Source organism: Bacillus rossius, chromosome 5, assembly GCF_032445375.1.
Source record: "Bacillus rossius redtenbacheri isolate Brsri chromosome 5, Brsri_v3, whole genome shotgun sequence".
In the NCBI taxonomy this organism is placed as follows: Eukaryota; Metazoa; Arthropoda; class Insecta; order Phasmatodea; family Bacillidae; genus Bacillus; species Bacillus rossius.
In genome coordinates this window covers 12,575,068-12,863,425 of record NC_086333.1, presented here as the reverse complement: position 1 = coordinate 12,863,425, position 288,358 = coordinate 12,575,068, and the positions used below count along the sequence as shown (strand labels likewise).

Genomic DNA, 288,358 nt, shown 5'->3' with positions numbered 1-288,358 from the left:
AGTTGTTGGGGTATCTTTCCGGGAAGGGGGTGGTAATGGTTTGAGTTTAATCCCAAATTTATTTTCTAAAAAAGTTAACAGGTTTCTTTAAATGAAAAAGTATAGTTTTCCAGCGACTATTTTGTTTGAGGCGTACGTGCGTTGCCGCACTCCTGCTTTTTTGTAAGGAATTAAATTGTCGCGCTACACTAGCACCACCTGTTAGCAACATCCTGAACCAACATGGCCGCCAGCAGACAGCCCGCGTCGACAATAGATAGGAGGACAATGCTGCGTCGCCCGCGGGCCAAGTCGAGTAATCGATTGCGGGATGAGATGCTATACTTTCGTGGCGTGGTAGGGTATTCTGGTTATTTTGACGCAATCGGTGATCGTATCCGTACTTGTGGGGTATCGTTTTAAAGAGAATTCACACATCTGCTCACAGAAATTAAGATTTCGATAATATAACCTGTTATTTTCCAATTATACAGGTTTAAACACAATTTTTATGCTATTTTCGGTTAATTTTTACTTTTTGGGGGCCAAAATTTGTCCAATTCTGTTATAGCGAGGACACGGTTATGGCTAGGATCAAACCCGGAACCGTGACACCTCGCTATAACGGAACTCTAGTGTATTAAAATATTAAATTTGTTACTTCAAAACTAATATTATGAGATGAGACCTACTACTGCTGTGTTGTAGTTTGCTTTGAAAATAAAAATTATATATTATTTAAAGCTTCATTCCATTAAGTTTAGTCATATTTTACAAAGTATTATTTTTTTTTATGTTCACACTATTTTTTATTACCAAGAAAGCTAACTATACATGCAATTGCTACTTCACTTTTCAAGACTCAGCACATACATTTGAACATGATGTCATGGCTAAAATTAATTGTTTTCAGATACAGTGGAGTCCCACTAATCCCAATCCCACTAATACAGAAAATCAGAAAGTCCTGCTAATATATCGGGAGCACATCACACCAACCAACAGCACAACCAAGCGGACACGAAATCGTGACGATACCACCCACCGCACGAACAGCCGCGACAGGCCACAAACCACGTGGCCAGACTACCGTTATTCAGCGGAGTGCCGCACGAGGATCCACGAGCATATATCCACCAATGCGAAACGTGGTTCATGCTGAGCGGAACACCAATAGACGAATGGCCCGAGAGGACCAGCGAACAATTGCGAGGGAATGCTCTAGCATGGTGGCGCCTATGGGGGCACTTTGACATGGAGTGGTCAGAATTCACTGACGCCTTTAACCAACGTTTCAACACTGGGTCAACCATGGTGCAATGCACTTCACAGTTTTACAGCAACACCCAGCGCAAAGGAGAGCCCATCGAAAACTTTTTAGTGCACAAACTGCAATTTTTCAACGTATATCGCCATTTGTGGAACCCACTCGGACACTACCAACCATCACACTGCTGTTGAGAGATGAACTTCAACCCTTCATGCGCATAGGCAATGTGACCACGGTTGAGGAGTACGTACAGATGGCTGTAGCGACAGAGAGGAATTTCCAACGAGCGTGGTGGAGAAACCCGCACAATGCCAAACGAGAGCGGAACAGTCTACCTAACCATCGACGCCTACTAGTGATCCAAGCAGCACCGCCCCAACAACAACACTGAGGTCAGGCCCTCGAAGGCCGAGGACCGCCACAAGTCGCAGAGCCGATACGAGTGGATACCAGCCTAGCCTACCGGCCGCCACAGTGCCGACGAGGCTGCCCGATATGCACCCTCCACTGGCACAGTGATTGCCCACGGGAGATGAACAACCGAAGAACCACACCACCCATCTATCGACCAACAACAACGCCACACGACACTCAGCCGACGGGAAACGGGCAAGGGGGGAACTGAGACAGAGTCCCCCATCAATAACACCGACGAACAGACAAACCACCAACATGACAACGGTCACCACACACACGATCAGCAGGTGCGCAAGCCACGATGCAGCTAATCATGATCAACACCAATGGCCACCACGACAACCCACTCACCGCCCCCAGGCGCAGCACCAACCACACAACTCACCACAACAAACACCGACAGCCGCGCGGCAACTCACTGTGATAGACACTGATGGTCACGATGCCTACAGGTGCAGTCAACCGGCACGACACAGCGAAATAACTCACCACGACGAACACCGACAGTCATCACACCAACTCATGCACAGTCAACGGGCATGGCAATGGCACAGAAGCTCACCACGACAAGCACCAATTGTTGCAACACCAACCCACAAGCAGCCAACAGGCACGACAACAGCGGGACAACTCACCACAACAAACATCGACGGCCACAGCGCATATCTATGCATAGACACGACAATAGCGAGGCCACTTACCGCAACGGCCCAAACAATGGCGAACGACCAACAGAGCGCCACACGACAACAGCCTCGCCAACGCATGACAATGCAACACAGGGACATCAACAACCACCAAGGCTAGGGCAACTGTCGCAACCGCCCGACCACCTGTTCCGCATACCTGTCGAAGTCAATGGCCGTCCAGCCATCGCTCTCGTCTACACCGGAGCGAGCCAGGTGTTCATACATCCATCGCTAGTGCCGCCTGGCACCCTCCACCCACACCATGGCGAACTACGGCTTGTGACCACCACCCACGCCAGCCAGATGTTGGGATACGCAGATATCAAGGTGAGCTTAACGGAATTGACTACTAAAGTGACCGCTGTAGTGGTCATAGATTTAGGAGAGGAACTTGTGCTGGGGCAACCCTGGCTGGCTGAGCACGATGCTGTGCTGGAGATGGGCCCTGCCAAAATCAATTTAGGATGAACCGAGAGGTTCGCGGTGTACGCGGTGGGCCGAGCAGCGAGCACCCATGCCGACAGGCACGACCGTGACCCTCAATGACCTACGTCACAACTTACCCCCAAAATTCAATGCCACAATAAACAATATCCTCCATGAACAACGGGAGGTTTTCACCACCACCGAGCCCTTACGGCGCACAACAGTAGCGGAACACTCCATACCAACCACCACAGACCAACCTATTTACGAGGCACCACGAGGTTATGGTTTCAAAGAGCAGCGAATCATGCGCTAACAGGTCACAGAGATGTTTCACAGTGGAGTAATTGAACCTTCAAATAGTCCGTACAATGCGTGCACTGTACTGGCCTCCAAAAAAGATGGCACATTGTGTTTCTGTACGGATTTTCGCCCGCTCAATGCCGTAACAGTTAGCTCACCACCCCGGCAGATTAGCGTAGAGACAGCCGTGGCCAGCCTCGAGAGAGCCCGTGTATTCATCACACTCGACCTAAAGTCGGGATACTGGCAAGTACCAATAAAACACTAGGATAGGGAGAAAACAACTTTCACTGTCTCAGACAACAGGCGATTTCAGTATCATGCCATGCCCTTCGGCCTAAAATGTGCACCGGCAACATTCCAGGCCATGTTGATGAGAGTTTTAGAGGGGTACTTAGGCCAGTTCACCCTCGCCTACCTAGATGACGTAATCGTCTTCTCCGAGACGTGGGCATTGACCCCGAATGCCCTCTAATCCTACAGATGGATGTCAGCACCCTAGGGGTAGGAGCCATACTTTTCCAAGTAGACGACCTCGGAGAGGGGCGTGTCGTAGAGTATTCCAGCGCGACGTTTGGGCCAGCAGAACGCAAGTACCATAGCAATGAACAAGAATGTCTGGCAGTGATCTGGGCGATCAAAAAGTATCGACCGCACCTCAAAGGTTGTGTATTCACCCTTCGCACAGACAATCGCTGCCTGACTTGGCTCCAAACGATGCAGGGGCGTAAGGGGAAGCTTATAAGGTGGGCCTTAATACACCAATCATTCAACTTCGTGGTCGAGCACATGCCAAGGCAGGAAAATCAACTGCCTGACGCCCTGTCACGACAAACCAGCGACTAGCACAAAGTCGTAGACGCGGAGGAATGGGAAGACATGCTACCGCCTGGACCCACCGCCGACCACCACCATTTGATGGCCACCGGGTCACGAATAACGACCGACGACAGACAGGCTGACACCCCACCCTACATGGCGACAGATGTGGATTAACAAGTCATGACAGCGCAACAGCGGCCTCTGGAGGCGGCACGACGACGACTCCAAGCTGAAGATGAGCTACAGATGACGTGGCAAATCCGGGATGGTCGGATCATGAACCGAGCACCTAGCGAGGCAGGAGAGTGGAAGGCCTACGTGCCTCCTGAAGCCCATGAGGCCCTCTTGCTGTTCTTTCACGACCACGACCTGGCAGGATACCCCGGCACGGACCAGACCCGAAACGCAGTCTCCCAACACTACCACTGGCCCGACATGGCGCGAGACATCAGGGAATACATCCGGGAGTGCGAGGTGTGCCAGGACTGCAAGGCGCGCCGACGCGATGGCTAACAGCAGCAGTACCCCACCAACCCACACATGCCTTCCAGACCATCGCTCTCGACCTAATGGGGCCCTACACCCGGTCACCCAGGGGTAAGAGATTCCTCCGGGTAGTGACTGATCTGTTCACACAATGGACGGAGGCCTACCCATGTAGCTATGCGAGGGCCGCCACAATCATTCACCTCATGTCCCGAGAATTCCCGCCATTGTGGGGCTACCTACAATCGGCCTTGACAGACAATGGCAGCCAGTTTATCGGTAAGCAATGGAGGGACTGGTGTGCTCGGACGATGATACACCACCACACCACCCCAGCTTACCACCCTAGAGCCAACTCCACCGAGCACAGGAATCAGGACCTGAAGGTACAGCTCCGCCTCAGACTGGGCGACGACCACGCACAATGGGACCAACATATTGCAGATGCCCTGTTTTGCACCTGCTGTTGCATGAATGCAGCGACCGACCGCACCCCTGCCGAGATGGTGCAGGGGAGCAACTTGCCCCTCCCAGGCGAATGGGCCACACATGGAGCTGCACACGACGGGGAAGGGATGAGAGAACGCGACCAATACAGGACCACAATGCACGAGGACGCACAATGACGACAGACTGTCTACACCCAGGGAATCATCCCCATGACCACGCGGGAACTACCACCGGTCCGAGCAGGAGACCAGGTGTAAGCTCGTGTCCATCCCCTGTCCGTGGAGCCCCGGAACAACTGCGCAGGGCTAGAACCACACTGGTGAGGCCCTTATAGAGTTCAATGGAGCCTGGGTCGAACCTTGTACCTGGTCCGACTTGGAGGTCGGCTGGTCAAGAAAATACACTGCGACAATCTGTGCCTCGCCACAATACCCGGGAATCAACTACCAGAGGACCCTGACCACGACGAGACACCCGACCACGACCACGACCACGACAAGACACCCGACCATAACCACCTGGTCTTGGAGGAGCCTGAGCCGACCATGATAACCGACGACAACCGACCGCAGGTAGCTACAGAAAGAGGACACCAGCGACCAAGAGTCACCGGGATGCCCACGACAGGACGAACTTAACAAAGCCACAACATCCCACCAACCAAGACGAGTGACCCTACACAGCCAACTAATCATCACCGACATCTCACAAGGCGAGACGGAAAACCAATCAGACAACACAACAGCCATCATAGTGGAGCCTGGGGACAAGGCCGACGTGACATCGGGTACCATCGAACAGAGGATGCAACTCTACCAACCCAGACCGTGCATCACCGATGTGTCTCACGAGGAAACGGGACCCCAGCCTTATGGAATAATGCCCATCATGGAGGAACCCGACGACGAGAAGGATGAGACCCCAGGTATCCCCGAACGCAGTAGATAACCCTACTCGCATGGATCACCTGTCAGCCACGACATGAACACCCAATACACACCACCAACAGGGAACAGACAATCGACCATGACAACAACACCAATGACACACGAACGACAAGAGATGCCACCCGGACCACCACAACTAGGGACATCGAGACCCACGAGGGAGTGATGACTCCCAGGATATCTGGCTGGATACGACCTTGGGAGGACCTCGAGAGCCCACCGCGACAACCAAGTCTCTGGAACAAAGACGGAGGAAGACCAACCAACGAGAAGCGGGATCTATCACCTAAGACCACCGAGAGCGCCCCAGTGTGGGCGTGCTGTCCCAACTGAGGCACCGCCACCACAACACCGCCCCCGGCCCAGCTGTCACCACAGCAACCGCGGCGGTGCCCCAGCACACGTCACCACAGCACCGGGTCCAGAGCGCTGGCCCTATCAGCCGCAGCCACTACTCGTGCCTTGATGCAGAATCGACAGCATGCTAGGGGTGCAATCACACCACGGAGCCTAATCACAGGCAAGGCCGGGCTTCTACGAGGGAGGGGGGGGGCATTTAAAGAGTTGTACCAACTAGAGGCCATTAAGCCCGGCCTCGACCCGCCAGTATTGGCTCCCGCTGGTGGAACGCCCCCCTCGCAAACTCAAACTCAAGTGGAGTAGATACGTAAGTACTCCCAGTGTATAAATTTTGTCAGAGAACTGCACCTGATGCAAACAACCGATAATAATTCACGGAGTAAGCTCATCAAGCCATCCCCTTAAATTAACACGTGATAATAAATTGTGTCGTAGAGCCCTTGTGTTAGTCCCCTCCGGGCACAGTGTTTAATGAATGCCCGCCCTTAATTCTCATCGCGGCCTAGAGCCTTAATTTAAGTAAGAAACAAGGTGCTGAAGCAATATCCAGAACAAACCCACAAACATAAACATAACCAGTGGTTTTTACCAACTAGTCAGTAGTCTTTAAGTTGACTCATTTTTTAAAATAATATTTGTTCAGTTTCTTAAACTAAAGCATTATTCAATATTTCATAATACATCTAATGTCAGCATTCAAACAAGTGTCATGTACAATTAAAAAGTAAGTTTTCAATTAAAAACCGAATAATAGTAATTTATTTTCTTCACTCGTGGTTTGGCGCCCGGCGGAACTGTTTCCCCCCCGCGCGACAGCCCCCTCCGGCAGTCCAGATCAGCTCGCGGCCCAGGGTGGATGTGTTAGTGTGTTCGTTCCATGGGGAACCTTCAATTTAGTAACTCACCGAATATTCACTCTGGTAAATATAGTCATGAACCAAATCCTTTGTAATGTGAATTCCCCATGCGACCCCTGGTCGGTTTTTACAGTGCAGGGCTTAACCTGGCCGTCGTAATTCCTGCCTTAAGGCCACAGGCCACAGGGCCACCTTAAGGTCAGTCAGTTTACGGACCTGGTCGACTCCAGGATAATCAACAAACTACCCCCTTTAACGGACTGCCTTAGGGAGAGACAATCATAATTAATCAAGAGTAGTGTCATGTAATATCATGTATCAATTATGTCCAAATTACCAACCAAGAGTAGTGTTATGCAATATTGTGTACCCAAATAAGTCCGTTAATAAATACGTGTACCTACCACACGTTTTCAGTTCCAGTGCGTGTATTACATCTGTAGTTAGGCACCAAACCACCTTATGCTGAACAGGGTGTGTCACCATTGTCTACTAGCAGTTAATACCACCCATAAGATACAGCCACCGAGTCTAGGGAAACACGCTGGGGCCGATGGACTCGCCCCATTGATTAGACGTACGAGTTAACCTGGCGCCCTCCTGGAAAAACACACCATAAAGCACCACCAGCCCCTTAGTCTCGGCGCGGGACTCGAACCCGAGACCCCGGCCGACGGCACATAGTAACACCTATAAACTCATCTTCTATTGGTGAGCCAATATTATTTAATTTCTGAGAGACGGACATCATTTCATTGAGATAACTTTCCATATTGTCCATTTGGGAAAGGTTAATTTTTAAAAGCTTTCTAAGTAGGAAGAGTCTTATTCCCAAGCCTTTATCCTCATACGTGTTCTCTAACTTATCCCATTTCTCTTTAGACATGTTCAAACCCATTACCACAGGGTACAGGTGTTCTATCATTAGATTAATCCTCGATTTGGCGAATGCGTCCTTGTCTGGATCCATTTTTTCGCCGGTAACATACTGCCAAAGCTGCTCTCCAACAAGGTAATTTTCCATACCGAACTTCCATGTTGAGTAGTTGGCCCTTCTTTCCAACTTTCGAATAGCTGGGAGTCGCGATTCAGCCATTTCAAGTTCATAATTGTTGAAATATCTAAACTGAGTGATAAGACCGATAAACAATTCCAATCTAATGATTTTTTTTCCGAACTCACGTAATATAATTTAACACTCTATTAATGACCAGGGCCCATACATAACCTGATGGAAATTTAGGGCAACAGTGGAAAAAGAAAAAAAAAGCCATAATAAACTTAAGATAAATGCATGAAATTCTGAAATATGATAATACAAACATTACCGACAAACATAAGCACAAGAGAAAAAATTATATCACTATCCTTAAAGGCTTCGACACACAGAACGCGTTAAAACGCGGCGCTCAGGGAACGCGCGTTCTCCTCGGCGTTCGGCGATATGGCCACGTCACACACACAGCGTTATCTGAGCGGGTGATCCAGTATTGTGTGTGTGTTTCCACAGTAGGTAGCTGAATTGAAAGCAATGAGTAGTTCTGATGAAGAGGAAGTTGTGCTTCTTCTAGCCTTAATTGAGAGTAGTGAAAGGAGTAGATGGAGTTGGGTGCACCCAATTAATAAAAAGAGAGAAGAACTTGGTGAATACCACCATCTGTGTTCGGAGCTGTGTTCACATGAAGATCGGTTTTTTGTATATTTTCGCATGTCAAGACAATGTTTCGAGGATCTGCATGATTTACTGCAGCCGAATATTGAGATCACCACGAACTGGAGGAGACCTGTTGAAACTAGGGAAAGACTAGCCATTTGTTTGAGGTAAGTTTATCAAAGATTCATGCTTGCATTTTTACAAAAGTATTTATTTCAATAAGTCTGGGTCACTGTAAATATAAAGGTAATATACGTGACTCTCATTGTTAAAATCCTCGTACGAACAAAGTAATACAAAACATAACTGAAAAACATTGAGCTACATACGAATTGAACTTAAACACACATGCAAAACAAAACAAACTGACGCCGACCGCCAATGCTCCTCTATGTCGCATAGACCTCTATGCCTCATCAACGTCTCGCAAAGGCGTGTGCACCGAACGCGCTCGTGCGCGCAGCAAAGTATAGTTCGTGAGACGAGGCGAATGCCAGGCAACGATTGCTACGTCGGCGGAAGGATCCGGCCGGGTGTGGCATATCCCTCCGCCGCACTACAACAAATTAATTTATGTATATTTTTCCACAGGTTTTTATTAAACATTATTTTTCATCAATTAATATTTCAGTCCTTTCAAAATCATGTTTCACTGTGCGCTTTGTCCCTAACCTGGCCGGTTCAGTTTCCAGCGAAAATCACACGTTTCTACGTGAGAGCTATCGGGGTAGGGGGGTCGCGCGCGGCGACACCGGCAGTGTCCTTCAGGAGCTCCGAGAGGCCGGCAGCCTGCGCGCAACGCGGAACCATCAACCTTTGCTTTCACTGACATGTAGTTTCAATAGTATAATATCTTCTTAATCTTTTACATACAGTTCCGCGGTCGGCCTCAAACTACCATGAGGTATTTTACTTAATTAAATCAGTGCTCAAAGATGAGTGTTCTACGTAATACGTAAGTACTGTGGGGAGTCTACGAGACTTTACGTCGGCGCTTCACGCCCCAACTTAGCTTACCGGCTACTTAGTTTTTTCCCGCACGGGGCAGCCAGAAGGCGACACGTGCCACCGAACGTACTAACGAATCAGTCCCTGGGACACATCTAGGTATCACGTAGAGTTCCCGGAGACACGGCCTACGTGCCACTAGCCCAGTATAATAAGTGTTATGTAGTAGTGAAGTGTTTGCTCGTCAAAGTATAATTTGTCATGTTAGAGTTTAGTTACCACCGCTGCACGGTATCGTGCAACCAAATGTACTAACGAATCAGTCCCTGGGACACATATAGGTGTCACGTAGAGTCGCCGGAGACACGGGCCTACGTGCCACTAGCCCTGTATAATAAGTGTTATGTAGTAGTGAAGTGTTTGCTCGTCAAAGTATAATTTGTCATGTTAGAGTTTAGTTACCACCGCTGCATGGTATCGTGCCACCAAATGTACTAACGAATCAGTCCCTGGGACACATATAGGTATCACGTAGAGTCGCCGGAGACACGGCCTACGTGCCACTAGCCCAGTATAATAAGTGTTATGTAGTAGTGAAGTGTTTGCTCGTCAAAGTATAATTTGTCATGTTAGAGTTTAGTTACCACCGCTGCATGGTATCGTGCCACCAAATGTACTAACGAATCAGTCCCTGGGACACATATAGGTATCACGTAGAGTCGCCGGAGACACGGGCCTACGTGCCACTAGCCCTGTATAATAAGTGTTATGTAGTAGTGAAGTGTTTGCTCGTCAAAGTATAATTTGTCATGTTAGAGTTTAGTTACCACCGCTGCATGGTATCGTGCCACCAAATGTACTAACGAATCAGTCCCTGGGACACATATAGGTATCACGTAGAGTCGCCGGAGACACGGCCTACGTGCCACTAGCCCTGTATAATAAGTGTTATGTAGTAGTGAAGTGTTTGCTCGTCAAAGTATAATTTGTCATGTTAGAGTTTAGTTACCACCGCTGCATGGTATCGTGCCACCAAATGTACTAACGAATCAGTCCCTGGGACACATATAGGTATCACGTAGAGTCGCCGGAGACACGGGCCTACGTGCCACTAGCCCTGTATATTAAGTGTTAGGTAATAGTGAAGTGTTTTGGTCGTCAAGGTATAATTTGTCATGTTAGAGTGTATTTTGTAACCGCCGCATCGTGTGTACAAGTCCGCCCCTCATGCGCATTAAAATCGTGAGCCGCCACTGAGGAAGTGAGCTGCGCGTGTGACTAGTCGCGTCGGGAAAACCGTTACGTCCAGAACGGGCAGCACTATGTATAGGGCTGTGCCGTAATAAATTTATCAACTATTCTCCAGAAAATTTGTGTTCTTCTTCAGGCGTCCCGAGTGGCCATAACAGCTCGGGGGGCCCTACTGCGTTAACCCCTACCTCTAGCCACAAGGCCGAACCCTCCCTGAGATCTCTAACCCAAGCAAAAATCACGTCAAAATAGTAAGAGGTAGCGGGGACGGTGTCAAAATGGCGCCCGACTAGTGTGGCTTTCTTTTTTAAATAATTTTCAAATCTTCTAAATTCACAGTGCTTCAAAATTAGTGTACCAGTAAGGGCTCGTGTAGGAACAAAGGAATCGCGCGGAAATGGACGCGACACGCAGACGGCCAAAGGAGCGGGCACCTGGCGATAGGTGCGCGTCGAGATACGCGCCAGGCGCGATAAAGGCGTGCATCAAGTTACGCGCCAGGCGCGATAATGGCTGTGGGAGCGGAAGTCCGCGCGCCGCACACAGGGATCGGGTGGCACAGCTGCGTCGCTGCTGCGCGCATCGACATGAGTCGTGACGGAGCCGCGAGCAAGTATTGTGGAGCAACGTCACAGGTCACCATGGGTCACTAAAAAATGAACGACTTCCAGGAGGCCTACGAGGCATGGGCAAGCGAGGGCTACCCATGCCCAGGGGACAACTGGGAGTACGAAGAACAGGACGAATGGAAGGAGGACGACACTGCAGCCTACTCCGAGGGGCCGGACATAATCCGGACGCCGCTACGACAGCACATAATGCAACCCGCATTGTTGCTGCCACACGCGGCCAACCACCACGCCGCGGTAACAGCCATGATGCCGCCCGCGTCTCTGACAACCCAGACGTCTGTCCTCAACAGGACGCCGCCTCCGACGCCGCCCCTGCCATATGGGGTGGAGACGACATCACCGCAGATGAAAGAGGTCACACTTGTCCAGCCACTGTGGTACAATTAGCACGCGGAGACTGGGTGGACACGTAGGCCGACGCAGACACGCCGCCCCCTCCGGCTCCGACACCGCCCCCGCCATATGAGGTGGTGACGACATCACCGCAGATGGAGGAAGCCACACCCGTCCAGCCACTGTGGTACAATTGGTACGCGGAGACCGGGTGGACACGTCAGGCCGACTCAAACACACCACCTCCGGCACCACCGACGACGACACCGCCCCCAGCCACTGAGAAAGCGACTGGTCCTGCCGTGCACACCGAGACAGCCACAGGGAGATGCAGCCTGTCAGGCAGCCAGGTCGCCGATCAAACGCAGCGTCACTGCGAATCCACCACGCCACCGCCGGCACCACCGACGACGCCGCCCCCAGCCACTGGGAGAGTGACTGGCACGGCCGCACGTCTCAAAACTGCCACATCGCGACCCAGTCTGGGAGACAACCAGGTTGCCGACGACATGCCACAATGCACCGAGGGTGTGCCACTTCCGTCAGCCACACACCTCACAGAGGGCGTGTCACTTACGTCCGCCGCGCACGTCATGGAGGGTGTATCACTTCCACCCACCGCACACGTCACGGAGGGCGTGTACTTCCGCCCGCCGCACACGTCACAGAGGGCGTGTCACTTCCACCCGCTGCGCACGGTACGGAGGGCATGTCACTTCCGCCCGCCGCACACGTCACAGAGGGTGTGTCACTTCCGTCCGCCGTACACCTCACAGAGGGCGTGTCACTTACGTCCGCCGCGCACGTCATGGAGGGTGTATCACTTCCACCCACCGCACACGTCACGGAGGGCGTGTACTTCCGCCCGCCGCACACGTCACAGAGGGCGTGTCACTTCCACCCGCTGCGCACGGTACGGAGGGCATGTCACTTCCGCCCGCCGCACACGTCACAGAGGGTGTGTCACTTCCGTCCGCCGTACACATCACAGAGGGCGTGCCACTTCCGCCAACCACACACGTCACAGAGGGCGTGTCACTTCCACCCGTCGCGCACGTCACGGAGGGTGTGTAACTTCCGCCCGCCGCACACGTCACAGAGGGCGTGTCACTTCCGCCTGCCGTGCATATCACGGAGGGCGCGCCGCCGCCACATACACCACAGTGGGCATGCCACCTACGCACGTCATACGCGCCGCTGAAGGTACCAAGCCACCGCCTGCCACTGAGAGTGCGCCGCCGCCGCCCGCCGCACGCGCTGCAGATGGAGCCACGCCGCCCGCCACGTGCACCTCCTTGGGCGCGCTGCCGCCTCCTGCTGAGGGCGCCGCGACGCCGCCGCCGCCCACCTCGGCCGCCGTTGTCGCTGACCCACAGGTACCCGAGACCACCCCTTGGACAGCCGCCCCGGGTGTACCAGGTCAGTGTGCCGACGTTTCTTGAAGTGTGTTGTGTGTAGTGAGGCGTTGATGCACATAGCGGTCTCAGAGACCGCCAATGCTCCTCTATGTCGCATAGACCTCTATGCCTCATCAACGTCTCGCAAAGGCGTGTGCACCGAACACGCTCGTGTGCGCAGCAAAGTGTAGTTCGTGCGACGAGGCGAACGCCAGGCAACGATTGCTACGTCGGCGGAAGGATCCGGCCGGGTGTGGCATATCCCTCCGCCGCACTACAACAAATTAATTTATGTATATTTTTCCACAGGTTTTTATTAAACATTATTTTTCATCAATTAATATTTCAGTCCTTTCAAAATCATGTTTCACTGTGCGCTTTGTCCCGAACCTGGCCGGTTCAGTTTCCCACGTAAATCACATGTTTCTGCGAGAGAGCTAACGGGGGAGGGGGGTCGCGCGCGGTGACACCGGCAGTGTCCTTCAGGAGCTCCGAGAGGCCGGCAGCCTGCGCGCAACGCGGAACCATCAACCTTTGCTATCACCGACATGTAGTTTCAATAGTATAATATCTTCTTAATCTTTTACATACAGTTCTGCGGTCGGCCTCAATCTACCATAAGGTATTTTACTTAATTAAATCAGTGCTCAAAGATGAGTGTTCTACGTAATACGTAAGTACTGTGGGGAGTCTATGAGACTTTACGTCGTCGCTTCACGCCCCAACTTAGCTTACGGGCTCTTAGTTTTTTCCCGCACGGGGCAGCCAGAAGGCGACACGTGCCACCGAACGTACTAACGAATCAGTCCCTGGGACACATCTAGGTATCACGTAGAGTCGCCGGAGAACGGCCTACGTGCCACTAGCCCAGTATAATAAGTGTTATGTAGTAGTGAAGTGTTTGCTCGTCAAAGTATAATTTGTCATGTTAGAGTTTAGTTACCACCGCTGCACGGTATCGTGCAACCAAATGTACTAACGAATCAGTCCCTGGGACACATATAGGTGTCACGTAGAGTCGCCGGAGACACGGGCCTACGTGCCACTAGCCCTGTATATTAAGTGTTAGGTAATAGTGAAGTGTTTTGGTCGTCAAGGTATAATTTGTCATGTTAGAGTGTATTTTGTAACCGCTGCATCGTGTGTACAAGTCCGCCCCTCACGCGCATTAAAATCGTGAGCTGCCACTGAGGAAGTGAGCTGCGCGTGTGACTAGTCGCGTCGGGAAACCGTTACGGCCAGAACGGGCAGCACTATGTATAGGGCTGTGCCGTAATAAATTCATCAACTATTCTCCAGAAACTTTGTGTTCTTCTTCAGGCGTCCCGAGTGGCCATAACAGCTCGGGGGGCCCTACTGTGTCAACACCTACCTCTAGCCACAAGGCCGAACCCTCCCTGAGATCTCGAACCCAAGCAAAAATCACGTCAAAATAGTAAGAGGTAGAGGGGACGGCGTCAAAACATAATAGGTAATATAGGTATTGAAACTATAACGAAACTAATCTGATTGGCAATTAGACTCACAATTTTCATATAAATGACGTGCACTTTCATACTAATCATTGGTTGATGAGCCCATTGGACCCATGTTATGATAAACCGGGGTTGCGGACTTAATATGTCCTGAGGGAGATGGTGAATGATCGTAAAACATAGGTGAATATGTTGTGGATATCACAGGTGAGTGCATTGGTGTACCAAGTTTTTTCATTTCCATTTTTGCGAAGAGAGTAGCAAGTTCCATCTTCATCAGTGCTTGTGTCGCTGGCTGGAATTTTCTGAACATGTCAGCATAACTGAGAAACAAGTGATCTATGCCATCAAACTCGCGTCTTGCACGTTTACTTTGTCGTCGAGCGGGCTGATCCCCTTATTGGTTGTGTAGGTTCTTGGTTTAGCTCAGTTGGGGGTGGGTTTCGGGCCGCGTGGCAGTTAAGAGGATCTAGCCTGCTAATAATGAAACTACATAGGGTTTCGTGGCACTCACTCTTTTTATTGGCCACTATTTGCACTGGCACGGGGCTATCGCAGTTCCCGCCTACGACCGTTCTTAGGTGAGGCCTGACTACACGAGAATTTCCCCTTACACGGCCGCCTATGGGAAGTAGTAGGCGCCGGCGTCGCGGCGCTAACCGATGGCGTTTGTCCCAAACCGGCAGGGCTTTGATTTCCTGTCCTATAGCGAATTCAGGCAAGCACTACCTGCGGACACAGTTTCTGAAATGTCCCATTAAAATGGCGAGGTCTCGTCCATGACACAATGGTACTATTTTATCCTAGGCAATGCATGACTATACAAGCGAATAAAGATATATATATATACATACATACGAGAGGAAAGGAAAAAATTATGAAACACTAATAAAAAGAAAACTAAACTATTTACAATAAGGCGACCCCTTGGCAATAGTTTACATACTAATCTCCAAAGTTTCGAACTGCCTGACACGACTCGAAGACTGTTGCTGATCTATTCCCCGCGTCACTGACGTTAAGCCCGGAGGCCTCTATGCTCACCCGTTTCACTCGTCTTGGCGAGAGCTCGCGGCCGACACGTCACTCCTCCGCGGTTCTCCAGACGCGACTGCCCTCTGCTCGCGCCGACCCCCTCCCCGCGCGCGTCTCGTGCAGCATCTCACGTCCTCGTGGACGGGAACCCGCGACTTGTTCACCCCGTGCATATTAAAATACATGTTATTTACCCTTCTAATTTAAATTATACATGATGGATGATATTATAGTTTTTACAATAAAAATTATGTCCTGCTGAAAGAAAAGAAAATATACATAAAAAAAACTACGTCGGAGGGACACTGATTTAATGAAGGTGGCACCACTGGCTCCCGCACACGCCCGCGCACAGAAGAAGGCGGTGACGCGCCATAACGGCCTGTAGGAGCTAGGGTGGCCTCTGGGTCGACGTCAAATGCCCCCCCCTCCCACAAGGCCATTATGCGCGTCAACGTCTCTTAATCGCATCTGCCGTTGCACTCGTTGATCGTAGAAACGAGAGGGTAGGAAGTGTCTTGGCCTCTGGTGTGTATCGTGTGCGGGTGTCTCGCGAAGGGTGGCAGTAAACTCATGACACTGAGTCGGGATCCTGTGTTAGTGTGGTGGCTTGCCTTTGGTAGGTTATTGCACTGAAATTCCCGTAAGTAGGTGGGTACCCGCCGTATCCTCCTAGGTCGGGAGTTTTCCCCAGATTCGCTTCTGGAAATTGAGGGGCTGAGCGAACAGTTGGGGTCTAATGTCCTGCCCTTTCCCCCCATCCTCGTGGTTGGGATGGCAGACCACCCCGAAGATCCTGGTTCACCTGTCAGGACCCCCATCAGTTCTTCCTCCATCCCCTCTGTGTCCCCCCGTTCTGTATCTGAGTCTGGTTCGGTGACGGTCATAATGAACGACGAGTCCGCCAGACTCGTATTGAGGGGCCAGAGAGGGGTGTCTGGGTCTTTCCCCTCCTCGTCCTCCCCGTCCGTGTCCGGTTCCGTGATGAACTGGATCACGTTTGTGTCGGCGGTCGTTTCGTCTGGTTCCCCAAATGTCCTGGCTGGTTCCATTACGCTCTCTTCTGCCCCTCCTGTCTCCGTTCCTTTCATGGCTGCCCCTGTGTCGGCTGCCGGTCGCGTCTCTGTCACATCTCCTTGTTCTTTCTGTCCCGCCATGTCCTCGTCCCACCTTCCGTCCATGTCACGGCTGGCTTGGTTTGCGTCGGTGACTGGTGTAGAGGCAGACCCCTCTCCCCTGTCCGTGTCCCTTGGAGCTTGTCTCTCCCCCGCGGCTAGGCGCAGTTGGTCTCTGTGAATTTTTGCGGGCCTCCCGCTTGGTGTACGTATTAAGTACGATGTGGCCCCCGCCTGTCGCAGAACGGTCCTGGGGCCCGCCCATTTCGGGGCTAGACCTGCACAAAAGTTCTTTGCCCTTGACGACAGAGGATGCTGTCGGACGTACACTTGGTCCCCGGGGTTCAGAGTAGGGGGGGGTCTAGTGGACTGTGGTGTCGTCTGCTGTAGATAGGCCTCCTGTCTCCGCCTAGCCCTCTCCTGCATTCTGGTCAGCTCGGTATTGAGACATTCGCCCCATCCGGCTTCTGTGGCTGCCGCCTCTACCCGGCATTCTCCTGGCAGCGCCAGGTTCCGCCCCATGACCAGCTCTGCCGGCGAGTAACCCGTGGCGGCACTCGTACGACGCCTCAGACAGTATAAGAGGTTCGGCAAATGGGTATCCCATTTTGAATGGTCCTCTCCCAACCGGAGACGGAGCTGAGCCTTTATCTCTTGGTTCCGTCTCTCGGTTGGGTTGGCCCTCGGGTGATACGTCGGCGTCGTGTGGTGGCTCACCCCCCACCTTCTGCAGGCCTGTTTCCAGCGGGCTCCCGTGAACTGACATCCGTTGTCCGATAGGAGCACCGCTGGGTACCCGAAGCGAGGGGCTACCTCTCCGTCGATCAGCGCTATCAACGTTCCCGACCGGACGTTGGAGACCGGATAGGCCTCGACCCATCTGGTAAACAGGTCTGTTAGTACTACAAGGAAGCGCTTGCCTTTGCTGCTGCGGGGATAGGGCCCCATGATATCTAGAGCTAGTGTGTGGAATGGGTGTTGCGGGCGGCGAGGTCGCTGTTGCTCCTCGCCGTCTGTCCTCCGGGCCTTGCGCTGCTGGCAAGTGTGGCAGCGTCGGACGTATTCCCGGACATCGTGTCCCATGCCGGGCCAGTGGAAGGAGACCCTGATTGCCTCCGCGGTTTGTTCGGCCCCGGGGTGGCCTGCTAGCTGGTGGTCATGGAAATAACCCAGTATGGCCGCGCGGGCCCCCTTCGGGGCGTGAGTTCGCCAAGCATCCCCACCTCCCGGCACCCGCGTCTGCAGGACCCCGTCCACGCAGCGCTGATCCGGTACCACCTGGTTCCCGCACGCCTCCACGGCGGCCTTCGAGACGTCGTCCCCCCGCTGAACCCGCTGCACGGCGCTAATCAGCTGGGAGAGAGTGTCCACTGCCTCGGGTTCAGTGACTGGTTCCTCCTGTGTTACCGCGTACAATGCCGCGGGCCCCATCTGGTCTCCCGTGACGGGTGCGCGCCCTGACGGAGGAAGCAGATCGTCCCACGTGCCCTCGTCCTCAAAGATGTCCTCTGGGTTAGGATGTCGTGACAATTCATCGGCAAGTTGGTTAGTCCTCCCTGGCACGTGTTCCACTGTGAATGCAAAGTTTTGGAGGGTCACAGCCCACCGGGTAAATTTACTCTTCCTCCCTTGCATCGAGTTCAACCATTTTAAACACTGATTGTCCGTCCTAAGAGTAAACTCCCGCCCTTCCAGATGGTGTTGGTACCGCTTGACAGCCCACACCACTGCCAAGCACTCCTGTTCATTCACATCGTAGTTCCGGGCGGCCGGCCCGAATTTGGCACTGGAATACTCCATCACGCGTCGCTCGCCATTGGGTCCGACCTGGTACAACACGGCCCCCATACCTACTTGACTCGCGTCCGTTTGTAGGTACAGGGGTTCGCCCGGCACCAGCCGTGCGAGGGTGTGACTGTCCTTGAACAAGCGCTTGACAGTAGCCAGGGCGCGGTCGGCCTCCGCGGTCCACCTGTATTTTGTTTTGGGGGATAGCAAGTCCGTCATGGGGGCCGTCACCGCTGCGAAGTCCGGTATGAAGGACCGCAGCCAGTTCAGGAGCCCCATGAGTCTTTGCAGCTGTTTTCTCGTCTGTGGAGCCGCCTTGGACGCGATCAGGTCCAGGTGCTCCGGGAGAGGGCGGCACCCCTTCTCACTGACGACATGCCCCAGGAATCTGATCTCCGTTGCCCCGATATGGCACTTGTGCGGGGCGCAGGTCAGCCCGTGTCTGGCCAGCCGTTCGAGGACCAATGCCAGGTGATGCGCATGGTCCTCCCACGTCCGTGACCAGACGATCACGTCGTCCAGATAGGCCGTGACGAAGTCGCCCACGAACCCATCCAGGACGCGGACCATCATGGCCTGGAATGTCGAGGGGGCGTCCATCAGCCCGAACGGCATGGCTCGGAACTGAAACCTGCGTCCGTCCGGGGCCGTAAACGCGGTCTTAGGACGGTCTTCCTGCCTGACGGGGACTTGCCAATACCCGGACCTTAGATCAAGTGACGTAAATATACGGGCGTCCCCCAAGCCTGCCAACGCGTCTGCAATGTTTATCAGTGGTGGTGGGGCGGGTATGGTGACAGAGTTCACGGGTTTGAAGTTCACACAGAACCTCAAGGTCCCGTCCTTCTTCTTAGCCATGACGATTTGGCTATTGTACGGAGATTCACTAGCTTCTATTACTCCGTTCTGGAGCATTTCGGTTATCTGTTCCTGCACTACCTGACGGTCTTTGAGTCCAAACTCCCGCGGCTTTACGTATATGGGACTGTGTGGCTTTGTAGGGATGGCATGTTCCGTCACCGTTGTCCGCCGCAGCATGTCTGTGGCCGCGAACACTAACGGTTGCTGCGACAACACGCCCTCGAACAACCCTGTGTAATTTGGTGGCACGTCATGAGTGAGGTCTGCCAGCTGGATCTGTGGTGAGGGAGGAACAGGGCCCGCCCGGCCCACGCCGTACAGCGTTCGGCGCCCCTGACGGCCCACGTGCAACTTACTGTCCTTGATGTCAATGGCGGCGTCCTCCTGGACCAGCCAAGGCAGGCCCAGGATCAACTCCTCCCGCAGTCCACGCATCACCAGGGCGCTAGTCCGACTGAATAAGTCACGAACACCGATGGTTACCTGTGCGCGTCCAGACGTGGACGCGCTTGTCCCCTCCGTTGCCAGTTGCACCTCGTCCTCGTGTGGCTCCAAGTCCTCGTCCGGCACCAGGTGGGCGGAGACAAAAGAGTGGGTCGCCGCCGTGTCCACCAACGCGTGGACGGGACGGCCGTTCAGGAGCACTGGCACCCGGAGCAGCGCCGCCTGGTCCGTGCCCAGCTGTCCCAGCTGTGCTGGAGGAGCCCCCTGCTCCTCTGGTGGTGACCTGTCCCCTGCTGTTGGACTGCTACTGGCTCCCCCGTCTGCTGTGGCGTCCATGCTGCGGTTCCCGTGGTCCCTCGTGTCTCTTCCGAGCTGCCCAGTGGGGCTGTCACTTTTGGCGGGCGACGTCCCTGTGTTCCTCTCGTCCCTGTGGCTGGTGTCATGGCGGGCGTCGTTGGGCTGACTCGTTCTCGGGCTCGGTGAGGTCTTTTCTGTCATGTTGTCCGGGTTCGTATCTAGGAGGCAGTGGCCGACTCTGTCCCTGCCCCCTATTGTCCGTTTCCCGGATGGCGTCCTTCCCTTTCCATCTTCCTCCACAACTCCGCCTTGGTTGGACACTCCGCGTGCCAGTGATACTCCGGGCTGCGGCAATACTGACACCTGGGTGGACGGTTGTCACTCGTCCGCTGATTCGTACTCCGCTCCTCTGACCGTGTTCTGGTCTCCCGTGTGGGTCCCCCTGTCGTCCTCTGCCCTTGTGGTGTGGCCCCGCCCCTGTATCGGACCAATGTCATTGCGTCCTCGGGTGTCACAGTCTCTTGTGACATCACTGGTGTCATCCTAGGCTCCCGTCGTGACTCTCTTGCCCAGAGTTCCCTCCTACTTGCTGCCAAGTCCATTTCAGTCTCCCGGGCCAGCTCCACGAACTCGGATACCTCTAGGTCCACGGCCCGTCGCAGAAAAGGGCGTAGCGACGGCAACAACTGTTCGCATATTACGGGCATGACCTCGCTCACTGTTCTCTCCGGCCCCACTCGCCGGTGCAACCGCACCTTCCTATAGATAAATGATTCGGCGCTCTCCCCTGCGGCCTGTGGTACACTGTAAAGTTGTCGCTGACACTCGGCTCGTGCCAGTGGTCCGTTGAACCGCCTCTCTAGTGCTCGCTCGAATTCTCCCCACTCGGATAGATAGTCCCCCGTGTCCGTCCACCATTTCGCCGCCCGGCCCCGTAACTGGCCACACACTCTCGTCACCCAGTCCCTTCGTGGCACTCCCCTAAGCCTGTCCACACACGCGGCTACAAACGCACTCGGATCTTCGTGCGGTTCTCCCGCAAACTCCGGTAATGGGCTAGCCACCTCGACCACTCGCATCACTATACTCGGATGACCATGACCTATGGGCTCTCTAACGCCCTCGTCGCGGTGACCCGGTAAATGACTCCCCGATTGTCTGTCATTACTCTCCCCGCTACTCTTCACGTCCGCTAGTCCCCATGGGCATTCGCACGAAAGGTCCTGTCCGTGTCTCCCCCTGAACGGAAGTCCACACCCCACACACGTGTCCATCACCCTCGCCTTTGTCTCATCCGGTCCCTCCATTTTTCCGGTCGTCACCCGGCTTCACTTGGTTATCCGATCCTTCTCGGCTCGGTCGGCGAACTCGCCTCTCGGCGCGCGATAAGCCGCAGCGCGATACCGCGCGAATTCGAGCCCGGCGTGGGTCGCGCCGCCTTATCTCTCTCCCGCGTGAACCTGATCCCGGCGTGGATGCGTCTCCTTATCTCTTTCCCGCGCCGCTCCTTCCGCCTGCTTCCGCCGCTCCGCCGCGCCAGGCAGCTCCCGCGCCGTTCGCGTGACGCAACTCGCGCTACGTCGCACGCTACTCCAGTCCATATAATGTCCGTGATGTCCTTTCCGCCCACTTTGTCCGTGTTCTTGGCAACCCGCACTTTGCCAAATTACGCCCTTTGAGACAAAATTTCGAAAGTTTGAAAGTTTTTAAAAAAAATTGAAAGTTTTGAAAATTTGAAAGTTTGAGAATGCGTTGCCACCTAGTTGGGGGCCACTTGTCGTCGAGCGGGCTGATCCCCTTATTGGTTGTGTAGGTTCTTGGGCTAGCTCAGTTGGGGGTGGGTTTCGGGCCGCGTGGCAGTTAAGAGGATCTAGCCTGCTAATAATGAAACTACATAGGGTTTCGTGGCACTCACTCTTTTTATTGGCCACTATTTGCACTGGCACGGGGCTATCGCAGTTCCCGCCTACGACCGTTCTTAGGTGAGGCCTGACTACACGAGAATTTCCCCTTACACGGCCGCCTATGGGAAGTAGTAGGCGCCGGCGTCGCGGCGCTAACCGATGGCGTTTGTCCCAAACCGGCAGGGCTTTGATTTCCTGTCCTATAGCGAATTCAGGCAAGCACTACCTGCGGACACAGTTTCTGAAATGTCCCATTAAAATGGCGAGGTCTCGTCCATGACACAATGGTACTATTTTATCCTAGGCAATGCATGACTATACAAGCGAATAAAGATATATATATATATACATACATACGAGAGGAAAGGAAAAAATTATGAAACACTAATAAAAAGAAAACTAAACTATTTACAATAAGGCGACCCCTTGGCAATAGTTTACATACTAATCTCCAAAGTTTCGAACTGCCTGACACGACTCGAAGACTGTTGCTGATCTATTCCCCGCGTCACTGACGTTAAGCCCGGAGGCCTCTATGCTCACCCGTTTCACTCGTCTTGGCGAGAGCTCGCGGCCGACACGTCACTCCTCCGCGGTTCTCCAGACGCGACTGCCCTCTGCTCGCGCCGACCCCCTCCCCGCGCGCGTCTCGTGCAGCATCTCACGTCCTCGTGGACGGGAACCCGCGACTTGTTCACCCCGTGCATATTAAAATACATGTTATTTACCCTTCTAATTTAAATTATACATGATGGATGATATTATAGTTTTTACAATAAAAATTATGTCCTGCTGAAAGAAAAGAAAATATACATAAAAAAAACTACGTCGGAGGGACACTGATTTAATGAAGGTGGCACCACTGGCTCCCGCACACGCCCGCGCACAGAAGAAGGCGGTGACGCGCCATAACGGCCTGTAGGAGCTAGGGTGGCCTCTGGGTCGACGTCAACTTTGCAATTATTGAAGGACCTTGTCCACGGGCGTGTTTGGGGGTGTATCATTTCGGGCATCGTGTCCTACTTTCTTTATTTTCGCTAGAGGCGGGGGTGGCATTAGCATTTGTGCAGAGGGTGGAAGTATTTCTGCTTCATGTTACTCAGCTTTATTTTGAGGTTCAGTTGTTTCATTGTCGAGAAATATGGATTCTTCAATTCCGTCACTTGGTATATTGCTGCCAGTGGTACGGGTTCGAAGGGTATCAGCCAAAAATTGCATTTGTTTACTCCATTGCCACATTGGTACTTTCTGGCCTGCCCTGTTACACCTTTCACGCTTTTCTTGTACCTCTTATAATTGTCTCGTAAACTTTTCCATTTTGTCTTGGCTGCATCACCTAAAAATAAAAAATAAATGAAATAAAATATTGAGCTTAGAAATTATACTATTTGTAAGTTATTAATATTTATATATACATTTATATGAATTCAAAATTAAAACGTAATACACATTTAACCCCTTAAAGACCACTATTATAAAAAATCAAGTTAAAAATTTTTCACTAGTGTTTTTATTGTTAAATAGGGATATTATTTACATAAAATATGATTTCAAAGTTCATTCTTACTTTATTATATAAAATTCAATTATGTATCAAATTTGATACACTGGTCAACAAGTGGTAAATGTTGCACCAAATATTTAGTGGCAGATAATTTCCTAAAATTGTCCAGATAAGTATTGTAATAAATACACAAAATAATTTTTTTCATAAATCCGAATTACACTGAAAAGAATAACTTGGTTTGTGTGCCTTTTAAGATTTACTATGGTTGTAACAATGCTAACAGTACAATAAATAATACAGTACAATATGAACACACTGTTGTAGCATTTCTTAGTAATTCATCCAATGTTGCTAACAATGCAAATTATTTGTGTATAGTAGGAACATTTAGTTGTAGCATTTATTAGTATTACATCAATGATTTTCTTATGTCATAACAATGCTTATAGTAGAAAAAACAATGCTGAACAGAAAGAACATGATAACAAATCTATGGTCATTATAATGCTAACAGTATAAAATATTATACAATACAGTAGGATCGTGCCATTGTGGCATTTATTAGTAAGACATCCCAGATTTTTAAAAGTCATTACAATGCTAAGAGTAAAAACAAAATATTGCACAGTAGGAACATGTCATTGTGGCATCCCTTGGACATAATTTGAAACACAGCAATAATATAGTCCACAATGAAATGAAAAATGATACATTGGCTCATTGTAACAAAACAAATCTAAAAGTTTTGTATGAAATCCCATTTAGGAATGAAGTTCCACAAAACAATTTTTATGTTTTGTGATGCATAAGTGCACCTTACACTTGGTACAATAAAAACTTGTCAAGCCATTACATAACATAAATTTACATCTTTTCCTGCACTCTTGGACCTTGGGCCAGTGACCGAAACCATCTCTCTTCAACACAAATGATGGCAAGACAGCGGCTGATTTTTTCTTCTTCTTCATCATGTACTCGTGGTCTACTGCAGCTTGAGAATTTACATAAGTTATATTTACAGCTTTGCCTGTACTCTTGGACCTTGGGCCAGTGACAGATACCATACCTTTTCAACACAAATGATGGCAGGACAGCGGATGATTTTTTCTTCTTCTTCTTCTTCTTCTTCATGTACTCATGGTCTACAGCAGCTTGAGAAGATGATCTGCCAAGCTTCTTCATATCGATGCCTCGCTTGCAGAGAAGTTCAGCAACATAAGTTCTGAAGTACAGAAGATCCAGGCAGTCATTTTTGCAAAGATTTTGGGAGTCGCAGTCACTTCTGTACAAAAGCCATTAGTTGACAAGCACAAGGTCAATAAAGTGAAAAAAGAAACGCAAGTTGAATTTCTTTGAGCGGATTTGAATTCTGTAATATGCTATTAGAGCAGCCATTAGGTCCACACCTCCCATGAATTTATTGTATGTGGTAACTGCTCTAGGACATGAAACTTCAGTTGAAGCCTTCTGTTTGCTGTCATATCTTTTCACATTGCTAACAGGATAATATGCAGATTTGAAAGTTTAGCAAACTACTACACAACGATTATCGCACCATTTTACTGCTCTGATATCAATATCATCAATGTTTGTTTCTTTCTCTTCAATGCAACCTCTTCCTATCTTTTTCATTTCCTTGTCACTGGAAAAAAGATAGACCAGAGTATCTGTTTAGTCTCACAGTACTGAGAGATCCAATTCCAAGCTTTCCGAGTGTTACAAGTAAGCCCGGTGATGAAAACCAACTGTCAAAATACAACAAATAGTTTTGGTGGCCTGTAGAACATTCACTGTGGTTAGCAATCCAGTCTCTGTCATCATCACTATCGTCCAAATTATCGTCTTATGAACTGTCAGGCAGAACTGCCACGTTCTTTATCTTCCCTGGCACACGACTCATCTGTAAATAAACAAGTCAATAACATAAGCAAATGAAAATATATGCATCTGTTTCAAGATCTTATCAGTAGGTACTAAATAGTTTTCAGTTATTGAGCCAAAATAGAGTACACTTTACATTCAAATATCAACCAATACATTGAAATTACTTAATAGTTGATGCAAAATCAAACTAACGCCTCATATCTTGAACATTTCATTATTTTAGATCTTAAAAATTTACATAACCTAAAATTGGACATTTTCCATTGGTGCCCAATGTAACTAATTTGATACATAAACATTTTTGTTATTTCAGAACATAAAAATGCATCAAATTATAAACTTCTTGGTATACACAGTTAGCTAAAAGTATAAGCTATAAGATGATATTTTTTTATGTAGGAGAAATATTATAATTACCTTTGTTTGGCGAATATAAACTCAGTCAATTTGAGAGTATTCTTCACAAGATGGCTGCTATGGAAAACAACAGTACCATAGATTACACTAACAACAGTATGAAAAACTTTTGGCTAAAAAATATCACTGAAGTGTTTCTAGACACATTACCAAAGATATATAATGAATATTTGGACAAAAAATAATATTTATAAGGTTAAACAAATTATATATTAAATATGTTACAGTGGACTATAAGGGGTTAATATGTATTCTTTATGTTTCAGGTATTTGGCTACTGGCGACTGTTACCAGACCATCGCTTTTTCTTTTCGCCTGGGACGTTCAACTGTTTCCAACATAGTGAGAGACGTTTGTCAAGAAATATGGAACTTTTGCAGCCAATATATATGCCCCCTCCCACTTACGATCTTGGAAAGAAGCTGAGGAAGGTTTTTCAGCACTATGGGGTTTTCCGAACTATGTTGGAGGCATAGATGGGAAACACATCAAATTAAAATACCCCAATAACAGCGGATCTGAATATTACTGCTACAAAGATTTTTTTTTCTCTCGTCCTTCTGGCAGTGGTGGACCCATTCTACAAGTTCATAGTAGTGGACATCGGAAGTTATGGACGACATAGCGACAGTGCTATATTTGATAATTCCGCTTTCTACCGGCAGTACATTGATGGAAACACTATTCTCCCTCCAAAGCCAATACCTGGCACAAATACTCCTATGCCTCATGTCAACGTCGGTGACGAAGGCTTCGCACTTCAAACGTACCTAATGAGGCCGTATCCTAAAGCTGGAATGATCGATCCTAAAAAAAAAATGTTTCAATGCACAACTCAGTCGAGCCCGTCGTGTCGTGGAAAATGCGTTTGGTTTATTAGCCATGAAATGGCGTGTATTTTTGAGACCAATAGAAACAGGTGTCTCAATTATTGCAGATTGTGTAGTTAAAGCTGCTACCTGTTTGCATAACTACATTATAATGAAGAATAATGTTCAAGTAGAATATTCAGCCAATTATCTAAGGGAAGAGGATGCCACGGGACCTATGCAAGCGCTTGTACCAACAAATGCCACCAATCGAAGGTCAACAAACACATCGATTCAAGTCCGCGAACAGTTTGCTGATTACTTTGCTAATATACCATAGTTGTATAAAGTATTGTTTATAACACATAAGAAATAATACATTATAAGTAGTTATAATAATAACTATTAATAAGTAATAATCAGTGGCGTCTCGTCAGGGCAAGCAAGGCAAGCAAGGCAAGCAGTGCTTGCCCAGACAATTTCCAGACATTGTATTTTTTAAATAAATATTTTATTCAGAATAGTATTTTACTTTGGCTCGTGCAGTTAGGTGTATGTATTTCTTTACACTATCATCTTGGGACCCAATACTGTGCGCTGTGCGCTATAAGAAAAGAACTCGTTGACACACAAAACATGCTGTTTTAGAAGCGTTGCTAGGTTTAGAAGCGCTGGTAGGACCGCTTTCAGCAGAAAGGCTGCCGCAGTAGTTTCCTTTCGGAAGGGGGGTGGCATGGTACAAAGGTTCGAGAAGGGTATTGGCTGTAAAAATACGTGGTAGAAGCTACGAAGGTAACGCTTTCTTGCCGAACTGAAGCGAACATGGCCGAAGCAGACGGTGGAATTCTTCCACCGACTGCTTCGGCTATGTCCGTTACAGTTCGGCACGGCAGGTGGCGAGAAGGGGTTTCAGTACCAGTACCAGTTAACAGAGTTTCTGATCACGTATGAAGATAATTTATTTTGTGTTGGTACGAAATATACGAAGATTAAATTTTTACTATTCTAGTACATTTTTATGAGGTTCTTCTCTTTATTTTAAGTAAGTACCTACTTACTTTGCCATGTGTTGTCTGTTTATATATTTTGTACCAGTGATCGATGATACTACACTCACACTTAGTATACAGGATGTAAATGAAATGGCGGAAATCTGGCAAAAATCTCGCGGATGCAGGTAGCCAGACCTACACCAAGAAGAATGGGTATAGGAACTAACCCTCTGTTGCCAATAGTATGGGCGCAAAACCACTGTGAATGTAGTGTTGAGGAAACGGTAAAGCGAAGATAAATCAACAACCACAACTAATGAAATGCTGACCTACCGGATTCAATTAAGATGCATGACAACACTTATGCAGGAAATAAAAGGTGACCACAATTCCATCGCATACTTAGGAAACATGGCGTTGCCTCTGTTACTATGCACATATTACTGTACCTGTCCACCTGTTCTAAGCTATCATAGTGATTCAATAACAGGAATGACATAAGGAACATAAAAGGTCCTCGTACTTGAACACGCTCAGACAAACTGTTTCTGAGATACAGGCACTCAGTCAGAGCATTATGACAATGCCGACAGGTAGGAAAAACGTGCAGCCCGCACGTGGTAACATGCTGGCAAAACGCTACTAGGCGTGTTGCACACAATGGCACATAGTTGAAAGAAGGGTAAACAGGGAGGGGAGGGGAGCTGACGAAGGGAATGGGGAAGGCAAGGCGAGCTGGCGAACGCAGTTGATCAGTGCCTACGTTAATGAGTAGTCGACTGGCGCTGAATTTCAAGCAAACACATGGAGTACAGCATACAAGAATACTGCGACATGTTACGCACACTTGGCGAGTGTCGTGGTAATGCGCATGCAGCAGCGCGTATGTACAGGGAGAGGTACCACGGACGTCGTCACCCCACAGGGAATGTCATACGTAGGGTGGAGCAATGATTACGTGAAACGGGACAAATACGACCTGTGGGGAACGGAAATCGTGGAAATCAACGAGATCGACGCATGGCGCGGGTTGAAGAGAGGGTTCTGCAGATGTTTGTATGTGAACCCACCTTAAGCACGCGCACAGCTGGACGGCGCGTCGGTCTGAGTCAATCGTCCGTACATTCTATCTTGCGTGACGACAGGCTGTATCCATATCACTACAGTCCTGTACAGCACTTGATGGAGGGCGATCGACCACGCCGTCTACAGTATTGCCACTGGATGCGTACAGCACTGCAACAAGACCCGAACATCGTGGGTCACATCCTGTGGATAGATGAAGCTCATTTTAACTAAGAAGGTGTCTTCAATAGGCACAATATCCGCAATTGCATCATGGCAATCCGCATGTCACTCCTGTCAGAGGTCGTCAGGCCCGATGGAACATTAACGTCTGGTGCGGTATCCTGGGAAGCCGGTTGATAGGACCGTATCTCTTGCCAGACAGACTGACTGGAGTTGGGTATGCGGTGTTTCTCAGTGAGGTACTGCCGGAGCTATTAGAGGATGTTCCACTTGTGTGTCGACGCGTTATGTGGTACCAACATGATGGGGTACCGGTGCATTACAGTGCAGCGGCTCGCCAGGAATTGGGTCGCATCTGCCCAGGGCAGTGGATCGGAAGGCATGGACCTGTATCCTGGCCACCACGGTCACCGGATCTTAATCCCGTCGACTTCTTCATGTGGGGATTCCTTAAGGAACTAGTGTTCCGTGAACCTGTAGTAAGTGTGTAAGAGTGCATTGCCAGACTGCATGCTGCTGTTGTGCAAGTAACCAACTATCACTTGCGCGCGGTGCAGGTGGCGGTTGTGTGTCGGGTGCGTGCTTGTATTGAGATGGACGGCGGACAATTTGAACACATGTTGCTTTGAAATACAGTAAGCCAGTTGTACAGTAAGATTGTTGCGTCGAATGAAAACATGCTTATGTTATCACGTTGGAGCTACTGTGCTTTCCTGCGAGTTTAATAGATACAATAAATAATTACAGCATTACACGTACTACTAACTACATCCCGCCTGCACCCTGCCCCTCCTCCTTCCATGGTGACATGTTGTTGTGTACCTCTCGGTAATACGTCGTTGTACGTCGCTAGTTTTCCCCACACGCATGTCACCACATGCGGGCTGCACATGTTGCCTACCTGTCCGCATTGTCATAATGCTCCGACTTTGAGTGCCTGTATCTCAGAAACGGTTTGTCTGAGCGTGTTCAAGTACGAGGAACTTTTATGTTCCTTATCTCATTCCTGCTTAGAACATGCGTACAGGTACAGCAATACGTGCATAGTAACAGAGGCGACGCCATGTTTCCTAAGTATGCGATGGAATTGTGGTCACATTTTATTCCCTGCATACGTGTTGTCATGCATCTTAATTGAATCCGGAAGGTCAGCGTTTCATTAGTTGTGGTTGTTGATTTATCTTCGCTTTACCGTTTCCTCAACACTACATTCACAGTGGTTTTGGCAACAGAGGGATGGTTCCTATACTCATTCTTCTTGGTGTAGGTCTGGCTACCTGCATCCGCGAGATTTTCCGCAATTTAATTTACATCCTGTATAAATAATATAGATTAGTTATTTTAATATCAGAATAATGTAAGTCAAACATTATTATTTTTCAAAAATAATTTATAGTTTAAAAACATGCCAGTTCTTGTTCCTGTGAAATAGTCAATGTTCAGTTAATAAAACTACTTACATAGCACCCTTGTGTACCTTGAAATCCAACTTTTCCCGGAGAAGGGCCCCGGACCCCCCCCCCCCCCCCTTCGGCCATGTTTTGTGGTGAACGGAGTTGTTGCTTCCCCTCATGTAAATCTCACGCCTCGCCACTGGTAATAATAAATACTACATAAATAATAATACATTATGATATGTAGGTATTCGTTCTTACTTGTAATACCCAGCTCTTCAGCAATCACATTCCATGCCTCCGCCTTCTTCGCCACATTTTTATACAACTTATGTGAAGTGTCATACAAATAAACGAACTTTCTTACTGTTCAATAAGTTTCTCGGTTTCTTCTCCCATCTTGCAACTGTCTGTGAATGAAAAAAGTCACACGCAGAACGCCCGTAACGCGCGTTAATTTTGTAATTTTCCACAACCCGAATGGCTGACGTCGCGTTCCGGAAGGTAGCGCTGCGTCGTAACGCTGTGTGTGTGGCAGGGATGATGCAATGTAGCGTTATACAATCGTATTGCGGTAACGCGACGGTACAGGAACGCCGAACGTCGCGTTACAACGCGTTCTGTGTGGCGAAGCCTTTAACCTATACCGAGGTTTGTGACGATTTCCACAGCTTGAGCAAGTGACTACATGCTTAATTAAATGTGCTTTGTTTCCACCAACCTGGTCCTGATGCAGCCTGTAGAGGCATACGAATTAATTTATATGTTTTTACTACATAATATGTAGAAGCCCCTCTGATTTCTCTGGAATTCTGGTAGACAGCTTCAGTAGCTAGGGCCTTTATTTGCGCCTGCACTGCTTCGTCGCTTAACCCACACACAAAACGGTTCTGCAAGGTTAAGTCCAACCCTTCACCGAAATTGCAGTGTTCAGCCAATCTGCATAGCTCTGCCAAAAATTCAGCAATACTTTCACCGGTACGCTAACATCGCTGATGAAACTTAAACCTTTGAAAAATTTCGGAAGGTTCTGGCGCAAAATAGTGATTCAACTACATGATGATTTCTTAATATGTTTTCGTTGCTGGGTTCCCAGGTGATAAGAGCGACCATATTATTGCATATGTTTTTTGTCCACACACACTCAAAAACACTGCCCATTTCTTCCCGGCTGCTGTAATCTCGTTCGCCTCGAAATTTAATATTTAGTTTTCGATTTATTGTGGCTTGTACTTACACATCATACACAATACTACAAACCCTGTCCATCGGGAAGCCTTTTTTCACAGACGAGAGATCCAAATTCCCGATCGTGCATCTTCGGTTGTTTTTTTGGTTCATTGTAACTCATGATAACTAATGGTCAATTAGGTTAGCTACATTTTAAATACTTTAAAACATTGTGGACGGTTGATTTGGTTAGGATAGCTACATTAAAGATACTGTGAAATCATGTAAATGGTTTCCTAGCCCTGGATAGCTACATATTAAAAATTTATTTGCTAAGCAAGCATAAAATGATTTTACAGTATTTTTAATGCAGCTTGACGTCGACCCAAGTGTCTCCTCGGCTCCTTCAGGCCGTTATGCCTTGTCAGCGTCCTCTCTTGCATAAGTGAAGTGTTTACGATCAGGGACGCACCCCGCGTGTGCCCTAGCACGTCAGTAGCCTTCATTATGTTTGTAAATAGTTATACTTCTTATGTACATTCAATTCATCACGAGCCTCTACGATTGTATAATTTGTAACGTAACAGAACTCTCACGCCTTAAATAGTGTGCCTAAATATTGTACGAATACTTCACTTGTCATTTATTCGTAATTAATTAATTAATTTGTGTTTTCGTTTTATCAATTACCATTAATTTACTTGTCATGTCATTACTTAATAATTATGTGTTTTTTTTCAAGTGCTATGTTTAGTAATGTAACCGCAGCCTGGCTCGCCGCGAGACGGGCCACTCCAACGCCGGCCTATTTCCCCTCCCCTCCTCCACAGCCCGCGAGCCCCGGCGCGCGGACGGGCGGAGGAGGGCAGTGGCTAGTCAGACTCGAAGCAGATCAGACGTGGGCTCGCTCTGCTCCGCTCGGGACGAGTGTAGCATGGCAACGTTGTTCGCTCTCAGTACGGGACTGCCTCTGCAGTCGAGTTGCACTGTGTCAGAATTCGTTGCACCGCTGAACTTTCCTAGTGAGTACGTATCGTTACAGAACTATCTCCGCATACGTAACAGGCCGCGTATGTGCTACTTCGAACTGCCGAACTTTCTGAGTCAGTACATTTCGTCACAGAACTATCTCCGCATACGTGACAGGTCGCGTACGTGCTACGTAGCACTGCTGAACTTTCGTAACGGGTACGATTAGCTACGGGACTGCATTCACTGTCACACCGGGTCGCATTTTGTTGCCAAGAGTTTATTTCCAGGAGTCCGGGTTGCGGCAGAGGAGGACGCTCGCTCCGCGACGTGCCGGCCAGGCTGCGAGATGACTTTTCACGGAATAAAGGAGCTCGTGAAAACGGACAGCATCATATTCTCCTTGCTACCATCTACCATTCCTTCTACATACGTAAATTTCCCTCCTGGAACCATATTTCCCGGTCCCGGCCACGTGGGCCTGAACTCCACTCTCTCTCCGACTGGAGCTACGCGGGCAAACCAGAGCGAGTCTCAGGACAATTCACAACAGGGACTTAGGGACCATAGGCCGAGGGATATCAAGCTATACTTACCTAATATAACCAACAATCCACAATGTTTTAAAGTATTTATAATGTAGCTAACCTATCCTAATCGACCGCAAAATTTAATGCCACACCGGTTTATACAATGAGAAATAACAAAAAAAAAACAGAATGAACTTCGGGGAACTTCGGGTGTGGCTCTCTCGTCTGTGAGATGAAGGCTTCTCCTGTTCATCTTTACTTGACAGTGGTTCCAACAGAGGCTATGCACATTTATCATTCTAGGCAATTATCACTACTACCATACATAACAGTTGTGATGAAAGTGAAATACAACCATTTACACATTATGTGGCTATTTATTTTCCTTTCAATTGTTTTGAATGAAACCCGAACCATTATAGACCAACGACCCAAGGCACCTTTCTACTTATCCCACAAAGATTAATACAGAATGCATGAACATCTTTATAATTTGGACTAGTTTTTGCCCGCGGCTTCGCTCGCGTTAAGAAGTATTATTATTAATTAGGTATAGTTTTTGCGGCTTTACTTTTGTTTAGCGTGTGTAAAAAAAATTAGGGTCTACAAAACTTTTTGTACACAATATTCTTAACTAATCTGTCATTAGGCGCTAAAACTATCAAGCTATTGGGTGAACTTACTCGTGAGCAAGCAACATCAAACTGTCCACGAGAGAAGCAATGTTCTCTCAAGTCAATACCCGCAAATTTGAGAGTTTGCCCCTGAGACTTGTTTATTGTCATGGCAAAGCAGACTTTTAAGGGAAACTTTAATCGCTTAAATACGAACGAGATATCATTAGGTATTAATGGGATTCGTGGTATTAATACAGTTTCCCCTTTCGCACACCCAGTTAATATAGTGGCTTCCACTACATTGCAATGTAACGCTTTCACTTGCATTCTCGTACCGTTACAAAGTTTTGGTGGTTTTAAATTTTGCAACAACATAATTGAAACGCCCACACGCAGAATAAGCTTATGATATGGCAAACCTGGCGGTTTCAATGAATTAAAAATTCTACAGGGAAATTAGTAGCGTCATCTGTATTAACCACAGTATATATCGAAGTATAGACCTTTTCTTCGCCCTCAAACGACATGATCAGGATATCGTTGATAGCTGCTGCTTGATCGTTCTTTGGAGTAAGTATGGCACGCTCACATAACCATTCAATAGGCTTGTCATGTATATGAATAATGTCTGGATTAACTTTAGATGGCAATTCTTGAACCGTAGTAACAACTGTGCACAATTCTTCCGGGATGGTTATAATTCCATTAAACGATGGAAAATCACCATTACCGATTTTAAGAAGGAGATCTGAAAATCTACCAGCAGACTCATCCCCGCCGAAATTTGCTCTCATATTTTTAGAGAGCTTAAGAATATTAACCTGGGGCCACAAATTAGATTTCTTAATGCACGACTTTACTTCGTCAGCTCTGGTTCCTTTTGGCACCACTGGTAGAGTCTGCCGAAAGTCTCCGGCCAGCAAAACTGTTACACCATCCATTAATTTTGTATTACCCCTTATATCCCGTAGTGATCTGTTTAAGGCTTCAATACCACCTTTATGAGCCATCGTTATTTCGTCCCACACGTTAATTTTTGTACTCTTTAAAACTTCAGCAAAATTACTTTGTTTGGAGATGTTGCAAATGGGAGTTTCGGCAGTGATTAAATTGAGTGGTAACTTAAAAGTAGCATGAGCAGTTCGACCACCTTCGAGTAATGTAGCAGCTATGCCGGACGACGCCACAGCCAGGGCAATGCCGTGAGTACTTCTTACTTTCGCCAAAAGTAAATTAATAAGGAAGGTTTTACCAGTTCCACCTGGATCGTCTAAGAAGAATATTCGACCGTCATTTGCATCTACACTTGTGATAATTTTATTGTATACTTCCTGTTGCTCGTCATTCAAGGATGCTTCATTTTTTATAACTGCGTCTTCTAAGGCCACTGAATCGTAACTGATCTCCTTCACGTACTCTCTATTTTCAAAATGTATTGATGTTATTGACTGAGGTAATCCATACTCTTTAAGAGGACGGCCGCCTAATGATAATACGGCATCCTCTAATACCGACAGGCATTTGTTAAATAACAGGTCCGATGAGTGCTCTACATCCACGTCACCTTGCCTTTCCAGTTGTTTTTTAAAGTCTTCAGAAAGGTATTCTTTGTATTTTTCCCAAAGACATAAGAGATCGGAAACCTGGCAGAACAATAAAATGATAGCAAAAAGCTCTCGAATCATATGCGGTGTTTGACAAAGTGCTGCCTCTTCAAGAGCTGAATCCAAATGCCGATCATTTTCGAGTAGACCTAGAGCCTTGCAAGCGGATTGGAAGGTGGGATGTAAGTGACCATCTACTTTTTTCAACGCTTCAAATGAAATTGGGCCTCTGATCTCATGTAGAAGAATTCGAAGGTGGTAGCATTCTGTATTGTTTGGATGAACAGTATAAACCCTACCTAGAACATGTTCTTTTTTGAGCCCTGACAATCCGTTAACATTCACTCCTCTCTTCCTTCTCTGAAACGATCGCTTGTTCCAAACGTAATACGCAGGGACTTCCGAGTATAGCAATGTTTTTGCAAAGTCATCCACGTTACACAGATAGAAAAAGGAGAGGAGTGTAGTTGTATGAGGACTACTTTATTTGTCGTACAAGTTTTGCTCATTAAAATAAATTCTCTGTCCATTTTCTAAATGGACAGCAAGGTGCACTACATGAGGAAAACGCTCATGTATTGGGAATTCAAGGATTCGCCAAACTGCTTCAGCTGAACTTATATATCGACCACTTGCGTAGGTTGTAACTTCATCCTTCCCATCCTTCCCATTCTCTAAAGTAAACGTAGCCTGATCTGACCCTTTATTAACATATTTGCAAACGTATTTGATTGACTTCACAGAATGGCAGTATACGTTCACGTGAGCGTTACATGTTCTTAATAGCACTGGATTATAAGGAACCACCCAACGATTATCTATTGTAACACCCTTGATATTGACAGAGAATCCACCATCATCCAGAGAACGTCTCCTGTACTGCGGATAACCATCATCACCGGTTTGAGTTTCCTTAATAAGAGCCTTAGGATAATGTTTGCTGCATGAATTATCTTTCATGCATGGAGAATTTTGGTTTAAACTTCCACAGGGGCCATGTATCATATTACTTTTAACAATTTCGTAAAGCTCAGGATCACGATCGGGGTTAGGTATTTCAGCACAAATAATATTGTCAATTTGATCCGGAGTGATGCGATGTTGAAGCCATAAAAGTATATGAATATGCGGAAGACCTCGCTTTTGCCATTCCGTCGAATACATATAGCATCTCACTTCACCGAATATTTTCCCTTTTATCAAGAAATCCATGACCTTTTTTACCTTTAATCGAAAAACACGCGAAATAATATCGTATCGATCATGAGATTTTTGTCCTGAAAGTAAGTGCTCATTTATGTCACTCCAGCGTGGGTTACATGTAAAAGTAATAAAAAGGTCGGGACGACTGTAATGTCTAACATAGGTCATGGCGTCTTGCGTTTTTTCATGCATGTATCTTGGTGCACCAGTAAAAGATTATGGAAGTACTACCATTTTTCCCAGCTGATTTGCTTCAGTATCTTGCTGTCCAATTGCATCTTTTAAATGAATATAATTATCTGCGCGCAATTTGGCTTGATTGGTTTTTATGTAGTTTAGTCTTTCAATTTCTATTTTTGCGTATTCATCTACCAAATATTGACTAAAAAGAGCGCGATATTTAACCAAATAGTTATCTTCTCCTTCTCTGATCATTATTCTGTATGAATAAAAACTTACAGCAGAGACTGTTTTTTTCAAGGGCAACTTAGTTGTGGGATCGCATTGTGGTATGTTGATTGAATAGCCATCATCCCCCCAGCAAAACATCAACTGGTACTGCAGCGCGTCATAAGCTCGATGTATCTCACTGATACGCTGAAGTGAGTTACTTCGGCTTTCGAGGATAATGTCTCTTCGGTCAAAATGCTGATCTACCAATACAACAGCCACTTCATTTGCCGTTGGTGCATTAAATGTGCCTCTGTGTTCTCTTTGTGGTTTTTTATCTGCATCTATTACGACCTTTAATGACTCTGAAGGCGATATTTTATCAATGGCTGTTTTTAGATCTTTTATGTATGGGTTCACCTCATGTAACATAAGCTGCAATTGTTTGATTAAATTTGGTCTCAAATCAGGAAATTTAGAACATCGAATTTTAGCTTCTCTATCATCTTCACCGACGAAATAAATTTGCAGAAACTGTGCATCCTGCCCAGGTTCCGGTAATATACTTCCAATTAAATTATATACTTGTCCTTGAACTTTAAACGTTGGTGAAAAACCGCCTTCTTTTATTTGTTTTCCACCAAAGGAAGTCATTTGAAAACAGGCATTATATTTTCTGATATAATCCATGAAGTGTACATGATTTGGGTGTAAATCATTAACCAGACTGTAAAGTGGTTCAGGCAGTTGTTTAAACGGCTCAAGTTGTACTTTATCGGCGCTACAACACATGCCAGGTGTCTCATCTTTCCACTTCAAGGCGTTACACCACTGACACTTGTACGTCATAGAACTTAAGACTACGCTGCTGTCAGTTCCATAAGCAATATCTGGGTCATACGCCAAACCCGAAAGCAACTTGCTTCTCCATACACGCTGGATTGTATTTTCTCTATACCGTGACTGAATCACTCTATGCACATAGGTATTCCTGGCCTGATATAGTGCAGTAGATTGCCTATGTTTTTCAGGGTTTGCAGCCTGGTAGGTGGCGACAGATTGTCGGTGTTTTTCAGGGTGTGCAGCCTGGTAGGTGGCGACAGCTTGCCTCTGTACATCAGGTTTTTTTTTCTTATATTCAGACACAGCTTTACGGTGGGATTCAGGTAGAGTCTGTCCAAAAATTTTTGTGCCTTTTTTATTTGATTTTTTTCGTGTGTAATTAGTAAACCTTGCCCTACGTTTGTTTTTCTTTTTTTCTATTAATGTCACAGACTCAGATTGGGACAATAAACTTTTTATTAAATTTTCATCATAATTTATTTAAGATACCATAGGTGAATGTTCACATTCTAAAACAGGTACCTCCTGACAACCCTTATCAACTTTAAGTTGCGAAGGTGTATCAATTCCAAAATCATGTTCTTCTACAGCTACCTCCATACGAAGCCAAGTAATTTTCTGTGCTGCTATGGGAAGATAGGCATCAAAATGCCCATTGGACAAATCTTGACTGAATCGTAATCGCCTTACCGGATAGTCGTTAGATCCAGATTCCGTATATATGAGACCGTTTCTATAAACTTCAAACTTAAATGGGAATATTAATCCTGCTGCTATTAACTCACAAAATCCGCCATAAGTGGAATTTTTATCATATCAGCAAAATATTCGTCAGATGTTAGGTAGTTATCACCATTCCTGTCGTGGGTCATAATTGAAAACTTGCTCCAGTCATTAACCACATATCTGACAATTTCTGAATGTACCTCCATCGCTCTATCTTGTGTTCCGTACATTAAATAAGAGAGAGCACGAAACAAACATGCACCATCACCAACAATAGGGACGACAGTACATTCTTCAACTTCTCCATTAACGTTCAGATTTTCTTTAGCATACCTGCCAACCTATGAAATTCTAAATTATGAAGATTATTAACACAAATAAAATTACCTACCGATTTCGACAAAAAAAATTACCTATATGGCTACAATGCAGACTTGTACTGCTAAAATGCAACTAAATTACACAAATCACCCACTATCAAATAAGCTATAGCTACATTAAAAAATATTTGTGTGTTGTTACCTGTTCACTGTGATACTTGAAGATCAGCACAATATTTCACACAAGAATACAACTCACAGAATCTATCTTGGCTTCCGATAAGAATTTTGCCAGAAAATTAATATAACATAGTCAAAAAATGTGGATTATAAGAAGAAAAAATGAATAAATAAATAAATGATTAGCTAATTTGGAGCACTGGAGCACTGTGGCTTTAAAGAAGCAACTGTTGCCTTCTTTGCTCTCTTTAATAACTCAGAACTAAAATTTTGTTCATAACACAAATTTGATTTTCTTGTCTTCAATATTGAAAGGGATTCTAAAGTATCACTGGACATGGAGGATCTGAACTGTGTTCTGTTCTTTTTCACCAAACTGAAAATCCTTTCACATTCCGCATTGCTGTGTGGAATGGAAAGTATTGACAGCATTATTCTACAAATTTTATCATATTTCAAAATACCATCAACTCCACGAATTTTGGCTAACTTAGCCCACTTCACATCTTCACTCTCTTCCATGTCAACAATGCCCGAAATATCATCAATCTGAAGAGCTGAGAATTGTTTCGTCACTTTATCCATAGCTGCATCTCTAGATTCGCCTACTTGAACAGGAAGAATAAAAGGAAACAAATCCACAAAATAGTAAACAGATGAAAAGCTGTAGTCCTGAATATTTTTCATTCTTGCCACTTCTGCATTCTTCAACAATGCATTTCTGATGGGGAATTTATTAACAATGTAGTCACAAGCTGTAACAAAGTAGTTCCTAACAGCTGCAAAGAAAAGCTGTTTTTCCTTTTCATAAGTGTTTGTGCAATTCTAGATGCTTGACATCCAATAACTAAATCCACGTCATCTTTTTGATTCTGGACACTATGGTAGTCAAGTTCAAGTAATGAGCTGAGCGGGTAATGACCTCTCAGAATAAACAAAAATAATATACAAATAATTTTATATGTATAAAACTATGTAAACATGTGTTAAAGGCTGAAATAAGTTAATTCAATGACATTGTGATACCTAGTTATAAAGCTTTGGGACCATTTCATAGCAACAGTAATACAAACAGCCTGCAAAGACTATTATTTTAACTTTAATTCACATAGTTGTCTATGCAATTTCATATTCTTTTCTCAATTCACATGTTAACTGTTTTAATATTACCATTGTATTTAGTATATATTTAGTTATAAGTAGAGACCGGAAAAATTCGCGGATTCATTTCACGATATGCTAGAATCCAAACAACTGTATCTTTATATTGCTTCTCTGATTGGCTCACAGTTTATCTGAAGGACTTTGAGCCAATGAAAAACCTTCATCCAAAAAGTATCGAATCGCAAGCGTCCCAGTTGACAGGTTTCACGAGTCAAATAGCCAATGAGCAGGTGGCATTTGCCCGAGTGTGTAGGGGATTGTGGAGTCTATCCTAGAGGTCATCCAAAGCGCGAATTTTTCCGGTCCCTAGTTATAAGTGTTTCTCCCAACGACGTATATATACGTCGTTGGTTTCTCCTTATTTTAAGCTTGATGGTAACTATGACCTCAGGCCATAGAAAAATTTGCTTGACCAGTATGATTTGAGTTGTTGAAAAAAGGTTTTTTGGAATCATGTCAATCAGAATATGTAATACTGAATTAAGACATCAAGATGGAATTAAATGATTGCAATGATATTTGTGAAGAATATAATGCTTATTATGAGTAAATTGAGGTGCATAAAACTAGAACTGAGGTGAGCTGATTATCTTCACTATTTCCGAATATCGGTTTGACTGAATATATTGGATGGCCACAGAAATTGACACTATGGAAAGAATCATCAATATTCAATATTTTTTCCTTACCATAACTTGTGTTAAAACCAGGAGTCTTGTAGACTTTACGAGTATCTGAATCTACCGAACTGAAGTCGAGGCAACATTGATATACGAGAATATTTCTAGTTCAAATTGTTTCTTAATAATTATCATAAACAATAATATTCGATTATATCTGGACTTTTGATAAAAGCTGGATCCCACATAACTTCCTGCTAGTATACCTACAAAATATAATTTAAAACATGTGTTTGGTTCCTTATATTAGGTACATGATTTGTGTATTGGGCATTCCAAAACAGTAATATATACCAATCACCTTTACTATTTACATATTTGACAGACCCGTAATAAAACTCAATATATGTATATATCATATAAATAAATAATAATTATGTAATAGTAAATTTAAATAGATACTGTATAGTAATGGCACACCACCATAATACACCTTTACAGAGCAACTATTTACAGTTCTTGGTTTTACAAAGTTTGAAATCAATTCTCTTAAAAAATCAAACAACAGTTCTCTTAAAATGTGAATATGAGGTGATGATGATTGAAGAATGACATTCAGTTTTTCAAATGATGGCACAACACTTAGGAGAAATGCACACAGTGCTTTATTGAGATCAAAAGAAAGAAACATAAATAGTTTTTCTTCTCGATTCATAAAAGGACTTTCATTCTTCAGAACAGGAACATCATTTTTTGCCGAAGGTGAAGCAACTTTTTTATGGCTGGTAAAGGAAACAGAACTTGGTTTCCTTTCCTTCTCTGTCTCTTTATCTAGGCCTTGATGGGCTCCACTTGAGCTTGCACAGGATGACTGTTGAAGCTTAGGAATTTTGTAAGAGTTTAGACACACAGATTGTTTCTGATTTAATACCTCTGCCTTAAAAAAGCTAAGTAATGGTTGCCATTGCTCAAAAATCCACAACAAACTTCTTCTAAGAGAAAGCCATCTTGAACACACATGTTTAAGAATTTTCTTGGCTTCTGTATCGTGCAGATCTTGAAACTTGTGTAACCTTTCTTTTCTCTTGGAACTCTTCTCCAAATAATAAAAAATGTCTACAAGAATGTCATCGACTTTTACTGGCAGAGAAGATGCAGATTTTTCTGCAGCTAAGTTTATTAGATGACAAACACAGCCAATCTCAATAAGCCCAGGGTGTTTTTCCTTCAACACTGCTGCAACACCATTTTTATGCCCTATCATAACAGCTGCATTGTCTGAGCAAAATGCAATGCAGTGTTCAATGGGAATACCATTACATTCAAATTGGGAAAGCACTAAATTACCAATATTCCGTCCAGTGCAGTCACCTTCCAGAACAGTAATGGAAAGAACAACATTTACAATTTTATACTGTGCTTCATCATAAAACGTAACTACAATGGGATACAACTTAAAACTAGTATCGTTGCTACCATCAGTTGCGACTGAAAACGGCCAACTTTTTAAGTACTGCACTATTCCGGATTTTGCATCCGAAGCCATCTCTTTCATAATAGCAGAAGTTTTGGTACGCCCACATCCATATTTCTTGGCAATTTCCGAGTCTGGGAACATTTTTTTGACAAGCGCACCTGCATGATCTGCGGCCGCTAGAGGAATGGTATGCTCTATCAAAAACGAAGTAAATAAACGCTTAGCTCGCGTAATGTCAAGATCTGCACCCCCAGATTTAACAAAGAACCTTGAAAGTTTGTGATTATCTTCTTGGCATTTCACGTTGGCTAAATGCATCGCACTTTTGATGTGTACGCTGATGTCACTTTTACCGCCATGCGATATGTTGATGTCGCATCTGCATATCTTACAAAAGCCAAACCTTTCCCCTTTGTCAGAATTTAAAATGCATGGAAACTCTGCACTATATGTATCACGGAATGTCTGGTAATAATATTGTTTTTTCTTACTCATCTTTGAAAACATAATGCAGACAGTCTGTGCTTCTTAACCTGTCACAAACGTCTAAACGAGGGAACGGCAATAGCCTGTAACAAAGTAAACAAATTCGTAAACAGTTGTTTCAAGTTGCACTCGTTGACCACAGCGTATTTTGCCAGTTTAAATGTATTTAAAATTCAAATTTTAATACGTAATAGCAGCTCGTAAATTATAAATCAAAATCACCCGTCTTAACTAACCATCGAACGAACAAGCGACGACGTAACTTACTCTCTGTAGAACTGTGTAAACGAGAAAAAAAAACAATCGATAGTCATGAGCACAACACGCGATACATCGATCGACATGAATGTTGAATCGATTTGGAAGACACCGACTTTTTTTTACCGCGAAGCTATTTTAATTACAAAAATAGGAAGAATTCAGACAATTTCGGAAAATCGTAAAGAGCAATTATAATTCGGAAGACTTCCGGAAAAATTGGAAAGGTTGGCAGGTATGCTTTAGCCATTTTAAAAAAAGTCTAACCGACAAAACCTATACTTAAACCAAACGAAAACAAAACAAATGCCAAATACAAAGCAGAGTCTATAACGATATATTATCTATGCACTATGCACAAAAATAGTTAATTCAAAGTTCTCTCCAAAATAACTCAATGTAGATGGCGCTAGCATACAGAAATGTGTATATTTTAAACTGAAAAGTTACTAATCTTATATAGCCTGCATCTCAAAATCCTTTCTTAAGGGATGCCTACGTCATAGTAGCTTTATGCATGCAAAGTCTCAGCCCGATCGGTTTAAAATTGATAAAGTTTCATACAAACTTAATCCCTATTTTATCCCCTTGGGGGTAGAATTAGTCAAAATCCTTTCTTAGTGGATGCCTACGTCATTACATCTACCTGCATGCCAAATTTCATCCCGATCCGTCCAGAGGTTTGGGCTGTGCATTGATAGATCACTATGTCAGTCAGTCACCTTTGAGTTATATATATTAAGATATCTCGTTCATCTCTAACATATTAAATTATAACAAATAAAGAACTACATATTTATTAAAAATACGATTAAAACATAACATAAGACATTTTCATATTTTATTATAGCTAGGTAAATGATATGATTTAATATAAATAACCTAATATAATATTAAGACTTGATGTACTTTAAAAAAACATGTTATGGCGACAGTCGTGCCCTCCTAGGCTTAGAGGCAGTTTCTGCCCATCACCAGGTACCTGAGGGGCGCATGCCCTTTCTCCCACAGTGCAGTGCAGTGCTACGTATCAGGGACGCACCCGCGTGCGCCGTAACGTCTCTTATAGGACCGCTCAAAGACGCACATTTCCTGTATATATTGTAAATATTTCTTAAATAATAATTATATGTTCATTAGGGTTTATGTGTAGTTATGCAGGGGACACACCTGGCTCGCAGCGAACACGTGGTCTCTCCGCACCGACTTTCCCCTTCCTCCTCACTCCCCACGTGCGGCACAGGGCGTGCGCGAGGCGGGAGGGGTGTCAGTCGCTGCTTGGCTGTCGAGCAGTGTGGACCTGCGACTCCGCAATCCGCGAGTTCCGAGGTCCGCAGCCATGCACGGTCTTATGTGTCGTCTTGTAGTCTTCGTCAGTTTAAAGTTCTCGTCCATCTTCGTCGACGAACGAGAGTATCGGAGAAAGATTATTTTCGCGGTGCGGCAGGAAGCGTGTGTTTCCATTACTATGGGACAGGTGTGGTAAGGGCTAAGGCGGACTAGCCGCAAAATAAATCAGTGTGCGAACAATTAGCTGATGTTTCCTAATTTTCGATCCGGCATCCAACTCCCCCAGTCTTTCTGAACCCATTTCCTCAGCTCCCGGTCCCGGCCACAGTAGATCGAACCCTGACACTCTTGCTGGATTAGTAGGGCAAATTGTTAATAATCCAAATTTAAAACATAAATCGAGGACCAGGCAGGGGCTAAGAGCCCTGGGGACGTCATACGGTGCCCAACGTGGGGCCACTGGACATTACGAACAGGACGCGGGTCTTCCTCGGTCAACGGTCTTCCTCGTGGCAACAAGGTTGGTGCATGGCACGGCAGCACAAAAGGAATCAGCTGCATCTGCGCATCGTGAGAACAACGCGAACCAGAGACTGTGGTGCTTCGGGATCCGTCTGCGCACAATAGTGCCGCGAGTCGAGCATATGTTGTGTTACCGATCAGCTAGGAATAGGAGCGCTACCGTTAACCATGATGGGAAGAAGAGTAATGCGAGATACGACGATCTGATAACGTTTAACACAGTGCAATACGCCGCGAGGGACATAATAACAAGTGAAGTTGGCAACGAGAGGAGATACGCCATGCCAAACACAGTAAAGAGTGACGTTGGTGACACAGGGCAATATGCCGCGCAGGACACGATATAGAGTGACGTTGGCGATGCAGTGAGACACGCCACTTGGGACACGATGAAGAGTGACATTGGCGTCAAAGGGCAATTCGCCATGCGGGCCACGAAAAGGAGTGACATTGGCGACGCAGTGAAATATGCTGTGCGGAACACAATAACAAGTGACGTTGGCGACACGGTGTAACACGCTGTGCGAGACACGATAACGAGTGATATTGGCGACGCTATGAAACACGCCGTGCAGGGCACAATGAAGGGCAACGGTGGTGGCACGGAGAACAGTGATGTGGAAAATACGCGGAAGGGAGCGGGCGACTCCTCAGGACGCAATCACGTGTGGTCGCGGTGACAGGCACATCGACGGCGAGGTGACAGTGATTCAGTACATGAGTGCACATTTCACATTGCCGACATTTTTGGGTCACGATAATGACGATACAAGAGAGTTTTTGCGGGAATGCGAACATCTCCTAGAACTATACATGGTGCAGCTAGCCGAATGGGCCTCGCGGGCAAGCGGGCAGCTCCAAGAGGATGCGAGGGACTGGTGGTCTATGGCAGGTAGTTTTAGCACATGATGGGGTATTTTTGTATGTCAGATTGAGGCCCGTTATGACAACAACCAGTTGCGCGCGAGATGACAGAGGGCTTTCTACTGCCGGCCATAAAGGACAGAGGGGGTGGAATGCTTCGTTTACGAGAAACTGCGCCTTCACAGGTGGATGGCGGATGGAAGGGTCCCGCGCGCGGCGTTACCTACAGTCGTTGAATTAATGCTACTGGAGTTTCGGCCCTTCATGAGGGCGGCAGTCGGGCGGAGTATGGAAGAGTTTGTGGCCCTCGCCCGCGAAATCGAACGGGACTTGCTACAGTGGAGAGCGGAGCCAAGGACCGCGCACGGGTTCCAGACCCAGCTGAAGACAAGTGGACCAACCCTAACCAAAGTACCAGATGGCGGACAAGCGGTGGTGTGGTACAACAACTCAGGCTACCGGCAGGTGCCCGGTCAGGGAGGACCCGGCAGCCGGCCACGGCAGTCCCGGGCAGGGGAAAGCAGGACGAATGAGGGCAGGGACGAACGTCCGCCACATTGCCATTTCTGTCCAGAGGCTTACCACTGGCACTGCGTGTGCCTCACGAGGCTGGCAGAAGCGCATGACTCAAGCACACAGTGGGCGGGAAATGCGGAGCCAGGGGCGGTCAGACAGCTGGGTTCCGTGCCCCGGCCCATCAACCATCAGCAGAACCAGCGTCTGAACTGATTCACCTACCACGACATTCTCTGGGGACTCAGGCACGGCCGGCGGAGCAGAACCGGTCACTGTCAGAATGGAGGAGCACTGTTGCCTCTCCCGTGGCCTCACCAATGGTCCATTAGGGGCTGAATCCACTACTCCATCGGCCTGATGCCAGCGAAGACACTCACCAAGATAACGATGCACTGGTGCCGGCACTGCCAGTGGAGGACCTCCGGCACAACGTCCTGACGGAACATGTCGATGCCATCAGCCGGGCCCTGGAGTCCCAACCTCAGGTATTTGCAAGGGCAGACCGGTTAAGACGCACGATGATGACAGAGCACAAAATACCAATGGTGCCGCACCGCCCGCCGTTCGACAGGGTGCAAAGGTTCGTGCCCCAGGAGCACGAGGCAATCCAGTCCCAGGTGGACGAGATTCTAGGCAATGGGATAATCGAGTAAAGCACTTCCCCATACAATTCGAGGGTGGTGATGGCTACCATAAAGGATGGAAGTTTACATTTTTGCGTTAACTTGAAGGCCGTCAACCGACTGATGATTACCACTCCCCCCTGCAGACCCTGGACCTGAAATCGGGCTACTGGCAGATGCTAGTATGCCCCTCCGACCATCCTGAAACGGCGTTCACTGCGCCACACGGACTGCAGTACCAGTTCTGCGCCATGCCTTTCGGCCTCATGGATGCCCCGTCCACTTTCCAGTCTATGATGGTGCACGTCCTGGACAGGTACATCGGGTTCTTCGCCAGTGCCTATCTGGATGACATCATAAGATATTCTGGAACATGGGAGGACCATGCACACCACCTGGTGCTAGACCTAGAAAGGCTGGCCAGACATGTACTGATGTGCGCCTCGAATAAGTGTCACATCGGGGCTGAGGAGATCATGTTCCTGGGTCACCTGGTGACGGTGGAGGGATGCCGTCCGCGTCCCGACCAGCTGGAACTCATCGTGGGGAAGCTGGCGCCAAATACCAGAAAGCAGCTCCAAAAGCCTATGGGACTGCTGAACTGGCTGCGGTCTTTCGTGCCTGACTTCGCGACGATCACAGCCCCGATGACTGACCTGTTGTCCCAGAAGGCTAAGTACCGGTGGACTCCCGCCGCAGACGAGGCCCTGCGTCAGGTCAAAGACAGTTTCTGGAACTGTCACATGCTGTCGCGACTGACACCCGACTGACCCATCTTCGTCCAGACGGATGCGAGTCAGGAGGGGATGGGCGCGGTCCTGTACCAGGTGGACGGCGATAGTGTTAGGCGTGTGATTGAGTATGCCAGCGCGAATTATGGCCCGACTGAGAGGAGGTATCACGTGAATGAACAGGAGTTCCTTGCGGTGGTCTGGGCTCTACAGTGTTACCGGCACCATCTCGAGGGCCGTTCGTTCACGTTGAAGACCAACAGTCAGTGCCTTCGCTGGTTGGACTCTGCTCAGGGCCGGAAGTCCAAGTTCACTCGCTGGGTCATGCTGATTCAGGGGTTCTCGTTCTCGGTAGAACATGTCCTAAGACGGGAAAATCTGCTGACCGACGAGCTGTCCCGGAATCCGGATCCTATGAGTGTGTTCCGCGTCGACCAGGGCTGCGAGGAGGTGCATTCCCCTATGCATGAGCCCATCATCGAGAAACCGTGGCCACGGCCGTGCGAGTGGTATGTGCTGCCCTTGAACCAGACACACTGCCGGAGATGCTAGCAGGCCTGCTTTCGCGGGTATGCGTGTGCAGCAGCTCCGGGACCCAGACACCCAGTCCAGGCTGACCGAATGCGGGGAGAAGCAGGTACCGGGCCACTGGAACCTTGACAGTGTGCTCCAGACCAGGGGGGCGCACAGGTCGAGCCGCCAAGGGCCAGGCAATGGGAGCTAGGGTACCTGCACGATCACTCCCTGGCTGGACACCCCGGCGCAGAGCAGATGCTCGGGAGATCCGGCAGACATTTCACTGGCCAGGTGACGCGGCAGAGGTGCGACATTATGTCAGAGCCTACCAGTGTTGCCAAGGGTGGACATCATGGGGCCGTATCCTCGCATGTCCCGCGGCCGGCGTTTTATCGTGGTGGTCACGGACATCTTCACCCATTTAGTCCATTGAAATGTTACAATTTAAGGACCGAATATTGCATTTTTTAGAGGACGCAATTTTATTTTTGGGACATCTTTGGGGGGTCAATAGAAGCTTAACCTCAAGTTTGTGGGGTCGCCGCCATCTTGGAAAAAGGGATGCAAACACCATTTTCGCGATATCTCGGAAACTATGCGTCCTACAAAAAATTTGTAAAGACATAATTTGTAGAAAATTGCTTTGCCTACAAACATGTTTATATAATTTTGTGCCCTAAATTTAAAATTAAGGAAGTTATAAGCAAAATAGTAAGAAAATTTCTTTAAAAGTATTCCTTTTTGCTCTATAACGTTTTTTTATACATTTTACAAAAAGTTACCACAGGCCAATCTTGTAGATCGTCTTCTGAGAAAAATTTTTCTCTATAATAATTTTTAATTCCATTCATTTAAAATGCTGGTACAGCGCTCCAAAGTTAAGGCTGTTCAAGTAGTCGAAAAATTGTCCCCACTTCGGAATGACTTTAAACTGATACATCACTCACAATAGCATAAAAACTGATCAGTGAACCCCCTAAGAGCGCTGTATAAGACTCAGGGTCGCGCCGCTGGGTATTCAGTCGAGAGGAAGGCTTCAAAGGGGAAGGTTATGTCGCTCGGCTCCGCACAGCGGGTAGGGCGACGCGCGAAAGAAAATCGCCCCTAGCTCTCCTAGCGGAGGAATGGCTAACTGTTTGCAGCAGGTAGTCGCGCCGGCTTGTGGGCTATCTCAGGGGGCTGGGGGAGGATGTGGCAGACAGCTCAGATCTCATTCCTTGCCGGGCGCGTTGGTAGGGGTGGGGGGAGGAAGTGGCAGACAGCTCAGATCTCACTCCTCGCCGGGTGTAGGGTGTCCGCTGTCGGGTTCGGTGTGTGACGTCAGCAAGGACCGCAGATTTATATTTGCCAGTTGTAAGGCTCGCAGATAATGCCTTACTTTCACAGCGAATTATCTGTAGATTCTCTGACGCTTCATCTACATGTATAAAAATAACTTGAAAACATTATTTGGCTAAATTTTTGTCTCTTCGCCAGATTTTTGAAGCAATGAATATCTTTATTTATTATATTACTGATAAAGTTTTACATTTTGTAGTGGTTACCATGTTGGGAATTCCGGAAAATTGTTACGTTATTTTTTTTATGACCCTGACATCTCTTAAGCTTTGTTAACTCAAAAGTGTAAACATAAATTTTATTTTTTTTTCGTATGTAACTTTATAATGGGCATAATACTGCGTAATATTGTACTAATTACTTCCAGTCTGATACATAGAATCTAGTGAAGAAAAATCCCGATCAAATTCGTTAATAGGAGAATCGTACCAAGGGGTTAGAATTGATTGTACATCCTAAGAGTAGTACTTTTGTCTGCAAGGTTTTTTTTATAACAACCACTGTCAGCGCAAGAGGTTGGAACAAATATGGTTTGAAAATCAAAAATATTCATTACTATAACAAAACAATTTAAAAGATTTTTAAACCTAAATATTATCTAAAAATTATGTCTGAAAATATTTGTATATGTTGTAGCTTGCTGCTAAACATGATCCAAATTATTAAAACTGCTGTTATCTCTTTGTTTGTTTTAACATCAATAGATATAAAATTATATATATTTCACTTGTGGATGCGCAATATGTGAAAATTATCTCCATACTTATAATTTCTGTTGGTCTAAAAGATATTCCGTTAACGTATGAAAAGAAAATCAAACTATTTGGAATGATATGTGTGTGAATTATATGGCAAATGTATGAGGTAAAGAAGACCTCACTAAAACTTCATACATAATTATTAAATTGCACAGACAGCGATAGCGATTGTTTCCTTGTAATTGACAACCGTTTGCAAGATAATATATTGTAATTTGATTTAAACATTCTAAAATATGCTAACACACTTAATGTAGCCTTTTTTTATCTTCTGCAAATGACTGCTCCTATGAAGAAATTAATAGTGGGTAAAATTTTGTACTGTTGGATATTTAAGAGCACACTTTGTTTAGAGCATTGCCCATATGATATAGTCTTATAATGTTAGAAAGCAAGTTGAAGAATTCAGGGACTGGAAGTAACGCGCTACTAGTAACTACGTTATTTGTAACAGTTACTTTTTATGGTAACTATCGTGGTAACGCAATATATTAAGTTTTCAGTAACTGTAACTGTAACTGAATTACATTTTTCCGCCTTAAAGTAACGATAATTGTCGTTACTTCTTGTGTTACATTTTTTAAATATATTTATTACTGAACGAACAACGATTTGTTGATTTTTTTCAATCCCAGAACGAAAATCCCGACAAGCATATTATTTGCGATGGTATTTCTTGTACTTGTAAAACTGCTGTTGGCTAGCTTGCGCTCGTATTTTGATTGCCATTTATTTAATATTTGCGACATGCGGGTTTACTGCTGTTCTGTTTAATTAATTAACCTACCTGTGCACATGCGCGAAAGCAATGACAGAATCTAATGGAGCGAGAAGCCGAGAAAGCAGTCCAGAACTTTCGTTGCCGTGGCTTTCATATTCTGATTATTTCGAAGTTCGATCGAGAGATCAAAATATCCTTATTGTGAAGTGCTTGTTGTGCGGTGCTGCGAACAATAAGATTATCCGAATGAACGAAAATTTCATTATTTTGTAGTGTGAACTAATTACTCAATGTAATTTAAGACCCAATTTAAAAAAAATTCAGTTTAAATAAACATATATCTTTACTAGACACAATATGTTTTATTAGCTTTTAATTATAACAATATTACATATCACATTTTTAGTTTTTCACAAAGTAACTGTTAAAGTAACTTACAGTTACTTTTCTCAGAACTGTAACTGTAACTGGTTTATTTTCAGTAGTGTAACTTGTAGTTGTAACAGGGTTACATTTCCAATGGAGTATTTGTAACTGTAACTGAGTTACTTTTTAAAAGTAACTTTCCGGTCCCTGGAAGAATTTTATTTAAAGTGATTACATTAACTTTTAACATTTAAAATGAAACAAATTCTTCCAAGTAAGAGGATTGATACACGCACAGTATGTACGAGGTAAAGAAGACCTCACTAAAACTTCGTACCTAATTATTATATTGCACATTAGACAGCGATAAGTAATGTCTGCGCTAGCGATTGTTTCCTTGTAATTGCACAATGAAAGTCCCCCAGAATAAACCCTTCGCATATCAAATCTTTCTCCATGGCTGTGGAAGGACCGGTATGGTTTTTATAGCATACATGATCTGGGATAGTTTTCTGCCTTGATTTGGCCATCGAACATATACTACAGTATTTATTTCTGATGCCCAGGTAAAGTATCTTCTGCGTTTCCAGTCCGATAAGAATAGCCTGCAATCTAATACAAATGTACTGAAATGGTCTAATTAGTGTTATAAAAAAATTACATTCAAAGAACTATTACAATGTGAGATGATTTGTGTTTTCTTTGGATAACTAAAAACCACTTGTTTTTAAAAAAAGGTTATTGTTTTAAGAAGCAGGTCATGGCAGAAACTATCACCAATATCAATGTATTTCACTTGATAATATGTCATTCTAAGTAAATTGTGATGTCTTTGGCGTTAATATTTAAAAAAAATCAAATCTAATAAAACATTTTTATAAAAGTTACTTATTTGTTAATAATAATAAAAATTAAAAAGCATTATTTTTCCTTTTAAATTCAATGTAAAACTAGTCTTACAATTTGAGTATTACCTAGGCTAATGGAGCTTCTCATCTCATGACGTAGGCGAGACATCAAAGAATCAAGGGATGAAACATTTTTTTTGTATTCGCGTCAAATGACGGCTTTGGTCTACAAAGCCAATTGGTGTAAGTAAACTCGGAAGGCACCAGACTCTAATCGACAATAAGAACTACAGTGGATTGATTAGTATAGGTTTGTAAACAGCTCTGCATCCCGTGAACGTGTCTACATACACTGGGGTCATTTCTGGAGTGGCATGACCTACGTAGTGCACGGCTCTGACACCTTTGCAATCTAAGCTCCAAGGTTTTAGTAAAGATTCTGTATTTGTTTATGAGAATTACTTTTGACTGTAAAATTTTCTTCTGGAGTCCTTAAAAGATGGTGGAAAATAGCCGAATTAAATTCACCGCCGCGCCCAACTTCTCTTTTATACATTCTGGCCTATTGTAATTTTCTCTTAATTTTTATAAAAATCTGTATTTCCTTACGCCAAACTTAATGTTATTGAATATCAAATAAGTGTTGTGATCGGGTAATCCAGGGAGAAATTTTGGCATCGTGTAGAGTCAATACAGCCACTGTGCGCCGGCCAAAATAATTTAGTTGGCTGAATTTTGCTACTCCCAATTTGGTTGTCTGTAACTAAGCAATATTGACGTAACCTACGGGACTCTCGTATCAGTCCTTTCTAGTGTAGTATTATACCGCAACTGGCAGGCGCATATAGGGAACAAGGTTTAAATTTGGCGCCAATTGTAGCGACAATTTACATGCTTGGAACACTAACAAGATACTGATTTAGGTTCGTCGTCACACATGAAAGACTGGTGCAACATTTCAGAGAACTTACAAGCGAATTCTTACACCGGTTTGGTATGCATCCCAATGGTATTATTGGCGCTCATAATCAAAAAATTAATAGGTACATTCAACGAAGTTAACAGGCCAAGGGAGAAATTTATCATTCAATCACACGTTTTCCATCTCCTCCTCTTAGGGTGCATAACTCCCTCATAAGTCACGATAGGCCCATGTGTTAATGTTTCCCTATTATTTTGACTTTAAGATTTCTCTCTGCATAGTTAGCATATAAATAACGTCTCATCCTGTACAGCGCCTGAAAACTTTTCCCTCACTTTTTTCAGTATCCCAATGCTTTATAATTTCTTTTACCTCATTCCTTAGTGCACCGTGAGTTCACTTACCTGTCAGTACATGGCAATATAAACCATTTTTATTATGTACTGTCATACCAGGTGTGTTATCATGATTGCATTGTCATTAATAAGTCTGTGTTCATAGGAGCCATAACAAAATCTTAATTAAGAGAATTGGGATTCCCGCAACTCCCAAACTCCTTGGGAGCAATCGCATTCGATATTTTCTATCCCAGATCTATAGCGGCTGCTACTGTGCCTAAATAGTCACATATCGGATTTCATTGGTACAATTTCGTGTACACTTTCAGAACTGCAATTATGATCATAATCAATTACATGATAGTCACAGTTAAGCCGGTCACAATGATATTCATAGAATCAGAAACCACCACGAATGACGTACATAAACCACGTTTCACTAGTTGTCTGCCAGTTGAATTCTTACAATTTGATTACTGTTTTACTGTTTTTATAGGTAACATTGAGATTTTCTACCAATCTGGACATTTGATTAACTATATAAAATTGTTATTTACAGTTTCATTAATGTTACTTTACTCACAACACCTGTTGATGAATTATAGCCATGCCCATAGGTTCTTTTCCCACATACACCGTCACCTTCTACTGCTATGTAGGGAATGCCATTCAGAAAATGTTCTTTCTGTTCTGCTATTTTCTTTTCTTCGTCTCCTGCTTTTTTTTAAATTTAGAAGTCACATGTTTTTCCCACGCCTGAAACATAGTGGAGATTGGTAACATTTAATATACTAAAAAGAAAACAGACTTAATTTACTCTAGTATCGGATTACTTAAAATAAATATAAGTAGTCCTGCAAAAGTTATACCTGCCCGATTTTCTCTTTCTGCATTACAAAATTTTCACAGTACATGCATGGAATATCCATAACTGATAGTAATTCTTCCACTTGACTGTGACCTATACCAATCGACAAGGCACCCCACACTACGGCATCATTTATTTCTTCAGCCTGAATCTCGTCATGTGAAGTGACAGTTTTGGTTTCATTGCATGTATCACATGCGAATGTCCAGGTTGAATACAGTCCACATCTTTCTGATTTTACAGCAAATTTCCCCATGGTGCACTTATTTCGGTGTATTTCTATTAAAACTATTTGTTTCATAAAATGCGCAATGTTTAAGCATCTATTTCCTGGAATCTCCCAAGGGACATAATCATTATCCTTCTCGATGATAATATCGGGGAGGTCGCTCTCTGATTTCTCGGAACAGAAATGAATGTTGCCATTGCTGTTGTCATCAGGAGAGGTTAAATTTTATTTCGTAGCAGGATTACTTTGAGTTAATGATGGTGCAACCTCTGGTAGCAATGTATCTTTACGCAGGGATGGAATATTTGCCGGCAGTAAAGTGACATCATCCGGCAACAAAGACACATCCGACAATAATAGGACATCTTCTGTCTGTAATTTTGTAATTTTCATCTGTGTCTTGTACTCCATTCGACCTGTATGAAAAGAAACGGTAACAAATAAATTATCTGAATAGCACTAAACGACATTAATACATTATTTGTCAACAAGTGGGAAAATATAAGAGGTCCACGTTGTTATTTGCACAAAGCGCCAATCTCCTTACGCTGGAAAGTGATTTTGACTACCGGCGAAGTCAAATAAGATGTATTCGCATTTTAAACGTTGCGGACCTTGTTGGTGGGTTTTCTCAGGAACTCCGATTTTACCCTTGCATTCATTCCTCCACACCTATCTAATTCATCTTGTCCATTGTTCTGGACAGCTGGAATAACACGGATGACTTTTGGGTACAGCAGCCAGCTTCACGCAGTACTAGCTCGTAGTCATTCACGTAAGCAGTGCTTGATGTAGAAAACAGCTTCCATACATTTGCTTGGAGCAACTACACTTCACATTAACAGCTCGTCTGTGATTATGATTTATTTAAGGATCTGATAGTTGTGCGATAGAATTACAAATTATTAATTTGACAATTGTGGGGAACTACAAAACAAAAATTGACATAAACAGCAAGACATATGCGACATGGACAGGTATGAAATGACAACGTATCTTTATTTGTGAATTTTCTGTACATTTATTTACTTGTAAAACTTTGCATGTTGAAGTAAATTTATTTGCAATATTTTTTTGTCGAGGCACATTTTGTTGGGCACTGTATCTATTCAGTAAATTACTTAGTTTGAATTGGGGTTTGGTGTTGGCGAATGTCCAACTGTGACTTAAACATGCAATTATGGCACCAAAAGACTAGTTGACCATACAGACAATCAGGATTTAAGTATTCTGGTATTTAAAAATAAACTTATAATTAAAAAAAACTAAAAAAAAATTTTTATCATTGAATAAACTAAATATTAAAAAAAAATTCATTTGTTTTTTGTCCAACAGTCATATAATGCCCACATCTCTGTGTAACAATTAGAAGTAGGTTAAAATCAATTTTTAAAATTTTAAATGTTTTGGGGTTTTGTACCCCCTTCCAATTGAGGGGGGCAATCGACTTCGGGCAAATTTCCCACCATGCCCGGACTCATGGGCATACAAAAAATTATAGTTATTGCCCATAGCAAACAATCTCTTGTAGTGTGATGTGATGTGACAAATTCCACAGATAGATTAGTAACTAGAGAATCCTGAGTTAGGTTAAAAAACACAAATAATTTTAAATTCAGAAATGTGTATTAAATACCTTGAAGTTGTGTACTGTAACGTTTTCATTGTGTCATGCCAATTTTAGTTTGTCGTTTATGGTACAAATTAGGTGGTCCGTATTTATTTGAATAATAAAACTGTATTATTTGAATAAGACAACTAATCTTGCAAAATATCGTCAGAGTTGATAAGTCATGAACGTATATATTTCTATAACGAATTTTATGTATAAATCAAAAAAAAAATGGCGATGAACACTAGTTGCTGTAGAACACATAGGCGCAGTAGAGGAAGCGAGTTTCTCACCATTTATTTGCGCATGCGAAAAGAATGCATCTACATCTTCAGAGAATTTCGGAACGTATCAGAGATGGCAGAAACCTCCTTTTCAGAGATCTCGAGGGGTAAAAGATCTCTGCGAGCACTATTCGGAAGTACCTACTCTTTGGACACCGATTCTCATCAGAGACAAGACAATATTGTGACGTGACTCCGTCAGACGTCCCGCGCACACCTATACACATAACAATAAATAACCTATAACATTGGGGGGGTGGTACTGTAGCTCGTTGGTAGGCATGGTACTCGAGACCAAGTCTTCTCCCTATACAGGAAGTGTAGGGTATAATTTAGGTACTGAAAAGAGACGTGATTAGTTCATTCAAGCACAGAGTTTATTCACTAGGTTAAAAAAAATAATTAAACAAATATTTGATTAACAAATTAATAATAAGTAATTTAACAAAAGGATTAACGAATAAATAAATACATTAAATACACATTAAAGTGAAGTCAGCCGGCAAACAATTATCGCTACAACAACATGGCCGTTCTCTCGTCGCCGCAGCTCCGCTGAGGAACAGTATACTTCCCATTTACCACTACATACATGCTTATAACCAGACGTCGATTTTTCCCAAAACAAAAAAATAATAAATAATAGGGATGGAATAATACTACATTATTTCTTAAAAGATTAAGTACAGGACGAAGATCGTCCAGCCCGAAGCTTAATCTCCCTATCCATTACGGCCAATCACTTACCCTCTGACTGGAGACGGAGAAAAGTTGTTTCAAACCGACGTGGACCCGGCTTCCAGAGAGGTCCCCAGGCAAAAAGCCTCGGCCCCTCCCTGGAAGGAGGTTTTAACTACGAAATTAGGCCATGCCGGAAAAAAAAAAACACGAACACCGGTAAAACTTTGCCACGGGGAAACTGGCTGTCCCCCCTTCCCACAAGGAAAAATGAAAAACAAGTAAAGTCGGCTGTTCCTTCTGCGCAGGCGCGAGCGAGTTTCCCCCTCTCCCTCTTGCGCTGCTCGATTGTTTTTTTCCAGTCTACGTTTCCAAAGTCGGACGCCAGATGGCAACACTAATCAGGACAGAGTCCTCGAAACGAGTACACGAAGCTGAAAATGACAGAGACAAACAAAATCAACGTTACACAGCGGGTTTTTCTGGAATGGCGTGTTGCAACCTCTCAGCGGGCCCTGGCCAGCGACCCGCGAGAATTAGCTAACCACGCAGCCTCGTAAAAGCCCGCGGTGCCTGTAAACTAATGTCGCAGCAACCTATATTCCAATACCCGCGTGTCGAAATCAACCGGCCGAGCCTGGAAACGTGCACGTACACCAACACGTTAACCTAACGAGAAACAAAAGTAAAATAAATTTAAGAAAAAAAGTAATGAAATTTTCAGACCGCGACAATATTGTTTGGTAAGAAAGGCAAGTTTTATGATATCCTGGTTCAACTGAAAAATACACGAAAATATTTCAAAGAGACACATGTGGAGAAGAGAATAGGTGCCGTGAACGATAATAATTTTGTAAATAATTTAGGAAAAATAATAAGCACCGAAGGAAAAATGTTATTTAAAATACTAGTATTCTACTTTCTTGTGCGTTACGTGTTACTATAATTTTAATAATATGTATTACATTGTGTATTTGACATAATATAGATAAGTAATGTATGTTCATAGGTACTGAAGTTACGTACATGCATGTGCTTCAAATGTTAACAGGCTAGCTAATACTAAAATTCTAGGTTCAACTTTCAACGAAAGAAATACCGACAATTGCTCCTCTTGTGATATCCGTTGCTGTTTTAACAACAAACATCTGTAAATACGAGATTAAATTCAGGCCATGACTTTCTGGGGACGCGCTGTGCTTGTAATGCAAGTCACGTGCATAGCCTATAACTAGATTTGCCATACGTCCCGGTTTCGCCGGGACAGTCCCGGATATACTGGGTTGTCCCGGTGTCCCGCCCGGTTGTTGAAATTGTCCCGGTTTAGATTCAGGGCACAGTTTCTTGGAAATAAATGAGCAAAATTATTAGATCAGAGAATGATTAATCTGCTCTTGTGTGATCAGTAACATTTTGGTAAGTAACACAGTAATACAAATTTACAGAATTCGGCAGCAGAGAAGTCCGTTGGAGGCGATGATGAACAGTGCCTGGAGTGATGAACGGGGTTTGATGCATGAGTCCACAGTCCGCGGTTTGATGGTGTGCATAGTTAACTTCGGACTTAGCTACAATGAATTTTATGAAAAAATTAAAGAGAAGAAGGACTTATTGAGTGAGGTTCACTCAAGTGAAAAATACGAGTGGTACAACAAGTAGAAAACTGTTTTGTTTTGTAAAAATATCATGTTTGTGTACCATTATGAATAAAATAACAAAGATTATCTATTCTATATTTTAAGTGTTTTTTACATTACTGTTTTCATAACCCCCTCTCCCCCCCCCCCCCGAAACCGACATCCCTAAAACCTAAAGTAAAAAAGACAGAACTATCCCGGTTGGTCTGTGAAAAAATATGGCAACCCTACCTATAACTATCATTGCTGGGGCAAGCTCTTAGCACCATAAACATAATATATATATTTTTTAACTTCGTGACAGAAAATATCAAGTTGGCGCAGCGAATAAATTCAGTAAGCCAACATTCAAAAAACTAGCTCGCAGATGTTCATTACAACATTTTTTTCCGTCGTTTTATGATTTGTGTAATTATTGAGCAAAGAGTAACCTACCGAAAAATTTTCTGAGTCATAAATATACATGTAAACATCGTTAGACGTAGGTACATAAATGCAGTCACAGTGGAACTACGAACTAGGAAGTTTCATGTCTCACAACCGTTTGCATTACCATATAACGATTTTTTTCTTCTTTGAATACCATTCTAAATCGTAGCACGAAATCGACGAACATTAAATTTAAAAACTTAACTCATACTTAAACTACGAACAAGTTTACAATACTCATAGTTTTAAACTTAAAACAACTATAATTCACTAGTTCTACAAGTGCTGCGGTTTCTCAGTGAGCTAGTTTGTTGTACCCCGCTGCTACCGGCCCTGCGAGAGATGTAGCTGTGACATTGCAACCCCTTTGATACGGGCAACGGTGAAAGCCTAGGCGCACTTCTGCCTGCGGAGCAAGAGGATTGAGAAGCAAGTACGTTGGCAACACTGCAGCGCTATCAGCTGTCTCTGGAGTCGCCTTACAACCGAGCCGCTCTCGTAAATAAATAATAGTTTAAAAAACTAAAAAAAACACGCTTTATATAGAAAACCAAACTAAAAAATAGAAAATAAATTTTAATAAATTTGAATTAAGAATAGCGTAAATTTTTTTAATAAATATAAATTAATAATAGTGTATGTAAGAAAAAAATGTAATTTATTTAAAAAAAAAGCGTGGGGTGCATGGTGTCAATAGTTATAAATATTTTATTGACATTTATGAGTAGGATTATTATTTCGATAATATCTCAAAAAGCACCCCACGTTTTTTTTAAAATAAAATACATTTTTTCTTACATACACTATTATTATTTTATATTTTTTAATTTTTTTTACACTATTCTTAATTCAAATTTATTAAAATTTATTTTCTATTTTTTAGTTTGGTTTTCTATATAAAGCGTGTTTTTTAGTTTTTTAAACTATTATTTATTTACGAGAGCGGCTCGGTGGTGGTTTAGACTTCGGCATGAAGCACGGAAGTTACACGAATAACAAATTCACTTACGAAAGTAATCAGTAACACAAAATGCGCGCGAAAATGTTTCTTTGCCGTACGCGGCGAGGCTGGTTAGAGCTCCTCGACGTAGTTACAAAAAATGATGCCTTGAGCGCCAGCGAACGGTCACGCGGAGACGAGGGTCGCGCTGGAAAGAAAGACGAAGTCGGTATCTCCCGCGGGAGCGACGCGCGTCTACAGTTATTCTTACCCCATTGCTGTATTTTTTATCGTAAATATGACGACAGTCGTCGTACCCTCCCAGATACAGAGGCCGTACCTGGCCACCGACGCGGGCCTGAGGGGGCCTGTTTCCCCCCCCCAGTGAACCCCAGTGTGTGCATCGGCTAGGGACGCACCCGCGTGCGCCCTAGCACGCCAGTGTTATTATGTAAATGTTTCCGTGTGTATATATTTCTTTTAAGTGACAGTGACTTTGTTTAAGTGTGTAAATAGTGTAACTGTAATGTATGTATTAACTATCGGTAATAATTGTAATTCTTGTAAACGTGTCGCAGTGTCTGTATGTAAGCGCGGCCTGGCGCTCATCCGCGTCGCGAGGGGTGGCGCTCTCCCACGCCGGCCGATTTCCCCTCCCCTCCCCCGCAGCTAGCGCGACGGCCGCGGACGGGCGGGCGAAAGCAGTAGTTGAACTCAGGACTCGAGCAGCGGCGGACGTGTGCTCCGCTCCGCGCTGATCGCGAGACGGGTGTCGAGCTCACGGTCCGGCGACTCAGCCGTAGGACGAGCTTCTTTAGCAGCAGCCGTGCTGCCTACGTCGTGCCGCCCAAGCGATTGGGTGCCCGAGCTGCAAGTACGTAAGTTACGTCACGGGCCGGTCATTACGGAACGCGTAAACTTCGTTACGCGTCGCAGAACTATCGCCGACGTTACGAGTCAGTACGTAGGAACAACTGCACACGCATCACGTGTCTTTGTGAGGGACATAGTTACCCTCTGCCGAACCATCGCCGACGTTACGAGTCAGTACGTAGGAACTGCGCACGCGTCACGTGCCATCACGAACTAGTGGACTATCAGGAACTTTGTTACGTAGGAGATCTGCCAGTACGCGTCGGGACGAGAGAGCCGTACGAGACGGTTACCGGGAGTCCGGGTCAACGTGGGAGAGGCGCGCAACCCGCGACGGATCCGCCAGGCCGCGGCAAGCTCTCTGAACGCAATAAAAGAGCTCGTGAACCGATTAACAGCGAGTGGTCCTTTCGATCTACCTGTCACTCTACCTCACCATCCCTCCAGGTCCCACATTTCCAGGTCCCGGCCACGTCGGCCTGGACCCACACCTCTCCGACGAGAGCAGTACGGGCATAACGGACATTTCTAGCAAACAGGGAAATAGGGACCAGAAGCCGAGGGACGTCATTTGGCGCCCAACTAGTGTGGCCGTAAGCATACGCAAGCGCACGCAAGCGCACGCAAGCGTGCAGGTGCAGGACAGGACGGAAGCAGGTGCGGCCGCGCGGCGTGGGAGTGGCGCGAACTCGAGACGTCGCGCCAGCGCGCCGGCGGGAGATAACGCAGCGCGGGAACGGCGCGAATACGAGACGTGTCGGCGAGACATAACGTGTCGTGGGGGCGACAGAAATACAAGACGGCGGCGCAGCGGTATCCCGGACTGAAGATAACGCGCCGGGTAGGATCGTATTGTGTTACCGGGGAGATTGTGATCACGATCCCGGATCAGTAACGCGGAGAGGACAGGATGGCGTGGAAACAGGCGGGACAAGGAAAAGACGATCTAATATGTTTCGAAACAGACTTGTGTGAGGAAGGAGACTCCGCGAAAATGGACGTAAAAAACGAGGTGTGCGGGTCCGGCGGCGCGGCCGAGGGCGCGAACAGCACGGACAGCACGGTTAAGGACAGTAAACGGGAACAGGGGGACAGGCCCGCGGACATGGAGGGGCCAGTAGTGCGGTACGTGAACACGCAGTTCGAGTTACCAGTGTTTGCGGGGAGAGACAACGAGGACCCGCGGGAGTTTTTGCGGGAGTGTGAACACCTCTTAAGACTGTACGAAGTGCGACGGGCGGAGTGGGCGTCGCGAGTGGCGGGACAGCTCCGCGGCGAGGCAAGGAACTGTTGGTCAATGGCTGGGAGCTTTGATACCGAGTGGGGACATTTTGTACGCCAAGTCAAGACCAGGTTTGATAACGATCAGGCGCGGGCAATGTGTTTGCGGACATTTTATTGCCGAAACCAGGAGGAGGACGAGAGTGCAGAGCAGTTCATTTACGAGAAGTTACACATGTTCCGCCGATTGGGGACAAGTGGGGACGTGAGTGCGGCGTTGCCAACCATTGTCGAACAATTGCTACCAGAGTTTCGCCCCTTCATGAGGACGGCTGCTGGTCGTGACACGGAAGAGTTCGTGGCCCTCGCCCGCGTGATCGAACGTGACATGTCGCAGTGGAGGACGGCATTCAGGGGCGCGAGAGCTCCCCGTGCCCGCTCGGGGCCGCGGGGGGACACCGTCACAGAGGTCACGGACGGTGACTTGGCCGTAGTGAGCTATGTCGGCGGCACGGGACCGCGCAAGACAACAGACCGTGGTGGCACCAGGGAATGTCCGGAACCAGCTGCGGCAGGAGGGGGACGTCACGAGCGGACAGCTACGAGAGAGAGGGACGAAAGTCCGCTGCGATGCCGATTTTGCCCAGACGCGTACGATTGGCATCGCCTCTGCCCCACCAGAGCCACGTGGGAGGAGGCGTGCGAAGACAACACGTCGCAGGCGGGAAACGCAGGACCGGGGGCGGAGGGACAACTGGGTGCCGCTCCCCGGCCCACCAGCCACCGGCAGACCCAGTAACCGACAGGACTCGTCGACCACCACCGGAGCCTACCACAACAACACCGCGTACACCGCCAGGGAGCGAGGGGCGACAGACCCGCTCCTCGTCAGCTGTCCCCGTGCCGGGACAACCTCAGGGACAGCCGAATGCCGCCACCACCACCGCGGCCCCGACGGAGGTTTTTCCGGGGCCGGACCAGCCGCCTCGTCGACCTGCTGTCGGCGAGGTGGGCCACCGGAGCATCAGCCCAGGCATCCCGCCAGCAGTCCCCGTGCGGGGGCAGCTGGATGCCGCCAGGATCACAGCGGCCCCGACGGAGATTTTTCCGGGGCCGGACCAGCCACCTCGTCGACCTGCCGTCGGCGAGGTGGGCCACCGGAGCATCAGTCCAGGCATCCCGCCAGCAGTCCCCGGGCGGGGGCAGCTGGATGCCGCCAGGACCACAGCGGCCCCGACGGAGGTTTTTCCGGGGCCGGACCAGCCGCCTCGTCGACCTGTCGTCGACGAGGTGGACCACCGGAACGTCAACACGTCGACGCCAGAGCGAGCCGCGGACCTCGCCGCGAGTTCCCCACGCCCGGACGGCCAGGCGGCCGGGGGCGGTGGGGGACAGACAACTGCACAGCTGGGGCAGGTCGGCCCCGAGGAGCCGGAGCTGCTGCGAGTTCCTGTCCGAGCTAACGGGCGGGAGATGCTGGCCCTGGTGGACACCGCCGCCAGCCGAACCTACATCGCGGCCCACCTGGTGGGAGCGGAGGCAGTGACACCGCGGAGGGAGCTGGTGCAGCTGGCCACCAGGGACGCTGTCGTCGCAGCAGGGGGCATCACTCAGGTAACATTGAGCATCGTTGGTCACGTTAGCCACATCGAGGGCCTGGGTGGTCCCCGAGCTCCGCGAGGGGCTGATCCTGGGGGTCCCGTGGCTGCACGAGGTCGACGCCACCATGGAAGTACAAGCCGGCCGGATGCACTTCGGCACCCGGGGGCGCTGGACGGTGTACAGCGTGCACCAGGTCCCCCCCAGTCCCCCTCAGTCAGTCATCCGCCTAGAGGATCTTCAGCACGGTGTCCCCGAGGAGTACGTCGACGTCATCAACAATGTCCTCGCCTCCCAGGCACAGGTATTTGCGGCCGCGGACCGGCTACGACGGACGAACGTGACTGAGCACCGGATACCGATGGTACCGCACCGCCCCCCCTTTGAGAAGGTATACGGATTTGGCATCCGAGAACGGGGGGCCATACAGACTCAAATTGACGAGATGTTAAGTGACGGGGTGGTTGAACCCAGCACCTCCCTGTATAACTCGCGTATGGTGCTGGCCACTAAGAAAGACGGAAGTCTACGCTTTTGCGTAAACTTCAAGGCGATAAACAAACTGACCATTCCCGCCCCGCCCCCGCAGATCAACATCACAGACGCTCTGGCAGGACTAGGGGTCGCTACTATCTTCACGACACTTGACTTGAAATCGGGCTACTGGTAGGTGCCGGTATGCCCAGAGGACCGCCCTAAGACGGCATTTACAGCATCAGACGGCCGACGTTACCAGTTCTGCGCCATGCCGTTTGGTCTCATGGACGCCCCTGCCACGTTCCAGGCACTGATGGTACGTGTTCTGGATAGGTACATTAGTGAGTTCGCCATTGCCTATCTGGACGACGTTATCATATGGTCCAGGACGTGGGAGGAGCACGCGCACCATCTGGCACTGGTGCTAGAACGTATGGCCAGACACGGACTGACGTGTGCCCCAAAGAAATGCCACATTGGGGCCACGGAAATCGAGTTCCTGGGACACATAGTGACGGCGGAGGGGTGCCGCCCCCGACCTGAGCAGTTGGAGCTGATTGAGGGAAAGGGGGCACCGAAGACCAGGAAGCAGCTCCAGAAGCTGCTGGGGCTGCTCAACTGGCTGCGGTCCTTCGTCCCCGACTTCGCCACGGTGACGGCCCCGATGACGGACCTACTGTCGCCGAAGACTAAGTTCCGATGGACTCCCGCCGCGGACGAGGCCTTGCGACAGGTAAAGCACCGATTCAGGAACTGTCACACGCTCTCACGCCTGGTGCCCAGCCGCCCCATCTTCATCCAGACAGATGCGAGTCAGGAGGGGATGGGGGCGGTACTGTATCAGATGGATGACCAGGGCGTGAGACGCGTGATGGATTACGCCAGCGCCAAGTTTGGGCAGGCTGAGCGGAGGTATCACGTGAATGAGCAGGAGTGCCTGGCGGTGGTCTGGGCACTGCAGAGGTACCATCACCACGTCGAGGGGCGCTCATTCACGCTGAGAACCGACAGCCAGTGCCTCCGCTGGTTAGACTCCGCTCAGGGCCGGAAGTCTAAGTTCACTCGGTGGACCATGCTGATCCAGGAATTTTCGTTCACGGTCGAACACATTCCTGGACGTGAAAATCAGCTGGCCGACGAGTTGTCCCGGAATCCGGATCCTGAGAATTTTTTCCACGACGATCAGGGCTGGGAGGAAGTGCTCCTCCCTGAGCGTGGGCGCGGGGTAGAGGACTCGGTGCCGCGACCGTGCGTGTTGTACGCGCTGACAAGCTCCACTGCTCCTGCACCCGATGCACGACCTGAGACAATGACTGACCTGCTCGCGTGGGTCCACGCAGCGCAGCTCCGGGACCCCGACACCCAGACCCGACTGACAGAGTGCGGGGAGGGGGTGGTACCGGGCTGCCGAAGTCTGAACGGGGTGCTCCAGACCAGGGAGGCTCACCGGGCGAGCGGGTGGCGGACCCACGTGCTGCCCGAGGCGAGGCGCTGGGTCATGAGCTACCTGCATGACCACCCCCTGGCGGGACACCCGGGTGCGGAACAGACGCTGCGGGAGGTCAGACGGACGTTCCACTGGCCTGGTGACGCGGCAGAAGTGAGATGCTACGTGCGGGCCTACCTGCGTTGCCAGGAGCGGAAGTCCAGGCGACCCGACGGCAGGGAGCAGCAGGTCCCACGACGGCCCCGGGATCCCTTCCACACTGTGGCGGTGGATATTATGGGGCCGTATCCTCGCACGTCCCGTGGCCGGCGATTCATTGTTGTGGTCACGGACATCTTCTCTCGCTGGGCGGAGGCGTTCGCAGTACAAAACGTGAAGGCCGGCACCGTGATTGCCCTGCTCGAGCGCGAGTTCTTCCCGCGATACGGGTACCCCGCGGTCCTGCTGACGGATAACGGGGTGCAGTTCACGGGGAGAAGCTGGCGAATGTCCTGCACGGGGTGGGGGGTGGAGCATCACACGACGCCCACCTACCATCCGCGTGTGAATCCGACCGAAAGGCGGAATCAGGACATTAAAACTCAGCTGCACATCCGGTTGGACGAGGACCACACCAAGTGGGACCTGCACCTGCCGACGCTGCTGTTTTGCCTGCGCCGTCGGACGAACGCGGTCACGGGACATTCCCCCGCTGAACTGGTGCAGGGCAGAAACCTCGCCCTGCCCGGGGAGGCGCGTTCACCCCCCGACTCACACGACGTAACCGCGCACGATCTGCGCGAAGATGCCCGACGTCGCCAAGCTGACTACCTGACTAGACGCACGCCGCAGACGCACCAGCCCCCGGCGCGACTAGAGCCTGGCCAGCAGGTGTTTGTTAAGTGTCACCACCTGTCGGCTGGCGAGCGGGGCTTTTGCCCCAGTCTGGTCCCTAAGTGGGCGGGGCCACAGGAGATCGTAGACAGACTGGGCACCACCTCGTACCTCGTGCGTCACGCCGAAGGACGGACAACTAAGGTACACAGGGACGACATTCGACTGATAGGCGACCCGCACGACGAGTACGACCGCGACGACAGCGGATCAGTGGTCGGCGACGGGGGCGAGGATGACGTCACCGAAGGTGTACTGGCCGACCTCGGCGCCCCTGTGGTGGCACCTCCGGAGCAGGACCTGGGACGTCGACGGGGACACGCCCACCCCAGGTCACATCGGGGGGTTGGCAGGAACGTTGACGGGAACGACGACACACGGGACAGGACCGATGACAACGTCGCAGTAGGTGTACTGGTCGACCTCGGTGACCCCGTGGTGACGCCACCGGAGCCGGATCAGGGACGTCGACGGGGACACGCCCACCCCAGGTCACATCGGGGGGTTGGCAGGAACGTTGACGGGAACGACGACACACGGGACAGGACCGATGACAACGTCGCAGTAGGTGTACTGGTCGACCTCGGTGACCCCGTGGTGACGCCACCGGGGTCGGATCAGGGACGTCGACGGGGACACGCCCACCCCAGGTCACATCGGGGGGTTGGCAGGAACGTTGACGGGAACGACGACACACGAACAGGACCGATGACAACGTCGCAGTAGGTGTACTGGTCGACCTCGGTGACCCCGTGGTGACGCCACCGGAGCCGGATCAGGGACGTCGACGGGGACACGCCCACCCCAGGTCACATCGGGGGGTTGGCAGGAACGTTGACGGGGACGACGACACACGGGGCAGGACCGATGACAACGTCGCAGTAGGAGTCCTGGTCGACTTCGGTGACCCCGTGGTGACGCCACCGGAGCCGGATCAGGGACGTCGACGGGGACACGCCCACCCCAGGTCACTGCGGGGGGTTGGCAGGAACGTTGACAGGGACGACGACACCTGGGGCACGACACATGAACGGGCCCCCACGACGACACCGACTCAGCTTCCTACGGGGGGACAGCAAAAGGGGGACGGCGGTTGGCGACTGGCAAGAGGGGGCGGGAAAAGAACGCCCGTCAGAAGGGGCGGAAGGGGTCCGCGGGGCGCAAGCATGGCAGAGCTGGAGCGCTTCGTGGACTGAGTGCTCCCGCCCGATGACGTCAGCGCCTACGCCAACGACACAGACGGACCACTCATCGAGGACGTGACGCATGACAACACTGCACAGGGCGACCTGGTCGACCTGAGTGAACCAGTGGTGACGTTGCCGGAGCCTATCCAGAGACGTGGACGGAGGTACGTTCACCCCTGGGAACGGCGGGTGACGGGGACGGACGTGAGCAAGGACATGACAGACGGGGTAACGGTCCGGCTCCTCAGTGGGGAGGGCGATGTCGACAGGGCCCAGCAGGTGGTCCTGGACTTGCCTTCCGGGGAGCCGATGATGACCGCTCACGCGGGGAGGGGACCGGCGTTGCGCCGGTCCACGCGTGAGAAGACGGCCCCCCACTACCTCCGGGACTACGAGTGGGGGAGTCAGCACAAACCCCGAGACGTGAGACAGACGACCGACGGGGGGTTACGCTGCAGCGTGATGCAGCTCCTGCCCCAGTTTGCCCGACCCAGACGGACTGACGTGACGAACTCCGACGACCAGAAATGTGGCCGGACGCGGACGCGGCTGCCGGTCTAGGTCGGCGTCGGGGGCCAGGACGGCCTCGGGAGAGGGGGAGCATATGACGACAGTCGTCGTACCCTCCCAGATACAGAGGCCGTACCTGGCCACCGACACGGGCCTGAGGGGGCCTGTTTCCCCCCCCAGTGAACCCCAGTGTGTGCATCGGCTAGGGACGCACCCGCGTGCGCCCTAGCACGCCAGTGTTATTATGTAAATGTTTCCGTGTGTATATATTTCTTTTAAGTGACAGTGACTTTGTTTAAGTGTGTAAATAGTGTAACTGTAATGTATGTATTAACTATCGGTAATAATTGTAATTCTTGTAAACGTGTCGCAGTGTCTGTATGTAAGCGCGGCCTGGCGCTCATCCGCGTCGCGAGGGGTGGCGCTCTCCCACGCCGGCCGATTTCCCCTCCCCTCCCCCGCAGCCCACGCGCGACGGCCGCGGACGGGCGGGGAAGAGCAGTAGTTGAACTCAGGACTCGAGCAGCGGCGGACGTGTGCTCCGCTCCGCGCTGATCGGGAGACGGGTGTCGAGCTCACGGTCCGGCGACTCAGCCGTAGGACGAGCTTCTTTAGCAGCAGCCGTGCTGCCTACGTCGTGCCGCCCAAGCGATTGGGTGCCCGAGCTGCAAGTACGTAAGTTACGTCACGGGCCGGTCATTACGGAACGCGTAAACTTCGTTACGCGTCGCAGAACTATCGCCGACGTTACGAGTCAGTACGTAGGAACAACCGCACACGCATCACGTGTCTTTGTGAGGGACATAGTTACCCTCTGCCGAACCATCGCCGACGTTATGAGTCAGTACGTAGGAACTGCGCACGCGTCACGTGCCATCACGAACTAGTGGACTATCAGGAACTTTGTTACGTAGGAGATCTGCCAGTACGCGTCGGGACGAGAGAGCCGTACGAGACGGTTACCGGGAGTCCGGGTCAACGTGGGAGAGGCGCGCAACCCGCGACGGATCCGCCAGGCCGCGGCAAGCTCTCTGTACGCAATAAAAGAGCTCGTGAACCGATTAACAGCGAGTGGTCCTTTCGATCTACCTGTCACTCTACCTCACCATCCCTCAAGGTCCCACATTTCCAGGTCCCGGCCACGTCGGCCTGGACTCACACCTCTCCGACGAGAGCAGTACAGGCATAACGGACATTTCTAGCAAACAGGGAAATAGGGACCAGAAGCCGAGGGACGTCAATATATAGACCACATTTCAGAATAAAGTAAACAGTCTAGGCTATAGCCTCTGAAAGTATGAATCCATAATATCCCTAAACTAATTTTATTTTGTTTGTAGACTACAACCCTACTTTTTTTATGTTCAAATGTTAATAATGCTTAATATTGTAGAAATAAATCTCCTTGCTCTAACCAATTGAAAATTTCTGAGAATGATAATTGAAAACATTTCAAAACAACTTATCCTTAGTCATTACTAAAAAAAAAGAAAATTAACTCTAATTGTATGAAATCATTTACGATATAAAATTTGTAATAAAAATTATAAATACAGCAATTTTGATTCCGAAATGTTACTATACATGCCACAAATGCATACTTGTAGCATATGTATGACAAATGCTTATATAACATTGCCTTTAACAACTTGACCGAGTCCCTTGAACTGCCTTAATAGGGTTCGTCAATGCTCATGAGAATCCGGTCAAAACGAAATGTTTAACTTAGTTTGATGATCTTTTTTTTAATTGTAAATACATTTTTTAAAATTTTTTGTTAAATCTGTACAACTTTCCAAAAAAAACAATTCAGAAAATACACTTTTTTTGATTTTCTTCCGACAACGATATCTCTCGAACGAATCAACCAATTTCGACCGGATTAGTGACGATTGACATTTTTTAAAGTTAAGAGTTGATTAGTTTTTTGAGTTGATCGATAAAGCTATTTAAAAGTTATTCCAACAAATCAGTTTTTTCAATTCTTTTAATGACTATAATTCACATACGAATCAACCGATTTTGACCAGGTTTGCAGCGATCGATGTAGTTTTTTAAGCTTTAGAGCTGATTAGCTAAGCAGTTAAAAAGTTATTCAAAAAAAAGTGTTTCATTTTTTTTATTTTTGAGATTTCTTAAAATCTACTGGTCCGAATAGGTTCAAATTTTTAGGAAATCTAAGTTTAGTAGAATTATTTGGAACCCCACTTAGTTCATTCCAATTGGTCAAGCCCTTCAAAAGTTATAAGAGGATTACATACAGGGAAATTAGGGAAAACATTCAGGGAAGCTTCCTAGGGCCTCAAAACGTTGAGATCTGATAACAACTCGATTTTCGAAAAACTGGGTAAAACCAATTACTTCCCAATTTTTGAAAATTTTCAATTTTCTTAGTGGAAAGTTAAAAAACGAGCCTACAGACTGTGTCTCATAGGTGGTGGGGAAAAGAGTTAGGAATGAATAAGTAAAGTTGTAGGTAGGGATATAACAAACATTTATTAAGAATATATTTATAATAAAAAAGATCATCAAACTAATTTAAAAATTTCGTTTTGACCGGTATTTTATGAGCATTGACGAACCCGATCAAAATTGGAGCGCTGTAACAGCATTTTAAATGAATGAAATTAAAAAAATTAAAGAGAAAAATTTTCCTCAAAAGACAATCTACAAGATTGGTCTGAGGTAATGTTTTTGTAAAATATATGAAAAAAAAGTTATAGAGGAAAACAGAAAATTTTTATAGAAATTTTCTTACTATTTTGCTTATAACTTCTTTAATTATAAATTTAGGGCAAAACGTTATATAAACATATTTGTAGGCAAACAATATTTTACAAATTATGTCTTTACAAAATTTTTGTAGAACGCATAGTTTCCGAGATATCGCGAAAAAGGTATTTGCACCACTTTTTCCAAGATGGTGCCCGGGGGACAAGGGTGGCGACCCCACAAACTTAAGGTTAAGCTTCTATTGACCCCCAAACATTTCCCAAAAATAAAATTGCGTCCTCTAAAAAATGCAAACTCATGTAACATTGCAATGGATTAATTGGGCAGAGGCGTTCACTGTGCCGAACGTAAAGGTTGGCAACATGATTGCCCTGCTTGAGCACGAGTTCTTCCCACAATACAGGTACCCCAAGGTCCTCCTGATGGACAATGGGGTACAGTTCACGGGGAGACACTGGCGAATATCCTGTGCGCGATGGGGGTGGAGCATCACACCACGCCCACCTACCACCCACGCGCGAATCTGACCGGGAGGCGGTACCAGGACATAAAAACTCAGCTTCGCATCTGGTTGGACGAGGACCACACCAAGTGGGACCTGCACCTGCCGATGTTGCTGTACTGCCTGCGCATCTGGACGAATGTGGTTATGGGCCACTCTCCCGCCGAACTCGTACAGGGCCGCAATGTCGCCCTGCCCAGGGAGGCGCAAGCACTCACCGACACTGACACGACGACCGCTGACGAGTTACGTGATGATGCCAGACAGCACAAGGAGCTGTTCCTGGTGCGACGAACGCCCCAGACGTCCTGGCCTGCTCGAGCCAGGAGAGTGGGTATATGTTCGGTGCCACCACCCGTCGTCAGGCGACAGGGGTTTTTGCGCCGGCCTGGTCCCCAAGTAGGCGGGCCCGCAGCAGGGGGTCACCCGTCTGGGTAGTGCTACGTACCTCGTCCATCATGCTGACGGACGCACGACGAAGGTGCACAGGGATGACCTTCGACTGACGGACTCGACCGACGACGACATTATTCAGAGTCCTGTGCCGACCGATGATCCTGTGGAGGGGCCTGATCAGGCCGGGCAGGACCAGACGACCCCTGGGGGGGACCAGGTGGGTAATGGCTGTCACACTCAAATGACTCAGGGGAGAGCGATGACATCTGACGCATCTGACGAAGGGAGACCACGGGGTGCGAAATTGGACGAGCTGGAGCACCTCATTGACGCAATTCTCCCCGACGACTATGATGGACAGCATGAGACAGACATCGCCATTGAGGACGTGTCCGGCGATGACACCGTCCTCTGGGAGCTGGTAGATCTGAGCGACTCCACGGGGACTTTTCTGGACCACGGTGTGTGGCACTGCCGGGGCCCACATGCCCATGGATACGACGGATTGGTGGGCACGCCGGCGACCTGGGATAACATGACGACCAACAGAGTGATGGTAATCTCCTCAGCGGGAAGAGCGACGTGGACTGGGCGCAGCATATGGTCCTGGACATTCCTTCCAAGGGGACGACGACGGTGACACATGTGGGGGACGGGCCTGAGTTACGCCGGTCCACACGCCGCATGACAGCACCTCGCTACCTCCAGGATTATGAGTGGGAGGGGCGATACAAGTACCATGACCTACGACAGATGGACACGGGTGGACTGCCCTGCAGCGTCATGCAGCTGCTACCGCTGTTCGCCTGGCCTCTGACGAACGACGGGAGCCTGCCGGACCCAACGAATGGACTCGACTGTGTCTGCCGGTCTGAGCCAACATCGGTGGGCAGAAAGGCCTTGGGAAGAGGGGGGCATATGACAACAGTCGTCGTGCCCTCCTAGGCTTAGAGGCCGTTTGTGCCCATCGCCGGGCACCTGAGTGGGGTACACCATTTTTTCCCCAGTGCAGTGCAGTGCTACGTATATCAGGGATGCACCCACGTGCGCCGTAACGTCTCTTATAGGACCACTCAAAGATGGACATTTCCTGTATATATTGTAAATATTTCTTAAATAATAATTATATGTTCATAAGGGTTCATGTGTAGTTATGTAGGGGCCGCACCTGGCTCGCAGCGAACACGCGGTCTCTCAGCACCGACTTTCCCCTTCCTCCTCCTTCGGCTGGTGCGGCGTAGGGCGCGTGCGAGGCGGGAGAGGAGTCAGTCGCCGCTTGGCTGTCGAACAGTGCGGACCTGCGACTCCGTGTTCCGCGAGTTCCGAGGTCCGCAGCCACGCACATTCTTATGTGTCGTCTTGTAGTCTTCGTCAGTTTAAAGTTCTCGCCCATCTTCGTCGACGAACGAGAGTATTGGAGGAAGAATATTTTCACGGTGCGGCGGGAAGTGTGTGTTTCCACTACAACGGGACAGGTGCGGTCAGGGCTAAGTTTGTCTACCCGCAAAATATATAAGTGTGCAAACAATTAGCTGACATTTCCTAATTTTTGACCAAGCATCTAACTCCCCCAGTCTGTCTGAACCCATTTCCTCAGGTTCCGGTCCCGGCTACAGTAGGTCTGAACTCCAATGCTCTCGCTGGATTAGTCGGGCAATTCGTTAATAATCCAAATTCAGACATAAATCAGGGACCGGGGAGGGGCTAAGTTCCCTGGGGACGTCAGTTTGTAAAATTAATAGAGCTAAGGTTTACATAATTAAAATATTTATCATTCTATATTAACTAAATTTGTTTACAAACTTAATTCTATATGACCCAAAAATGAACCAAACAGAATGGCTACTACTTGTGCCATCACCCGACCTATGTGAAAGGCCCGGGGGGTACCTGACGGGCGCTACGGGCGTCGCGGTGCTCTTGTCCGGAGGGGCGCCAGGCTAGCGGACTGCTAGGCCGTTGGTGTGGGGTCGTGGGTACTCTGCCCCCGCGTGCCCCGCCAGGTACACGGCTTGAATCTACCCTGAATGGTTCTCTCTTGACTGTGAAGGCCGCTCGGCCGTGTGGAGGACGGGAGACTCCGGAAAATTAGTATACACGAGTTGGTGAAAATTACCTTTAATCTAGTCCCGCTACAAAACACTCTCACCAACACTTGGCGACGTCTAGCCGTTACACGATTAACACAGAAAAAACAACGCTACTCGACATTAATGGTTACCACGGCAGTCTCGCGGGACGCGGGTCGATGCTCGCTGGAGACGGCCAGCGCCGAACATTAACGGGTGCAGGGGGTGCTCTATGAGTGGGCTCCTAAATTCGGCGAAACACTTACGTGTGTGCAGCCGGCAGGCATATGCACGGCGTCCTTAAGTAAAAACACTTTCGCTGGAGTCGGCCAGTACCGTACGTTTTGTGCTACGATACGTATCGCGGTATCACACTTATGACGGTCGGGATAGGCCCGGCTCCGCAAAATACGCGCCGAGTCGACGTGGGCAGCGGTGAATTAACAAAAGGTTTTAAATTTAAAGATTTAGTACAGAATAAAAAGTAATAAAATGAAAGAAACTTGGATGCTGCCAACGGACACACGTCTGTTCCCGGCGCGGAGTGGTTCGAGACTGCCGGACATGGCCGCCTCGCAAGGAAGAGAAACTTTCTCTTCTTTGTGAGTCGGCGTCAAAAAACTTATATTAATTTAATTTACTATATTACCAGTTAAAACATGTTCCAGGTGGCCAATTAAAATGTAGCACCTGGTAATTGGGTGCTAAAGGCTTAACAATAGTTTTAATGTATTTAATTATTTAAAATGAAACATCAAGTTGGCGACTGTAATTTTACTACCATGTTGTCCCACTGTGAATTGTTTTAGAGGGACTTCTCCTATTCCGACATTCACGGGCATTTTAATTAAGGCCAGTGGCCGCGGTGACTGTTAATTTGGTTTGTTGTCTATTGGGGTCACGCCCGAGGCGCTCGCCTGACTCAATCCGGCTGGGCAAGGGGCGCGCTCCGAAAACGGGATACGGTACTGGCGGTGCGGAGCACGGGCTTAAAGGCCATGGTCGGTACGACGTCACTTGTAATTGAATTTCTAATGATCTTTAATAAAGTTAAACTTTTCTATTTAACTACCCGAAATTAGGGAACTAAAGAAATGTGGGGTGCAGATGTTCAAAACAGGTTAGGTAACTTTAAGCTATTCTTATTTTTACAACTGTTAACTACAATGTGGTGATATTGGATCTATAATTGGTTATTGCAGCCACCTTAGAAGGCTTTGGCAGTAACTAAAATGCATATAAAAGTTTAACATCAGAAACGATTTCGGGCAATTGTCAACTTAGTAATTGTTGCAACCAAACATTAAACTAACTTTTACCATCAAAAAAATAATTACAACTGCTTAAAATTGGGAATAAACAGTCATTCAAAATGACCAAAATATCTTGGTCTTAAATGAGCTAACATCGTGGGACCAAATTTTGCCGCTAGAACGCTCTTCGTAACGTGTTTCCATTTTTTTTCGACATCTTTCCTGTATTGTTATTCTATAATGTTAGCTTGTCTATGTGTATACAATAGACATCTATGTATTCTCAGTGTGTTTGTTTGTTTTATGTCATTGATTCTTCATATAATTTGTAGAAAATGTCTAATGATAAAATGGAAGTAGATACAGCTAAGAAAAATATGAGTTTATCAATAGGAAATGAATGCAACAAGCCTTCGAAAGCGGTGGATTACAGCGATTCCGATAGCAGCGATGATGAAAAAATGGAAACTGGCGAACAGAATAATGATGCTGATTCTGACTCGTCTGATGATGATGAATTCAAATTGGCAATCGCAAAGAAAAAAGTACGTTTATATTGAGATATATTTTATGTGCCTGCTGAAGTTAATTAGGTGTAGTTGTGGACTTAAGATATACGCGAGGTGAAAAACGTGATGTAAATATTGAGCACTTCGCATCGGTTATAACAATTGAATCGCGTTTTGTCGGTTTACGGTGGCACTAAATTTATTGTAAACACTATTAATAGTTTTAATAGTTACGTAAAATTGTTTTGAGCTTTAATAACATTTCATTTCCACGAGAGTTAACCCATATCCGGTTGTAGGCCCACATTCTCAATTCTAGCTGCAACTTTATCCTCTGGTTCTCCATAATTCCATAGGAATATATCGTGGCTGAGGCTGTTTTCAGAAAGAATGGGAATTTTATGTAAGTACATTATGACCGGGGCCCTTGAGTGTTTTCTAACCTGATTGGTTTTTCATTTCAGGTGAATATTGAAAACCAGTCAGGGTAGAAAACAGTCTTGGCTCCAGCCATAATGTACTGACATTAAAAATCCCTGTCATATTGAAAACAGTCTCGGCTACCCTTTATTAATAATGATCTCTAAGGATTAAGTTGCAACAGTAGGGTGGCTACAACAGGTCAAGTATTTCTTTGGTTGGAAACAGTCTCGGCTATGCCACTAAAGTACATCACTCATTTATGTCACTGTATTTACATTATAAAAACATATAGCTAATAGAAGATTATACAGAAAATGGAACATGATAATACTCTGATATCGGGGCTTTATAGACTGGAAAGAAAAAATTTGGAAACATGATTTTCACTCACTACACACGTTCCAAAATTTACCCTGAAGAGATTGTTTGGTAAATATGTAGTGTACGAATTAGCGCCAAAAAAAATTGTACAAATATGAAATAACTTTCATTATATGCTCTTTTACGTCCTCTTTTCATAACCGCCTGCGGATATAAAAAATTCCAATTACTTTTGGAGATATCGCCGTTCTTATTTTGCAACACAAGACGTATGTAATCATTGGACAGTCACCATTTTATATTTTGCCGTGTGTGCGTGAATGCCTAAATAACAGAAATTTTCCATTATGTAAGGTTAGTTACATCATAAATACTTCAAAATAAATGGAAATTAAAAATAACATCAATTAATTTTACTTGTATAGTTTTAAGTATTTATAATGCAACTGACCTGACCTAACCTAACAAAACGGGACAAAGGTAGATTAGGTCAGGTCAGCTACATTATAAATACTTTGAAACTGAACGGACATTAAAAATAATAAAATTAATTTTAATGGTTGTTTAGTTTTAAAGTATTTATAATGTAGCTGACCTGACCTAACAAACCGGGACAAAGGATGAACAGTAGGAACTCACGTAATTTTCATTTTACATGATGTAGTCGTTCACGTGGCAGACCTAAGATGCACATAAAGTTCTGCCATTCCCGATTACACCCGAACAATTCACCTTCAGCCAACTTGGGGATTTGTTTTATTTTTATGCAGGAAAAATGAATTCAAATATTAAAAGTGGTCGGTTAGGTTAGCTACATTAAAAAACTTTAAAACACTATGGACGGTTAGTTAGGTAAGTATAGTTACATTAAAATAAACAGAAATATAAATATTAATTAATAAACCAGAGGTTGGCTGAAGGTGAATTGATTGGGTGTAATCGGGGATGGCAGAACTTTATGTGCATCTTAGGTTTCCCTGTTCACGTACGTCGCAAAAAAAAAAATAATACTTGTAAACAAGCAACAATGAATGCCGCACAAGTGCACAGGATGAAAATTAAAAAATTCAATGTCTCCTAAAGTATTTAGAATTTCTTATCTCCGCCGGGTTTAATGAAAAGAGGAAGTTAAAGAGCACAGAATAAAAGTATTTTCGGAATTTTAAATTTTTTTTTAACAAATTTCACCCAAATATGATAATTAAAAAATTCGATATCTCCGAAAGTATTTGGAATTTCTTATCTCCGCAGGCTGTAATGAAAAGAGGACGTAAAAGAGCATATAATGAAAGTTATTTCAGATTTTTAAAAAAATTTTTTGACGCTAATCCGTACACTACATATTTACCGATTGTTTCTGAATTCCAACAGGTTCGTGAAAAATAATAATTATTGTTCAAAGCTTACAACACCTGTGTTTTCACAATGCCACCACCATTCATTGTTTACCTGCGATCGTGTATCTCTTTGTTTAGTACAACTGTGGCTAATTATGGAGAATTAAAAATGTGCTAATTTTTCCATTGAATAATATAATGAAGTTTATCCCTGAATCCTGAAGGCTTGATACATGATGCTTGCTGTTTTAGTTCAGTACATTTTTTACGAACCGGTAGGAATTAAGAAACCATGTTTTCAGGGTGAATTTAGGGACGTGTGTGAAACTCACGTTATCCAATTTTTTTTCCCTCTACGTTCTAAAAAGCCATGACGTCGATAATTACCTACTAGCAAGACCGTTTAGACGTCCTGCGAATATTTATTTATTTATCTATCTCTGTATATCTAAAATGGATGATTTGTATGTAATCTAGAATTTATAAAGCATTGCCCAGGCTGAACACGGTGATATATTATCCGTAAGTTAAAGCAAATGGATAATGTTATGACAGTGTGATGGACATAGAGATTGTTGTTTTTATTTTTATGACCTAAAATTTTCTGTTTACCTATGGTGATCCCTTGAACGGTGCACTGCACTGATGCACTGCAGCGCCATCTAACGGCGAGTTACAAAAAAATGGATATCATAAAAACATACATAAATACATACATACATACCAACATTGTATTTTATATATGTCAAAATGGAACCTCTTGTCAATCATGTTAATTTTTCAGTACAGTCAAAATTAGTTGCTTAAGTCAAGATGATAGATTTTGGGATATTTGTGATTTATTATACTTAATTCAGTTTGTTCTTTACATATTGTAATCAATTACAAAACCAATATAATTGAATGAAACACTTAAATTACTCAATAAAGCAGTCAGTGTTCAGCCCTGGAAAAGGTACCTCTTGTTGCTTATGGAGAAATAATATGAGATAGACAAGAGGTCCCTTTTCATAAATGCACTAGTCCACATGCATCACGTTACCAAGCTTCTTCTACATTCTACTGGCAATTGAGGAAAATACATTGAGCTTCTCTCAACAGAACGTTTTCTGGTTATAAAAATCCTTGCGGTGACTTCAGGTACTTTTTCCTTCATAGATGTATTAGCCACATAAAGTTGCTAACATTATTCTTACATAAATATTATGCCTTTTATCTCTATAATAATATTATTTAATATTATTATTATCACCTATCAATAATCATTATTAACTATCATAATGAATTCGTGAGTTTTTTTACTATGAATATTTACATTGTTCGCAAGTATAGGTTGGCAACCGTGCAAACAGCTGTCAACCAATCAGTCATTTAAAGTGAAGAACAACTTTAATTTCTGATGTGTTACAAACAAAACCAATTTTAACTAGCAGTTTCTCGGCGATGTGATGATTTCGAAGCATGATGCTGCGGTCTTGTTACTGACGATAATGATATTTTCGGTTGTCTCACCTTGCAGCTACTCGAGGTTTAGACATTCCATGTTCACTCGTGCACAGCACATGACGAAAGTCCCGCGCACAGATAGGCGGTACACACAAGTGAACTTTGATGATTTTGCCAAAAAGTTCACTCAACGTTTTAGAAGATTTCAGTTCACAGGCCTTGTAGAAATACGAACCGCCCCATGTTGGGTGCCATATGTTTACCCAGACCTCCCAGCTAGCTCAAAATTAGTCTGAATTGCACATACATAAAAACACTTTAAGAATTTGTTGGGTTCGAAATTACTGTTGAAATTTTGTAAAAACGTTGCTCTAAATGATTCATGATGAAAATAAAGTGTCTCGAGAACAAAGACTGATCAGTACCTACTGCTTATTATTATCCTTTTCCGAAAATTCACGTAAGCACAAAGGCCGCCATCTTTCGATCATAACACTGTTCCAAATAATACATGACATACCTATATTAAAAACAAAATTAATGTTACTTTGCTTCCAGAAAGAAAATTTACTTTAAAAAGGTACCAAAATGTTTGATGAAAAGATTATTTGTTACTGGTAATGAATACATACCATGATTTCCCACAAACTCGTGGTACAAACCAAATACTTGCATACTTGGTCGACGACAAAATGACTCACGTTTGCCTCGTTTGGGCTAAATACTGACCACTGCAGTCAAATAATTCTAGATGAAATGTCCAAAAATGTTTATAAATCGGCGCTGCCTGGACTGTAGCAGCAAAATTGACTTTTCCACTACATAATTATTTTACTTTTTGAGCCATAGCCTGACCGCGACCATTCGGCACCATGATCACAACATGACTGACTGCCAACCTGACCACCTCCATTCACAGAGGGAGATGGCCACATGTCACCCTTCTCAACCAATCACATACAAGCTTAAAACACAATTTTAAAAATCAGCCAATCAAAGCACGAGTTACCAGAAATGAAACACACTGCAATACATATAACTAGGGGCTTTCCCTTCTCTGTCTCTTTCCAATTTGAATGATACATTTGTCCTTGATTTCCCCTGCTCGGCGGGGAACAACCATTTCTGTCTCTCTATTACTCTTCAGGGCACACCTGCCTCTCTTTCTCTAACACTGATGTAATTTTTTAACTGTCACATTGCATCATTCAAACAAAGGATAATAACAAACCAAGTATAGAAAAAATATATGAGTACGCTTGAAGACTTAACCAACAAGCCAAATAGGTAATAATGGATGTTAGCAGCTTTTTAAAATTAAAATTTAGTAAATTAACACACATACTTAAAAACATGAACTAATTGAAAAAAAGGGCAAAACAAAACATTGCTAACATAGGACTACCTCTAAAGCATTCACTCAGCCATTATTTACACTGAAAGAGAAAACCTAACCAGTACTGAAAAAATAAAAAGATAATATAAAATTATTTATGCCAATGTTTTATATGTAGAGAGTAAGGGCTTGCAATGCTATAACACACAGCCAGCTGTGCAAGCTGCCTCTGTGTTTACAAGAAATGAATATCCCATCCTTGAAATTGTGTCGATAAATGATATTTGTAACATAGTTACTTAATATTTATATGAATTTATTTTTCTATTACTTGTTCTATGATATTTTCTCTTTTTCTCTTTTTTAACATGTGGAAATTGTTGATTATCAACTCTCTCTTTACAATTGATGAGATACACATGAATTAGAACACAAGAAACATTTTATACCTACCTATATTTTATTCTTTATTTATGTATTTAATTTGTAACATGCCTATTAACAGTTACAAAACTTTTATGTATGAACAACGCAGAAAGAAACATACTAAGGACAAGCGTAACATTAAATAATGAGACTAACGATTGTAAAAAAACCATACATGAAGCAGTTACTGCATATAGAGTAGGCACTTCATGCAGGTAGGCACTTACACTAGCAATAGTAAGCGGACGGACGTGTCTCGTGTGCGCTCCATTATTTTAATGTTTACATGAATCTCATTCAATTCAGATTGATATACAAATCAGAATTAATGAGTTTTCCCAGACCCTAAGTGATGTTTCTTCATCAGAATGGGATCTAATTACCATGTTCAGATCTCTATCTAAAAAAACTCCTTCAAAATCCATGGAACATAATGATAATTCTACGTGTGAAGTGTGTAAAGATATTAATTTGGAATTTGGAAACTGATCCTGTAAGCATGGACTCAAGTAAGGTAGGCTAAATGAAATATCATGAAGTTATTGTGTTATAAAGTAGATGTTTTAAAAAATTAGAATATAGTTCTAAAAATGCTACTTAATGACTCCAGGAACAAAATCCAGGATTTGAAAAATGAATTAATTCAAATCAAACCAGAATTGACCTCACAAAAAGATAATAAAAAATCTGTTGGTCAAGTTGTTGGGAAAGGCAGAGCCAATGGGAAAGCTGAACAGACGACAAGGAATGACACAACAGCTGTCGCCTCTCAGGCTACCTGCTCGGCTGACCCACTTACGACGCGGCAAGAGTTCTGTGAAGACAGCAAAAACTATTTCGCCATCATGCAAAACTCATGTAAAACAAAGTCCAACCTGAATAAAGATTTAAAGACTTCACCTAATGAAAAGGAAAAAACCCAATGCAAATTGGAATAAGGAATACTTCAACTGTAAAAACTATTGCTAAACTGATCTGTCGTAAAACAAAAGCCTTTTTTGTCACGCGCTTCAAACCATCTGTGATTAGGTGATTACATAAACCATAAGCACAATCTCTTACAAGTAAAAGTGATCAAACTTCACTCAAAATATAATTCCTATGCCTCCTTTCACGTCTCGAGTTTAGAGAAGATTTTAATAGAATCCACAACACCATTTTCTGGCCGAGCAGTTGCCTACGGAAAACTGCACCAAGATCAAATATTGGACAACACGGAAACAAGTAATCTCCTAAAGAATGGACCAGTAACTCTCCCCCCACTCCAAATGAAACATCTTCAAACAAGGTGCGGACAGGACCACTGTAATTCTCGCCACATATGCGTGTGTGTGCTTTCTGCGAGTGGGAAATTTTCTCCCAAAACGTTAGAGGCATAAGAACCAAAGCTATTGAGTTTTATGATTATTATCAAATTATAATCATGACATATGTCTAAGAAACATGGTTTACTACCAATAGTATAAACTCTCATTACTTCAATGATAATTACTTTGTATTTAGAACGGCCAGGGACCCCGCACTAACACAAATGGAAAGAGGTGGTGGTGTTCTAATTGCCATCAACAATCATAAATGTAAAAATGTTTTTCCAACAAATAAATTTGAAGCTTGGATTAAATTAAAAACCCACTAACAAACTATTTAAACTTTGGTAACATTAATATTCCACCTCAAACAACCCCCGTATCATATGTTACTTATTTTGAAGGTCTTGTTCAGTAAAAAATTACTAACTTTGATCTACATTTAGCCACCTCTGGTGTTCCTCAAGGTGATAAGCTTTCACCACTACTTTTTAATATTTTCATTGATGATTATAACATCAGTACTAAACTACTCTACAGACACTCTCTTTGCTGATGACCTAAAAATCCAAAGGAAAATATCTTATCATGATTGCTGTCTACTCCAATGTCATAACGCTTCTGTTGATAATTGGTTAATCTAAATCTGGTGTAACTGGTTAATGTAAACAATGTTAAAACTATCATAATAACAGTCTCTAGAAAAGTTCACCCAATCGTTTTCAATTATACTCTCTAAAATATATCTATCGCAAAGTCTAATTATGTTAAAGACCTATGTATTTTACTTGATTCCAAGATATTTTTCCATCTACATATTGAATTACTTTTGAGTCACTCAAATTTATTTCATATCATGCTACCACTGAAGATTTCATTCAATCCCTATATACCGCTCTCTCTGATTACGTCTAAACTTGAATAATGCAACAAACTAATACAGATATTGACAAACTCAACAGAATTCAAATTAAATTATTGGATATGTGTCATAAATTAAATAAACCTCTACTGATATAGATTTAATTCCCGTCTAAGTGCTCTTGCAAAGAGAAAAATATATTAGATGCAATATTTATACGTAATTGCTATATTTTCAACATAAACTGAACTGATATTTTTGAATCTACCGCCATCAAAATTCCCTCATTTAATAGTCACTATTATTTACCACAAGCAAAAACAAAGATATCATTTACAGACTTATTACCCATTTCAACAAGTACGAGAGTCTTGCTGTCGCAATGGGGGTTTGATTATGTATTCGTAGAGACTTAGTGTTATGCCTAGGGCACAACCACATGTATTACGAGATCTGAACCCGGCTACTCTCTCCTCAGGGCTGTGATGTAGCCCGTGCACAGCGAGGCCCACTTCCTTGAGTATAAATAAAATACACGGAGGTCACGCTATATTTGGAGGCTCCCGAAGGCAGCCCACACGCCTCAGTCTGTGTGTTGTCTCCCCACGTGGTCACCCGCACAAAAAGAAACCGAGATGTTATTTCAATACTTTTATTGATGTTGCTCGTGTGTACATTTTACACGTTATCACTGTTACTATAAGTACCTGTGGCACGAATCAGTATAAGGGTGGTCCAGACACATGTACTGAACTGCATTAGAGCTCTTGTAACATGACCAGAATCCGTCTAGCTAATTAAATAAAACTTAAGTAAAACCGTCTACTGTCCGAGGTAAGCCCTGATGTTGAAAGAAAGTGATTTATATGAATGAAGTAGGCAGATGGACGTGGATCAGTGATAATACCGAGTTGCAGACGACGGGTGTGTGAAGCTCCTTACCTCGGGCCATCACGGCGACAGACTGGCTTCTCCCAGCATGCCCTCGAGGCGAGCCCACAACTCACATCCGGCCAACGGCTGTTACATATATTTAAATAAAGCGTGCCACCGGGAAAAGGAATGAACACACATAAACCCTTAATTAAATTAGCCTACTGGCTGCAAACAATAACATTACATAACTAATTGGTTTAAACTAATTTAATTTTTACATATAGTCTGCCTCGGGAATGTTCGTCCTCGCTCGGCATCGTTCAGGCCACGGAATATTATTTAAGTTAGACTGTAAATATTCTGTCTTGAAGCAACTACTCCTTCTGCTAGAACATGAAACACTGTGTGGAAGAAATAAGCAAGTCACAATTAATGAGCACTGGCGTCACACCGGTGGGCGCACATACACTGGCGGGTGGTTGGAAACGCCGGGGTCTCAGAGGGTGGCGGTAGGAGCCTGCAGCGGGTGAGGAGGCAGGTGGAGCCACATCGGGCTCCGAAGGGCGTAGCCCAGGACAATGTCAGTCTCTTACCACAAACCAGCAAAGAGCCTATTCTTAAAAAAAAATATAACCTTCTGTCATTACATAAACATCTCATATATGTTATGCTTTAACCCAATTTATCATTTAAAAATCTTTATTTCCTAAACTTACTCGTAAGTACTCTTATGCCATGAGTAGCAATATTATTTCAGTTGTGACCAACAAATGTAATGTACTTGTATTTGTTCATCCTGTGCTCATTTAATCCTTAATTGTATTGAATATGTTATTATAATATTTGTTTGTATCAGTCCTTCGTAGTATGTCCCTTTTTCTCCATGTATGTAATTTTGTAATTTATGTATTTCTGTAAACCTCATCTGGGTTTTACCTGTAATTCCTGTATTGTATTTGTTTGTATTGTTATCACTGAAAGTGTGCGGTGCTCTAGTCTTCGTATGTTGGTCATATGCGGTTGGCTAGCCTGCTATGATGCTGTTTAGGAGGGGGGGGGGGGGGGTTCTTTATACTTGTAGTAATGACTTTGTATTTGTCCTTATATGTTGTGCCCACCACTAAAGTCCCACGACTGTTGGTGGGCATATAACAAAAACTAATAATAAATAAAATAAATAAACAAACCATTCATGATGCAGTTACTGCATGTAGATTAAGCACTACATGCAGGTGGGCACTACACTCAAGGGAGGCTCCACTTACATGTAGGCACACTTGAGGGACAAGACTATCATTACAAGATATTGTTACAACTGAGAAACACACAAAATAACATATAAACAAAAAAAACACGATAAGGAATACGTTCACAAGTACAAGTAAGTCTTCAAATTGCACAGATTTATTTAGCGTGATGTGAATTTTACTGCCCTAGTCTTGAATAGCACGTCTGTAAATTTCAGTTAACTCAAAATCTCTGCAGGCAAAAAAAAAAAAGTCGAGCACGACACCACAAAGTCTGTTTCAACTTCTGTAAACAACAGATGTGTCGTGGGACACAGTTAGCCAAACAAGGGGGGAAGACATGTGTGCACAGGTCTGTCTACGCTATCAACTGTTGTACAACATCAGCTATGGCAAGTTAAATTGCGGCTATGAGTGTAAAAGACCAAATGTGTTTACGTCGCGCGTATGCCGCTGTGCCGGACCGTTGTCCCCTGGCCACAGACCGGGTCGTGAACTCAGTCCAGCCAGTGGCAGGAAATTCACTCAAACACAAGCGACCTCTGTCCATTCAGCTGCCGGTAACTGTACGTGCTTGATCACTCATAATGCATCATGGTCAAGTATTTGAGACAAAACTAGAAGTATTATGGCGCGCAGATTGTCATGAAGGCCACGCTTATGTTGGTTGCACTTTAGTTAGAAGCAAGTCAATTGTGCGCACAATCGTACCAAATAAGGACTCTTACCAAAAGTTTATATAAGTCTGATGCTGTTGGTTGTACTAGCGGGAATATATTTGATACCGGAACAGAAATGAACAGATGCTTCATGTGAAAAAGGTAGTTAAATGAATGTTGCAATGAAAAAAATAATCATTGGCCTGACAGGATTTGTGTGAACCAGGTGGTAATACGCGAATAAGCAATTTAATATTTGAAAAATTAAAATGTAATTATCCGGACAGTAATATCGGTTTCACTGTCAGTAAAGGATGGTTGGGAAAGGTGCGCGTCGTGAGTTGAAGGTCACGACCGGGCGGGCAAGTCAGCCAGGCAACTGACGATAAAGTACATAACCACGTATCTCCCGTTACGAGGTGTCGTATTTGTCATACAAAGTGCAACAGGAGGCATATAAAGATAAATGGTGTGACATATTTATAGTTGAGTGTTAATCAACGCATTTATATTACGTAAAGTATATTTTCCTTCACAATTTTTGAACACATTAAATAAATTAGCCTTGCTATTTATGGAAACTAATGCTTCAGAATACGCGATTTTGAATACCACGAGCATTTTTAGGAACAAATTAGTCGTGCTAAGTGAGGGATAGGTGTATTTATTTTTGAGAGAAGTATTATTTTCTTTTTGTATGACATGACTGGCTTCAAATGTACAGACCAAAAAGAAAAAAGACCATGTTAGATGTAATAATTTAAACTATCATAGTCTGTTCAGTTAAAAATCAGTAAAAGTGGCATTTAAGATCATAATTGTAGTAGGTAATACATTTTATGTGTAATTAATTACATAGTGTGCTTACTTATTTCTTATGAATTAAAATTACTTAATTGTCTGATTAGATTAATAAACTAGCAATGAATTACATATTTTTAACCCCACTCAAATTGACAGAGTTGATGGATTAATGGATACTGGCATGATAAGTGCACATTTACATTATTTTTATTATTAGAGTGTACTGACATGTTGGAAGTTGCAAATTAATTTCCATTTTTACATAGTTACAGTTTATGTTTAAAATATTGCAATGCATAACTTGTTAGTTAATTTAGGTTGTTTAGTTTTATAAACCTGATACAAGTTGTGTTCACAGATGAAAGATGATCCTTGGAACTATGATGGTCACCTTGAATTGATCAACATGTGTAAGGAGATGGCAAACCTGGATGAGCTACGGGAAAGTCGTAATAATATGAGCAAGTATTATCCTTTGACTGAAGGTTGGTATACCTGCTAAGTTTGAAATGAAAGTTTCCTGTTTACATTCCAGTTGTTTCAGATATGATTATTATTTTGTGTAGAAACTGCACAGGATTTTTGAGTGATGTTTAGAAATAAGTGTTTACTTTAATGTAGGGTTAGTTCTATAGACACTTATGTTAATTTTAATTTATATATACTGAAATAATATTTAATAATTTCATTATAAAACTGTAGTTATTTATATTATTTGGAAGTATATTACAAATAAATATGTATGTATAAAATGCCAGTCCTCATTGCAAAAAAAAAAAAAATTGAATCACTTTTATGCCATTGATTGTTAGCAAGTTTTGGTTTACCATCAAGAACAGAAGACAACTCTAATTGAACTTATCTCCTGAATTAACTTTGATATAAAATTCCTTTGACATTGAGTTCAGTAGTAAAACAAGTGAAGTTGTATTCCCCTTTCAATGAATGCATTTATAAAATTTATTATTACAGGTCCATTTTTACATGAAATAAATTAGCCTATTTTGTCTTAAATATACTTCATTTCACTAATGAAAACACACATTTGATAATTAGTGTTTTTAAGATAAGAGGCAACTGGAGAGGTGTCTGTGAACAGTACTCCTCAAGCAACTGGAGAGGCAGCTGTGTACAGTACTCCTTAAGCAACTGGAGAGGCAAATCGGCACAGTACTCTTCAGGCAACTGGAGTGGCAAATCGGCACAGTACTCGTCAGGCAACTGGAGTGGCAACTTGGCACAGTACTCGTCAGGCAACTGGAGAGGCAACACGGCACAGTACTCCTCAGGCAACTGGAGAGGCGGCTGTGTACAGTACTCCTCAGGCAACTGGAGAGGCGGCTGTGTACAGTACTCCTCAGGCAACTTGAGAGGCAGCAGTGTACAGTACTCCTTAAGCAACTGGAGAGGCAAATCGGCACAGTACTCTTCAGGCAACTGGAGTGGCAACTTGGCACAGTACTCCTCAGGCAACTGGAGAGGCAGCTGTGTACAGTACTCCACAAGAAACTGGAGAGGCAACTCGGCACAGTACTCTTCAGGCAACTGGAGAGGCGACTGTGTACAGACCTCCTCAGGCAACTGGAGAGGCAGCTGTGTACAGTACTCCTCAAGCAACTGGAGAGGCAGCTGTGTACAGTACTCCTTAAGCAACTGGAGAGGCAAATCGGCACAGTACTCTTCAGGCAACTGGAGTGGCAAATCGGCACAGTACTCGTCAGGCAACTGGAGTGGCAACTTGGCACAGTACTCGTCAGGCAACTGGAGAGGCAACACGGCACAGTACTCCTCAGGCAACTGGAGAGGCGGCTGTGTACAGTACTCCTCAGGCAACTGGAGAGGCGGCTGTGTACAGTACTCCTCAGGCAACTTGAGAGGCAGCAGTGTACAGTACTCCTTAAGCAACTGGAGAGGCAAATCGGCACAGTACTCTTCAGGCAACTGGAGTGGCAACTCGGCACAGTACTCGTCAGGCAACTGGAGAGGCAACTCGGCACAGTACTCCTCAGGCAACTGGAGAGGCGGCTGTGCACAGACCTCCTCAGGCAACTGGAGAGGCAGCTGTGTACAGTACTCCTCAAGCAACTGGAGAGGCAACTCGGCACAGTACTCCTCAGACAACTGGAGAGGCAGCAGTGTACAGTACTCCTTAAGCAACTGGAGAGGCAAATCGGCACAGTACTCTTCAGGCAACTGGAGTGGCAACTCGGCACAGTACTCGTCAGGCAACTGGAGAGGCAACTCGGCACAGTACTCCTCAGGCAACTGGAGAGGCGGCTGTGCACAGACCTCCTCAGGCAACTAGAGAGGCAGCTGTGTACAGTACTCCTCAAGCAACTGGAGAGGCAACTCGGCACAGTACTCCTCAGGCAACTAGAGAGGCAGCAGTGTACAGTACTCCTCAAGCAACTGGAGAGGCAAATCGTCACATTACTCCTCAGGCAACTGGAGAGGCGGCTGTGCACAGTACTGTGGAGTTAGCTAGTGCAAATATTGAAATAATTTAATGTATTTAATAATTTCGGTTTCTCTAGCCTACCTCTCTCAGTTTTAAGAATTGTCTCAAGAAGCTTGTGTCTGAAAGTCAAGGTAAAGTGTGTCAAAAGTATTTTAAATACTAATATCGTGACTAGACCTTGGAATATAGTGTAAACATATTCAACTGTACGGTTTATTTTTGTGTGTAATGTTTGTGACAACGGTGACAATACAATTTGACATGCACAAAATCACACTTTATATAAATAAACTTAACTTAAAATAATTTATTTAAACTAGAGATGGAATTTGTTATTACTCTCAACTTCAAAGCATCTAACAATTCTTTCACTTGAGTGAATTATCTTTACAATCAAATGTTAATTATTTGGATGTTATTTATTTTAACTAACTTCAGTCCGGTAGAGCTTGGACTACTGGGTACGAAACTGGCAGTACCAATCAACCAAAATAGCAATACATTATTCCAATATCAAATTCCATCTATACTCGTTAATACTATCTGGATCGGGATCGCGATTCCGGAATTTGATTTGTAAATCTAAATATGAACAAGCTATTCGGTTTCCTTTACAAAGAATATTCAATATAATATAACAGATTCTAGTTCTGTGAAAAATGTTTGTCTTGTTTAAATTGTAATTCGCTAGGGTACTTCTATATTCTGCGAGTCTTCGGGTGATGGGGTAAGGGACCAAACCTTGCTGCACTATACCCACGAGACGTGTAGGATTTCGGAGACTCCTTGGTTCGACTCATTCAGGACTGCGATGTTGGTGTTGCTCCTCCGTCCTCTAGCGTGCGGCAGGAATACATGCTGTCACAACTCCATCCTTCAGACTATGGGCTGCGACTGGGTTGGACTGCGCGACGTTCATCCTTCCCGGGCTCGAACTGCGACTTTTCAATCTTCAACAGGATTCTTCTTTCTTCGGAATTATAAACGGCTTTTAATCTTCGTAGTTTCAAAACAAATTAAAGTTATTTGGCGATCTCTTGAACATGGATTTTGTCGACTTCTCTTCTTAAGTAATTATTTAATATCTTGATGTCTGAGTCTTATCTTCGTCGATTAAAATTATTATTTTCTTCAAACTCGTTAATATTGGCATTAATAACCATTTCCAATATTCTATAAAATTCTATTATAAATCAATGTCAAAATCGTTGCGTTCTAGCTGTTGTCTTAATCAAGTCTCAATTTGTTCTAAAAGAATATTTTCCCCGTCACTAGTAAACAATTTTCTTTAGTTTGTTGTTAAAACAAAAACTAGAAAAATTACTAACCATTACTGACGTGTTCATCTTTAAATTAATAGTGGTTTCAAAAAATACTGCTATGCTAGCCTTGACAATATTTAAAATAAAAATTAACATAGATTAATACATAGACAAAACGATAACCAAAGAAATTTACAATCTGAATTAATCATAGAGTACTATTATAAACATACGGAATAAAAAGTAATTAAACAAAATAAATATTAAAGGAAATTAAATATTTACTTTCTATAAAGTGTAAAAATTGCCTTTAGTACTCTACAAGAAACTGGAGAGGCAACTCGGCACAGTACTCTTCAGGCAACTGAAGAGATGGCTGTGCACAGTACTCCTCAGGCAACTGGAGAGGCAGCTGTGTACAGTACTCCTCAAGCAACTGGAGAGGCGGCTGTGCACAGTACTCCTCAGGCAACTAGAGAGGCAGCTGTGTACAGTACTCCTCAAGCAACTGGAGAGGCAATTTGGCACAGTACTCCTCAGACAACTGGAGAGGCAGCTGTGTACAGTACTCCTCAGGCAACTGGAGAGGCAACTCGGCACAGTACTGCTCAGACAACTGGAGAGGCAGCTGTGTACAGTACTCCACAAGAAACTGGAGAGGCAACTCGGCACAGTACTCTTCAATCAACTGGAGAGGCGGCTGTGCACAGTACTCTTCAGGCAACTGAAGAGGTGGCTGTGCACAGTACTCCTCAGGCAACTAGAGAGGCAGCTGTGTACAGTACTCCTCAAGCAACTGGAGAGGCAGCAGTGTACAGTACTCCTCAGACAACTGGAGAGGCAGCTGTGTACAGTACTCCTCAAGCAACTGGAGAGGCAACTCGGCACAGTACTCCTCAGACAACTGGAGAGGCAGCTGTGTACAGTACTCCACAAGAAACTGGAGAGGCAACTCGGCACAGTACTCCTCAGGCAACTGGAGAGGCAGCTGTGTACAGTACTCCTCAAGCAACTGGAGAGGCAATTTGGCACAGTACTCCTCAGACAACTGGAGAGGCAGCTGTGTACAGTACTCCTCAGGCAACTGGAGAGGCAACTCGGCACAGTACTCCTCAGACAACTGGAGAGGCAGCTGTGTACAGTACTCCTCAAGCAACTGGAGAGGCAGCAGTGTACAGTACTCCTCAGACAACTGGAGAGGCAGCTGCGTACAGTACTCCTCAAGCAACTGGAGAGGTGGCTGTGCACAGTACTCTTCAGGCAACTGGAGAGGTGGCTGTGCACAGTACTCCTCAGGCAACTGGAGAGGCAGCTGTGTACAGTATTCCTCAAGCAACTGGAGAGGCAACTCGGCACAGTACTCCTCAGACAACTGGAGAGGCAGCTATGTACAGTACTCCTCAGGCAACTGGAGAGGCAGCAGTGTACAGTACTCCTCAGACAACTGGAGAGGCAGCTGTGTACAGTACTCCTCAAGCAACTGGAGAGGTGGCTGTGCACAGTACTCTCAGGCAACTGGAGAGGCAGCAGTGTACAGTACTCCTCAAGCTACTGGAGAGGCAATTTGGCACAGTACTCCTCAGGCAACTGGAGAGGCAGCTGTGTACAGTACTCCTCAAGCTGTAACGGGCGGCATGGGCGCCCGTGCACACGGCCTTCCCTCCCTCTCTTTCCCTCCATTTACTTTTGCTTGAAATCCCTCCCCTCCCGCTCCCCTCTTTTTGTTTCTTCGGTCGGCGGTTGACGACGCTAGCGCCATCTGGGTAGTTTTTATAAGGGCTTGTTCCCCCTCCCTCTTCCTGTTTCGACGCTGGGACTCCGACCGATCAACATACTTTTGCTCTCGCTGATAAGGTACAGTTGATATTGACTTTGAGTGATTTCTGATGGGGCGCGGTGGCCGCCCCCGTTTTTTTAACGTAAATGTTTTAAATTTTCCTTACTAGTTTTTTTTTTTAAATCATTGTCTCGGCTGCCACCTTCTAAATCTGTTTTGAGTAATTCTTAGACTTTTTCCTCCTTTAGTCAACCGTGACTCGCGAGATGTATTTGTGGTTCGCGCACTGCGAGACAATTTTCGTGAGGGCTCTGTAATTTACCCGCTAGGATAGGAATGTTAGTCCCAGCGTTGGCAGCGAAGCTTATCACTTTTTATTCTTTGTGTAATTAATGTGCGCACATTCTCTGTTTGTTCTTTACCAAGTCTTCCCTTTTTTTTATAACTATTTAGAGTGCAAATTTATGATGTGCGGCGTGTTAACAATTTTTGTATATTTGTGCCTTGAGGATCATTTAAGATGGCTCGCTTTGTGTAATATGTGGTTTTCTGCCGCGTGTGTCCAATGAGAATGAGTGTGATTCTCACATTTGTAACCCTCAATATTTTGTGTGAATTTCTAATCTTTATTGATAAAGGAACATATTTAATGACGAGAAACAGTAACGTGTTAAATAAAATAAAAATAACTGTACACATAATTGAGATCATGATGGAGTATGCTCTTGTTAATAACTTACTCTTGGAAAGTATGTTAATGTGAAATTCCCATGTTTGAACATATGTAATGAACTTTGGCAGTTGTTGATCGCCCTGGATAAACTATTTAATAAATTGTTCTGGTAACAGTCATTTTTGGAAACCCCTCGTTTACTTGTTATAGCACTGTTGTTTATCCCTTTTGTTACGGCAATCAGATTAATCATTCTGAGAGCACCCCTCCCAGAAGGGGCCTATTATAATATAGAAACACTGTTAAGACACGCGTGGGTGCAAATCAACTAGAGAGACAACTCGGCACACTACTCCTCAGGCAACTGGAGAGGCAGCTGTGTAGAGTACTCCTCAAAAAACTGGAGAGGCAACTCGGCACAGTACTCCTCAGGCAACTGGAGAGGCAGCTGTGTAGAGTACTCCTCAAGCAACTGGAGAGGCAACTCGGCACAGTTCTCCTCAGGCAACTGGAGAGGCAGCTGTGTACAGTACTCTCAAGCAACTGGAGAGGCAACTCGGCACAGTACTACTCAGGCAACTGGAGAGGCAGCTGTGTACAGTACTCCACAAGAAACTGGAGAGGCGGCTGTGCACAGTACTCTCAAGCAACTGGAGAGGCGTCTGTGCACAGTACTCCACAAGAAACCTGAGAGGCAACTGGGCACAGTACTCCTCAGGCAACTGGAGAGGCGGCTGTGCACAGTACTCCCCAAGAAACTGGAGAGGCAGCTGTGTACAGTACTCAATAAGCAACTGGAGAGCAGCTGTGCACAGTACTCCTCAGGCAACTGGAGAGGCAGCTGTGTACAGTACTCCACAAGAAACTGAAGAGAAGGCTGTGCACAGTACTCCTCAGGCAACTGGAAAAGCAGCTGTGCACAGTACTCCACAATAAACTGGAGAGGCAACTTGGCACAGTACTCCTCAGGCAACTGGAGAGGTGGCTGTGCACAGTACTCCACAGAAAACTGGAGAGGCAACTCGGCACAGTACTCCTCAGGCAACTGGAGAGGCGGCTGTGGACATTACTCCACAAGAAACTGGAGAGGCGGCTGTGCACAGTACTCCTCAGGCAACTGGAGAGGTGGCTGTGCACAGTACTCTACAAGAAACTGGAGAGGCAACTCGGCACAGTACTCCTCAGGCAACTGGAGAGCAGCTGTGCACAGTACTCCTCAAGCAACTGGAGAGGCGGCTGTGCACAGTACTCCACAAGAAACTGGAGAGGCAACTCGGCACAGTACTCCTCAGGCAACTGGAGAGGCAACTCGGCACAGTACTCCTTAGGCAACTGGAGACGGCTGTTGCCAGACCTCCTCAGGCAACTGGAGAGGCAGCTGTGTACAGTACTCCTGAAGCAACTGGAGAGGCAACTCGGCACAGTACTCCTCAGACAACTGGAGAGGCAACTCGGCACAGTACTCCTCAGGCAACTGGAGAGGCGGCTGTGCACATTACTCCACAAGAAACTGGAGAGGCAACTCGGCACAGTACTCCTCAGACAACTGGTGAGGCGGCTGTGCACAGTAATCCCCAAGAAACTGGAGAGGCAGCTGTGTACATTACTCCACAAGAAGCTGGAGAGGCAACTCGGCACAGTTATCCTCAGGCAACTGGAGAGGTGGCAGTGCAAAGTACTTCACAAGAAACTGGAGAGGCAACTCGGCACAGTACTCCTCAGGCAACTGGAGAGGCACCTGTGCACATTACTCCACAATAAACTGGAGAGGCATCTCGGCACAGTACTCCTCAGACAATTGAGAGGCAGCTGTGCACAGTACTCCACAAGAAACTGGAGCGGCAACTCGGCACAGTACTCCTCAGGCAACTGGAGAGGCGGCTGTGCACAGTACTCTCAAGCAACTGGAGAGGCGTCTGTGCACAGTACTCCACAAGAAACCTGAGAGGCAACTGGGCACAGTACTCCTCAGGCAACTGGAGAGGCGGCTGTGCACAGTACTCCCCAAGAAACTGGAGAGGCAGCTGTGTACAGTACTCAATAAGCAACTGGAGAGCAGCTGTGCACAGTACTCCTCAGGCAACTGGAGAGGCAGCTGTGTACAGTACTCCACAAGAAACTGAAGAGAAGGCTGTGCACAGTACTCTCAAGCAACTGGAGAGGCGTCTGTGCACAGTACTCTACAAGAAACCTGAGAGGCAACTGGGCACAGTACTCCTCAGGCAACTGGAGAGGCGGCTGTGCACAGTACTCCCCAAGAAACTGGAGAGGCAGCTGTGTACAGTACTCAATAAGCAACTGGAGAGCAGCTGTGCACAGTACTCCTCAGGCAACTGGAGAGGCAGCTGTGTACAGTACTCCACAAGAAACTGAAGAGAAGGCTGTGCACAGTACTCCTCAGGCAACTGGAAAAGCAGCTGTGCACAGTACTCCACAATAAACTGGAGAGGCAACTTGGCACAGTACTCCTCAGGCAACTGGAGAGGTGGCTGTGCACAGTACTCCACAGAAAACTGGAGAGGCAACTCGGCACAGTACTCCTCAGGCAACTGGAGAGGCGTCTGTGGACATTACTCCACAAGAAACTGGAGAGGCGGCTGTGCACAGTACTCCTCAGGCAACTGGAGAGGTGGCTGTGCACAGTACTCTACAAGAAACTGGAGAGGCAACTCGGCACAGTACTCCTCAGGCAACTGGAGAGCAGCTGTGCACAGTACTCCTCAAGCAACTGGAGAGGCGGCTGTGCACAGTACTCCACAAGAAACTGGAGAGGCAACTCGGCACAGTACTCCTCAGGCAACTGGAGAGGCAACTCGGCACAGTACTCCTTAGGCAACTGGAGACGGCTGTTGCCAGACCTCCTCAGGCAACTGGAGAGGCAGCTGTGTACAGTACTCCTGAAGCAACTGGAGAGGCAACTCGGCACAGTACTCCTCAGACAACTGGAGAGGCAACTCGGCACAGTACTCCTCAGGCAACTGGAGAGGCGGCTGTGCACATTACTCCACAAGAAACTGGAGAGGCAACTCGGCACAGTACTCCTCAGACAACTGGTGAGGCGGCTGTGCACAGTAATCCCCAAGAAACTGGAGAGGCAGCTGTGTACATTACTCCACAAGAAGCTGGAGAGGCAACTCGGCACAGTTATCCTCAGGCAACTGGAGAGGTGGCAGTGCAAAGTACTTCACAAGAAACTGGAGAGGCAACTCGGCACAGTACTCCTCAGGCAACTGGAGAGGCACCTGTGCACATTACTCCACAATAAACTGGAGAGGCATCTCGGCACAGTACTCCTCAGACAATTGAGAGGCAGCTGTGCACAGTACTCCACAAGAAACTGGAGCGGCAACTCGGCACAGTACTCCTCAGGCAACTGGAGAGGCGGCTGTGCACAGTACTCCACAAGAAACTGGAGAGGCAACTCGGCACAGTACTCCTCAGGCAACTGGAGAGGCGGCGGTGCATAGTACTCCACAAGAAACTGGAGAGGCAGCTGTGTACAGTACTCCTCAAGCAACTGGAGAGGCAGCTGTGTACAGTACTCCTCAAGCAACTGGAGAGCAGCTGTGCACAGTACTCCTCAGGCAACTGGAGAGGCGGCTGTGCAAAGTACTCCTCAAACATGTAAGTTTTTGGACATACGCCATTGCTAATCTTAGCAATGGCGTATGTCCAAAAACTTACATCAAGTCATGCACTCCCATTGCACAAATCTTTTAAAGATAACACTCCTCAAACAACCAGAGAAGTAGCTGTGCACATTTCTCCTCAAGCAACTAGTCATACCAATAGCAAATATTGGTAGTAAACTTGTAAAGGAAGCTAGGAATCTGACAGAAAATTAGTTGAGCATATGCAAGAAATAGCAATAAATGAAAAATGAAACTCAGAAAATTGATAAAATGGGTACTATGTGTAAACAGTCAGCTTGAAAAAAGGGTAAAACATTGAATACAGCAATGCAGTTAGTTGTATGTTCTCAAAGAATGCAAACATTTACATTAACAAAGACATGCTCAAGTGAATACATTTTGTTGGATATTTCAGGGGCATCTGTCGCCTGGATATCGTAGCAACGATAGAGAATCAGTAAAGTATAATTGCTTGCGATCCAACTCATAGCGCAAAGGTGGTGCATGCAAACAGAAGACGTAGCGAGGAAAGTGCAGGAGGTTCTTTAGAGACAGGTAATAGACACAGCAGGGAATAGGAGACTTGTGAGTGGCAGCACCAGCGACTGTCTCTTCGCCAGAATGGCCTTCTAGGTCGCTGCAACTATCAAATGCCACCATCTTACAACACAATTGATCATGAGACAGAAATTTCTGGCATGAATGGCATCTGTGCTGTCAACTCCCACACCCCACCATCATTCCATAACAACATCACATCTTACATCAGAAACTGGCAGAGAACCAAACCAAGAACCACTCAACTCTGCAGCACCAATATTCAAACTGAGTAGTAATGTTGGACAAACACAAACAAATAGCTGGAATAAGAAGAACGATGATGTGTTAGCTGGTGCAGTTAAATGCGATGTGACACCACTAAACTAGAATGATTTGTGAGGGACTTACTCCGTACTTCAACTGGTTCAACCTCTCATGTAACCTTGTACTGCACCGGTGCCAGCATTAACGGCCGCGGGCTGTGGTCAAGCTGCCAACATCCTTCATGGGTTGCCACCTTGCTGTTCTGACCCCCTGCTGCCTGCCCTTAGAGTGGCCTTCAACTGTCCTGTCATACCGTCTGGATGGTATTGTTACGATCGCGCTTGGCTGCAGTGCTTGGCATCGCCGCGCTCGTTCTGCCTGTCTGCGCCCCCCTTCCACCCGCATCCTCTCCCTGGTATCTCGTGTCATACTGTCTCGCAACATCCTGACCGTCGCAGCGCGCACCTGCCTCAGATCGGGTTACTTAAAAGAGGCCGCACTGCGGAATAAAAGGACTCAGACGCCTTTATCGGCGTTCTTAGAGCAGCCACCGCGTCCTTCGAGGACTCACGACGCGTTTCTGGGCATTTTGACGGCGAAGGTCGTGAGATATCTCGGAGACATGCCCGATTGTTCTGGACGGGAACCCAAGGGCTATATAAGGAGGTTGGGTCAGAGTCTGAGTGGGGAGTTCTCCCGCGGCGGAGTTTCCGGGCGATAGTGCCGCGGGTGCGGCAGAGTGGCGAAGTCCTTGGACGAGGGTTCCAGGGCAGGGAGTGAGAGAGTTCAGTGGAGTCGGGAGTTTTCCCGGGGTGGAGTTTCCGGGCGATAGAGTCGCGGGCGCGGTGGAGTCCCGAGTGAAGTTGCGAGCGAGTCGTCGTGTGGGATCACGGCGAAGAGTGTGATGGCAGCGGCGGAGTGCGGCGACTGAGTCCTGCGACGGAGGACCACAAGGGGTGCTGCGGCGAGAGTTGCGCCGGAAGTGCGGCCCAGCGAGGTGTGTGAAACGAGTGACTGGCGAATTGACATTTCTTTAAGTGTAGTTAATTATTTGCCATCTTAAAAGATTATTTGTAAGTGACAAGTAGTGGTAATAAATAAAACTGTGTGTGTGATAAAAATCTTTAATTGGGCTATCCTTTACGAACCCGCAGGTAAATCGTAACAGTATGTTGTATTGTCATCCTAGTATGTCACAAGGCAGTTCCCAGCACAGGTTCATCTATAATATCAAATTTTTAGATGGCTAAAAAAAAACGTTATTTTCGAGCATCTTTCTGACCGGAATTAACTCTATTTCTCCTGAATAAGGATCCAGGCAAAAACTGGAAAGCACTGTCAAAACTATAGCAGAAATGTTAAATACGTAGAAATGTTTGAGGAGTAACTGTTACGCCCCTCCTGCCTCAAAGTTATATTATTTTAAATTAATTAAAAAGAGCCTTGGAAACTTGCTGGGTAAGAATAATAAGAAAAATAAAGTTATTGACCAGAGGTGGCACCAGGTGGAGAACAAGACAATTTGGATCTCCCTGACACAAGCAACTGGGGAGCTGGTGGATCTTTTAAGGGAAGAAGGTATATCATAAATAAATTAACACTACACAAGTAGCTTGGTCTATAGGTTCCCTGTTTTATTTAAAAAATGTAAATAATGAATTTTGTGTTCCATTTGATTTGGCATTTGTAAGTTTCCCATTTAATGATATTAACAATATATTTAAGTTTTTTGAGAATGGGCCAGCCCGATATTATTATAACAACACATACTCAACTTTAACAACAAACAATTACATAAACAAAATTTATAAGTATCACACCAAAATTTGATTCGTCCAATGATTACATCGATAATTAGTTTTATTCATTCTACATGTTCTTGAGGAAAGCACTGTTCGCTGGTAGGCTATTCATTCGATTAACGTAGTTCTTAGCTAGAAAGTGTGTGGGGGGGGGGATGTTGATTTTACATTACCACCCGGGTCTTCAAAAGATAACGTTGGGTCGCGGAAACATCTCTTCTAACGTGACCCGCAGTGGAGGTGCAGGACCACGAGCTGGGAGCAATTTGTCTCTCCAGCACTTCGACCCTGTCTGAAACCCAAGTCAAATTCAAAACGAATTAGACCTGCTTCCAGACAGTCCTACACCGTCGGCGCAAAAGGCCAACAAACGGGAATGTGGGGGAAAAGGCCGGATTACTCACCAAACAGGGTGTAGAGTTCGGAGCTCACTAGGTGTCTCGCGCCGACATCAGGATGCCGCGGACCGAGAAGTCGCGGATGCGCGAACAAAACCAAAATTTAGAAAAAAAAATAAAAAAAATACTAAAACTTTAAAATTGGAGACATGACTTGAACTAATTACTACTACTGACCGACTACTGAAAAAATGGGATCACATCCCTTAGAGCAACTGACTACATCTCTTCTGCACACGAATCCACAATTCCCGCGAAAAGCCTCCTAGCGCAGAGGACGCCGAGAAGACGTGGTCAGTAGCCGAGGTCAGAGGACTGAGTGCCGCAATGGCGGACAAAGCTCCTAATTAAATCTGGCGGTGAGGCCCTAGGTCAAAGGAGGGGGAAGGTTCGGTTTAGGCCGAAAATTTCCGAAGGTGCCCGAGTGGTTGTACGCACGACTTCAGTAGTTCGCACCAAAGAGCGACTGCTGCAGTCTCTACCGGCAGGTACAGGAAGCAACAAACAATCGACTTCTACAGGTCGCGAGGAAGAAGCATAGGGCCATCAGGCGTAGCGGCGCTGCGCTCTGGCGGCGTAAAGGGGAACTAACGGAGGCGGTGAACTGACTCGCCGCCAGGTGTCACGAGCGTAGTCTCAGCTCGCTGGCGACCCTGGGTGAAGTTGCTTTTTTCTGCCGCTAGGTGTCGCGGAGGTCTCTTTAGGACCAGGAAGAAGGTCCTTGAAATAGGCCATCGTCTTGGCTAAGTTCATGTCAGGTCACTGCTCCTGGATTTCTCAGAACTAAGGGGGAAGGGTGGGGGAAACAAAAGGCGCAACGAAGCTGGGAACAACCGTCCATAGGATACCCGTTCGTGACAAGACTTACTACTCTCAGCAGGTCTCTGAGAAGTAACAGCTTGCAGCCCAGAAGCTGCTCTATGCAGTTTTGGTCATGAAGAGAAATAATATTACAAACTCGGGACGTGACTGCAGGCGAGAGAAATTTTAAGCTGGTTGCCAGCCAAGTATTAGATCTGCAAAATATCAGATACGTCTCTGGGAAATGTGCTTCAGACTACTGGCACAAAGTTTAAACACGAGGCGTACACCGGCCTAACAAAAGGTAAATCGCCCCCTTGTAACCAAATTATAGAACAAATAAAATTTCCAAATAAAATTTAAAATTATAATAAAAATTTAAAAGGGTGTCGAAATGCCTAATTTCCGGCACATAACTGAAAGAAAAATGTTAATAAGTTAAATGGCAATATTATTGCTTCACCAAAAAATGAAATCTTTTCGTAACATACTGTAAAATAAATTGCGAGTGACAGAAATTTGTTAAAAAAGATAACGCCCACAAGGAAACTGATTATCTGACACATGGACCTCCAGCACCAACAGTTACAGCAACATTTCGCATTCGCAGCTCCCGCAAGGCACCGCCAAACTGACCAGGCCAACTGCTGGCAATTGACTATAGCCAGTGTTCTACTTCGCACGGACAAACGTAGCGCACTGCGCCATGCACCAAAGAAAAATTTCTGACCTGAAAGAACTACAAAATGTCTGAAAACCTAACCAAAAAAAGAAAAAAAAAACCAGTAAATACTCTTAATTCGGTAGCCAACAAATATTAAAATACATTTAAAAAAATGTACCTTAAGAATAAATACTAAAATATAAGAATATCCATAATGTTCTAACAGCAGTTCTAAACTTTCTAGAAGCACAGTACTAACTGAACAGTCTTTCAACCACTGTAGTAAAACCTATAAAATGTTGGTAAAAACTCATGAACTTATGAACGTGAACAACATGAGATAACCTCCACAGAGCACAAGAGAAATTGTAACGTATTTTCTTTAGTAAGCAGCTTGTACCACACAGGCGGAACTCTTAAATTTATCTGTTTATCTAAAATTGCTCTTTGTATTACATGAAAAGTTAATACTGCATGTTACATTATTATTCTTTTCATGGGAGCGACCTCTTTGCGCTTACAGGCATGCAGTATTTTATTTTTAAAGACAGTATGAATATTGTAAAATTCTAATACAACCAGTTTTACTAATTAAATACCTTCTCGGAAAAACAAGATCTTTGCAATGCTAAGTCTATGGACAGGCTAAAATCTTCTTGAAAACTTGATTATTGAAAATTAATAGAAAGATTCTTCCATGGCTAACTATGATGGGTGTAATATTTTTGGCGATGGTGAAGTTTAGGCCAATTATAAAGTTTATTTAGTGATATAACCAATTCGGTGTTAAATATATACAGCCTGAAGATTTTATAAGTGTATGGTAATGATCAGAATTCTGAATTATAGTCAGTATCCAAGTTTTCAGGTGATAAATTCCAACCATAGCTATTAATGGCCATTTTGTACTAGGCTTGGGTGAGTCTATGCTTCTTATGGTATTGTAAATTTCAGTAGTGAATTGAAATTGTTTTAAGTACTTTCTGGAAGATAATTTAAGTTTTTTGTCAAAAGTTTACTAACTTCAAAATTTATTTGAATACTAAATTTAATATTAATAGTCTTAAAACCCTCTTTGACACCAGCAGTCTGCTTAGTTTCTCATGTGAACTGACAGAACTTGAACAACTGATTCAAATATCAATTGCTTTATAATTTACTGCAGATATTTCATGAACCACACTAAATTATCAATAAAACTTTGTTTTATAACTGGTACTGACAACAGAATATTCAGATATTATTGCTATGTGCTTGTGTATCTGAAACAGAATTCAGTAATTGTTTTTAAATAACAGAGAGTTTTTTGAATTGAAGATATTGTTTATTTATATAGTGTTAAGTGTGTCTTTCCTATTGTATATCAGTGTTTAGTTTATTTGTTATTGAAACCAAAATAAATAAAATACCTATTCTTTTGAAAACCAATAAATCTATATTTTGTAGCATGATATGCATTATATCTACCCAAATACAGAACTATCTGAGATGAGGGTTAACTTTATAATGTATGTTGTACTTTAATGTTTTTCAACTGTTCATAGGCATATCATCAATAAATGTGTTGTTTGAAAATGTTAACTTAACATAATCGAGTGTTATTTTTAAAGTAGCAAAAATAATCACCTTTGCATTTGTTTACAATAAAAAATAGTGGCCGGTATTGAAAGTGTATGCAGGTTTTCTTAGTTGCTGTTTGGTATAACAAATTTTATATCAAACTACTGTAACTTTTGGGTACTTTGGTTGTGATTTATATTTTACTTTATAAACTTTTTAAAAATATTTATTGAATAAGTAATTATTTTTTATTTTTCAGAAAATTGTATAAAATATCTCTATCTCTATTATTTTCTAGAATTTCCATTGGTATATGCAGGCTCCTCGTAGCACTTAATCTAGGCTAAAGCATAAATAGCTTTTTTTTTTTTGCAAATACATGTTACTTAAACTGTCCTTATTGCTTATTATCATGTGTTTTGCAGAATTATGGAAGGCTTGGTTGGAAGATGAAATCAATTTGGCACTGTCAGCAGAAGAATGTCAAAAAGTGCAAGGATTATTTGAAAGAGCTGTAAAGGATTACATATGTAAGTAAGATAGAATTAAAAAGTTGTTCAAAATAAAAATAACTTTAGTTTCCAATTTATTACAGGATGATTATTTTTCAGGAAGGCAATTAAGTTTTGAATTAGTGTCTATGGTCTAGGCCTATAATAGTTTTTTAAAATTAGAAATTCTTAAAATGCTGTAAAAATATAATCAACAGGGTCTTCAAGCAACTCTTTTTTCTTACATGAAATTATTTTTTTAATCATCTGAGCATACTTAACAGAAGTAAAATATCAGCTGTAAGCATATCTTGCTTCCATGTGGCCACATTATCTGCACATTGTGATTTTTCCTTTCACTACCTATCTTTTTGCTGGTGTTAATACCCCTTTGCACTATTTTCAAAGTGAACGGGAAAAGGATAGCTCATCTCTTGTGTTCTGGCTGATTGTTGTAGTTTTAGTACAGAAAATGTACAGAAAAAATTTAATTTGCATCATTTACGTTGTAACATAGCATAATTCCTGCCCCCTGCTACTAATAACACTAAGAGTGTGTTATATTATTGATGTTTTCCTAATAGGCATTTAAGTTATATTGTTTGTGCTTTAATATTGTTTATTGTTAATTTTGGTTAGGTTCTACATAAAGATGAATGTATTTATTATTATTATTATTTTCTCTATTTTGCTTGGTTCTGTTAAAATTAACATATGTATTAATTACGTTTCTATAATTTTGAAGCATCTTCTGGTTAGTAAGACTCTAACATTCTAGAAGTTTTAAAAAGAAAGGAATACAGAGGCGAGACACAGGCACGACACTCTGTCGCCGGCATATATTTTTCATGCCTCAATTTAGTGTGTTGTTGGGAAAACCCAGCACATAGGTGCACGACTGCGCAGCAATGCACTAGAAATTTAATTGGGCGCTGTCTTGCCAGCCAATCAAAACGAACCTTGAGGTGGTGTGATGTTTCGTTCCAGACTTTCAAAGAAAAATTCTAGCAGCATATTATTCCCTATATAGTCATGTTTTGAGTTTATATTGTGATTAGTCAGCAATTCACCGAATTACTATGTGAAAAGTGAAAGGATAATTTCATGCCTGCTGGTCGGAGCCAGGTCGAAGTTAAATTTTTTATATATGTTTTCGGACTATTTTTTTTACTAGAAATTTTGACCCCAGGTATTGGCATCAGCCCAGGGTGCCCATTGTCACCCCTCCCGGAATATTTTCTGCGGGTTGATGTACCTAGTGAAGGAAACTTAACTAAGAGGCTTTTTTATTTATAATCGAGCGACGAGCTATAGTGAAAATGTGCCAAAAACAGAGCTGCCAACCTCAAATCACACCCATCAGTAATGGCAATTAGGTATATGAAAAAAGTACGCGTAAATCATGCACGATAAATTTTTCCTGGGGCATTATAACACACTCACAAGATAAAACAAGGACAATAATATGCAAAAGAAAAAGAAAAATATGAATACAATGCAAATTAATGAATAAAAAAATATATTTGAACAATACAATCATCTGAATATGTAAGAAATATTAATAATTTTACAGGATATTTTGAATCTTCAATTAAAATTATTCAAAGTTAAACTTTAAAACAACTGTCTTTTTATTTGCTTCTTTTATCCTGGTTGGATAAGAAATGTCATGTAAACAAACAAGACAAACACAAGGACTTGTAAACAATAACTGCGTTCGTTACTTTCGTTTCTTCAGATGTAGCGAAAAAACGAAGATATAGATTTATTGCTCGTCACGGCTTTAAAATGTTCTGCATGTTTCTTTGAAACAATATGCCGTCTACAGTCATCCCTTCCACCATGTGCAATCGAAAAGTCACACGTGCATACATTACAAAACCGTGGCGTTCCAAACATTTGAAAACGACAAGCATGGCCATTCTTTTGAATATTTAAGTCGAAAGTTCTGAAGACTTGCGTGTTTTTTTTTCCCCACAGATACACATTATTCTAACACACGCTTCATTTCTACAACCGGCACTGAAGAACACAACACTATCGAAAAACATAAAAAAATTTTACGTCTGTAGACACGACAAAAACCGGACAAAAACACTATGATGAAAAAAATGGCTTTCAAGAAATAAATTAACACAACACAGGTTAGCCAAAGTACCGTACAAAAATTATCGTGATGTAAGTAGCCTTCAAACGATAAGTCCGAGAATATGTACTAGTTGTATCGTACAACGGACGTAATAGAATCCCATTATTATTTGAAAACACGAGAATTTACTTATTTCGACAGTACATCGTACATGCGCACACTTACTAGTTCCGTTATTTGAGCAACCAAGCGATGTATTCAAACAGCGTTCACGAAACACGCACAGCAGAAACGGAATTTTCTCCGTTACCATGCAGCACAAAGCCTCGTTTCCGTAATAAACCAGCGATGTTCCGTAATTCCGTAATTCGGGGTTAAAATCCGTAATAATTACGGAAAATCCGTAATGGTTGGCAGCTCTGCAAAAACCACATGGTCAAATGTAAGTTGCGATCAATGTGTTGTTTTGAAAAGATCATAATAAAACAAAAGACTGCAAAGAATTATTTTATTTAAAAAATTCCAAAAAAAAACTACTCTATTGAAAGAATAATTCTGCGGTTCCCAAAAGGTCACAGAGGTTCCGTGTGTCAGGACGAATGACATATAAAGCAGGAGCAATTATCGTCAAATAACTTTCTTTGAAGGAGTTGGGTTTCCGCCAAAAGAAAAGTCAATCATAGGGTTCCCTGGCTGAAAAAAAAATTGGGAACAGCTTGAATAATTCATCCTGAATGTTGGAAATGTTTTGATTATGTGGAGGCAATATAAATAGCTTCGCAAATGGCACTGGAGGATATCATAGTTGAAGAGTTACAGTCAGTGGTGGTCCCCTCTTGTATAAACAGAAATTTTATGAATAAAAATAAAATATGTCAGCATAAAGTAATTTTATTTTTGGTTGATTTAATATGTATTGACCTCCTTGACCCCAAAAGCATCATCAACTCAAAAGTTGATGTGTGGTTGTGTATGTGTGTGTATGTGTGTGTATCTATATATATATACACACATATATAAATATATATCACTTTTTATGGACACAATAACTGCCTTAATTTTGCTCAAATTACTTGCAGACTGATACATAATATATAGAGATAGAAAACCTCAAGTGAGTTAATAAGCAAAACTGGACCAAGAGGATAGGAATGGGAATTTTTTTTTTGAAAAACTGAACAATCACTGTAACACTCTTAGTATGAAATCATTGCATCATTTTGAAGTTGTTATACTGCTTAAGAGTAGTAACAAAAACTTTTTGGTACAATTTTTTATACAACCAACTCTTTCTGCAAAGGATAACATTTTGGTTTAGTTAAAATGGACTTTGGCTCTTTTGTTCCAATGTACAGATATATGAACTTGGAAATCTATCTGCACTTTTAAGTGGAGCTGAAAGGGATTTTGAAATTTTTGGTTTTTGTTACTTAATTAATTGTTCTTTTTTTTTTTTTTTTTTTTTTCAGGTGTGAATGTGTGGCGGATGTATATTGAATATATAATCAAAAATTTGAACAGTGAAAAAAGTCTTGCTGAAGCCCGTGCTCTTCTCGAGCGAGCAGTGTGTAAAGCAGGCGCTCATGTTGCCAGAGGAGGTATATTGTGGGCGCTCTATTGTGATTTTGAAAATTCAATCTTGGAGCGTATCAAGGTGGGCACTTGTTTTGATTATGTAGTTCACAGTAGTATTAAGAGGAGAATTTTATTCGTGTTTGATGTACTTTAAGATACTACTCTTCTGATATTACAGGTCTAATAAGACCTGTCACATTGTTTCAGATTGTTTATGTAATTTACGGAAATTAAAGGGGGTGTTATCTTTACAGTAATTAATAAAGTCATCAACTTGGAAACATTAGTATTGTAAAAAAAATAGATTGTTTAAAATGTACAGCATTTACATTTAAATCTTTACATTATTATTGTTAAACTCTGAAATGCGAGAGGAGTGGCATTGACATTGTCCACCATCATAACTACTTGTGATCTGAACCATGGCTTAACCTCAGTGGTTTGCTTGTAATAGGGCGAATGCCTGACTCTCCCAGGAGTTGCCTGACTCAGAGTAAGTGAATGTGCTATGAGATTGAGTATGATGCATTGCAACAGACCCAAGCTCAGTGAGACCTAGAACCAGCTGGGTGTCTTAGAACATTCTCGGTCGTTTCAACCATGACCGCCGGAGCAGTATATAAGGCCGCCAAGCAGGCTGCCTGAGACTCAGATTATTATTAATATTTACATTATTAATTAAATTAATGCCCATGTATTAATTACTCTTGTCCAGTTCATAGTTCACTCTCCCCAGTGGAGCTCGTCTGGACAGTGGCTCCCCTTAATGCTTGTCTGTTACCTCACATCCCTGTCCGACACACTGTCCTGCATTACTCACTCATCTGTGCCTCGACACAGTTCCCGATAAACCAGTCTCCGCACACGAAGCCCGTCACTTGGCGTCCGCTTTCGCTTCACTGTCTCTGAGGCTGGCATTGGTCTTGCACCCCTGTGATGTGTCACGGAATCAGGGTCGACTTGACGCCCCAAGCTCCCAGAAAGAGGTGTCCTAATTATGCCACTCCATGACTCTAGAAGTCTTCAAATGGGTTGAAGAATGGTTACAGGTTTTTTTGTTGTTTTAGTGTACTGATAATTTTTACTTTTGTATTTTGAATGACATTCCGAAATTACATGTCCAGGTTTCTTGCTGAACTTACAAAATGGTGTCTGGCCATGGGGTTGGTTGTACCTGACCTGGGAATTACTAGGATAATAATGTTTTGGCTTAAAGAAGCTGTTAGTGGACTGACTTTTATGTTCCTACTGGTCACTGAAATTTTAAGCTCTGCTCCTTTGATGATCTGCAAATTTCTCATTGGTGGCATGGATACACGAACAGTCCAGCTCGGCAAAATTCTGTGGTGGGGCTAGAAAAATCAATTGTGATCGCAATGCAGGGTTGATACCATCCAGGATGTTCATGACTATTCCCGAGTCTGAGATACCCAATCAAAGTACTTGTGTGACATCTTTGATATCTGCAATATAATGTGGTAAACGTTCATTCTTTTGTTGCAGTCTATTGTACCATTCTAACCTTATGTTTGTTAGCAAGCATGCTGGAATAAAAAACCTAACATGTCAGCATGGTACTGATCAAAGGCCAAAGCTGTACGTTCACTTAGGAGTGGCTGTGTTAGAAGGAATATTACTTGAAACAGCTGTGTGTCAAGTATATTTCCTTTCTGATGCAACTTGAGAAGATGCCTCAAAAAATCAACCAATCTCTTGGGGTCCAAACCATTGGTTTCAGGTAGCCCTGACAATAGGCGCTCAATGGCGTGAGGTATTTTGCAATAAAACTGGTATTTTCCACCAAATCCTGTGGTGAGTTGTTGAACCTGAGCTTATTCTGAGGTGGGTTTCAGGGTGATGGATGTGGGGTGGAGAAGCTGTGGAAAGGGTTCAGGAAAAGGGTGATAATAGGTGACACTTGTGGCAGCTTGGGCGACATGGGTCATGATAGGGGCATTTCGGTAAAATGGGATGGGGAGGGGATGAGTGGTGGGGAATTCTGAATGTGCAGTTGATATAATGGTTGTGAGTTGTGAAGTGATATGATGAGTTGTGTGCCGGTAATTTGGTATTTCGACTCGATTTGTTTTATATTTTTATTTTAATTTAAAATTATTTTTGGAAATTTTATTTGCTCTATAATTTGGTTACTAAAGGGCGATTTACACTTTGTTTGGCTGGTGTACTCCCCTAAGTTAAACTTTGTGCCAGTAGTCTGAAGCACCTTTCCCAGAGACGTATCTGATATGTTGCAGATCTAATACTTTGCTGGCAGCCAGTTTGAAATTTCCCTCGCTTACAGGCACGTCCCAGGCCTGTAACGTTACTTCACTTCATGACTAAAACCGCCTACAGCAGCTCTGGACGAGCTGTTACCATTTCTCAGAGACGAGCTGACCATAGCCTTTACTGTCACGAATACGTATTAGGTTCTCTCCTCGAAAAGCACATCATGGACGCTTGTTCTCAGCGTCGTTGCACTTTTGTTCACCCCCCTCCTCTCAAGGTTCTAAGAATTCGCCTTAGGCCAATGACAGGTCAGAAACCCCAGCAGACAGCGACCGTCTCCAAGGATGCCTTGCATAAAAAATGTGTGTGCCAAGATGGACCGCACACGATACCTAGCGGCAAACTCGCGAACCGCCCAGCCAACTTACCCTGTAGGCCGCCAGAGTGTAGCATCTGACTGTCCATTTAACCCTTGGTTCAAGCAGACGCCATGGGCGAGTCGATTCTTTTTATTTCAGACACCTCTCAACAGGTAGCGCTAAGGTCGGCCAGTGCTACCAACTTCGAGACATCAGTCAGAGTTTTTTTATGATGCCCACTCGGGGAACTTCGGAACCTTTCGGTCCGGACTCCCAGTCACCCCTTCCACTTTTGATTCAAGATTTACTTTTAATTACGAGACGCGGTTCTCCGTGGGACACTTCGCGTCGCGACTGCAGACGGACCATTTCGCGATTATCGGCGAGTCGACGAGACACTGCAAGACTTCCATCCGGCCGCAACCGACTATGTAGTCGCTTAAATAAGGGATGATATCCCTATAATCTTTTTCAAGTAGTTTAGTCCGTCTGCGTAGTACAAAATGTAATAGTTATTTTTCTTTTAATTTTTTTTGAAATGATGAAAACGACCGCGCCCAGCCGCGTATTCGCGGGATCCAGTTCCTGGCTGGCGACGCATCGGTAAACAGAAGCCAACTCCCCTGTCTGGTGAGTGACGATCCGCGACTTTCCTCAACCTCCCCTTAACTTTTCCGGGCATTTTCTGCCCCATATACTGTCTGGGTTCAAGTTCTGATCAGTTTTGATTCGGACTGTTCCAGACAGGGTCCAAGAGCCGGACGCCGAATTGGCATTTTCATCTCCCTTCCACTACAGACACAAGCGCCCTGGCATCATGTACCCGCGTGATCTCCGGGAAACGAAGCCCCGACCTCCGGTGCTTCTGTATCTATTAACCTTTTCTGAACTTTCTTTAAATTACGTCGTCAGATGCAGTTAGTTAGATAAACATAATTTCTGGACTTTAAGTATATATCCTGGGATCGTTTAAACATATTTGCACCTTTTTTATTGGTTTATGCATTTTTTAGTAAATTAAACTTTTGTTTATTCCATGTACGGCCGGCCAATAATTTTTTTTGAATATACTTGAGATTTGTTTAAGATTGTTATTAATATTGTACATTAATATTTTCTTGTATCTGTTATAAGTTTCCTCAGTATGGAGTAATTATATTTCAGACGGAATCACACCTTGTTTTTGTTCGTTTCTAATAAACTGGTGAAACCTAAAGATCCACCCAGCAAGGCAAAAATAGTAATCAGACCGTGGTTGGCTGCTACAAAAATAATAGCAGTTAGCATGGTTTGAACCTTGCTACAGTTGAAGAGGGGAGGTAAGGTGACGATCAGGACTGTGGGGTGAAAGTGGTGTTAACTTTCAGCCGCTTCGGTTCGGATGGTGTCAGGACTGGTGGTGGAGTTTTCGTTTGAGTCCTGGTAATAATGGTGGTCTCTGTCAACTGTCCTATGGGAATGGAACTGTAGTCCTGTGGGTTTGGTAAAGGGTTATCCAGCATGACTGACCTAGTTCTCAACTTGGCAGAGAGGGCTGGAGTTTTTTTGTAGTAAACATTTTTCAATCTCTCTTTTGTATATACCATTCAGCCTTTTAGCTGAAAGCAAACTCAGATTTGATAACTGACGTACGACATGGTCTAGCCTCGTAAGGGTGCGTTGAATAATACCTTGCCTTGTTTCCTTTCAATGTTATTGGCTAGTGCCTGAATATCCTGGTACTTTAAACAACAAACATTAAATTCCTCGAGCCCATCAAATACTAATTCATGAGGGGCTATTAATATTCTGTCGAAAAAAGCTGCTCTTAGGCATTTACTGAAATCCTGGCGTCACCTTGGGTATCGAGATTCCTCAGAGCTAGTTCATATTATATCTTGTCCTTAAGTAAAAAAATCTAGGACAATCATTGTGAAAGGTGATGATCAGAAACACTTACGACATCAAAAAAAAATGTCATGTGCGACTAAACGATTTGGAGATCGTTAGCTGACTTTTATTATACAAAATTAAAGAGTTTCTTATTCACAAAATTCTTTAAAACATAGAGCACTTTTAAGTCTATGGAGCCCTTAAACATTACATTTAAACACAATGGTGTCTGACCCTTGCTGAGCCTCGAAGCAGGGACTCGGAACTAAAATCACATGTGTGCTTAAGAGAGTAAAACATGATTTGATTTCCCGGGATCTCCAGATATGAATTTTAAATACTAAACAGTACAACAAGGTAGAGTAACTAGGTAACGCTAAATTTGGATGCCGGAGAGCGTGTGCCTTTAAAATGGTGCGATGCAAGCGGCAGATAGCCAGGCTTATCTCTGCGGCATGCTCCCGATGGGCGATGGCCGGAAGAAGGGGGTAGAGGAGGGGACCAGGCTGTCAGCTGCTGCCATGCAGTGGGTAGAGAAGGGGGCTGGCAGCCTGAAGGTCAGACAGCCCCCAAGGCTTATGGCTGGGGTTGAGGGGGGTGGTTTGTTGACGTACGGAAGGCTGGCCAACCCCAGGAAACTAATTGCGTGTGTAGAAAGGGGAGGTACTGAATGTAAACAATACCCGAGAACCAAGTTGAGCCGCTAACACAATGAACGACTTCACAGACACAGCCTGGTTAAAAACCATTGACTATAAGATTTCCAGTGGACATGAAAGGTCACACAAATGAGTAGATCTAGAATAGGGAAAATTAAAGGTGAAGAGAAAAATTTATTATTATTATTAGGCTTTAATATCAGCCTTCAAAAAAGTTAAAAAAAAAAAAAAAGACACTAGCTATGAAAGCGGGGAGCTTATTCTTTCTCCTGTAGTTCACCGCGATCGCCATAAAATGAGGAAAATGTACATCATATACTGTGAAACAAAGGATATTATATTTAACCAGAACAAAGGCTAACTGATGGCTTAGCTGCCTGTAAACACTAAAGGCGTGACCAAAAAATGACACAACAGAAAACTTGTTATCTGATACAAAGGCAAACTGACATTTTCATTTTTAATTACTTAAGAGATGTCAGTAAACCACTCATGCTTAGTTACACATAACAAGAAACAACTAACTAAAGGTACTAATTGGTAAGTGGTATATGTAGAATATTTATCAATTTTCTGGACAAAAAAATTCAGTCAAACAAACTAAATTTAAAACAAATATAAATTGTTTAGACATGAATTAAGCTACTTAAGTTATAATTAAAAAAGCACTGAAAATCTTAGAACAATTTGAATTACAGCAAGTTATGGCTGTGGTATTACCAGTAGCACAGCGAAAACATATTAAATCACAAACACAAGCGGGCTATGGCGAATAAAACCAAAGAATACTATAAACTCATCCACATTGGCCCCCGACCGCAGTGCTATCCTACGCTATCTCTCGGTGCCCTCCGGAACTAACGTTAAGCCCTTTAACTCCGCTTTGTCCCGCCAGGCAGTGCCCTCCCTTGACCTTGTAATCCAGCGTTAGTATATACCATGGCATCTCTGAGTGCATCTAGCAGCATGATTGCCAACTATGGTCGGTGCTACTAAGTTCAGTTCGTCTTCTCCGCCACCGAGCACCACTGCACAGACGGTCCTCCGATAACCCCTCCTCCCCCTCCAAAACACCCTCTGGCATGGAGGCCCTTGGTTCCTGGGAGCCCCTCTCCTATAACATTTCACTATTTGACAGTGACCTGGCCGGCCTACTTTTATCCCTCTGTTGACTATTTTCTATGTAAAGTTGTCTCCCCTCCCTTTTGTGGCCTACATTCTGGCAATGCATATACATCCAGCCCTCTGGCACTATTTTCGCCTCCAGGCGGAATGACACACAAGGCCTGCTACTTCTCTTGGATCTCGGCCAGATCTCTGGGAGAGTCCTCCGAGCCTTCGCCATAATCATATGTGACCGCCGCTCCCGCCTGAACTGCTCTTCGCGTATCAGTGCTCAGTGAAAAGTTTTGATTCGAGATATAGTTAGATAACTAAGGGGTACACTTCCTAGAGCTCTGTTTCTTTTAATATGTAGTTTTTGTATACTGGTCTTTGCAAATTTTTTTCTTTCTGTATTCTTTCCACGTGTCGTGCTAAGCGGCTGAACATGTACTTTGTTGTGTTTCACCATCTTCTCATATCTTGATCACTCGTTTGGCTATCCATATAATTGGTAAGTGGAATGATTTACTTATAACCCCAATGTCCCTTTCAATTTTGTTTATGTACGACTTTGAGTTGTGGCAATTTTAAGTTGTCTTGTTGCTAATCACACTGCATTAATTGTGATGCAGTGGGTCCAAGTTTTGGCTTAATTTAATGGTCTCTCTGGTATCCTGACCTTTTGAGGTATTCTCTGGAGGATGTCGCCTCCCAGGAGCCTTCTGACAAATCTGCTGAACGTCCATGTTCAAGGGAAGCATCTACTTTCCGTAATATATTTATATATATAAATTTTACCGTCAAAGCACTGAAATACATAAGGACACTGAAAAGACCATAAACCATAAATTGAATTAAAAGGTAGGTTTTATTACCTACATTAATAATACATAAAATCTTTAAAATATTTTGAAGTTCTTGAAAAAAAAATTGTTTTTATGCAGCTGACTTGACGCAATCAACCTTTTACTTTAGTTACTGTTCTCCTTATTTTCAAAAAGCTCTACTGTACATACTGTACAGGGGTTTATTGGGGACAGGAAAACAAAATAGAATATGATGTCATTAACTTTTGAAGGGGCTTAAAAACAACTATCTTGAAAATAATACAACTTTACAAAATAATTTAGGGTGAAACAGAACTTGTACCATGACCTCCACCACCCTGATTGATGACCAGAATAATCTCACCAAGGCACTCTTTGTTCAGAAAAATGATTTAAGTGAGATGATACAAAAATATTTTGGCATTGAGGACTCTGTCATTTCCAGACCAAACCTAATTGTGAGCTATAAAAAAATAATGAATTATTAAAACCATCAAAATAATTTTTCAGTGAGCAGGGAATCTATAATGTACATAAATATAAGAGCTAGGAATTAAATGTTGAGAGCAAACACTGTTTGTTTCACTTTTCTAAAACATTAATTACAAACTTATAAAACTTTTTAAAAAAAAACCACCTTTATAAATGTTTAAATGTGGTGAAAATGTGTCAACAATAATAAAACTAACAGCAACATAGTTTTTTCATTTTTAGACTTCTCTTCAAATTATTTAAAATAAAATAGAACATTAAGGAGATTGACTGTCCTATCCCTCACCAACAGAACCTACCTGAATCTACTGGGACAATAAATTATTCCAGAACTCTATGATGTTTAAATTACATGACCAACAACATGTACTACAGAAAATTCTCCTAGCTGTCTTACAGAAATAAATACACACTAATGACAGCTGAGAGAGAAAAACAAAGCCACGTCTGTCACAAACTACTTAACATCAAAATTGAAACAAACTATATGTTTTTACGTTGATCCAAGAGTGAAATAAAAGTGGAGTACTTGTCTACATGTTGTGAAGTGAGCACCAGGACGAGGTCCAGCCTCCCGTCTCACTGGCGCCCTTACACGTGATCTGGGGCGGTCCAGAGCCCTGCCCAGCTGGCCTGGAGAGAACCAGCCCGCTCGAGGCTGACCGCTCCCGAGCCTGTACCATCAGTTTCAACAAAACAATATTAACTTCAGATTAAAATAATTCTGAACCAAACCCTGAAATTTTGATTTCTAACATAATGTACCAAATTAAAAAAAAAAAAAAAAGATTTATTTGCTAAATAGTGACAAATTGAGCTCATATTTACATTTTAATACTAGTATTCACCTGATTTTGTTTGTTATTGGCATCATGGTAAACTTTAACTTTATTTTAGTTTAGTAATATTACAAATATATCATCTGCCAGTTTGCTCTGTAATCTAGGACAATTATTTATGTTATAGGTTTTTTCAGTCACAACATTTTTTTTGTCTTATATAAATGCAGCATGTGAACTGCTGCTGTGTATCATGATGGTAGATTAATTGTGACTATTTATTTATACACTGTGCAACGTAAATCCTTTTAATGGCCATGGTAAGAGTGTGTGTGTTTTTGTACTACGATGAAAATTTTAAAACTAATTTTTTGCTTTCAAATTTAAAAAAGTAAAAAAAAATGGTAGTGTTTTCAATTTTTAATGAAATTTTTTCCACTACTGTTATGTGAGACACTATTGAAATAACTTTTAATACTCTGTTTTACTGGAACGAATTAGGGTGTTTCTTTGAGGGACGGGTATTACAGTGTTTGTCTAGATAAAAATCGGGATACAATTTTTTTTTTGTTCTTAAATTGCTTTAACTGTTTTTTTTTTTGATCATCCATTGACCTCTTGCCTGTCACTGCCCTGGATAATCGGGAGTCTGCTGTATACCTACATGATTGGAAGTTATTGCCCAGGCTTTACACTGTATAAAGAGACTTTTTTTTTTGAAAGAGAGAGGGAGTAATTTGAATACTTTCAATAGTTTAAACTTTTCATGGATGGAGGATGGAAGTTTTTTTTATATCAGATGTTGACAGTAATTTTTATATGATTTTGACTGTCAAGTTTGCAAAATTTCATGAAAAGGAACCAAAAATATTTGTTACGGAGTGGGAATGTAGGATAAAGTATTTTTATAGATTTTATGTACAGTAATCTACTAATTTTTCAAAATTAGAAGAATTAGAAATTGGAATAATTAGAGAAGAATTAAAAATTAGAAGTTTCAAGAAGTAACAAAATTCTCTTTTATGGGTGGGAAATGGGGATGGATTTTTTTTAGAAATATTACGTAGACAGTATATCATCCCTCTTGTTTTGAAGGTTATGTGTACAAAATTTCATAAAGCTTGGAATAAAACAGTATATTTTAATTAAAAAACAAAATAAAACAACATAAACTTTTCTTTGTCAACTGGGCCAGATGGAATATCAGAGTTTGTTTTAAAATGCTGCTCTCAAAGCTGCTCCCAGTTGTGCTGACCTTGTTGCTGCATATGCTGGTGTCTCGGGAGGAATAAAAATATTTCAAATATCATAGCCGTGGACAAGAGAATCCCAAGTTTTCCCAACAAAATGGAAGATAGCTTAAGTCATTATTAGCCACAAAAATGACAGAAAATCAGGCGTCAAAAAATTTCTTAATGGTGTTGCAAAAATATTTGAATAATAATATTTAAACAAATTTCTAGCTTAAAAAAGGTTACCTGATAAGTCAGCATGGATTCAGAATTAGAATGATTACTACAACAAATCTATTCACCGTTCTTAATCCAATTTATAATGAAATAACAAACAGGGTTAGGTGAATGCTTGCTATTTTGATTTAGCTAAAGCTTCTATATTGCAAATCACTCTATATGAGATTTGGCTGAATCAAAACAGGATTAGGATTATAACATTCTTCATTTTTTACATCTTCACATCTCACACTGCGCCATGAAATTTTACACTGATCAAAGCCGTGTTTGAAGTTGTCTTTTAAAAGCATATTATGGTCTGCGTCAATTTTTTCTTTCATGGCTTTAACTGTTTCAAATCTAGTTCCTTTCTATGCAGATTTCACTTTCAGAAAAAGAAAAATTCACATGGAGCAGGATCTGATAAGTAGTGTTCATGTTCCAAAACACAGGGATCCTATGCTTAGCCAAAAACGACTTGACAAATAATGCAGTATGGGGCCACGGCATTGTGTTGATGTAGAATCCATGACTTCTTTTTCCACAACTCGGGTTGCTTTCATCTTACTCGTTCACGGAGTGAAGATAAGACTGCAAGATAATGTTCCTTACTCACAGTTCCGCCTTCAGGCACACAGTTCACGTACACAATCTCACGGACGTTGAAAAATAATCATCATTGCTTTGAATTTTGATTTTGACATTCGAGCCTTCTTCAGTCTCAGTGAATTGGGGCTCTTTCAATTCATTGATTGGCCTGTAGTTTTTGTATCACATAAAAAATAAAATCACTATTCATAACATGTTATTACTATTTAAAAAAAATTAGAATACTTTTTGATGGTTTTCAGAGTGTGAGCACAAGTGTTCATTTAAGAGTCTTTTTGTTCGGGCGTAAGGTTCTTGGGCACCATTTTTGAACCAACTTTTCTCATGTAAAAATGTTAATGTAGAATGAGCTGAACTGTTTCTTTGTCGATTCTTACAATTCAGCAACTGCACGAATACTCAACCTACAGTCTTTTTGAATTATGTCTGCAATTTGTTCAATGTTTACGTTCATTGTTGACGTTGAGGGATGCCGTGGACGTGGGTCAGCTTCAGTCTCTTCTCATCCCTCTCCGAACAGCCTAAACCACTCAAAAACTTGAGTGTTTGACAGATATACATCACCATATACGTGTTTCAACAAAGAATATGCTTCTGTGGCAGCCTTTTCAAGTTCCACTAAAAATTTTTTCATTTATCCATTGCTCTTTCAAAATGCTAAGCATTTTTTCGACAAACTGAGGACATGGTCTGACACAATGAAGGTAATGGCCCAACTGAGGGTCTGCAGGCGGCTGGTGGCGGAATGGATAGAAGTGATGTCACGTGACTTGGAGTGTAGCGTTTGACTTCCGGCCCCTACTGTATGGCTGTTAAAAAATCAGTCCGGTTAATTTTTTTAGCCAAACCTGGTATTATTTTAAAAGCTGTAAAAAGTATCCATGTGTGATAAATATGTATAAATAAAAGTTTGTGCACCAGTTATCTAAGAAATAGACTCCATAAACAGTAATAACTCTTCTCGGCAGTACACCAATTATGTAGTTCCGCAAGGAGGTACGCCATCACCTCTGCTTTTCAGTACACCCATCCCTCGAAGTAACATGGTTCGATTAGTGCAGTTTTGAAGTAGCATGGTTGCTACAGGGCTAGAAAATCAGGAAAACTGGGAAAAGTCAGGGAATTTAAAATGGTTAGTGAATTCTGGGAAATGTCAGGGAAATCACTACATATTTATGGGATTTCTTCTTGTGCTAACAAAAGTAAAATAGAAAATACTTCTTTCGTTGATGTTTAGCCACTTCAAAAAATTCGAAAATGTTTAGTATCACAAAATTTGTTTGATATGTGTTTCACTAAACTACCTGAATGTGTGGTCTCAAAAGCAGATGATGCATTAGAAGATCAGCCACATCCTGCTTTTAACATTAAAATAATTTTGGAAATTTATTCAACCACAAATAATGATCCCTCCACATATAGAAATGATAAAAACTGTGATTACTTAGGTTTATATAAGACAATAGAAGTTAACCTCTTGCTTGATGAATTAACAAAGATTTATGTGATGGATTAATTTTTTTCATCCCAATGTCGACTGTCCAAGCGTTTAAATTCCTTTACTGGTTCTCCAAGGACCTTATTCAAACTTTGAAATTAAAAAAAAACTTTCTTAAATTATTTAAAATAACTAACAATATTCTGTATTACCCATATTTTCCATATTACTGCCAAAAAATTAAAAAACTTATCCAAAGAAACAAAATAAATTGGTTATGTAAGATAAACAATAAATCAAGAAAACACCGGGGAAAAAAATTGGCTATATGTCAAAATAATGATGGCCAGTTTAAAAAAAAATAGAATCTTTAAACGTCAATGGGGTTACATCATTGTTTTGCCAAGTATTTTTCTAGTGTATATGTTTTGCTGAATGTCACACCTCCCAATTACTGTGAATACCACCCCAAATTCAGCTCCACTATCTTTCATTTCTGAGAGATAAGTTCTATGGTGTATCAAATATTTGAAACCTACCAAATCTACAGGAACAAACGGTATACCCAATTTTATTTTAAAAGGATGTTTTCTTCTAATCATGCCTCTGTTACAACATATATGCTTAAATACTGAAGTCTTCCCTCACAAATTGAAAATAGCTAAAGTTATCCCAATTCATAAACTGCAATAATTCAGTAAACTGCAAATTTACCAATTGTAGGCCCATATATTTACGTAATGGTATCACAAAAACTTTTTGAAAGAATTGTGTTTAGACAACTGAATTTTAAACTTAAAAATAGATTTTCTGATCATCAACATAGTTTTAGATTTGGTATGTCAACTACGACAGATGTACTTACTTTTATGAACCCTATATATGCTAAAGTAATTAATAAGGGTTAAGTTGATGCTTACTACTTTGACCTTGCCAAGGCTCTTGATACTGTGAATCACTAAACATTACTTTGAAATATTACAATATTTGGTGTGTGTGATTAATATTTAGGTTGGTTCTCTTATTACCTAAAAAAAAAAAAAAAAAAAAAAGGCTGTGCTTTTTTGTTTCAATTAATATTTTTAACTCTTTTTTACACCAAACTCCTGATGTTCCTCAAGGAGGTACTCTTATAACATTTATTATTTAACACCTTTATTGATGACATCTTAAAGGTTACTTCTTAAAATGATTGTTAGCTACTTCAGCGTAATATTTCAGAAATTTATAATTGGCTTATCTCTAATTTGGTCACTTTTATTAAAGATAAAACCCTAGTTATATCCAACACTAGGAAATGTTTTCCTATCCGGTAAGATTACAAGCTTTATAATATATGTGTGTGTGTAAATGTATGTATGTATACAGGGTGTATCAAAATTCATGTTACAACGCTTGAGGGTAGAAAGCTCTTATTATTTGCAACCATTTTTGCCAATAAACATGTTGCCGGAAACACGTAGTTAAGCCCCTGTCAGCGTAGGCAACCCATTGGGCTTTGTGCGAGACAGACGATGCTGTGGTTAATTACGTGTTTACGACACCGGGCAGCGCTCGAGAGGACTGTACGATGTCGAATGCTGACCCCCGCCCCTTTTTACTTCCGTTGGTGGCGCCCTCACCTCTTTTCTTCTGTTCGTGCCGTGCCATAGCCCTGCGCAGCGTGACATCGCAGTGTCGCAGTGTGTTTTGATATCACTGGTGGTCTGTCGTTGACTGTTCTGTCGTACAAGCAAACTCGTGGTGTTTTCTTTCGATGTGGTTCTGAAAAGGGTGACGTTTTAGTGGAGCTCAATGGAGTACACGTTTAGTGAGTACACTGGCATTCTGCTTGTTTACGGGGAAGCTAGACAAAATGGACGAGCCGCTCGTCGTCTGTACGAAGAATGATATCCGGGTCGTAGGATTCCAGCTCACACCATGTTTGCAAGACTTACTCAGCAAATGTGTGATACTGGTACATGTGCCGTCACAAGACCAAATGCTGGTGCTCCACGCAGGGTTCGTACTCCCAGTTTTGACGATGTACTTCAGAGATATGAGGAGAGTTTGGATACAAGCACAAGGGCAGAAGGTTCCGATATGGACGCTGACAAAATGGCTGTTTGGCGAGTTCTTCATGAGCAACTCTTGTACCCGTACCACCTTCAAAAAGTGCAACACATGGGTCCGGCGGACTATCCTCTTCGCATGACCTTTTCTCGTTGGTACATTATTCTGTACTCTTAACAAAATAATTATATTATATACAGATTGGTTAGCAACTTCAATGATTTTGATAAATATGCTAATCTTTTTGAGAGGAAAGTTGAGTGCTAGTTTATAATAATCAAATTTTTAATCTAAGTTTTTTCTATAATGAAATCTATACTTATTTTTAATAAATGTTTATAATTAACCTACATTTGTATTAAATATTAACCTAGATATCTTGTTTTTTTTTTAAATTATTATTTCTAATCTTTGTTTTTTTGTGATTGATGACATTTTTTTTTTTTTTATTGTATTTTGAAGTAGCCTATATTATTTGTTGATATTTATAACTGTAATTTTCTGTTCTTGTCTTTAAATGTATAATATTTTGTGTCATTTTTTATGTGTGTTGTAGTCCCTGCAGGTATGGATTACCTGTTAGTGTAAATTGGCTATCTGCTGGTAGTGCCTACCTGTTACAGTTTCTCATTGCAGTTGGTGCTTACCTGCAATTAGAGCCTACACGGGTCTTGCGCTTGCATGCCTGTACAGACTATGCTGTCCGGTGTACTGTTCTGCATGTTTTGCCCACCTAAAAATGTTTCTTAACTGTTGTTGGGCATGTTACAAATATAAATAACAAAATTGTTAAACCACCTGATAGTAAACACAGTAGATTAATGTCTGCCGCATAAATCAGTCTTACCTAATTGATTAATTACAAATTACTTTAAACAGTTTGCACTTGCAAATAGGTATAGTTGATGAAAGAATAAATTAGATTTAAAATTTTAGTTGAAAAAGCTTTTCTTGAGCATGGTGTACTGCGGCCTGTCTCTGTGAGACAATGGTTTGGGGGGGGGGGGGGGGGGGGAGAAGTTCATCAGTTTTTACTCTGATTGTACACTTAAAACTAGTTATGGCTTAAACTATACAACTTAAATACAGTTATACTTAATTCTGTTTTAATTGTTTACACAAGCTTTAGTTTATTGTAAGTAACCCTGCTGTAGTAAAATGTCTGCAGTACCATTCTTAATTGAAATGTAGTTTTTGGTTTGAACTGTGGCTGTAACTTGAAGCTTTCACTGCATTAATGTATTTTTTTTTGAAACAGGCTAAGAAGATAGCTGATCCTGAAGAGATTGCGAAGCAAGTGGAGGTGTGCATGACCATCTTTTACCGCCAACTGTCGTGCTCTCTCCTCGACACAGAGCGAATTTATGGCGTGTACAAAGAGTGGTGTGCTGCTAATGAGTCTTATGTCTTACCAAGCTTGCATGAAAATATTGAGTTTGTGTACACAGCATCCATTGCACAACTGGAAAAGATCCAGCCATTTGAGGATGCTCTGGTAATTATGCTGAAATAAAACTGTGGTGTTATTAAATATAAACACATTTTTTTTATTTTTAATTACTTATTTGTATAAAGTTTTCTTGTTCATGAATTTCAATCATCTGGAATTTTGATGAAAGTAGTTACTGAATATTTGACAATACTTAGCAAACCAATATTTTTAAAAAATGTTTGGTTTCTTTGGGTGAACATAAAATATTTCAGTGATAGTCATAGACTGTGCTATTGACAGACTTTGATATCAGTAGCTATAGTATGGTAGGCACAGATGAGTCAGTATGCTTCAGCAGCAGGCAACGTGAATGCTATGAATAAACAATGTAAAGATACGGCCCCACGTTGTGGTATCCAAATTACTCTGTAAACTAACAGCCTACACTTTGTTGTGCCAAGGTGTTCTCTGTAAACTATCATGAGCACACAATAAAAAAAATATATATAATAATAATAATAAACACAATTATTAATGTAATGAAATTGGGCGCCTTGTATTAAGGTTAACTTATCCTAGTGATCATTAATAGAAACACCAAATGGTAGTTAGTCATAACAATTTAAAAAAATTTATTCTATAATGACTAATTGACAAGCGTAATATACATGACCTCAGTAACAGCTTTCTTGATAGAACAAAACCAAACAATTATTTCCAAACCTCTGATCCGTTACGGTGACACTTGTGTATTATAGTCCATCAATTTTAAAAAGTCTATTTATTATTTGCCTCCAGCTAGTCAGACACGAAACCCTAACTCCTAAGACCACTTGACCTGTGTGTGACAGTTTGTTGATATAGTTCATGATTTCCAATAAAATTATTGAAAACACGTTAGTCTCTTATTACGTGCGAGATATTAATAATGTTCGCTGGGACGGAGTTATCGACGTACGGCGTTAACATCACTAAATGTTAGTGCAGCCTGCCATACCTGAATCCTGGTACAAGGAAACTTCCCAACCTTATATTTCGCGGTAAAGTTGTTCCTGCGCGCTGCATTCATTTGCTGACGTACGGAGTAATTATTTCTCGTGTTTAGCTACAACTTCGTAGCTACACGCGACGCTGATCTGCTGCAAACAGCCGAATTCCATACGGGAATTAACGCCGAATCACTCCATCTTCCCGGCGTCAGAATATACTCTTTTCTTCTATATATTTAAATTCTACATTATTGGCACTCATCAACCAATCCAAACGTCGACGCTAGGCGTCTTTATTACAAGTGACCAAATATAATGTCACTATTTGAACACGACGGAGCGTTGTTGATTTGATGCGTCGTCATGGCAACGTCCGAGGCCGCTGACGCTCGTGACCACGCCAAACAGAACACTGCCGAAAGTCCGGGAAACGAAAATAAACAAAACAAATGAACATCATAACAGTTGCAGTGAACCTGTAAATACCGTAGTATTACAGCAACCTCAGGTTCTTGTGGCTTAACATCTGTAACTGTCCCTCTGTTGCAGCTAAAATACGTATAAAGTCTTGAAAAGCAAGCTGAGTTCTGATTACCATTACAGAGGTTGAGAGACATGTTTCAATTAGTATTTACTTGGTGGATCACAGTCTTAATAATAACCCAGGTTTACTGTTAAATAAATAAAAACAAACAGAGGTTATATTTGATACTATATTGTTTACGGGTCTTTTCTTTTGTAAAGTCTCTTTTGTATTTATATAAAAAATTGTTATTATAACCTAAACTCATTGATGTGACAAAAAAAAAAGAAAAACACATTGAGGTGACAGGAATAAAAAACCTTAATAAGATGTTCTTAAAGCAAGAATTTAGCATTAGACATAGTCGGTTTATAAGTAATCTTTCCAGAAAATCTTCAGTACTTGTGCTTAGATGCTGTTTTAGATAATAAAATTTAGTGCTTCCCGTAATTTAGACGTGCAGCCATTGTTCTGGGAGTTGCGTTTAGAACAGACCTCCTCAGTACCTGTGTCAGAATGATGTTGGAAACCATTGGGACTAAGAAACCGGTGAAGCCGTTGAATCCGTGGGAACCCACTGCAGTGTAATGAATATCAAAATTAAACACAACTTAAACCTACCGCTCACTTGGAAGATATTATATTACACTTACCAATTTTATAAGTCAAAGTCTTGCCCTCAGGACATGATAAGGACAAGTAAGAGTGCCAGAGCATTCATGCTTGGTATCTAGGACAGCACCAGTGAAGACACAAAAGAAAGGAAATAACAAACAAAAACCAACAAAGAAAACTACATAGCTGGAAATAAAATGCTTTGAGAAAGCTATTCCATGGTTAAACGACTACATGCTGTATCTACCGCGCGTCCCTAGCCCTTAAAGAAAATATGCACGCAGCCGAGTACTGGTAATTGTGTCTGGAGGCGACCGTGATACCGAAGATTCTCCTGGCGTCACACCGAGAGCCGAGGGGTGTAGGACTTCATGTGTAAGTACATGGGGTGGCGAAAATAGTTCCCACCGAGGGGGGGGAGGCAGTTCAAGCCTGAGGGTATGGGTCCCTGGGGATGGGGGGGGGTCTTTAAGAAGTAGTGGTTTGTGGAAGGGCAAAAGTGGATAGGCCCTGGACTCTGTAGATAAGCTAAAGTTTTTTTTTTAGTTGGAGAGGGGAGGAACAGATGTTTGCTGCCCACGCACAGTGCAGGAGGGGAACCTGTAGGTGGAGGAAGGGCATGAGGTGACTGATGAGCTGTAACATGGCACTCTGTGGTGACTTAGTGAACTATAGGACTAAGTTGTGGAAGTTGTGCCGAGCTCAGGTGTAGTCCTAAGGCTAATAAAGGGAGTGTGGAGGTGGCTCTTTCTCGTGGCCCCACCTTAGAATTACCAGGAGGCCTAAGTTTAGTTTCTAACTTTGTGTATAGGCCATGCACGGGGCCAGTGCAGCGGGTTGCAGGTATACATTTGGAACATCCCCAGGGGAGAGGATGCTTTCCTGAGGAGACAAGGGGACCAGGAAAGGAGGGGGGTTACCTTAGCACAATACAGCGTTGTTAGACAGTGGAGGGGAGGATGCTGGTGTGTGCGTATGCACCACAAGCTCCGGCACGGAGGCGGCATTGAAATTCAATGTTGGCCAACATCTGTGCTTGAAAGTGCTCCTGCACATGGCACCAGAGACAGTACGTGCGGCGAAGTGAGAGATAGAAAACCTATATCAGCACTGCTTCGGAGCTGGTGAGGCCGCGGGAACAAGACTGTGGCTGGCTGAGGTGACACGGTTAGCGGCTGAGCCTCTTGAGAGGATAGCAAAGAAAGAGGAAACCAAATAAAGGTTAAAAATTACCAAACAAAGTTAAAATATTAATTCATTACATTAAGATAAAACTTGGCAGGTGCAGAATAGTGGCACTCAACTGTTGCACACAGGCGGAAACAATGGGCTTCTAAGCCAATGCAAGTAGGAGTAAGTAATATTCCTACACTTGAAACTGTCAATAAACAACCTCCTCCAAGAAAAAAAAAGCATTATTGGTTACACAGCTGGATCCACAAGTTTAAGAACAGGATATAAGCAACTACATTAATGAGGAAATAGATCCAAAAACTCTTGAAGAGTTTAAGTTGAAAACATGACAGGATTCCTACACGTCATTCTGTTTTGTGGTATAAGGAAATTACTTTTCCAGGATAAGTGATATAGTATTTTGATGTAATGGCTGCTTGATTAGTCCTTTTTGCAGTAGAGTTTTTCATAACTCATTTAAGCTCAAAATATAATATGAACCCAAAGATTGTGGTGCTACATCAAAGTCACAAGAAATGGCTATCAAGAGAACATAACACTCAACAACAGAAACGTAATGTCAGATCAGGGGATATTGCAAATTGCTTTGGAAACTAATTTAAAACATCTACACCTCAACAACTTCTAAACCTAGATGTTCAAAGGCTCTACTTCAGCAACTAATGATCTAACCCATAATTGTATCAGATTATGTATGGGTAATTTAAAACCTTAACACTATCAACTGGAATTGATGGTATACCAAATTTCATCTATCTTTAAACGGTGTAGCTCAGTCTTTGAATCACTGTTAACTTATCTTTACAACACATGTCTAACTATTGATAAATTTTCTTCCCTCTGGAAATCTGCGAAAGTTATTCCCATAAAACAAAAAGGGGGAATGTTAGTGACATAAAACTATAGGCCAATATTCCCATTGTGTGGCATCGCAAAAGTTCTCTAGCTTTTCATTTCATCAGACAGTTATCATGGTTTCGTTAAATGAAAAACAACTATGACTAATCTTATAAACTTTCTTAATCCAATTTATGAAGATGTAATGTCTAGAGGTCAGGTGGATTCCTGCTACTTACTTTCATCTGTGAATCTTTGTTGCATCAGCCTCGGAAGTAATTCCAACTCTGTAGTATTCTGTAGTCCGTCAGACTAGCACATGGGTCTGTAATGGGAAATTCTCTAACAAAGTCTGATACCCAAAATTAGAAAGTAGGCAAACTAAAATACTTAATTATATGTATGGCTTTTAAAAATACAAAAAATTTAACTTACACCTTACCATCATTAGAGTTAAAAAGGAGAATATTAGATGCATTATTTATTTTCAAATTCTATGTAGCAAAAGTTAATTTGTGTTAATATTTACTTCAATATTTTTTGTCAGAAATTTACATTCACTATTTTAAACAAAACAATTTAATGTTATAGCTTATAGGTTGTTCAAACATTTTAACAACTTCAAAACTTTTTCTTATTTTGAAAATAAAATTATTCTGATCAAGGATTTGACATAATACCTGAATATAATGATTAATACAAATTTTGCATAATATTTAACAACAAAATGTTTATATAACTACTTAAAAAAATTTTCCATACACACACGCGCACACGCACACATACAGATACACACACTTGCTGAAGTACAGGCATTACCCTGGTTTTACACATATGGAAGAGGCTTCTTTTAGTACGTTGGGGTTTTTTTTTTTTAAAAAAAAACCATATGTAGACAGTAGATATTGTTTATATAGAAAACAAACCCCCCAACAAACATTCTTTTTTTATGAATTTTTAGTCTTTTGTTGCAAAGCTTTTTTGTTTGTCTATATGAAGTGTAAACAACCCATAGGATGTGCCAACTCTTGAGCAAGCCACGTATAATTGTTTCTTGTAAAAAACTTGGTGTTTTAAGTTAATACCTCCCACACATAGTGGTTTCCACCCCACCCCCCCCCCCCCCCCCCCATGCCTTTTCGATACTCATAGCAATTCAAGTCGGATGGGAAACTGCACTCACTTTAAATCGCAGGGTGTGTTTGAATTACTGGATATCAACGGAAAGCGCGAAACAATGCAATAGCTGTTGCCAGAAGGAGACGTAGAAGGTATCAACAATGAAATAGCCATTGCCGAAAGAAGACTAAGACAGGATCAACAATGCAATAAACTTGAAAAACGGAAAATTTTATTTTTAATGCCCCCGCGTAAAATACGTTCTTATCGGAAGCCTGTGTAGTAAAAGGAATATACGTGCCAAGTTTCAAGTCTGTAGGTCGTATAGTTCCAGAGAATTAGTGATGAGTCAGTGAGTGGTATTAGGCTAATAGAATGTTAGGCTTGCAAAATACTATTTTGACATAAATTTCTTTTTTTATAATAAAGGAAAAATATTTTTGTTAATATAAAAATTATTTACGCATTAATTTACGTTTTTAACAAACAACAAACAAATAAGTCATAAAAGAGATTCATTTGTTTAAAAGACAACTTCAGTAGCGTTAATAAACTGAAATGATAAGAAATTGCTAAGGCACATTGCGAGGAAAACTGTATAAGATGTCTAGTTAGCACTCATAGAGGTCTGTTCCTGAAGAATGAACAAAAAATATAATTCAAAATTAATTAATTCCAATGCTTTACTTATATTACTTCAATGGCTGCCAATCTAACTAAGTTTCAAATATGTATAATAGAAATAGTTACTTTGGTAATTAAACTTGTATTTTCTCTCAAATCAGTCTAACATGAACATTGAACACAAATAAGAACTTATCTTTTCATCTATATTTAACAAACGGTTTCTGTTAACTTGAAACTTAAATAAATGTTCCAAACCAAAAGAAAAGGGGGCGTGGCAGCCTGGCCGTGTGGCGGCTCCTCAGGTGGTTGTGTCACTGTCTATTGTTAATGTCACGGCCGACGGCGGCCATATTGGTTCATATATTCAAGGCTAGAGAATACTGGTGTAAGTTTTAAGAATAAAAATCTGTATTGCAGTGGGTGCGTCCCAAACTCGGGGAGAGAATCAGTACGCCACAAAGCTAGCCACTAAACCAGGGGTCTGTTGGGAGATAAAGAATTAAATAAGGAATATATATGATGGTTGGAGGCATCTAGATTCTAAATAATACACTATTGTCTGCTAGTGGTCAGAGGCCGCAATTTTTTTTTTATTTTGACAGCGCATAGTTAAAAACAATTTTAAAATACAGTTGTATGCTGAAGGCCGCTATCTTGTGTAGTGGCACCAAATTCCAACACCAGGGGCCTTCAAAGACTTTGAGGTCTGCTGAAGACCGCCATCTTCTTTTATAGTAGTTCCACATTTAATTATATATTTAGATATGTTTGAATGCTAAAGATTCTATATACTTTTTTTAAAATAGCTACCACCATAACAAAGCTATAGACCTTATTTTAGTGATATCTTTGTAAGCTTATTTTGTTATAGTGCTAGCTTACAGCCAATTAATTTTTTAATATGTAGTATTCAGTTACTTTCAGTTTTCCTTTATACTTAATAAGTAGAGACCTATAAAATTTGCGGATTCATTCGGTGATAGGCTAGAATTCAAACACTATACCTCTTAGATCATTTTGCTATTGGCTTACTGTTCATCTGGATGAATCTCAACCAGTTATAAACCTTCAAGCAAAGAAGGATTGAATCACAGACAAACCAGCCGAGACGACTTACAAGTCGGCAGCCAATGAACTTGCGTCATTTGCCCGAGTGTACAATGGTATGTGGAATCTATCCTGAAGGCCATCGAAACGGCGAATTTTGCAGGTCTCTATTAATTAGTATTCATAAAAGAAATTGTTTATAGTATTTAAAAAAAAAGTAGAAGTAGAAAACATTTTAAGTATTCCTCGTCTAATTAAAACATATTCATGTATACAAAAAAAAGCTAAAGCATAATGTATTTTCAGTATTATTAAAAGCTCTTTATAGTCAAGGAATGGTAGGTAGTGTATTAAATATGTACAAGCATGCTGGTGAAGTAAAAGAGTGACTGCGCGGGCCCGGCGGCATGCAGACACGGTTGCATCGGACTTCCTCAACCCCGTGGGTTCTTTAACACAGACGCGGCGTGCAGGCGGCCACGGCCCGCGAGCCAGAGTTACGTTTAACTGCCGTATTTTGCCTGAGCCTTACACCTTGATGGTACACTCACTTGGTCATTACATGTTGCATGATGTTACAAGTAACAACAGAGTCAATCTACAAATCTCAGACTTGAGATTGAGCAGACTGTATCATTATTTAGCAGGTAGGCATTAATATCACACAAATAGTAGTGCCTTGCTGCTAAATATAGCTCACAGACCGTTTGTTTAACCGCTATCTCAAACCTGAAACCAATTTTTATTAGTTGTACATGACCTGTTTTCACAAAGCAGGTAAAACCAATTTTATCACAATGAAATTAATCAACATTACATGTGCCTGTTCTCGCACCAGGCAAAAGTAATTTTCCCCAAACAAAAGCTAACCTATCCCGCAAAAAAAAAAAATTACAAACAAAAAATTTAAATAACGTCGTCTGCAGACTCCCCCACCGTCCTGTCCAAATCAGTCATGGCCTTTCCGACCCCGCACCGGTCATCATTGGACAAGATGCATCTGTAGACTTCCACGAGGGCCAGGGTAGCACCATGCACATAGTGGCCTGGGCAGTTGGCTATTAACATGCCAGCCATGACTGCGATGTAACTGGAGGAGTCTTCTAGGTCCCAGCGGCACACTGCTGGACCTTTAACAAGTTAAAAATATCTAGTAGTTTGAGTTAACATGACGAGCTTCCCTGTAATGATTTTATACCTGGGCGGTGATGAACGTCATCAGCACATCCTCGACACACTCAAAGTTAGCCAGTTCCATGGTGACTGTAAGAGTAGGAATGAGCTCTGTGGAAACGCAGTGCGCGGCGGTACTTGCTCTCTAAAAAAAACCCTAATATCTCCCACGTTCACATCTGGCTTGCAATCCTCCAACTGCGTACACTCCCGATCATCCGCGAAATTAAGTGGCAGGGCCACAGTGGATAGTGAAAATTGTGGATAATCCGCAAAAGAGCCAAAAATGGGAAACAAAAAAGGAAATTAATTTCAAGTTAATATAAAAATTTATGTACAGTAAAAGTTGCAATTAACAGTAAAAATTATTAAATAATGCTCAGATTTTTTTATTTTACTGAATAATTATCATACAATACATTTCAGTGATGTAAACATAAGAGTACTCAGTACTTACTTCCTAACAAAGATACAGTACATACTGTACGTACTTAGAGACTTCATTAGACACTAAAAAAGCACAACTCTTTAAAATTACAACTTTTTGAAAAAATCAGTCACTTGTTTTTGTTTCTTGCTTTGGAAACATCTTTTCTTAATTATTGATTGAATTTCCGCAACATAAGTTTTTCAGCCAACTGCGCATCGTCGTCTTGTTCCCCTAAATAGTGAAGCAGTCCGACGATGTGTTGCAAAGCCGTTTTGTGAGTCATCTGCGCCTTCGCACTGAGCTCGCCTGTGGCGTTGTACTGTATACTGCACACAATACACTCGTCAGTAGAGTTCAAATTTGCTCATTTGTAATAAAATACAGATTTACATATGTACTGTATTTTTCCGTAGCATGCGCGGATAATAGGGAGTTTACTGTGTATATAAATACTCATAATTATGCAAAAACTGTATTTAATTATATTTCCACATGGAAATAACTGTTAACATAATTATACTATCGTTTACAATTGACCAAGCAATAATCCAACACACTCGAGAAACCACACCCAGATGCCACCATACATAATTACAAATGCTGTATGAAAAAAAACTACACCAGTAAATACTCATACTGCACCGATCAAAAGACTCTAACAAAATAAATGTCATATATTACTAATGTAAATAAAATCCTCCTAAGGACAGAAAAGACCTACCTTGTCAGAATTAACAATCACAAACATTTTTACACAAACAAAAAATTTGTTGAATCTAATACATAAAACTTTTCAATAAATGCAATAAAAAATCAGGGTAACTTTATAAAAAAATTATAACGCAAGGTATCGCGAATGTTATATGATAATGCATAAAAAAATAAATACAACTATGCCAATAAGAATAACTACCGCGCTGAAGTAAAGAATCCACAAAATAATCATCATATATTACTAACATTGGTAAAATAAACCTAAAGACAGAAAAAAAAACCTATCTTGTCAGAAAGAGCAGTCATGAATAAAATTCCCCAAACATAAGAAAGTTCACAATTATCATACATAAAACAGTGCAATAAACACATTAAAATAATCATATTGTGGAAAGATTTTTTAAATAAAAAAACGCAAGGTAACTTGAGTGTTACCAGACAATGCATCACAAAATTATATTTGTCATAACAATATTTTAAATATTATTTTATACATTTGTACACTAATCAGGTTTTTCCAACAAAGCACTAACTTTGTGGTGCCGGGGTGTCGTGCTCCATGGCTTTCTTTTTTAGTTCTTCTAGATTTTTGAAGTACCAGAAACTGTCCAAGGTGTTTAATACACACAATAATTTAATTGACTAAATAAATAAAAAAAGAAAGAAAAACTAATACATTGAATTTTATGTAAATCTAACCCAATTGAATAATTATTAGAATTATTTTAAATGTAAATTAACTGCCTATGCATGATTGATGAAACATGATTAAAAACTAAAACCCGTAATAAAACATTAGGAACATAATACGTTCTTAGTTAAGTATGGTTGTTAAAAGCAAGGAGCAGGAGTTATGCTATGTTACAACTGCTATTTAAGAAAATTTTGTACACTGGACAGTTTACGTTTTGCATTTACTTGTAGAACGAGACGTAATTTTTGTTTCTTATTCTGCTTAATATGTAGTTTGCTTAAGAAAAGGATATTAATCATTAAATATGAGTAACAAGCCAGACTTACTTCTTATATTTTAATTTTGTTTCAGACATTCTTTAATTACTGTGTTTAACAGTGCACTGAACTGCAGGTAGTGAGTATCTTCATTCAATTTCAAAATTTTTTATTTTATAAAGTTATTTTCCCTCCCTAACACGCCTTCCGCACATAAACGTGTTAATTTTTTAACGATGGGCAACAGCATTTATAATTAACAACTAAGGAAAACGTTACAACCAGGCTGGCAATTTTCACAGGTTTTTGGTTTTTCAGACTGCTTGCAGAGGCAGTGATGCAAAAGCTCAGATCTTCAGGGCCTACTTGGACCACCAGCTGAAGAAAGGGGCAGAAGTGTCGCACATAGTGATCTTGTACGAGCGAATGATAGCAAACAACCCTTTGGATGGGTATTTGTGGTCAGAGTACATTGATTACATCAACAACAAGCTGGATGGGGATGACATCTTGGATGTGTGTGCTAGAGCTGTTCGAAATTGCCCGTGGTGTTCCTTCTTGTGGCAGCAGCACATATTTCTGCTGGAGAAGTTCCATCACCCCCAAAATGAGATTCAAGGTAATACCTAAAAATGTTTGCATGTATGCATTTGTAACATGTTTATGTAGATCCATTTGAGGTGAGAAATATTTAGAGTCAAGGTTTGTTGGTTCCACTCACTTTTTCAAAAACCTTTTTGTTTGTAGCTTGTTTGTGCGTCCATATTTTTGAAGCTGGTGAAAACCTGTTTCTCAAAAATTTCTAAATATTTGAAATAGAACTCAAAATATTGTGCTTTTTTTTTAAATGATCTCAATTATATAAGTTGATACTTTTAGAATGTATTTGTTATGGCTCTAACTGGAAAAATGACAAAAGCATCCAACTTTAAATTCTTATATGTTGGACATATTTGTTGAATATTAATTTGACCAAGCTACAAATTCACAAAGAAGAATAGGCATTCCCTTCCAAAAGGGAATCTAGAGAGCCGGGAGAGTATTTCATTGAGTTAGGGAAGTCCAAGTCCGTAGAGCAATAATTTATTTTCAAACTCTCAAAACGGTAACGTGGCGATATCAAAGCCAGTACAAATATGGCCAGTACCAAACACATGAATAAATGCTCGTTATAAATTACGTTGCAAACACGTTAAGCGGGTACAAGGGTTTCAACACCTTAATAATCCTAGCTCACGTGTTACGAATCCTAGTCTTATCGTACATGCATACATGTGTAACAAATAATACTGATTATATCAAACACGTAAAATTTAACATGAAATGCAACATATTACAATTGGAAACATGAGTCGACGCGTTGACAACTAGGGCGGCCGTTCGGCGCGAGAGACAGTTAACTTGGCCCTAACAAACAAGAAGGGAGCAGATAGGAAACGAGTGTCAATGCAAACCACAGGCAAACGGCAGGCCGTTTGGCGAGGCACCAGAAGTTATAGCCCATTTGCAAGCAGAACAGATGGCTCAATTTTTTTAACAACTTAGGGGTTTTGCAATCAGTGTCAAGAATGGCACGGCCATATCGTGCAAGTAATTAAGCTTACTGTGTCCAAATATTCGCATTCGCCGATACTGACCTGTACAGACGCCTCTCCGACCGCTACTGAACGACCCGACATGGCCTTATATATCATCCGAAACACAGAGGGCGTCAGTGCAGCGGAGGGTGACCGCAAAAGGGGAGGAAGGTGAAGGTGAACGGGGAAGCCAATCAAGAGAGGCAGCAGAGGGGAGGAAGAGAATGATTAAGGGGAGGCAATCGCTAGGCCACGCAGGAGCGACAAAGAAGCACATGCTTCATAACAAGAACTAAGAATAAGAATAAGTCTATTGAAAATAGTTAAAGAATAAAAGTTTTACCTTTGGCATGGAACCACTTGTGTATGAGTCTGCCTCCCACTTGGCTGACTTTTTTAATATGTAAATAAATTCTCTTTTATAAATTTTTTACTCATATGAGGTAAAAATGTTGGGTTCCTTTCAGAAAGATTTTGTGAGAAGTCTACAGTTGTACCGGTACAGTGCGGTACAGAGCTGCTGGCGCAGCGTTCTGGCCGTATGCAGCCCGCCGAGGTCCTTGCCAGACTATTTGTCTGTTATTATTTTTTTTTTTTTGCAAGATTTGGAAAAACAAACAGAAACTTTGCCGTGGTCGTGTGTTAATTTGTTTTCCAGGCATGCGGAGGATATTTACAGTAAATTTACAACTTTTTGACTTTGAAGTTAACAATTAAAAAGTTCGTTAACGTCCAGTTTCTGGTCGGCCAGTATTCCTTTAACTATTGGAACATCGGGTGGTGGCCATTGCGGCTAGTGGATGTGTTTATCTGGCGGTTCCCGATAAACTTTAATAGTGATAAATAATTTCAGTGCGGCCATGTGATTTACATCTTAAAACGTTGTTAAGACATCGCGGCCACATATTTCTGAAGATTCGGTGACGGAGAAATACTCCAAGAGGCAGGATATTCGTATCTCCAGTACGGTAGGATTCATCCTGTACTGTTGGTGCTTGCATATACCGTATTATAAACATCTGCGAAGTTAGCAACGGACACTCAGTGGTCCTGATGTTTTTTTTTCTCATATCTCTAAAAATCTAAGCGAACTATTTTTTTTTCTTTCTTTTCGTCAGAAACTTTTGGTATTGCCGGTCATCCTACAGGCACCGCTAGCTAACCATAATTATTTTTATTTTGGGGAAATGTGTGCCTGGAATGGCCTTCTATTCTATTCTATTCTAACTAATTTCAATAAAATATATGTTTTTTTTTATTATTTACATTTCTCTTATTTATACACCCACCTACCAGACTCAAACGTTCTCTTTTTCTTTTGAGTCGATTAATAATTTTAATGCAACAAGTGTTGAAGGGTTTAATGATCAGTGTTTCGTGTATTTGTTAATTACCATACACCACAACTCCACACACTTGTTGTAAGTGTACTCCAATACCTACTTATTTTAAGTAAGTACACCTACATTTCTGTAAGTGCCTGTGTACACTTACACTATACTTACATAAGAGTTAAATGTTCAGCATATATAGATATTTAAAATTTGGCTCATGTAAGCGATTTGGACCCTAAAACCATTTTTATTCTGTATAATTTGCGTTTTAAGTCTCAAGTGATATTAGGCTTTGAGTTAATAGAACACTAATTGCTTTAAACTTAAAATCTTTGTATAATTATACCCCATTGAGCTAATAATTAGCATGAAACGTGGCTGCGACTCAGCCCATAACTAGTCGAATCGTCTTGGCTAAAGCAATCTAATCCAGTTACGTTTAAACACACAATCTTCAATAATATTTAATTTCTGTATTAAATAACTGAAAAGTTCCAATTTTGATGGTGCATTACTTTGCTTGTAAATAGGCGCTAGTTGAAAAAAAAATATATATATATTTGTTAATTTTTCTTTAGTTTTATTGTACAAAAGGAACACATGGGTGCATGGCCGCATGTGCGTAATAAGTGAAACTTCACGTGATAGCGGTATGCAGTGCATGCAACGGTGTGGAACAGATTAAATGTAACACTGCTGTCATCTGTTTCACCAGCTGTAAAGAAGAATTACTTCAAAATATTCCTTAATTCACTTGAATGATAGAACTAAACAATAAAATACACAGTGAATGTTTACCATTGAATCAAACATGGTGATGAAAAACTGGCAGAGTTTTACATTTTACTACTCTCTACTTTATTCGTTGTGCTCTCCCTATCCCCCCTACTACAGAGCATTTTTTTTTTCAAACCCGCATCATAGAGCAATACCCATTACCTATGTCACATCCATTACCCTGTGATGACATCATTGCTCAACTTACCCTGCAGCTGTGAAGATGTTTCACTTTAAACTGCAAGAAAATAAAGCACATAGTTCCCGAAAAAATAAAATACATTTTTGAACTGCTGAACGACACACGACTTGTCGACCCAACCTCAGAGTTTCGACTGTTCAACATGACAACCTGTCTTCGCAGAACTTCAACAGCCAAACTTGGCCCCCTCCGCCAATCAGACATTTTATTTAGATAAATAATTTTTGTTATTTATTACAGGAGAATTCCCCAAGACACGGTGCCTTTCAGTTGGCTACAGACATGTCCATAAAATTTATAACAAGGGAATTTACCCATAACATAGTCCAATTTGATCGGCTATGGCAATCTCATGGGGGAGTTTTTGACCCACTTTCCCACAACTCTGGGAGAACACCTGCCGTTTATTCTGACTCTAGAAACACACAGAAACACACTTGCTTACTTAGGAAGTAAAATGTTTTTCTATTCCAAACCATATATTTTTAACCCCTGTCGTAGAGGTTGTTTCAGGAAAAATTTGTAGACAATATTTATAATGTTTACAATAATTTTGAATGGATTTTATACTTTGCCTTCCAAAAAAATTATGAATTTAGGAAGTAACACTTTTCTAGGCCTGTTGAGGGTGAGATTTTTGTATGCAACAAAATGTGTGCAAACCGTGCAATGGAAATTTAACTGGTTGAAGTCCAATATATTTGTCCCATAAATAAGAATTTATTCTTCCAATCCTATACAATTTCCATTATTAAAAAAATTAATCAATTATGTTAACATCTGATGATGAACTAAGCATATTGGTGTGCCAAATGAAACTTTAGGATAGTGAAACTATCCTTAAATATACTTTTCACAGTTTAAAATATTCATAATAATAAATAATCTAGCTTTAAAAATACTTATTATTTATTAGCCACACAAATTGTGTTTGAACAAAAATGGCATCAAAGATATTTAACTATTAGTTGGTTATTTTTACTTAACAAATGCTATACTTTTTTCTTCTAAACTATAGGTTGCAGTCCAAAAGATACTTTTTTGTATATAGTATTAATTAAAAAAATATTTTAGTGCATGAAAACAAAAAAAAGTTGAAATAATTTTTTTTAACTCATATTTTTTCACTAGTAATGGTTAGTCATATCAAAAATTGTTTGAGCAAAGGTTGTAGAGAGTATTTAAAATGTTTGCAATAATGTTGAATGGATTTAATACTGTGACTTATACGGAAGTTTAACATATTTATTTTTGTTCTTCAATCCCTATTTTTTATTATGTTTCAGTATCAAGTTTCATTTGGCACACCAAAATAGACAATGTGAGTTTATGTTGCTACACGTGGACCTGCCATCTTGGTGTCACATTTCCGTTCATCAACTTCCGTTCCATTTTCATGAAATTACTTCTACCAAATACTGTATAACAAGAGCTAAGGTAAGGTGTTTACCCATCAAAAAAATGGTAATAATATTCCTTCATTAACTGACTTAATTCCCTATCCCAGAAAAATTCACAGAATTTAATATAGACAAGTGCACTAGCGACATAAAGAAATGGGCAACCTGAAGATAGTTGCCACTAGGGAGCAGGGTAGTGCATTATTAATTTGCCTCTAGGGAAAAGTGGTTTTGGGGGGAGGGGGATAGTAAAATATAGTTTCTCAACTCGCCAATAGATGGCTCCTCTAGTGGTCGTGGAAAGTTGAGGGGGGTGGGGTGATATCTAGGCCTGTGGAGTGATATTAAAAGTAGCTTCTGGCGGAGAGCTTTTTTCTTGTGGTGGATGAGGATTAATTTAGGGTATGGTGAGGGGCAGAGCAGCGTAGCACTATAATGTTAGGCAGGGGGAAAGAGGAAATAAACACTGTCTTCCATGAGAACAGGGTATGTGTATATTGATATGCTGTGTGCACGTCAGCAGGTTCTAAGAGGGTTACAGGCTAAACATAGCACGGCACTGTCAGATAACTGACCAAGAGGATATGTATGTACATAAAATTTTGAGTTGACTATGGTTTTGGGATCTAAAGACCACCAAACAAAAATTAAGTTAATATATTTTCTGGAAGTTACAATATGGCAATGACTGTATTAGGCAGTATTTCTTTGAAATCTACCTAATATGCATTATCAAATTTAATGTGAGTCGTTGTTTACACACATGGTAAAGCGTGCTCAAAATGGGCTCACTATGAGTGGGACACATGGACTCAATGGAGACACACTCTCAAGGTGTTACGCCTCTGTGGGTACGAGACTAAACCCCTTACCGTACCATCACAGATGACTTGGTCCTCTCTGAGCGTCGGGCAGGCTGTGGATGTTGAAATAAATACAGAGTTAGTTACTACATAGTAAAATTGAGTTACGTGAAGTTCAGACCTCCCTCTTAACTGAAAAAGTCTGGGTGTTTTTTTTTTCTTTCTGAATTCCATTTAATAAATTACTATTTAGTTAATTAAACACTCTGCCATCCAAGGAGGTTTCTGAGGATGAAAGGAAGTATTTAATTTATTAAATAACGAGGAGTGTAAATATCAGTACACAGAAGCCACCTACCTCAGGTGACGGTACGAAGAGAGGGCTGCACAGCAGCTCTGCACTACAAGTGATCGTCAACTGTTTTCAAAATGATGCCACTGACAGAAAAGGAATACTTATAAATGTCTGTAGCAAAATATTACACCAATACTCACAAAATGAATCCTAAATAAGTAATTAATAAACCAAATAGCTATTTAAAAATATAAATCTGGTGCTGTTTTGTTTTAGTTGCGTGGCAGTGAATCTCTTCTTCTACCACTTGTTTCGGTGTGGTGGCGCGCTGTTCGGAGGTCCTGCTTCAGATTGGCCTGGCCAGGCAGTTTGATAGTGTTGATATGCGTTCAAATATTTAACTGAAATTCTGAAGTTATTTATTTAATATTAATTTTCATTGTATTGTTATAAAAGAAAAGGAAGTTTGCATTGGCCTTTATTCTTGTTACCAATGCTGAAACAAATATATTTCCTCTACAACTCAAAAAATATGCAGCACAAGTGATTACACTTGGTTCATTTCATTAGAAGTTACCGTCTGACCATTTTTCTGACGACAAACAATCGAACGTACCGCAAAATACCCCAGCTACATTTTTAGCTGGTACAAACCAGGGCACAAGGCCACTGGGGTGATTGATGCACAACAATTTGTGGTCACCGTACACCGTAGGTGAAGGCCGATGCTCACGTTAATTAATTAATTTAATGCTCACGTTAATTAATTTCTGAATTACATATGTATTGTCAAAAGAAGTATTGGCAGCTGACCTGGACCAGTGAGTGTTGAATTATATTTCCATCAATTCTTCATTGTTTTTTGGCGAGTGCCCACCATACACAACTGGTCAGCATCTAACTACAGACTATTGGGACAATGCAACTACCTTCATTGTTCATAGTTGAACAGAGTGAGGCAGCCTCGTGGGCCAATAACAATGAACATTACCTTATAAGGAAGATCATCAGGCTCTTCAGCTGCAAGGCCAGCTCCGAAGGGCAGCAAATACAACATTGTTCCCTGAGGTTGTGGAACAACACATCACGCCGGGGCATGGTGCGTCCTGAGTGACTGTTGAAAACAGTGTGCTGCGTATGTGCGACTTGACACAACTTTTTAGCTGTGCAGTCACGCGCTAAGTCCCATGAACTGTAACAAGAAAATAACTATGACTCTCAGGTAGGCACCTGATTGTTGTGCTCCCTGTCTTTCTTTCTGAGACTTGAAAACGGTCCAACTGCATCAGAAACAATAACAACTGATACTTTCGTGGAATTTACCACGTTAATATAATGTCCTTACCAAATAATAAAAAGAAAACTACTTTTTAATTAAATCTAATTTCAATTAGAACATTTTGGAAAAAATTATTTAAGTGGCCTTTTAGAAATAAATTTTTTTGAACATCTCGAATAACAAATTCGAAAACTTTGCAAATTAAATACATGCTATTAAACTAGGGCACTATTATTCTGAATTATAGAATCAGCTGCTCTACTTTAGCTGTATAAAAACATTATACTTAAAAATATACTTAAAGTTGAAGAGGGCAGGGGTCTGCAATGTTAGCTCACGCATCCATCACTTCTCTCACAGTTAATTTATAGAATGTGTTTTTGTGGAAGGAAGTATATGGGGTCACTTCGGGATCCATGAGGGTGTAGCCCTGGACTATGTAAAATTTTTATGTTTATATGTGGTTTCCCTTGTGAGGCAGATTTTGAAAATTTAAAATAACCATTGAATATTTGGTTAAAATAATTTTTTTCTTTTTAAAAACTTTTCATTACTTATATGGAAAGCAAGGAGTGAAGTGGTAAGTCATTGGACGTCCACCCTGGTTTCTGGGAACCACCCAGGCGATGTCGGCTGTTCCTCACTGCAGTCCGTGGGCGAGTTCTCCCCAGGTTCCTTGTCAGTCGGCAGATTGCTGTCTCCGGTCGCCTGGCTGGCCACAAGAAGTATGTAATGGTTGGTAGAGCTGTATGTCGGAATAATTGTTGCAGAGTGCTTGGAGAAAGGATTGGCAGTGCCCTTCACCACACCTGAAGATTACCGCACCCTGTGGGTGGCGTATGCAGACTTTCTTCGCAGGAGGATCAGGAAGGGAAATGACGACACAGCAAAGCAGGTCACTGCTGTGACTGACGTGATCTCACAGGCCTGCCAGTTTCTCGCGGAGCGTAAGTTATGTGCTCTTTTGTGGGATCTCCTGTTTTCTTGTGTATTCAACTTTTATGCTGTTGAACTGTTTTAGGAAGATAATTATCAAACTTAATTTCTTTTTTAAAAATTATGTCTTAATGTTTGTATGCGCTTGTCCATGTATGTATATGTACACATTTTCAGGAAGGTGCAAGCGAGTTGTGAAAGCTGCTTTAAACCTGTTCAAATAGTTTTATATTTTTGAGGCATTTTGTGATATAATTTTTCTATATGTAAAATGAAGCCTGGGAAAAGGCAAACAATAATAATAGACAAGCATTTACATGAATATTAAAAACTGTTTCAATGCTTCTTAATTGCCCTTTATAATGTACTTATTTTAATGCTTAGTGCAGCATTTATTTTGTTTCTGAGTAAATATATGAGTTATTTCTTTTGTTTGTAAATATAGGTTTTGAAATCATTCAAAATACTATACTGAAATAGCAAGCTAGTTGAATAAATTTGAATCAGTTGGTTAAAGTGGGTTAGTTTCAGAATGATCAAAAACATTTTGGGGAGGGGGTTGGGAGAGACAGAGTGTTTTATCGCATGATCGTCGCACATTTTATACTAATATCAAGTTTGGAAATTAGGGGTGCAACGTTTATGCGGAAAAAAAATTTTTATAAGGTAAAGTTATTCAAAAAACCAAACCCATTCATGGAAAGTACATTCATTTAAAAGGTTGTGTATAAGAGCACGTCAAACAATTTAAATTAATAAGTCATGCAACAAAAACCTTTCTTCAACTCTAAATAGAAAAACAAAATCTGTGATCCCAATGCGAGCCTGAACTAACACATACCTATCGTCGTAGTCACGCCACGAAAGAGTGCGGGCTAACAAATGTAGTTAACTCAGCACTCGACACAGAGCGCGTGTTGCATGCAAACGGCGAGATATCGATATTCGACTACGTGTGCACTCTCTATATGGGAAGCAACATAACCAAACATGAATGATGCCAACTAGTGCTGGCTACATTTTTATAAGCGGTACACCGTGGCGACGCAGATGAACAGATAAAGGTTATAAGTTATAATATTTAAAAACGTCTTTAAAAGAAAATTTACACATCAGATAACTTCGTATTTCCGTTAATTAAATAAGTAAGTGGTAATTTCCAAATAAATATTAGATTTATACTTTAAAATACATTGTTTTATATGGAAAAAATTCCTACACAAAGCGCTTGGAATCTAATAGCGGGATCAAAATCATCATGCGACGTCTACGCGAGAGGTTTTTTATCCAAATTTTGACGTCCTAAAATATAGGTGCGACGATTATGCGCGTGCGACGATCATGCGATAAAATAGGGTATACCTGACTGTTGGACAAAGCCTTGTCAATTCTGAGCATCACATGTGTTTTTTTGTTTTTTCTCTCTACGTAGCCATTACTAGACATTGAAATAGACTTAAACCTTTACAACACGTGAATATATAATATATTCATTAAATTATAATGTTATCAATTTAAAAGAAATACATATGATTATCATGGAAAAAATTATTGATATTAGGTTTTGGTGAGTGGTGCCTTGTGGTCAGTGTAGGAACTTCTAGCTGACTCGTATATCAAGGGCAGAGCTTGGGAAGAGACATGAGGAGAGGCCAGAATGTTGGTAGTAGAACCAAGATCCATCGCAATCAGTTGCTTGTAAGTCACTATGCTTAAATAAAGAAAACATGTTTATGTTAATTAAACTTTATTTCGCTCATTTGGACATAACACCACCATCATTAAAAAATCTTACAAAACCCTTGAAAAACCTGGAAAAAACCTGGAATTTGAGAATCCCTTGATAGTAGCCACCCTGTTGAGGTTTTTATCCTCTTGTATATTTTACACAGAATACTAATGTTTAAGTTTTCAATAAGATAAATCCTTTTAGACTTTATCCTGCATTTGTGGCTTTATTTTTCCCTTAACGTTTTGATAAACTCTGAAACTGCATGGCGTTTAACTGCATTTTTATGAGACTTTCAGTCTCCAGCTCTTTTTTCAGAAAGATGCTCGCCTTTAGACTTCACCTGAAAGATACTTCTCAATCTAGTTGATTTCACACACATTACTTGCATGAAAAGCTTCTTGCACACAAGCAATATTTTTTCCTTGGGCGTATTAAGCGATATTTTGTCAAAACAGAATTTGGTTGGATGTTATTTCTTGTGGCCAATGGTCTGCACTGTTTCACTGGGAGAACATCAATAAAACTGGAAATGAAGTTATCCTGAGCTTCTTAATCCAACACTAAAAGTTTTTTCCTTCATTAGGTGAAAACTTATTGCACTTAAAGAGCTTACTATTGTGTCGACAAATGTTGTTTGTGTTAAAGCCTTTGGGTTGCAAATTCTTCTTTCTCTTTTAATCAATTCTCTTTTCTTCCTTTAGTTTTTTTCTTTTTCAGCTGCCTTCATTGCTCGCACCAACAGTCATTAAATTGTCTTCAATGTCACTCATAGTTGGTTTTAATAAAAATAATTAACTATTAAACACAAAACACATTTTACAACCAACATAACAACTGTTATAACCAACATTACCTGCAAACACTCAATGTAAACATGAGAGCAGCAGGGGATCATGATAACTTGAGCTAGCTCTGTGATTGGCTATTTTGGAATAAATCTGTTTTGATTGTCACTGCTGCTGGATTAAACGTTTTTTGAAATAAACTTAAATTATCGAATGGCAACATACATGGGATAAAAATTTTTTTTTAATGTTTTGGGTGATAACATTAGTTCAGGATGACCAATCCCTACACAAAAATAGCCTCACCTCACTTTTTGATTTATTGTGACTAAAGTCTTTTTGTTTGTCACCTCCTTTACAACTAATTTTCATAATTTAAGAGTTTTTAACAAAGACTTAGTCTAAGTAGATTCTACGATCAGAGAGAGAAGCTAAACTATGTCTAGGAAATTGTTTTTGAATAATCAGATTAAATAACTTTTCTTGACTGTTTAAAATTTTTTGGCTATCAGATGCATTTATACTATTCAAAATTATTGAGCAATATTCAAGTAAAGACCTGATTAAAGTTAAGAAGAGGGTAAGAATAGAGTCAGCAGAAGTGGCATAAAAAGTAATGTATTTGATTGGATCACATTTTCTTCTGGAACTAGAGATTAGATAATCTACATGTTGATGAAAAAATAATTTTTATTCTAATATAATACCAAGGTCTTTTAAAGTGCATGATTTTTAAATGATATTGTTGTCCAATAAGTAGTCATGCTTGATGGGAATATATTTTATAGTGAAGGATATTAATGTAGTTTTTCCTTTGTTAGAGTAACTAGATTTGAAATCTACCAATTATTTATTTCATTTTTGCCGCGAACTTCTTGGCACAATTTATGGTTTTACCTAATTTTTTTTTTTGATCTGATTTATCTAGTTAATTTAAATTTCTTTCTTCTCTCTTTCTACTTTCCCACTTAAACTTTCCCTGTCTAGTTTCCGTATGTTTTCTCAGTGCGTTGGGCGGAGAATACAGCAGTCACTTGTTAGGTCAGCAAGGCTTGTCTCCGAGCACGTGAGCCCGGGCGAAACACCTCCTCACAGCCTCTCCTGGAGCACGTTCCTTCTGAGATGTCGTCTGCAATTTTGGTCAGGTTCGCCATCGCCAGGACACGTCTGGGAGACCAGTGTCGCCAAGTTCCCACTATGCCAGTTTTTTCCCCGTACCCCTCCCGTGTTTTTCGCTGTGCTTCCTAGAACCAAATGGTCGGAACATTGACCCGTTGTCTGACCCTGAGTCCTGTCTCTCCCACCCCTCAACCCTTCCATGGGCTCAAGCCACATCTCATGCCAGCCCTCAGGTGCCCACTTGGATGCCATCTCTCGGATGCCTGACATACTAAGTGAAGATAACTTCTATACTACTCGCCAGAGTGTGGTACCTGTCCGGATATTTCAGCCCTAGGCAGTATGCCTCCCCAGCATGCCTTGGCCGCTATCTGGATCAGTTAAACGTTGGCGCAACCAAGTTTTTTGACGTGATAACGTCTTATAAATCTATGATCGCCGGCTGCACGCACGATAAAGCATGACTCATTGTCACGTTCCGCCTGAGCCGAGCGTGCAAGCGAGAGCGCGGAACAAGCGATACAGAGGCACGATCGGCTTGTGACGCGTCTATCTCTCTTCCACTCCATCGGCCGATGCGTCCGAGTAGAAGAGAGACAGCGGCAGCACACAACCTACACGTGAACTGTTTTGTCAACTGTTTATAAAGTGAAGTGAAAAGTTAATGTGGTTTCCATTGTTTATTACAACAACAATTGCGGCAAAAAAGGTGATTAATTCTTGCATTTTAAGAATTTGATTAGCAATATAATCTTGTATATTTGTTCTTTGATTATTAAAAAAAGTAGCATCGGTCGGCGAGTGCAGTAATAATAGGTTATGTTACAGTTTTGACTAAAAAATTATTATCTCATATAACCCTGCGGAGGTCGTGCGCAAAAATTAACATTAACGGTTGCGCGCGGAGTAGGACTCCGCAACTGTGTTACACACATATTCTTGGCAATTTTTTGTTTCATGTTAGGTAAAATGAAAGGAAAAAAAATCAATAGAAGTTATAGTTTGATTTTACTAATAGCTTAAAAAATATATAAAATATTAAAGCAACAGTTTTATAAACATCTCTTTGCTAATGTACCCCTTTGTCATAAAACATAAGAAAACAAAAACACAAAGTAAACCTACTTTAGTAGTGAACCAATGGTTCAGCATGATTATTACGATTCTAGTTAAAAATTAACATCTGAAAACAATTTTCTAATATAGTTTTCCATGACTATATTTCTCTTGAAATTTTGTATAACTTTTTATCTAATATTACACCACTTTGCAATAAAACATAATCAGGAAGCAAAAGCAAGTAAAAATGTTTTAGTTAGTAGTGCAAACAGTTTGTTAACATGATTACCTATTACAATGCTAGAAACAAATTGGCATTTGAGCATAACTTTCTAAAATAGTTTTTCAATACCTACTACATTTCTCTCAAAATTCCCAATAATCATATCTTGATATTCTACCACTTTAGCATAAAACATCATCAGGAAGCAAAAACACTAAGTAATTCTGCTTTAGTGCAAAAAAAGTTGTCATAAATATTACAAGACCAGTTACCAATTTAGGCCTAAGCACAACTTTCTAAAATAGTTTGATTCACCACGTTTATCTTGAAATTTTATTTAGAAAACTAGTTGTTTGAAAATTCAAACAGTTCACAAACTTACTTCATCTGTATACCTATAATAATAAGCAAAAATAATAATATAATTTATGTAACAAAAAGAACACATGAAACTCTATTATTTGCACAGAATTTGTAATTGGTGCCATTTTATTTGTAAGACACACTATTCGAGCAAACTGGGCAATTTACATATCCTACATGCTCAAGACACACAAATTTCTGACACGCAGCATTGTGACACATGTACTTCGTTGGTCGATTTTTTGTTCGGTCACAAAGTTTACACCTGCCACGCCTTTGCTCAGTGTTTTCACTAGTGACGGGTGTCTCTTGTCGTGGGGCATTCAACACTTCCTTCAAGCGAAGACTTATAGTCTGAGGAAGACTTTTACATACAAGCCTCGCATGTAGGTGGTCTTTTAGAAGAGCTTTGGATAATGACTTCAAGAAGTCTTTCCTCGAAGATTTTCGGCCCAAATTTGTGCACTGAATCACGTAGGAGTTTATTCCTGCAATGTTTAGTAATGCAAAGAAAATTACCAAAGTCCAGCATCGTGTTATCCTTGCTACATTGTAAAGTGATTTCATTTGATCAACAGTATCAACTCCCGATTTTGTTGAATTATAAAATGTGACTACAGTAGAACCCCGATTATCCGTGTTAATGAAGGGGACGAGTGAGTCGGATAATCGAAAATCGCGGTTAGCCGAGTCATGCTTGCCTCAAAGGTCATTAGCCCACAGACAGCCATCTGTGGACATTCGGAGATTACATATATACATATGCTTTGTGTGCGTGTGCGTTGTTGACATAGAAGCGGACTGCTTAGTGCTGGGCAGCAGTGGTTTTTAAGTCTTTCGTGTGCGGAGACGTGGGCACGCGAGTCGTTGTTGCACCGAGGTGTGTGACTAGCCGCCCGCCAGTCCGAGGGCCCAAGACAGCTGATAGCTGCCAAGGTCACGCATTCTTTTCATCGCCCGTAAGCGACGCTGCCACACTTAGCTCATTGCTCTGTTGTCAGTAACACCATCGGGCTGGTTATTGTTTTACAGAACGACTGCCTTCAAAATTCTTTTCGAGATAATATTTTTCATACCAGTGCATTGAGACTTGATTTGATGGTTTTGAAACGGTGTCTCTGTCTCGTATAATTCACGGTGTTTTTATCCCCCTTTATTTATATGAATTTAAAATGTTAGATTTTTTATTTTTAGCTTGCTGAACGTGGAATTAGTGCAAAAACGGCCTAGACTTAGTGTTGCAGATGGGTCGGAAATCTTATAACGACCACCTCTCTATAACGACCCTAATCTCGGGAACCGTGAGGGGTCGTTATATCTATTCTCCGTTCACTCTTAGCTGAGTTTTGAAATAAACAAACACCGTCGTATCACTGTGCCGCGTCAGCAAGTAATAGGCTGAATTTATCTTGCGTGCCAAGCACTAGTTGCAACACACACACTTCCGTACAGTCGGTGCTCATAAAATAACGGAGAAGTAATATAACAGGAAAATGGTTCTTCTGTCAAACCTAGTTTTTTTAAAAAAATTACGTCTGCTGTGATAAAATTACGCCACTTAATGCTACACCCTCCGACATTTTCTGTTGAAACCATTCAAACAAACAAGTGTCCAAGCTGCTAAATGTGGATTCGTTTATCGTCTTGCGTTTATTTAATCCACTTGAAGTGTCAGCCTGTGAAGCAAACTGAAGGATTTTTTCGCGATTTTTTATGATGTCGCGCACTGTTGTGTTACCGACATTAAACTCAGTCGCAAGTTTGCAATCGTTTCTCCACTCTGAAATCTTTCTATAATTTTTGTTTTGCTGTCGATGGACAGTACCACTCGCTTTCTTTTCTGTTCATTTGATGACATTATGAAATGTTGCGCTCAACACTTCCGCACAACACAACGGTATAATCCGTCGGAATGCAGATCACTGTTACAATACATAAAATTATCACCACCTTCACGCTTCAACAACGTACACTAATGGAATGGACTGTCTCCATGCGCCGGGTAATCTCTGTGGCACGGCGCCGTGCTGCGCGCGGGAGTGTACAGTCCGGTCATGCGGACGTGGAATCGCGCACCAGTGTATAACATGGAACACAAAAATATTATGTACATACGTATGTATGTACTAGTATTTTTTTTTTTAACTTTCTGTGTATATAAACATAACTGAGTCAAAGTACTTTGACCAACATACATTTTGCAAAGTATTTTAACATTTACATACATTTTGAATCATTGGTTATATGTAACTAAAAAATTGGACTTGATGGACATAAATCGCGGTTAATCCGCGAATTGGATGATCGAGTCGCGGATAATCGGGGTTCTACTGTATTTCAGGATTGTCAGCTTCATTATCCATATTGTCACTAGCATGCATTGTAGATATGAGTAGTACATTTTTATTTATTTTTGGTTTGTGTGACACCAACGTAATGTCTCTGTTGAAAGCAAAAAGACGAAACCCTATTGGTCTATCCTTCACATAGAGTCATAGCTCTCTTTTATTTTTCTTGATTGTCCCAACTAGTGTCAAGTTTGTATTCTTTAGTAAATCCATGGCTAGGGGCACGGATGTGAACCAGTTGTCACAAGTCACATTTCGTCCACTCTTTGCTATGGGGGCTACCATTCTCTTCACAATATCATGCCCTGAGTTTGATTGTGCATAAGGACCTTCAGGTTGGTTGCCACAGTATATTTTTAAATTTTTTGTATATGTAATTTTGGCATCAACTAATGTAAAAATTTTAATACCATACTTGGCAGGTTTAGAAGGTATATACTGCCTAAATCGGGAGCGATCACGAAAGGCCTCCAGCATTTCGTCAACTGTGACAAGCTCTGATGGTGAATAGTGTCTCTTAAAGTTGTCAACAAATCTGTCAAGTATGGTTCGCACAGCAGCAAGTTTGTTAGTTTTGAGTCTTTCATTTCTGGTTGATTTATCATTGAATCGCAAGGCTCTGAGCAGAAATTTTAATCTCGATACACTCATAGCCAAACGAAAGTATTCAATGCCAGTTCCATCAGCAGCCCAAATGTCATTTAGATTTGTATGCGAGGCTTTCATTACACTCCCAAGGAAGAGTAAACCCAAGCTAGCTTTTACTTCATGAATATTTGTTGTATGTGTGTCTCTTTCTCTAGAATAAGTGCCCTGTAAACACTCTATATACAAATTTGTAAACTTCACTTTGTCATCCAACATGTTTTCGGTAAAATATAAATCAAACACTTCCTCGTAAGTAACTAGAAATCTTGCATCGCCCAAAGCACCTGGAAGATGTCTCACAATGTTGTGACGCCCTTGTCGGCAGGTTAGACCTCTTCTTACTGGGCTGTCGTACCACTGTGTGTTGCCATCTCTTCCATGATAAGCAGCTTGTCTTGGAAAATCATCTTCACAATCTGATTGCTCCGTGTCTTTAGTATGGGGACTTACCTGGAGAACATCTTCACAGCTGTCATCACTACCTTTTACTTCAAACTCTGGGTCCTCCATTTTTCAACAGCAAAGTAATATTCAAGTCTCACAAATGCTGGTGCGCGGACTCAGACGCCACCAGTCACATTACACGCACGATCGCGCGCGGACTCAGACTCCGCACACGACACGTGTCGCTCCTTGCGACAGCTAAGAACGCACTGACTAGCACATTCTACCACCCCTCCCGGTAGGGGAAGGTAGCTAGATGGCTGACGCCGCAACATGCAGATAACAAAAGAAAATCGAAAACAAATATATATGCAGAGTTTGAGTCCGCGCACAAACTCTGCAGGGATAAACAATCGTATAAAAAGTCAACTGCTTTTATTTAGTATTCAATGAAAAAAATTGTAATTTTCAATTACAGTACAACCCTGTTATAACATTCTCCAAGGGACCAACATAAAAAAATGTTATAAGCAGGAAAATGTTATAAGCAGGAAATCATCTTCACTTTGTAAAAATTACACATGGATTGATTAAATTAAAAAGTATAGGTAAAACAACACAAAATACAGGAGTATTACACTAAGTACAGCAATAGAGTGGAAAATTGGTTAATTTTATTTATAGATAATACCTAATAATATGCTAAAGAAAAAAAAATGTTTTGTACGATACAGTTCAGAGTCGAAACAGAAATATTCAACTCTTTTGCAATCACAACATACGTTTTGTTGGGGTTCGTGTCCACTTGGTTAATAAACTGAATTTTTTCAGCTACAGAATATATTTTCGCTTATATTTATCGGCCATCATAACCGTACAAAAACCTGAATAAAATTTCAATACGGCGTATTTTAATTAAATATGACCGTGACTACAATAAGTAAAAAAAAATAATAATAATTACGGTAAAGGTTAACCACAAACAAAAGCCGTGAATATATCCATAGAACAGTTAACCATCTCAAGGTGTTAAACCTTTGAAACAAAAACCAGCACCATAGACTATAGTAGCACTGTTTCCGACCATGTATCAGTGCACAAAATGCGCATCATAAGTATAAAGGAACAAGTCATAGGCCAATAAGAGCGAACAGGACGCCATATTGATAGTCGATCCGGTGCAAGTTGTGGAGTGCGTGTGTACCACGTCTATGGTGAAATACTCAAATGTAAACATCTGTTGTTTGTATATGCGTGCTGTATTTTCTAGCTATGGTTTCGCTCTAAATTATGACTTTGAAGGAAGGGATACTGCAAATTGTGGCAGTTATCAAAGCAAATTTGAACGTTAAAGGCGGGAATGTAGAAATTTTAATATTGTTACAGGCGGGAAATTAAAGCATTGTGATAAATGGAGAAATGACGGGACCATGAAAAAATTGGTGTTATAGGCGGGAAAATGTTAAAAACGGGAATGTTATAACCGGGTTGTACTGTACTCCTTCTTTGTATTATACAAAATAATGATGATTCAGTGATAATAATTCAATTCAATTCATAAAAGTATGCAATTTTTCATAAATGTTTTTCTTATGACGTTATGTAAAATTGTCGTCGGTAAACGACTTTACAGACAACCCCCTTTTACAATTTGTATCTCCCCCCCCCCCTTCACTTAATTGTATATGGCCTTGCTCCCTTGGCTTTATTTTTAATGCAGGAATAATTATTGTTTTAACAAAACACGTGTTTAATCATTATTGGAAATAGGGAAACTCTCAATTTGGAAAGTCCGTGAATCTGGTTGCGATGGCGTCACAAACTTGTGTTACGTTGATTGGCGTCGCTCTATTGTGATTGCAGTCAGGGGAATGTCACTAGTCAGGGCCTACGATACGCTTATTGTACATTAAGAATTACGTTCATATCAACATTGAAATGTCATTAACATTCAAAGTTGAATTATAAATAATTTTTTATATTTTAATTTTGCGTCACCTTTCCTCATTTGCCTACTAGCCATTTAGAGGAATTGCCCTCCTCCCAACCTCCATAGAGCCCTGCCCCTCTTTTTTTATTTTTGAGGGTACTACTGGTTGCTTCAACTATGTGAGCTACCTCTTAACACGTGTGAGTCTACACAGTACCACCGTCCAAACTCCTGCTCTCTCTAGACTTGTATTTTTATTTCCGGGGCCAAAAAGTCGAACTAGTATTGGGGTGATACTAAGATGTAGTTCCCACAGATCTGAGATAGTTTTCCCTCTACATGAGGAGTACTAACGGAAATTGTTATGTAGTATTGTAGAGATGGTAATTTTGGGTTGCTCGGCATGTGTTTCTTCCAAGCTTCTGGCTACTCTGACTCCATCATGTGGTGATTGTCAGATTATTTCCCACCATGGTGAGAAGAATTTGCGCCGGCCTTTTCCTCCAATTTATTATCTTTACTAATTCTTTTGCGTGTGTAACTTTTGTGGACCTTACTAAATTTGCCTTCATTGTGGGACCTTTGTGTTCACAGTGTGGGGGTTCCAATTTACTATGTTCGAGTTTTTACTTTCTAGAAATACAGTAGAATCTCGCCGATGCGAGCCCCTCTGATGCGTCCATTCCGTTTATACGACAGTTTTTTGAGAAACCGTGAAAAATTTGAGTAGAGAAAGTCAAAAATTTGAGTAAAATCAGCTGAAAAACAAGAATGTTACATTTTGTTGGGCACTGTGTGTTCACGTTTATCTTGGCGAGCGCTGTACTGCAAGCAGGCAGGCATACAAAAGATGGCTAAAAATAGATACCACCCCTCTAGACTGTCCACGCTAGCCAATACCGGTAAACTGCACGCATCACCTGATATAGCATCTACACGCGCGTCTATTGCCGTCCCGGTCCCGTGCCTTTGTCTTGCGACTGGTTAGTGTGATGTGATCTTGCCAGCTGCATCTCAGGTGTCACTGGCCACACAAAGCTGTGTTCACTGTGTTAACGACGTCGCCAGGTGTTTGGTACTCGGCTATTTTTCTATAACATCGCTGACTTCGCACATGCGCAGCTAAACAAAAAAAAATTGCGTGGAATTATGCTATACACCTCGGACTTGCATACCCCGAACAATGGGTTCCAATAAATACTCACGCTAAGTAAACTCGAATCACGGAGTAGATAATCACAGCGACAGATCGACAGGATGCACTCCTGCCCTTGCCGTCAGCGATGTTTATTTTGACAGCTCAATCAATTATCTTTTCCACGGCCCTTCACAGCGTAAAAAAAAAAAAAAAAACACGGAATGCAGATGGAAAAGTATCTATGCAGCAAAATAAATATATTTACGGCCCTGCTAAATTTTTCTAATCAATAAAATTTGAGGTATTAGTGATTTTTCAGCAGAAACTGCTGTGTGACTAATAAACAAATTGTATCATAATAACTTATAAAGTATTTATTAACAGCGAAGAACAGTCGTATAAGCCCATAAAAATATTTATTTTACCGAGAATGGACTATACAACCTGGCTTTTGGCGCACGCTGTGTGGGAGGGAAGGAGGATGCTGACAGTTATTCACGCAGAAGGTTGAAATAAGGGAGGGAATGTGTTGAAATGTTAGTTGGAAAAGGGGGGAGGGTGTTTTTACATGGTTTGTGGCTCTGGGAGGGATTAACCTTGAAGAATTAGCAGGGGATGGAGAGGTAAGTGTCGCGTCACGTCACGTATGACGTCAAGCCGCCGCTACCGCCAGCCTGGCCGGACGAGTTTCTTACGCTTTCGCAGAAGCTACCACAGAGGCTTTTCTTGCGGGCGGGTGAGATAACATGACAGCTGAGATGGCTTATAAAAAGTGTAATGTTAGCTGAATTTAGCTCAAACTGAACTACCCCAGGCTGGGCATTTAAACATTTTGTTTTATTTATTTAGTGTTGTAAATTAATACCAGATCTGTGGGTGCTTTACCGAATATTTTAAAGCCTAACAAAATATTTTTATTATTTAAACTGAACTATGTGAAATAAGCATGTTACCGTTGTATATCATTTTCTGCTTGTAACTAGCAGAAAACAAAACAGAATAACTGTAAAGATTAATTTATTATCCAGCACCCTTATTCTCTTTACAATCCAATTTAACACATCTTCCCTATTGTTTGTATGTTAATAATAAAAATAATTTATGTACTCACTTTCACCCATTTCCAGGTTTTTTTTTGCTAAAGTACTATTCAAGGGTATCTCAGAGAACATGAGAGGGAGGGTACATCTTGTAGCAGAGCATGGTTTAGTCTAACTTATTGTGGTAACGCCTTTTGGTGGATACAGCGATTTACAAAAAATATATTTTATTTATAAAAATTAGCAAAAAAAAATCTGTAAGCTGTACGCTGGTGCGATATCAATTTTACCTAAACAAAAGAATACCTCTTACCATTATAGTAATATTGGTTTAAACTATAATATTCTTTCCCCGATGCATTAGTTTCCTACCAGCCTTCTTTTATTGTAAAGGTGTGTGTACGACACAGGTTGTGTATGTCCCTATTCATCACAGGAGCGCCACCATTTTCACAGTACTGTCAACCTTTAACACCCCCCTTCTCACGCCTACCGTCTGTCAGTGCCATCACTCACAGCACCGGGCTCGCACGGTGCTGTTTCTTTTCAGTGACCACCCTCTATGTGGCAGCTGAGAGAGAGCCTGTCTTATCTCGAGGACATTAGACCCTCCTTTGTCCCGTCATGCCCCCAATGTAGGTGATGTCATGTCATACGTGCTTTCTTTCCATGATAACCTCCCCCTCCCCTTTCCCTTGTCCCTTTCTCACACCCAAGCAATGACCTCAGGCACGCATCTCGATGCTGCACATCCGTCCTTGTGATGTCGGAGTGTTTAAAAATATGTACGCTCGGGTGGCTCAAACGTAGCCGCCTGCTATGTAGTGAAGCAACTCCCTGAATATCCACCTTCATCCCTATTAAGGTCTCACCTTTATAATGTAGGAACAGAAAATGCATTAATCTTTGGTTTACTGATAAGTCTGTCAAGAGTATTTTTTTCTTAATTTGTTTTAAATAAGACCTTTTAAGGTAAATAAACACACATGATATATTCAACAAAGTATAAAGATGTCATGCACATTTATTCTCACGCAAGGTGTGGTCCAGTGTCAGCCAATATTGTGTTTCTTATCCTTGTATAATCTTAAGATCCAATATTACTAGTTTCTATTTCTAAGTGTGCTTCTGTGTCTGTGTTCAAGTTACATGTAAGTTATGACTTATATTTCAGTTCTAGTATTTTTATCGACAGTACCGCGTGTCAGTAGTTTAAGTATTTTTGTTGGGGGTCGTACGGAAGTTAATAACTTTCTTCGTATGACATGATAACTCCAGAATTTTTATTGAAAGATGAGTTTGTATATATGTTGTCTTTTCGTGGTTTACCCTCATCAGGGGTTGCCCAATCTCTGTGAAAATGACTTAGGGCTGCCTGTTAGGATGACAAAGAAACCTCTGTACAGAATTTGTGAATTAAACATTTGTTGTAGCAAATTTCAGGATATTTTGGCTTATACAAACCATATTGATACAGAAGTAAGTCAAGCAAACATTTCTCGTACCCTCTCTAGGCTCACCCATGTGAAACCTAGATTTAATAATCTTGCCTTGTTAGCCAACAACAGATCCATAATTTGAATCGAAAGTTGAGAGATAAGCTAGTCTCCCTAGAAGAGACCCGCCCTGAATGATCTCAAAGGTGTGGCATTCTTCAATGCTAGATGTATGGAACAGATACCACATCAGAAGCGTACCCGAAACCCTCCCTGCCAAAACTGCCCCCAAGTGAGCTGAAACTGGAGGAAGCACAGAAAGTGGATACTTCATGGTCAGTGCCATCACAACTCGCCCATTTATCGCCACCTCCAACCTCCCCTCAAGTGTTTCCTCACTGCCTTATAACACTTACCCCTTACCACTTACAGCTCCTGTTAGGGCTTCTAAAATTCAGGCTGCTATGAGGTGACATTCTCCCAACCACTTCCTGAGGTCAGCTCCCACCAGTTTCACCTCAGACTGGCAAACCTGTTTTTTCCCTTCACGACCACCCAGGGCCTTTTCAACCCCTACCAACAGTTCCCATCAGTCCACACTTGTTGGCAGACTACCCCTCTTCCTACTGCCACCAAGTTGCTGCCAACCCACCCCTCATGCATCTCACCCTTGTTTCAACCTACACTCCAGTTCATCCCTTCCTAACTCAGCCCATCCACAGCTTGTTATTCACCCAGCTCATATGCAACCATTAATCAGAACCCCCATGCCTCACCTCAACCCCTACCCCTAGCCCAGAATCAGCCATTAATGTCCCAACCCACCACATAGATCATGGATTTGACTATCAATTCTATGGGAAAATAGAATGACCCACCCTGTCGAAAGACTTCTCTCAGTTTTCCTAACAGATTAATTTAATTTTGTACATCATCTGCTCAAGTTCTGACAGAAAATGAACATTTTGTACTAGCAATTACTGGAAATAATTTTTCCATTTACTCAATCACCATTGAGCGAGCATACTACACCACTATTCAGAATAAGTACCATGAACATGTATTGAATTTCTCTATCCCTGCTCTCATGTTTACCAATATAAGATTAGATGGTTTAACCGGCTACAACAGAGGAATGAGGCTTTCCTCACTACATTGCTGACATCAAGGAAGCAGCACAAGTTCTTCGCTTAGATAGTCACAAACATATTAGATGGTCTTAACCCAGCCAAGCATTCCCGAGCTGTGTTTCAAACTCACCCGCAGAATTTTGCGTCATTGGACAAATTCTGCATGCATGCTACAAACATGGAATTTGCTGACTTTCAGAGAACGAGACAATCACTTTTCTCAGCTCAGCAGAGCTCCAAAACAGAAACTGCGACTAGCCCCTCCTACAAGAAACAACATTTGTCTAAGATTTACCCCTCCAGACCCAATTACACACCTGAACTAAAATCTTTCTGCAAATATCTGCAAAAAGCCAGGACATTTGATTGAACAATGCTGTAGTAAAATCAGCAGACAAAATTCATACAGACCAAAAAACGTGTAAAATGGTGGCCAGTAATAATTTTTTCTGCTCCACCTTTGTCATCAGCAACAAAGAATTTCTTGTTTCCCACTAATGTACAATTCTTGCACTCCAAAAATCACCACCAGCAACAAAACACCACAAAAAATAAGAGCCAGATTCCTATAAAAGAAATTTTTAACTGTAAACATAGAAAAAACTCAAAAAAAAACGTGGGGAAGAATAACTTGTACAAAACAGACAAGAAAACTAGCTCCCCTGAGCATCTAGGGCCCACCACTAGAACATGTGAAACATGTGTTTGAACAAAAAATATAGGAAAACAAAAATGCCATAATATTTTTGGAAAAATTCCAACTGTACTACTGTACGTTAAAACAGCAATCGGTGACTATGAGATACCAGGCTTAATTAATACAGGGTTTGTCCGTAGTTTCATTTCAGGCTATTTGTTTTGGCAATTACAGCATAGTAAATTAGGCCTGAAAACTGAGCCCACACACCTACAGTGTTGTACAGCCTCAGAGCAACTTTTAAAGGTCAACACAGCTGCAGTAGTTAAAGTCAAATTTGAGTTATTTCATGGAATTTCCCATTTTTGTGGCAAATGGGTTGGCCACTGATCTTTGGCTCAGATTTTATTGCAAGAACAGGTCTAGTGATAGATCTTCGAGCAGGAAATTTTGTATTTAAATTCAATAAAAGAATTTTAATTCCCTTTGTGGTGACAGATTCTAAAACACTGAACCCTGTCACAGCAATTTCAACAAGTGCTAAAGAGGGAAATGTTCTACTCATGGGCCATCTTCGCCAGGAGAAAAAGTGAGCTATTAAAAATTTGTGTGATCAGTTTTCAGATGTTTTAACCAAAAAATTAGGCTGCACTAACCTTAATGAATATGATATCAAATTTGGACCACACACCCATGAAATGCCAACCCATATCAATTGTTAGGCCCCAAGATGAACATAATGCATAATCATATCCAAAATCTGCTAGATAAGAATGTGATTGAACCATCCACCTCTCTTTTATTTTCCTGCATTTTCGGTCCCAAAGAACAAAAACAATTACGCCATCATTGATTTTAGAAAGCTGAATAAACAGATTGCCATCAAAATGGTACCTTTCCCAGACCTTAATTCAACCTACAACAAAATCCCACTCACTCAAAATTCCAAAAATGTCACCAGTTTTTGTGTCCTCAGGAATCTCTACTAGTACAAATTCGTGGTTTTTGGCTTTGCCACCGGAACACAGGTGCTGACTCGCTTGTTCAACCAAGTATGGAAAATGTAGATGATGTATTGGTATATTAGAAAAATTTTGATGACCATATCTCTCATCTCGCTGAAGTGTTTCAAAGACTGCATACACCAGGCCTTATGGTGAACCCAAAGAAAGTTAAATTGGCAGCCCCAAAAATATCTTTCCTTGTCGAGTTAATGTCGAGCAAGGGTGTAACCATCGATCCAGAGCATACCCAGATGATCAAGAGTTCAAGGCTTCCCAAATATGCAAAGGGTATTGCTCGTTTTATCGGCGTGGCTAATATTTGTTCTAAATATACACCAAATTTTTCGGAACATGCCGCACCATTGAATGCATTGCGCAAGAAAAATGGATCATTTAGCTGGGGACCAGAACAGGATTGATAGGGCTTTCCAGTTTATAAAACAGGCTATCGCCAGCCCATCAGTTCTGGGCATGGCAGATTTTACCAAACCTTTCATCACCTAAACAGATCATCCAGCATAGCAATTAGTGCAGTATTGTCTCAAGAATTTGACGGTTGTCGGCAAATGATAACATTCGCCTCTTGCACACAGACACACCAGGAAATGAAAGCATCATCTGTCTACAAATTAGAATGTTTGGCGGTAGTTTTTGGCATAGATAAATTCCACCAGTTTTTGGAACACAGAGAATGAAACAGATAAGCAGGCCTTGTGTGGCTTTTGGCTGATCCTAAATAATTTGGAAATATTTGGTGATGAATTGACAAAATTTAATCAATTAAATCACAAATATAGCTTATTGATGGCTCACAAAATATAGTAGCCAACACACTTTCTCAAATATTCGAAAACCCCTCCGACCAAACTCTTCCACAGGAACCAGTGTCAGGCACTTCTTACAGATTTCTTCTTAGCCTTTCAAGACCTTCAGTCTCATCAACAATGAAACCCATTTATTTAAAATTTAATCAACCAAGTCAAATATGGCTCAGCTCCAAAATTTTACGAACTCTCTAATGGCCTTCTGTAAAGGTGAACACAGCAGTCAAAAGCTTTCAAAATGTTCTCTCCCAGAACCTTCAAGATATGGTTTTCCAATACCACCATACTTAACCTCTTGGTGCACATTTGGGTATCTACAAAACAATCCAAGGAATATGCCGCCATTTTATTTGGAATGAAATGCATCCTAACATTGCCAAGCGAGTACAATGATGCAAACTCTCTGCCCTCAGCCAGCATAGAAGACCCAGTATGGTTTCTTATCTTTCGATATTGCTGACTATCCAATGCACAAAAACAAAACGTTTTACTGATTTTGTAAGTCCCTTTCATCGCTCCAAAACTGGACACACCATGGTCCTAGTATGCATTATGCCTTTTCCAAATTTAATTCCTCTTTACTACCTACTACCTCAGAATTACGGTATGAAATTTTCAAAACGTCAATAATACTATCCATAATTGTCTCAGACAATGGACCTAATATATCTCCAAAACATTTAAAAACATGATAGCACACTACATTCGAGGGCACCTGCTTAGTGTGTGTGGAACAGGCAGTTACATAGCACAACCAGAGAGATGAACCAGGAATGGGATGATTGTGACGATAATGTACTCCTGCCAAGCAATCTGAGGGGTGATAGCTCCCAGTACATGAGGGTGCCTCTTAAACCAGGAGTTGGTGCATGGTGACTATAATTTGCTCTTGCTAAGCAAGCTGGGGGTGATAGCACCCTGCAATCAAGGGCGTCTGCCTAGTGTGTGTGGTACGGGAAGTTACTCAGAATAGTCTAAGACCACCAGAAATGGGTGCATTGTGATGATTTTATGTGCCTACGAAGCAAGTCGGGAGATGATGCATTCTGCAATGAAGGCGTCTGCATAGGGTGTATGAGACGGGAAGTTGCCTTTTCCGTGCCAAGAACACAAGAGAAAATCTATAAGGATTGACTGCCTGGAAACAATTCAATTATTCGTCAATAAAATAATATAAATCTCGTTTAATTTATTACACTATTAAATTATTTGTGCCTCAAAAAATCAAACAAATGTGGCATTATAGTTTGAGTGCAGTGACAGGTTTAACTGATCTTCATGGAGACCCTGCTGTCCTGGCTGAGCGTTTGCCGGGATCGTCAACGTCAATTTAGTTCTAAGGGAAATACCAAAGAAAAGTAATAAACAGCACAATGGTAGGTAAAATAAGTTTCTCTATAAAAGTAATACATATGAGCATTGGTCTTTTTCAAAAATCATTAAGGAAATTTGTAGCTGCCTAAACCACAACAGACTAAGAAAAAGCGGGGAGGGGGTTTTTACATTAAAACCCAACGACAGTGGAAAGCTGGTGCTTTAACAAAATTATAAACGGCTTTACAAAAAATATGATTTATTCATAATAAAATGCCTCTAGAGCGAAAACATATGACATACATTACAGTAGAACCCTGTTATAATGTTCCTGCATATAATGTTTTCCTGCTTATAATGTCATATTTTTTTAAAGTCCCAATATTTCCCCCATAAGGACAATGTATTTATTTCCTGCATATAACGTTCATAAATAGTGTAATTTCCTGCTTATAATGTTTGCTTTCTAACATTCAATAAATGGGGAAAAAATGTTTTAAAACCAAATTATTCCAACACTTACGATAAAAAGTTTCCTTTATGTATGTTTATGTTTACAATCACTGTCATACAATACATGACGTTTGTTAAAATACAATTTTATGCAATATACTGAAGGTACACAATGTTCATAGTTATGTGTCAGTTGGTACCCTTAGTCAACTCTTCTCTTCCTTGCCATTCCATTGGGTATTCAGATGCACGTACATATTCCTACGATATTTAAGTTGCCAACCATTGAGCGAGGGCATAACTAAAAGTGTTTTCTATTGCTTACAAATAATTTTTTTTTTCATTTATACGTAGGAACCCCAAAATTAAACATTTTCAGGTGGCGAAGGAGTAGACGTTCTCACTCTTAATGTTGTCATCATGAATCGTGAGACAATTTTACAAAAAATGTGGCAGTGTATCTTTAAAGACAAACAAAATTTAACCAGGGAACAAGAAGAAGTTGAAAAATTGTTGGCTTGTTCCAGAAAATTCATGTATCAAGTATACTATCTTTGGTTTTAACATTAAAGTTGTTTACATAGCTTGGTGAGTCCATTGGTACAAAGCTCGAACATTGTTAAGTGCTAAATTGAGATTTCCTGCTTATAATGTTTTTTTCTTGTGCTCCCTTGAAAAACATTATAACAGGGTTCTACTGTATATGACTTAATTACAGGTTAGCAATTTATAATAATCATGCGCTCCTCGTGCGCTCCCGCGGGAATAAATACAATCATTCATACAAGTTAAAACAATGTGAGAATAAAGCGGGCATGGTGGCGAAGTGTTAGAAGTAGCAAACAAGTAATATGGGCCGCTAGGCTGAAAGCAAAAGCGAGAAAGAAATTATTTTTTTATTTATTTTAATTTTTTTATTTTATCAATTTGTTACATGCCTACCAACGGCATAAGGCCATGGGTGGTAGGCACGATAAACATAAAAAAATACATAGACAAAACAAATACATGAAACAAAATGAATAACATTGAGGACAATACTATAATAACACATACACAAGACAATACAGCAAGCAACTAACAGATAAACAAGAACAAGTTTCATAATTCTATAATAGTCCAGTCATTATAGTAAGTTCACCTCGAAATTCGAGATACCCAGCTGTAAGTCTCTAAATACTTGTATATTGACACCCTAAAAGTTGTCTCAAAACCTACATATGGTAGGGTGTACGCAACTATTAAATTTCAAGGTCAAAGGTCACAAAAATCGGTTTTTTTGCGCTTTTTTTGTAAATATCTCATTTCCTATGGGTTTTTTGCTATTTGTATTTATTATCAATATTGTAGAATACAAAATTCTCTACAAATTTTGTTCAAAAAAAATTTTTCATACGGTGAACCGTTTTTGAGATAGAGGGCGGAGAGCGCGCGGTCACAGCATTACTTCAGGTCAACCGGTGCCTCCGGTCGAAAACGCGCCATATATAGTTGATGAACTATCGATAAATCAATCGATTATAAATATTTGTCAATTTTTATTAACTATTATATTATATTTTATCATTTTTTCCTAACCTATCCACTTTTTATTCAGTATTAATTTATTTAACAACACTTACCTGCCCATGTAATTGCAGAATTGTTAAAAAAAATATAGGAATTATATTTGAATTTTAACCTAATTAATATTAATAACTTCTTACATGATGAAAAAAAAACAAATAAATTATGAATTAATCTTTTAACTAAAAAATATCATTCAAACCATTTATTTTTATTAAAAGTAAAAAAATGGAGTAAAGGGTACAAAAACTACAATTTATAATTTTAATCATCTTCTTCCTCTTCATCGTCGTCTTCCGGCTGCTGGTAAATTTCAAACTGGTCTTCATTATCGTCTTCAACGACATTTGTCTCAAGTTCTTCCATGATTTCGGGGTCAAAGGTTCCATCTTCGTTAATGTCGCTCTGATATGGTAGAGCATTGAGACAAGCTTGCCCATTACATTGGCCACAAGCTAAAGAGCATTGCAAGCCCGCTTTCCTGCATCCGCATCGCGAACCACAACCACTTTTGCAGTTGCAGAAAATTGTATTTAGCAAATCTTCTGGAGCAGGTGGTAAAATTGTCATGATAGGCTCCAGAAAATCATTTCGCATTGCCCAACCCCATACCTGGGGTTCCAAATCATAGCCAGATGAACTTAATTATTTTCTATTTAAAATGTCATTAGTGTAAATGGGAATATAATTATATTATGATTTAAGTTTTTCCCTTAATTATTTTTTAATTTTAGGAAACGGTTATTCTGTATTATTGAATAGATATAGATTTAATGCATGAAGAAAATGATAAAATATAATATAATAGTTAATAAAAATTGACAAATATTAATAATCGATTGATTTATCGATAGTTCATCAACTATATATGGCGCGTTTTCGACCGGAGGCACCGGTTGACCTGAAGTAATGCTGTGACCGCGCGCTCTCTGCCCTCTATCTCGAAAACGGTTCACCGTATGAAAAATGTTTTTGAACAAAATTTGTAGAGAATTTTGTATTCTACAATATTGATACAAATACAAATAGCAAAAAACCCATAGGAAATGAGATATTTACAAAAAAAGCGCAAAAAACCGATTTTTGTGACCTTTGACCTTGAAATTTAATAGTTGCGTACACCCTGCCATATGTAGGTTTTAGACAACTTTTAGGGTGTCAATATACAAGTATTTACAGACTTACAGCTGGGTATCTTGAATTCCGAGATTCTTACCTAATTTAAGCTTAAATGACGACTATAACAACAGTAATGATAATCCAGAACCTGATTATAAAAAAAAATTAAATATGGTAGCATCATTAACCTTAAACATATTCAAATTAAATTAAGATAAGAAAATTTTTTTTATATTTAAATTATTTTTTGATAGAGAGACATAGCAACCATGTTTATTAAAATTTGATATAATTCTGTATAATATATCATTTGATTTGCCTAAGGAGCATAATAAAGGTGTCTGTCGACTGTTATAGGTGGGTACTTTAATCCCAGTATTATCTAGAATATAATTGCATTTTGTTTTATTAGTATAACAGTTATAGATAAAAAGGGCATCTAATAGCTCTCTTCTTAGAGCTAAAGATCTGAGAGAGGATAGACTATTATAATTGTTGGTAATGTTGGTCTTTTGATTAATGATATTGATTAATTTATTTTGTAATTTATCTAGTTTGTCACTATCTGTTTTTGTGATGTTGTTCCAGACCACGGAGGCAAACTCAATCGTGGATCTTACTAAAGCTAAATATAAACTAACAATAGAATCTAAATTAGTGGCATTGAAAGTAATATATTTAATCAACGCTAACAATCTATTACATTGCGATCTAAGAGATTCAATATGGTAATGAAAGTACAATTTATTATCAAGTAAGACACCTAAATCTCTAACACAAACTACTTCAAGATAACATGATTACCAAGTTGATAATCAGAAGCAATGATATGATGTTTTCTGGAGAAAGTTATAGATGTAGTTTTCTCATAATTCAGGTCATCAAGATTTCTTTTACACCAATCAAAAACTGATGAGATGTCATTTTGAAGAAGTTTACAGTCTAGATGAAGAGAAATTTTTCTGTAAATCTTAAGATCATCAGCAAAAAGTAGGCAATTAGAGAATTGTAATACTTTGGTAATGTCATCTATAAAAATGTTAAAGAGAAGAGGGGATAATGTTCCACCCTGGGGTACACCAGAACTAACTATATGTAGATCAGATTTAATATTATTAATTGAAACATAAAAGATTCTATCTAATAAATAGCTATTGAACCACTTTAGATATTTATTCCTATATTTGATAATTTTGTTAGTAAAATACAGTGGTTAACCGTGTCAAAAGCCTTGGCTAAGTCAAAGTAACATGCGTCAACTTGACCCCGGGTTATTACTTCTAAATAAATTGGGTTAACAAAACTAATTAAATTAGTAGTAGTAGATTTCCCCTTTCTAAACCCATGTTGACAGTCGGAGAGTCTATTTTTAAGATTGAATTCAAGATCCTTACATATAATTTTGTCAAATACTTTAGCAAATCCATTTAAAAGTGATATCGGTCTGTAGTTTGCAACATTAAGTTTACTCTTTTTCTTATGTACAGGTATTACCTTTGCAATTTTCCATTTTTTGGGGTAAATTCCGCTATTTATACTAGTATTGAAAATAAAGTTAAGTATAGGGGCCAGAATAACAGCACATCCTTTTATAATAAAATTTGGAATACCATCAGGCCCAGTTGACATAGTGGATTTCAATGATTTTATTCCCCAAAGTACAAGGCTCTTAGATATGGTAGTCATAGGAATAGAGCACTTACTGTTTTCAGAAATTGAGTAATTTAAATTATTTGTAGGAGTTACATAAATACTAGAAAAATGATGTGCAAAACTGTTAGCAATAAGTACTGGGTCATTGGTAACGTTATCATTGATTTTAAGAGATAATTTCTGTCTGTATCCTTCTTTCATAATTTTTACATAGCGCCAAAACATTTTTGGATTTTTTTTTTAACTTTTTTGTTAAGATTTTGTAGCCAAAAATTTTTGTCCCGAGAAATGAGACTTTTGGCCTCTCTACGATATTGAGAAAATAAATCATAATAATAGGGGTTCATATTTCTTTTATATAACTTATGGAAATGTTTTTTGGATTTTAAATTTTCTATAAGTTGTTTGGAATACCAATGCGGGTAACTGGATTTTTTATTTATTTTATTCAGGATGTAGTTCTTGATGTAGTTAATCAAAGTATTAGTGAGAAAATCAGCCATTAGATTAACATCATCAGATTTGTACAGTGTAGACCAGTCATGTTCTTTAATTGCCATAAATAGACTTAAATAATCACCTTTTTTGTAGTCCAGATAAGAATACGTAGTATTAACATCCCTTGTTAATATATCCATTTTGATATTAATTGTGATAGCAGTATGATAAATATCTTCCGTAACAAGAGGATTTAATGATTTGCTGACCAAACAATTTTGTAAATTAGAGAAACAAAGATCTAAAAGATGGATGGGCTGCTGAGTTTAATTGAATTGAGACAAGCCTAAACCTGTTGTGAAATTGCATATAGCCATAGCTTTGGCTGATAAGCCTCTATAATTTATACTATCAGACTGAGAATTTAGCCAATGTATACCAGGCACATTGAAATCACCCAGTATAATAACGTTATCTAAACAATTTGCAAATTTTTCTTCAAGATCTTCAAAGTAGGACTGGTAGGTTGCCGTAGAAGTATCAGGAGGAATATAAATATTGCAAAGTATTAAGAAGTTGGTATGTGATGTTTTGACCTTAACCCAAATAGATTCAATTTCATGATGCTTAGTTATCTTAATCGAGAAAGCAGAATTGAATTTTTGCTTGTTGATAGCAATTAAAACCCCACCACCTCTATTTTTGTATGTTAATTTTGAAGTGTCCAATGCCATCGTGGCATGCCCATATACAACCGCAGAAATATTACGCAAAGCTACAGGCAGTACTCGGCGTGAGCAAAAGAAACTCAAATCCAAAAAAATGACCTGAAGGGTCCAACATTGATAGCAAATACGAAACATTACAGTACATGGCAGAAATACAAAATTGAAGGCGCGGCCACAACACGCAGGCAAGAATAATACTTAATTCTTAAATACAGACGCTAAGTTTCACAGCCGAGTACATACCAGAACGCAGTGCCACCCCCGCAGTGACAGCCTTCGAGTCAGACGACCGAGAGATTGCGACGAATAAGCTAGGAGCCGGAGTATATATAGGCCCGGTAAAACACTCGTCAGAGAGCGCTGGTGAGGCGGCGGGGAAGGGAGGAAGAGAGGGGGTAGGAAGGGGAAGTAGAATAGGGAGGGGAAAGGAGGAGAGGGGAAGGGAAAGGAGGGGAAGGAATGGTGTACAGTGCTGAACTGCTTCAAATTTATCCGTAAGATGTGGACTCCAACTATTAAGTAAATACAGTACTGAGACAACAGACAGTAACAATAAACTCGGAGCAAATTAAAAAAGTTGATTTTGCGAAGGTTATCTGCCAAATCTATTTGAAAATATCTGAGCACGAGCGGCTCATTTTTTTTGCTGGATTTTAGGCTGTGTCAGACTATAGAATACCAAATCAAATATATTTCACTGAATTATTTCTGTTATATAAATATATTGTCACTGACCTTGACCTCTGCTTCTGATTCTTATTGCTTGATTTTGTAAGCGTTCATTTTTCTTTTATAACTTTGGCAAGATAACCACTATCTCACTACCTTTATTACTTTTCTATCAAAAACCACCTTTAGTTTTGTCTTTAGTTTTCTTTCTTCTCCTTTATTTAAAGTGGTACAAACTTTACATTGCAGTTTTCATTGTTTGGTGCAGGTTTTGGTTTGAATGGAGACAAAGACTGTGTACTTCTGCAGTACTGGGCCCGCCTTGAAGCAATCTACAACTGTAAGATGGAAACTGTAAGGTCACTGTGGAATGATATCATGACTCAAGGTCATGCAAGAAGTGCCAGTATGTGGCTAGAATATGCTTCCTTAGAAAGGTGAGTTAAAAATATTCTTCCGTTATATTTTGTGGAAAAAATGAAGGTATTAAGAGATAGAATGAAAAAAAAATAAAATTATCATTTTTGCTTTATAATTGATGAGTCATTTCATAGTAGGGTGAAGGAAACCCTTTACCTTGCAGCTGTTCTGTATTGAAGGTGTTGGCTGGCTCACTAAAATATTTGATTTTGATATGCATATATTTTAAATAAAATAAAATATATTTGGAACCCCTAAAAAAGTGATAATATAAAATTTTTATTATATTTAAATAATATAAAATAATTTGCCCTATAGGTAACTTATTAAGAAATAAATCTATGTAAAAAAATTATTCAGTGTTACTATTAACATTAAAAATCAAATTAAAATACCCTGTGAACTAAAGTGGTATTTAAAATGAACACTAATTTTTTCCCAATTTCTAACTTACACATACTCCATTCTGAAACACTTTTATTTTGCCTTCTAATTGTACAGAATTGCTTATTTAATAGTGAATACTTTGACAACACTGGTATTTCATGACTTGTGTGAAAGTAAATCTTCACCATCACAAAATATATGGAAGCACGGTGTTCTAGTAAAATTACTAATGGTTCTAATACAATCTCTAAACTAATATTTTGTTACACTTATTATTTTCATAATGTTTAAAATTAGTTTCAGTTGAAGTTTTTAACACTAAAAAATACATTTGTTTACATTACTGCAGAAGCAACTTCAAGAGACCTCGGCTAGATAGGCCAGCATTTTGAAGGCCATCATATTTTATTCTGATTACTCAAATGTTGTGCCTGACTTATTATATTTAATTTAAAGGGAAAAAAACTCCAAGGTGATATTTTTTTCTGCTGTTGTTTTGTCTCTATCTTTTCTTATGCCAGTTTTATTGTAGATTGCAAAGAGAAAGATGTATCACAGATAGAAGAACTGGCTCCTCCAGTAAATTATGTTCCTGTGTAAAAATATATATGTATGAATAAAGATTTTATACCGTGTAGCTTCCTATAAGATAAATAACTACATAGATCTATAGATGTACAAGACAACTGACACAGGCGGAAGCCTCAAGAGCACAATAAAATTTTTAGGTAGAATGCCCACAACATATTGGTAAGAGCAAGATGGATCATGGGAACTTAATTACTATAACAAGGCAGAGAAAATGACTTGAATCTTCATTTAATCTAGAATTATTATAATTATTTTGGTTATAGCAACATGGTTTCCTCTGGGTCATCATACATACAAGGAACATAAAATTATGAAGATTGTAAGCAATTTGGTTATAACATGCACATAGATAACAATTTTATATCAATAAGCAATAGTATGTATATATGATCAGACTGGTAAACTGACAAAAGGGAATACTCGGCCGGACGTTATAAAATGAAGTATGGTTGACCAATGGACTGTGGCATTACTAAACACTACGTAATAAAATAGAGAGTGAAAAGTAGGGATTAATGCCTTCATGCCAAGATTACACCCTCACAGACAAGACTGTTGGCTGCTTCACCGACGTGGAGGTGAACAAGATATCGGGAGTATCCCGGATGATGTCACAGAGACTGTAAAGATGACTCCTCCTCACAGAAAGCTTACAAGCATAGTTACAGGTGGCTGCTGGGTTCTTGAAATGGAGGGGGCAAATGGGGCAGAACTTTATGCTCTCTGTTTGGGTTGAGCCGAGCTGTAGTTGGTGATAGTGTGCCGCACCATGGCTCCCAAGTGTCCAGTCTGAAGGAAAAGGTTTTGGATGGTGTTGCAGAACATAGTAGCAAAGTCTGCTGACAGACGTCATGCACATGGGCGTCACTTGCCCGGGGAGGATGAATTGGTAGGGAGTCGGTCATTGCCCAACCCTGGAAGCACAGCGAAACTCACTGTCGGTAATAGGAGACAAATGCTCGTGAAGTCCAAACACCGGCCGACACGGTTCTCCCGACGTGTCCAGATCCAGGAGTGCCCACATCTGAGCCTAGCGCCTAAAAATAACCGCTTACATTCATTGTCACAAAAGAAAACAGTATTGTTGCGTTGTTCAAAAATATTTCTTTCACCCAAAACAGTTTCCACACATGATCATGTAAGGCCTTGCATTTTAACTGTGCTTCTGTGTTTTTTTTAATTTAATAAGAATGACATTTTATAAAAAAGGTCTAGAGTAATAGGGATACAGGGTCTGCTCTCACAGTATCTTATATGAGTCGTAGCACCGTGTGCTGTGGGTAATTTGGCATTGAAGACCCATACCTTAGTGTTCTTTGGTGGTTTCGATGTCCAACAAGCCTAACATGAGCGTACAAAGGCATGTGTGTCCTTCCTCCCCAGGCACCCAAACCAGGCTGAAATCCTCTTAAAGATCTTTTTGATACATAAGTGACCACCCACATCAGGTGTCATAGGACGTACTGTGGCAGGTACCACCACCTTGCACATTTTAGTACTCTTCCCAATGAAGGAAATAGTCCCATCTACCTTTGTGTAAATTGTTGCTACATTCTTTTTAATATTTTTCAAAATTTCTTTACACCCAGGGTCTTCTCGTTGACTATGACATAGGTTCACGTGCGGTTCCGGGAAAACTTTGCAAGTGATAAAGTGATATTGAGTACAAATTGCTGTTGTTGTTAATGTTTGGGCACAAGTTTGTTGGTCAGCTCAAGGTTGTACATACCATTGGATATTGATGCTAAATGTTTTTAGAATTGTTTTGCTTTTTATTGTTTGAAAATTTGCTGTGAAAATATGTTTCCAAGAAGAATCCAGATTACTACCATTAACACATTGATAATATTCAAAAACATACCATGCATTATTTTTTTATACTACTGGAAAAATTGTGTAATTTAAAATTTTTAAAGTTCGTATAATGATATATTGTTTTTCAAATAACTAGCCAGTTGGGGATGTATCTTTACTGACAAATTGCTGTATTCTTATATGTATGGGTTACATCTGTAAATATTTGGTGGATGTTACAGGAGGTATGGTGACAGCAAGCACTTGCGTCGAATTTTCACGCGAGCAGTAAAAGCAGTTGAAGATTTCCCAGAAAGTATTGCACAAGCATGGGCCAACTTTGAAAGGGATGAAGGGACTTTATTAAGTTATGAATTTGCTGTAAACACCTACAAGGCCAGGTAAGATGAAAAACATTTTTGGTGAAAATTGCATTGGATAATGAAAATAAGGCACACTAGGTACTTTTATAATGCCGCAAAAGTTATAATTTCTGTTTTTTTTAGAAATATTCTAATTTATTTTTATTTTTAAGGTTTTTTTTTAATATAGTAAGTGGCACATGTGGTAATCATTTATTAATATCTATATAGAAGTCATAAAAATAGTTACTATTAATTGTATTACATGAAATTCATTAGCTGGAATTTCTGGTAGTTAAGTAAATTGCTGATTGTATCTCCTTACAGCTGAGAATGGGAAGAAAGTGTGTTCAATTTTTAATATTGTTTTATTTGCTTGAAATATGCCTGGTTTAAGGCAGTACATTACAACAAAAATCAACAATTTACTTTTGGAATCAAATAAGTATTTCACTTAAGTATTTTTCCATGTTTAATTTACAGTTCTATGTCCGAACAATATGGCCTTCCCAGCTCTTCCACAACTACATTCTTCATGGCATGGTATCCTTCTAAAAATGTCTGCAGTTCCATTTTCTTGATGAAAGGAATGTTGTGCATATAACTTTGCAACATTTCATTGGAAGGAGTTTGCTGAGTTATTTTTCTAGGATTCAGTAATGAACTCATGCTTGAAAAAAATTTTCCTGCTGGATCATTTTTCTTTAAATCCTGTAACTTTGTATGTGCCTTCACAGCTGCTGCTTTCAGAAGGGATACTTGTTCCGCCTTAAGCTTAAGTGAAAGACTCTTCAATAAACGGACAATACATTCACCAAACTGCTCAACTTGCCCTACACTTAACAGCTGCATTTTGCTCACCAAATCATCAAGTTTACAGGTTAATATGTGTGATGTTGTGTAAGAAGAACCTTCCAGGAATGTGATTAGTTCAGACAGTTGTCTGCAGTGGACTGAAACAAATTCAGCTCAAATGCCACTAACTTTGTGTTTTGGCTACTAGCAAGTTCTAATTTTTTGAAAAGGATGTTGAAAACAAATGCCCCTCCTTTAGCCGTAGTTTCATCACATAGCACACATATTTCGACCCCTTCAAATTCATCTTTTAACTGTGCTTCCACTTTCTCCCCCAATTTTGGAACATATGTTCTCCTAAGGGAACTGGCTGTAGGAAGATCTCCCCCACCCTCTACATTTTTATTAATCCAACCACGTAATTGGGTGTTGTCTAATTTCTGGAGTGGTATGTTGGCAGATATAAAAGCCTCGGTTGTATCCAAAATAAATGTCTCTCTGTCCTCTCGTACTTTTTCCCCGACTTTTGCGACTTCTTCTAGTGTTGCAAGATGTTTGCTGCCACTGCTTGTGCCCTCGGCACCTAACCTCACTTTCATATGATGCTTACTAGCAACATGTTTGACAACAGTGTCCCTTCTCTCGTAATCAACTCGGCAATTGCACCATTTGCAGAACAAAATGTTGTTGGAAACGTACAGCCCTTCCGATTTAAATTCCGTTGCCCGCGATAAGCAAAATGCTTTAAATTTTGGCATCGCTATATTGGGCCTAGCAGTAAATAAGTCGAAACCTACAAGGATTCTTGTTTTACTTAAACTGCCTGCCTGTGTAAACTTTTGCAAAAGTATAGAATATTAATGAACACGTCAAAGTAACTAGGTATCCCGAAAGATAACACACATCACGCGTTGTTTTGCTAACGAAAAATTGGTACTTTGGTACGTGTACTATCGCTGTGCTCGCTGCTAGCGCATTCAATTGTCTTCTGTTGCAATCTGGCGTCAACGAAAACAAACGAATATCAAGTTGAGAATTCGGGATGGCGTAATAAATGTTTACAAAAACATTATATAACATTTTTTCGGTACCAGGTTTCGAAAAGAACTAATTAGCAGCGGAGTAAAGCAATAAAAAATGTAATCAACGGAAAAATTATGTTGTATTCTATTGTTAAGCGAAGGGGAAGGAGTAAGGACTGCTGTGTGTAAATATGGAGGCTGCCAGCTGAATAAGTACTGCAATGGGTAATTTTCTGAATTGATAGGCGTAATGTTTTTGGCAAATGGAAGACGCTAAAAGACAGCTAAGGTGTTTTAAAATAAGTGGTATTTCCAACCTAATGTGCGAACATCGTATTTTGTGACATCGTGCACATAATCTTTTAATCTTTTATAAAGTCGCAAATAATTCAAATTTTAACATTTTTTTTCCAGAGATTTTCAGAATTTTCACGTTTTATATTTATAAAAGTATTTTTTTGCGTTTTTTCGCAAAAATCCGCAGAAAAATCGTTACACCATTTTTTCCCATCTCTAGCAATAAGAGTGTGATCAGAAATAATATGTGATAAAGGCCGCTGGACCAGGACGGGTCTGAAGGCATCGCCAACGTGCTTACTTGGGTTTGAGGCTATTCCTTTTGTAAAGTCTCCTTACTAGCCTTTGTGTTATGGTACTGCCAGAAAGAAATGTAACAAAATAATAGTATAAGTTTTTAATTTCCCTAAATTAGTAAATGCAAACCTGTAATAGAGAAGCAAAAGAAACTATGGTATATGAGCAGGATTAAACTTGAAATAATAAGCTAGATCTGATGTTGAAGTGATAAAATGAATATGGAATATATTTACTCTGATCATGATCAGCAAAATTACCAGTAGCTAAATGAAAATTAATCAATGAAATATGCTTCATAAATGTTTAATACTTGAATGACATAACTTCCACACCAATGCGACTCAACCCAGTTTGCCATACTGAGATTACCAGGAATCTCTGGTGGGTATTGGAAATTTGAGCCCAACTCTGTAATATTACTTGTTATTAATTAATGATGGGGTTTCAAACATGCTGATATCAAAATTAAGTTAAATTTGCTCTAGTTACTCAGTGTAGAGTCTGAGTATCTGACTTGCAAGACCACTGGAAAATCACAACAGGCCAAGTATTAATGTTAAATATTTAAACAAATTCTGCAAATAGTCACATTGATTTTGATGATAGTAATCTTGGCATAAATGTGGCAATAAATCGTCGCCTGAGAATTGGAGTGTTCTATGTCCATTGAAGTAGGAACTGAGATATAAGCATTTGAAAGTTCAAATAACTATGAATAGCATGACATAGAGCATAATAATATTGGTCTTAAATTAAGAACAAACATTTTTATGTGCATAGACGTGTGTGGATATAGTACAAATGAATACTAATATTAATTTCGTGTCCATAGCATAAAAAACCTAAAAAGTGGACATAGAACACTCCAATACTCAGGCGTCAAAATGCATTACTGAGCTGTTACCAAGAAATGATGTAAGTTGAAGAAGGAAAGACATATGACTGATTTCATCACCTCAGTGACGACAAAGTCGTTTTGGCGAATACGGCCACAACGTGGAAGCTAAAAATCATGCAGGGGACTCCCTATTTCTGCTACAATATAAGCAAAAATCCAGATTTAGCAGAACTTTAAATGGGAGATCTCTCTTAGTTAAAATCTCAGATGCCCAATTATTCTGCCGCTGAGTGTCTCCTGATGATCGCATGCACACAGCAGTACGGTCATTGTGAAGGCTGATACACAAATTAACTCTCTGAACTCTCTTATTCATTTCCATTGCTAATCCAGCAATCAAACAAATAAAATTCTAGCTAAGTATCCTTGTAAAGAAAATATAATATACAGATGAAGGCTAAACCTTGCTAACCCAAACTGATGCAAAACTGATGATAGATCTCACAAATGAAAAATATTTGATTCTTGTTAACTTAAGCAAAAAATCTTCTTGAATTAATCCTCATGAATTAAAAATTATTAAAATTCAATAATAATCAACATAACTGGAGCCATAACCAACTTAAAACAATCTAAATTACCTACGGTATTAAATACATGTATGCAACATAAAATGATTAAATACAGCTCTCTAAAACTGTAAACAATTAAAAGTAATATTTAAATTAGATGCCCTTCAAGGTTTGTTAGTCATAACTGAAGTCATTTGATGAGATCCAAGCCATATCACATTAGGCTATACTTAATTTGACAACTATCCAGTTTCATACTTAATCATTAACTTAATTCCTTAACTTAATATTTGATTACCATTGTTTCCTTTGTCTGTATTCATTACTTTTCAAAGGAAATACACCTTAAACTAATGGAATACTGAAACCCCGGAGCACTTTCCAAAGTAGTTGGAGTTAACAAAGAAAATATTAAACCTAAAGCAAAGACCATTCTTAAATGACCATGAAGAAATTTTAATCCTTTAACAAAGATATTTTTAAAAAAATATTGATTTTATAATTTTAACAAATATTAAGTACTAAAATTTTTTTTAAATATTGATTACAACTCCCCTCTTTTCTTTTCCCCCCCACCCCATGTGTAGCTTTGTTTTGTTGTAACCAGCAAGTGCTACAAGTGATGGTGCATGGGCCATTTTTGAACTACTGGCTAACCCCAGAAGAGGGGCGGCAGAGTGTAGTAGCTTCAGTGCTATGTTCCCTTTAAATTGTTTGGGAATATAATTAACTTTCTTTCTCAATCCCAGTGGACTTTCCTGTAATTATTGTGTGTTTATTGTGCCAGGTGTACTATGTCATTTCTAGAGTGCATCCTCGGAATGAGGATATTATATACCACTAAAATTATATTATTAATATTTTAAGGTGTTTGGGTGCTTTAACTAACAGAGTTAGTTTTTGCTAACATAAATATGTCTTATTTTAGTTACGTATGTGGCACCATTACAATATGATTCAACGATCATCGGATTAGTTGCCATGGTGCCATATGCCAGTTGACGTAGTGTACATGTTCCGGCCCGTTCTGACACCACCACACCACCTACCCCAAAGCAAGGGTGCACTCATTGCATCGAGGACTTAATCGTTTGCCAATCCCTGATTATTAACTCTGTGTCTTTACATTTTATAGCTTGTCTCATGTGGCAGGCTACTTAAATAATTAATTCCTTCCATGTTCTGGATCTTCGATTTTAACCCAACCTTTTTCCGTTCTGATAAGGATGACCGTACCTGAAATATACTACTTTTTGCCGGAGAGTGTTTTATCTGTTAACTTAAATGTCTTTCTAACAAGGATGTGTAAAGGCTACATGGAATCAAACACATTATATTGTGAAATGACGGTGTGTTTCTCACCATGTGGCAGCAACCTCCAGGTATCAGGTGTGTGTGTCAGCTGGCTTAAGGGCACGGTTCAGAGACTAAAAATCACTAGTCTTGTGTGTATGTGTGTGTGTGTTTTATTTTTTTTTGGGCAAAATGTGAATAAACCCTTGAAACCAACTACCCAACCACTTATCATGGTCAGTTTTGTAATGGGACAATGTAGGAAACTCAGGCCTTTTAACATGGTGAACACTGGCGACACCTGACTGTTACGATCCTAGCGGCTCAGTCTGAAGAAGCCCACAAAACTCCAGTTCCCTTGTATTACAATGTGTGATTTCAGTACAGTTTTTCTCTTGTTATTTGAAATCCAGTTGTCGTAGAGTTATGAATTAACACTCCATACATTTGTATGAAAACAGTGTATTCATAATAAAAACAAGTTTTTCGCAATGCACAAAATACTGTATATTGATTTAAAGATCATTAAAAATTATGTAACTTTAAACATGACAACAAAAGGACACACATCACACATATTTTAACAATGAAACATAATTAACTTATAACCTGAATTTTTGTAAATCATTTAATTCACAAATAGTTGCTTGAAACATGATAAAATAGTTAATTTCCTATTTGATAGTAACGTTAACTCAAACATTTGAAAATTGTTCAACTAATAAAAATTTGTATGAAAACTGAAGTAGATATCGCGTGCACAGTTGTAAAAGGGATGCCACCAAATGATGTAAATGAACTACCTCGGTCCTGGCCGCGAATGGAGAATGGCATTATCTGGTTGGTGGTGGCTGTGGCGGCTACTTCTAAAAGTCGCTCCGTGGACTTCCTGTGCTTCCTCGGCTATTTCACTCGCACATAACGTCATTGCGCTGATTACACCTTCTTTACTGATGAATGTGGTCTTGAAAATTACCGGCTGCAGACTCACTATGCAGATTAATAATGTGGCCAAGCCTTGCACAAGGCACATCGCTCACAGAGGCATGCCTTACTTCCCGGCTCCCTTCTGGGTAACAATTCCCCAAGAATAATACTCAAACTAAAGCTATCTGCTTACAGCTGCTCCATTGCTTGGGGCAACACCACAAACATAGCAACGTTGTTTGTAAAAATTACATTAAATCAAAATCAATTTAAGCAAAACAAAAATTAGCCTAAAAACAATATTTATAATGAGAAAGAAACTTTCAAAAATAAAATAAGCATAATAATATACATGCCTTTCCTGATGGTAACTTGTAAACTAATTTTTGAAAATAGTATTAATGAGTTTAGACGCTTGTTACATTACGGATATTCTGTGAACTAAATAAAATATTTCCTGTATTGTTGCAGCTGTAAGAGCTTTTGTTCTTAGACATTTAACTTTTTTTTTAAACATATTTGAGCATCTTAATGTACTGTAGTTAACTAAATGAATTGTGTTTTGTTCCATCTGGATCAGCTCTCTGGTAGCAAATAATTTATATAGTATTTGTGTTGTTTGGGAACCATGTCTTTTTCCTAAAATGTTGTACCCTTTATATTTTTTCTATTTGAAGAGCTACATTTAAGCCTGACATAACAACAAAATAACAAATGCTTTGTCCTGTAATGTTCAGTTCAGTATTTACTTGTTAGTAGTAATTACGTTTCTTGAGGAGTGATAATTTGTCATCATCTGTAACTTAACTGATTTGCATTTTCCTTTGTTCCTATTGTTCTTGCCGAAGTAACATATATCTCTTCAATAAGAGCATCTTAGTCTTTCACTTATCTCTCAGGACTGGTTCCTAAAAACCCATTCTTTATGTCTATGAATAAACCACACTTTTGAATTTTCAAAACAGGTTTTTTTTTCCCATGGTCACATATTTAGTTTAGCATCCGAACTCCATTGTTGCTGTGACTATGGTTGGCTTGTGAAGTAGCTTCTTGACTAGTTCAAAGCAAGGTGTTGAATATTTTCTCTTGCATAATGTGCTGGAATTGCTTGCATTGAGTTGAGTGAAGATGATACAATCTTCGTTCACCTGTAATTTGCATGAAAATGCTTCACATTTACTTTCAATTCTTCATCATCATCTGGATCATTTACCATAGGGCCGTAATCAGCAACTAAAGAAGCAACTTTGCAATGTTTCGAATGATCTTGGGACTCGCTGTAAACTAATCTGCGGCGCTGTGCATGGTATTTTTCACTTTCCTTTTTAATTAGAGTCTTGTGTGTGACCCGAGCTTGCTCCAGTCAACTTTTAGAAAAGACTTAAAACTCCACTGATCACCTTTTTATAATCACATAATTGCAACACTGTAATGCTGCAGGAAAGACCCCCTCTGGTTGAAATTTATTAGTTACCGTAAATTCATGTTTTCTTAATATGGCCAAAGAATAATAATTTTGGTAACACACACAATTATCGCTTAATATTTTCTTGCCACGACATCTGCATGTTGCCCTCCTCTTCCCCTGGGTGTGCTTTAACTTGGTCCACCTCCGCATGCGAAATTATTTCCCACTTGTGGCCCTTTTGTATTCTTCTGCTGGTCAGAACTGTCCCACCCTCCCTTTTCAAATCATGACTCTTGAGGCCTTTAGGTTTCCGTTGGTGCCCTTTAGTGGCAAGGGTTAGGAACCATGGCCCCCTCCTACTTGTGTCCTGGGCAAGTTTAACTACACGTTGTTCCTGTATGAGGCAGGCAGTTGTGTTCTCGGGCCTGTCTCCACTACACTTCACCTGTGCACGAGTTGATCTAAGTGTTTTTGTGAACGGTCAATAACTTCAGGATGTAGTTCTGAAACAAATGGAAGAGTATGCCCAGACTTCGCTACTTTCGAAATATGTAGTGTAGTACATCTTTGTTTCGTTTCCTTGGTTTCGTTTTCTCAAAAATTGACATCTCTGAAATCCTAATGGTGTGATGACTGCCGTACCCACAGTATTGGTAAGTGGAAGCTATTATTTGTAAATTTCATCCCAAAAAAAATTTTCTGTTCACTTCAGAAGTTACTTGCATTTATTTTTTTTTTTGGGGGGGGGGGGGGGGGGATCTGACTCTTCTTGGTTTATTGTGCAATTGGAATCAACTTTTCCCCATCGACTTTCGGACTCATCTGTACAACTTCTATCTTCAGGTTTTGACATCCACATCTTGTTTCAATGGGCTGCTCCCCCCAAATTTCTGCTCTGCGCATCTAGCTCTAGTCAATTACTGGCCTGTAGTATCACCAACCACATAAAGGAGAGACATCTTTTTATTATGATAAATTTTGTAAAATACAGACGGTTTATTAGATTTAAAAGTTAACAATATCTAAAAAAAATTTTTTTCAATTCTAACAATAATTTTTAAGAGACCCCTCTATTTAAAATAATAAATTTTTATTTAAATCCATGGTAAAAAAAAGGAAGAAAATTTTATTTAAAGTAAATATTTTAAAATTAATCCTAAAAATAATTATTTGTTTTGTTGTTAATTTTTGTAATGTTTTAATTATTGTAATGATTTTAGAAAAATAATTAAAAAACATCATCTTCCAGGCTATATCTCTTTTAATTCAAGTTCCCTGCAATACTAGTAATTCCCTTACAATAGTAGAGACAGTCCACTAAAGGTGTTTCATTGAACCCTTGTAATAGGTAATTTTGAAAGAATAGACATTGAAATCTTTCATAATTAATGACATACCTCCACTCTCTGTGGTCTCTGAATCATATACTTAAGTAGTAATGTATGGTATTTCACACGCAAATTCCTTCAACGAACTATAAAATAAGAATACAAAATATTGTAAATTTTATATATCTAAATTACAGGATGTATTTAGTCTGTAAATAGACACATTATTTATAAGAAATGTTATTGTGTCATCACAAACACAATGAAGAGTGTCTCAGTTCACACACTAAGGCAGTAGAACTCCAGAATATCATTGCAGATGAATAAGCAAGAATACAACTTTGACAAAAATAGACTGTTGTGAACACTTATGCCAGGCAGAACATGTGTCTTACGGGAGGAGAAGACTTCACCTGGCTTGAAAGCTTGTTTTACTTTGTTGGTCTAGGTCATCGCATCGGTAGATTAGAAAACGAAGCCTCTTGTGATGGGGCACTGCCAATTCACGAGCATTGTAACGATATTCTAAGGAACATTTTCTCATTATCTAAAGAGCGAACAAAAAAGTGTGGATAACAGGTTCAGTGTTCCGAGAGTGGCCAGTGCAATGTGCAGTACCAGAATAGAAGACATATTGTATCAAGAAAAATATTTCTTTTAAGATTCATCTTCTTCTTGACAGTTTCCATCACATTCAGTTACCTTTACGAAGTGCATAAAAGTTTGAAAGTCAGTTCTTGCCCAAGAACACCACAACCATGCCCGTTACCCTCACCCTCGCCCGTTGACCGCACCCTCGCCCGTTGACCGCACCCTCGCCCGTTGACCGCACCCTCGCCCGTTGACCGCACCCTCGCCCGTTGTGACCGCACCCTCGCCCGTTGACCGCACCCTCGCCCGTTGACCGCACCCTCGCCCGTTGACCGCACCCTCGCCCGTTGACCGCACCCTCGCCCGTTGTGACCGCACCCTCGCCCGTTGACCGCACCCTCGCCCGTTGACCGCACCCTCGCCCGTTGACCGCACCCTCGCCCGTTGACCGCACCCTCGCCCGTTGTGACCGCACCCTCGCCCGTTGACCGCACCCTCGCCCGTTGACTGCACCCTCGCCCGTTGACCACTCGCATGAATTTGGAAATTTGAAAATTTGTAAATATGGGATTGTGGCCTTAAATGGCTTAGTAATTAGGTTTTAAATAATTATTGAAAACATCAAAAAATAAATATAGTCAGACTTAATAAACTAGGGCATCATTGTTGTTTGACATTAAAATGAAAATAATGCAATTTTTTTCTATACTTATTTATTGTTTAATAGTAAAATATAGATCTTGGTATTTACAGGTTACATTTATATGTGCGCGGACACGTCCCAGCTTTCTTATGTTATTTGATAACCAAATTTTTTTGCTTGGTCCGAGTGTCCCCAGACATCTTGGGGAAGACCGCTGGCCTCAGTTGCTCCCTTCAGTCCAAAGGCCACAACATTCCACAGTGCCAGGGATGGGGAATCTGAATCTGAATCAAAGAAATGTGGAATTGACCCACCCCTGATTGATGGTGTGACTGGTTTTCATTTACAATGTTCAAATTCATAATAGATGAACTTAATCTTAAACTGGGTTGTCTACATGATTAGGTTGTCATCTTTATTTCAAGTGATGCAGTGTTAGACTGGTTGAATTAGGTAGAACATTAATTTAATTCAGGGTGGTTTTAGAAATCATTTTTAAATGCTGGTACATGTTCTTTGTGTGATTAGGTCATTAGTACAGTTGGGAAGCTATTGAATCTAGCAGTGATCAGGGTTAAATCATAGATCCAATCACTACAAACAATCGCACCGAATGTAAGGAAAGGGCAGGTCCCTAACTTTTTTAGTGGTATCCATAAGAACACACTACATGCACAGGATATGTGAACATACTAAAACATGCAAACGATAACAACTTCTAATTTATTTATATATACCAGACTTAACAGGTCACAAATATAATTAATAAATGCCAACATGAAATTATAAAATATATAACCATTCTCAATTAAGGAGAATATAACACTATATCGACAAACTATTCTTAAAATGTACATTTCCCAAGTCTAACAACATAACAATATGGTCATTAAGCATGAACCAGTTCAAACTTCCCGATAAAAATCTTGTGGTCCAGGGCAGCTAATAGGTGTGTAAACTATTAATTACAGCTGTACAAAGGCATGCGGACATTACACATTTACAGTAAAACAGGTTTGACCCAATTCAACTCTACCATAAGTTGACTCAAGAAGGCAACGTTATACTGATTACATAATTTTCTTTAAGGCTAAGTGTGACCAACGCCCTCAACGAGCCACAAAGACATAGGAAATAATCTGACATTACTGGAATACAACACATGGACTCGTATCGGAGACACAGCACTTACCTGGCCTGACAATGATCGTTCAGACCAAACTCTCAGTGGCCATTACTCGCAGCAGAGATAAAGTTTCAACTAAAAAATTAAAATTAATAAGGCAGTCGAACAAATGGTTCAAAGCAAACTGGCACGCTGACATTTACATTTAATTTAAGCTAATATATGAAAACAGTTATGCAACTTACACAAGGCTGAACTTCACACTAAAAACATGTATTCAATCCAGGTCTCTGTTCTCGAAGCACACATTTATTTTCCCCGTCATCCATTGTGGGCTGACACTCAGACATAAAGCTGTTGCAATCAAACCCTACACGCGAATGGCCCTAATGGACGACATCTAACAGGAGAAGAAGCCCGTAGGCCCGTCATCCCTGAACTTTGATAGATACTGCCCTGTCATCGCACACATGCAGCAAACCAGGGGAAGGGGACAGGGGCCACATAAAACACACAAAAAAAGGGTGGGGAGGGGAAAAGGAAAGGAATGGTAACACCGGATGGAGGGAAAATTGGCACTCACTCACAGAGTTTGAAGCGGTGATGACACTTCAAAATGAACGTTAGAACCACTCGGACACTCCTAGTTTTAGAGTTAAACTTCAACAGCACTATATTTGAAATTATGAGGCTTTTTGTCATAAAATGCTGCCATTGAAGTATTGTGGTTCCTTTTTAAAATCATCTTTAATATTAGTCTGATTCATGTATTATATTCAGAAAATTCATTACTATTGTAATTTAAAGTTTCAGCAAATAAACAAAAAAGTTATGTTTTCCTTTTTTAATTGATTGATTGTGGTAATATCAGACATTGTCTGGATTTCAGAGTGAAGGTTTTAGAAGAGGAGAAAGCAATTTCGGAGAAGGAGAAAAACAAGTATGTGGACAAAAGCAAAGAGAAGGTAAGTGATGTAAATAACTTAATATTCCATCAATTAATATTATCTTTACTATTTAGTGTAATTAGTAATGTGTTTGTTCTCTTGAGCTGTTTAAAGAATTTAGAAGTTTTTAGAAACTCAAATTCGTCCTTGGAATCAGGTAGACTATTTTTGCTTGAAAATACACTTTTGTAAAAGAAAAAGTTTTTTTTATTATTATTTAAATGTAAGCTATTTTTGTTTCAGTCTTGGTGGTTTATACATTCAATTTATATAAGATTTTATTCATGCATTAAATAATTTCATGCATGTACTTGCAAAGCATTCTTAAAGCTATGTATTAATGTAATTATGGTTGTAATGTATTGCATCTATTGTAGGGGTATATGGAATGTAAGGATGTGATGTATGTAATAAATGGATGTTATGTATTGTCTGTGACGTATGTATGTAATATGTGTATTGTATGTGTTGTATGTAATCTGTGTATCATAATTTTATTTATTTTTGTAATATTATGTATGTTTGGCAATGTTATATATGTATTGAATTTATATATGTTATATATATATGTATTTAATGTATTGACACCAACAGTCGAGGCTCCTTCTGGTCGCACAAGCTACCTCAACCAAACATATGTATTGACAGCAGGGCTGTGCAGCATGTCAAACATGATCAAAGTAGGCCAATCGACGCATGATAGTCAGCCTAGAGCTATTATGTTTTATCACCGTAAACAGGAACAATTAAAGAAGAAACAATAAATTCATCAACACACATGGTAGTTAAATAACAAATATATTTAAAGGGTTAATGCGCTTATGCAAACGTGACCTCTGTCCAACCTTTGTTTGATGCCCATCTCCTGCGAAACACCCATGAGGGAGGTCACCCCCACCGAGGAAGCAGTTCCGTCTTAGCTTGTTCTGGGAATGGATGCTCCCTGCACCACAGATCCATCAACTCATCAACTGGCATTAATACTGTAAGGTAACTCAAATAACTGTTTCAGCTTCGCGGCCATCCTCAGTCGTTCCACATCGTATACAGACAGCATTACTTATGTAATATCATTCTCATGTGCGCATCAAAACACACAAAGTCTTGTGCCTAAAACAAATTGTGTCCTAGGCCTCACTTGATGGCTGTAGACTTATGAATTATGCAGCTGCCTCCGTACTGGGCTGCTATTACAACGAAACAGGCTCTTAACATTTCAAATTAAGGGCCATTTCAGTGGCCGCTGATTAGCCACGCACATTGTGTTTTGTCTGATATATGGCCCCAACTGCCATTTATGTAATTCCGATTACGTTCCACAGACTTTGCCATCATAGCTTTATCATGTGTATTTCCACACTCTCAGATGTGTTAGCGTATGTGTGTAAACATTCATGTACCGCAAATTTCACAGTGGTGTCCAGCTGCCTTTCACTGATACCAGTCACATAACATCATGAGAGCTTCACTCTCCAGGTCTTAGTGTGGTCTGTATATGCACACCCTTAGGTTTTTTAGGATAACCATGTTTGAACATACGAGTACTCAGTATGATGCTATAGCCACCCACTATCTTTCGCTGACAATTTCCCATGCTACTTCACATAGGCTATGCATTACATTACCCACAACCAGTTTTGACCTTGCGTTAGGACAGGTCACGTCCACAAATTGCTATGTACAAGGGCTGTCATGCAATAAAGCCACTTGTAACAGAACCACATCTAAAATTGTGTGAGGGTAATCAGTGATTTTGGGGTGCTGACACCCCGAGGTAACCATGACTGTATCTCCCTAGTGATCCACAAGTCAAGGACAAAACCTTACGTGAACAAGCACTCCCGACACAGCAGTAGACAACATTATGTAGAAGGACTGGCATGCATAAACCCACTTGTAACTGAACCACGTCAATCATTGTGTGAGGATTAGCAGTGTCTTGGGGGAGCTGACACCCCAAAGTAACCTTGTCTGTATCTCCCTAATGCCTTTTACCACATGACAAGAACACACCTTGTCGTGAACAAGAACTCCCGACAGAGCAGTAGACAACGTTGTACATGCATCCCATTAAGAACTGAATTGTAGCTTTTGTCTTACATTAACATCCATCTGTCGTTTTATTGTACTAAACATCACTTGCAGTAGATAACAAATTTAACTTTATCCTTATTTTGACGAAGGACGGGCACACACGGAATGAAACATGGTATGACCCGGCATTTTTTATATTTAGTATTTGGCTTCCACGTATTTATATACCAGCAATGCACACAGATTCCGACGCGGCACAAAGCCACTAAACTGTCACGATCAGACACAAGGCAACTACATTTAATGACTGCTCCAATTTAGTCATGAGCAAACTGTTGATGGCTGCAGTGTTGTGCGCTTGCTTTATCAACAATTTCATGCCGTAGTCTGTTAATAGATTACTAGTTAAAGACTGTTTTTCATCATAAACTAATTTGAGCTAATATTCACTTGTAAAGTACTTTATTTTTAATTTTCCCCAGTATTGAACTGGATGCAGATTGATTATTATGTACGTTACAGGAGAGACCATTCTATATAATCCATCTTTGAAAGTGTAAAATGACAACAATTTCATTCAAGAATGTGCTAAGAAATAAGGTAGCAAACACACAGTATAAGCTGTCGCGAGCCATCATGTAGTGTCATGCCAGTCTTGTCTGATTCTGCGTGCACCTCACCTTACCTGCATTACCGCTTTGAATATCACATGTCTGGCTCTGTCACATATTTTTTTTTTCTTTCCTTGAATGTATATTTGGATAACTTTAATGATATTTTTGCATTTTAAAAAATACTCTTCTCACTCTTTATCTCCAATTTCTTGCATTTATGTTTTGGGACATGTACATATGCAGCACTTCCATAGATCTGAAAATGACATATTTTACAACTTACATTAAACTCGAGAGGGCTGCAGTGTACTGTCTTCGAATGTTATTTTAAGAATGCAAGCTGTAATCTTAGGAAGTAATCAATGAGTTTGAACAAATTACAAAGGGTTAACAGTAGATTTAAAAAAATAAGATTTGAGTATATGGTACAGAACTTAAAAAACTGAATACAGAAGGATAATATACAAACAAGAGATACTAAAATATGATAATTTAGTAATATCACATAGTATTTTTATTCACAAAAATAGCGTGTAAGTTTTTTATGTTAGTTTGACCATAGAAAAAAATTTAATTGTTTAGCTAGATAATTGACACTAGTGGTTAAGTAATTTTTTAGTAAATAACGATAAAACTTAGTAGCACCAATAATCACATGCAAACACAAAGTAAAATTGTGCCACCAATTAGCATTTTTCGGCACAATTGTAAATTTGAATTTTTAAATTTATTATTTTAGCACTAATTTTGTAGCTTAAACTTAAACTGTTTTCACTCACTGTACACTCCCACTTAATCTTTGTCAGGCTAGTTCCCCAATTCGTTCCCAGCGCTGTTTCTGAATTTTTACCAACCCTTTGGGAGGCCAGCATTCAGGCTTATCTTATCCTCGCTTCGGCACACGTCTGGTCACTGAAACATGGCCTGTCGCCGTGATCAGGACAGCTCAACCCCACTGTCAGTGCTGTTTCCAACCTCTCCCCCCCGCCCCTCCTCTTTAGACTCCAGTACAATGACTGGCCACTAACCCCAGTCTCCTTCAAGGCTAGCCACAGGTTTTCAAATGCACCGTCTCTGACCTCTAATGGCCAAATGATCAACTACTCCGAGCAGTTGTCAAGCTCAGCCTGCCCCCTGGCGACTCATGCAACAAACATCCTCCTGTAGTTCTTTCCCGAACCACCAGAGAGCTCCGCCAGTATCCTCCTTAAGCCCCCTTGCTTTATTAGCAGCCTCGTGCGACATGCGCAAGTCAATTTATGTTCTTTTTCGGCCACCTCCCAGTAGATAGTGCTGCCATCGGATGCCGGAAGAAACATTGAGATATCGAAGCAGGTATTTCTCGACCACTCACTCGGAAGTCTTCGGAACCTTTCGGCCCTGAAGCTGAAGTATCCCCCCCCCCCCCCCCCTTTTTTTTCTTTCTAAATCAAGCTCCTGTTTTTAACTAAGCATCACACCAACTCACCAAGGGAGTGCTTGGCACGATGTCAGACTGACTACTTCGTTTCTCGGCCAGACCTCAGCAAGATTCAACTTCGACACGCCCACTAGGATGTAGTCGTCTCGTCAAGGGATGTTTTTCCTAAGTTTTTAGATAGTAATTAGTCAGTCTGTGTTTCAATGTAGAAACTTTTATATTTTGCTAAATTTTAATAAATCTCAATTATGAGTGCTTCCGTGTCGACCATGCTTGTTTTGGTTAGGATCTAGTGCGAATCCTGGCGGACCACTCCTGAGCGCAAGGAACAACTCCCTGTTTTGATTTTTTTTTCGACACCCTCTTTCTCTTCCTCGACGATCACAGTTTTTGTGGGCATTTTTGCCCATTTGACGACTGGCTGTGAAGCAGGTCTAATTCTTTTTGGATTTGGCCTATCACAGACATGGTCCCAGAGCCGGCGCCGACATTGCGATCAAATGCTCTTCCTCATCTTCGGTAACCAAAAGCCACTAAGGCGCCACCTGGCAGCCCGACTAGCAAGTTCCATCAATATGACCCCCAAATTTTCCGCGACTTCAACAGCATACCAGTGCTACGCAATTTCTAAGTGCCAGCTAATTGTATTATATATGTTATAACTAATGTAGGAATTGTAGGACTTTAATTATGCTATGTGATAATAATTATAATTCTGGGATTGTTTATTTTTATTTTTAACTATGGTGTAAGGCATCTCTTTATAATTTAGTACGGGCCGGCCCTAGAATAAATTTTAACTTATTCATGTATTAGCCCCTATTGGTGTATTAGCCTCATTGTAAAGGTTAACTTCTTAACATATAAACCTTATTATAAAATTTTAACTTATAAAGGTATTAACCTATATTATACATTGTAACTTTTAATGTATTAGTCCAATTATATATTTTATTTACCCAACCAAGTTATGATTATCAAGATGATGTTTTGGTTACTTTTGTTCAATTAACTATGACAGAAAAATAAATAGAGACACAGTTATAGATGAACCTGCATTTGTTGTTATTTATTCTTTTGAAACTAAAGATCCACAGTCTCCGAAAATGTTTCCAGGGAGAAATTTACGTTACACCAATGTAGAGAGAGGAGTGTAACAAACTATATTAGGAGAAATCCATGATATATCACAAAATCTTGCCTCTTCTAATGAATTTTTTTTTTACCACATTGTAAGGTTGATTGACTAGATTCAGCAGTCTATTGTTTAACTTCTAAAATTGTATAAGTGAATATGTATTTCTTAATATTGTAATGTGTGGGTTAAAATAACATAGAATAATAAGAAGTTATGATAATTATATAACTTGGGGTCTACTTATAAGTGTTTCAGGTACAAGGATGTGTCAAACATGGTTTTCAGACTCAACAATCTCAATGATTAAATATTTCATACATCACACCTTTATATTTTAATATCAAAGTCTTATGTAAATATGAGTAAATACACACGTAAAGACAGATAGATGGCCTTTAAGCTAATAAATTATTTGCGTGACGGAAGACAAGTATTGGAAACACACTACCATCAAGTGGTGTCCTGACCTGTAAGTCTTAATAAATCTTTCTATCAGAGAAACGTACGCCATACGCATTTCCTACACAAATCAAGCACTCTAGAGTACGTGAGGAAGAAAATGCTAACACGAACACAATTGACTACAATTAAGCATATCAAAAAATCCCCTGCCAGGGCAAGACAAGGCAAATACAAATACAGGTCAACAGCAAGTTTATAGAAATAATTAGCAACGCAAAATTTAACGCAGCCGAGAGCGAACTAACCCAGATACACATTGAGCGTAATGATTTAACAAAAAGGAACAATGAAAACAACTCATTAAAATTAAAATTTGTAAGAAGATTCTTTAAATAATAACTAATAACTGCAAACACTGGCGATCGTGAAACCTCACGACGCAACATGGTTGGAAAGTGCCCAAAAGAAAGCATTTAACAACAGTACCAAAAGAAACTAAAATAACAGCTGGCCTGCAACAATAATTTTGAAATAAATAGACAACAGCCCTATGATAAATAACAAACATGTACCATTTTCCATCATAAGTTCACGTCGCACATTTACAGTTACATATTATAATAAATTGAAATTACATGATCCGCTATGTTCGTTCTACCAACTGATTCTAAAATTTATTTTTTAATTGAGCGTGCAGTCCTTAGAAAATGTAGTAAATTTACATTTTCAAAAAATTCTAGTAATGGTTACAGGCAAAAACACACTATCCAACAAAGTACATGCTATTAACAAAGGTTAGGACTACAAACTGAAACATTTTCAGATTTTTAAGAAAAGGGGTTTTGCAAAATTTAAAGTTAAATGTTAACAATTCAGTGCATCATAGAATTAAAAACAATTTTTTCTGTAAAACTACTGTAATAGGTCTACATATTGCTACAATTACTTTTAAAAACAAATTGATTATTCCATGTAAAAATTTGTTTTGAAAATCTAAAAAAAAAATTTAAAACTTTTGTCAAATTGTTGAGTTTTTCCCCCCTTAAAGATATTGTCATAGGGGTTAATTGGAACTATACCACTCTGTAGTTCAGTATAATAGCTACAAAATAAAAAAAATCTATGGAATCCGAAAAATAGTTTTGAAATGTCACTCATTTGAAAAATGTGCTTTTTTTTCTCACCTTTTTTGATTTTGAACCAATGTCAAAAGGCTACAACATGGGTAAAAACATTTTTGGGGCAAAATCCTTTCAGCACACTTCTTGTCTCCACTGGTTGTAACTGCTGTAATTTTTTAAAGCTAAACTGAGATGGTGATCGAACACGCTCCTGCCTGAATTGAAATGGAATGACTCTAAGAAGGGGCCATAACACCGGTGTCGTGGGTAAATACAGGGGTGCCCACATGGGGGGTTAACGACGCAGACTGCGTCATTAAAATTTCAGGGGGGGGGGGGGGGTGGTTAAAAGACGAGAAAAATGTATTTATTATTTACATAATTATAGCTTCTAATGTGAAAATACGTTTCTGGTGCTTTGATAATTGAAAGAGATCTTGTAAATCAAATTGGCAACCCCGCACTTTCCTCAACAAAAGCGGTTTGGCATCTGTTGGTTCAAGATGGAAATATTACCTGATATGACCAAAATTATTATTAGAAAATCAGTTTTACTTAATGCAAAATGTGATAAAATATAATACTTAAAAAGGTATAATATTATAAAATAATTGAGTAAATCATTGAGAAAATGGAAAAAAATTTCGGGGGGGGGGGGGGGGGGGGCATCATTAGGGTGGCGAGTCATAGTGTTTGGGGGGGGGGGGGGGGGGGGGCACCTCTGGTAAATAAGTGCCTACAATATATGGGCCCCCTTTGAGAGGATAGCCATCGACATTGCTGGACCATTTCCCAAGTCATCTGTAACTGGTATATTCTTTTAGCAATGGATTACTTCATTAAAGTGCCAGAGGCTTATGCACTTCCTAACCAAGAAGCCACTACCATTGCGGATGCAGTAGTCAACAACTTTAATTTCAGATTTGGGGTACTCAGACCAAGGCCGCATTTTCAAGTCGACAATATTTCAGGAGGTGTGTCGGTTGCTGGGAATAAATAAAACCAGGACAAGAGCCCTACATCCTAGGCCGATGGCAGGGTGAAGAGGTTCAACAGAACTCTGGAGGAACACCTGGCCATGGTTGTGCCTGAGCATCAACAGGATTGGGATCAACACATCCAGTTGTTCCTGATGGCATATAGGTCTGCCATCCATGACTCCACTGGGCAGACCCCTGCGAGTATTGTGTTTGTACAGGAGTTGAGGCTGCCCTGCTATGTCAAGTTCGGTCGTCCTCATAAGGAGCCGAGCAACACCACTTATTATGTAAATAGTCTAGAGGAGCGAATGGCGCTTATACATGAAGAAGCCCGCATAAATCTATAATTAGTAACAAATTGAATGAAGACAAGGTACGACCTGAAGGCTAACTCAATCAAATTTTTGGAGGGCGATTTTGTGTGGCTGTACAACCCGCAACAACGGAAGGGAAGGTGTCCTAAGCTTAAATCAGCATGGGAAGGCCCATATGAAGTCTTGAAGCGGCTAAATTATATTCTACCGCATCCAGGGTGGAAAGAGGGGACGGATGAAAGTGGTACATTTGGGCCAGTTGAAGGAATATGCTAGAAGGGATGCGTTACCTGTTTGGAGCAGAATAGGTTTAAGGAGGGGCAGTGTTAGGTATGCAGGACTGCGACACGCCCTAGGTTCGGAGCTGGCTGGCAGTCCTGCACGACCACTGGAGCCATGCGCTGTGAACTGATGTAGGGCATGCCACGCGTGCCTGGCCGAATTACAAGGGTCGTCATTTACCCCCCCCCCCATCTCCCCCATACTCACCCCACGCATCGTGTGGCCTGGGGAATTCCGCGGGCTGCCACAGCGAAATGATGCTGCTTTTGTGGACTGTTCGGGCGTCGGGTCGGCCGGGATGACGCAACTCGTCACAACAGCATCGTCGGTTCTGGAAAGACAACCCACTACTACTTAAGCCACAACGCCGGATTCCAAGCGAAGGGAAGTGTGACATTGGCGAAGAGGGTGAGAGACCCCCCTGAGAGTGGCGCGATACTGTGTGTGTGGACAGGCGCGTGGTAAGGGGCCAACCACTGTTGAGCCTAGCTCCAGTGAGGAGTGCTAACTGTGGAACTTGACAGACATTGAGTGACTTGAGAATAAACATTTTTAAGTGCCAGTGATTTGAGATCTGACATTTTTAAATACAATTATTTATTACTATTGTAAATATTAGTAATCAAAAAACTGTAATAAAACCTAATTGGTCTATTCTTTAAAACCTAGTTCACCTCACATTATAGGTCATAACAATATTTCATATTTTTTTTTGGCTTAGATGAATACAGTTGTTTTCCAAAGAGTAATATAATTGAGCTGCAGAATGTGGCAGATGATCTTGCATTTTGCCATATAATAAATAAATTTTCATCACTGCAATATTGACTTGAATGCTCACTAAACTTTTATTTTTAAGTGCTAGCCTCACTTGCAAATTAATTTAATTGAAACATTGCATTTTAAAACGTGTTTTTGAGCACTTCCTTTTGCAAAGTTCTTGTTAGTCTATTTCTGTGTAAATTGTGCTGATAAAAATATTATTCTTTGATTGCTAATACATTTGTTTTATCTTTTGAGTCAGAAATATTAGGCTGGATAAATATTGTAGTCTCAAGCTTTGACTTGATTACATATAAGTTGATATTGATGTGTTTTCAGGTGTGCATAATTTGAAAATGGAACTCGCTGAGAAATATTTGATATTAATTTTCTTAATTGTTGTTGCTCTTTGTGGGGATGCCTCAGTCAACTCTGATAATATTTCCAGCATTTTTATCAACAGCTTGTAAACTTGTTTCTGCTGTTAGTTTAATTTTATCTGGCACTCTCATATCTAGAAGTACCATATTTACTCGCATATAGGTTGCACCCATAATTTGAGGTCTTGAATGTGGTATTTAAGATTCCCCCCATATAGGTCGCTCCGGTAATTTAATGACGCAAACGGCCGGCGCGCCGTGCACGAAAGAGTTAACGGATACTGTAAAACTCAGCTACTACGAGAGCTGATAATGGCGTGATAAATTGTTGTAACAACAAGGACTCGTAATAACCGAATATAGAAAATTGAAGTCAAGTTATATTCCTGACTTCTTAAAATGTCTTAATTGTAGACTATAACTCGAAAACAGTGCTTTGTATTGAAAAAATGCACAGAATTAAGTTGTAGTAAATTTAATTACGAATAAAAAAGGCCTGTTATGATTTTTTATATCTACAGCGGTTTTCGTTATGGGTTCCGATAAATACTCACGCTAAGTGAATTCACGTCACGCGAGTTCGGCTATGCTAGCCGGCTGGTTGTTATTTTCGTTCAAAACGTGGCAAAGGAACTTGTGTGGATCAGGTAGAAAACATTCGGCTATAAACGAAAGATATAAGAACAATGCTATCCTGAAATGCTGTGTCATGTTTTTGGAGTAGATAATCACAGCGACAGACCGACAGGATGCGCTCGCGCCCTTGCCGTCAGCGATGTTTATTTTGACAGCTCAAGCAATTATCTTTTCCACGACCCTTCACAGCGTAAAAAAAAACAACGAAAAAAACACGTTCGAATGCAGATGTAAAAGTAACTATGCAGTAAAATAATAATATTTACGGCCCTGCTAAATTTTTCTATTCAATAAAATTCGAGGTATAAATGATTTTTCAGCTAAAACTGCTGTGTGACTAATAAACAAATTGTATCATAATAACTTAAACTTATAAAGTATTTATTAACGGCGAAGGACAGTCGTATAAGCCCATAAAAATATTTATTTTACAGAGAACGGACTATACAACCTGGCTTTTGCCGCACGCGGTGTGGGAGGGGAGGAGGATGCTGACAGTTTCTCACGCAGAAGGTGTAAGATAACATGACAGCTGAGACGGCTTTTCGTGCGATAGTGGACGCGCCGAGCTCGGCTAGACACTGCCATGTGGACAGTCTAGAGGGGTGGTATCTATTTTTATCTATTTTCCCTCCTCCTGCTACTTCTCATAAATGTTTTCGTAGTATGTCGACAGCCTGTGCTTGGCATGCTAATTAATCTCTTTGTTTTTCAGGCCTGCAAATGTGTATATAAATGACCTCAGGTAGTCTTAATTTTTTCAGACAGTCACCATTTTTACTTAAACATCTGTCTAACTCTATACTAATATTATAAAGTCAAAGAGGAAAGATTTTTTTGTTTATTTGTTTGTATTGAATAGGCTCCGAATATACTGGACCGATTTGAAAAATTCTTTTTCCATTAGAAGCCAACATTATCCCTGATGAACATAGGCTACTTTTTACCGTGTTATTTATTAACCACATTATTTAAGCAACATATTTTAATATTTCTATCTTTGTAATTCAGTAACTAGCAACTGTCCGTCGTCGTCGCGTCTCTCTTGACGCTCGCGTTCCCACCACCGCCTGCCTCTGCTCCCGCGCCCCGCCCACTCCCCGCTCGGCTGGCTGGCAGCAGCGTCACTGCGGTGCGGGGGGGGGAGTCCGCGTGGTCGGCTCCCTACGCAGCGGTTGTGTGCGAATTCGTTTATTTTTCCTTGAAAATAATTTGAATTTTTTATAATTTTTCATTCACCACTTCATATACAGGCTAATTCCTGTTCAACACTTCATCTGTTTTTGTTGTATAAGTGCGCACAGATGACACAATTTATTTAAATATAAAAGATAGACAGAGATAGTGATATATATATATATATATATATATTTAGAGTGAGATAGAGAGAGACAGAGATAAGTTGAGATAGAGCGAGGTATAGAGAATGAAATGGGTTACATAAAGAGATCTATAGATGTATAGAGCTATATAGAGATTTATATATAGAAGAGATAGAGATAGTGTGAGGTATATATGTAGATATGTAGATATAAAGAGATAAATAGTGATAGAGAGATACATAGATATATAAAGATGTAGATAGAGATAAATATATGTTTAGAGAGATGGATAGATGATTTGTATATGTGTAACTACTTCAAACATATTACAAAACAAAACTGATTGAGGCATTCAATGCAATGCATGCCGAGCATTAGCTAGATAATGAAATCTTTTCAATATTAGTAATCTCTTATTTTTCAGCTTTTTTCTATAGTGCTTTATAGAGTCTAGATTACATACAGACCACCAATTTATATATACACACACACACCCACCCACGCGCACACGCACGCACGTACGCACACACGTACGCACACACGCACACACACACACACCCACACGCACACCCACACGCACACCCACACGCGCACATGCACGCACACAGAGAGAGAGGGGGAGGGGGGGGTAAATAATTATACCCTGGCAGAACAACGTCTGTCGGGATCTGAAAGTGATATAAATTATTTTGCACACGACATTCAAATTAAGAAAATTACTAACTACATCTGATTTCGAAAAAAGTCCCCTTCACCCTGTGTTCAGCCCGGGCAACGCCGGGTACTGCAGTTAGTTATTAATAAATTTGGCCCACATAGTGGTTAGTTTAGTAAAAAAAAAATTTAATGCAAAACTAGTTTGTAAGAACATCGAAAGAGCATGCTTAAAGCTGGAAGCAGTTTACAAAGAAATTGTAAAGTTCTTTAGTATCAGTGTTTTTGTTATTTTTAATCAATGTCAAAGAAGAGTTTACGTGATATTTCTGCATCTGAAAAACCATTTATTGTGTTAATTTGTGCAATTATGCAATTATGACAAAGTTAGCAACTAATTGCAATAACAAGTGGAGCTTAGATAACTACAGTGGTATGTAGGATACTTTTTTTTAACGTAGTTAAGCATTCAAATTCGTAGGTACGTATGTAAATTTCCATTTGTATTATAACTTGAGATATTGAACCCTACAATCAGTACTCTTTGCATAATTTTTATTTTACATTGAAATCGTACCTGGTTGAATGGCTTCCATATTCTACAGTTGCACATCACAGGTCCCTACACGTGAACTGACCCATCTTCTGAACAGGCTATGGCCACTGCTTGGTGTTCGCTTCTTTTCACTCCTGCCTCTGCTGTATTACATATACTACTGACCTCTAAGAGAACTTTTCATTCAGATACACCTTGAAAAAACTTATTTTAGTTAAATAAAAATGTCAAAGAAATTCTTTTGGTCCATTTAGAATGATCGTGTTGCATACCTTGCAGCCACTTGATCACTTGTCAGGCGACTGTGCTCACATGACACTTTTTGATGTCTGCTGGTGTGTTTGAAATAATGTATTTCAAAAACACAATATATGATCTGAAATTCAAGAATATACTTGTCACAAACACAATGGTATAGTTTAAATACAGACCTCTAAATTTAATTAAACAATTAAGCAAACAAATATAATTTAAAGTGTTTATGGTATTGTGAATCTCTGACAAAAACTTGCATGGCAATTCTGTGTTATGTCCATGGAGTGATGAAGCATATGATTCATGAACTATGGTCAGCCTTAGTGCTTTAGAATATTGAACACTTGGTCATTTGCTGCTTAAATAAACTAGCGGGTCCTGTAAAGTTTAATTTTTCTTGCTATGATGTATGTTACTTCAAACTGGTTATGTAATTGTCACTGGCTAGAAATTAAAACCCACTCCTCTGTTATTTAGTGATGTTCATAACTGAATCAAGTGTTGCATTAGTAATAAAATTTTGTATCCACTTAAACAGATCTTGTTGTTAGGCAGGATATTATGTTGGGAAAACATATATTTTTAACATTTAGGACAATATACTTTACATTATTTCTAATTAAAGTTGGCTGATTTGTTTCAGCAACTGTTTATTTTTCAGTCACTGTACAGCAGACCTTTTTTTTTAAATAACTTCTATAAACTGTTTTCAGAGAATCTTTACAACACAAAACAATTTAAAATTTTCATCCAAGTGGAAGTATTAAAAAATTATATACTTGTATTAAAAAAAAAATTATATACGTTCAGTGAACTTAAGTTTCAATACTTTGTGTGGTGATCAAAATATTTTATTTTTCTGAAGTTTGTGGCATTCTAACATGCAAGTGTAATGTAATAATTTTTCTGACACGAGTGGCACAAGAATCAGTAAGAGGTAAGGTCTAAGGAGGAAGTTCTAATGAGATGTTTGTCTTTGTGGGGAGAAACATGCAAAACATGGCAGGTTTGTGTTTCACAGGCTTTGCAGACTAAGAAAGACAAGCGGAAACTGCGGAAGTTATTGGACGGAATTTTGGAACCTCAGCAAGAGCCAGTTGAAGAAACTAATGTCGATAATGATGATGATACCCGTAAGGAACAGCAAACCATTTTGTCAAAGGAAGGAGCAGGCAATTTGTGTTGCGCCACGCTGACGAATGTGACAGTTGAGTGGTGCAGCAGGAGGGATGGGTGCCAGAACACTGTCTGCCTGCCTTGGCTCCTGTTGCTTCGTTATCACCGCATAACGAACAAAAACCAGCGTGGCATATTCACAGTTTGTTATCTACACTCAAGTAAACTCAGGGGTGTTACTTATAAAAATAATCAATACAAAATCTGTCAGGAAAGAATCCATCCATTTCAAATTTCTCAAGCTTTGACTGTGACCACTAAGCTGTGTAACTAATTGTAAAATACCTTGCATTACACTTATTATACTCTAATTCCACATTATATAGGTCGTGTTTGATATAATAGCCACATTCATAATGACTTTAGTTAGTAGAGGAGCAAATTTGTTGGTTTTAATCTTAGAAATTTATCTGCATACCATTAGAATATTTATTAGTATATGATGTGTGGTTTGCAACAGAGCCTTGACAATGCAAAATCCAAGTACATGACATGTCAGTTTTACGTGATAATTTTAATTTTCATGCCGGTGCGATGGCTATAGTTAAAATTATATTTTTTATTAGTATATGACACTAGTATGTTTAAAGAAAATAGAGTTTCTTTGAAGTAGTTAAAGTTGACAAAATTTTAATTGCATAATGATGTGCTAATACACTCTGCTATTGATACTTTAAGAGCCAACTGTTTATTTGCTTATCTAGTCAAAACAAATTTTTTTTAGCATTTTAAAAGTCTTTAAAGTGTTCATCAATGCCTTTTTATATTATTATAGATTTCGGTTTTTTAAATAAAATATCTATTATGTAAGTTTTATGATAATTGTGTGCTACTTTGCAAGAATTAACTTTTTTTTTCCAGCTAAGAATGCCATTTTCTTGAGTAACTTGCCATATACTACTTTTGAAGACAGAATAACTGAAATATTCTCTGATATTGGAGAAATAAAGAGAGTTGTGATTGAAAAAGATTCCTTGTATAAGACAAAAGGATTTGGATTTGTGGAATTTGAGTCCCCGGTAAGCATTATTTTATGTACAGTTTTATTTAGATGAAATGTTTAGTGCATTTACTAATTGTGTTTTATCATTTATGCATTGAAATAATTATTTAGTTTTCAATTTGTAATATCTAAATAAACACACATTAACACACACACATCATTATTGATCAGAATAGTATATATTGGTTCATCTGGAGCCAGGCTTCAAGCTGTGTTGGTGGTGGTGGTGATGTTTGCAATCTTGGAATGTGACATCACGGTGGCAATCTTGGATGACCTTGATCCCGGCGGCCATCTTGGATCCACTATTTTGGATTCCGTCTTTTAAATTTCACAACCTCCATTTTGTTTTCAAGAAATTTCTGCCATTTTTTTTCCTTGATCTTTCCGCCTTTTGAATTATTACATCACTGTTGCAATTTTCATTACGGCCACCATTTTTGGATTCTAGAAACATTGCACGTTTCATTACACCCACCATTTTGGATGTGTATGATATCATCGTTGCTCATTTTGTTATGCCCGCCATCTTTGATGTGTACAACATCATCGTTGCATGTTTAATTACGGCCACTATCTTGAAAATATGTGATTATTATGCTAGAAAATCATGAAAAATTTTAAAATTCATAAAAGAATTAAATAATAAAATTTTAATAAAACATTCCACCATATTTAATTATGATGTCACGGCCACAGTATTGAAAATCAGTAAATCTTAGCCAAATAATTCGAAAAAGTTTTCAAAGATATAAAAAAATTAATCAAATTAATAACATTTTTTATAAAAAAATGCTTTTATGTCATGGAGTCTTTGAAACGCACCCGGCAAGTGTAAAACAATTGCAGATCCTTCCTCCAGGGAAGCCACCCACATATTAGTCTCCCACCACTAATGCCAATGTACTGTGAAATTCCGTTACAACGTACTTCAGAATAACGTATCTTTCAGTACAACGTATGATTTTTAATTCCCGCTCAAAACACCAATGTAATCAATGTAAAAATATTTCACTTTAACATTAAAAACATATCCTACTTTTCAATACAAAGACCATTCTTTTCCAGCTATCAGGAAAATTTTACATAATTGTTACTGTGTTTGCGCAGGGGTTCTTTAAAATAAATATACATTATGATAATTTTTTTTATCACTTTCAAGAATCGTTAACAAGTATAAAACGTAAACAAACACTGTCTCAACGATTCATAGAATCATAGTACAGTATAACACGCCTTTCTTCCTCCTCCATGGATCTTACACTTTAGTGCAATTGACGATCTAAACAATCAATTGCTGTCTTGCCCCTCTTCTAGACAATGGTTTTTAGCTGTGCCATCTTTTGGTTATTTGTATAGCATGTTTAAAAAGTTTTAATTAACACAGATATGTATATTTGCAGATACAAACGTTAAATAAAAATTATATTTTAACCTATATACGAAATAGAAAATCCAATAATGTTATTTAATGCAGGTTAAGTTTTGAACTGTTTGGTGTCACAACATGGCCGACATGCTTTAATTGTTTTGCGACGAAGGTCGGAATGTTGCCTGGCACAGCCATGCTCTCGACGCACGCTACAAGTGCGGAGCTATGGTTATCTATGGATGAGAGGTTTGTTTACGTTTGACGTGGCACGAGGAAAACAATATTGTTGATTGAATATTTTAATCAGGATGGATGGCCAAAAGGATAAAAAGAAATGCATGCAGTTCACTTTGAAGGAAAAGGTGGAAATTTTAAAAGAAGTTTACAAAGGCAGGAAAAATGCAGATGTGGCACGGTCATTTGGTTTAGTGCCCACTACACTGTCAACAATAATAAAAGATCGCGAAAAAATTATTAAACTGTACGAACAGTCATCTATATCTGCTGGTCGCAAGAGACTTCGCCTAGGAGACAACAAGGACCTGGAAATTGCGCTGAACAACTGGCTGAAGGATATGAGGGCACAAAATGTTCGAGTCACAGGTCCCATGTTGCAGGCTAAAGCAAAAAATTTTGCTTTCTTGATGGATATCAAAGATTTTCAGGCAAGTTATGGTTGGCTTCATCGATTTTGTGAACAACACGGAATTTCGTGGAACGTTGTGTCTGGGGAAGAGAAAGATGCTGATACGGCAGTTTTAGTGCAGTGGAAAGTCAACAAATTGAACGGAATTCTAGAGTCTTATTCTCCTGACGATATATTTAATGCCTACGAGACATCATTTTTTTACAAACTTCTACCAAATAAAACTATGGCATACAAAGGAGAGAAATACACAGGTGGGAATAAATCCAAAGAGAGGTTGTCAGTATTATTCTGCTGCAATGCAACTGGAACCACCAAGTTACGTCCTTTAATTATTGGCAAATTCAAAAATCCAAGATGCTTTAAAGGTGTTGCATCACTTCCAGCTGACTATGTCAGCAACACAAAGGCATAGATGTGAAAAGATTTATTTTATAAATGGCTATTTGAGACCAATAAAAAAATGCAAAGGAAACACAGAAAGATCATCATTCTGTTTGAAAACTGTGCAGCTCATAATGTTGATGTGTGACTTGAAAATGTAAAATTATAATTATTTCCTGCGAACTGCACTTCCGTGTTGCAGCCTTTAGATAAAGGCATTATCCAAAATGCAAAAGTACATTTTCGGAAGCGGCTCGTGAGAGAATTTTTATCAACATCAGGGGCAATTTGCCCACAAATGTCGATGTCCGTCAAGCCATTCAACTTATAAGGTGGTTGGTGGAATGTTAAGGAGGAGACAATAGCCAATTGTTGGAGAAAATCTGGCATCATAAAGGCAAGTGATGAAGACAGCAGTGATGGTTTGTCTATGGACCAGGCAACCACAAGGTCTGCAAGTGATGCTGTTGCTGGTGATGACATCTCACCAGAATTTTGGCAAGAAGTGTCAAGTACTTTGCAACTAGACAACATTTCTTTTGAAGTCTATGTAGGTATTGATTGTAATGTCGAAACTACACCAGAGTTGACTGATGCAGAAATAGTAAACGAAGTGATGCAAGCAGCAGTCGGTGAATCTTCAGAAGATGAAGAAGTTGAAGAGGAGCCAGTCACCGCAAAAGAAGCCATGATGTGCTTTGAAAAACTTTCAGCATTTCTTTCAAAAACAGAAAATGTTCCCATCCATGCACAATGTTGAACAGTTTGTGCAACAAACACAAAACACACAAAGCAAACTAAAAATTGTCAGTTTTTCAAGAAAAAAATATAAAACATTATTCTTGCTTAGAAGAAAGGCCATCTCTCTTGTTTGAAGTGTGTTTATGTGAAGAACTATCAAAAATCATAAATAAATAAGTGGTCATGCCTAAACTTTCATGGAATTTTTTATTTATCTGTGTTTTTTATGTTGAAGTTAATTTTTTTGTACATGCTGTATTGTACAAACAAAAAACTTTCTCCAGTGATTTTTCAAATATTTAAGGTAAGTATTTTCAGGGAATTCTATCCCTACAAAATATCATCTACAAAATAGTTTAACCCTTTGTCATTTTGTGTTCGACAGATATAAATTTTTTATATGTAGGCCTAGAATTTAGGCTACTGTATTAAATTCAGTAATTTTTTTTTTTTTAATTCTTGTTTTACAAATATTTGCTTCCAAACTAATGTAACATTTGATCCCCTACTACTTTTTTTTTTTAAATTCAATAATACTACATTTTAAAGGTAAATATATAGATTTTCAGAATAAAGTACTTTCATTACTAAGTATAAAAGTTGAAGCTTTATTTATGTACTTTATAACGAGATTCTACTGCATATATATCGCCAACTAGTATGACGTTACGCACACCATTTTATTTTCATCCAGTGCAGGCAGCCATCTGGTTTTTGTCTGCTGGAGGACACCATCTTGCTTTTGTCTGCCAGATTGTGCTACCACCATGTCATTTTAATTTTTACCCGCTAGAGTGCAATAATTATTTATAGCCAGGATGCCCGCCATCTTGACATTTGGTCATAATTTCATAGCTGCCAACTCTTATGATTTTCCCCGTACAGTGTACGATAATTGGCCCTATTGTACGATCGTGTGTGTCTTTCTGACGGATATCATTACTTTTGGAGTGTGGTTCATTGTTTGGATGTACCGTATTAATAAACCGCGCACAATTCTTCATAAAATGTGTGCTGAGAAAGCAGGGTGATGGCTTATTCGAAATTTGACAACGTTGCATGGCAACGCCGCATACCACAAGTTTTGTTAAGCTCCAACGTTGGGAAGCCTGCTTTTAGTAATCGGACGACGGAAATGTTGAACGTGGTCACTAGTTAAGAAAAGTTTGTAGTTATGGTTATTTACGGTTGCTAGTACCATGGGTGTGTGTTACGAGTGTTTGTCATAAAAATAACAATCATGGAAACTGTCAGCAACCCGAAAAAGAAAACATATAATCAAGTGTTTTTAGAATGTTACAGCGAACAGTATCCTTGAGCTTCTCGTTCACGAAGTGGAAGTAATTTTGCCTGTTGTACTATTTGTGCGTGTGACATAAATGTTTCCCATGGCGGCAGAAATTATCTAAAGGTTCATGAAGGAACAAATAAACATAAAATAACTGCTTTGTGTGATAGCAGCGCAAATAAAATAAATTCCTTTTTCAGCAGCATTCAAAGTGGCGATTACAGTCTGATTAAAGCAGAATGTTACTTCACGTCTTTTATCATAGAACATAACTTGCCTCTATCCGTCGCTGATCATGCAAGGCTTTTATTCAGGAAAATGTTTCCCAAGAGTGAAGAGGCCAAAAAGTACGGCTGTGGGTGCACCAAAACAACCGCAATTTTAGGTGAAATGGCAGCTGAACGTCAAAATGATCTTGTAGGTATTTTGAAAAATACTTAATTTTCTATTTCTACTGATGGTAGCAATGATGATTCTAAGCTATATCCAGTAGTATGACATATTTGGATGTAAAAGAGTCTAAAGTTGAAAATGATTTGCTTTCAATTGTTTCTTTGGAAGGTGCAGCAACCGGAAAAAATATTGGAGAAATGTTGATAAGGACTCTGGAAAGCTGTACCATCCCCATCAAGAACTGCATTGCACTGGGTTCAGAAAATGCTGCAGTAATGGTTAGATCCAAAAATGGTGTTGCTGCTGTAATGAGAGATAGAAATGAAAATATTATTGTTTTGGGTTGTGCATGTCACTTGTTGCACTTAACAGCAGAGAAAGGTTCCACAGTACTGCTTGTGAATGTTGACGAAATTCTTCTAGACATATACTACTACCTAGAAAAAAGTGCTAAGAGAAAAGACAGGCTTAAAGACTTACAGAAGCTGTGTGATGAAAAAACCAAGAAAATTTTAAAGCATATTTCCACACGGTGGCTTTCGCTTGGTATATGTCTTCAAAGGTTAATGGATTTGTGGCAACCACTATTATGGTTTTATAAAGAAGAGGTAGACAGCAAGTGTGCAGCCCCATCGACTTCAGTTTGTTCAAAATACAGTACCAAAGAAATGTTCAAACGGATTGGTAGATGCAACCGCTGTTGGTAAAAGTGATGCCAAAGTTAAATTATTGTGTGCTACTACAAGCTGCAACAAAAAAGCTCCTCAAGATAAAGATAAAAATTTAAGTGTGCCTCACAAAGTTGAAAGTAATTGCAGCAAAAGATCTTTAGTATTGTATGATTTTCCTACTGGTAAGAAAATGAAGTCTAATGGTTCAGAAGAAGAAAAAACCACACAAATGCTCTCTCGGCAAGAAAGGGTTTTCATGTTCCTTTCTTCAGACCTAAACAAGGTCATTTGTTGGTTTTTAGTAAATGTGATACCAGTGTTTGACAAGACTAAAGACTAATATAATTTTGCAGTCACAAACACCTCACATACATGTTTTAAAGGACTTATTAACTGAAATGTTAAAAGAATTGCTTCTAAAATTTGTAAAGCCAACTGTAATCAAAACAACTCCAATACTAGATATCAAGTACAGTATTGCAACAAATCAGAAGACAGATGAAGATCTTGTTGTGGGTTGTAATGCATCCAAACTAGTGAATTTATTAGAACCATCTGACAAAGCAAAGTTTTACACATCAGTGAGAAGTTTTTTTACATTATCATGTGATTACATTGTACTGAAGTTTCCCTTAAAAAAATGATATTTTAAAGCACGCAGAAGTGGCTAATTTAAGGACCATTGATATTTCTTCATTTTCGTCACTAAAATTTTTTTTGTCAACAAGTTTCCGACATTTCTCCTTGTTAAGGATAGTGAAACCCCTGAAGAAGCATTGGACTTACTTCAAGAACAGTTTTCTGTGTTGCAGGCAGATAATGGCATTCCTTTTGAATCCACGGAGGGTATGGATTATCTGTGGTGTTCAGTTGGAAAAATAAAGAGGGTTGATGGTAGTTTAAAGTATGATAGAGTTGCACATGTAATGCTTTCAATATTAGTCATACCACACAGCAATGATGAGGGTGAGAGGGTTTTCAGCATTGTTAAAAAGAACAGGACCATATTTAGAGCATTGATGTCACATCAAGTGCTGAACAATATATTGTTGGCGAAATCTGATAAGAAGTGTTATGAGCAAGAATTTCAACAACAGTTCCTGAAGAAAGCTAAAGCTGCCACGTACAAAACGCTGCAGAAGGCAGAATGATTAATACCTACTTTTCTTTAAAAACCACCCAGACGAACAAGGTTAGTTTAATTGAAAACAATATTTTTAGTAAATATTTTCCTATTTTGTTTAGTGTTAAACAAAACTATATTTTAAAAATTGTACTATTTTTCATTTTCACAAGTTGGCAGCTATGTAATTTTGTAAATCTGTATTTATATACTTAGAAATTCGGGGAAAATTCCAAAATTAATTAATATACTGATTAAATCGATTAGTTCCTGTCTTCGGTTCAATACTCGATCAACGCAAAAAATAATAATTTTATGTGAAATTTTTTTTCAATAAAAGCACCTTAGGTTCCTAGTCTACCAGCCTCTAGTAAGCCAATGATAATGGAAATTTGTATTTATTACGCTAGAAATATGGCGAAAAAAACAAAATTCATCAAAAAATCATCAAATAATTAATTGATTAATTTTGTTGATTAATTGCTTGGTTCAATTCTTACTGGATCCCAAAAATATAATTCTAGATAAAAAAACCTTTTTAAATAAAATTTGGTGGAAGGTCTTAAGGGGAATGGAAAGGTACAATATTTTGGGAATCCTGGAATCGAAGATCAAGGATAAAATCTGAACTACTCATCATATTTCTTTGCGGTTTGTTTTGCCAACTAGATAATTTAATTACGGAGGGTTGTGTGTACAGCAGTGGCCACAATAATGCATAGTTTTTTAGAAAAAAAATTAAATAACTTTATGCAGAAATAAGGGGTATTATCCACAAAATTAAAAATTATACCAAAATGTAATTTTATATTGTGTAATATAATATTATCTATAACTCTATTATAATAAAAGTGAAAAACACTTGATCGCTGAATTTTAAAGGAATTTTAACCAATTAAAACCTGCCATGCAACATTTAGGTAAGGAAGGACACGCTTGTTGAGCAATTACGTAAAATTCTGTATTATAGAGCTCTAGATAATATTGTATTACACCATTCAAAAATTATATTTTGGTATAATTTATAATTTTGTGGCTAATACCCCTTATTTATGCATAAAGTTATTTAATTTTTTTCTAAAAAACTATGCATTATTGTGGCCACTTCTGTACACACAACCCTCTGTAATTAAATTATCTAGTTGGCAAAACAAACCGCAAAGAAATATGATCAGTAGTTCAGATTTTATCCTTGATATTCGATTCCAGCATTCCCAAGATATTTTACCTTTCCATTCCCCTTAAAAAGAGACTTAAATTCATCTAGTACCAGCCTCCAGTAAGCCAATGATATATTGGTCGCCATTTTGGAAATTCATAATATTTGACATACAAATTTGGAAAACATTTCAAAAATCAACAAATATATCCTCTATTAATGTAAGACTGACTCGATAGCTTTCCGACCTTGGTTTGATTCTCAGCCAGTGATAAGAGTAACTAAGGCTTAAAATAAATTTTAAATTCTGTTTCCCATTATCTTTTGTGGAGTTTATTAATCTATTCATTCTAAGAAAAACAACTCTATACAAGATACCTGTCCGACGAAATAAATATGTTGTCGCTGTGCCTACCATGGAAGTTAATTTTTCTTTACTTGGAATAGGTTCTAATCAGGTATTGTTCAATGTGACGTATATAGACCAAACATTTCCGAACCAAGAGATATTTTTCGATGATACTCAAAAAACATTTCTATGCAGGCAATGTCCAAAGTCAGACGTTTAGACCAGACATATCCGAACCATTAGACCAATAATGTCCTGAGTTCAGATTTAATGATCCACAATCAAGAAAAAGAAGCACATTTGGAAGCATAATCAAAAAAGGAAGCACAATAGGAAGCACAATGAACCAAAAGAAAGCACAATTGGAAGCACAAACAATAAAAAGGAAGCACATTTGGAAGCACAAGTAAAATAAGGAAGTTGTGTTACGATAATTCATTCTTGGTTAGAAATAGATTACAAGAACTAAAACATTAAATTTTTGAAATCTAAATAAAATATTTATTTTTAATATTATACACATTCCAGTTAAACAAGTGATTATTGTATGTAGCCAGCCAGCTTCCATCACTTATTTAAGTATGGAGGCTACTTCATTGATGTTCGAGTAGTTACCTCTATGAACCGATGCCACAAACAGTTTCAGGGGACCAACCAATATGTTAGGATCTTCCCTTGACGTATAATCAGTCTCTTCTGCTATGACCATCTTTGTGGAATGTGTGTTATTAATATTTTTAAGACCAGTATCGTCCCACTGTTCATCGTAAGCTTGATCAAAATAATTGATTTTAACACGCCGTTTCGATCGTTTCGGTCTCAGGGCTTCATCACAGCTTTCGATCTTGCCAGCTTTAGGTGATTCATCACAGCCTTTGCTTATGTTACCAGCCTCAGAGTCACTGTTGCCATCATCGTAGAAGTCAGCGTCTTCACCCAGATTACTGTAAGAAATCAAAATCTTTGAAGTCGAAGCTTCATCGTCTTCAAGCTTTCTTTTTAACAGTCCATATTTTTTACAACGTACAAAGTATCTACCTGAATTTGGTTTGCATGTATTCTCACTTTTCATGTTAAGGATACTTCCATTGTTTTTATTCGTCTGTTAAATATCATCAACGTCCTTCAATGAAGTTCTTTGTCGAGATCATAAGAGCTAAGAACATAATATCGTTCAAGACAAGGAATATTATTGAGGTAATGCAGAACACTCTTTTTTATAAAAGTAGCTCCATCATTGTTCTCTAGCTTGTAAGCAGGCTTGGCGTTACAAGTTCTGTCGTGACTTTTTAAGCCCTCTCTTCATGGAAACGACTTGCTACAACAAACACAGCTTATCATTTTGTATGGTAGATTTTTAACACAGTCATTTTTCTCGGGTTGTCTACCATTCTTTCTCAAGATAAATTACATTTTGCATAACTTACACCCGTGTTCTTTCGATACAGCAGCAGACTTCGAACAGGGATTCATATTAGTTACTGAGACTAATAGCAGATGTTTACTTAGAGTTTTAAATTTGAAATATTATGTAAATATAATTTTTTTTATAATATTTCTTCAGTGAAAGTTAATTGATTTTATGCGAGAAACTTATTGCTAGTAGTTCCAAGATTGCCACCGGGGTCAAGGTCAAAGGTCAGGGTCATCCAAGATGGCCACTGTGATGTCACAATCCAAGATGGCCACTTTGATGTCACAATCCAAGATGGCGGACATCACCACCACAGCCTAAAGCCTGGCGCAGAGGAGCCTATATATACTACTGATCAGGATTTTAACTTTATACTCTTTTTTATCGTAATTTTAACCTAAAATTAATAAATTAAAATTATAAAGAAATATTGCATGACTTTCTAATACACCAATCCTTCACTTAGCACGACTAATGCGATGCCTTATAATGTTCGTTTTATTCCTTAATCAAATATTCTGAAGCAATATTCTCCATAAATAGCAAGGTTAATTTACTTAATGTGTTCCAAAATATGTAGGACAATATTCTTTACGTAATATAAATGCGTAATATGACACTCAATGATAAATATATCATACCATTTATCTTTATAAGCTTACCATCCAATACTTTGCATTATGAATATGACACCATGTAACAGTAGATAAGTGGTTTTGTACTTATCGTCAGTCAACTCATGTCGCATACCTTTCCGTGAATTTTTCCAACCATCCTTTACTGGCAGTGAAACCGATGTTACGGTTTGGATATTTACATTTTATTTTTCAAAAATTAAAGTGCTTGGCTCACACCAATCCTGTCAGGCCCATGTTTTTTTTCCTCCATTGCACCATTAATTTAACAACCTTCTCCATGTGAATCATCTGTACATTTTGGTTCCCGTATCTAATGTCAAATATATTCCCGCTAGTAAAACCAACAGCATCAGACTTGTATAAACGTGTATTTTGTATGATTGTGCGCACTGTTGACTTGCTTAAAACCGAAGTTCGACCAAATAAGTGTGGCCTTCATGACATTCTGCATGCCGTAATACTTCTAGTTTTGTCTCTAATACTTGAACATGAAGCATTATGCTCTCGCTTGGTAGCCATGATTTCACTATAATTCCAACTGCAGGTGCTTACGCACATACAGTTACCGGCAGACAAACGGACAGACGTTGCTTTGTGTTTGTGCGTGCGAGTGAGTTCCCTGCCACTGGCTAGACTGATTCATCACGGCCTGGTCTGTGGCCGGGCGACAACGGTACGGTCCGGCAGCATACACATGGAAGTAAAAACATTTGGTCCTATAAACCATAGTTGCAACTGAACTTGCTATAGCTGATGTTTGTACAACAGTCAATAGCATAGTCAGACCTGCGTGCGCATCTCTTCCCCACTCGTATAACTGACTGTATGCCACTGTTTATCTGTTGTTTACCGAGTTGAAGCAGACTTCTTGATGTAATGCCCGACCTTTTTTTTTCCTGTTGCGATTTTGTGCTAACTGAAATTTACAGACGTGCTATTCAAGACTGGGGCAGTAACATTAACATCGTGCTAAATGAATTCGCACAATTTGAAGACGTGCTAAGTGAGGGATTGGTGTATATATATGTATGTTATGGCGACACATGGTCTTACCTTTCGGTCTTATAAACCATCTATGATAAAGATTTACAGCAGACTTCTGACTATCCGGATGTTGGTTAAACATGTTCTGTTTCACTTCCATAAACCATAAACACAATTAAAGTATTTTTGACTATTTATTTTTTTATTTTTGTGATGAGGATGAGAGAGCATTTTATGCTGTGATTCAAGACTAAATATGCTGCCAAACATAGTGCACACATAGTTGGTGTTAGTGCGCGTCATAAACTATGAATTTGCTAGAGCAAATTATAAATGCACGCTTGTGTTCTACATGCCCTCTTTAACTGCGCTTCAATTGGCGTCGGCATGGGGCGGCTGTGTTGTGACTCATGCCAGCAGTAACTGGCCTGCACAGTTCCATGGCAGCAGTCACATAGCGCTGTATTTATTTCTTATTAAATGTTTTCACAGTAATGTCTAATAATAAACTCCAACAAGTGGTACTTGACATTCAACAGAAATTAAAAATTATTGACCAGCTTGACGTAAAATACGGCTATGTATTAGTGATATGTGCTTAAAATTGTTATGTATATTACATCTGACTATTTAGTACTTATTATGTACATCCTTATACAGTGTTTGTTTAGATTAGTGGTTCCCAACCTGGGGGCGATCGCCCCCAAGTGGGCGATTTGGTTTATCAGGGGGGCAATAAATAAGTGGGGGGCGATTTGGGGGCGATGAGTATTCAAAGGGGGAAAAATTAAAATAATACTGTACAGTACAAGTTGCCGTATAGCATGAGTCACTAGCTATTCTTAGCCGGCGAGCTCACAGCACTCACCCCTCTCCACAGTCACCCACCTGTTGTTGCTCAGCGCGGCCGACTGGTGACTCAACCCCCTCCCCCTCATGCTTTCACAACACACTTGCCATTGACCTACATTCGTCTTCAGTCTTCACCAGTCTTCACCAGTCTTTGTGCGCCTCACCGTCAGTTTTTGTGCGTGTCTTTTCTGCTTTTGTGTGTTTGTTTTGAAGTGTAGAAGTTCATGCACAATGGAATCAAAAAAGAAGTGTCGTCAATACTCAGCTGAGTATTCAAAATTCGGTTTTATCGCGTCACCGCAAAATGTGCAGTTTCCACATTGTCATTTGTGTGATAAGACATTTACTAGTAATGAAGCCATGAAGCCTTCGCGAATGAAAGATCATTTATCAAGAGTACACAGTGATAAAGTGAGTAAAGAACTTAGTTATTTTCATCACCTCAAAGCTAAAGCTGATAAACGGACTAATGTGAGTGAATTATTTTAAAAAAACGAGCAACCGATCTTGACAAAGTTCTTCTTGCTTCTTACGAGGTGTCTTTATCGATCGCTAAATGTGGTAAACCTCACACAATTGGCGAGACTCTTGTTTTACCTGCTACCAAAAAAATTTTTGAAATCATGCTAGGCGAGGGCCCTAGTAATAAAATAAGTCAATCTGTTCCTTTGAGCAGCAATACTGTTTCCAGGCGAATTGACGAAATGGCCAAGGACGTTTAATCCAAACTCAACAATTTGTTGAAAAAAAGTAAATTTGCATTGCAGATTGATGAATCAACTGTGATTGATAACAAAGCAATTTTATTAGCTTATGTGAGGTTTATCAATGAACAAAAGGAAATTACTGAGGAAATGTTGTTTGCTAGAACTTTGATAACTGATACGAAGGGATCGTCGATTTTTAAAGCGGTGCAAGGTTATTTTGAGGAAAAAGAGTTTCCTCTAAAAAACGTGAGTTCTTGCGCAACAGACGGTGCTCCCGCCATATCAGGTCGTCATGCTGGGTTTCTAGCCCACCTTAAGAAAGAAGTGCCAGAGGTCATCACTATTCACAGGGTTGCTACGGTCAGGGAAAACCTGAAAAACCGGGAAAAGTCAGGGAATTTCATGGAGCCTGGAAAAGTTAGGGAAAAGTTAGGGAAATTAAGAAACATACTGGAATTTGCATAGAATTGTTACATTCTTGTAAAATTTACCAAATACATTTTCGCCCAACTGCAGTTCAAATTTAATACGTCACCGACATCAAAACTAACAAATAAATAAATGAATAAACGCTTTACGGACTTCGCATGACGATCTGTTGTGCTGTGCAACGCGATCGATACTGACCATGATCGATACTTCCCGCGATTTCGATTAGTCGATCGTGGCAGAGTGGAAAAAAACGGTTATGATGGCTGCATTTGCTTTGTTTTCGTGAGACGTTTACCGTTTTGTGCTATGGATTACGGATAAATGAAAATAAAGGCCTACGGGCTTACCTTTGGCTTGGAGTGTGTGTGTGAATTGTAGTTTGTTAAATTATAGTGTGTGGTTTTCAATTTTTTTGTAGAAACGGTAATATGAAAGCCATTTTCCATTGTTTACATTGGTTAACAGCATGAAGAGGAAACTTTGAGCGCTTTACTGCGTAGTTCGTTATCAAATTAGTAACCACCACCTTAAATACGATAGTATGTGTGTTTGGCCTTGATTCCAATAGCATTGACTTTAAATACATATATATTTAAATAAATAAATAAACATTGCATGTACGAAAGTTTTGGAATGTTTTTAAGGCGACGTTAATTTCAAACTTGAAACGAAACAAACATGGAAATCAAAAAAGTCTCAATTTTGTAGAAAAGGTTTGTTTTTTTTAAGAAAACTGACATTACTTTCTCTGAGAATTAATATGTAAGATAACGAACATCACAAGCAGTAAACATGTGATACAATTTCTCTGACATTTTACTACAAGTTATTCCCAGCTTTTGTAAATTTATTTTTTTGTTTCTGCTCATTTGTAAACAATATGGACCTAGGCCTTACAGTGTGTGATCTGATATAAGAAAGTGGTTTTCCATGATAGCCCTAAATTTATGCCTCTGCTTTTTGAAACTGTGAAAAGCTATCCCAGTTCTCTGAAAAGTGAGTTGTTATGAGTAAGAATATTTAAAGATATTTTTTTGTTTAGTAGTACATATTTCACTACATTTATACATAGTTTTAAAAAAATCCATGTTTAGGTACATTAACAGATTATATTAAATTTATTATCCCTTAAGTGTAGTTAGTCTCGACACTTACTGTTGAAGAAAAAACTTGTGCATTTCCAGATATCCTAAAGCAATCCCACATGGAGTATTTCCCTATATACCGACAACAGCTTGTCAGGGACATAAAGATTTTGATCAATTACAAAAGACATATATTAACAGTTCAATATGTGTGAGATAAAAATGCCATATCCACACTTTCCGCCTTATGCTACCGAGTACATTATTATTTTAATGGCCTGGAAAATTTTTCATTTAGACTGGAAAACCTGGAAAAGTCAGGGAATTTCATATCTGAAAATGTGTAGCTACCCTGAATTCACTGTGTCATTCATCGTCAACACTTAGCTGCGAAAAAATTGAGTGGTGTCCTGCATGAAACTCTACAACTGGTTATTGCTGGTGTCAACAAGATCAAAGCTAATCCCCTCAATGACCGTTTGTTCCGACAACTTTGCCTTGAAAATGATGAGGAATTTGAACGCTTGCTTCTACGTTATCTTTAAAAGATTTGTGCAATGGGAGTGCATGACTTGATGTAAGTTTTTGGACATACGCCATTGCTAAGAACTTTTTCTGTTGAAGAAAAACTAATAAATAAAATAAATAAATAAAAAAAAAAAAATACAAAAAACACACAAAATTAAGCAAACAATTGCTGTTGTCAACAAGGATATGAACACCACAAAATATTCCGAAACAGGAATATGGTCAGCAAACAAAGAAAAAACAAAGAAAAATGTACTAAGAGAACGAAAAAATCCCCACAAATGATGACAACACAAAAATATTGAAACCCAAAATAATTCAGCACAACAGTTGAAGCGAGACAAAAAACATGACAAAACGAAAAAACAAACAAATACAATAGTTTTACCTAAACAGAAACAAGCGACGTTTCGGGAACTGCTATCTGCTCCCGTCCTCAGGCAGAGACGCACCTGTGTTTCCGTACCATGTGCGTCTCTGCCTGAGGACGGGAGCAGATAGCAGTTCCCGAAACGTCGCTTGTTTCTGTTTAGGTAAAACTATTGTATTTGTTTGTTTTTTCGTTTTGTCATGTTTTTTGTCTCGCTTCAACTGTTGTGCTGAATTATTTTGGGTTTTAATATTTTTGTGTTGTCATCATTTGTGGGGATTTTTTCGTTCTCTTAGTACATTTTTCTTTGTTTTTTCTTTGTTTGCTGACCATATTCCTGTTTCGGAATATTTTGTGGTGTTCATATCCTTGTTGACAACAGCAATTGTTTGCTTAATTTTGTGTGTTTTTTGTATCTTTTTTTGAGTATTTTTTTTTTTTTTATTTATTTATTTATTTTATTTATTAGTTTTTCTTCAACAGAAAAAGTTCTTAGCAATGGCGTATGTCCAAAAACTTACATCAAGGCTTGCTTCTACATACGGCCGTGAGGTGGCTTTCCAAAGGAAACTGTTTGCGCCTTTTCTTCGAATTATTTGGCACGGTTACTGAGTTTCTCGACACGTCTGATCCTGTTTTAAGTGAGAATTTGAAACAACACAAGTTTGAACTTGCTTACCTTATAGATATTTTTGAAAAAATGAACAAAGTCAATATAAAGCTTCAAGGAAGCAAGATGAACCTTATCAAGGCCAAAGGAATTATTTCATCATTCATCGCCAAGTTTGATAATCACAAGGTAAATATTGGCCGTAAAGAGCTGATTCAGTTTTCAACTTTTAAAAAGTGTTCTGTGTCAGATAACGAGATTCCTGAACTCCCAGAAGACAAAATCCTAATTTTTACTGTTCACCTTGACCAGTTAAAAACTGACATGGAATCAAGATTTGAAGATTTGACCCAGTTATAAATTCTGGATTGGATTCTAGATCCATTCTCGTTTGAAGCTATGGATAAGCTTGATAACTCTTTGCAGACGGAGTTTCTAGATCTGAAGTATGACTGTGAGGCGAAAATCATATTCAAGCAGAGCGGTTACAAGTTAGCATGGGTGAAGCTTATGGACACTTATCCATAGTCTCTTTCCCATCAACATATTTAGTTGAAAAAGGATTTAGTTCTGTTGTTCAGCTCCTCACAAAACAAAGAAATAAGTTGGACATTTGCCTAAAAGGAGACTTGCGTCTGAACTTAACGAACATAAAGCCGGATATTTAAGCTTTAACTGAAATCCACCAAGCACAAGGCAGCCATTGAAAAGGTAAAATAAAACAATAACAAACTTTCAAACTTTCAATTAACATTGAATGATTGCTACAGCTGTTTCTAGTGTTAATAAAGTTATTTGAATAATTTTTTCAAATTTTAACTGTCAACTTTCTTAATTTTTTCCAGATTCCAAGTTAAAAATGAAAACATGTACTCCTGTTTTTTTTTTAATGTATGTTAATGATCTTAGTTCTTTGTTCTTAAAAATAAATCTGTAAAAAATTTACATTTTAATTTTTTTATATTTTATGTAAGAGTGACTGGATAAAACTGCTTTGATTGTTTTTTTATATACAGTAATAAAATTGTTTAAAATGTTTAAATAAATAAAACTTTTTTTTTGTTTTTTAATGTTTACTTCAAATTAAAGTTAGGCATACTTTGAAATTGAAAAAAAAAGTAGCCGGGGGGGGGGGGGGGGCGAAAGGTGTTAGTCAACCTCCAGAAAGGGGAGATGAACCACAAAAGATTGGGAACCACTGGTTTAGATAGTCTGGATAAAATAATTTTAACCAAATAGTTTTTTTGACATTGCTTCTACTGTGTATTTCAGTTATTCGTGGACCTCTTTCCAGTCATTACCGCACATAATCGGGAGTCTACTACTGTATTATCTTTTTAATGGTAAAATATTTAGTTAGGCATGTGCTGTGTTGCTAGTGAAAACTCCCAATAAAATAACTTGCCTGTTTACACCCATGTTCTAACAACTAAACTTATTTATTCACCTATTACAGAGTTGCATTCATCAAAAAAAAAAATTTAGACAGATGATTTGGTAATATTTAAAAGATTATTGACAATTTGGAATGGGCTTAAAATTGTATCTACTGATGGAGTTATGAGTTTTTTTGTTCTGTGGCCCCATTTTGCTTGCCGCTTGCTGTAAGTGTTGGTCATATCAAATATTGTTTTAGACAGACAGTTTGAGATAATATTTAGAATTTGCATGTATTTCACTATTGTATCAGAGAAATAGAAAACACATAATTTCTTCTAAACCCAGACTTACCATACCTACTTAACAGAAAAATGCAAACTAAAATAAATATTTGAACCTGAAGTAGTTTTAATTTCTCACCATGTCTTTTGTTTTGTCTGGCTTATTTATGACATATTTATTCCCTCTACCATATACTTGAATGTGGAATAAAGAGGGCCCTTTAAAAAATACATTTGTTATGTATGGTGAAAGCTATTATTGATAATATGTTTGTATTTGCTTGGCCTTCATTAAATTTTTTTTTTATTTTTTTTTATTTATTAAAAACAAAGTAAATGTCTTTCTCTATGCACACAGGATGATGTTGCGATTGCATTGAGGAAGGATGGAATGATGGTGGACGGACGACCAATGTTTGTGTCTGAATACATTCGGGAGAAAAGCAGTCGTACAAAGTTTGCTACAAGGTTTTCTGGAGGTCTTGAAGAAAACAAGCTTTTTGTGAGAGGTACTCAACTTATATTACAATAATGTGTGTGAAGTTTTTATTCAAATTGTAATTCTGTTTTGCTCCTAAAAGTATTTAATTCAAAATTTGTTGGTAACTTATATAGAGTTTGCAATAATGGCACTACTTTTCAAAATTCCATTTTATTTTGAAATTTCTTCAAGTAATGTTACTGAGTAGGTACACACAACCATTAAGACCAGATGTTTCAGATTCTAAGATATTTTAATATGTAATTGTTCTTTATTTCTGTTAACAAATATTATTAAGAGCTTAATGGAGTTATGCAACCCTACTAACTACAATAATGCCACATCATTTTAATATTTCATTAAAACAATTTATGTGTTTATTATTAAAATTGCCTGACATAGTCATTGCAAATATCACCAGTGACTTTTTATTCTTATAAGTAGTTTCCCCCACAATATCCACAATAGTTTCTGGGGTCTACACTGTTATTAATGGAGTTGCAGAGCTTGATGATGATGGAATCAGCTTAGACGTACCAGGAAATTAAAGTTTTCATAGCCCTATTGCATGGACATTTTAGATACTGTAGTACTTGGTTGTGTTCTTTTTATTTCTAGAGTCTCTATTAATGCCCTAAATTCAGGCATTTTACAAAGAGCAGAAGTAGCCTGGCCGTTGTCAGTTTGACACAGGGGGTGATTAGGAAGTTCCAGTTGCAGTACTTACCATGGGATTGAGGTCACTTTAATGTGATTTTTCTGAAAGTGTGCTAGAGCAAATGCAATGGATGAAATGGGTGGAATAATGTTAGAATGAAATTGATGTATTCCAGTTGCATGAAATGAGGAAGCAGCCTTATTAGAAGTGTCTTATTTTAACCTTCGCTACAAAATATTTTACGAAATGGAAGGTTTCCAATAGGATGACCACGATTCGCTCTTTCCATTAAACCTTTAAAAAAAATTTAAAAATTCCTTAGTCTAGCAACTGAAGCTCATGGCTGCAATGAGCAGGCAAAATAAAAAGTTGATTCCAAATGATTCAGCTGTATCCAAAACATTTGAACTCTTGGTGGCTTGCATGTCCATCTAAGATAAGAACATTTCCCTGCAGACGATGCTTGTTAAAGTGATGAAGCTAATTGCAGAACTCCTTGGTTTGCATGTATCCCTTTTCAGTCATTACCAAAGCTGACCCGGGTGAAAGTTCATTCCCATACTCCAGATTTTTATTTTTACCTTTAAAGGTTACAAAAAGTGGAATTAGTTAGGTCCTGTAGCATTTACACAGCCTTCAAATGGAACTGTATCTCCTTTCTCACCATTTTTTGCTTTTATGATGAAATTTGGAATGATAAGGGTCCTGTAGACATTGTAGATTTCAAGAATGTTATACCCCATAGAACAAGACTCTGAGATAGCAGATATTTGGATAGAATCATTAATTGGATTAAATTTTGAAGTACATCTTGGGGTACATAAACACTAGCTAAATATTTAGCTAAGCTGTTAGCAATAAGTAAAATGGCATTGGTGCCTGGATCAAATACCTTCAGAGGTATAGTCTGTTTGTATCCATCTCTCATAATTTGCACATAATGCCAAAATTGTTTAGGATTGTGATGATTTTGTTATTTACATTTCACTGTCAATATTTTTTATCACGAGCAATGAGACTTAGTCTCTATATGGCATTGTGAAAAGAAAGCATAATAGTTTAAATTTATTTAAATTTTTACTATTTATGGTAATTTTTTTATGTGTATGTTATATTTTTTATGAGTACCAATTATGGTAGCTTGAATTTATTTTTGTAGTTAATGGGATAAAACCTTTTATAATATCATTCACCATTTTAGTAATAATTCCATCAGAAATCTCATAAATGATCAACTAGTTGTTCTTTAAGAGCATTGTATAAACCTAGAAATACACCATTCTAGTAGTTTAGACATTTTAATGAGTCATTTTTGATCTTAACTTAAATGTCCTTTTTTATGTTTATGTAATTCAATAGTTGGGTGAGATATATCTTCTTTGGCTAGCAGATGTAGTGCTTTTGAGACCGCACATGGTTATAAAACAAAGGTCCAACAGATTATTTGAAAATTCAGAATAAATATATTGGGGTAAGCCTTTATATGATATAAAGTTAATCAACACCCGTGCTTTAGGATAGTCTTCAGGATTAGTGAGTTGGTCTTCAAGATATTCAAAGTAGGTTGAATAGGTTGTTTGTGGAGGAAAATATATTTTACCAATTGTTAAAATATTTAGTTTTTGAGGTTTTGAATTTTATCACGTGACGCAATGACTACTTTGCTGATCTTTCTCCTTCTTGCCCAAAATAACTGTTCCGTGGCATCGGCATTTCTGGCTGCCGGCCGGCACCCATCAGCCAACCATTGAATTACCACTTGCTTTAAAACACAGTACTCTCTCTGTTTTCTGCTGTTGTTATGACTTATTAGCGTGATTTTAGATTTCCCTTGGCTTGTAGTGTCGTGGTACTACACCAGTCCTGACAGACTACTAAACTGCAGCGAGCATCGAGACAAGGATTGGGTTCTGTTACCCAGGAGTACAGAGCACCAGTTAGTGTGTGTTATTTCAGAGAGAACAAAAAATAATGTGAAAATAAACTTTTTGTTATTTCGGCAAGTTTTATTAGAGAATACGTAAAACACTAAACAACGTGCTTGTAAAATTCACATGCAGTTAAAAAAAAGATGTATTAAATACATAAGAAAAAATATAAGTTAAAAAATACAAAGGTCGAATAAAAAAATAGAAAGAGCAAGAACTAGAATTGCAAAATACAAAAAACAAAACTACAGGCCTTTAAAAAATTTACACATTTAAAAAAATTCTTATATTTGTGGAAGCTGTTAATTACAAGTTAATACTCACAGCTATACATGTAAAAGTGATATTAAACCAGGTAAATAACGCATATATGAAATGTGTAACACAGAAAGGATCAAACAGTGTAACATCTTACACACAAACGACACACGCATGTAAGGCCATCAAACAACTGTAACTGTACCGTGGAATGTAATAATTAACAGAGTTATTACCTAATGGCTGAAACATTTAAGGGTGTACGAGCTGCCAGTTTATAGCAAACATAGAGGTTAGCAAACTTTACACAAAACAGTGTCACTTAAGGAATGAAACGTCATATGCATGTTGTTAAATGGACACAACTAAAGCTGCAACAGGCACCAATAGTTACGCAAACATGAACAGATGAAAGTAATACATAATAAGTTCTCAAAAGAATTTACGTTAAGAAAATTAAAGAAAACAGAATTCAAACATACCGAAACAACATGCGTCCAGGACATGACCAAACCCTGCATGGCCTCATGAATGTTGGTCAACTTCAGTGCAAAGGTACAACTCAATTAAGTATTTAAATTGATAACATGACAATCCAAAATAAAATTAAAAATTGAGAAAAAGCACATAAAGTAAAACTATGTTACTTTGCTGCATTCATTGAGCAACAAACACACACACACACACACACAAACACAACCCATGAAAACTTTAACATTTAAGAAATTTAAGCAAAAACATGGGCTATGCAAAGCCCGAGGTTCCCGTTGTATGATTGTGACCTTAACTAATGCATTGTACAAAATTCTGACCTAAAATAAGGCGGAGGCCTCGCAGACACCCGTATTCATGCATAACACTTGCGTGTCCGCGCATGCTTCAGGCACAGTAAAAGCGTGATATCACAACACCATGGCTGGGGAGGAGAGTGTGAAGGGGGGAGGGAGGGTGGAAAGTAGTGGAGGCGGCCAGTGCAGTGACATCCTCTTCAGGCTTTTATTACTGTTTGTTGACTACTTTTCTTATGTGTAAACATCTTAGCTCTTGGTATGCGTCATTTGGTAGGAGTAATTTCCTGAAAATGGAAATATGACACAAAGATGGCAAACCGGCATGTAGCAACATAAACTCATATACTCATATACTCGTAAACATTAGGATGCATACCAAACTTATTGGTGTTTCAAATGAAACTTGATGATAGTGAAACTAACCTGGAATATATTTGGTAAACTAAAATAGCAATAGTAAAATATAATCAAATTTAAAATACAAAAGAAAAGTAGCATTATACTGTTGATAAAACATAGTCTCCTTTCCAAACCTCAATAGGCCTGATAGCGCAGTGGAAAAACAAGCTGTTGATAAGCTCAAAAGATGATTTTTGACATTATGTTAACCTCATCACTTGGAAACTTTTTTTCCCCATAACAGATTACTGGATTATACTAATTATTTTTCAAGGAAATTGTATCAATGCCGACCCCTGACTTCCACAGCTTTGTTTATGCCATCTAATTTCATTTAAGACACTATATCAGATGACTGAATTGTCCAAGGTCATAGTAACTTAGTTTTTCTTATATTTTATTATTCGTTATATTTATATAATTAATTTTTATTCTTGGTTGTTCATTCAGAAAATACATTGAAATATTTTTTTACTGGTTTTCACTTTGTTTGCTAAGTTATTATTTGTATAGATGAATTATTTCAGTATTTTATTAATTTTAAATATGGTTTTTATTCCAGTATTTTACATTTTTATTTATATGAAAGCTATAATTATGTTTCGAGAACATGGTGTTTGTTTGGGCACAAGAAAGGACGAGAGACAGGTGTGCGACTCGGGGAAACAATTTTTTTTTAGACTTTTTTCAGTACCAAAACTTTCTGTTAGTTTCTGTATGTATTCTTATGATGGGAAACTCTCAGATGTCCTTTCCCAGAAGACAATATTTAATTTTATCACGTTTTTACGACAGCTAATCAGAAAATACCGTATTTACTCGCATATAGGTCGCTGCAATTTTACCAGATTTGATGGGGGGAAAATGAAGTGCGGCCTATATGTGAAGAAATTTTTTTTTTAATTTTTGAGGAATTTTTTTTTGCAATATTTTGCTTCAAAATGCGAAAAAGAAGTTTATATAGGTATAGACAAATTTATTTACTTGAACATGTCACGGCAGCGAGAAAACTGGTGCGTATACCAATAAACTGGTATTAGAACTGGATAAAATTGGTACACGGGAGGTGGAGCTTATATTTTTTCCCGCTAAGCTCGCATCTATTGGTTGGCTGCTGATGCAAGGTCACGAGTCTGGGCGGAGCGTAGAGTGAGTTATACTGCGCATGCGCAGCTCAGTGAACAAAGAGAGCCAGCAGGCGCGCCGTAACAGCAGCTGATCGAGTACAATGACCTTTCTCCGCGCTTGGCGCGGTAATGAATTACCGGTGCGACCTATATGGGGGGAATCTTAAATACCAAATCCAAGACCTCAAATTAAGGGTGCGACCTATCTGTGATGGCGACCTATATGCGAGTAAATACGGTATATTGTTATTTTTTTCTTGTAAAGCCTCGTTACGAGGGTTAAGAAATTTGTATACTCAAATGTTTTTTGAGTACTGTGCTGTAATAGGTTGATGAGACCAGGTACCTGCCACTGGCCTCAGGTGGTACACAGTTGCGTGTAGCCTCGGCAGTCGTTGTTTGAGTACTGTGTTGTAATAGGTTGATGAGTCCAGGTACCTGCCACTGCCCTCGGGTGGTACACAGTTGCGTGTAGCCTCGGTAGTCGTTGTTTGAGTACTGTGCTGTAATAGGTTGATGAGACCAGGTACCTGCCACTGGCCTCAGGTGGTACACAGTTGCGTGTAGCCTCGGCAGTCGTTGTTTGAGTACTGTGTTGTAATAGGTTGATGAGTCCAGGTACCTGCCACTGCCCTCGGGTGGTACACAGTTGTGTGTAGCCTCGGTAGTCGTTGTTTGAGTACTGTGCTGTAATAGGTTGATGAGACCAGGTACCTGCCACTGGCCTCAGGTGGTACACAGTTGCGTGTAGCCTCGGTAGTCGTTGTTTGAGTACTGTGCTGTAATAGGTTGATGAGACCAGGTACCTGCCACTGGCCTCAGGTGGTACACAGTTGCGTGTAGCCTCGGTAGTCGTTGTTTGAGTACTGTGCTGTAATAGGTTGATGAGTCCAGGTACCTGCCACTGCCCTCGGGTGGTACACAGTTGCGTGTAGCCTCGGCAGTCGTTGTTTGAGTACTGTGCTGTAATAGGTTGATGAGTCCAGGTACCTGCCACTGCCCTCGGGTGGTACACAGTTGCGTGTAGCCTCGGCAGTCGTTGTTTGAGTACTGTGCTGTAATAGGTTGATGAGTCCAGGTACCTGCCACTGCCCTCAGGTGGTACACAGTTGCGTGTAGCCTCGGTAGTCGTTGTTTGAGTACTGTGCTGTAATAGGTTGATGAGTCCAGGTACCTGCCACTGGCCTCAGGTGGTACACAGTTGCGTGTAGCCTCGGCAGTCGTTGTTTGAGTACTGTGCTGTAATAGGTTGATGAGACCAGGTACCTGCCACTGGCCTCAGGTGGTACACAGTTGCGTGTAGCCTCGGCAGTCGTTGTTTGAGTACTGTGTTGTAATAGGTTGATGAGTCCAGGTACCTGCCACTGCCCTCGGGTGGTACACAGTTGCGTATAGCCTCGGTAGTCGTTGTTTGAGTACTGTGCTGTAATAGGTTGATGAGTCCAGGTACCTGCCACTGCCCTCGGGTGGTACACAGTTGCGTATAGCCTCGGTAGTCGTTGTTTGAGTACTGTGCTGTAATAGGTTGATGAGTCCAGGTACCTGCCACTGCCCTCTGGTGGTACACAGTTGCGTGTAGCCTCGGTAGTCGTTGTTTGAGTACTGTGCTGTAATAGGTTGATGAGTCCAGGTACCTGCCACTGCCCTCGGGTGGTACACAGTTGCGTATAGCCTCGGTAGTCGTTGTTTGAGTACTGTGCTGTAATAGGTTGATGAGTCCAGGTACCTGCCACTGCCCTCGGGTGGTACACAGTTGCATGTAGCCTCGGTAGTCGTTGTTTGAGTACTGTGCTGTAATAGGTTGATGAGACCAGGTACCTGCCACTGCCCTCGGGTGGTACACAGTTGCGTGTAGCCTCGGTAGTCGTTGTTTGAGTACTGTGCTGTAATAGGTTGAGACCAGGTACCTGCCACTGCCCTCGGGTGGTACACAGTTGCGTGTAGCCTCGGTAGTCGTTGTTTGAGTACTGTGCTGTAATAGGTTGATGAGACCAGGTACCTGCCACTGCCCTCGGGTGGTACACAGTTGCGTGTAGCCTCGGCAGTCGTTGTTTGAGTACTGTGCTGTAATAGGTTGATGAGTCCAGGTACCTGCCACTGCCCTCGGGTGGTACACAGTTGCGTATAGCCTCGGCAGTCGTTGTTTGAGTACTGTGCTGTAATAGGTTGATGAGTCCAGGTACCTGCCACTGCCCTCGGGTGGTACACAGTTGCGTATAGCCTCGGTAGTCGTTGTTTGAGTACTGTGCTGTAATAGGTTGATGAGTCCAGGTACCTGCCACTGCCCTCGGGTGGTACACAGTTGCGTATAGCCTCGGTAGTCGTTGTTTGAGTACTGTGCTGTAATAGGTTGATGAGTCCAGGTACCTGCCACTGCCCTCGGGTGGTACACAGTTGCGTGTAGCCTCGGTAGTCGTTGTTTGAGTACTGTGTTGTAATAGGTTGATGAGACCAGGTACCTGCCACTGCCCTCGGGTGGTACACAGTTGCATGTAGCCTCGGTAGTCGTTGTTTGAGTACTGTGCTGTAATAGGTTGATGAGACCAGGTACCTGCCACTGCCCTCGGGTGGTACACAGTTGCATGTAGCCTCGGTAGTCGTTGTTTGAGTACTGTGCTGTAATAGGTTGATGAGACCAGGTACCTGCCACTGCCCTCGGGTGGTACACAGTTGCATGTAGCCTCGGTAATCGTTGTTTGAGTACTGTGCTGTCAGTCTTGCTGTTTGGTGGCTCACAAGTAACATTTCATGAGTGCCTAATGTTTCGGGGCTGTGCAGCAGGTGAGGTTTTTCCAACCTTTGTTTTTCTCCATTGTCCCTCAGACTTTTTAATTAGAATTTGTAGGTCCCAGATGTGCGGTGAAGGCCTGGGTGGATTTTTGTTCCACCGGGACGTATTTCCCAGATTTTATCGTACCTATACAGCAAAGTCACTAAGGACTTCCTTGCGTATAAGCACAGGACTGTGAGTATCCAGCGGCATGATTGAGTGTTTTCATTCAGAGAGATCTTGTGTAAATAACGTAAGTTTTTCATCAGAAGAAGAATAAATTGTCTAAATTAATTTCAGTTCTTTTATTTAAGAGTTATCGTTAACAGTTCATAATCATTTTACAGTCATAGACTTGTTACATTCTAGGTTGGCCCAGCTAGACAACCAAGGATAGTACCAATCATCTTTAACACTTGAAAATTGTATTTGTTATTAGTTGAGAATTTCAATAATTATTTTTTGTAACTTTTTACCAGAATTTAAGATATTTGGTTATTAAAAAAAATAAAAGTTGTTTAAACAGTATTTTGATTTATTCTTCATCACCAAAAACAAAACAAAAAATCATGGTGGCTCACAACTTACAGTTCCATTTACAGATTTGCTTCATTTCACACTTGGTTCTTATTGCTTGATCCTACATTTAAAAAAAAGTTCCTCTATTAATCCTGGACATTGTCCCGTGGTTGGGGGGGGGGGGGGGGGGGCGACCAGTGGCTTGAAATTCGCGGTCTCACCGACTTAAATGCTGCGAGGATATTTTCCTGAAAATCTGGATAAACACATCACACCACCGCATGGCTCACCCTGATTGGCTGGCTGGTGAGGCAATGCCCAGTGAAAGTACATATTAGTTTATTGCTGCACAGTCATGTACCAACATACTGGGTTTTCCCAACAACGTACTAACTTGAGGCGTGAAAAATAACTTGCTAGTCACAGAGTGTCGCGCCAGTCTTCTTTTCTTTTTAAAACTTCTAGAATGTTTTAGCTTCTAGAATGTTAGTCTTACTGCCCAGAGTGTTCTTTCAGTAATGATTTAAAAAATGTAATTAATAGGCATCTTTTTTGTTAACTGAATGAGCAAATTAAAGTGAAAAAATTATTAAAAAATACTACATTCATCTTTACATAAAACCTAACCAAAATCAAAAATTAATATTTAAGCAAAATTGAAATACTTATAATGACTATACATAATAGAAAAAAACATGTGTGATAATTAATTATGAAACAATAAGAAATCATCAGCAACATAAAATATTCTTAGTTAATTGTTAACAGTAGGAGGGGGCAGGAATTTTGCTATGTTACTGACGGAGTTTTACACCCAACTACCCCCAATTTCAGATTAAATATTTTTCAATTGTTTATGTATGTGCAGGGAACTGTCATCTTACCCGGGCACGTTTATCCCTTCCCACAAAATATATACAACATTTTATTTATCTTATTTCTATAATATTAAATACATAGCTCATTCCATTGGCTTGATTATTTCATACTAGTTAGGCCTATATCCTTTAAGTTTAATGAAAATAAAAAAATTATGTTTATTATGTTCATGTATTCGAATAGGTATTAAAAATAAAACTTAATAATAGTATAACTATCCTTGAATACTTTGTTATAATTTGTAGTCATCTAACATGTGGGGAAAATTTATAGCATTAACTATTCAGTGAATTGTTACAAAATGGGCAGTATTTTAATCCAATTCCTTGTTGAAAATTGGGTCCAAAGTTGGGGTTTAGTATTTTTTCAAGTCTTTTTCCTTTTATTGGAGTCTTTTCAAAGAATTTAAAATTTCCTACTGTATCATGCTGTTTCATGCTGCTATTTGCATGAATGTTGGCAGTCAATGTTTATGATTAAGTCAGCGAATTCTAGTACAGGTGGAGAGAGTACGTACTTAAAAGGCTAATATTTATCATACTCAGCATTGAACAGTGTGATGCATTGCCATATGGTTTTTCTGAGGTCGAGTTTATAAACCATGCAAGAAACGCAATGATGAAAGTAATGCACATATAAGTTTATTTGGAACACGAGAACACATGAATTTGATAATTACCGAGGGTAGATGTTGACATATCACTGACGAGTACTGGAAATCTCATTCAATTTTTTTTTACACCGATTCAGTTGCACGTCAGGATTGGTTTTGTGTACATATGGACTTCTGATTCTTGTAAAATGAGAAGAAAGTATGGCTGTGAAGGATCCCAAAAATAGGGAAAAGTTTAAAGGATCTGTAAGATTTTTTTTTTTGTTGGACAGCAAACATAATTTTTGGGATTTTTTTTAGGGTTATTTTGTATTTGGTGGGAGGGGGGGGGGGGGGGTAATTTTCCATTTTATTCAGTGACATAAATTTAGAGAAAACTATGACAGTAAAAGACTGATTTAAAATGGTTGGTCAGAGACATCACAACCACCTTATTGGCTTACTTAATTTTGCTGAGAAGAGAGAACTGTCTACGAACAGGGCATAACACTGGACCGTCGGTCACCTCACAATGAAATTTTAAACAAACACTTCTTTTTTCCCAGTCAGGAAACACACTGGCTGCCGCCATACTTCCCAACACTCCACCTCTCCCGTCGCACAAGTAATAACAAAGCGATGTCACAGCTTTTAACCTTCTTTACGCAATCTGGTGTGCTATATAGTTACAGCCCACGCCCAATAAATCAATTTTTTAATGAAAATTTATTTCATTTTCCTTCCGAAATCAGTATCAAATTGACTCGTTAAAAAATAGAGTTGCACCACTCATTGCGCAAGTTTATGCTTTGCTTAGAGACAGTAGGTAGTCCAATATGCTTTTCTTGGCTATCCTTCCTTTTTGGAAGGATACCCTTCCTTTTTGGAAAGATACCCTTCCTTTTTGGAAAGATACGTATACCTGAGTGTGAAAACTTGTCAATTTCTTTGCCAGAGACGACTGAACACGGACTTGATGTGGAAAATTGTCATATTTTGAAGAATGGTTTTTTTTGGGGGGGGGGGGGGGGGGGGGCTTGGTCGGTTCTAAATGTTTTATTGCCACCCTTTTCCTGGGAACCGTGAGGGGTGTCTCAACAACTCCAAAAAAAGATAATTTTCTTAAAGAATTATAAAAAGGGATTCTTTGTATGTACGATCACTTTATCAAAACATGAATTAAGAAGAACTCAATATTTTGTATATTTATTTTTCGTGCGCTGGTTTTCCTTGTGTTATACTTCTGAAGTATAATATATACCCACTTGTAATATATTATTTACTTGAAATCTGTTGCAAAGTTTTTCATTAACTGTGTATCTTACCTCGTTATCCTACAGGTCTGGGAATGTCAACAACTAAGAACAGTTTGAGGAAGTTTTTTGAACCGTATGGATCATTGCAAGAAGTGAGGCTTGTCATGACCCGAGAAGGCAAATCAAGAGGTTTTGCTTACGTGGAGTTTGCCAGTGTGGTCAGTATACACAATTACATATTGTCAAGCCTGCTAAACATGCTGTTTTCCATTCAGCATGAATCTTTTCACTAATGTAAAGTTAATACCATACTTTGTATTTCTGTTGATGTTTTTTTTTTATTCAGAGGACAGAGTGGCAGTAATTAATTTATAAGGAATTTGTGGTTTCCACATTAATAATTATTTTAAAAATTATTTTAATATTATTTAATAATATACCTAATTTAATTTCTTAATCTTCGATAGAGCGTTGTAATACTAGGCAAATTTTTAATTTTCAGCTTCTAATTGAACCCTACCAAACTGAAACTAAAATATCCTAACTGAATTAATCAATCCAAACCAAACTCATAAAATTTATGACAACATACCTTTTCAAACCTAATAAAAATGCATAAGTTTAAAACTTTTAATTATTCAGTTTTGTAAAATTATTTCGAATAATAGACAATACACATTATTAAGGTGGGAAAATTAACATTAGTGTTTACATTGCAAAATGTAAACTATAACTAGTAATTAAGGGTCAACAATATTTTTGTAAGCCATTGCAACTGACAATTAGTTAATTTTTTCTTGCCTTCTAGTTACTACAGAAATGAAAATGCATGTGTATGCCTGCATTAGAACATTAACGATAATCAATTAACTAAATACAGAAATGTTTACTGACTAGTTTCAAATTAAAAGTCATAATTTCTTACTATCACTCAATTAAAAGTTTAGTTGAACTAACAAGTAATAATTTAGAACATGTAATACTCAGTACTTCATTTGCTTTAAATTTTTATTGAAATTTCTTTAGTGCATTTGGAACTGAAAATTAAAGCATGTGTTGGAGACAGTTCGCCCCTGAGTATTGGAGTGTTCTACGTCCACTTTTTAGGTTTTTTAAGCTATGGACACAAAATTAATATTAGTGTTCATTTGTACTATATCCACACACGTCTACGCACATAAAAATGTTCGTTCTTAATTAAAGACCAATATTATTTTGTTCTATGTCATGCTATTCATAGTATTTGAACTTTCAAATGCGTATATCTCAGTTCCGACTTCAATAGACATAGAACACTCCAATTCTCAGGCGACGAGTTGTAATTATAAATTATATATGGTTGCCTCTTCTTCATAACAATGGTTTTGTAGAGAATGGATAGTTTTTACTGCACAGTAAATAAGTGAAGTTATCGAAGCCAAATTATGTTACTTTCGTAGAAATGTAGGCCATTTATTGTCAGAGGGAGACAAATTGGTGGCTAGTCTCACTAGTTGCCTGCTAGCAGATCCTCAGAATAGCATTGATGGTCGTATCCAACAGCCAGACGGCTTGGCTGGATATAGGCTGTTACAGGATATCAACTAAAGGTCACTCTGAAAGTTTCAAGCAGTGATATACTATTTACCTGCTTATACATTGTCTCAGACAGTATTTTATTTGCCATTACCAATATACAGCTATGAAAGTCTATTTTGATGTAAACTTAATCTCAAGTAATAAGCGTTGAAATACAATATTGAACCTTTAACTTCAATCCTTAAATCCCATTTCACAAATCTGTCATTTGAATTCATCATTAGTAAATACAGTTTTTCTTAGTCTTGTTACAACCTAAAATAATGACAGTGGAATTGGTGATGGTTATGAATGAGAGTTATTGGCTATCTTCATCTGGGAACAACTTATCTAAATTGGACTGTGAGCCAAAACTTGCTAAAAATGTTTCCTTGACGCGTGGTCAGGCTGGTGCAAGAGAAATCTGACTCTTAAATACCAAACACTTTATAGGGGAACAATCTAGCAATCGGGGGTTTTCAGGCTCCTGATAGATGACTTTCCTGTATTTTAATTATGTGAAATAACCTATAAACTGAGAAATAAAACATATTAATTCATTCTGCAGGACCAATATTTATTGCACATAACTTACTCATTACAGTAATTAATAGTTATTCTTATTGACTTCACATTAAACTTAAATAAAACAATTAACGTAATTCTCAAAATGGAAATGATACCTGCCCTGCCATGCAGTCAAGCAATATTTTAATTTAACTCTCCTCTTAATTAAACAATGATTTAAACGTTTCAAAGTATACTGCGTTATCTTTCTACTTAATAACTATCACACTAAGTATTTTTTATGATGCTCATAAAAATTATTGTTGGTTCCTCTTTATCTTTAAATTGAAACTTTAATTACTCTAAACTTAATTACCTTTAATTACTAAAGAACTAGACCTTCAGTTTGGCGTGTCTTAAACTATCTTACCTACTTTTAATTAAACCAAATAATGATATCTTAACTGTTAAAGCTGTTTCATTATGACTTGTCTCTCTCTGGTCATCTGCCTCTATCAGCTCCCTTATTATTAAGAAGCCTATCCTACCAAAAATTTACAAAAGAAAATAACTTAAACCAATAGAAATACAATAGGAACCAAAAAGATTTTCGGTTCTATTCAATGTGGGAATTGGTCTCTTTCTGTTGGTTTCTGTTGTAAGGCATTCTGTTGATTTTTGTTGCTTTTTCAGTGCGTTTATTGTATCCTGTTGAGTTTTTTTGGCATTTGGCATTAAACATTCGTTCTGTTTCTGTTGTTTTCTAGTGTATTCCATTGTTTCTGTTGTAAGACCCTGTATTGTTTCTGTTTTTTTTTTTCTGGTGTTTTCCATTGTTTTCTGTTTGTTTTTGGTGGTTTTTGTTGTAAGGCATTCTATTAGTTTGTGTTGTAATTGAGTTGTTTTTTTTTTAATGTGAATACGTCTTTAAAATTGCTTCCATAGTGGGAGGCGATTCAAAAAACGAATGATAACAAAACCGGGGTATACAGTTTGGTGTTGCAGCTACATATCTTTCATCTCCATCATAAATTTAATTACACCACTGGATAGCTAAAGAATCAAATAATTCGTTACGCTAAGTGAGGACTGTGACGCATCGTGTGCGGTGGAGGGCGAAGCGCCGCTATTTTGAGGTCATTTTGCTGCATTTCGAGATTTCCATTTAGTATAACTTTTGACTCGAAGAAGCTATGACGTTCGTTTGGGTTTCAATTGCCAGCTCTCGTCAAAATCTATCATTGCATATATAAAACAATTGTGTAAAATAGTAACAGTGAATATATATGTTGTTAAAATAAAAAAATATTTAATTAAATAAATATATATATATATATATATATTGTCGACGTACGCATAAAAAAGCCAAATCCAAATTCAGAGATTGTATATGGTTGGAAAGAGCTCCCCAATAGCAATTAAATGACACCAATTAAACACCATATGACCGAGTAAAGAAGTGCCGGGAACGTAAAAGAATGAATGCGGCCGAGCGGATCAATGACGGTGCCAGTACATCTGCAGCTGGGGCGGTTGAAATTATGCGAGTAGATGATGAAATCGCTTCTATCTCGACGCCGGACTGGGTTCAAACATGATTATAACATGACGTCAGCCGGGGCTTCGCCCGATGAGCCTGATCATCCTCCGTTCCCTTTCCCACACCATGCCTACTTGGCATTTGTACCGTGACGTACGTAGTCGTGTGAGCATTTGAATTGCGCGCCACGAACTACCGCAAGAGGGCACTTAGCTGCAGTGTGCCGCATCCCTGAATGTAATTTAATAATATTGTTAACCTTTTCTTTTTGTCCCTAAAACAGTGGCACGACGAATTAGTTAAGTGAGTGTCTTTTGTTTTTTAATGTAATATTTTTTGTGATAAAGTAAGTGCAAACACGGCCAAGGACGCTCCCTAGCGGGCGACGACAGAACTAATATATAACTTTATTCAAACTAATTTTCCACATAAGTAATTATTACAGACGGTCTGGTCGTGGATGTGGGTATGTTAATTTTATAAAGAGTTCATGTTATTTTCTATAATAACCCGGGGCACGCAGTAGCTAAGATGTTAACGGTAATTGTGTTCGGCGCGAAGGGCGCCATGTTTCCTGCCACGAGCCTTGTCTCGCCCCAGTCTCCTTCTACAGCCGGCCGAGAGCGGACATCTCTGTAGACACCCTGAGGACATCATCGTTGTCTCACCGATAAGTAGTTCTGTTAATTTAAATAATTCAAATTGTTTTCTTCTTTATCCTCGGGGCCTCTCTCGGTCGGTGGGGCTGTGTAATTATTAATTTTTATACTCTCAGGAGTTTTTTCACCACCTTCGTTTTACGTAAAAGCTTGAGGCGGCCACATGTGTGGTCCGCCCCCTCAACTTAAACCGATTCGTGCCTCGGGCGTTTTAACTGTGTAAAGGGAGGATTGTATGAGGACGTGTAACGTAGAAGTAAATAAAACCAACTTAATTGAGTCACGTGTCTTTGTGTTCGGAGGGCCACGTGGGTCCTTCACCCAGTCAGTGGCATGTGGGACGCCCTAAGAGCCCACTGCGGTTAGGTAGAAGCGTGTCCGACGCTGAGAGCGGGCTCGGTTAGGAGCAGGTGTTGAATTCGAGAACAGGAGGGCTGATATCTCGCCTCACACAGGCCACGTAACGCCCTGAGTAAGAGCCTCCACTAATTCAAAACGTAGCACCGGTACGCCCTCAAACATAACATACATAAAATAGCGTATTTTATATTTTGTTTAGAAAATATTACCTGTTACGGATACGTATTCACGTACAACATACGGCCATGTCCATGACACAGCCCCACCCCATTTTTGTTATTGGTTTCTGTTGTAAGGCACTCTTTTGAGGTCAGTATTTTTTAGTGTTTTTCATTGTATTCTATTGGTGTCTACTGGAAAGCAATCTTTTGGGGTCTGTAGTTTTTTTTAGTGCTTTTCATTGTATTTTGTTGGTTTTTGTTGTAAAGCATTTTGCTATTTTTTAGTTCATGCCTTTGGATTATGTTGTTTTTTAGTGGGTTTCATTGCATTCTATTGGATTTCGTTAAATTCAGTCGTAAGGCATCCTGTCAAATTCTAATGTTATAAAGAATTATTAATTATAAATGAATACCTTTAAAAAAAATTTAAAGTGATTTTTAGCTAGGTACATTTTCATTTTTACATAATTTTTAAATGTCTGAATTTAATTTACTTGTCATAATTACTATAATTTTAAATACATATTGTTATGAGTAAGAAAACAGATTCCAAAAGAATAGCCTAATTAATTTAATACATTTTCATTTATTACATTATTTACACTATTTTATTTTAAATTATAACATTTAACATGTCTGCCCACAAATTAATCACACCTTCGTCCAGTTCATAGTTCACTCTCCCCAGTGGAGCTCGTCTGGACAGTGGCTCTCCTTAACGCTTGTCTCTTACCTCACATCCCTGTCCGACACGCTGTCCCACATCACTCACCCATTTGCTCCACGACACATCCCCGATACACGAAGCCTGTCGCTTGTCGTCGTCCAAGGGGTTACTTGCACTCTCTTCACTTCACACTCCACTTCACTGGTTTGGAGGCTGGCGTTGTCGTCAGTGTCGACCTCACGCCTGAAACTCCCAGAATAATGCGTTCTAGTCACGCCACCGGAGGCCCGCGGAACCCTCCAGATGGATGGCTCAGGGTCGATGACAAAGTGCCACGGAAGGAGGGTAGCTAGGCCAGGTATGGGCTGAGTCAATGAGCAGAGCCCCACCCTGGGGGCTACAGGCCAGATGACTGCTAGAAAGTCCACTGGCCTATCTCACAGCAGTGCTGCCAAGTGCATTCATAGCAATGCTTTAAAATATTTATTAATGACATATTTATGTATGCATTTAAAAATTATCCTTAACGATATTCTTTCTGTTTTTACAGCAAACATTTTACACTAAATAATACTCTGTGTGTTTTAATAAGATTATATTTTAGTGCTTTTATTTATTCCCAAAACTTAAATGAAAATTTTATGTTCCTTAGCAGAGAACTCGAGTGGATTAATCACAAACTTTATTTAAACACTATGGATTCAGTTAGATTCTGTTGTATTTTATTGATACTGGATTTTTTTTTCTGTTGTTTCCTAGTGTTTTCAATTACAATCTATTTTTTATAGTGTTTTTCGTTGTATTGTATGAGGTTTTGTTTGTATTCTTTTGTTTTCTAGTTTTTTGGATTGTATTCTGTTGTAAGTCACTCTATTGAGGTCTGTTTTTTCTAGTGTTCTCCATTGTTTTTGGTTGGTTTCTGTTGAAAACAATCTGTTAGTTACTGTTGTTTTTCTAACATTTTTCATTGTTTTCTGTTAGTTTTTTGTTTATGTTGTAAGGCATCCTGTAGATTACTGTTGGTTTTATTTTTCCATTGTGTTGTTTGCTTTTCAAGGCATTATTATATGATGTGTTATGTTATTGTGTTTCTATTGTATTAATTTTTTTGGAAGTCATACTATTGGTCGGTTTTATTAATTTTTTCCATTGTATTTAGTTTGTTTATGTTTATTGCAAAGCACTCTGTGGTTTTATAATGTTTACTTTTGAATTCTTTTTGTTTTGTCAATTTCCGTTGTAATTTTCTTTATTTGACTTATAATTTTTCAATTGTGTTGGTTTTTTATATTAGTGTCTTACATTACACTCTCTGGTTTTCCATTGTATTCTGATGATTTTTTTAGTTTTATTCTTTTTATTTTTTTATGTTGCATTAATTTATTTGATTTAGTCGAATGGGATTATTGTTACATTTGGGGTTTCTTCTGAGTTTAGTTTGAATACTTTAGGTTCTGTTGTTTTGTTTTCTTGTGTTAATTCTTGTTTTTTGTTTAAAGTATTTTCAAATATATTCAGTAGGAGCTTTTTCTTGTTTATGTCTTTTTACATAAATTTGTTTTCTGTTTTGTTTTAGGTTTTTTTATAAGTTAATGTAGAAAAAAATTAGAATAAGGTTCCTACAGTAATCCAATGAAACCCTCAAAAATTAAACATAACTCAACAACAATTTCTACCACAATAACCTTCAAAAAATCGAATCCACTAGAATCAGTTCAAAATATTGAAAATTAAAAAAGGTTTAGCAAAAGAAAGAAAAAAATAACAACAAAATAAAATACACGTCAACTAGTACATAAGAATTTAGGTCCATCTACCGGGGCTAGTGCGTGATGCCTGGTACTGGTCCGCCGCTTTAATTCCACTGTATTGGATTATATCATCCCACCTGCCATTTTCGATTATAGAGCATTATACCATTTTGTTTTCCGCCATGTTGAATATCGCTGGCGTACATACCTGTGATGTCGCAGGCTGGCATTGAGGGCTCGGCCGCGGGCACTCGGTCGTGGTCCTCTTTGTTGCGATGAAGTCTGGAACACAAGCAAAATAATTATAGCAAACAAATTCAAATCACATACACTTAAACAAATAAACATACCCACAAATGTACAAATAATCATACAGTAATATTGGCATACAAACATACACACATATACATACACAAGCATACATGAATATGTTGAACATGAAATAAAAAACTCACCAGACTAAAAAACAGACATGGCTGAGTGCACTGCATGCACGCACAAGGGCTGGAACGTCTTATAGCACACTGGACGCGGAAACCTTAAACATAAAAAAGGAACCCACAGACTAGGTATATGTGCACAAAATTATTATTTTTTTTTTTGACAGAGCACATAAATGGACAAAACAATGTTTAAATATCTTTTTGATGTTCTGACTGTAAAGGTAGCATATCTGCACTGGACTCCAGAGGGCAGACAGGCACTCTCTCTATGAGTCACACATGAAGCTAGCTCAATGCGGAGAGAAGATACGCTGAATACCTGTGAAACATCCATACCAGGTTAAATAATTGTAGAAATAGTGTACTACAGGAAAAAAAAATGCTTGTGTTCATATTTTAAAATTTTATTTGTGGACTAATGCAGTTTATTAATTTTTTTTTTTTTTTTAAATATTCCTAAGAGCAACGCTATTTTCTTTACTGTTTTAATTTAGCTGTTCCAAATTAGTAATTACTGTTTTAATAATAATATTGGGGAAAAAAAATTATTGCTAAAGCTAGCATTCAAATTTCAATGTTAAGTTAGCAGGACTTTATTTAACGAAAATTAATAATACGTGCATTAATTTTTTTTTTACAAATAGTAGTACTACACAAAAATAATATTAAAATGTTGTATAAACTAAAATCGTGAATATTTGTACATGAGGGTGGGTGGGAGGCGGGCAGGCGACTCGGGCGCGCCACGGGGTCTTGCAGTCGGTCAGTTGAAGGACACGAGCTGCTCCGTGCGTGGGGCAGGAGGGCGTGCCGTTTACCCTCCAGCGCAGGCCGGCAGTCCATCTCTCTCTCTCTCACCCGCCTGCAGCCGTCTTGTTCATCCTCGTAATAGACTATTCCCAACTCAGCACAAAATAAAAAAATATATATATGAAGCCAGAATAATTAAATGTAACTCATTCTTTAAAAATTCTTAAAAAAAATTGACATTTAGAAGATTTTGACTGTAAATCTGTCTTAATTTTGTATACTGAAACAAGCGTGCCACTTTTTTTTATCATATATACAGTATAGTCTCACTAATCCGGACCCCGCTAGTCCGGACATCCGGTTAATCCGGACGAATCTAAAAAAAATAAATTATGAAAAAGAATGTTGTGACAAAGGAAAATAAGAAAATACATTTCTAAGAGAGGGTCCTCTTGCCCTCAGTTGCCGGGAGTATTACCGCTAGTTTTCCGCTCATCGTCTGTTTTCCAAGAAGTGACTCACTCTATACCTGCGAGTTGTTTTGTTTTGTTCCCTTCAGTCGATGGTTACTCGTGCTGGTGATAGGTGCTCGTGACAGTTATTTTTATTGAGTGCGAATGTTGTATTGTGTGAGCAACATAATGGCTACTAAACGTAAGAAAGTGACTGTAATAATGGAGCAAAAACACCAAGCCTTAATTCGTATTGATGCAGGGTGAATCATTAACTAGAATCGCAAGATTTAGGATTGGGAAAACAAACTGTTTCTGATTGGAAAAAAAAAATCTGAAAGAAATTGAAGATTTTTGTGCCAGAATGGTGAGTAAGGACAGTCTGAGTAACAGAAGCACGTTAAAAAAAAACAAAAAAATGAAACTTTAGACGAGGCTTTGTACATTTGGTTTTGCCAGCAACGTGAACAAGGCGTTCCGCTGTCGGGCGTAACATTACAAGCATTCGTGCTCAAACTGAATGAAAAATTAATAGGTGACCCTACTTTTACTGCCAGTGTGGGATGGTTACCTCGTTGGAAAGATCGACATGGTGTTCATGAACTTAATCTAAGTGGTGAAATTTTGTCAGGTGACAATAGTCAGGGTTTGTATGGTCCTGGAATGTCCTGGAACTTTAACCATGTCCTTAAAAGGCCTTGGAAAGTCCTTGAATTTAATCCAGTCTTTGAAAGTCCTGGAATTTTCGGGTAACATAATATTCCAGCTAGTTTCCTACCATTATAATCCTAGCTTAGGAATACAAAACCATAATTTGTTTATGTTATTTCTAGAATATAATTTACTGCCGTGAACGGACGCTGAGTGAATATTCATAAACAAATTTGGATTTGGGAATTTCTCTGTGTTCCATTGGCGCACGACATTATCGTTTATGGATGGTCTAAAATAATGGATCATGCATGTGCTTTGCGTAACTGTGTGTTATTGGACATAGCTCGGTACACAGGAGTAAATATGGTATCGCGTGGTAGATGTGGTACATTTTTCAAACAATTTACAAGATGGTGACTTAGGCAATTTTGCACATCGAAACTAATGTGCCAATATATAAAAGTACAGGACAAGAACACGCGTAAGCCAGACTTTTTTTTTCTGTGGCCTTGCTCCCTTGCGGCCAACCTGGAGAGCGTTTTATCACCCGGCCATGTACTGCATGCCTTACGGCGGCCTTCAGGATAGCTGTTACGCACGCTGACTAAGAGAAGGACGTGGCGTGCAAACAAGCGACAGAAAATAGACATTTTCGGGGGAAAATATTGTACATACCAAACTGCTGAAGTTGATCAGATGGTGGAAGAAGCTCTGGAACTCGATCAGATTCGTACGAAGACAGGAGAAGAAATGATGCTCCCTTACTCCCACTCACGAATTTATAGAAAATTACCCATCCCTTCACCTCCCTCAATTTGGCACCAACATCCCCTTCAGATAAAAAAAAAAGTGGGGGAGATTTGAATGCTGTGTCTAGCACGATTTGAAATTATGGGAAGGTTCGAGGTGGTAAAAATTTGGAGTGATTTAGGAGAAATTAGGAGGGGAAAGGTGACTCCTGTACCTGGCAGCTGGAAGAGCAACCATGATAATCACTTTGCTCCAACAGAAAATTTATTAACGGATTCAAAAATTATATAAATTACATATTAATATTTTTTATATTTATATATTAAATATAATACAACATAACACTAACACACTAGACAACAAGCCCCAGTAAAATGACTCACAACAAAAACAAACAGAAAACAGCATAAATGAATACAACAGAAAACAACAGACCCCAAATCAGTGCCTTGCTACTGAAACCAACTCAGCTGGCTGTGATGTTGGTTCAAGGGAGAAGAACCGGGTAACCCATCTCGGTTCAACTAGGAGCCGGCCACCCATGCCTTCTCTCCAGCTGGACACCACCAGGCCTCACTGAACACCAACAGACGTGAATCCTCTTCTGTATTGGGGGCTAGCTGACCACCCACACATATTCCCATCCCTTCAAATACTTAACATTCAAAATTAAACTCTAATAAAGTTCTTAAATAAAAAAAAATCGTTACAATGTTCAACCTTGATTGAAAATATTTAATAACAAGGGCACAGGTCTTTTTTTTTTCCATGTTAAACTTTTGCATTATTCTTTACTTCAAAAATTAATTAAATTATTTTGCTTTATTCATCATGTTGCATTTACATATTTAGGCTGGGTTTACTGAGGTCTACTAAGGGACTACCTCAATACTTGCTGTATCCTGCAGCTGCAACTGTAATAACTTTGATACCCCTCTGCAGTAAGGTACCTGCCTACCAGGAACTACTCTGTCCTGTCTCATATAATTAAAAATCCAGTCTAAAAACCATTGCTTTGCTTTTCAATAAATATACAGTAAACTCTCGATTATCCGTGTTAATTGGGACCTTCCGATGCCCGGATAATTGAATGCCCATAAAAAAAAAACGGATAATCCATTTCACCACTTAAAAATGGTGTATTTACTGGCAAAAGAGTGTCTCTTCAGTATAATTCTACGAGTACAAGCAAAGGCTTTGTATACAGTGTCCCAGCTTATTGGACCGTAAACAATACTGGCACTGTGTTGCGGCCATCCTTCTCCTGTCCCCTTTATTGCTACGGGAGGGAGAGCGGCGGCAGTCCCAACTCAGCATCTCCCTTCGCCCTTTTAACGACCTAAACCAAACATACAAAGCATTGTCAACATCTGCGTGTGTAGATGTTTTCATGCTTTTACGTTTATAAGGCCCTGCCACACTGTCTGATCTACTAGCAAACTGCAAAAGTTTTTCTTCACTTTTACTAATGTCTCGCACGGTTTGGATTCCAATTTCATATTCCTGTGCTAATTTTGCGGTAGTTTCTCCTTTTTTTTTAACCTGTCCACAACGTCTAACTTCTCTGCTATTGTCAGCACTTTACGTTTCCTTTTACCAGACATGATTACAAAAACAAATGTGCCTGGGAGAACTGATGTAAATAACTGCGTGAAAAATGCCTCTTCCAGCCATCAGGAGTGTGGGAAGGTAAAAGAGGTAGAGGGACCTTTTTTTTTTCTTTTTTTTTTAGCGTGGCGGGGCGCTGTGAACGCTTGAAAAGAAAATGAAAAAAAGGGGGGGGGGGGGGGGTTGACCCGGAAGCAGCAGTCAAGGCATTCCTTTTAGGTTTAAAGTGTGACAAATTGACGGGTGAAGGTGTCGGGTGAACGAGGGTCTGAAGGGTCAGGTAAATAGCTTTCTGACACAGCAGTAAAAAAAAAAAAAGCGCAGCGCATAGCTACACCCACCATTTTTTTACAACTTCATAAAAAAATCAAGCACGGATAACCCGAAAACCGGATAATCCAGGCCCGGGTAATCGAGAGTTTACTGTACTTTGCATAATAAGAAAACAATACAATTAACCAACAAATTAACAACCCTATCTATTATTGCAACTGTCTTTTCTTGTTAATTTAAATTATCTTTTACACAAATTTTGCAATTTAAAGATACTATATTATTATGCTAAATTAACAAACTTTTAAAGCATTAATCGTCTAAACAAAGAGTCTTGTGTAAAACTTAATAAATTGGAACTCAAAATCTTTTCTTTAAAAAAAACTTAATAAATTGGAAGTCAAATTATTTTCTTTAAAAAAACTTTATTACCAGTACTACCTCGTGCATCTTGATATGGTTTCTCTAACTTGAATTAATCAATGAATTGCTACATCTTGGAACAAACTTTAAAATCACTGCACTACAATAACAGACAATACTGTAGGGACCATGAAAGTAGCGAGCTACATCTCATAGTTCCGACAACAAACATTGCTCGACATGGATTGGCAGAACGAAGCAACGGCGGGGGAACTCGCACGGAACTCGGTACGGCCTGGCTGGATATTGGGCGTTCTAAAAATATGCAGCACAGTAATGAAGAGGCAACATTTATTTGTGTGTCCGTGAAAACGTAAAAAGAGGAATAATGGCATGTTGTTACACTGAACACATGTATATACACACTAATAATTCTAACATGAAGTGATACTAAAGAAAATTTGACTAAAGTTTTGGAAACTCACCACACTGAAGGCAGTGTTGGCTTGATCCACAGCTCACGTAAACCAAGAATGGAAAACGGCTCCTCTCAGTCGTACGAAACGAGGCGATACGGAAACATTAAAATATTACCAGGTCTCGATAAGCCAAAGAATAAATAGCAGCTCTTACAAAGGCTGAGCCAAACCGATAAAGCATTGTCAGTATCACTATTTTCATCACGGTTGTACATTACACTGTTACTTGTTGAGGAAAGGAATTCATCACCGTGACTGTCGTCATGTAAATTTATTAAGAACTGGTCCATTGCCATCTGTATAATATAGTCCCTCTTCCAGTAATCATCTTATAATTTTTCAACATGATTGCAGTAGCCTACCCAGTCATCCTTTGTTACGGTGTTAACAGCATCCAGTGTGTGCGTCTGAAGTGCTTGCGCGGAAAACTCTCCCACGGTATTACATTCCCGAATGTACCTCTTTATCTTTGCCCACGCTAATTCAGTAGTGTTGAACTCACACATGTATGGTGGGAGTCGAATGACATGATGTCCTGCAATTTTTAAAAGTTGATCAACAGAAAGTATTTTCTTCTTTGGTTTGATTTTTTATGCTAGTTCCATAAACATTCATTTCAGTAATTTTTTCATCAGACTCAACACTTCTGCATTTTAATCATTTTGTTTTTTGTACTGTATTTTGAAGGAGGCTTATCGCCTTGTTTGGAGTGATATGGTGCATTCTCCATTATAGAAGATGGCAGCAAGTTTGGTAAAACACTTTCAGTCGGCCATTTTTCAAAATTAGTAGCATTCATTTCCCCGTGATAATCCCAACTATCGTACCTGACTTGTATATCAATAATCCTCCTGCAAGAAATCCACATTTTTAACCAATATTAGCTTTAATATATATTCTCTATATCAATATCTCATAATATTTAGAAAACATAAACTTTATATATTCTTTTAACAGAAAAATACAAATCATTTGTACTATTTTAATTGGACTTAAATGTATAGACAATAGAGGAATCCAATAATCATTAAAAAAAATTGTACAGTATAGACCAAACAGGGTCATTCAAAATCATTCTTAAATGTTATATTTTGTCGTGGTTCGGGTTTCGTGAGGGTCGTTGCAGTGCTGATTGATAATAGGCACCACCACGTGGAAGGGAACGTGGACCCGGCTGAGATCCGTCTCAGGGCGACGTCGCCCGTGTGAGGCAAGACTAGACCCTCGGTCACCTCCCGTAATACGCTCAGACCTGACCCGCTCTCAGCGTCGGGCACGCTTATGCTATACCAATTAACAGTGGGCTCTCCAGGCGTCCCACACGCCTGCTCACGAGGTATAGGTCGCCACGTGGTCGGTGAAAAAATCAAAGAAGACAGTTATACTTGAGGTGTTTAATGTGTGCGTGTGCTCCCATACACGGCTTCACGAGAATACGGTTCCAAGACCCAAGGCACTTAATCAGATCGTGGGAATAAAGCCCACGCATGTGGCTGTACAAGCGATTACTTAAGAAGCGTTAAAAAGTCTCGTTAAGAGTCAAAAATGATTTAAATAAACATTCCCTCATCCGAGGCAAGCCCCGGGGGTAGCGTGAAAGAGATTTGAATTAATTAAGAAAAGACTGAACTAGTGGTCAGTGAACAAAGTGTGAAGTCCCTGGGTGCAGAAGACAGCATCTTACCTCGGTCGTTGGCGGCGGAGAACTGGCCGAGCGAAGGGCTCCATCGGAACAACATGGCGCCTTACCGCCTCGCCAGATTACCGTTACGCCCTTCCGATTAAGTGCCTTGCATTCTTACATAAGAAAATACAAAAACACATCTAAAATTAAGGCACGCTTTCCCACGGCTCTACTATTATTTTGCATACAGTTATTAATTTCTTATATTTAAATGCATGTCGACTTCGTTCACGTTCGGGTCCGCTCGGGTCCACCCGGCAACGTCTTTAATTTACACACTAAAACTTACATGCTGAACAAAACAAAAGCCCTCCCACCCGTCAGTGGCGACACAACTAAATGGGGAAAAAAATAAAAAGCTATACAATATAATTATTACAAATTTAGGGGGACATTGCACTGCCGCTACAGCGCCCTCTTGAGGTAGTTCGTGGCGCGCTATTCTAACACACACACGACTATGTACTCGTGACGGAGCGGCTGCCAGTGCGGGAAGTGGGACGGGGGCGAGGGGAAAGGTGGCGGAGGCTGACCAGGCTTCGGGGGTGCAGGCCCGGTTGACGTCAGTTTATAACTTGTAATTCAAAATCTACATATTTTGAAGTTTCAGTTTTAAATAACATTGTACTCAATAGATAAATTTACATTTGGTTATTGGTTAGTTTTGAGTGTGGTCACAGCCACAAAAATTTTGTTTACAATTTCGTATTAACTGGTTGTGTCAATTTAAGCATATTAGTAATAATCATTTTATTTTTATGTTATTTAAGTCTGCACTGTAAAGATTAGAGGAAAGTTTTCTTTGCTAAAATGCAAGTAATCTGTGATGTCTTTGGAGTTACATAGTAACCAGAACCTTTAAAAGATATCAATAAGTAAAAATGAAAAGTTTCTTCAACTGTCATGGAAAATAGCTAGGATTTTGTGAATGTATACAGAATAGGCTGAACTTGGAAGAAAAGTAACTAGTTATTGAGGAGCTATTTGAAAAATCTTATGTAGGTGTGAAGTGTGTTTTGTATCATCAGCTATTGAGGTAAGCTGTTGAATGCTTATATCGAAATGGAGCTAATCCTATCATACTAAAATTGGCAGTTAAATATTTTGAAAAGTTATTTATAGTATTCTATAAACTCTAACATTGCAATTGATGAAATCACTTTATTATTTTAATTAAAATTATCACTTGAACATAATGAACTGTGAACATAATATGATACATATTATGATTGATGATGGTAACTAGAGGTCCGGTTGAAGACAAATGCTAAAAGTACCCTGAATTTTAGTCTGAGCAAAACATTAACTATTTTGTTTGGTTTGAAGTCTCAATACATACAAATTAAATCAATTCAACGTGTAATATTTGAGTGGTTAGAACTCTTGATACATCCATCTCTTTGACATTTCTCATTCTGGTGTTGTAACATATTATTTATAACACTAACATATGTGTTAGATATTGATGATAAAAATTTACATTTTCTGTGACCTATTGAATTTATACCATTGTAGCAACTTAGATTTAAGTTAATTCAAGTTAAGTTGTGCATGAATATTATGATTATGTTATATTAAGTATTTTATGGTTGTTTTGTTGAATGTGTAGCACATTCCAAAAATAACTTAACATTAAATTTAATATTTTTATTGCATATTAAATTATTTTATATGTTTAATACTACAGTAGAGCTTCATTATAAAGAACACGAAGGGACCAAAATTATGGCAGTTTGTTATAATGAAGTTCTTTATACCGAAATCACAATGATTGCCTGTTTTGGGGTTTTGAACATAACTCGATCTTGTTAAAAAACAAAGTAGAAAATCTAATACCAATATGAGTGGTACAAGCATCAATTACTTTAACAGCTATACTTTGGGATCAAGATACATACTACATGCATACATACTAGTATGTATATGTACAAAGCAGTAAGCCTACCTTTGGAATCAAGACAAGCTGTTTGCAAAAATGCTGTAATAAATCAAAAATATAAAATTTAAAAGTTAGGAAATTTTTTTTTACATTTTATTGTCTTCCAAACTGGATCGCTGGGTGAGAATTGTGGATAATGTTGATTTGGAGATACCTAACTCTTTAGCCACATCAGTCTTTTTATTTTCTTTATCTACTGCTTTTAACATTTCAAGTCGTTTCCTAGAAGGCATGTTCAGTAGTACGGTTTTTTTAAACTATAAAAACAAATGCACCCTACACATGTAAAAATAAGTTATACATGTAGTATAGCCACGTTTCTGGGAAGGCTACAACTCACGTAGTTTCGGTTCCCTGCAAGAATTTGCAAAGATTTCCGAAGTTTTGCGTTTTGGTACTAACGCCACTTCAGCCGCTAAATCAGAAGATAAAGCATGTTGTGACTAACCTAACACAACCCTTCGATTTTTTTAATTTAAATTTTTGAGAGAAATCCGAAGTTGCACGAACGTGCTACGGAACCGAAACTATGTGAGTTGTATACTACCGCACGTTTCTCAAACAATAAACAAGAAAACGACCAGAGATGTGTGTGTAGCAATACTTTATGATGTAGCACTTCGCATCGGTTAAACACGTCGTGCGAGCATACAACAAAGAGTAATGTCAGCGAACACCACAATGCAGCGCTTTAGTCGCTACACTAGTTTTGTGCATTAATTTCAACACTAGTCCATTGCGGTCATCTATGGCGCGTATCAAAATAAATGAGATGGCAGTTTGTGGGTGATTGGCGACGAGTTTATCCGTTTGTCGTTTACCGTGCCGGGCAGAAAAGTGTTCGTTCAAATGAATATTTATAGAATATTTAAAAAATTTGAACGAGAAAATTCGTACTAGTGAAATTTTTTTACGTTATGTTATATGGACGTCTGACGGGACCAAAGGCATAGTTCGTAGTAATGAATTGTTCGCTCTAATGAAGTTCGTTAAAACGGTGTTTTACTGTATATACACATTGAATATATTGTTTTATTGCTAAGGCTGAGACCAGATTTTAGTTGTGAATACATATTTATAATATGAAGTGTGTGTACCTAAATTATAGGGTGTAATGTATATCAGTACACATATACTATGTAAACACACTTGAGGGTACATACACATACATATTTGCATACTTTATGCATAAATACAAATACAATATATACAAAAGGGTAATCTTTTTTATATTTTAAATGTTTTTTGTGTTAAATATTACATAAGGGTCATAGGCATTGTATAAGGTTAGAATATAAAATTCACTTAGATGGAAAAAAAAAGATGCTTTGAATCTATGTTCTCATGATTTCAGAACCTTTCAAAAGGAACGGTGTATCTTCGAGGTGTGGGTGAATACAGATAATAAAAGGTTTATTTAAATATTACAACTACAACTACAAATACTAAACATAAGGAATTAAAGAGAGAATTAATTGACAAAATAATTGAAGTTTAGAGTTGTGAAAATATTGTAGAATTTTTTGACTGTAAATGATTTTAAGTAATGATTGTGGTGATGGAATTATATGATATTGTTTGTTTCGCCGAAATGTGATTTTTTTTACCATTGTATTTTTAATTCCTCAAGTGCAGATCAGCCATGGAAGGTTGTTTTCTTAAAAAAAAAAAACTATTATTTATTTCTAAAATTCTGTTTTGTAACAACAATCATTAAGGAACTGAACTAGAAGAGAGAGTAACAAATAATGTTTTTGCTCAAGAGTTTTACAGAGTGTTTGTTGCAGGATGACGCATGCAAGGCTAGGGAGGAACTGAATGGAACCAAGTTAGAAGGACACGTAATCGAAGTGTCTATAAGCAACCCAGCGTATCAAGAAGAAACTTTAAGAAGAGAGCGCCAGGAAAAGAGATTCTCAGATGATCGACTACCTCGTAAGAAGGAATCGTTTAGTTCTTCAAGAAGTAGATTCAGTTACAGTCCACAGAGGCACTCATCAAAGCCTCCGTACGTATCTCATCACTTCCTCTTAATTTTTTTTAACAAATTATACATTTAAACTTTAGGATTTTTTAATTTCTGTATAATATTTTTTGTAAAGAGTTTTTTTAATATGATTGTGATTTAAATTGTAACAGTGAAAAATGAAAAGCTAAATAATTTTAATGTGGTGTTCTATTAGTTGGTGTGTTGTAGTGGAAGATTAAGTTTGTTGTATTATTGTATGTGTCAAAAATTCTTGAAAGATATGATTTATTTTCATATATTTATTAGTTTTACTTACATAAATCGTCTTCCATGCTGCCACTGAGTAATATATATTAGGCACTGAAAATTATTTAGGGCTGGTTTTCGAAGTGCATTTAAAACCTTGGTTTTCTCACTACATGACAAATTTATAGAGAACCTGATTGATTAGTACAGATTGATTTTTCATCTTACTTTTGACGGTACAGAAATAAAAGTTTAACTAAACAATTGTTTAGATAAATGTAGCAATTCTGCTGCTAATTAGCAATCTGTTGGTCATGGTTATTTTTTTTTCTATTTAAGGTTCTCAGTGTTTTTATCATCCTACCTTTTAATCTTTTTTTTAAATTTTCCCTAGGGCATTTTTCATTTTAATTTGTTTTACAGACCACTTGGCTCAGGCAGCCTTTGGTACCCTAGATTGCCTATTTTATGTCCAGACGCTGCATTAGCAGCAGTGCCTGATAAACTACCTCCTTACTGTTCTCTAGACACAGCTGTGGTGCCAGGTTTCTTGAGTGTGGACACGTTGCCATCTTCGGTGCATTTTGATTTGTCCTGTGACAGCAATAGGAGCATGCACAAACTTGCAACAATGTACGGGTGTAGCATAGCTCTCATGAAGTTGGCACTTTGCCTACCCCCTCCCATTCTTCTGATTTTCCCCTTGCGACGCCTACTATCACTCTACCTTTCCCAGTCCTCACTTCATCTGCTTACATGACATCTTAAGCCATTGCACATCCTCTGTTCACCAAAGCTGGAATTACTTGGCCCTGCTTTATGTCTAATTTTGCTCTCTATATGCTATCACTTGACCCCATTAGAAAATATTTGATGATGTGTGTGCCGTCTGCAGGCCTTCATGCAAAATACTTTCCAAAAACCAATTAATTTCCCTCCTTTCCCCCTCCCCGCAAGTGCAGGCAACGAATAAAACTATTTTCCGCCTCTGCGAATTGCATTTAACTAGGTTTTCTGACCACTCACTCCTTGATGTATTTTCTTTGGACGGAACTGGAACCATACTTAATTTCAGCATGTCACGTAATTAAGAAAGTTTTTTTTTTTGTAATGTTTTGGATGTTTTGATTAGGTTAGTCATTGAAACATCATCGGAACACTTCTTGTGTTAAATATAAGTAATTGGTTGAAGGAAAATGAATATTTGGTAACAGATAAACAAGCAAACAAGCATTTGGAAACAGAAAATGTGCTAGACAAACCGTATACATGTGAATTAAAAAAATAATCAGACATTGTGAATCCAAAACTAATTGTATTAAGCCCACATACCAGAATTGTTTCCAAGATGTATATCACCAATCTTTATAAGTGTGCAACTTGGAAAAACTTACAAGTATCTTGGCTGTAGGTGTAGGTTGAGGCCAAGGTTGTTTGGTTTACCTCTCATCTTGCTGTGAATCTACTACAGTAGTAAAATTCAAGTTAGTGTTTAAAATTTCAATTGCTTACACAGTTGCTTCATCAGAGTAGTTTTGCATACGTTCACAATGCCATTATTTTTATACATAACATAATTTGCGACAAATTTCTGTAGAAAACCCATGTTAATTTTTAACTTTACTTTGCAGTAGGTTCAATATTGAACTGTTACACTGACGGACAAAATAAGTTAAATACCTGAACAGTATTGTTGAAATAAAAAGAAACTATAATTACAGTGAAAGGTCATGTGACTGTACCGCATTGACAACACATGTACAGCTTAGTCACATTTCACTAAACTGTAGCATCTTCTTGGACCTTGGTACATGCATTGAGTCAATTAGGAAGATAATTGTTCAGCCGTTCTAACTTTTCCTGAGGCAGGTCAGCCCACTGCTGTTTTAACTTGCCCTCTATATGCCACAAATGTGCACACTGGATAAACATTGATGTCAGCAAGGATCCCACACATATTCTATCAGGGAGAGCTCAGAAACCATGATGCCCTCATCAGGCAGTTCATGGACATGCAGTACATTCTGGCTCAGCTGATTGCTTTTCAAATCAACTGCTCAAAATAAATTACTTTTCTTGAACTGGGAATGAAAGAGCCAGTTATGTTGCCAGCATATCAACAAAAGTATTTCCTTGTCTTATTGTCATAAAAAGAAGGGTTTGTTTGATATTTGTAGCTGCTGAAAAGGCCTCTCAGAGTTTAAAGTTTCATAACCAACTGTACCCTTAAACATAGGGTGTGCTAGTCCTCATTATGGCCTCTCAGTGTCCCTGATGCTCTACTGCCTGCGCATTTGCAGAATCTGTTTGTTAAGTGTTTGTTCCCTTGTGTGCTGGCACATTAACATGAGCTACATAACCAACTGTACCCTTAAACATAGGCCGTGTTGGTCCTTATTGTGGGCTCTCGTAGTGGTTATTTGTTCTGCAGTTCAACCATCAGTGCAGTCATGTAGTCTGTTGGTTAAGTATTGGTTCCCTTGCGAGCTGGCTCATGAACATACAGCTGTTTAACTAACTGGACCCTCCAACATAGGGCGTGCTGGTCCTTTCCGTGGGTCTTTTGAGTAGTTAGTTTTCCTGCTGCTAGACCACCAGCGCTGTCATGGAGTCCATTTGTCAAGTGAGGGTTCCCATGTAAATTGTTTCTTGTACATGAGCTGCATCACCAAAGGAACCCTTCAACAAAGAGCGTGCTGGTCCTTATTTTGTTCTGAGAGTGTATACAGTACAAACCTGTTATAACATTCTCCAAGGGACCAACTTAAAAAATATGTTATAAGCAGGAAATCATAAAATTACTTCTTCACGTTGTATAAATTACGCGTGGATTGATTAAATTAAAGAGTATAGGTAAAACAACACAAAGTACAGGAGTAATACACTAAGTACAGCAATAGAGTGGAAAATTGGTTAATTTTATTTATAATACCTAATAATATGCTAAAGAAAAAAATGTTTTAAACATAACATAACTTGGAATGAAATTCCAGCTGCTTGTGATTCACCTACTACAGTTACTTTGAAAAATAATTGGTGATTTTAGTTTGTTTACTGTTTGTTTGAGCAACTTTCACTAAGTAGCCCTCAATATGCCACACAGAGCTCATAATACTGTCAGGTGTATTGTTTTGTGCACCAACAAATTTTTTCAAAGTAGTTATAGCTTCGTAGGCTTTAAGTTGTGTAGGTACAACTTCAGGCTCAGCATCGTCGTCATCTTCACCTTCATGCTCATCTTGATCTGAGATGATGTCACTTGTCAGAGTTTGACAAGCTTGTAGATTGTCATCAACCACAACATACTCTTCATAACTGCCCTGGAAATTGCAGACAGTCTGCAACATTGCCCATTCATCTGCAGTTGGAGAGTTATGTATAGTTAGCAGGTCTGTAGGTGGAATGTCATCTGCAGCTGGAGAGTCGTCTTCGTTCAGCACTTCCACAGCATTTGTATCCGCTGTACTGTTTTCTGGAAACCTGCTTTCCGAAAACAGTTGGCAACTGTCATAGGCAAAACAGCATCCACGAAGCAGACAAAAAGTGCATGGCATCCAGAATATTAATCTTTTTAATAGGTTTCTTGACCTCTACAAATCGAAGAACTTTGTGGCTCAACCGCTTCCTGAAACCCATCTTAAAAACATTAATGATGCCCTGATCTAGAGGTTGAAGGCAAGAAGTACTGTTAGCAGGCAAAAATTCTAGTCTGATATTTCTCAAACTAACATTTGGAGTATGCGCAGCACAGTGGTCCACAAAAACCAAAATCTTCCTGTTTCTAAGCTCCATCTTAGCATCAAGAAAGTGGAGGTGCTGCTTGAAAATCTTGCAGGTCATCCATGCGTTTTTGTAATAGTCATACCTACAAGGCAAGGTTTTGACATTCTTAAAATATCTCAGCTTTGCTGCTTTTCCAATTACTAATGGAGGTAACTTTTCTGTGCCATCCATGTTAGCACCAAGTAAAACTGTGATTCGCTCTTTGCTTCTTTTGCCACCAGTGCATTTTTCACCTGTGAATGAGAAGGTTTTGTCTGGTAACAAATTGAAAAATAATGCACATTCATCTAATTTGAAGATGTCCCTTTCTTCATAACTGCGTAACAAACTCGGCAAGACATCATTTTTCCACGTGTTTACAGTGTCTGTATTTACACTGGCACCCTCCCCACTTATGGCACGATAAACAATCCCAGTTCTTTTTTTGAATCTATCGATCCAACCATTTGTAGCTTTGAAACCTTCAACTCCTAACTTCAAAGCTATTTCCTCTGCCTTTTATCGTAAAATATTTCCATTTATAGGAACACTTGATGCCCGCACTTGCTTGAACCATTCCAACAGCTTGTCATCAACGTCTTCATGTTTCCCGTTTCTAATTTTTTTTACCTTAGCAGATGTACCTACACTTTCAGCAAACAATTTTTCACGATTTTGTACGATACAGTTCAGAGTCGAAACAGAAATATTCAACTCTTTTGCAATCGCAACACGCGTTTTGTTGGGGTTCCTGTCCACTTGGTTAATAAACTGAATTTTTTCAGCTACAGAATATGATGTTCGCTTATATTTATCGGCCATCATAGTCGTACAATAACCTGAATAAAATTTCAATACTGTGTATTTTAATTAAATACGACCGTGATTACAATAAGTAAGTGAAAAAAAATGATTACGGCGGTAAAGGTTAACCACAAACAAAAGCCGTGAATATATCCATAGAACATTTAACCATCTCAAAGTGTTAAAACTTTGAAACAAAAACCAGCACCATAGAATACAGTAGCACTGTTTCCGACCATGTATCAGTGCACAAAATGTGCATCATAAGTATAACGGAACAAGTCATAGGCTAACGAGCGCGAACAGGATGCCATATTGGTAGTCGATCCGGTGCAAGTTGTGGAGTGCGTGTGTACCACGTCTATGGTAAACTACACAAATGTAAACATCTGATGTTTGTATATGCGTGCTGTATTTTCTAGCTATGGTTTCGCTCTAAATTATGACTTTGAAGGAAGGGATACTGAAAATTGTGGCAGTTATCAAAGCAAATTTGAACGTTAAAGGCGGGAATGTAGAAATTTTAGTATTGTTACAGGCGGGAAATTAAAGCATTGTGATAAATGGAGAAATGACGGGACCATGAAATTATGGTGTTATAGGCGGGAAAATTTTACAAACGGGAATGTTATAACCGGGTTGTACTGTAGTTAGTTGCCCTGGTCCCTGATCACTAGCACAATCCTTTTCTTAATATTGTGGGTACCCTCAGTTGAGGGCCCATGAGCTACCTATCAAACTGGACATCTGTGGAGGTTCAGCAAACTCCTTGTTTGGTCCGGTACATGAAGAGCTGTGATGCCTTGTTTCGTGCCTTGTAAATCGAGGCAGCATGCATTGCCTCGAGAAACATAAGCATCAGGTTGAGGCAGACTGTAATAGAACCTTACCTCAAAGTGAATGGCAGATAGAGTACTAATAAAGATATCATCCTCGGTTCATTAAGAAGTTGTTGGATAATTTACAGTTTGGAAAAACAAGAGGTCACCCATGGTGCCTCGCATGTCGAGAACAGCTGCATTTCCAGCGAGAGTGCCCGAATCGTTGGAGGAAACCCAAGAGAGAAGGACAATTCTGTGATAACAATATTGGACAAGAGACGAGTCTACTCATTTGAAGAACAAGATGTTGTCCACGGTGCTTCGCATATTGAGAAAGGGGGAATGTCGAGATTGACTGCCCAAATTTCGGGAGGAAACCTAAGGAAAAAGAAGGACAGCAATGTGACAGTGGGATTAATAAGACAGTTCGTAGGTTCAAGGAGCAGGAAGTCGCCTAGGGTGTTCTGTATACCAAGGACAAGGGCATGTTCAATGGGACTTACCCACCAGGGCTGCGTGATGGAAAGGGAGATGTCATGGCAGCAAATGCAGAAGAGCAAGGTCCACAGTAATCGCAAAGCTGATATATGGCCCCGAATAGTTGGAGGATGGCCACTATGTTACAACTGCTTAGAAGTGTGCCATATCCAATACAATTTCAAGATGCGTGGGATGGCTTCACAGCATGGACAACAACAGCACATTGTTACCTGTTCGGGACAAACAAATTTAAGGAGGGGGCAATGTTACAAACGTTGAAGACAAGGCCGCGATGCGGTTGGGTGGCCTGGCGGGCCTTCACTGCCACTGATGTCAGACATGCATAACTCCCCACCCCCCTGTCTTCATGTTCTCTTCCTCGGTTCTATTTCTATTCCTTAGCAGCCTGGGAATTCCGCTGACTTACTGAGGCCACCGCGTGGAGTAGTGTGAATAAGCACCGCTCTTCTCTATGCTTTAATCATCTACTCGGCTCGGGATAACTTGACATATCACAACCACTCCTGGATCAATCCATACCAAGTGGTCCAGCACTGGTTGCTGGACCATTTTTTAAAAATTTGATCATTTGTGCCTTGTTAACATTATGTATTGACAGTTTAAAACTGGCACAATTAAATTTTTATTCTCACTGATTTGATTGTGGCAGTCATTTTGTTTCCATGGCGCACAACAATTTTTACATTTACAAGGGTGTACCTACATTGCCATATCTTAGATTTGGTTGGTCATAGCATGATGAAACAAAATCTGAGGTGTTAAGCACATTATATACTAAAATTCTGATCATAAACCATCATTCTAAAATCACTCAATCTTACCAACTCAAAATTGCAAAAATTTACATTTTCATAATTTATTTTTCAGAATGAAGGCAGTATGTGTTGGGCTTCAAAATATTTTTGGAAGTACTTATGTAATGGTAGTGTAAACACAAATTATTTGGAGTGTGAGACTGCTACTTTTTTTTACAAGCTTGTAAAAATGAGTTTTTTTTTTTTCATATTTTTTCTTACTTTATGCTTAATATATCTGGTGGGCAGTTATCTAAAAATCTGAAATTTAACACAAATAAGTACTCATTTCCTCATCTGGCTCCCACACCACAGGAAGCTGACCCTCAGACCTCTCACTGATGGGGGCTAGTCCTGGCACATCAGATTCCAAATTTACTGCTGCCCATTGCACTAATGGCTACCCTCGAAAGTTGGTTAAATGAGATGACTCCTGTCCTGGGTGTTCATCTGGGCTTAATGCAGTGATTCCTAGGACGGCATCAAAGCTCTGGACCATGTATGGGATAGCCTAGTCTGTGAGAGGTTCACTGGGGTTGGATACAACTGGCCAGTCTGTAGTAGGTGGTGTCCGTGGGGCTGCAGTACATTGTTCTCTACCACTATGTGGCATCTGAGGCAATATTCTTGTACCTGTGTTGAAGGCACCCCCCAAAAAAGGTGCAGGTTGTCCATGTGTATCTTGACTGTACAATGATTGTCGACATACACCAGGTAGGATGTTTCTCAACTCTGCGGACAATATTGTGTGGACTGTTCCAGTGAGGTGCCAGCCCAGCACAGAAGTCATTTCAGCCGACCGAAAGAGGTTGTGCTCACACAAATACCATCTCCCCAGTGGCCAACATTGGTGGTGGCTGGCCAGATATAGGGGTGTAGTCAGCTAGTACGCTGCCTGATTATGATATTCTTCCTTGTGTACTTCTTTGTGCTGCCTGCAAGTGAGGTGTTGACACTGTTGATGTCCGACCTCTGGTAGACATCGTTCCCCTAGAAGAGGCAGCTGTTGTCCCTGAAGAAGAAAGGCAGGGCTGAACCCGGTTGCCACATTAGTTCGGTGCCTAAGACAATAAAGGGTTGTAGGAAGATGCATATCCCAGGTAGTGTGATTATCACCCCCACATAGACGGAGTGGTACCTTTAGTTTCTGGTTTTGCAGTTCAGTTCAGTTGGGTAGGCACAGAGGTGAAACACCAGCGTGGTGTGGTGTTTTACTCTCCACTTATCACACGGATATCTCTACCTGGCACCTGCAAACTGTCGACCATTTTCGGTCAACAGCACTTTTGGGTATCCATACCAAGAAAAGAATTCATCTTCCAGCATGCGTTCAATAGTACCTACCCGGACATTTGATATCAGATAGACCTCCACCCACCAGGTAAACAGGTCATTCACTACAAATATAAATCATTTTACTCATTTGGATCAAAGGTTGGTCCATAAAGAGTAGTGATACTTCCTCAAATGCCTAGTCTTGGCTCTCTGACACATCAGGCACTGGCTCACATAGGTCTGCACATCTCATCTGAGGCCTGGCTAGTGGAAGTGTGCTGCTATGGCATGCCTTGTTTCTGCTTCTCTAGGGTAACCTGCAAGGCTCTGGGAGACCTGCCAGGGTGTCATTATGTGCTAGCTGAAGGACTGTCTGCCTCATCTCTCTGGACACACAGTCGGTCAGGAGGGCGGGCCTGTATAAATTCATCTATCACGCGAAACGTGTGGAGAAGCATGTTGGCACCTGCCTCTCGGCACTCTCTGGCATCAGCCGCTGTAGACTGAGCCTGTAGGATGGCAGCATGGAGCTCATCGATTGTCTGAGTGTAATGGCACAGGATAATCCGCAGCCACTTGCGCCAACATCGGACACTTGTCATGAGTCTGGAGAGAAGTCGCTGTAAACAGATCATCTGCAACTACATTGTCAACCACATCTCTCGATCTGCAACATGCTCAATGTCATTCGTAGGCCTGCAAAATAGACCCTACCATGCAAATTTTGTCTTTTCTTCTTCCGTAGAACAGAGCAGTATTGCCCACACCATGGCCTAGCACTCTTGTTCGTTGCAATGGTAGCACCGTGCTGCTCCAAACTTGGCACTGCCATAGCCAAGGATGTGACGCTCACCATTGTCACTTATTAGTTAAGAATCGCACCGATACCCTCCATACTGGCATCAGTTTGGAGGAACACCTTGCATGATGAGACCAGTCTTGTCAGTGTATGGCACTGTTCAAATAGACACCGAAGGTTGTCGAAAGTTTGCTGTGCATCGGAATCCTAATGGTACATTTTGTGTGGAGAGAGCAGAGCAGTTAGGAGTGCAGCCACTAACACTGCACATAGTCCCAGACACAATTTGCAGTTACCAGAAATTTCTGCAACTGCTTACAGGTAGATGGCACTGGCCAGGTTTGAAGGCCTGCAGTTGGTCAGGCATTGATTGGTTACTGTACCTCCTGAGCTACAAGTTGTCCCAGAAACTTCAGTTTCTGTTTTCCATTCAGCATTGACTCCAAAATATTCTTCATGATTGCATAAACTAATAAAGGTTTTTTTTTTGTTCTTATCCTGAGCTGCTGAGCTGTCTAGGTTTCTTACCAAAATGTCCAGTTAGAAAGTCAATTAAATATGATTGTAATAGATGCACTGCCACTGTGTTTTGGTTTAAATGCTCAGAGATTACCACATAACTGAGGTCTTTGATTTTATTACCCTAATTGTAATAAGCAACAAAAGGGTGCACAGTTGCTTGAGTGTTCGTCCAATCTTATATCTTTAAACGAGCAATTCTTGTGTGTGTGTGTGTCTCTCTCTCTCTCTCTCTCTCTCTCAATTCATTTTTAGCAAATGTCGTTTTATCCGTGTTTTCAATAATTCTTATATATATGTATATAGATACTGAATCTCGAAAATGGCTCCAATGATTTTCAGGAAATTTAGTATGCAGGGGGTTTCGGGGGCGATAAATCGATCTTGCTCGGATTCATTTTTAGAAAATGTCGTTTCATCCGAGTTCTCAATAATCAACTTTATCGATAATCAACTGAAACATAAATAACTCTTCCTGACATCTATTGGCGAGTAATAATACCATATTTTTTTTAATTGGAAGCAACTAACTGCTTTAACGACAAGAAACACTAAAGCTACTCCAGTAGATGGCTGTGTTAAGCAATACTAAGCCAATGAGTGTTTGGTTTGAGGTTAGACCAAGAAAATCAATTGTTTGCTTACATTATTTGTCTTTTTAACTCACATGTTCACTTAAAAAATGCCTAAACAATCTTTGAAAAAAACGCTTCTAAACAATCTAACTTCAAGAAGCCTCAACTCGTCTCAAGAACACCTTGAAGGACATCGTCATCAAACTGGTCAGGTTTCTCAAACTTCACACAGTGAAGACTCATTTCAAGAAAACCTTCCTAAAAATAATCAGGTTTCCGCTCGTCCCACACGTGCTGCTAAAGTAAGATGCTTGCAAAACTTGACTAACGACTAACATTATACGAGCAGAAAGGTCTTATTATTTAGATGTTTCACGAGAGCGTGCATCGCAATGTGTGGCCGCTGAAAATGACGAACAACGAGAGCAACGTCTGCAAGGTTTGCGGCAGCGTGCGGCACAAAGTGTAGCTAATGAAAATGACGAACAACGAAAATACCGATTAGAAGAACAAAAACGTCGAGACGGAAGACGTCGTAGGGCTTTAGAACTTAATAATTATCTACCGACTTATAAATGTGCCGTTACTGCAGCTGTGCAATATCACGCTTTAGGACCATTTGAAATTTTGTGTATCCATTATGGTGCATTGCATTTCCCTGTGGAACGTGTTTCTAATCATATAAATAGAAATTCTTTTGGTGACCATCCACTTAATTATGGAATTACTACCTCAATAATGAAGTAATTGGAGTTCATCATTCGAGCGCAAAATCGTTATGTACAGGGATATATAATGATGCAAGGAGTAGAGGACGAAATGAATCAGTTAACTTCTGCCCAAGGGTTACCCCCACCATACGTAAAGCTTTTATTTAGACTTCCAGATCAAGCTGATCGCAGAAGGTTTAATATACCGGCATGTAATGAGGTTTGTGCAGTTTTTACACTAAATGCTGATAAAAGCTTTCCAGAAAATGAAATGATTGTTCACCAGCGTAATAAAAACACTGTCTCTTTAAATAATGTTGATAAGCGAGTCGAGCCATTTACTTACCCATTATTTTACCCAGCTGGCACGGATGGTTTTAGCCTAAAAAAAAAAAATACTGAGCAAAGCTCGGTCATCCAGGTACTGGTAACCTTAAACCTCATCTTGTATAATAAATGTGTAATTTTCTGAAAAATCACAAACTACCTAAAACTCTTCTTCCTTTAGGTCACACTTTGTGTTGTTCTGAAAATTATATTTTTGTGTTGCAATAAAGGAGTGTAGTTTCAGCAAGTCCAACTTTTTAATAAAACAATCGATAAACTCTTGTGTTGGTTGTACAATCGTTTCTGAAGAAGTGCAATCAACTGTAACTCACTTATTGTAAATTATCTGCCTAATGTTGTTAGAGCCTAGTGTTGTTTCGAAAAAATCTCTTTTAAGTCCAAATCCAGGACAGAATTCACATTCATTGAAGTAGCAGCAAGGCAAAGGAGGATTGCACATAACTCTAGCAATACAATGCTTTTATATTACTTCTCCATTTAACTTGAATATTCTGCAACCATCCAGCATTAGTTTAAAGTTCTTATGTGTTGTACAGACACAAACACTGTGCGTGCCACTTCCACCTGCTAACAAACAGTTTTTAGGCTTTTGTTCAGCAAACTTTGAGAAACCTATTTGAACATCAATGAACTTATCTTTAAACTTTGTATAAATTGTTTTACGTTATTTAATACTAATCTTTTTTGTACTTGTTTTTTCCCATCAATTACTGTTACAACAAGGTATCTTTTTCCAGGCATAGATCTACTTATGTCGTCAGAGCAATAAAAGTTCTTCACCAATTCAACAGTTGTTTTATCAAGAACTTTTTCCAGGTTTTGGGTTGGGTGATGACAAAATGTCTTTCTTTTTAACTAGCTGTTTAACTTGTCTAACCATATAGTTTTAACTTGAAAACTCTTCCTGAATTTTTGTTGCTGGCCAACTTTTAGGTAAACCTGTTAAAACTGTTATTTTCTCACTTCTGGAAGTACTGTCGTGTGGGGGCCTCATCAAACCCGTGGAAAGGCATCATTTCGTCCTCCCCCTCTGAAAATAGCTGTCGGGGAGAGTGGTGAGGGTGTTTGGTACAGGGCGCCTCTCCACTGTTTCCGGAAACCCCTGAAATTCCCCTTCCGTTTCTTCTGTCAGGGTCGGAGTAGCTGGCTGTGCAGTTTGCCTGGGCTCCTCGGGTGTTAGCGCACTGGGTTCGTCGCCCGCCTCGTCCAGTTCCTCATCTGCTACCCAGATGGCGTCTTGTTGATACCTTGCAGCTCATCCTGATGGTAGTTTCACTACTAAGGTCGTGGTGCCTATGGTCCTAATCACTGGCAACGTCCCAATCCATTTGGGTGCTAGTTGGGCAAAGTAATACTGGCTTCTCGCCGACAATGGGTGCAGGCGTCCGTAGACCAGCTGACCGGGTGTCAGAGGATATAGGGGCCGTATTGTGATTGGGGTGATCTGTGCATGGTACGTGGTTTGGTGTTGCCGTGCGGTTTCGTGTGTTTCCGTCAGCTCTCGTGCGCGCTCTTCGGGGGTTTGGTCGCCAGTTTCCAGGTTCCTCTCGTCGACGCGGTACTGGCCCAGCAGTGGGAGGTTGCGTTCTTTGTCTAGCCTGGCCGAGGTTTCTCCCATGGCTGCATTGGCCCGGCGGCATATACTGACCATTATGTCGGGCATGTGGGTGTCCCACTGGGAGTGGTCCTCTGATAGGCGGAGAAGGAGTTGCGCTTTGATTTCTTGGTTGCTACGCTCCGTCGGATTTGCCCTTGGATGATATTACGGTGTCGTGTGTGCAATAACAAGCCACTTCTCGCAGAGTTTAACCCATTGCCGGCCCGAAAACTGCGCAGCATTATCTAACAATAGTACCCAGGGGTAGCCGCACTGTGGGAGAAACTCTGTCTCGGGTGCATGTGCGATGGTTCCCGCCCGGGCGTTGTACAAGGGCGGTGCGAATGTCCGCCACGGGTGTTCGCTTCCAGCGGGGCGTGCCTGCAAATGGCCGTCCACGACTCGGTAGCCCTCACGCGGGCCCTCCATGCAGCTATGTATTAGGGCCTGTGACTGGTCGTCTGTTCTTTGTACTGCGCGCACGAACTTGTCATCGTCGATTTCCGTCCCCAGCGGATGTGTCGGCGTGTCGTCACTGACAACAGCGCAGATGGTCGCATGGTAACCGTGTGTGCCCGGCTGGTCTACTGGATGTCCGCTGGTGGGTGGTAACAGTTGATCCCAGGAGGCGTCATCGCGGGCTTCGACCGTGTCGTCTGGGTTGCGGGACAGCTCATCCGCGAGTTCGTTACTCTTGCCGGACATGTGCTCTACCATAAAGTCTAGGGACTGCAACAGCATGGCCCAGGGTGTCAACTATGAGCGGCGGCCCTGCACTTAAGGCACTGACTATCGGTGTGCAACAGGAAGTGTTGACCCAATGACGCGCCCCCTCCACGTGATTGTGGGGCTGTTTACGTTCCGGCTGCTGTCCTGTGGTGACGTGTATGGCACATGGGCAGTCACATCGGCTGACATGACCACGCCCTGCATCTGCGGTAGTTCCTGCCGTCTTGTCTCCGCCGCCCTTACATCCTGTTCGATGACCCGTGCCCACTGGGCAAAGTACTCTGCAGACTTCTGTGTCGTGTGGCACAGGTGGACCTGTAGTTCAGGGTGCATCAGCTCTACCACAAGTTCAATCACTTCATCTGGGTTTCCCGCCGAGAACAGCCGCTTGAACAGGCAAATTTTCTTCAGGGTGAAAGCTTCCGCCTTCTCCGCGTGTCCCTGTTCCGCGCTGTACAGTTCTGAACGTACCTTCATTTCTGTCTGGGTGTCGGTGATACGTGCCTCGAAACGGCGGGTGAAATCGTTCCAAGGCATGTCATACTCGCTTATCACCGTCCACCAAGTCTTTGCATCACCTCTCAGTACTTGGCCGAATCGGTCCGTCCATTCTGCGTCTGGTACACCGTAGCGACTTAGTTGCTCCCGGCAGACCTTCAGGAACTTCCCCGGGTCATCGCTGGTTCTCCCGGCAAACTCGGGCAATTGTACATGTCCTACCAGAGTCATCCTGACGTGCGCCAATGCTGTTGTGGCTCTGGCGTTGGTGGGATCCCCACCCCGCACGTCGTGGATACCTGCTGTTACGTCCCGACACTCGCTACAGATGTACCGTCTCTCCTTGATTGTGCACAGTAGATGTTTGAAAGCTCGGCAGTTCACGCACCATCCCCCTTCACGTGGTTTTCCCGTACAGTTAGGTCCGGTACATATAAAAAAAATTCAGTCGCGAATATTACTTTGCCTGGTTCAAGGCACACACATGTGTCTGACCACATGGCCCTTGTGAGCCCGCCCACGTGTCGTGGCCGTGTACACTTTGCACAATACATCCCACTTACGTCCAGAGAGACACTTGAGTCAAACATAAGTCCCTTGAACTCAGACGTGGTTGCACACATATACGCAGCACAGTACCTGTTTTTCAGCCAGCTGCCGGATTCTTGGAAAACCCATGGGCGCCGTAGCCGGTAGTGTTGTTCGTCTCCTCATTCCGTCTCACAACCGCACAACTCACACGTTCAGTTTCTCGCGGTCAGGCGTGCGTTGCCTAGCCCCACGCTCTTGGGTGCCACTTGTGTGGGGGGGTTTCGAATCGGCATACGTAAATACCTTGGGCGCCACCACATGGATGGGCACGTGGACCCGGCTACCGATTCTGTCCCAGGGCCGTGATGTGACCCATGTGGAGCTAGGCTCAACTTCCCCCCGCTAGCACTCACTGGCTCGCTCTCAGTGGCGGGCACGCTATGTTACTGCTCGTGGGGTTTGAGGCGCCCCACACACCTCCGTCTCTGTGCTGGGAAACTCGTGGTCGGAATTAAGTGCAACGAGTCGGGTGAATATTGATTTTTATTGGCGCCGACACGAACACTGACAACGAATCCAAAAACAGCACATAGTCCAGCTTTCATGCTGACCAGGATACCGCGTGGCCCGGCCCCGAAAGTACAAGTCCGCCGATTAATCCAAAACGGTCCGGGGATCTTTAATTAATTAAGTTATACAGTCTGCCGCTGGGGTAGGCCTCGAAGATTGATTTAAAAAAAGTTTAAAAAATAGTTACGAAGGAGGATGTTAACGGATCAGTTGCGAGCAAAATTTGAAGTCGACGAGGTGCCCAGATGCGTCTTACCCCGCACGGCGAACGGAAGAGACTGCCCCGGGCCCCGGGTGTTATGGCCGCAGGAAGTGTTGAACTAACCGTTAGTAAATTGATATGACAGATAGTTAAACATAACTATTTAAACCTTTTAACAATTACAAGTTAATTTAGATTTAAGGATTACATATTACAGATATTTAAGTATTACTACATTATTTTAAAAAAATGCAGTCTCAACTTCTCCAGTTAGGGTGGGCGCCGAAAGTGTTTGCGCAGGACACACGCACTCGGCGGCGGGAGGCTTGAAACAGAGGGGGTCGGCAGTGGTGTGAGGCACATCGGGCTTAGGGAGGGCGTAGCCCTGGTCGACGTCAGTACAATTTTGAATTTTTCTTTTAACTGAAGAATAATTTCAGATTCAGATGTTACGGCTTCTGCCTTTTCTGGCGATACATTAAGTTCTCATTTTACTGCAGATGATATCTTTTTAATTTTAGTTTTTGAGTAGTTCTTTTCAGCTAAATTCCTTTTGTTAATACATGTCTCACCCAATATGTGCTAAGAGTTGTTCACACTGTCTACAACAAAATCAATTAAAACGTGCTTTGTTGAGTCTTTAGCACTGTGAGATCTTTGGAATTCTTAATCTAAATATAATTCTGGTTGAGGCCTGGTTGCAATTTTTGATCATTTTTTCCGGCATTTGTCACAAATATTTTTTGAGTCCGTACTAAAGAAGGTAACTTGTGTATCATACACTCATTAACTTGTTCTAGGTTCTTCTTGTGATTGTTATGGTCTTTCTCATTGAATGGCTTACAGCATAATGCAGAAATTTTCGGCATTGTGCATAATTTACAATAATACAGTGTTTTATTATAGATTTAAAAACTGAATTAGAAAATAAACTTACAAACACAAAACGTAATGTTAATAGTTTGCAGTATAGGCCTACGTTTATAACTAACACTCACTGCCCAAGGTACAGATTGGAGGCCTACAAATTGCTACATATAGCACATTATTATCACATTTGAACTAAAACATATTTATTTAAAACAAAAGGTCACACTTTGGGTTGTAATAATCTCTAATAAAATTGCTGAAGAATCGTTAACAATTTAACCATTTTCCACTTCACAAAACAAAATAAATAACTTTTTAAGAGGTTATGTCAAGAATTGGAGGGAAACAAAGAAACCTTGACAATCTCAGCTGATTTTCATTTAACTCTGTAGCCCTAAACAACATTTAATCTTATTTAACCTAGAACCCCAGGGAAAGTAGAATAAGAAGAAAATGAACCAGTCAATTCCTGTGGTAAAAATAGTGACACTCTTATACATCTTTTTTTTCTCTATATGATCCCAGTGGCGTCCCATAATGAAACTTTGAGCATTAATAGTCAGTAAGTTGTTCTTTAACTTTTTTTTTCAGAATTTTAAATGTATTTATAAATTTTTTCAATAACCATTTAATACAATTTTTTTTAAAGTTTTTGAAAATTTAAATTCTTTAATGTGGTCATGCTGTATATCAAATTGAAGCCCAGAAAATTATCTTTAAAAAATGAGCCTATTTTGACTGTACCAGCTTTATTAGAATTCATTCAACCTATAAAGAAATCAAAATTTGCTCGTGAGCAAAAGCCCAGAATTTTGGTCATTTTTAAAACTGCACAACTCAAAAACCGAAAGAGATAATAATAAAATAAAAAATTCTCTAAGTTAGTATTTACTAGGGCTATCATAATACCAAATTTCAGACAAATCTGAGAAGTTTTACACTCAATTTTAATTCTGTTCATGTAGAATTCCATATGTCTATTTCAAAAATTAGTTTTGTTAAAGATGTGTAGTTTCAAGTATTTATATTTATAGTTTTATTTCAGTTATTAATGCTCTAGTCCATAAATTAGTCACTTGTTTAAACAATTGTAATCTCAATGTCTTTCCACTAGACCTCAAGCCATCAACTAAACTGCAGTATTCAGCATGCACTGCAGTAAAAGGCATGGATAGTTAATTGCAACTTGTTGTTTGCAACAGTTGAATCTAGATATTAAGTAGCTTGCTTAAAAATCATTTTTTATAAATAACTAGGGTTTTCTTAATGGCTGTGCTTGCCTGAACTCAGACACACAATTTGAAAAATAACTATAAAATAAGTTTGTAATATGGGGATGAACACATGTTGGCTAGATAAGTTAGCCTTCAGTAGTTATTAAGATCGGTAGAAGCAAAGTTAACCATTCGAGTACAAACTAAGAAAATGAAACAAAATAAGCTAAGCAACCACATCACATCACATCTTTGCCAGCATGTGTTTCTCTACTCGTTAATGTAACATATTGTGAATTTGAACTCTGTGATCAAAAGAAAACCCTGGTTGTCTAAGCAAATAATTCCAATTTCAGACCACGTTTCGAAAGGGAACGACCGTCTAAAAATTTTTCAAGGTATTCACATGAGGGACGAAAGGAGCGAGACAGCTATTCCGTATCCTATAGTGAGTATAGTCATTAATACCATAACGCTGTCATGGTGTTAACATTGCTGTGTTAGTGTTCCACAGTGCTGCAGTTTAGGTTGTACTAAACTTAGTCCGTGCTTGCAGGAAGCAGCGGAAGCAACAGCTACGCCCAAAAATATCATTCGTCCCAAGGGTTCTTCAAGTACCACAACGAACAGATGCTCCAGACAAACAACCAGAACATGTAGCAGCAAAGCTGAGCAATGCAGATTTTCGCAGTATGCTACTGCAAGGGAAAAAGTAGCAATGATACATTTTATTCAAAACACATTTTATGTACCTTTAATCTCTAACTGATTTATGTTCCATGTATGAGCGTGTTTCAATTGAATCAGATATCAGTATCATGTAATGGTATTGTTGGATTGAACATTAAAATTTCTCAAAAGGTTCTTACTTAGTTATTCTATTCTTGTATCTTTTAATTAAAATATTTTGACGAATACGTATTAAGAATGCACATAGCTGCTATCAATGCTGTATGCTCATACTGTGAAGAACTCTGTATTCTTTCATAAACTGTACCTTTTGTGATAGAAAGTTTTGGTATTCCTAACAATTGTAAAGATTCTGTAACAAACTTCTTCTGTTACTGGCCATTAAGTTGTAAATAGTTAACACTTAAAAGAAAAGTTGAATTTTGTGGGAATCATACACATGTAAAACTTGATTTATTTGTCCAAGGTATTTAAAATGTTTCATGTAGAGTGTTTGTATTTAAATACAACTTAAGAAAAAAACCTAGAACTTCTGTACATTATGCACCATTATGATTGTAACAACTTTTTTTAATAAATAAGTAAATAATTGTGCTTTTGTTTTGAACTACTTAAAACATTATTATTACTAACTCACTTTCGCTTGTAACAGGTCACAATCGTGCCCGGCGAAGACGACGACTGTTCCTTGAACAAACAAAAACACTTGAAAAATACCTCAACCACTGTATTGGGGTGTAAAATTTGGTTAGTAATTATGTCATTATTTGAAGACTGTTACTCTTGGCATTTAACTAAAAAAGAGTTGAACTGCAACTATGCTTTTTACTCTTTTCATGACCGAAAATACAAACTTTTGCTTAGCTGTCGAGACAGCACGTCCTCTCAGCCTAGCACGATGATTTACGAAACAAAGCATATTACCAAGCTTATAGAAAAATTCACTTAGCTGGGGACTTCCCTGAAATACTGCTCTACATACTATTCGTACAGCTACTATACAATGATTTCCCGCTCAGGGAGCCCATCTGTCTCTTTCTACTCTAATGCACAATTCTGAAATTCCCAGACCTGGCGAACATCTGTCTCTCTCACACAGGATGCGATAAGTTCTCATTTTGGCGCCACTGTGTCGCCGCATGTCTTTCTTTCTTTATTTTTTACCCACATCACTGTCTTACCTTCTAGACACGTCACAACCACACCATGAATTGTATAAGTAAAAATATAAATGTGAAATAAATATTTAAATGAAACAAAACATTGAAATTCACATTCATACATAATAACTTACCTAACATTATGAAAAATCAGTAAAAATATAGCTACAAGGCTTTTTTAAATAAAAAAAATTAAATATCAGAATTAATTACAAGACTATTACTAATGATAATCTAAATATAAAACTAGTTTGCTGTGACCTTGAACATACATGATCAGCTAATTTCTTCTCAAAGACAAAATATAATATTTATTCCTTCATCAAATACCCATAATAGCTGGGAAAGCCATGTTCTTGCAACTTTACATTACCTTTCTTTACTTTTGAATTAAATGAACATTATTTTTAATTGAAAAGTTCAAAAAACAAAAGTGTTACCTCATCCAAAGTGTTGACAAACTTTACATTACCTCATTTCAAGATTTCAAGAATTATTCATCAACATGAAGAAGTATGAGAAGACATCACCACAACTATATTCCCCTTTTGTAAAAAAATTGTTAACGTACTCATTGAAAAAAGTTACAAAATGTGTACATTATACTATAGAGGAGGGAGAGTGCCAATGAGGGAAAAGATAAATAGATTCATGCCCTACAAAACAATAAATATAAACCCCTTGCCTCTCAGCTGCCGCAAAAAAAAAAAAACACCTTTAACACTAGAACCACTTAAAATCTGGCAGAATACAAACACTTCCTTATAATTTTGTTTAAAATTTAACAAATTTATCTTTGTAGTACCAAGACACAACACTTTGTATGTTTTAAACAGCACAAAACATTATTAACTGTCTCCTTGAGAACAACAAATCAATTATTATTTTTAAAATTCACTGCAGATAATCAATTATTTACGTTGTTTATTATTTTTATTTTCATGCATGTATTTCAATAAAGATCAAGAATTTTTATATTAATTATTATTTCTTTATAAAAAAGTCAATATCACATAAATACATGTGAAAAAATTGTAATACATTAAACACAAAGCTATTTTATATATATATATATATATATATATATATATATATATATATATATATATATAATAGCTTTGTGTTTAATGTTAATGTTAATTATATATATATATATATATATATATATATATATATATATATATATTGTATGCTTTCTCACTCATTATACATAAAAAATGTGTAGTTTTTAAAAACTAGATTATATCTCATACAAAACATTGTAGCACAACATCTGTGTGGTTAATTCAGAATCATAGGAATAATATAAAAGTGAAAGTTTGAGTATATAACGCCTGAACCGCCTAACAGATTTGGATTAGATTTGGCACACAACTAGCCCATAGCCTGGATTAGCAGATAAGCCACATATTACTATGAATTTCCATCCCTAATGAGTAAAAAATGGGTAAATTAATTTTTATAACAGAAAATCATAAGTCATAGACATACGGTGAGTGTATATCATTTCTTTATGTCCAAAACACAATCATTCATTTGTAAGGTCTGGCAACTTTCTATCCTCGTTGGTGAAACCCATTCACTTAGTAAAGCTCACGGTTGCTAGCAAATGCTCCAATAATAGTTTAGTGTAGAACTTCATCAATAGATGGCGTTGCCTTGAATTTGTAACGCACTTTCGTTTGGTGCATCCATCACATTTTGCCTAGGCAATATTGGCTACCTGGTTTTGCTGATGCGTCGCCTTGATCCACCAAGATTGTGCCATCAATGGGGCTTTGAAATTAAAATTTCCCATTTTTTAAGTGTATGTCCTACAGACTTGAAACTCGGTAGTGATTGTCCTTATGTTATGATCTGTTTAGCCCGGGCAACCCTGGGTACTTCAGCAGTAAAATTCATAATACTTAAAATTTGCAAGAAAAATTTTAACTACTAAGTATTTCACTGCTATGGGTAGTTGGGTTGTAAATGAGGCATTGTTAGGCCGCCCAACAACTCATCTCGCCCCCCTCCCCCCCCCCCCCCCCCTCAACCACTGACCAACCATCACATAAAATAGTTTGACAAGTCACAAAATGTGAACAATTACAATCAAGCAAACTAAAATTAAAATCATTATTACCTATTCATCATTTGTCTTTTGGGCTGAAAAGCATTTAAATATAAAAATTTACTAAGAGGCTAAATTAAATATTTAATTCTACACACAGTGTTACTTATTAAATTATTTATATTAATCAAAATTTATTATCACCTTACTTAAAAAAAATTTGAATTAATTACGTATCTCCTTAGCTGCTGAGGGCAGGGACGCTTGACTAAAATCCCTTTGAGTCACTAACTGACTTTGGCTAAGTATTTAAAATAAACACCACTTAAACACTTTTGACAAAAAACCAATAATTTTCATCTACTTAATATTTTCCACACAAAATTTATGCTAACTGGAAATGGGATAATCAAGTCCATTTAACATAGATTCTGGCTAAAATGCCTTCCTTAAAAAATTAAATTATAGAAAAATTATTTAGTCTACAATGTGTTTACATCCACTGAACTTATCACAAAACAATTGGATATATGAAATGGAAATGTGGAGACTGATAAAACCACACAATGTATATATTTGGTAACAAACTACTGTAAAATCTCAACAACCACAGATAAATTGAATGACAAAGTTTTCTTAACTATCACACAGAACTACAAAAGTCATCAGTGGATCAGTGAACGTACTATATTGGCAGCAAAAAACCACGATGTCAGTGCAATTAATTTTACAAATTAACAAAGTTTTGACCCTATTCACCCCATAGACCCTATTCACCCCTTTCTACGGTACCTCCTCCTCCTCCTCCCCCCCATCCCCCGGCAAAGGTTCCTCGACGGACATTACGAATGTAGACTCGCTTAGGCTGACGTCCAGCGGCCACCAGGGTTCGTCGAAATCGTCAGATTCACTGTTCGTGTCACCGTCGTCTGGTTACCAGACAATGGGAACCACCTCCCTGACCACCACGACCTGAGAGATCGGTGGTATGTCGGGAATAGACAAGTTCGTGTTTCCCGTGAGTGGAAGGATACTGGTCGAGGCGCTGGAGGTAACTGGGGAGTCAATGAAATTTGTGTCCTCTGCGTGAGTCTCTGAGAAGAGAAAAGTTGCATCTGAAGTAAGGGTAGGCGATGTGACAGTGGTGTCGTCGTCGTTCTGTCCATTAGGGTCAGCAACGTCCGGTTCGGACAAACTCAGATCTGGGCTCGGAGTCGTATCTGGTCGCCTACCACCCTGTTGTTCCATCCCTACTGGGGCTGGGTCGGTGACTACGAGGCGCAAGTCGTCCCGGTGTACCTTAGCTTGCCGTCCGCTGGAAGTGCGTACTGTGTTGGTGGACAGACTGGTTCGCCACAGAATCTGGCGAGGCTCCGACCTACAGGAGGTAGCAGCTCCTCCCAGCTGCCCTCATCATGGTATTCGGTGTTAGGGTCAGGGTGTCATGACAGTTCGTCCGCCAGCTGGTTTTCGCACCCTGGGACGTGCTCGAAGTGGAAGTCGAAGTTCTGGAGCGTCAGAGCCCACCGCGTGAACTTTGACTTGCGGCCCTGTACCGAGTCAAGCCACTTGAGGCACTGACTATCGGTACAGAGAGTAAAGTGTCTGTCCTCCAGGTGGTGCCTGTAGCGGCCTACTTCCCACACGACCGCAAGGCACTCTTATTCGTTAACATGATAACGGCCCGCCACTGGGCTGAACTTGGCACTCGCGTGCTCCACGACGCGCCATTCCCCTTCTGGACCCAGCTGGTATAGCACCGCTCCCATCCCCTCCTGACTGGTGTTGGTCTGTAGAAACACGTGGTCCTCGGAACGTAGGCGAGCGAGCGTGTTGCATTCTCGGAACAAGCATTTCACATAGGCCAGCTCGCGGTCCGCCTCATGGGTCCACCGGAACCTGGTTTTGGGGGACAGGAGGGCCATCATCGGTGCAGTGACTGTGGAAAAGTGGGGGATAAAGCCTCTTAGCCAATTGAGCAGGCCTACCAGCTGTTGTAACTGTTTGCGGATGTGTGGTGCTGTTTTGGCCTCTATTAAATCAAGTTGCGCTGGCAGGGGCCAACATCTGTCCGTGTTCACAATATGGCCCAGGTATTCCAGCTCCGTTGCGCCGACGTGACATTTGTGGGGCGCGCAGGTCAGTCTGTGTCTGGCCAACTGTTCGGGGACCATGGCAATGTGTTGCGGATGTTCCTCCCACGTTCTCGACCAGATGATCACATAGTCCAGATAGGCCGCCACAAACTTTCCCACAAACCCATCTAGGACGCGGACCATCATGGTCTGAAGGGTCGTGGGGCATCCATCAGCCCGAACGGCATGGCGCAGAACTGAAACCTGCAGCCATCAGGTGCTATGAATGCGGCCTTAGGCCTGTCCTCAGGACATACCGGCACCTGCCAGTATCCCGATTTAAGGTCTAGAGATGTGAAGATGCGGGCGTCCCCCAGCCCTGCCAGAGCGTCTGTGATATTAATGAGAGGTGGTGGTGCAGAGATGGTGGCGGAGTTGTTGGGTTTGAAGTTGACACAAAAACCTGAGTGAGCCATCCTTCTTTTTCACCATTACCACCAGGCAGTTGTAGGACGACTCGCTCGGTACGATCACTCCGTCATGCAAAATCTCGGCTATCTAGATCAGGATGGCCTCGCGCTCGTGGGGTCCGAACCCAAAGGGTTTGACAAATTTGGGTTCATGTGGGCGGGTGGGAATGGTGTGCTGCGTCACCGTCGTGTGGTGTAGCATGTCAGCAGCCGCAAACACCTGTAGGTGTTGTGCCAGAACCTCATTAAACCTGTCCACATGTTCTGAAGGGACTTCGTTGCGTAAATCACCTAGAGTGATGGCTGGTGTGGCCAAGAGTGGCCTATCTCCGCCGATGCTGAAGAGCATCCTGTGACCCGCGCATCCCACATGCACCTTACCATCTTTGACGTCAATGGACGCGTCTTCCTGGACGAGCCACGGAAGCCCCAGAATGAGATCGTCCCTCAACTCCCGCAGCACCAGCGCGGTGGTCTGACTAGTTATGTTTCTAATTGTAATTGTTACCTGGGCGTGCCCAGATGTGAGCATGCTGGTCCCACGAGTGGCCAGAAGGACGTCCTCCCGTGGCTCCAGCTCTGCCTCAGGTACCAGGTGGGCAGCGATGTAGGAGTGGCTCACCGCAGTGTTCACCAGGGCATGGACGGGCTGTCCATTGACTATGACTGGCACATGGATCAGGATCCCTGCATAGTCACCCGCTCGTCCCAACTGGGTTGGTGCTGTCGTCCGCCCTGCTGGTGTTGCTGGGGTTGTCGAGGGCACCGATGCCTCGGCGTGGTGCATCGACGACCCAGAGTGGGGCATTGATGAGTGGTGCATGGCACCACCGCCTGATGTACAGGTAGTGGTGGTGCTCGGTCGTGCCCCGCAGGTTGTGCCGGGGATATCCAGGGCACCGATGCCTCAGCGTGGTGCGTCGACGATCCAGAGCGGGGCGTCGATGAGTGGTGCATGGCACCACTGCTCGGTGTGACAGGTAGTGAATCTGTGCGGGCGGACTTCGGGGTTGATGCCGAGGCCATTATCTAGGAGCAGTAGCCCGTGGGTATTCTGCTCCCAAGTTGGAGTTTCAGGCCGGGGAAGCTCCTGGACGCCGATCTTGCCACAGTGCCGCACAGGATGGGCAGTCGTCATGCCAGTGATGTGCCATTTCCCGGCAATACCTGCACCTGGGCGGTTGTGCCTGTTGCTCCTCTGTGTGCCGGTTCTGTGGTGCCACATGGTCAGGCGAGAATGCTGTTGTTGCCCGAGAAGCGTTTTCCCACTCTCGCCCACCAGTGGAGTGTCCGAGGTTGCAGGTGCTCTATAGGGCACAACCACCAGCCTATCTTCTGGTGCTATGTGCTGTGGTCACACTGTTCCCTGTTGTCAGACTCTTACGGTGTGGGTCTGCGGTAGCGAATGCACATCTCGTTCAATTTCCCTGGCTAATGGCACGTAATCATCCAGGTAACATCTGGTGGCTCTCAGATGTGGACGCAAATCCCGCCTCATCAGTTAGACCACCAGTCCAAGGGCTTCGCTTAGGTGGCCTCTGGTAGCAAGGCGGCGATGAAGTCGAACTTTGGCTCGTATGAACGACTCAATGTCCTCGTCATCTCCTTCTGGGATACAGAAGAGAGAGCGCCGACACTGAACCCGTGCCCGCGCATCATTGAATCTGCTCTCCAGCCGAGAGATGAAATCGTCCCACGAAATCTCGCCTTCCCCGACCATGGCCCACCAATCATGGGCTGCCCTTCTGAGCTGGTCACTAACCTGCTCCGTCCACTCGTCAAGCAGAATGCCATAATGGGCCATACAGTCGCGGCAGGTATGGCCCAATTTCCTCGGGTTGTGGTCCTGTCTGGCGAACTCTGGCAGTATGATTCCGGCGCCTGCATGAACTGGGCTGTTCATGACCGCCACATGTGCTGGCACAGTTGCCTTGCCTTCACATGCCTAGCACATGTCCGGGTTCTGAGACTCCGATTTTACGGCCTGATCACGATTGTCTTCGGGACTCGCAACAGTACCTGCTTTCTCGGTGTGTTTCTCTGCCCGTAAGCACACCTCCCATGGGTAGTCAATGTCCATAGCGACGTGTGGCCTGTCACGCGGTCGCGGCAGACAGATCCGATCATAGGATCGGGCGACGATGACAGGCCGCGAGCAGATAGGGAGGACCGCCACCCCTCACCACCGAGTCAGTGTCCCGTACTCGCACGCTTCCTGTCCCGCGGAAGCCCATCGATCCGTGTAGCTACGTAACCAAGTAGCCATGTAATGTTATAACATAATGCTACTATATCAGTTGGAGCCAAACAGAAAATTCATCCGAAGATAGATGTCGCAATTGGAGCCAAATAGACTTGTATCTTCGTAGTCAAGTACTCATGTAGACTTGTATTCCTGTATCCTCGCAGTCTCGTAAACTTGTATTCTACAAGCTTCGTAGCTCTGTAGCCTCGCAGTATCGTAAATTTGAAGACTCGTAGCCTTGTAGCCTCATAGTCTCTTAGACTCGTAGCATTCTAGCCAAATATCATTGGAGCTGTTGAAGCAAAAAACAGTTGGAGCCAATGAGTTTTGGAGCCAATGACTTTTGGTGCCAAAAGACTGTTGGAGTCAATGACTGATGGAGCCAATGACTATTGCAGCCAATGACTTATGGAACTAAAAACTGATGGATTCATAGACTGATGGAGACATTATATCCTAACTTAACATTGACGATCGCATCCTACCGAGTTGAATGTACATGAGAATGTACCTCCTTTTCGTTAAATGAGCTTTCGTTTTGTAGAATGTGCTTCCTTTTGATTGACGGTGCGTCCAAAATGTGCTTCCTTTTTGATTATGCTTCCGAAATGTGCTGCCTTTCTTGATTGTGCTTCCAAATGTGCTGCCTTTTTGTTGATTGTGCTTCCAAAATGTGCTGCCTTTTTGATTGTGCTTCCAAATGTGCTGCCTTTTTTGATTGTGCTTCCAAATGTGTTGCTTTTTTGTTGATTGTGCTTCCAAAATGTGCTGCCTTTTTGATGGGATTGTTGGTCCTCGTGTAAGCGTAAAAACATGTTACGATGGTTTAATTGAATATAATTAGCTGACAATGAAGAAGGTCGTGAGGTTCGGAAATAACTGGTCTATACATCTGACATTGTTTATGAGCCGGACTCGCGGTCCAAAGTTGATTGGTCTAGATGTATGGATGGCTTTATACATGAATGGTTTAGAGGTTATTCTAAGAATCAAAATCTAGACTTCAATGTTAGGCTTATCTGCAACATATTTAATTCGTCGAATATTGTCGTATATTGTTTTCAGTTGTTTTTCGTAGAGTGAATGATTGATAAACTCTGCGAAAGGTAATGGAAACCAAAATATAAAATTTATTTAATATTTAGTTACACTTGTCACTGGACAGTAAGCAAACCGTTGACAGTAATCCATCGATTCAATATGTAAATTAATGAGGGTTTTTTTCGGTGAATTTTGAAATTTTTCCCGAATTTATAAGTCAAAAAATACAAATATCGAAGATGACAGTCGTAATTGCTTATAGGATGATGGTAGTAGTTGATTTTAAGCATTTTTTAGGATTTTTACATGAGTTATTGAAATTATTATTTTTTTACATAAAATTATTTTTTTTTTGCTTCGTCCAAGGATCGAACCGAGAACATAAATCGATATAATCAATAATTAATTCAATAAGTGAATTGTTTGATGAATTTTCGATTTTTTCCCGAATTTCTAGCTAAATAATTAAAAATTACCAAGATAGCACCGAAATTCTAAGATGGCGGGCACCTTAGTAAAAATAAATGATTACTGCACTCTAGCAGGTTATAATAAAACTAGCAAGATGGAAGTGATGGTAATGATGGTAAGACGAATACACACACAAGATTGTATCCTCCAGCAGACAAAACCAAGATGGTGGCAATCTCCTCTAGCAGGTGGTAGCTCCTGGTAGCATGTACTGAACACAAAATGTCGGATCAATGATGGTCGTCAAGGTCAAAATCAAATTTCAAGGTAAAGTTCAGGGTCAAGGTCAAATATCAAGGTCAAGGTCAAATTTCAAGGTCAGGGTCAAATTTCAAGGTTATGGTCAAATTTCAAGGTTAAGGTCAAAGTTTGGTGTCATATTTCAAGGTCAAGGTCATAATTTAAGGTCAAAGTTCAATGCCAACAGTCGAGGTCAAAGGTATGGTGAACAGAAAATTATAATAACATATCATCAGCACACTCTAGCAGACGAAAACAAAATTGTGGTCTCCAGAGGACGAAGACAAGATGGTGGTCATGACATCATACTATTTGACGATATATACCTTTTATTGGTGGTGGTAGGTCAGTCTGCAGGTGGCTTCTATGGAGGAAGGATCTGTTTTTTTTTTTTATATTTTTTGCTCTTACCAGTTTTGAACCAAGGACAGCAATCTATCTAATCATTCAGTATTCTAATAAGTTAATTATTTGATGAATTTTGAACTTTTTTCATTAAAATCGGATAATAAAGATTTTCAAGATGGCAGTCATCACGAAACATGCAACTTTAATAGGATCCAATGTGGTGGTCATAATGTAAATTGTCACGATGACATCATAATCAACCAAGATAGCAGGCATAACAAAACATGCAACATTTATATAATCCAAAATGGCGACCATAATGGTAAGTGCAACAGTGGCTTTTAATAATATTTTATTAAATTTTTATTATTCAATTCGACTGATTAATTTGTTTAATAATTTTTAAAAAAAATCCCGATTTTTTAACATAAAAATTATAGATTTTCAAGATGGCGGACATGATGTCATACTAGGTGACGATATATATACTTTGACATAAGTGGTGGGGGAAGTCAGTCTGTCAGCAGCCACCATGAAGGAAAGTTCAGTCGCCATTTTATTTTTTTCCCCTCAGCAGGTTTGAACTGTGGACTTTTTAATTGTATTTTTTATTTAAAAATTAATAAAAATTCATTATTTAATTTTTCTATAATTTTTTATTTTTTTCATTAAAATCAGATAATAAATAAGGATTTTTAAGATGGCAGCCGTAATAGAAATAGCAATGGTGATGTCATAATACTTGGTGACGTCAGAGGCTTAGAGCGGCTAGCTCTAATGACTTTTAAGCCATTTTTAGACTTTTGTGTTCTATCTAAGGCAAAGACTTTTGAGGTTTTTCGAAATCCTAATTTTTTAATTTTGGTTGAAGAAAACTAGAAATTTTTCCTAAAAACAATTATTTATGAGTCATTTTTGAGGAATTTTGAGAAATTTTTGAGTCTAAGATGGCCGCCATGACATCACAAATCCAAGATGGCGGTCGGCACCAGTCACCACATCCAGAACCTGTTTGCGCAGACAGTCATTACATACTACTGAAAATGTTCTCAGGCTCGTGGCCGCAGGCAGTAGTGCGTCGTTAGTTTAAACTACCGGGGCTGTTCAGGCCACCCAGGATGCCTTGAAATAAAAAGAAAATGACGGAGAAAACATTGTACTTTACATTGACCTTGCACGCGAACAGGTTAGGCTGCTGAGGCCAGCACTGACAAAGCTAAGGCTGTGGCGAATTACTGCAGAACTGATAGGTTGAAACGATATTTATATTGTAATTAAAGTTAAACATAAAATGGTAAAAAATAAAATCAAAAATTCTTAAACATAAGTGCAATCTAACATACTACAATACGAATGTTTCAGCTTTTGCATAAGCGCCATAGGCGTGTGCACGGTAGGTGCCACAGGTGCCTTGGCACCACCATTAGGGTTAACGTTATTTTGTTTTTTACAAGCAGAAATAATACATACTTACAAAAATTCGTATTATTTCCAAAAAAATATGTTTTCCAATCGTGTCGAGTTACAGATATGTGCTCATAACACTATCAGTATATCAATTATCAATCGAACCAACCATACACACGGAAACAAGCCAGTTGCAATTACTTGTGTTGTACACGCGGGCCGCGGCTACGAAACTTCTGAAATGTAAATACTTCTCATCAAGGGCACAACAGGCAAGGGTATTTTGCCCCCCCCCCTCTGAAACCTTGAAGTGGGGGCAAACGGGGGCAAAGAAAGAGCTGTGTAATCAATTTTTAGATAATAAAACTGCTTAAATAGCACCATTTTCCACCTTGAAATACAAATTTTCCCGGTGGAGGACCCCCGGACCCCCCGCTTTAATAGGGGGGATCGATGATTCTTTATAAAAAGTTATATTGCCCCCCCTTTGGAAATTTAGTTTTTGCGCTCCTGCTTTTCATAGTTCTCCTCGAATTACATAGAATGCGCGCTCGGTGTCCACTGTTCACTCCACTCGGCAGGCGCACGGAATAATAGCCGCCGTCCGCCAGGGTTTATTTTAAAAAAGAGAGAGAGGTTAGTTAGTTAAAAGGATAGGCTTACTCGATGACTTATATGCAGTCGCCGACAAAAAAATTTTGTTGTATTCCAAAAGTTTTAACTTTTGCCCACTCTTATTTGTGTATTTTTATTATTTTAATATTTTACATATTTTAGGTATATTACGAAAACTCCCTTCATTTGTTGATTTTAAAAATTAACATTTGAGAATGTTTTTTCTAGCATTTATTTGGCGTCATCAGAAAACATATAAGTACGGTTTTTCAAAGCCACCAGCATGAATTCCGTGCAAACAATTTGTGCAATTTACTTTATGGCTCAACAAAGCTTAAAACTGTAAATAGTTTAGTAGTTTTCCTGGTGATTATAACGTTCAAAGCCATAATCTGTCATAAAAAATGTTAAAATTTTTACATCTGTGTATTTAATGTTTTTGTCGGAAACACCTTAAATAGCACCATTTTGCGCTTTCAAATCCAAATTTTTCCGGCTTTAGGCTCGGGGTCCGTGAATGACAGGGCTGTTGTGTAATCTAGCACCACCAATACTGAAGTCCTGCGCACGCCTATGATAAGCGCGGCTAGATGAACATTATACTATAGTCACAGTAGCTCCTTAAAGGTTGATAAAGTTCTTATTGCGAGGGTAGATTGCAAATACAGGCCTGGTGAGATGCGCAAAACTCAAGTCCGCTGCCCGAGTACTTTGAACATTAAATTTACGTAAAATGCCGAAATATCCCTGTTGGGATTTAAATGATTAAGCGAAAAGCCACACGTAAGAACGTACGGCTAAGTGGGGTCGGGCGCAGAGCTAATTATTGTAAAAGATTAGGTAAACTTACGACTATGGCGATGAACTGGAAAAGTGGCGCGAAAACCGCAGGCTCTATGTTCACAGAGCGACCGACCCCTGTGAGCTCCAGGCTTCAACTGGTGCTAGAGCGCCGCGCGACCTTGCACCAAGATGCGTGTAGTGCGGGAAAACAGCCATGGCCAGTTTTGGACTTAGTTGTTAAATTTTGTGATATTACATGATTATTTTACAATTGCACATAATTCTCATATTACTTCAGTATGTTTTAATTGTTATTATTTTGGTTTCTAAAAAGAGGAATTACTTATTTAATTTCACACTAGCGCATTGCCACACCTGGCCGAACACTTTGGTCGACTTGCTGTTCGTAGCGGCACACTTTAACTCACACGGTGGACATTATGCTCGGGCGTGTTTGTTGCACTTACGAGTAAGTGTTGTTGGGACGTAACGGTCTGTGCGACCCAGAGGTAGCATCGGCGGCTGGCTTCACAAGATGTGCCCTGATGGGGCCTGACCTGCATGTTTAGAAATCAAATTCAAAGGAAAGATAACCTAATGAGTAGTTCCTTAACATGTGGGACGAAAAATATCAACCAGATAATAAGTAGGTTAACTATAATCGTTTTATTATTATCTTCAAAAAGCAAAAAAAAAAATATATGACAGTAAACAGATAATTAAATTAACTATCATGTTTCTACTTAAAGGTTGTGTGAAAAACACACAAACCGAAATATAGTAAAATTTATTATAAACCAACTAGGCCAAAATAATTTTGACTGTATTTCTTTATTTAATTATACTTGCCAAAATACATAAATAAATATCATTTAACTTAACACAGGTGATTGGAGAGCTAATGAAAAGAAAACTTTTAATTGAAAGAAATATGGCCACCACAAGAGCATTCAACAAACTCTTTAACACATTACTGTAACCAGAAAAACATCGCAAGAATAACACTCTTAAGTCAAAACAATGCCACATACAACAAAATTACAACTATCATACACACACACACACACACACACACTAAATTTACCTTCCCCCCACAATAACCCAATTAATTCTCCAGGAGATCATCGAGTTTTAGATAATGTTACCGAAAGTTCTGAAATGATATTCACTGAAGTCAAAACAATCGATACACACCCGAGTCTTAGTTATTTTTTATTCTTCTTCCTAAGAACTCTGTTGGTACCCCTGCATTTTGAGCTGTTTCGGAACGAACCCTAATGTTTTTGCTTTAAATGCACAGTATTTACTAGCACACAGCAATACCTTGACGTCGACCCAAGAGTCTCCCCGGCTCCTTCAGGCCGCTATGCCTCGTCAGCGCCCTCTCTTGCTTTAGTGGTGCATCTCAGTGTAGTGTTTTGATCAGGAACTCACCCGCCTGCGCCCTGGACCGCTCACGGACGGCCACGTATTTGTATCATGCTATGTATTTGTAATTAATTAGCATTTGTATTTTTATGTATGAAATGCTATTTCAGTGCCTGTGTTAGTGTGTAGATCTGCAGTATGGCCCGCCACGAGCTTGTGTTCTCCCGCACCAGCCTGCTTCCCCTTCCCCTCCACCCAGCCCGCACGCAATGGCGCACTCGGGCGGGCGGAGTGTCAGTCGCCATCCAGCTGCAGCGTTGAGCAGACCTGCTTCGCTCTGCTCCGCTAGAAGTTGCACGTCACGTACGGTCGAGTTTCGCGATTAGCTGTGTACATCACGGGGCTGCCTACAGCCGTCTTAAAAGATCGCGACTTCATTATTATTGTAATTCTGGAGACCGGGTCGCAGCGAGTAAGAAACGTTCATCTCGATACGTGTCGGCGAGGCTGTGATAGGGCTTTCGTTAATAAACTCCGCTCACGGAAACGGACAAGAACTACTTTTTCCTACTGCCTTTATCAGTACCTCCAATTTCCCCGAAATCCTTTCCCTGTCCCACAAAACCGGCTGGAGCTACGCGGGCAACCGAACGAGTTCACAGGGCAATCTTCGACGGGGACCAAAGGACATAGGGCCGAAAGGACGACATATGGCGCCCAACTAGTGTGGCCAGAAGACATAGTTCACGGGATGCACTTAAACGACGTCGCGGGGGCCAGGCGGTGTCTCTCATGCTCGGGCGCAGACAGGAAGCAGGTGCGGTCGCGCGACATGGGAGCACCGCGAACCGGAGATGGCGGCGCGGCAAGGACGTCTACGCGAGATAACGCGACGTGGGAGCGCAGCAAACCTGTGACGGAGACGCGGCAAGGATCGTCGGCGCGAGATAACGCCGCGTGGAATGCGCGGATTGTATTACCTATCGGCTGCATTACTTCCCGATAAACATGAACGACTTCCAGGAGCCGTATGAGTCCTGGGCCAATGCGCACTTACTAGAGCCGGGCGAGAGTTGCTAGCACTTCTCAAATCATGAATGTGGATTTTGCATCGAATACCGGGCTTATGGCATGACGATATGCGGTGCGGATTCATGCCTGGCGGGACACCTGATGGGTGGATCTGCGAGAAGTGTGGGAATCTATGCCATGAAGTGTGTTCACATCCGATCGATCGAGAAGAGGCGTGGATGTTTGGATTTACGTGTGACCAGTGCCGAGCGAAGCAGTGTAAAGGCATTGCCACAATAGTCACGACGCCTGCCCCATAAGTTCACATATCCACTACTCCTGGGGGCCAAACAAACACGAAAGCCGAGTGGTCACACTGTGCGGACGCCGACACGTTGCTCACAATGTCTCTTCTTGAGACGATGATACTCCAGATACCACTGCAACCAACGCCGCCGCCCCAGATGTTGACGCCTCCAGCTGACCAGTGGGTTGCGGGTGCGACATCGGGCTGTATCGACATCGAGACAACGCCATACCATGCTTTACCACCACGAACATCACCGAGGGTGTGCCACAACCGCCCGCTACGCACTTCTCCGAGGGCGTGCAACAACTGCCCGCCACGCACGTCACCAAGGGCATGCCACAACCACCTGCCACGCACGTCACCAAGGGCATGCCACAAAGGCTAGGCACATACATCAATGAGGGCATGCCACAACCGTCTGCCACACACGTCACCAAGGGCATGCCACAACTGCCAGCAATGCATGTCACCGAGGGTATGCCACACCTGCCCACCACACACATCACCAAGTCGTGCCACATCTGCCCGCCATGCATGTCACCGAGGGCGTGCCACAACCGCCTGCCATGCACATCACCAAGGACATGCACGTCACCAAGGGTGTGCCAAAACCGCCCGCCACGCACATCACCGAGGGATGCCACAACCGCCTGCCATGCACATCACCAAGGGCATGCCACAACCACCTGTCATGCATGTCACCGAGGGCATGCCACAACCACACACCACGCACATCACCAAGGGTGTACCACTACTGCCTGCCATGCACATCACTGAGGGATGCCACAACCACCCGCCACGCACATCACCAAGAGCGTACCACTACTGCCTGCCACGCACATTACTGAGGGATGCCACAACTGGCCTTCACACACATCACCAAGGGCATACCACTACTGCCTGCCATGCACATCACTGAGGGATGCCACAACTAGCCTTCACACACATCACCAAGAGCGTACCACTACTGCCTGCCACGCACATTACTGAGGGATGCCACAACTGGCCTTCACACACATCACCAAGGGCATACCACTACTGCCTGCCATGCACATCACCGAGGGATGCCACAACCTGTCACGCATGTCACCGAGTTTATGCCACAACCACCCACCACACATATCACCAAGGGCATGCCACAACTGCCTGCAATGCATGTCATCGAGGGCGTGCCAAAACCGCCCGCCACGCACGTCACCAAGGGTGTGCCACAACCGCCCGCCATGCACATCACCAAGGGTGTGCCATAACTGCCTGCCATGCACATCACCGAGGGATGCCACAACCGCCCGCCACAGACATCATCAAGAGTGTGCCACAACCACCTGTCATGCATGTCCCCGAAGGCATGCCACAACCGCCCACCACGCACATCACCAAGGGCGTACTACTACTGCCTGCCACGCACATCATTGAGGGTATGCCACAACCACCTGCCAAGCATGTCACCAAGGGCATGCGACAACTGCCCACCATGCACATCACCGAGAGAATGCCAAAACTGCCCACCACACACATCACCAAGGGAGCGCCATGCCACCACCCACCACAGAGGTTGCGCCACTGCCGCTCACCACACGCGCTGCTGAAGGCACCATGCCACCGCCCACCATGGAGGGTGTGCCACTGCTGCCCGCCACACGTGCCGCTGAAGGTGCCACACCACCGCTGCCTGCCATGCATGCCACCTTGGGAGCATCGCCGCCGCCCACCACACGCACCGCTGAAGGTGCCACGCCACTGCCGCCCGCCACACGTGCCACCCTGGAAGTGTCGCTGCCACCCACCACACGTGCTGCTGAAGGTGCCACGCCACCGCTGCCCACCACACGTGCCGCCTTGGGAGCATCGCCGCCTGACGCTGAAGGCGCCACGCTGCTGCCGCCACTGCCCACCTCGGCCGCCCCTATGGCGATAGGTACGGTCCACACTGACACCATGATGGCGCCGGACACACCAGGTTAGTGCTCCAGTTCAACATCCCAGTGCATCACGTCAATGCGGGTAAATGAGAGGCGCTGACGGACATAACGGTGTCGTCGGAGGGGGGCATTTGACGTCTACCCAAGTGTCTCCCTGGCTCCTTCAGGCCGTTATGCCTCGTCAGCGCCTTCTCTTGCTTTAGTGGTACAGCTCAGTGTGGTGTTTAGATCAGGGACGCACCTGCCTGCGCCCTAGCCCGCTCACGTACGGCCCTGTATTTGTATCATGTTATGTATTTGTAATTCATTTGTATTTGTATTTTTATGTATGTAATGCTATTTAAGTGCCTGTGTTAGTGTGTAGATCCGCAGCCTGGCCCGCCGCGAGCTCGTGTTCTCCCGCGCCGGCCTGCTTCCCCTTCCCCTCCACATGGACCGTGCGCAACGAAGCCCGCGGGCGGGCGGAGTGTCAGTCGCCGTCCAGCTGCCGCGTGGAAAAGACCTGCTTCACTCCACTCCGCTAGAAGTTACACGTCACGTACAGTCGAGTTTCGCGATTAGCTGTGTACATCACGGGGCTGCCTACAGCCGTCTTACAAAATCGTGTCTTAATTATTATTGTAATTCTGGAGTCCGGGTCGCGGCGAGGGAGAAACATTCATCTCGATACGTGTCGGCCAGGCTGTGATAGGGCTTCCGTTAATAAACTCCGCTCACCGAAACAGATAAGACGTACTTTTTCCTACCGCCTTTACCAGTACCTTCAATTTCCCCGAAATCCTTTCCCTGTCCCACTTATTCCGGTCCCGGCCACGTAGGCCTGAACTCACCACTCTCCATATGGTGCTACGCGGGTAACCGAACGAGTTCACAGGGCAATCTTCGACGGGGACCAAGGGACATAGGGACTAAAAGACGACAACCTTATCTATGACTTGTGATAGTCATATGATGTAATACCCTCAGGAATTTAAACAGGTAATGTTTGTGTTACTCTCGTGTCCTTAAATGTTTTTAAATGCAGAAAATAAAACATCAAACGTCTGGTGACCAAATACACATAGTCACACTATAAAAAGATTAAAAAAGTTGGATATTCTGGAGAAAAAAAGGCTGCCATAGCTTCTGCAATGTAAGTGGGCATGCCCAAAACTCTATCCAGGCAAGATGGCACGTGCCGTTGGTAGCATTACGGCATCATGACATTGTGTAGATTAACTCTCCCCCACCCCCTTTTTTTAAGGCTAAAGCATATTCCTCACAGAGACAAAAACCATCATTTTTCCAATACCTCTTAACATTCCCTCCCCTCGAACAACCTTGCGTAAGAGACTGTCAACATCTTCCCTCCTTCTGTTCACTTCTGCGATGAAAGCCAAACACCACAAGGTATTGTATAGTCCATTTCCGGTAAAATTAATATTTTTAACGACCAGGAGACAGCCGTTTACTGTTAATAAATACTGCATAAGTTATCATGGCACCAGACATTAAATTATTTTAAAAGCATGGAAAAGGTACTCATTTTTATTAGTCACACAGCAGAATTTATGTTGGAATATCAAAAAATTAGAAATTTCTTGGACTGAAATAATCAGCAGGGCCGTAAAAATATTTATTTTTTCGCAAATAATACTCAACTATCCTTCTGCTACTAACATTTCTGGCATTAAACGCATAACTACTGCAATTGTGTGGAGTGTGAGAGAAGAAATAAAAGCAATTGAGTAGCAACTTCATTTCCCTATAACTATAGCCAGCAACCCATATTATTTTAAAACACATGCCTTGATGTCACATTCATCATATCAGCTAGGAACTTTCGCCACTAAAAAGCGCTCAAAAATGGAATAATTGATGCTGTTTGTAGGCACAGAGTGTATTTTTTCAACTAAGCTGTCAATAGCTCTAAACAAAAGGGGCATAAGTGATGCAGTTCATAGACACGACGAGCAGTTTTTCAACATGCTAGACAAACAATTCCTGATTGCTTTCAAAAAATCACTATTACAGTGCAGCTTTTTCTTAGCCAAGAAATGCCTATGGTCATCGGCGAGGCGTGGGTTGATTGCATGTGTAAGCAATGCATTAAAACCATTTTAACTTAAATTACTAAATCATTACGAACTTACTACTAGGAGACAGTTCAGAAAACTAACATGCCTAAGGAATAGAGAATTTGGTTTTAGTAAAATGTTTATAATGTTTATTTACTAATTTATCACGAGTGGATGTAAATCCCTGCCTTAGTAGATGTGAACTCACCCTCAGATTTGATGAGTTTGTTACTGGTGGTGACTCGCTCCGCCAAGATGGAAGACGCTCATGAACATAATTCTCTGTGTCATGAAAGGAAAGCTATGCACTTATGTTTTTAGTTCTAAAAATACCAAACGTAACCCAAGTGTTCAGTCACTACTTATACATAAGCTGATTTCGACGGCCCTACTTCGCAAACATGTTGATCACATCGTCGTAAAACATATTATTTTTCGTTAGGTCTTGCAATACCATTTTTCAGTTGATAACAAAAACAATGCTGAGACCCGCGATTGCCCTTGAGAGTTATGGAAGTACCTTGACGCCACTCCCGCTACCTGTTTATGTTTTTAATTAAATATTAGCGTGAAAAGGATCTCAGGGGTTTTAACGGGGGTTCGGCCTCGTGGCTGCAGGCAGGAGCGCGTCGTGGTTCGGAACTTACCTGGGCACGCCTTGTAAATGACTGGTAAACGAGTTACAGGACACTGCACTTTATTCAGTATTGATACACTTATTGGTCCCGGTACTGGCCGCGTCCGTTGTCGGACCGCTGTGACACGTGTATCTCTGAACGTAAACGACACGCGTGACCCGGATAGATTGCAAAGTAATATCGACAAGCTGAAACGGTGGGTACTCATCCCTATGAAAGATTTGGCAGATAGTCGCGGAACTGGTGTTGCAACAACTTAGGCTGACACATAAACACACAGAGAAATCCCTATGTTCAGGATTGTTTGCAGTCTAGCCTGCGACGAAATATTAATGTCTTTAAAATTACGTAGATACGCCAGCGGGAGACGTACACGCTAAAGTTCCTTGGAATTGAAAGTTATTCAGTTAAAACACACGTTACAAATTACACGTTTAGAATGGTGAAAATTAAAAGGTGCAAGATAGTCAGTAGCATTCAACACTCGTTACAAAGAGCCTACGGTAATAACAATTAACTGGCTATGAAGCCGAAAGCTGCGTAACACTATACGCTGTCCTTAAACTGGACATGAAATTACGTAGAATATGAGAAAATTCCCTGTCGGGATAAAAATTATTAAGTTACGAGTCGCACGAAATATCGTGCGACTGAGGTGGGGTCGGCGCCGAGCAAGTTAAAGGATTTTAAAAGACTTACACTATTGCTGATATGGAGATGAAGCGCGAAAGTTGATGGCCCGACATTCGCGGAGCGCCCGACCCCTTCGAGCTCCCGACGGTAACTGGGCGCGAGACCGCCCTGCGGCCTCGCGCCTAACCACGTGGAACGCGGGAAAACCGACCCGGCCAGTTTTGGACTTAAAGACATGTTACACAATATATGATTATAAGACAGTTAGACATAATTTCCCTTACATGAATCCTCTTTTAAATTGTTATTAATTAATTGTTTTAATTTGACAGAATTATATAATTAATTAGGCGCATTGCCACACCCGGCCGGGCGCTGACGTCGCTTTGGTGTTCGTCGCGGTGCACTTTCACACACTCGGCGGACATCACGCTCGGGCGTGTTCGGCGCACTTCAGAGTAAGTGTTGTTGTGACATAACGGCCTGTGCGAACCAGAGGGAGCACCGGCGGTCGGCGTCAACCTGTATATTTTATTCTCTTCAGAACAGAAGGATCTTTCTGCAGATGAACTAGTGGTCGGAATCGTCAATACCAAACAAATACGTTTCTATGCTTCGGGAAGAGTTTCGTGCAAATCATTCAAGTACAAATATTTATGTAACTCGGCCACGCTGTTCTTGTGAAATTCTTTTGAAGAATAAACCATGGAAAGTTCGCTTGTCAGTCTGGCAAAATCGAAGAATTTTCCATAAGAAAATTTTAAGGACTGGAATAGTTTTTTTCGGGAAATGATCGTGAATAAACAGAAAACTCAATGAAATTGAGCAAACCAATGAAGAAGAGACTGCCAATATCACCAAATCTTTGACTTATTTTTTATTAAATTGTGTCTACGATTTCAAAATATAATCGTCTGTAACAAGTATTCTTGTCATCCGAAATGTTATCTATCTATTCTTTTTTTGGGCTGACTATCTTCTGTCAAGCTACCTACCAAATTATCCTCAATTTTGCACCAGAAATCATCGAAACTATCATGTATTTTCTCAAGATATTGCTGAAATTTTTCTACCCTTTCAATGCAATTTTAACACCACATAAAATAAAACAATTTCTAAACCTTGTTCCTGATGCGTTTATAATATCTCGCACTTTAACCAGGTTTCAATTATTGATAATCGCTGTACGTTACATGATTAAAACAAGAAAGCTGTTGACAGGCCAATCATGGCGCTAAGATCGTCGTAGAGGAGAGTGTTCCCTTTCCCCGCTTCAATAAGCGGTGTCTGAATTTCCAGTCGGCTGATAGTGGCTGCAAGCAGGAAGCTATCTGCTTACAGCATGAACGGCTGGGTTGTCAACTTACAGGCCGATGGTAACGGGATGCCCAGCTGAGCGGACTTCCGCCCTCCCTCAGGCACACACATTCGTGGGAGGGGGTGACGGTCTGGCCAATAAGAGCTCACAGCTGCCTGTATTCAAGAAGAGAAGTGCTTACAGAGGGATGTCGCGCTGCCGCAGAGTGGAGAGGGCGAGTAGGCAGCTTGGACAGCTTCAGCCAGCCTGTAGGGATGCCGTGCGGTTAGGGAGGGGTGTCCACTGTCTAACAATTACAAACAGCGAGGCGTCAATGAGGCGGTATGATAACAGACTGTGTTTTAGCTATTCAAGCATTTATCATTGATAGAGGCCACTTCAGAATGCATTACCACATATGTAGGACATTTTCAAACTGTAAGGACTGCTTACAATGCTTACGTAGAATATTCGCTCCTGCCTATGATCACTTTTATGAAACAGTATAGGTGTACACTGAATTATGTCCTACTTCCCCTCCATGTGCATTTGTAAACATTTTTTGTGGTCAGCTGTTAAAGATTAACTTATGATGCCAGGCAGGAAATTCTTCCAGCATATTAATTAGGCCCTGGTCAAGTCTTGTCAAACCAGTAGTACGTAACGATTGGATACTGATGTATACTTGAATGGATTTAACAGAAGAGGGGAGAAAAAAATTAGTATGTATCAGTTTTGGCAAAATAAGTGAGGAAAGGATGTCGCATACTACGTTATAACTGTAGGTGGTTTGCTTGTTTATTTTATATGAGAATTGTCTCAAATTTATAGACCTATAAAAATAATAGTAGTTATTAGCAATAATATTTCAAATGTTGTTCACAACTTCACTAATCATGCGATCGTAGAAATAATGGTGTGTATGAAAGGTGGGCACGATTACACCACATGATTGTCACCCATGATTTCACGAAGGTAACGATTTTACGAATCCAATACGTGAAATGTAAAATCAGGGTTCTAGTATAAATAACCCTTGAATTATTATGCCATCTATCTTGCTGATTAGTCTTTAAAACAATTTATATTAAACCCAGCACACATGCCATGTGGAAGTGATGTCACAAGGCGTGCTCCGACAGCGAAAGATGGTACAGACAGGTCCGGGACCCGGACTTTTATTAAGCGCCAAGGTGGTACAATATCATCTTTAAAAAAAACTTGCATTTCAACTTATTTTGCTGAGCTTCCATACATAAAAGCTGTTATCTTTTAGAATAACAATTAGTTATTTTTTGTTTATAATTCCGTCACCCGAGAACTCGGGTTCGGGACCCGTGATGATCCCAGTGATTGTTGGCGGGATTATTTAGTGGATTATGTTATGAGAGAGTGCCAGGCTAGCCGTTGTGGTTGCGTGGGTCGTCAGATCCAGCATAGATCACTGGACTCGCGGCGATTATTAATTTATTAACTTCGGGGAGCGAAACAATTTTACGGGTCTACAAGAGTTTCCAATTTAGCCTGTTCATGTGCACTGCTCTTACCCGGTAAGCATAATTGAATCGGTTTTTTTCAGAAACCTCTTAAGTCATTAAAACTAAAATGTTCAGGAGAGCATAAAAAGTATTTGTAAGGAAAACTCTTGTAAATAGATCACTCATTATTACTTTATTGCATGAATGGGGTGAAATCAGATATGTGGCAGCAACAACATATAATGTTGTGCAAATTATGCAACAATGAATACATTTAGAATATTGTGACTAACGTGGTTTTTACACAAAATGACAGCTAAGGCAAAATTAACCTAATTAATGCATGCACGTTATCATGTATGTTACATCTACATTTCAAATATTAGTTGTATACATATTCTACAAACTACTAAACATGTGGTTTTACATGAGTACTGTAAAATAAACCTCATATTTAGATTACTTTAGTGGTAAAAAACATAAAAAAAGCAACTTAAGTTTATCAAACAAAAAAGGCACAATGTCTTTAACAGTGCACAAAAAACAATTACATAAACATTCTATTTTCATGAAATTTTCACTGATGCGACGATAATAATCCTTCACACCCACAAAGAAATGCTTAAATAAGACCATGTTATTTTACAGTGGTGCTGCACAATGGAATGCTCTGACCTGACATTCAAAATAAGTGTATTTTGTATGATCCATATTGAAGATTAGAAACTTTTATTCCAACTCACTAGAATCTTTGTCAACAGTGGGCCATTCACAGAGTTCCGAATAAAATGCTACAATATCATCTTTTTGGGGAATATACTGCTCTAGTTTATTCAAATCATCCATTTTTTCTTTTGTAGTGGAACATTCCTTTCAGGATACACATTCGTATTCGGCAGAATTAATGCTATTCCTGGAAGTCTCAAAGAAAAGTTGTGGTCAGCAATGCAGTCAATGGAGTCTCTTCCTGTCACAACACCTGGATTATCCCACGTATGGGCAATATGCTTGAAGCTTGTAACCTTAAATGCCACCTTCAATAGATTCAATAGACAAAGCACTTACTTTATAAAATGAATGCCACCACTTCTTGAAATCCATTATCATGTCAGTGGCTGTCATTATTACTTGAAACTTCTGTTGTAAACTAGATAACACTACCAGTTCAACATATTCTTTGACAGTGTAAATTCGGTCTGATAGTCTCAGTTTCCTTTTCACAACAGCAAAATCCCTGTCACATGGCAGGAATGAATGGCCACGAACAGGTAAATACTGGTTTACAGTATGGAATCGTTTCAATTCTACGAGTGCTGAAAACAGTCTCATGTTAGTATTGTTTCTGTTTTGTGCTGAGCACCCATCAGTAAATATGTGTAAGTGTTTTGCATTCGCAGAAATATATTCATCAATGTAGTGTTTCACAAAACTACAAACTTCGTTTGTGCCTTTACCACCTATGCCCTCGTGATAGATGTAATATATAACCTCACTGTTTTTCTTAAAATTATGTATGCATAATAATGAAACCGTCAACTGTCTTAAATAAAATGATTCTTGCACTGGCACTTTTGGAATGTGAACATTTTGCATGTAATTTACAGCAATGCCTACAACCTCATCATTTTTCTGAACAATACCTTCAACATACTTCATCTTGCTGTAAAAGTTCTTTGCTCGATGCAGATGTACCATCTTCTCTGCTACTGCAACTCGACGAGAGTTTGCAATCAAGTAATCATTTTTAATTTTTACCTTGAGTTCTTCGTATGTACTACATGTGTCCACTTGGGGTCTGCCGAATTTCAAATCAAATCTGTCCCGAAATACCTTTCTGT

General features: G+C 40.6%; 3 protein-coding genes across 8 annotated transcripts; 1 reads left to right on the top strand and 2 right to left on the bottom strand.

The window, feature by feature from the left end:
* Positions 1-75,363: 75,363 nt before the first annotated feature.
* Positions 75,364-263,492, top strand: LOC134531595 (squamous cell carcinoma antigen recognized by T-cells 3-like). 2 transcript variants are annotated; one of them, XM_063367322.1, is made up of 17 exons: positions 75,364-75,663; positions 87,030-87,156; positions 102,928-103,032; positions 106,552-106,736; positions 121,787-122,023; positions 132,498-132,798; positions 140,617-140,793; positions 166,791-166,959; positions 169,957-170,115; positions 182,106-182,181; positions 196,055-196,166; positions 197,071-197,228; positions 214,978-215,128; positions 226,362-226,495; positions 244,662-244,882; positions 262,565-262,656; positions 262,765-263,492. In XM_063367322.1, the coding sequence occupies exons 1-17, from the start codon at positions 75,454-75,456 to the stop codon at positions 262,866-262,868; spliced, it is 2,718 nt and encodes a 905-aa protein (XP_063223392.1). In that variant the 5' UTR covers positions 75,364-75,453; the 3' UTR covers positions 262,869-263,492. The 2 variants fall into 2 exon arrangements, with proteins under 2 accessions (XP_063223392.1, XP_063223393.1); XM_063367323.1 differs by lacking the exon at positions 262,565-262,656.
* LOC134531596 (uncharacterized) lies at positions 180,236-243,417 on the bottom strand. Of its 5 annotated transcripts, none has more exons than XM_063367324.1 (6): positions 242,881-243,417; positions 233,935-234,017; positions 233,688-233,761; positions 231,834-231,971; positions 190,676-190,799; positions 180,236-180,374 (listed from the first exon to the last, which is right to left on the bottom strand). In XM_063367324.1, the coding sequence occupies exons 2-6, from the start codon at positions 233,968-233,970 to the stop codon at positions 180,324-180,326; spliced, it is 423 nt and encodes a 140-aa protein (XP_063223394.1). In that variant the 5' UTR covers positions 233,971-234,017; positions 242,881-243,417; the 3' UTR covers positions 180,236-180,323. The 5 variants fall into 5 exon arrangements, 4 of the variants coding, with proteins under 4 accessions (XP_063223394.1, XP_063223396.1, XP_063223395.1 ...); XM_063367326.1 differs by having other exon boundaries at positions 242,965-243,417; XM_063367325.1 differs by having other exon boundaries at positions 243,215-243,417.
* A 6,691-nt stretch (positions 263,493-270,183) lies between the features above and the next one.
* LOC134532213 (armadillo repeat-containing X-linked protein 2-like) lies at positions 270,184-280,435 on the bottom strand. Its single transcript, XM_063368633.1, has 3 exons — positions 280,017-280,435; positions 278,735-278,981; positions 270,184-270,264 (listed from the first exon to the last, which is right to left on the bottom strand). Exons 1-3 carry the CDS (start codon positions 280,433-280,435, stop codon positions 270,184-270,186), a joined length of 747 nt encoding a protein of 248 aa, XP_063224703.1.
* Between the last annotated feature and the right edge of the window lie 7,923 nt (positions 280,436-288,358).

Excerpts from the sequence above, each read along its gene's own strand:
- LOC134531595 (XM_063367322.1), top strand. The coding sequence starts at position 75,454 with ATGTCTAATGATAAAATGGAAGTAGATACAGCTAAGAAAAATATGAGT. Across the intron at positions 87,157-102,927 it reads GTATTATCCTTTGACTGAAG|AATTATGGAAGGCTTGGTTG; the intron begins GTTGGTATACCT and ends TGTGTTTTGCAG. Across the intron at positions 132,799-140,616 it reads CCCCCAAAATGAGATTCAAG|AGTGCTTGGAGAAAGGATTG; the intron begins GTAATACCTAAA and ends TAATTGTTGCAG.
- LOC134531596 (XM_063367324.1), bottom strand. The coding sequence starts at position 233,970 with ATGCAGTGCACTCAGCCATGTCTGTTTTTTAGTCTG. Across the intron at positions 233,762-233,934 it reads CATGTCTGTTTTTTAGTCTG|ACTTCATCGCAACAAAGAGG; the intron begins GTGAGTTTTTTA and ends CTTGTGTTCCAG. Across the intron at positions 231,972-233,687 it reads GCCAGCCTGCGACATCACAG|GCGTGAGGTCGACACTGACG; the intron begins GTATGTACGCCA and ends TGGGAGTTTCAG.
- LOC134532213 (XM_063368633.1), bottom strand. The coding sequence starts at position 280,435 with ATGGTGTCAGTGTGGACCGTACCTATCGCCATAGGGGCGGCCGAGGTG. Across the intron at positions 278,982-280,016 it reads GGTGGCATGGCGCTCCCTTG|GTGTGGCATACCCTCGGTGA; the intron begins GTGATGTGTGTG and ends TGTGGTGGGCAG. Across the intron at positions 270,265-278,734 it reads CCTCGGTGATGTTCGTGGTG|AAGGAGATGACGAGGACATT; the intron begins GTAAAGCATGGT and ends TCTGTATCCCAG.